At 47.9% G+C, this 217,989-nt stretch overlaps 1 protein-coding gene across 3 annotated transcripts; it reads right to left on the bottom strand.

Annotated features, from left to right (window-relative positions):
• Positions 1-16,777: 16,777 nt before the first annotated feature.
• LOC140394211 (3-phosphoinositide-dependent protein kinase 1-like) lies at positions 16,778-144,094 on the bottom strand. 3 transcript variants are annotated; one of them, XM_072481206.1, is made up of 14 exons: positions 143,940-144,094; positions 59,929-60,225; positions 58,648-58,690; positions 57,597-57,734; positions 57,245-57,389; positions 47,993-48,090; positions 47,513-47,588; positions 45,600-45,668; positions 44,107-44,203; positions 40,249-40,422; positions 39,118-39,335; positions 26,449-26,506; positions 24,035-24,187; positions 16,778-22,624 (listed from the first exon to the last, which is right to left on the bottom strand). In XM_072481206.1, the coding sequence occupies exons 1-14, from the start codon at positions 143,961-143,963 to the stop codon at positions 22,511-22,513; spliced, it is 1,704 nt and encodes a 567-aa protein (XP_072337307.1). In that variant the 5' UTR covers positions 143,964-144,094; the 3' UTR covers positions 16,778-22,510. The 3 variants fall into 3 exon arrangements, with proteins under 3 accessions (XP_072337307.1, XP_072337308.1, XP_072337306.1); XM_072481207.1 differs by having other exon boundaries at positions 143,813-143,959; XM_072481205.1 differs by lacking the exon at positions 143,940-144,094 and adding an exon at positions 114,442-114,492.
• Positions 144,095-217,989: the final 73,895 nt, after the last annotated feature.

Raw genomic sequence — 217,989 nt, 5'->3', positions numbered from 1 at the left:
AGAAAGCATTATAGTTGCCCGGCCCCAACCCTATCTAAATATTAGAAATGGGACGACTAATCGGTTTACATTGTTCCCAAGTTCTGCAACTTGTTACAACGTGTTTCTGTAAAGTTCTTGGTAGAAAGCGCCATCTAATGGCAGCAGGGTGCAATTCTGATGGCCGGACAAGTAGCAAACTTCCCGCACCTGGAAACATCACCCCTTCTTCGGTAAACACTCGCTGACGAGTATTGTTGCCCACTGTCTCGCTATATATTGACAGAATGTTGTGGTTTTATATTTCGCGAAAATCCCTATCTGGTTGGATCAGATTTCATGGCCTTTGTGTTTGTGGATTGAAAGTCATGCAAGTGAGAAAACTTCTTTGGATTTTAGATTTTGCACGTAAACAATCAAAGACAGCTCAACAAGCAGCTACCCAGTGCGGTGGATGCTGAGACAGTGAGGACATTTAAGGAGGAGTTAGACTGATTTTTAATGAATAATGGGTTGAAGGGTTATGTAGAACAGACAGGACAGTTGATGGTTGAGATCAGCAATGTTTGCATTGTAAGAAGTCTTACAACACCAGTGTAGGACAATCAATCACTCATGAGATGAGAAGGAGTCAATCAATGGCTTCATTAGGCAGACTTGTTCTCCAGCAGCACAGTTACAGAATGCGGCTGCCGGGAGAACCCAGGCTCTTATACTCCGCCTTACTGGGTGGAGCCAGTAGGCGGCTGATCCAATCGGGACTCGGCATCTATCCACCAATAGCCTCTCGGCATCACAGGGTACCGTAATACCCCTAATGCAGGGCAGCACGGTAGCATAGCGATTAGCACAATTGCTTCACAGCTCCAGGGTCCCAGGTTCGATTCCCGGCTTGGGTCACTGTCTGTGCGGAGTCTGCACGTTCTCCCCGTGTGTGCGTGGGTTTCTTCTGGGTGCTCCGGTTTCCTCCCACAGTCCAAAGATGTTCAGGTTAGGTGGATTGGCCATGCTAAATTGCCCTTAGTGTCCAAAATTGCCCTTAGTTGGGTGGGGTTACTGGGTTATGGGGATAGGGTGGAGGTTGGGTAGGGTGCTCTTTCCAAGAGCCGGTGCAGACTTGATGGGCCGAATGGCCTCCTTCTGCACTGTAAATTCTATGAAATGCATACCACCACATTCACCCCTTGTTAAAAAAGAACCCGGCGGGGGTAGTGGGCTGTATGGTGGTAGGGGTTTACAGAGTCGGTACCTGGGATGCCACTAACACAGCGGCTATGCTCTGATATCAAACTATTAGCACTATTTACAATGCCATTTTACTGGGCAACTGAATTATTTACAGAGCCATTCCTTGCATTGTTATAAAGATTCAATAAGTCGAATAGGTGCCCTGGTTGTCCTCCCCGATCGTCTCAGCCCCGGTGGAGATGCAAGTGCTGGCTCGGGCACCGTTGTCTCTGGGAGCGTAGCGATGTCTCTCCCTGCTTCACTACCCCTAGGGGGGCCGGGGGAAGGACCGATTCACCCGGGAAGGGGGCGGCTGTGGGGTGCACCGGTGGGAGGGAGGGGGTGATTGATGTTGGGGGGATGTGTGGAGTTCCGGCGGGCGCCAGGTCCCGCAGAGAGCCCGTGTTCTGTCCGCCGTCGGGGTATGCCACGAAGGCGTATTGAGGGTTCGCGTGGAGGAGGTGAACCCTCTTGACCAATGGATCCGATTTGTGCACCCGCACATGTTTTCGGAGCAGGATGGGTCCCGTGGCTGCCAGTCAAGTCGGGAGTGACGTTCCGGAGGAGGACTTCCTAGGGAAGACAAGGAGGCGCTCGTGAGGTGTTTGATTTGTTGTGGTACAAAGCAGCGACCGGATGGAGTGGAGGGCGTCCGGGTGGACTTCCTGCCAGCGGGAGACTGGGAGATTTCTGGACCATAGGGCCAGCAGGACGGTCTTCCAGACCATTCCGTTCTCCCTCTCTACCTGTCCATTACCCCGGGGGTTGTAACTGGTCGTCCTGCTTGAGGCAATGCCTTTGCTGAGCAGGAATTGATGCAGTTTGTCATCATGAAGGAGGACCCCCTACGCTATGTATGTAGGCGGGGAAACCGAACAGTGTAAAGATGGTGCAGAGGGCTTTAATGACCATGGCCGCGGTCATGTCGGGGCAGGGGATGACGAATGGGAAACGGGAGAACTCGTAAACCACGTTCAGGAAGTACGTGTTGCGGTCGGTGGAGGGGAGGGGGCCTTTGAAGTCCAAACTGAGGCGCTCAAAGGGACGGGAAGCCTTTATGAGGTGAGCTTTATCTGGCCTGTAGAAGTGCGGTTTGCACTCTGCGCAGATTTGGCAGTCCCTGGTGGCTGTCCTGACCTCCTCGATGGAGTAGGGCAGGTTGCGGGTCTTCACGAAGTGATAGAACCGAGTGACCCCTGGGTGGCAGAGGTCCTCGTCGAGGGCTCGGAGGCGGTCCACTTGTGCGTTGGCACATGTGCCGCGGGACAGGGCATCGGAAGGCTCGTTCAGCTTTCCTGGACGATACAAGATCTCATAGTTATAGGTGGAGAGTTCTATCCTCCACCACAAGATCTTGTTGTTCTTGATCTTGCCCCGCTGTGCATTATCGAACATGAAGGAACCGACCGTTGGTCAGTGAGGAGAGTGAATCTCCTGCCGGCCAGGTAATATCTCCAATGTCGCACAGCTTCCACTATGGCCTGGGCCTCCTTTTCCACTGAGGAGTGGCGGATTTCTGAGGCGTGGAGGGTGCGTGAGTAAAAGGCCACGGGTCTGCCCGCTTGGTTGAGGGTGGCCGCCAGAGCTACGTCGGACGCGTCGCTCTTGACTTGGAAGGGGAGGGACTCGTCGATTCCGTGCATCGTGGCCTTTGCGATATCCGCTTTGATGCGGCTGAAGGCCTGGCGGGCCTCTGTTGACAGGGGAAAGACAGTGGACTGAATTAGCGGACAGACCTTATCCGCGTAGTTGGGGACCCGCTTGGCGTAATAAGAGAAAAGGCCCAGGCAGCGTTTCAGGGCCTTGGAGCAGTGAGGGAGGGGGAACTCCATGAGGGGGCGCATGCGTTCAGGGTCTGGGCCTATAACTCCATTTCGCACTACGTAGCCGAGGATGGCTAGATGGTCAGTGCAAAACACGCATTTCTCCCTGTTGTATGTGAGATTCAGGGCGTTTGCAGTCTGGAGGAATTTGCGGAGGCTGGCATCGTGGTCCTGCTGATCGTGGCCGCAGATGGTGACGTTATCAAGGTACGGAAACGTGGCCCGCAAACCGTACCAGTCAACCATTGGGTCCATCTCCCATTGGAAGACCGAGACTCCATTAGTGACGCCGAATGGAATCCTTAAAAAGTGGTAGAGTCGCCCTTCTGCTTCAAAAGCAGTGCATTTGCGGTCACTCGGGCGGATGGGGAGCTGGTGATAGGCGGACTTAAGGTCCACCGTGGAAAAGACCTTGTACTGTGCAATCCGATTGACCATGTCGGATATACGGCTGAGAGGGTACGCATCCAGCTGCGTGTACCTATTGATGGTTTGACTATAGTCTATGACCATCCTCTGCTTCTCCCCGGTCTTTACAACTACCACCTGAGCTCTCCAGGGACTATTTCTGGCCTGGATTATGCCTTCCCTCAGCAGCCGCTGGACTTCTGACCGGATAAAGGTTCGGTCCTGGGCACTGTACCGTCTGCTCCTAGTGGCGACAGGTTTGCAATCTGGGGTGAGGTTCGCAAACAGGGAAGGCGGGTCGATCTTGAGGGTTGCGAGGCCGCAGATAGTGAGTGGGGGTATAGGGCCGCTGAATTGAAACATTAAACTCTGGAGGTTGCATTGAAAATCCAACCCCAGGAGTGTGGCAGCGCAGAGGTGGGGGAGGACGTAAAGCCGGTAGTTCTTGAACTCCCTCCCCTGCACCGTGAGGTTCGCGATGCAGAATGCTTTGATCTCTACAGAATGGGATCCTGCTGCCAGGAAAATCTTTTGATTACTCGGGTGGATCAGAAGGGAACAGCGTCTGACCGTATCAGGATGTATAAAACTCTGTGCTCCCAGAGTCGATCAGGCAGGGCGTCTCGTTGCTGTTTATGAGTACCGTCGTTGTTGCCGTTTGGAGCGTTCAGGACCGCGACTGATCCAGGGTCACCGAAGCCAGTCGCTGTTGCTGCATCGAGGTGTTTTCCTCAGGCCCCGTGGGGCTGTCCATCCCGGGGTCCTTAGCCGTCAGCCAAGGTGGCGGCATCCACGGGTCGCACACGGTCGGGGGTGGACAAGATGGCGCTGCCCATTGATCGCACGTGGCCGGAGGAGCACAAAATGGCGGCGCCCATCCCTCCCGCATGGTGTCCAGGACCCAAGATGGCGGCGCCCTTTGGCCGCACATGGATCGTTGGGAGGGTTGAGGTTGGGGTCCTGGTTCTCCACCGGAGATTGCTGCGACCCCCCGGGCCTGGCACACTGCTACAAAGTGCCCCTTTTTGCCGCACCCTTTACGAGGGCTGAGCGGGCCGGGCAGCGCAGTCGGGAGTGTTTCGCTTGCCCACAAAAGTAGCAGTGGGGCCCCCCCGGGTGATCTGGCGCTCTGGCAGCACAGGCTTGCGGGGAGGCGGGGGGTGCCGGGGGGTTGGTCGTGCCGGGGTCCACGGCGCCCAAGGGTCTGCCGCATGGTCGGGGGCGTAGGCACGGGCGTTCTGCGATACCACATCGAGCGAGGCAGCGAGGGCCCATGCCTCCTTGAGGCCAACTGAGCCTCATTCCAGCAATCGCTGGCGAATTTGGGACGAAAGCATACCTGCCACGAAAGCATCCCGAATCAGTAGCTCCGTATGTTCATGAGCCGGAACTGGTGGGCTGTTGCAATTTCTCCCCAGTATTAAATGCGCACTGTAGAATTCGTCCAGCGATTCCCTGGGGATTTCCCGTCTCGTCATGAGTTGGTGGCGTGCGTAGACCTGGTTGACGGCCGAACGTAGATTCCTCTCAGCATGGCGAGCGCCGCCTGGAAATCGTCCGCGTCCTCTATGAGTGTAGATTTCCGGGCTCACCCTGGAATGCAGGACCTGCATTTTCTGGTCTTCTGTAGGTACGCAGGTGGCCGTTCGGAGGCATCCTTCAAAACACGCTAACCAGTGTTTAAAAGTGGCTGCTGAATTTGCCGCATGGGGGCTGATTCGCAGACACTCCGGAGTGATTCGGAGCTCCATGTTCTTTAAAGTCTGCGTAATAAATTGTAGCACAATCAATCACTCACGAGACGAGATGAGAAGGAGTCAATCGATGGCTTTATTACGCAGACTTGTTCCCTAGCAGCACAGTTACAGAATGCGGCTGCTGGGAGAACCCGGGCTCTTATACTCCGCCTTACTGGGTGGAGCCAGTAGGCGGCTGATCCAATCGGGACCCGGCCTCTATCCACCAATAGTCTCTCGGCATCACAGGGTACCGTAATACCCCTAATGCATACCACCACAACCAGGTTAAAGTCCAACAGGTTTATTTGGAATCACTAGCATTTGGAGCATAGACGCTCCAAATAAACCTGTTGGACTTAAACCTGGTGTTGTAAAACGTCTTACTGTGCCCACCCCAGTCCAACACCAGCATCTCCACATCATGATTGCATTGAACAGTGGAGCAGGCACAGGAGGGTAAATTGCCTATTCCTGCTCCTAGCTCTTATGTCCTAAGAAAAAAATATGCTATCTAATTCCACCTTCCAGCTCTTGGCCTGAGGCCCTGTAGGTAACAGCACCTCATGCACAAATCTGGGGCGCGATTCTCCGACCCCCCATTGGGTCGGAGAATAGCCGGGGGCCGGCGTGAATCCCGCTCCCGCCGTGTCCCGAATTCTCCGCCACCGGAGATTCGGCGGGGGCGGGAATCGTGCCTCGCCGGTCGGTGGAAATCGTACCGGTCGGCGGGCTCACCCCCGGCGATTCTCCGGTCCGCGATGGGCCGAAGTCCCGCCGCTATCAACCCACGCCAGCCGGCGTGGATTGAACCACCTTTCGAACGGCGGGACAAGACGGCGCAGGTGGGCTCCGGGGTCCTGGGGGGGGGGGGGGGGGGCAGGGTGATCTGACCCTGGGGGGTGCCCCCACGGTGGCCTGGCTCGCGATCGGGGCCCACCGATCCGCGGGCGGGCCTGTGCCGTGGGGGCCCTCTTTTCCTTCCGCCTTCACCATGGTCTTCAATATGGCGGAGGCGGAAGAGACCCCCCTCCACTGCACATGCGCGGGGATGCCGTGAGCGGCCGCTGACGCTCCCGCGCATGCATCGCATGGCAAAGTCATTTCCGCGCCAGCCGGCGGGGCGGAAATCACTCCGGCGCGGGCCTAGCCCCTCAAGGTGAGGGCTCGGCCCCTCAAGATGCGGAGAATTCCACACCTTTGGGGCGGCGCGATGCCGGACTGATTTGCGCCGTTTTTGGCGCCGGTTGGTGGACATCGCGCCGTTTGCGGAGAATCCCGCCCCTGGTGTTCTTGATTAATAAGAGGATTAGGGGTTATGGTGCGAAGGCAAGGGAATGGGGATGAGGAAGATATCAGCCATGATTGAATGGTGGAACAGATTCAATAGGCTGAATGGTCCAATTCTGCTCTTATATCTTATGATCTAAGAATGCCCCCCCACCACTTGTTTTAAACATAATCGCAAAATAACCTGTAATCCCACTCTGAACCCCCTGCCTCCCTCCCCATCCAATACTAGACCCAAGGCTAGTCCCACTCTTTTCACCACCACCCCGCTCCAACTAATCCCATCATCCCATTCAAATCCTTCAATATTCCACCCAATCTCATTCATCCTTTCTCTCCCTGCACCCTTTAATGTCCCACTTTGTCTAATTCCACTCTCCTGCTCATCTTATACTTAAGGTGAGGTGAATGTGACTGCCCTTGGTTGTGGTGGTTGGAGTCAGTCATCTCAACTCCAGGACATAACTGCAAGGTTTTTTCAAGGTAGTATCCTAGGCCCAACCACCTTCAACTGCTTCATCAACAAGCCTTCTTCCACCCTAAGGTCAGAAGTGGGTGTGTTTCAGTGCTTAGCACTGCTGCCTCATGGTGCCAAGGACCTGGGTCCGATCCCGGCCCTGGGTCACTTTATGGAGTTTGCACATTCTCTCCCTGTCTATGTGGGTCTCACCCCCACAACCCCAAGATGTGCAGGATAGGTAGATTGGCCACTCTTTTGAGGTCAACCAAATAGAAGAAAGGAAACAAACTTAGCAACAAAGCAAAAAGGACTGCTCCTGATAGGGGCACTGCCCGAACGTAACAAAGATCATCAGAAACTTAAAAACATCAAATGGGAGTGCAATTAAAAGAGGTCAATAAAGCACTCCAACCACTGCTGTACCCACCGGGCACGGAAAGCCTCGATGATGCCCGTGGACATCGCATGCTCCCTCTCTAGTGATACCTGGCCACAAATGTAGCCGTGGAAGAGGGGTAGACAGTCTAGTCGGACCCTCGGTCGCCCGCTGCCGGGACCTACAATTGGTGCGCTTTGCCAGGCCCAGGAGCAGGCTCACAAGGAGGTCCTCGGCCTTCCCTGTCCCTCTCCACACCGGGTGCCCGTAGATCAGGAGCATGGGGCTGAAGTGCAAACAAAACTCCAGCAAAAGATTTGTCAGAAAACTAAAAAGGGAATGCAGCCTATAACACGTAACATAGACATGGTCCACGGACTCCACAACGGCGCAAAAATGGGAGTGTTCCTGGCAGTCCGTGAACTGGTGCAATCGGTGATTGTACGGCCCTGCTTCATGCAACACACTCCACCCCAAGTCCCCAAGGTTGAGGAGGAGGACTCCTCCATTGAGGGACCTCTGCCACTGGATGGCAACAAGGCCGCCATGGCATGTCCAGACGACGGGCGAGGGTAAAGAGATGAACAGTAGCCCTTACAGGAAGCCCTTCTGCACATTGCAAAAGGGCATGGAGGGCATTTCCGTGAGACGGCTAGGATTATGGGGAACCAGTTCTTGGGGGAGACTTCCCGGCTTGGGGCTAATGTTGAATTCCGGCCGGGCAGGGGTTCTCTCAGACGGGATACCACGGCACACCTGCGCATCCTCCAGACCCCAAGTGCCATTGGGCCCGAGCATGACTGTTTTGAGGTCCCAGATGGCATTGGCAGCGAGCAGGACGTGCACCGCTGCGCATTGTGCTAACTCGTGGGGTGTCATCCAGCCCACTCCTCTGCCACCCAGCACATCCCCGATCCTGGTCACCACGGCAGCCACAGCTCAGTCCTCTGCTAGCCACTCAAAATGGTATTGGTGGTATAGCGGATCCCTGACAACAGCCACCAGTCCTGATGGGCAGCACGTGCAGAGGGTAACAAAGTCCCTGCAGATGTATGAGCAGGAGCTACACGTCATAATTCAGGCCACACACCTGACGGAAGAAATGCGTCTTCAGGGCACACCATCATGGAGAGGTCACAACATAACGGTATCGCTGCAGGATCTGAAGGCGGAAGGCCGCCACATGGGTAAAAAGGCACACCAGCGCCTGGCCACCCTCCCTAAGCAGGAGACCCGGAACCTCAGCAGCGACCTAGTCTCTTGTCCCAGAAGAACTCTACAAGCATTCTCTGGTCAGGGGGAGGGGTCAAAGTGACCAGCCGGTACCACAACATGGTGGCTATCAGCTGGTTTATGACGATAATAATAATAATCGCTTATTGTCACAAGTAGGTTTCAATGAAGTTGCTGTGAAAAGCCCCTAGTCGCCACATTCAGGCGCCTGTTCGGGGAGGCCGGTACGGGAATTGAACCCGCGCTGCTGGCCTTGTTCTGCATTACAAGCCAGCTGTTTAGCCCACTGTGCTAAACCAGCATGGTAGCATTGTGGATAGCACAATTGCTTCACAGCTCCAAGGTCCCAGGTTCGATCCCCGGCTTGGGTCACTGTCTGTGCTGAGTCTGCACATTCTCCCCGTGTGTGTGTGGGTTTCTTCCGGGTGCTCCGGTTTCCTCCCACAGTCCAAAGATGTGCGGGTTAGGTAGATTGGCTATGCTAAATTGCCCATAGTGTCCAAAATTGCCCTTCGTGTTGGGTGGGGTTACTGGGTTATGGGGATAGGGTGGAGGTGTGGACCTTGGGTAGGATGCTCTTTCCAAGAGCTGGTGCAGACTTGATGGGCTGAATGGCCTCCTTCTGCACTGTAAATTCTATGAAATGCTATGTATGCTCGACCCCTGTAAGACAGCACTCGTCGCAGCCTGTCCAGCGTCTCAAGCGAGCGGTGACCTTGGTCTCCAGCTCCTGCCAGTAAAGCCGGCCAGGACTCCTCAGCCGGGCAAAGATGGACTCCCAAGTAGAGGAGGTAGCTCTTGTTTCAGCTGAAAGGCTTGAGCTCCTCAGGGAGGAGGTCGATCTGCTACGGACTGACCAGGAGTCTTGAATACTTGGCCCAGTTGATCCTGGCAGAGGACACGGCAGAGTATACAGCCTGCCTGGTACTCCCGCATCCTCAGCAGGTCAGCAGGGTCGGTGAACATGAGGCGGGAGACCGATTGCTAGTTTTTAAGGTCGCGGAGATCCCCCCTCTTGGGCAGCAGGGTAATGGTGGCCATTCGCCACAAGAGGGACATCTACCTGGTCGCGATACTTTTCCCCCAGGACCACTGCATACTCGCATCCCAGCATGCCTTGAGGAACTTCACGGTCAGTCCATCCAGCCCTGGGGTTATAATAATCTTTTTTAGTGTCACAAGTTGGCTTACATTAACACTGCAATGAAGTGACTGTGAAAATCCTCTAGTTGCCACATTCAGACGCCTGTTCGGGTATAGAGGGAGAATTCAGAATGTCAAATTCACCTAACAAGCACGGCTGTGATATTCCGAGTCTGCATTGAGTCTGAGAATCGGCGGTGACGTGGGAAATTCCCGCCATGCCACTCCGACGCCGGGACGCGATTCTCTGGCGACCAGAGAATTCGTGCCAATCACGCCCGCGTGGTTGACACGGCGCTGGTCGGGGGCCGCTGGAAGAGGCCGCCACGGCGATTTTCTGTGGCCGCCCGGCCAAATTCCTGCCGGCGTGGTTCAAACCTGGTACCACCCAGCGGGAGCTTGGACCCGCGGCCACGGTGCCGTCATGATGGTGGGGGGGGGCAGGGGGATCAGACTCCAGTGGGGGGCTTCCACAGTGTCCAGGCCCGCGATCAGGGGCGACCGATCGGCGGGCACCGCGAGCTGGAAGGGGCCTACCTCCTACCGCGTGGGCTCCGCCATGTTTCACAGCGCCGGCATGGAGATGGCCACCACGCGCATGTGCCGGGGCGGAGACGGCCATCGCGCGCACCTGCGCCAGCATTGTAAGGCTGCGTATCGGCGCCGGAGCTGCGTGGAGCACTCCAGCGCCGTGCTGGCCCCAAGGGCCGATGAACCACTGTACCAGGAGGCCTGTTGACGCCGGCGTGCACCACTATGGTGTTTACGCCGGCGTCAACACTTGGCCGAGATTTCGGGAGTTTGCACATTCTCCCCGTGTTTGCTTGGGTTTCGCCCCCACATCCCAAAGATGTGCAGGGTAGGCAGATTGACCACGCTAAACTGGCCCTTAATTGGAAAAAAAGAATAGGGTACTCTAAATTTATTTTTAAAAATAAAATAAAAAGGGGTATGGCTGATCGGCAGGGGAGAGGAGTCCCCCAACTAAGCTGGTCACGTGGAATGCGAGATGCCTGAATGGGCCAGTTAAATGGTCTTGTGTTTTCGTGCATCTGAAGAGTCTGAAGGCGGATGTTATGTTTTAGGAGATGCACCTGAAACTGGGGTATCAGAGAAGGGATGGGTCGGGTGTGGACAAAAAGACGAGGGGGATGGCTTTTGAGGTGGGGAGCATTGTGGTCGATCCGGGGGTTGGCATGTGATGGTCAGAAGGGGTAGAGTGGGTTTGGATAGAGGAGGAATCTTGTAAGGGGTCTGGTTTGAGGCTATGGTGACAGCAGCGTTGTCAATGGCTCCGAGTAGGTATTCAGGGAGCCCGATGTTGCAGTCCTCGGTGAAGATATGGAATCAGTTGAGGAGACATTTTAGGGTGGAAGGGATGTTTGGTGTTAACGCTGCTGTGCGAGAATCATGGGTCTGAGTTGGGGGGGGGGGGGGGGGGGGCGGTGGGAGTGGATTGTGAATACAGGAGGTGGAGAGCTGACCAAGGTGAGGGATCTGTATTTGGAGGAAGGGTTTGGCAGTCTGGAGGAGCTAAGGGAGAGGGTAGAGCTGCCGAGGGGGCGTGAGTTCAAGTATCTGGAGGTTAGGGACTTTGCGCAAAAGGTCTGGGGGTATATACTGGTGGCCGGGGTGCAGGGCGATCAGCAGGTGGTGAAGATCAAGGACAAATGGGAAGGGGAGTTGGGAGGAGCGATCAATTGGGGAGTATGGAGTGAGGCACTGCATAGGGTAATCGGGTACACGGGACCTCCTCCTATGCAAGGATGAGCCTGATACAGTTTAAGAAGCTTCATGGGGTGCATATGACTCAGGTGAGAATGAGTGGGTTCTTTCAGGGAATAGCAGATGAGTGTGAGAGGTGTGGGCCGGGGCCAGCGAATCACTCGCACATGTTTTGGGGTTGCGAAAAATTGGGAAAATTCTGGGCGCGAATGTTAACCAGGATAGTGGAGGAGATGGAACTTTGGTGGTGATATTTGGGGTTTCAGAGAAGCCGGAGCTCGTGGAGAAGAGGAAGGCCGATGTCGTGGCCTTCACCTCTCTGATTGCACGGTGGCGAATTTTACTGGAGTGGCAGTCGGCATCACCACCAGGGGTAGCAGATTAGTTGGGTGACCTGTACGTCTTCCTCCGATTGGAGAAGATAAAATGAGTTAAGGGGCTCTGCAGAGGGGTTTGAGAAAAGGTGGGGGATGTTTGTGACTGTGTTAGAGGAGCTTTTCGTCGCATTTTTAAATAAAAGCATGTGACGGTCAGTGGGAAGTTGGAGGGGATGCCGGTGGTCCTGGTGAATGTATATGCTTCGAATTGGGATGATGTGGACTTTATGAGGTGGAGTCAGGGAAGATCCCGGACCTAGACACACATCAGCTGATTATGGGGGGAGATTTCAATACAGGCCTGGACCCGAGTCTGGATCAGTCGAGTCCTACGTCGTTGAGGGTCGCGGTGGTGACAGTTCAGAAAGCGTTCTTGGGATGCATGGGGGGGGGGGGGAAGAGGACCTGTGGAGGTTTGGGAGGCCTCTCCATGAGCTCCGGCTTCTCTGAAACCCCAAATATCGCCACCAAAGATCCACCTTTCTTCTCCAATGTGCACCAGGCTGGTGATGGACAAGGCACTGCTGGCAGGGGTGGCCCACCCGGGAGTACTCAGTGATTGTGATTTCTGACCACGCGCCGCATTGGGTGGATTTGTGGGTGATTCAGGGGAGGCCCCCAATGGCCGCAGTGGAGGTCAGATGTGAGGCTGTTGGCGGATGAGGGTGTGTGCGAGCGGGAGGGCTGCCATTCGGGGCTATGTGGAGTTGAATGACACAGGGGAAGCATTGAAGGTGGTGGGGGGGTAGAATTTATTTCAATTCGGGTGCGTAGGGAGAGGGTGAAGCGGTAGGTGACAGGAAGGCTGATAAATGAGATTCTCGTAGATCGTAGGTACTTGGTGGCGATGGAGCAGCTGTCAAGGGAGAGGCAGAGGCTCCAGATGGGGTTTGGATTAGTGTCCATGGGGAAGGCGGTGGGGCAGTTGCGGAGGGCCAATGTATGAGTACAGGGAGAAGGTGAGCAGGTGCTGCCCCACCAGTTGAGGAAGCAAGCAGCATTGAGTGAGTTTGGTAGGGTGAGGGCCGAGGAGGGTAAAGTGGTGTCGGATCCGGAGGCGGCGTATGGGGCATTTGAGGCCTTCTATAGGAGGCTGAATGAGTCGGAGCCCCTGGCGGGGGACATGGGGATGAAGCAGTTCCTGGGTGGGTTGGAGTTCCATAAAGTGGAGGGGGAAGAGAGTGCAGAAGCCGGGGGCTGTGATTGATCTGAGAGGATATAGATGGCATGGGTGTGATGCAGGCAAGGAAGGCCCGGGCAGGTTCCCAGTAGAGTTTTATAACAAGTTTGGTGTGGAGCTGGGGCCGCTGCTGATGAGGACATGAGGCGAGGAGAGGGGGGAACACCCCCCTACATTGTCGCAGGCATCCATCTCCCTGATTTTAAAGAAAGGACCTTGAGCAGCGTGGGTTGTACTGTCCAATACTGCTGCTGAACATTAATGCAAAGCTGCTGGCGAACGTGCTAGCATCGTGAATTGGGGACTGTGTCGGGGGTGATATGGGAGGACCAGATGGGATTTGTGAAGGGAAGGCAGTAAATGCGCGGGGGCTAATTAATGTAATTATGATACCCCTGAAGATACAGGAGGTAGAACTAGCAGTGGGCGCAAAAGCTTTTGATCGGGTGGAGTGGGCATACATGTTGGAGGTGCTGAGGCAGTTTGGGTTTGGGCAGAGGTTTGTGGATTGGGTCCGGTTGTTGTACAGGGCGCCGGTAGTGAGCATTCGGATGAACCGGACGAGTTTGGGGTACAGCGTGGGATGAGACAGGGATGTCTGCTCTCACTGTTGCTTTTTGCCTTGGCGATAGAGCAATGGATCTTAGGGCGTCGAGGGATTGAACGGTGGAGCTCCAAGCATAGGGTTTCGCTGTATGGGGATGATTTGTTATTGTACGTCTCGGACTCGGTGGGCAGCATTGGGTTATTGGGGGTTTGGGGGAATTTGGCCATTTGAGGTATAAGTTGAACATGGGAAAGAGCAAGGTGTTCCCGATCAATGTGAGAGGGCAAGAGAGGAGATATGGGGAGTTGCTGTTCAGGATGTTGGAGACGAGCTTTAGGTATTTAGGAATCCAGGTAGCACGGAGCTGGGCCCAGCTACACAAATTGAACTTGACACGATTGGTGCAGGAAATGAAGGCAGATTTCGAGAGGTGTGATGTGTTGCGGCTGACTGGGCATGTGCTGACGATCAAAATGATGGTGCTGCCCAGTTTCTGTTCGTGTTCCAGAACTTCCCTATCTTTGTTCCCAAGTCCTTTTTCTGGAAGGTTAACAGAAAAATTTTGGGTTTGTGTGGGCGGGTATTCTTGGAGGGGGGGGGGGAAATGTGCTGGCATTGCCAAATCTGATGAATTACTGTTGGGCGGTGAATATTGTGATGGTAAGGAAATGGGCTGTGGAGGAGAGGTCGGCTTAGGGGGAAATGGAGGCGGTGTCATGTAGGGGAATGAATCGGAGGGCTCTGTTGTTGGCACCTCTTCCGTTCTCACCAGTCAGGTACTCTGTGAGCCTAGTTGTGGTGTCGGTGTTAAGGGTGTGGAGCCAGTGCAGGCAATGTTTTGGGCTGACGGGCATGTCGTTGTGGGTGCCGATATACGACAACCACTGATTTGTGCCGGTGGGGCTGGATGCGAGGTTCCGGGAGTGGCAGCAGGTGGGGATCGAGTATTTTGGGGACTTTATAGGGAGAAAATTCACAGGCTAGAGGAATTGTACGAGTTGCCCAAAGGAAATGGCTTTGTTACCTGCAGGTGAGGAATATTGTGAGGAGAGGTGCCATCTTTCCTGAGTCTGCAGCCTTTGGTGTTATGGATAAGTTGTTGTCGGAGGACGAAGAGAGGGGAATTGATGGAGAGGGAGGGTGCTCTGGTGGAGGAGATCAAGCTCAAGTGGGAGGAAGAGCTGAGAGTGGAGCTGCAGGCTGGGATGTGGTCAGAAGCCTTGTGGAGGGTGAACACATCCTTGGCGTGTGCAAGGTTAAGCCTCATCCAGTTTAAAGTGGTGCATAGGGCCCACCTGACAGTGGCAAGGATGAGCAGGTTCTTTGCAGGGGGGGGGGGGGGGGAGACAGGTGTGGGCGGTGTGCCGGGGAGGGGTGGGGAGCACGGAAATCACGTCCACATGTTCTGGGCGTGTCTAAGACTGAGGGGACACGGGCAGTGATTCTTGGATGTTATGTCCAAGGTTCTAGGTGTAAGGGTGGCTCCAGGTCCGGAGGTGGCAATATTTGGGGTTTTGGAAGATCCGGGGGAGAGGGGCAAGAGAGGCCGATGTATTGCCGTTTGCCTCCCTGATAGCCCGAAGACGGATTCTGTTGCATTGGTGGGACTCCGAGCCGATGAAGGCAGGAGTGTGGGTGAGCGACCTGACCGAATTCCTGAGGTTGGAGAAAGTCGAGTTCGCTTTGCAGGGGTCGGCAGAGGGGTTCACCCGGAGGCGGAAAACGTTCATGGATTTCTTCAAGGAGGATTGAGGGGTCAGTAAGGGGGCGGGGGGTTGATAAGGGGGTAAAAATTGGGAAGGGGTGATGTGGTGGGGTGCTAGTATCGGGGGAAGGTTTGTTTAGGTTGATGTGTTGTTCTGATATTTTGTGTATACATGTAAAAAGCCTTGAATAAAAATATATTTTCAAAAAATAATCTGGAAGAAGGAACTAAGGACATTGTATCATCTGCAAATTTAGCAACAAAGATAGGTAGAAGGAGAGGTTGTGTTGACGAAGCAGAGAGGCTGCAGAAGGACCTGGACAGGCTCGGAGAGTAGGCAAATAAGTGCCAGATGGTATAGGTGGAAAAGTGTGAGGTTATGCACTTTGGTAGGAAGAATAGAGGCATAGACTATTTTCTAAAGAGGAAAAGACATCTGAATTCAGAAGCACAAAGGGACTTCCTAGTTCAGGAGTCTCTTAAGGTTAACGTGCAGGTTCAGTTGGCAGTTAGGAAGGCAAATACAATGTTAGCATTTATGTCGAGAGGGCTAGAATACAAGGTCAGGGACGTACCGTTGAGCTGTATAAGGCTCTGGTCAGACCCCATTTGGAATATTGAGAGCAGATTTGGGCCCCGTATCTAATAATATGTGCTAGCCTTGGAAAGGGTCCAGAGGAGGTTCACAAGAATGATTTTGGGAATGAAGGACTTGTCATATGAGGATGGGTTGAGAACTCTGGGTCTGTACTGGATGGAGATTAGAAGGATGTGGGGCAATCTTAATGAAACTTACAGAATACGGAGAAGCCTAGTTAGAGTGGACGTGGAGAGGATGTTTCCACCAATAGGAGAAACTAGAACCCGAGGGCACAGCCTCAGACTGAAGGGACGATCCTTTAAAACTGAGATGAGCAGGAATTTCTTCAGCCAGAGGGTGGTGAATCTGTGGAAGGCTGTGTGTGGAGTCCAAATCACTTGAGTTTTTTAAAAACAGAGATAGATTATTGATAGATAGGTTCTCGATTAATAAGAGATCAGGGGTTGTGGGGAGAAGGCAGAAGAATGGGGATGAGAAACATTTCAGCCATGATTGAATGGCAGAGCAGACTCGATGGGCCGAATGGCCTAATTCTACTCTTACGTCTTATGGTTAAGACTCTACTCAGCTGTGAGCAGGTTTTTTTATTAAGTAACAGAAACCCTTGGCCATCTGTCTACATGTTGTAATATCAGCACCTGGTGAAACATCAAGGTGGTGCATACTCATCCAGTTGCTTTGTGAGACGCGTGTAGGCACACGGGATCCCAGAGTCAACAAGATATACAAGTGAAACATTTCTGGTGATGCTGTTTCAGGGATATCGCAGCAACAAATCTAACTCCCTGCTCTTCAAAGTGTTATGTTGTCTTTTAGATGCCCATTAGACAACATTTCCTCAGTACAAGGTAGCAGTAGCAACCTGAAGCAGAAGTTCAAACTACTCAAACCATAACTTTCTGCCCCAGAGGAAATACTGTGACCAACTGTGATACACAAATTACTGTTCAAATAATGAGGCAAGAGAAAGATTTGATGTTTTATACCTACAACCCCTACATGCTTTAATTACAGAACTATTGAGCATTACGTGAAAAGTTCAAATCATTCCGCTCCATCCAAAGCACAAATATTCAGAAAGTATTATACGTTCATTAAATTATGAGGAATATGATTCAAATCATTGACCAAATAGAAAATTTATATAATAAAAGCCTGGAAACAAAAGTCAAAATATTATAGTTTACAATAGTTATTCATATTCAAAGGCTGAACATCACATACATACACAACATGGCCCCTGAACATGAATTAACTCCAGATGCAACTCATATATTAGAATTTAAATAACAGACTGAACTACAGGCTAGCTTTAACCAGTAAGTAATCTGACAAGAATAAGACAAAAACAAAATAAAGTGTGTGTGGTTTAATATATTGCATTACTTGCTTCAGGCTGGTTTTACTTTGCTCATTGCCCGTGTGCATCAGTGCCGCTGGTCTCTAACCCAGTCAGGATCTTGACACCATGTGACCACTCAATATGATCACCAACCTGGACAAAATGTGCAAGCGGCAAGGAGGTTTTGGGAGTGAGGCAGAATTCCTTCTCAATTGCTCACAAAACAGGGGCTCTGAGTTCAATAGTGTGGGATTTCAGAGTAAATGAGCTTGATGCTCTTTACCTGAAAGTCCTCTCTCTACAATTTAGATGCTAACCTGTTTGAGATAAATAGGGTTACTGCCTTTAACATAAGTGAGGTTTCAACAGCGTCAAACACATGTATGCTGTCCTCTTTAATTTCTGCACCGTGCAGAATTCCAGCTGCAGAAATTAGCAATGCCACAACTATACGTGTCAAGGTTGAGAATTGGTTGGGTTGGGAAGGAATGGGAGTGGTGAATTTTATTAAACAATCTGCACTTGCTCTCTGTTAGAGCACTAGCTGTAAAGTGCCAAGATTGAAGTTTACTCAGTTCACACTGGACTGCAGGCATATCTAAGTGCATCAGATTTATACAAACACGGTGAAGCATTACACGTGAAATCACATTAAAAAAAGCACATTGTACACAAAAAAAACCACGCATGCTCAAAGTAGACTCCCAGATTAAGGCAGTAAGCCATGGATGCTGTCATCAGTTGTAGTCACAAGGAAACACAAACTGGTGTTTTGAACAGTAAATCCATAAAGTACAACTCACTATGATGTCGAACAGTAGCATCAATTTGTCAACTTACACTCCCATAAAAAGTATCTATAAGGGGAGGAAAGTATCTATAAGGGGAGACATTCTGATTGACATTGGTTGATCACAAACTATACACCAGGTAACAACACAAAGGTGCTAAACCCATGGGGCTGGATTCTCCATCGGCAGGTTCCCGTGTTTCGCCAGCATGACACTCATGCCTGCAGATTTCCAGATGGCATGGGGGTGCCCACAATGGAAAACCTTATTGGGCAACTACCGGGACGAAGAATCCCGTTGCTGGTGGGGGTGCGCCGCACGGGTGCGGCGGGAAGAGAATCCTGCCCATGGTGTTTCAATGCTGCATGTTTTTGGGAGATTGATGCGATACTGGATTCCTGTCGCTCCTCTCCTTGTTTACTTTCTTACCCAGTGTCATTATGAGACTAATAAATGCACAGACAATTCAAGACTGCCAAAAAAGATAGTTGGGTCCCCGCCATTGCTACAAGGAGTCCTTTTTATGAGTGCAGTCAGTGAGGCAGCCAATGGATGTGTTATCAACTGGTCTCTTGACAAAGATGAAGCACCTATCTATCTTCAAACTGTAAAATCTACATCACTGTCCAACTCGCTTTTCCGAGTTCTGAATTCTTGTCACCCTCCACATGTACAATAACATTCAAGGGATGAGACCCCCCTAAGTATTACATTAACCATAAACAGTTGTCACCCGTTAAAAGCAAATTATCATTAATCTTTCAAAACAAATGCTGTGAAAGCATTTATTGAGAGCAAATACAGTATCCCCAGTGGATCAGTGGCTGCTCCTGCTGTTATAAGGGTGTTTGGAGACATGTTACTCCTCCAAAGCTTTTGTGGTTGAACAGGAATCTACCCAAGAATATCATCTATAAAAATAAAACTTGGTTAGCTCCTGATTAGGTTAACAAGTGTAAGATCTAATAAAGCAGGGCTCTTCGACCTGGACAAAATTGGTGGCTTGGAGCAAATGAAACTAGTACAATAGTGGCCATGCTGTGATAGCACAAGCTGAGGCTCCACATGGTCAAGCTTCGGAGTTCAAAGGCAGTGGTTTCACCTGAACCCTCCATTGCATCGAGGGGCATACTGATGTTAGATAATCACTGCAAGACTGACTAGAGGCCACTCTTTCAAGTTAATCACCAAGCCAACTCCTGGATGAGTCGAAAACCACAAGTCAGAAAGTCACATGCTGCAGTGCTCAAGCTGCTGAATGAAACTGGCTGTTAGGCAGAGCCCTGGGTACAAGAGGTCTGCATTCAGGGCTTACCCTGCAAGCCAGTAATTCTCCACAAGACATTCACACAGATCAAGGGCTGCACGGGCTCTAACAAATCAAGGAGGGGGAAAAACCCCCCCAGAAATAATAAGTGAAGAGATTTGTTGTCTGTATTCCAAAAATCATATTTTATGTAAGTCACTTTACAATTGAGTTAGTGGCTGGTTCGGTGGTGTAGTGGACAGTTTTTATTGTAGACAGCACATTACTGTTATATTAAATATACATCACCATCCAATTTGGCGAAACCTCTCCCAGTCTTTAAGCATTGCACTGTCCCGTACATGAACCCGCTGTTACAGATTAGCAGTGTTAGTTTCTTCCCTTCCCGAGGATACGGATTGCAATTGAGTTTGGTTTGATGACCAGCGATTACACACTCAGTCCTTGCCACGGTGGCTATTCTTACGGGTGACCTGACGATGTGCCAGTGGGAAATTCATGCCAGGTGACACAGAGTGGGGCTACACCCAAGTTCAAACCAAACCTCCCTAAATGTCCAAACACTTTGCCCAAAGAATAATAAACAGGAGTAGGAAGCCGGGCTGAGTTGAGGATGCAAAGATGCAACGGCCAGCTGTTGCCTTTACTGCCAACAATTGAACCAGGAAACAGGTGAAGCATTGGGGAAGTCCTGGCCAGCTATGATTTTTGTTGCTTTGAATGGATTTTTCCTCCCCTCCCCTGAATTTTGTTTGTGCACAAAGGGAGAATCCCGGAAGTGTCTCACTGCGGTTACACAAGTACCAGGTGTAATTCTAACCCACCCCCTGCAAACACACACACACACACACACACACATATATATATTTATATATATTTCTATTATATATATATATATATATATATATATATTACATACACACACACGGAAAATTTACAGAAGTTACACAACAGCAGACTGAACACTTTCAAACCCAGCCACGTGTACGAGTTTGCAGCATTGAGCATAGCCAAGTACCTCAATACCGGTGCCTTCAACACCCTGTCCCATTGGTCAGAGACCAATGGCTAAAGGCAGATCCTGGGCACGTGTTGTACTATACTGTCATTGGAGTCACAGCAGAAAACAAAATGCTGCAATTTGCGAAGTGAACATCTGGTTGCATAAACCTTTCCCAAATGCCCACATCCTGACTCCATGACTGAAATCTAGCACAGAGGAAGTTTTAATTTAAGCAAGCGAGTATTGCACCATCACTGAAACAGTTTTGGATACTTCAATTATTTAAGGGAAGGGAGAAGCAGCAAAATAACTTGTTGATTTAAGCGTGTATTAATTCAGTGCTTTGCACAGTGATGAACCCAACTCGTTCAGATTAATATTTTCAGCCAAACAAAATGCACTGACTGCCCAAGACCAGTAATTCATTGAAATCCTTTTGGTTACGGGCAACAACGTAACAGCAGCCTGCTTTGAAACTGAATCAGAACGGGTAAACAATTATATAAAACAAGACATGTACAGAATTCTATCGCAGCACATGGGACTGGTTCGATAAGAACAGGTCAATTAATTACAAAACTTCATCTTCTGTTTTGAGTGTGCAGCTGGATCAACCATAACCAACTTGGAGATACAGGGCCGGCGGTAAGGTTAGATCAATAGCAGCTTCACTCTGGGAAAGTCACTGCATAAATAAGGGATTTCCTTCTGCATTTAAGTGTGTTTATATGCACATCGACTCCTCAGTACCCTTGGCATTCGTACAAATGAGAAAGCAATGCTGCAGGAGTCAGAGGCCAGAAGAAAGCAAGGACAGAAGTGAAAATTTACACAGCTCTTGAATAATTTAAAAAAGTTAAACAAAAAATAAAAAGGTAATATCACAAAGATCAGGCCCTGTGTAAATGAAGGGCTGCCTGAACTGGAATGGGGGTTGCGAGTACACGCAGATTGGGTTTTGCAATCTGCCTGTGAAGCAGTTTATAAACGCGTGATTTTTTTCTAAAAGCATCAATTATCCAGCAACCTGGACCGACAGCAGACATTACGCATAAAGAGGCAAGGGCTTCCTATCTGCGATATGATAGGCCTGCAGCACAAAGAGCAGGCAAAGCAACCCGCAATCCCATTTACATGGAAAGGAAGGAAGGAAAAAAAGGTTGGAGCAAGCCTGCCCCCACCACAACCCACACACACACACACACAAATAGTACAATTTATCTGGATGCCATAGGCTGTTTCTTTTTAACCTGGGAAGGAAAGGGAGGGACAAAGAGAAGGGGGATAAAGAGAGAGAGAAGGGGAAAGGGGAGAGAGAGAGAGATGGGGAAGGGGAGAGAGAGATAGAGAGAGAGAGAAAGAGATGGGGAAAGGGAGGGAGAGAGATGGGGAAGGGAAGAGAGAGAGAGAGATGGGGAAGGGAAGAGAGAGAGAGATGGGGAAGGGAAGAGAGAGAGAGATGGGGAAGGGAAGAGAGAGATGGGGAAGGGAAGAGAGAGAGAGATGGGGAAGGGAAGAGAGAGAGAGATGGGGAAGAGAAGAGAGAGAGATGAGGAAGGGAAGAGAGAGAGAGATGGGGAAGGGAAGAGAGAGAGAGATGGGGAAGGGAAGAGAGAGATGGGGAAGGGAAGAGAGAGAGAGATGGGGAAGGGAAGAGAGAGAGAGATGGGGAAGGGAAGAGAGAGAGAGATGGGGAAGGGAAGAGAGAGAGATGGGGAAGGGGAGAGAGAGAGAGATTAGGGGAAGGGGAGAGAGAGATTAGGGGAAGGGGGGAGAGAGAGATTAGGGGAAGGGGAGAGAGAGAGATGGGGAAGGGGAGAGAGAGATGGGGAAGGGGAGAGAGAGATGGGGAAGGGGAGAGAGAGATGGGGAAGGGGAGAGAGAGATGGGGAAGGGGAGAGAGAGATGGGGAAGGGGAGAGAGAGATGGGGAAGGGGAGAGAGGGATAGGGAAGGGGAGAGAGAGATGGGGAACGGGAGAGAGAAGGTGAAGGGGCGAGAGAAGAGAAGGAGAGAGGAGAAAGGGGAAGAAGAGAAAGAGAGAGAGTAGTGGAAGAAGAGAAAGAGAGAGTAGTGGAAGAAGAGAAAGGAAGAGAAAGAGGGAAGGGGAAGAAGAGAGAGTAAGAAGGGGAAGGAAAGAAAGAAAGAAAAGGGGAAGGAGAGAAAAAAGGAAGGAGAGAGACAGAGAGAAATGGATGAGGAGGGGTGGGGAGGCTTTCTTTGCAGTGCTACAGCTCTTTACTGTGGAGCACCAGCAACTTGAGAGGAAGCTTCTCCATATATGTAAGCTGCAATTTGCTAGATGCCAGCATTCTGTTGGCTCTGGTACCGCCGTCGCCACACTTCCTGGATCTTTTTGCACCATTTGTGTGCATTTCCACTGGGATCCATTAAGTAATATGTCCGGTTAGGCTGCAGAATAAAACAACAAAGTAAGTAACACTGTAATGGCCTTAAATCAGCTGATTGACACTCATTATAAAGGCACACTTTGCTTGTACACATCACCAAGGGAGAGCGAGAATTCAAAATACCCTCATCAATGTTTCTTGTTCAAAAGTGGCTGTATTTGCCCTTTGTGAAGTACCGAGAGCTGGAATCAAAATGCTTCAAATAGAAGCACTTCCACAGCACCAACACCACAATGGAGTGCAGAATGGAGGCTGAACTGTATTGATTTCTGCAAAATTCAACATAGGGATCCTATTCTGTTCCAAAGTCAACTGGAGGGTCCAAGCTGCAGACCATAAACAGTTTAAAAATGATTTTATATCACCACTGCTGTCGCTTTCTGGTTCCTGTGCACAGTTAACACGATTATTGAAACATCCCAGGGGCCTTAGCCAAGCTAACAAATTGAGTTTGGTCTTGCTACTGGGATGGCATTGCACCAGCAGAGAGCAATGTAACAGCAACTTAAGACTTCAAGACTCATGTGAACACACATCTTGTGTAAAAGCACCTTAAATCAAAACCACGCACTACGCAGCCCAGGGGTTGCATGTGGCCTTCATATTACGCCCCCCGAAATAGTTTTCTCATATCATATTATGAAGATGAAATTGATTGCCTAACCCAGGGGCTCCCAAAGCTGTGGGTTCGACTCCACAAGCAACTGGGGTCATAACGTCCGCCTCCTCAGAGGCTCAGCAGTGCTGTTGACTGTCAAGTGGCAATGCTAGCAGGACAGCCTATGATTAGTTCCATGCCCTCAAAGCACACAAGCACATGATTTTTCTTGCCATAATTCGGAGAGCATGGCCGAAGGAAATGAGTGAGGCCCGAGCTCTGCTTCTCCAGCCACAAAACAATTGTTAAAAAAAAACAATACTTCCTGCTCTCACAACTCTACCCATGGTCCATACTCACAACCATTCCCTTTTCCCCAACCCTGCTCGCATGCGGCCCGATCAAAATCATTCAATAGCAGGGCAGCACAGTGGCACAGTGGTCTCCACTGCTTCCTCACGGCACCGAGGTCCCAGGTTCGATCCCGATGTGTGGGGTTTGCACATTTGCCCCGTGTTTGCGTGGATTTCACCCCCACAACACAAAAGATGTGCAGGGTAGGTGGATTGGCGACGCTAAATTGCCCCTTAATTGGGAAAAATGAATTGGGTACTCTAAACATTTTTTAAAAAATTATTCAATATCATAATTGGCCCTCGCTATTTTTCTAGCCAAAACCACTGCATTAGATTGATATCTAGAAAAGGTGCCACAATCTAATATTGAAGAGTTTGGCAGTTGATCGACAATGACAATATTTTACTATTGGATCCAGGCTCATGCACAAAACAAACTGCCCATTAACAGACTTACAGTATGAACAAAAAAGGTTTTGAAGTTCTTGGCTTCTGGGCGCAGTTCCTGTGACCAGGGAATCTCCCCTTTCAGAATCTTGTTGACGGGATCCACATAATAGAGGTGGGGGCCCTCGGTGAGGAGCAACTGTCGGCGTCGTGCAAAGAGACCCTGTACAACCAAAAATCACCAATTAAAGCAACAGGCTCAATTTATATCAACTCAAAGCTGGCCTGGAAATGGGCAATGACACAGCTACAACAGGACCATTGTAGGAAATAACAAACACAAAGCCCTGATACATCCTCAGTTCAAGTCCCACCCCACCAGAATCGACTGCTGATGTTCCACCAGTTATCAGCTTTCCTGGATGGCAGTGAGCCAATATTTCGAATATCCCCCAGTATTTCTCCAGGTTCCCCAGTACTGTCAATATGTCAATTCCTCTCCCCTTTCAGATTATGACAGACTTTGCGTACCCAAGCACTGTGGTGTTTATTTCATTCCATTCCTCGTACAGCTCTTCTATTGCAAATCCAGTATTTATACCCATCACAGATCACCCTAATCTCATTCCGTTTTGACATTATCATAACGTGGAGATGCCGGCGTTGGACTGGGGTGAGCACAGTAAGAAGTCTTACAACACCAGGTTAAAGTCCAACAGGTTTGTTTTGAATCACTAGCTTTCGGAGCACTGCTCCTTCCTCAGGTGAATGAAGAGGTTATCATGTGACATGATCATAGTACAGGCCAACATCAGCAGAGGCCTTCACCTCACCCAAATGTTTCATCATTCAATGAGATCATGGGCCTCACTCCATATACCCACCTTTGCCCCCAATCTCTAAACACCTTCAATTATCAGAAATCCAGCAACTCAAATTTAAAATTAACAAGTGACATAGAATCAACTATTGCTTGTTGAGAAGTTACAAACATCCAAAGTCATATTGGACTCAAAACATCTATTCTTTTCTCTCTCCACAAATGTTGCCAGACCTGCAGAGTATTTCCAGCACTTTTTGTTACAAACCTACCACTCTTTGCATGTAGAAGTGCTTACTTCATTCCTGAAAGATATGGTTCTTTCCCCAGTCCTAAAGTCTCCAGTCCTGCTCTCTGCACCTACCCATCAGGTGGGTGGGAGGCAGGTGCTCTCTGCATCTATCCTATCAGGGGGAGGGGAGTTCTTGGCAACTACCCCATCATAGAGAAACTCTCCTACCCTATCAGATCTTAAAAACACCTAAATTGGAGAGAATAAAACTCTATTTTTTATCTTTCCTTGTAACTTCTTTTAAAACAAAATAAATTTAGAGTACCCAACTCATTTTTCCCAATTAAGGGGCAATTTTGTGTGGCTAATCCACCTAGCCTGCACATCTTTGGGTTGTGGGGGCGAACCCATGCAAACACGGGGAGAATGTGTAAACTCCACACGGACAGTGACCCAGAGTGGGGATTGAACCTGGGATCTTGGCGCCTTGATGCAGCAATGCTAACCACTGCGCAACTGTGCTGCCCACATCTTTCCTTATAAACTAACCCATGGGAGTTCAGGTATTATTATAGAAATCTGCGCTGCACTCCCTCCAAAGCCAATATATCCCTCCCAAGTCATGGAGTACAGAACTGAACACAGTGTTCCAGGTGTAATCTAATCTGAACTCTCGATAGCTTTAGTGTAGCTTCCATTCTCTTGAAATGTGATCATGGGATGTGGGCGTCACTGGCTAGGCCAGCATTTATTGCCCATCCATAATTTTCTGGCTGCCTTCTTGAACTGCAGCAGTCTATGTGTTGTAGGAACATTCACTGCTATTAAGAAGGGAGTTCCAGGATTTTGACCCAGTGGCAGTTCACAATACTTTCAAGTTCTGTCATCTGAAAACTTTAAAATTATGCCCTAAAGATGAAAGTCTAGGTCATCGGGAAGAGCAGGGGCCCTAACAGCCAATTCCTCTGAACCCCACTATAAAACCTTCCACCAGGGCGGCACGGCGGCAGAGTGGCTAGCACTGCTGCCTCATGGCGCCAAGGAGTCAGGTTCGATCCCGGCCCTGGGTCACCGCCCGTCTGGAGCTCGCACATTTACCCAGTGTCTGCGTAGGCCTCACCCCCACAACCCAAAGATGTGCAGGGTAGGTGGATTGGCCACCTACCCTGCACGCTAAATTGCCCCCAGCTCATCAACCTATTTGTCAGACTCTGCAAATTCACATACATTCACAGCAACCCTATTTTAGAATGTATTACATTCCCTCTTACTCTGACCCCACCTGGATGGGGGAGAGCCACCCTGGGGACCAGGACACTGGGGACAAGAGACTCTCAGTAACCGACCTGATCACAGCTTTGTCTCCCAAACACTATAGCATGAGACAACAGGTGTCAGAGTCTCTTGCACGTCGATGGAAAATAAAACATACCTTTCTCTTATCGACTGGACCCATCTTCAGGATTAAATTGTTTTCTACAAACTGGTGCCTGAAAGACAAAATGCCAGTATTACTGACAATATGCAAAATTATGGAAGAAATGCAGAACGGGTAAGCAGCCAGCAATGTCCACCCAGCGATATTATAAACTTGTGTTGTGGAGAGGGAAAAGGGAGCAGAGGCATCAGAACACACCAGCCAATGCCCAACACCCCCCCCTGTAAATATTAAAAAATCCCAGGGAGCCCCTTTAAATACCAATACCTCCTTGGGCCTGAAATCCAACGACAAGTGTCAAATACCCAGTAATATCATTGCAGAATGTCTTTTTTTCTATTACAGTGACAGTAATAACATTGAAGTAAGCCAAGAAACAGCTGAATTCATCAATCGGAGTGTTTGTATATCAGAAACATCCCATATAGGACTTCTGGGTGCGGCTATGCAGAGCTAGGTCGCATATTCGGTAGCTCCCACTTGGAACGGACTTTTGGGCTCTTTTACAGGGCCCCCACGGCATTTGTTTGACATCTCCCGGTGTGGCAAGAGGACTGCAGCATTCCCCTGACAGTGTCCCCCTGGAATGTTATGTCTTTTGGTTACCAGACCCGGCAGAAACAGTAAAAGATTTGGCTTGAGCTGCAGGAATAGACAAAAGCCTCTTCCAGCATGCAGGCGGGGGAAGGGCAAGCTTAAAGCTGCAATCTGACTTGAGGGCCTCTATCAAAGGTGAATTCTAGCAGCAGAGGGAACAACTGTGAAAAGATCTACCAAGGCCATTGAAGAAGCGGGGACGAGGCTGCCGGTGGCAGCCATGGAGGAGTAGGTCGTGCATTCAACAGCTCCTGTCTGGAACCGACTCTCAGACCTTTTTCAGGAGTTTCCATAAACATTTTGGGGCAGGCTGGTGAAGCGAACATTGCCAAAAGGATTCCCTCTCGAGACTTCCGGTTGCGTCTATGCGGGGCTAAGTCGCACATTCGGCGGCTCCCGCAAAAACGGACTTTTGGGCTCTTTTCAGGGCCCCCAACGGCACTTTTTCGACATTTCCCGGCGTGGGAAGGAGTTAATAATAGCTCCCCGTCAGTATATGGCTTTAACTAGGAGCGGGGCGACAAAAAAGGTGGTGGTGGACCAGAAGGAGGGAGGGAAGAAGGACAAAATGGCAGCGGGAGGCAGTGGGCGGAGGAGCAACAGGAGGGTATCCAGCGCTGCCTCAGAGAGATTAAAACGGACCTGCTGGAGCCGATGAAGGCTTCTATTGATAAGCTGCTGGAGACACAGACGGCCCAGGGGGTGGCGATCCGAGAGGCTCGACAAAAGATCTCTGACAATGAGGACGAGATCTTAGGCCTGGCGGTAAAGGTGGAGCCACACGAGGCGCTCCACAAGAAATGGCAGGAGCGGTTCGAGGAGATGGAGAATCGGTCGAGGTGGAAGAATCTGCGGATTCTGGGCCTCCCGGAGGGGCTGGACGTGGAGGCCTATGTGGTCACCATGTTGAACTCGCTGATGGGAGCGGGGTCCTTCCAGGGGCCCCTGGAGCTGGAAGGGGCCCATAGAGTGTTGGGGAGGAGGCCCAAGGCTAACGAGCCTCCGCGGACGGTGCTGGTGCGGATCCATCGGTTCGTCGATCGGGAGTGTGTGCTCAGGTGGGCCAAGAAGGAGAGGAGCAGCAGGTGGGAGAACGTGGAGGTTCGGATATATCAGGACTGGAGTGCGGAGGTGGCGAAGAGGAGGGCCGGGTACAGTCGAGAGAAGGCGGTGCTGCACAGGAAGGGGGTGAAGTTTGGCATGTTGCAGCCGGCGCGACTGTGGGTTACCTACAAGGACCGGCACCATTATTTTGAGTCTCCGTAGGAGGCGTGGGCCTTTGCTCAGGCCGAGAAGCTGGACACAGACTGAGGGTCGGGATGGCCGATTGGGGACTGCGGTGGATATGTTATGCCTATTTTTGGTTCGGGGGGGGCCTTTGCTTTGTTTTGGGTTTCTTTTTCTCTGTGTTTTTCTCTTTCGGGTTGGGGAGGGTGGATGGGGCGGGTTGGGCACTGTTTTGGTTGGTGGCGGGGCCTGGTATGTGGAGAGCGCGGGCTTGTTTCCAGCGCCGAAGGCGGGGGGGGGGGGGGGGGGGGGGGGGAGCGAGGATTGTTTCCCGCGCTTAGAACGTAGGGGGAGAGCCTGTGGATGGGGAGCGGTAGAGGAGGGTGTGCCACACAATGGGAGGAGGCGAAGGGGAGGCGGGGTCAGCAGGAGTCAGGATGGTATGTTGCCTCCCTGGTGCCAGGGTCCAGGATGTCTCCGAACGGGTAGAGGGAATCCTGAAGGGGGAGGGCAAACAGGCAGAGGTCGTTGTACATATTGGTACTAACGACATAGGCAGGAAGGGGCATGAGGTCCTGCAGCAGGAGTTCAGGGAGCTAGGCATAAAGTTAAAAGACAGGACCTCGAGGGTTGTAATCTCGGGATTACTCCCTGTGCCACGTGCCAGTGAGGCTAGAAATAGGAAGATAGAGCAGACAAACACGTGGCTAAACAGCTGGTGTAGGAGGGAGGGTTTCTGTTATCTGGACCACTGGGAGCTCTTCCGGGGCAGGTGTGACCTGTATAAGATGGACGGGTTGCATCTAAACCGGAGAGGCATAAATATCCTGGCCGCGAGGTTTGCTAGTGTCACACGGGAGGGTTTAAACTAGTATGGCAGGGGGGTGGGCACGGGAGCAATAGGTCAGAAGGTGAGAGCATTGAGGGAGAACTAGGGAATAGGGACAGTGTGGCTCTGAGGCAGCGCAGACGGGGAGAAGTTGCTGAACACAGCGGGTCTGGTGGCCTGAAGTGCATATGTTTTAATGCAAGGAGCATTACGGGTAAGGCAGATGAACTTAGAGCTTGGATTACTACTTGGAACTATGATGTTGTTGCCATTACAGAGACCTGGTTGAGGGAAGGGCAGGATTGGCAGCTAAACGTTCCAGGATTTAGATGTTTCAGGCGGGATAGAGGGGGATGTAAAAGGGGAGGCGGAGTTGCGCTACTTGTTCAGGAGAGTATCACAGCTATACAGCGAGAGGACACCTCAGAGGGCAGTGAGGCTATATGGGTAGAGATCAGGAATAAGAAGGGTGCAGTCACAATGTTGGGGGTATACTACAGGCCTCCCAACAGCCAGCGGGAGATAGAGGAGCAGATAGGTAGACAGATTTTGGAAAAGAGTAAAAACAACAGGGTTGTGGTGATGGGAGACTTCAACTTCCCCAATATTGACTGGGACTCACTTAGTGCCAGGGGCTTAGACGGGGCAGAGTTTGTAAGGAGCATCCAGGAGGGCTTCTTAAAACAATATGTAAACAGTCCAACTAGGGAAGGGGCGGTACTGGACCTGGTATTGGGGAATGAGCCCGGCCAGGTGGTAGATGTTTCAGTAGGGGAGCATTTCGGTAACAGTGACCACAATTCAGTAAGTTTTAAAGTACTGGTGGACAAGGATAAGAGTGGTCCGAGGATGAATGTGCTAAATTGGGGGAAGGCTAATTATAACAATATTAGGCGGGAACTGAAGAACATAGATTGGGGGCGGATGTTTGAGGGCAAATCAACATCTGACATGTGGGAGGCTTTCAAGTGTCAGTTGAAAGGAATACAGGACAGGCATGTTCCTGTGAGGAAGAAAGATAAATACGGCAATTTTCGGGAACCTTGGATGACGAGTGATATTGTAGGCCTCGTCAAAAAGAAAAAGGAGGCATTTGTCAGGGCTAAAAGGCTGGGAACAGACGAAGCCTGTGTGGCATATAAGGAAAGTAGGAAGGAACTTAAGCAAGGAGTCAGGAGGGCTAGAAGGGGTCATGAAAAGGCATTGGCAAATAGGGTTAAGGAAAATCCCAAGGCTTTTTACACATACATAAAAAGTAAGAGGGTAGCCAGGGAAAGGGTTGGCCCACTGAAGGATAGGCAAGGGAATCTATGTGTGGAGCCAGAGGAAATGGGCGAGGTACTAAATGAATACTTTGCATCAGTATTCACCAAAGAGAAGGAATTGGTAGATGTTGAGTCTGGAGAAGGGGGTGTAGATAGCCTGGGTCACATTGTGATCCAAAAAGACGAGGTGTTGGGTGTCTTAAAAAATATTAAGGTAGATAAGTCCCCAGGGCCGGATGGGATCTACCCCAGAATACTGAAGGAGGCTGGAGAGGAAATTGCTGAGGCCTTGACAGAAATCTTTGGATCCTCGCTGTCTTCAGGGGATGTCCCGGAGGACTGGAGAATAGCCAATGTTGTTCCTCTGTTTAAGAAGGGTGGCAGGGATAATCCCGGGAACTACAGGCCGGTGAGCCTTACTTCAGTGGTAGGGAAATTACTGGAGAGAATTCTTCGAGACAGGATCTACTCCCATTTGGAAGCAAATGGACGTATTAGTGAGAGGCAGCACGGTTTTGTGAAGGGGAGGTCGTGTCTCACTAACTTGATAGAGTTTTTCGAGGAGGTCACTAAGATGATTGATGCAGGTAGGGCAGTAGATGTTGTCTATATGGACTTCAGTAAGGCCTTTGACAAGGTCCCTCATGGTAGACTAGTACAAAAGGTGAAGTCACACGGGATCAGGGGTGAACTGGCAAGGTGGATACAGAACTGGCTAGGCCATAGAAGGCAGAGGGTAGCAATGGAGGGATGCTTTTCTAATTGGAGGGCTGTGACCAGTGGTGTTCCACAGGGATCAGTGCTGGGACCTTTGCTCTTTGTAGTATATATAAATGATTTGGAGGAAAATGTAACGGGTCTGATTAGTAAGTTTGCAGACGACACAAAGGTTGGTGGAATTGCGGATAGCGATGAGGACTGTCTGAGGATACAGCAGGATTTAGATTGTCTGGAGACTTGGGCGGAGAGATGGCAGATGGAGTTTAACCTGGACAAATGTGAGGTAATGCATTTTGGAAGGGCTAATGCAGGTAGGGAATATACAGTGAATGGTAGAACCCTCAAGAGTATTGAAAGTCAAAGAGATCTAGGAGTACAGGTCCACAGATCACTGAAAGGGGCTACACAGGTGGAGAAGGTAGTCAAGAAGGCATACGGCATGCTTGCCTTCATTGGCCGGGGCATTGAGTATAAGAATTGGCAAGTCATGTTGCAGCTGTATAGAACCTTAGTTAGGCCACACTTGGAGTATAGTGTTCAATTCTGGTCGCCACACTACCAGAAGGATGTGGAGGCTTTAGAGAGGGTGCAGAAGAGATTTACCAGAATGTTGCCTGGTATGGAGGGCATAAGCTATGAGGAGCGATTGAATAAACTCGGTTTGTTCTCACTGGAACGAAGGAGGTTGAGGGGCGACCTGATAGAGGTATACAAAATTATGAGGGGCATAGACAGAGTGGATAGTCAGAGGCTTTTCCCCAGGGTAGAGGGGTCAATTACTAGGGGGCATAGGTTTAAGGTGAGAGGGGCAAAGTTTAGAGTAGATGTACGAGGCAAGTTTTTTACGCAGAGGGTAGTGGGTGCCTGGAACTCACTACCGGAGGAGGTAGTGGAGGCAGGGACGATAGGGACATTTAAGGGGCATCTTGACAAATATATGAATAGGATGGGAATAGAAGGATACGGACCCAGGAAGTGTAGAAGATTGTAGTTTAGTCGGGCAGTATGGTCGGCACGGGCTTGGAGGGCCGAAGGGCCTGTTCCTGTGCTGTACATTTCTTTGTTCTTTTGTTCTTTGACTTGCGGAAGTGCAATGGGGGGAGTAAACCAATAGGATGGGTCCTAGCCGGGGGTAGGGGGGAATCGAGTTGCTGCTGCTAAGGTCAAGGAGGAGCTGGACTTGGGGGGGGGGGGGGGTCGAGACGGGGGTATGCCGCTGTGGGGAACGGGCCGGGTGTGGGGTGCGGGTGCGTGGCTGGCCAAGGAGGGGTCATGGCTAGTCGGCGGGGGAGGGGGAGGGGGGGCGGGTAGCCCCCTGATCCGGCTGATAACCTGGAATGTAAGGGGACTGAATGGGCCGGTTAAGTGGGCCCGCGTGTTCGCGCACCTGAAGGGGCTCAAGGCGGATGTGGTTATGCTCCAGGAGACACACCTGAAGGTGGCAGACCAGGTAAGACTGAGGAAAGGGTGGGTCGGTCAGGTGTTTCACTCGGGGCTAGATGCCAAAAATCGAGGGGTGGCGATCTTGGTGGGAAAGAAGGTGTCATTCGAGGCGTCGAGCATTGTGGCAGATAATGGTGGTAGGTACATAATGGTAAGTGGTAAGTTGCAGGGAGAGAGGTTGGTACTGGTCAATGTGTATGCTCCGAACTGGGACGATGCGGGTTTTATGCGGCGTATGTTGGGTCGGATCCCAGACTTGGAAGTGGGGGGCCTGATAATGGGGGGAGACTTTAACACGGTGCTCGATCCGGCACTGGATCGCTCTAGGTCTAGGACGGGTAGGTAGCTGGCGGCGGCTAGAGTGTTGAGGGGATTTATGGACCAAATGGGAGGGGTGGACCCTTGGAGATTTGCACGGCCGGGGGCGAGGGAGTTTTCATTCTTATCACATGTCCATAAGGCTTATTCTCGAATCGACTTTTTCATTTTGAGTAGGGCGCTGATAGCGAGAGTAGAGGATACCGAGTATTCGGCAATAGCCATTTCGGACCACGCCCCGCATTGGGTGGACTTGGAGATGGGGGAGGAGAGGGACCAGCGCCCACTGTGGCGCTTGGAGGTGGGGCTGTTGGCGGACGGGGAGGTGAGCGAGCGGGTCCGAGGAAGTATAGAGAGGTACATGGAGACCAACGACAACGGGGAGGTCCGAGTGGGGATGGTATGGGGAGGCACTGAAGGCGGTGGTGAGGGGAGGGCTGATCTCCATTAGGGCCCACAAGGAGCGGAGGGAGAGGCTGGTGGGGGAGATGGTGAGGGTAGACAGGAGGTATGCGGAAGAGCCTGAGGAAGGATTGTTGAGGAAGAGGCGCAGCCTCCAGGTAGAATTCGACCTGGTGACCACCAGGAAGGCGGAGGTGCAGTGGAGGAAGGCCCAGGGGCCGGTCTACGAGTATGGGGAAAAGGCAAGCCGGATGCTGGCGCATCAGCTTCGGAAGCGGGACGCAGCTAGGGAGATCGGCGGAGTTAAGGACAGGGGAGGGAGCATGGTGCGGAATGGGGTTGGCATCAATGGGGTCTTCAGGGACTTCTACGAGGAATTGTACCGATCCGAGCCCCCACGGGAGGGAGGGAGGGATGGGCCGTTTCCTGGACCAATTGAGGTTTTCAAAGGTGGAAGAGGGACTGGTGGCGGGACTGGGGGCCCCGATTGGGCTGGAGGAGCTGATCAAAGGGATAGGAAGCATGCAGGCGGGGAAGGCACCGGGGCCGGACGGTTTCCCGGTCGAGTTCTATAAAAAATATATGGACCTGTAAGGCCCGCTGTTAGTTAGGACCTTTAATGAGGCAAGGGAGGGGGGGGCTTTACCCCCGACTATGTCCCGAGCACTGATCTCCTTGACCCTGAAGCGGGACAAGGTTCCCCTGCAATGTGGGTCTTACAGACCGATTTACTTGCTAAATGTAGATGTCAAGGTGCTGGCAAAGGTCTTAGCCACGAGGATTGAGGATTGTGTACTACAGATCATCCATGAAGACCAGACGGGGTTTGTGAAGGGGAGACAGTTGACGTGAATGTGAGGGTGTCCCCTGTCCCCCGTGCTCTTCGCACTGGCGATTGAACCCCTGGCTATGGCAGAATCGAGGAACTGGAGGGGGTTGGTGCGGGGTGGGGAGGAGCATAGGGTGTCGCTTTATGCGGACGACCTGCTGCTGTATGTGGCGGACCCGGTGGGAGGAATGCCAGAGGTAATGAGGATCCTTAGGGAATTTGGGGACTTTTCAGGGTACAAGCTCAACATGGGGAAGAGCGAGCTGTTCGTAGTTCAGCTAGGGGACCAGGAGAGGGGGATTGGCAAGCTCCCAATAAAAAGGGCGGAGAGGAGCTTCAGATATTTGGGGGTCCAGGTGGCCAGGAGCTGGGGGGCCCTGCATAGGCTTAACTTTACAAGGCTGGTGGAGTAAATGGAGGAGGAGTTCAAGAGGTGGGACGCGTTGCCGCTGTCCTTGGCGGGTAGGGTGCAGTCAATCAAAATGACGGTGCTCCCAAGGTTTTTGTTCCTGTTCCAGTGCCTCCCCATGTTTATCCTGAAGGCTTTTTTCAGGCGGGTTAACAGGAGTATAATGGGGTTTGTGTGGGCGCGAGGGACTCCGAGGGTGAGAAGGGTGTTCCTGGAGCGGAGTAGAGATAGGGGGGGCTGGTGCTGCCCAACCTCTGTGGGTACTACTGGGCCGCCAATGCGACGATGGTGCGCAGGTGGTTGATGGAGGGGGAGGGGCTGCATGGAAGAGGCTGGAGACGGCGTCCTGTGTGGGTACGAATCTGGGGGCGCTGGCAACGGCGCCGCTGCCGCTCCCTCCAAGGAGGTATACACCGAGCCCGGTGGCGGCCCTCAAAATTTGGGGGCAGTGGAGGCGGCATAGGGGGGGGAAGTTGGGCCCTCGGCGTGGACCCCATTACGGGGGAACCACCGGTTCACCCCAGGAAGAACAGGTGGAGGGTATTCGGGGTGGCACAGGGCAGGGATACGAAAGTTGGGGGACCTGTTTGTGGACGGGAAGTTCGCGAGCTTGGGTGAGCTGGAGAAGTACGGGTTCCCCCTGGGGAACACCTTCAGGTACTTACAGGTAAGGGCGTTTGCCAGACTACAGGTGGTGGAATTCCCGTGGTTACTGCCACACACAGTACAGGACAGGGTGCTCTCGGGGGGGGAGGGGGAAGAGGAGATCTTGGAAACTTACCAGGTGATGCAGGAGGAGGAGGAGGCCTCGGTGGTGTTGAAAGGTAAGTGGGAGGAGGACTTGGGAGAGATCGAAGAGGGGACGTGGGCAGATGCCCTAGGGAGGGTGAATTCTTCCTCTTCGTGCGCGAGGCTCTGCCTCATACAGTTTAAGGTGCTGCACAGGGCACACATGACCGGGACAAGGATGAGCCGGTCCTTGGGGGGTGAGGACAGGTGTGTTAGGTGTTCAGGGAGCCCAGCAAATCACACCCATATGTTCTGGGCATGCCCAGCGCTGAAGGAATTTTGGAAGGGCGTAGCGAGGACGGTGTCGAGGGTGGTAGGATCCAGGGTCAGACCGGGCTGGGGGCTCGCAATATTTGGTGTGGCAGAGGGGCCGGGAGTGCAGGAGGCGAAAGAGGCCGGAATTCTGGCCTTTGCGTCCCTGGTAGCCCGGCGAAGGATTCTTCTTCAGTGGAAAGATGCGAGGCCCCCAAGCGTGGAATCCTGGATCAGCGATATGGCAGGGTTTCATTAAATTGGAGAGGGTGAAATTCGCCTTGAGAGGGTCGGTACAAGGGTTCTTTAGGCGGTGGCAACCATTCTTAGACTTTCTGGCAGAACGATAGACATTGGTCAATGGCAGCAGCAGCTCGGGGGGGGTGGGGGGTTTACTTTATTTTTGTTTATGTAATTTACACTGGAGGGTCTGAGGCGGTGTATACACCTGTTGTAAGTCGGGGTGTTAATGTTAACTTATTATTTATGTACAGGGGGAGGGGTTTGGGTGGTTGCTTTTTTAGATTGAGTTTTGTACTTAACCCTGTTGGGTTCTTTTTTCTTTCTCATTTTGTTATTGATATTTTATGAAAACCTTTAATAAAAATTTTTTTTTTTTTTTAAAAGAAACATCCCATATATAACTATAATTTCTATGAGCAGTGGATCTGACATTTTGTGGCGCTGGTGGAAGGAGGTTTTTTATTAATATTCTTCCATGGGTGGGTTATCACTGGCAAGGCCAGTATTTGTTGCCCATTTCTAAATGCCCCTAGAAGGTAGTGGCGAGCCATTTTCTTGAACCACTGCAGTCCATTGTTGTAGGTACACCCACAGTGCCGTTCGGGAGGGACTTCCAGGCACAACGACAATATAGGAATGGCAATATAATTCCAAGTCAGGATGGTGTGCAGCTTGGAGGAGAACTTAGTTAGTGGTGTTCCCATGTGCCTGCTGTCTGTCAGTCCAGGTCAGGGTTTTTCAAAATCGGGGGTCGCGACCTGCGGGTGAGTCACGGGCAGATCCCGTAACAGCCTCCCCGAAGAGGTGCCGTAATGTGGCGACTGGGGGCTTTTCACAGTAACTTCATTCGAAGCCTACTTGTGACAATCAGCGATTTTCATTTTCATTTCATGTCGGGAGGGTCGCATGGCGATTGGTCCGTTGTGGTCCCAATCACGGGAGAAGCGCCTAACAGGCGCTACAGGCTCTTACATAAAGAATTGCGGCTGCTGCTGTCTTTTAAACGGAGGTTCAGATTAGACTGCGTGGCGTCTTCCAGCCAGACGCGGCAGCAGAGAATAGGTTACGTGTTCTGCGTGTAGAATTGATGTGAAGTGCCATCCAGGGATGTGCTATTGGCGCCAAAGCAGAGAGCAGAGTTGCTTCGATGTTGCAGCTGCTGGCAAGCAAGGCAAGTGCACTGTGAAGATCAATGGTTTTTTCTTTTAAAAAGAGATGGCCAGAGACTCAAAAGGCTGTTTACCTATTGGAGAGAATCTCACAACTGTATCTGTTGGAGAGAGCTGCGCAGGAGAGTCCAGGGCAGGACAGAGCAGTGGTAGTGTTAAAGCTGCAGGGCCACTGGTTAACGGCCCTGAAAAAATAAACTTAATTCGGAGCAAAGAAGTTCAAAAATGATTTCTTGAGGTATGGCTTTGTCAATTGTGACAATGCAAATAAGGAGGCAAAGCCCATGTGTATTACATGCAGGGAAATACTGGCAAATGGAAAAGTTTCTGAATTTGTAAGAGAAGTGATGTGTGAAAAATTCCTTTTCAGATCGAGACACCAGAGTCAGTCATTAACTTAGAGCTGACTCCAAATTAAAAGACTGTGCTGCTGCAGCTTACCTGTAATACCAGATTAAAAACACAGCAAAAGCCCATGAGGCTGTCAGCATTCTGGTGTAGCATCTCCCAGGAGTATCCAATGCTGAGTAAAACACGCATTTCGTTGCTATTGCCCTTCATGACAACCTACACTGGAGGTTGGATTTTCCGTTTTCATAAAGATGAAGACAGCACAAATAAACTGGCTGAAGTCTGCACCTGATATGCGTATTGCCCTCTCCTCCTTTGGATTGGATTCAAGTGAGGTCATGTGGACAAAGCAGGCTCACCTGCATTAAAAGGTAAGTGAGCATGGTGTATGTCTTGAAGGTCGGACGGCGTCTATCACCAAGGTTGGCCAGCGTGGGTCAGGAAGGTTGGTTACTGTGCGCTCTGAAGGTTGGCCGGTTGCCAAAAGTGGGTTTCAGGAAAAAAAGTTTGAAAAACATTGTTCTAAGTGATACAGGCTGTGGGTTTGGAGGGTGCTGTCGAAGGAGACTTGGAAGTTGCTGCAGTGCATCTTGTATATGGTAGACACTTCAGTCAGGGTGTGCCGATGGTGGAGGGAGTGAACATTGAAGGTGGTGGATGGGGTGTAAATCAAACAGGCTGCTTTGTGCTGGATGGTGTTGAGCTTGGTAAGCGCTGTTGAAGTTACACTCATCCAAACAAGTAGAGAATATTCCATTGCACACCTGACTTGTGCCTTGTAGACGGTGGACAGGCTTTTGGGAGCCAGTTTAGAGCACAAGTATTGAGTACTATTTCCAGGATGTTGTCAGGGATCCACAGCTGTTGCTCTATCAATGGCATTCAACCATTTGCAGGTATCATGTGAGTGACTTGAATTGGCTGAAGACGGGCATCTGCACAGTGGCAGCAGCGTTACCATCTACCAGATGCACTGCAGGAACAAAACGTCCTTGGACAGCACTTTCCAAACCCACAACCGCTACTATCTAGAAGGACAAGGGTGGCAGACACAGGGGAACACCACCACCTGCAGGTTCCCCTCCAACCAATCACTATCCTGACTTGGAAATACATCACTGTCCCTGGGTCAAAACCTTGGAACTCCCTCCCTAACATCACTCTGGATGTATCCACACCACAGGTGTGAAGCAGTTCAAAAAAGCAGCTAAGAACTACCTTCAAGGACAATTAGGGCAATGAATGAATATAGAAAGGAGGTCACCGTTCATTAGGTATTTCTTGCTGAAGATGGTTGCAAATGTTTCAGCCTCGTCTTTTCACAGAATCCCTATAGTGCAGAAGGAGCTCATCGGTCCATCGAGTTTGCACCGGCCCTCTGAAAGAGCACCCGACTTAGGCCCACTCCCCTACCCTATCCCTATAACCCCACCTAACTGTTGAACACTAAGGGGCAATTTAGCATGGCTAATCCACATAACCTGCACATCTTTGGATTGTGGGAGGAAACCGGAGCATCCGGAGAAAACCCACGCAGACACGGATAGAATGTACAAACTCCACACAGTCACCCAAGGTCGGAATCAAATCTGGGTCCCTGGCGCTCTGAGACAGCAGTGCTAATCATTGGGCCACTGTGCTGCCTGACATGCTGGGTTCTTCCCCCACTGAAGGTGGGATATTTGTGGAGTCTCTGGTGCTGACAAAGACATCCTGTTCCTCCAAAATTGTACAGCTCCAAGCAAATAGTTGTTCTGTTCTTGGGAGATGGCCAAACACAAAGGGAAATGGTGAACAATACACACATTAATGCAGCTTACCAGAGATTTTTGTTGGCTTGTTTCTCAAGCAGCAGCCGTTTATCCTCGTCTGTAAACTGAAGATCCAGCTCAAACGAATTGTCATTGAGGTCATGAACATACTGCTCGATGTTACTGCCTGACCTCTGGGGTGGGATGGGCTCAGGCGTAGACAGTGATTGTGATGAGCTGGAGGGAGCCACCTGCATGCAACCAAACTGGCTGAGAAGGTCATCATACTGCAGCCAGTCATCGAGAGGCAGAGAGAAAAAAGAACAATGTCAGCTTCATAACTTGTATCTCTGGAATGCTCTCATACCGAACCAGTATTTAACAGCAGGACAGGAGAAAATATTTGTGAAGGTGAGGGAAGAAGAACATGAAAAATAGCATGATCGAAGAGAAGGGAAACGAAACAGACAAGGATTTGACGAGAGAAAGAGAAATGGCAGAAGAATTGAGTTACAACAGAGAGCTCTATTAGGGGAGCCAGTTCTGGCACAGACACGAGAGGCTGAATGAGGGCCTGTGTTGTAAATTTTGCCAAAGTGCAATTTCCTCCTTCCTATAACACCACAAAAGATTTGGACGCGGCTTTGGAAGGTAGGTAAGTAGGAAGGCAAACAGTTTTGCGAGAAAATTTGAAAGGGCATGGATACAAATCCTGAAAGACGTGCTATTAGGTAGTTTGGACATTCTGAATTCTCCCTCAAGTGTACCTGAACAGGCGCCAGAATGTGGCGACTATGGGGGATTTCACAATAGCTTCATTGCAGTGTTAATGTAAGCCTACTTGTGACAATGACAAAGATTATATTATTATATAATAATTGAAATATTGGCCTAATTTATTAAGAGAGGATCTCACAGTGCCAAAGAAGCAGAAAGGCTATGCTTGGAGTTATGGCTGGAAGAGATTTCTCAGTCCAATTCTGATATCCATGCCCATACGCACACAGATGAGGTGAGCATAGCGTCACAGTCTAGTCTGATGTCACATATTCTGGTGTGGATTCCAGAGGTCCATGTGACCAACAGGATTAATTTAAAATCAAGCATCAGAAGAGTATCCAAAAGCAGGAGGTGATTATTAAAGTATAAAATGATATGATAAAGGTAAAAGCAGCTCAGAGCACGGGTGCGAGTACTCACATTGCCATAGCAATCCTCGTCATCCTCAGACATTGCCGGAAGATATGCGGTGAGTTTTGGTGGGATCTGAAGGTGCAGATTCTCCCACGCAACAGGCTCAAAGAATGGATGGGCTTTGAGGAGTCCATAACCTCCCAGCTCTTCACAGCCGAGGCGCTTAGTGTGTTCAAACACCTAGATTATAGGAGGGAAATCATTCTTGGTATTAGAAGCAACAATACGCAAACAGTTCCAAACTCTGGTGCCCATTCCATTACTCTCTTCATCCATTAATTTAGTTGGTGCTGTAATAAAGTCCTTTTAATTCTCTCGATAGTGCGAATTTACTAACCACATCCTATAAACAGCAATCTGATGATTCACCACAGTTAATATGTTTTGGTGGTGGGGGTGTGTTCCCCAGTTCTTTGAATAGGGTAACGGAATCTTTTAAATCCACCTGAAAGTGGGGACTTAACACATCACATGAAAGACAACATGCACAACAGCCCCCTAATATTGCATCAAAGTGTTGGCCTGCATTAAAATGTTCAGATGCTGAACTGGGACTTACACCCATGACAGGCTGCCTCAGGCAACCAAGAAAAGCCGTGAAACAATAGCCTAACCCAATAACCTCCAGCTCATCCAAGTAACAAGTCTACACTCACTGCAAGTGAGCTTTAAGCCAGCAGAGCCTGCACTTGTTCAGTGAGTACACGGCCGAACATTCATTTTGCACACTATTCTAGAGTTGAAACAAAATAAATAGATCAGACACAAATAACAAGGTTTATGGTCTACTATTATGTTTGACTAATTTATTGAAGTTCTTTGAGGATTTAACAAGCAACATGGATAAAGGGGAACCTGTTGATGTGATATTCTTTGATTTCCAAAGGCAGTTATTAAGGTGCCACATCAAAGGTTACTACACAATTAAGAGGAGCTCATAACATGTCAATATGGACAGAGAATTCATTAGCTAACAGGAAGCAGAGAGTAGGGATAAATAGATGATTTGGGTTTATTGTCATGTGCACCAAGATACAGTGAAAAGTATTGTTCTGCGAACAGTCAGATCGCTCCATCTATGAAAAACAGAGGACCTACAATAGATACACAATGTAAATACATAGACATCGGGTGACGCATACGGAGTGTAGTACTACTCAGTAGTGAAGAGGTCAGTTCAGTCCACGAGTCACTCGGGAGTCTGGTAACAGCGGGCAAGAAACTGTTTTTGAATCTGTTAGTGCGTGTTCTCAGACCTTTGTATCTCCTGCCCGATGGAAGAGGTTGGAAGAGAGAACAACCCGGGTGGGAGGGGTCTTTCATTATGCTGCCCGCTTTCCCAAGGCAGCGGGAGATGTAGACAGTCAAGGTATGGGAGGGGGTTTTGCGTGATGGACTGGGCTGAGTTCACGACTCTCTGCAGTTTCTTACTGTCTTGGGCCGAGCAGTTGCCATACCAGGCTGCGATGCAGCCAGATAGGATGCTCTCTATGGCGCATCTGTAAAAATTGGTAAGAGTGAATGTTGAATTTTCTTAGTTTCCTGAGGATGTATAGGCGCTGTTGTGCTTTCTTGGTCGTAGTGTCGACGTAGGTGAACCAGGACAGATTGTTGGTGATGTGCACACCTAGGAATTTGAAGCTGTCAACCATTTCCACCTTGTCACCATTGATGCAGACAGGGGTGTGTACAATTCTTCGCTTCCTGAAGTCAATGACCAGTTCCTTAGTTTTGCTGACGTTGAGGGAGAGATTGTTGTTGTTACACCATGCCTCTAGGTTCTCTATCTCCCTCCTGTACTCTGACTCATCGGTGTTCAAGATCTGATCCACTACGGTCGTGTCATCAGCAAACTTGTAGATGGAGTTGAAGCAAATTTTGCCCCACAGTCGTGTGTGTATAGGGAGTATTGTAGAGGGCTCAGTACACAGCCTTGAGGGGGCCTGGTATTGAGGACTATCGTGGAGGAGGTGTTGATAGTTATCCTTACTAATTGTGGTCTATGGGTCAGGAAGTCGCGGATCCAGTTGCAGAGCGAGGATGAAGGATGACTTAGATGAAAGGACAGAAAATATGGCTGTTACATTTGCTGATGATTCAGAGATAGACATGAGAGTAAGTTGTGAAAAGGACATAAAGAATCTGCAAAGGGATATTGATAGGTTAAGTGAGTGGGCAAAACTCTGGCAGATGGAGTACAATGTGGGACAATGTGAACTTGGCCACTTGGCAGGGAGAATAGAAAACCATATTATTTAAATGCAGAGAGATGCAGAACTCAGTGGTACAGAGGGGTATGGCGTCTTTGTCCCTGAATCTATGCAAGTACAGCAAGTGATTAGGAAGGCAAACAGAATGTTGTGTAAATTGCAAGGAAAATGAAATAAAAGTCGTATAGGACCTTGGTGAGATCACATCTGGAGTACGGTGTACAGTTTTGGTCTCCTTACTTCAGAAAGGATATAATTGTATTAGAAGCAATTTGGAGAAAGTTCCCTCGACTGATTCCTGGAATGAAGGAGTTGTCTTATGAGGAAAGGTTGGGACAGGTTGGGCCTGTATCCATTGGAGTTAAGAATGAGAGGTGATTTTACACAAGATCTGGAGGGGACTTGACAGGGTGGATACAGAGAGATGTTTCCTCAAATTGGAGGGGCCGAAGTAGGGGATACAGTGTAAAAATTAGGGGTCTCCCATTTAAGATCAGAGGATCATTAGTTTGTGGAAGTCTCTTCCCCAAATAGCAGTGGAGGCTGGATAACTGAATATTTTTAAGGCTGTGTTGGACATATTCTTGATTGACAAGGAATTCAAATGGTATAGGGGGCAGACAGGAAAGTAGGGTCGATGTCACAATCCGATCCGCCATGCTCGTTTCAAATGGCAGAGCAAGCTTGTTAGGCCAAATGGCCCACTACTGTTCCTAATGTGTATGTTCGCACATGCAGGATAAAGTTAGTTGATACTGACAAGCTTTTACAATAGTCAGCAACATAAGAGAATCAGAAGGGAACTGCATGCACAGAGAAGCGTACAGCACAGGAAGAGGCCAGTTAGCCCATCATGTTGGCGCCTGATCTTTGAAAGAGCACGAGTGCTCAGTCAAGAGTTATCAGGGCACAAAAGGATGCCACTAGGGCTGCCATATATGTGCAGGCTCTCTGGAAGAGCGTTTAGTTTGTCCTATTTTCCCCATCCTTTCCCTGTTGGCCTACAAATTCATAGAATCCAATAGCATGACCAATCCACCTAAGCTGCACATCTTTGGACTGTGGGGGAACCCGGAAGAACCCATGCAGACACGGGGAGAAAGTGCAACCTCCACACAGACAGTCACCCAAGGCTGGAATTGAACCCGGGTCCCTGGAGCTGTGAGGCAGCAGTGCTAACCACTGTGCCACTTCAGATATTTCTTCAGATTTAAAATGTCAGAGCTGGACCTCAAAAGTCAAAAAGTACCTCAGCTTGGTAAAAGATTATTTTATATTTAAAAAATCTAATTTCAAAGGGTTATTTATGAATTCCAATCTCCCTACGAATTGAACCACTGCAACTGTACATTCAGTGCATGAATTTTCTTACAATAAAGATTTCCAAAACATCAGCCAGTAACTAAGCATTGTACCAAAAATAATAGTTATTAAAAAGTCACTCTGGCAGGGAGAAAAATCCAGCGTGTCTTCAGGTTACGGGTATAATTTGAAAAAGGAAATATAGATGTAACACCATACCATGCAACTTTATTTTTGTTATAGTGATTTGAGATTGGTTATTCAATGAGAAGATCGGAATACAGTTGATTGGGGTAGGTCAGGATTTTGTTTTGCAGCACAGTCTTGGGAACAGAGACATTAAATCACTTACCAAAAGTTGCTGCACCAAATCTTTCGCTTTTGGGAAAAACTTTTCTGGGAATTCATATTCTAATTTTATTATTTTTTGGAATATGAGATATTCATTGCTGTGGAATGGAAAAATCATGCAAAAATTAACAAATCAGTATTCAGTAATCTTCAAACAATTAAAAAATTTACCACGCTTACCAAATCTGGAATAAGACCCTAATGGGTGACATATTAACTACACTATTGTCAGTGGTGTCCAGGTAATGACAGCACACTCCTTGACCTGGTGAGTGAGCAAGCGAGGGTACTGACTGGTGAACAAAACCTTGCAGATTAGGCAGTTAAATATGCAGTCCAGTCAAGTTAGATGAATTCTGCTAATGCTGGGATAGGAAAATACAAGTGGGTTCAGTGCTTAAAGTGGACACAAACAGCTAAGGGTCTCAGAGTGGTTGCTAAATTGTGACTCTTGTTAAAACTGCACAGAGGATCAGATTCATCTGCAACATTCCACATGGCTAAGCACCTGCTAACACCTCCACACGAAGGCTGACTTATATGATGAGGTGCTGAAGCCTATCGCCTGTGGAATCGTCCCTCTAAACTGCAAGGAGGGGGACCAATGCCAGGCTGATACCCTCGATGACTCAGCTGGTTAAGTGCATCAAATCTCTCAGAGCACAGTGGTCCTGGATTCAACCATACTCTGTGCAGAATAAACTGATCAGCGAGGTTGACAGAAAAGTCACAACTTGATTTTCAGTATTTGTGAACCAGGACTGCTGTTCCTGAGCACCATCCAACAGTCCCCTGCCGGCAAAGGTACATCCTGGGCATGGCTGCCATGCTTTAATGCCCAAACAGCCTGCTCAAACTTTTTAAAAGAAATTTAAAGTGCCCAATTTTTTTTCTCCCAATTAAGGGGCAACTTAGCGTGACCAATCCACCTACCCTGCACATCTTTGGGTTGTGGGGCGAGACCCACACAGACATGTGGAGAACGTGCAAAATCCACACTGACAGTGACCCAGGGCCGGGAGCGAACCCAGGTCCTAGGCGCCCTGCAGCAGCAGTGCTAACCACCGCACCATCGTGCACAGCCTGCTTAAACATAATGAATAGTTGCTTTCTACTGCAACATTGTACTTTACAAAGATGTGGGGAGGGGGTGGAGGAGCATTTAAAAAAAATATATAGAGGGGTGATGAAATTGTCCCATTAAACATTTAAAACCTCCTTTGTTTCACAGATGGTAATGGGCTTTCCACTGGGTTTGTGTAGCATTAAATTTCCACTCTGAACTATTACAGCATCTGGAAGTCTCACTCTTTACAGTTTTATACAGAATTCCTTCAGCCTGTTTAATGTAAGGAATTTAAAAATAAATCAAACTTGATTAGTAGTACTGACAAGTTTAAACACAGTGGACAAAATTACCAGAAAAGAAGAAGTCTTATTAGGCTTAGTCCTCTATCATAACATACCATCCATCTCACAGGCTTGATTACTTACCCAGCCCTAAATGGCGGCAATCCAGCTACCAGCTGGTATATAATACAGCCAAGAGCCCAGAGATCAGAACTGTAGGGGATTACAAAAGCAAGTGTTAGGTAATCGATCTGTGCACACGTACTTCAACAAAGGTGAAACAGTTAGGAGAATGCTGCTCTGTGAATTACCTGAAAGGGATGAGGGACTGAGCTAGAGTAGCAGGATCGTGCCTGCAATTCCACTCAGCTCTGACCTCAGAACTATAATTGTAAATCCGCTGCTATCTCGCAGAAAATGAGGAACGTGGAGAGTCCAGTCTCACATGGGGAACTGTACCCCAGTGTTATGAGGAACGTGGAGTGTCCAGTCTCACATGGGGGACTGTACCCCAGTGTTATGAGGAACGTGGAGAGAGTCCAGTCTCACATGGGGAACTGTACCCCAGTGTTATGAGGAACGTGGAGAGTCCAGTCTCACATGGGGAACTGTACCCCAGTGTTAGGAGGAATGTGGAGAGAGTCCAGTCTCACATGGGGAACTGTACCCGTGTTATGGGGAACGTGGAGAGTCCAGTCTCACATGGGGAATTGTACCCCAGTGTTATGAGGAACGTGGAGAGAGTCCAGTCTCACATGGGGAATTGTACCCCAGTGTTATGAGGAACGTGGAGAGAGTCCAGTCTCACATGGGGAATTGTACCCCAGTGTTATGAGGAACGTGGAGAGAGAGTCCAGTCTCACATGGGGAACTGTACCCCAGTGTTATGAGGAACGTGGAGAGTCCAGTCCCACATGGGGAATTGTACCCCAGTGTTATGAGGAACATGGAGAGAGTCCAGTCTCACATGGGTAAATGTACTCTAGCGTTAACTGTTACATATTCATAGGAAACCATTGGGTGGGAGGGGAGAAAAACAAATGATATTTTGAAAACCCGCATTCCATCAACAACATAGAACATAGAGCAGTGCAGAACTAACCTCGCCTGTTGCTGATTTGGGCTCAGTTGTGATATTCCCTAAAGCTGACACACACGGTCGAGGGTCAAACAGCAAGTCCTTGCTTAGCATCAACTCACTTAACAGTTTCACTTTCACATTGTTCATAAATTAGTGTCAGTACATCCATTTAATGTTGCCAATTTCACTTTAACATTATTTGCCTCCTCTTTTGTGGTCTGTCTACTCACATGATTTCCCTCACAGCGCTCCCAGTCTGGCCCTCAGTCCCTCTTCCTGCCTTGCCTCCTCCCCCTCCCACCCCAGGCTGAGTTCCTACCCAACCCCTAGAGGTCTGTTGTTTAGCAGCTCCTGACTCCTGCTTCTGGGCTCTTCTTCTGGCTTTGCCTCTGAACTCGCATGAAGTGCTCTGCTCCATCTAGTGGCAGATGTTGGTCAGTGCAGGCAGCTGCTAACTGCAACAACAAACTGTTGCCACTACATGAAGCCTGGTCAATCTCTAAAATTACTGTGTACTCTACGGAGGTGAGTACAACACAGATTTTTCTTAAAGTAATTTAATTTGTATATTGTAGTTCTTTTATATTTAGTGATGTATTTTATTTTGCAAGTTATTTCAGCTGGAAATGCACAGTGCTGCACATGTATGGTACAGTATTTCAACTTGCATATTGGGTTTTTCCTGGGCGAGAAAGGAACCCAACTCTGGCTTTAATGTCGATTCCTAAGGGAACCAATGGCTCACTTCCAAGTTGTTTCATTTCAAGTCATGATTTTCAGGAATACAGCCACAACTGTAAGTGAGGGCTTACTGTTATGTGCCATTTGGGTGCAATACCAGAGGGTGATCAGCAGCTGTAGAGAAACTGCACCCCATGAAGTTGTCAGCACCACTCCAGGTGGGGATGGGGAAACCATTGCAAAATGCCAAGCTTAAAGAGAAGAACACAGATCTGCATTGTGGGTTTCCACTTGCCTTTTACAAGCTGATTTCTCCGTCAGAAGCTCTGGCGAAACATACTGTGCTGTTCCAACAAAAGAATTTGCTCGTGCTGCAATGCCAAAGCAAGACAAAGCTGTGAAACACGCTTACAGAATATTCGGTACACCCATTCACCACACTCGTACTCACACCCCAAATTTTTAAGTTTATGTTGGTGGCAAGTGAAATTACACAGGTTTGAACAAAAGAGCGAGCACAAATTTTACAAAGGCCCTTTCCGTAGTTAAAATACCACCCAAGGTCTGTATTTATGCAACATCTTGTCAATTAGGAGCAGGTTCACTTTGTAAGCGCTGTGATTTACAAGAGGCAAACACAGCACCCAAACTTAACCGTGGCTCAGTTTGGAGTGCCTGGCGCAAACACTGCATGTTTACTCCCAGGACTGGTTTAGTTATTCGTTTTTTGCATACAAACTTTCCATTGATGGACAGGAATGGGTTAATTCTGCACCTTGCGTACTATCTGAAGATAATACTTTTGCTGTTCCGAAGTCGGTAATCCGTATGTGCATGTCCTCGCTCAGCAAAATATTCTCTGGTTTAAGGTCCCTGGAATCATTTAAAAAACAAGTTAAATTACAAAGAACCAACTAATGCGGCATCTGAAGTTTACGACTGGGCAAAGGCACAAAAAGCTAACCTCATCTCCACCAAGCCTGCTCACTTTCTCCAAACATGCTTCCCATCCTGCTCTCCCCGGTCACACCAGAGTTGCCCTTTGAAGAGATTTGTACTGCTCCCTTCAGAAGATCTTCTATTAGAACATAGAACATACAGTGCAGAAGGAGGCCATTCGGCCCATCGAGTCTGCATCGACCCACTTAAGTCCTCACTTCCACCCTATCCCCATAACCCAATAACCCCTCCTAACCTTTTTGGTCACTAAGGGCAATTTATCATGGCCAATCCACCTAACCTGCACATCTTTGGACTGTGGGAGGAAACCGGAGCACCCGGAGGAAACCCACGCACACACGGGGAGAACGTGCAGACTCCGCACAGTGACCCAGCGTGGAATCGAACCTGGGACCCTGGCGCTGTGAAGCCACAGTGCTATCCACTTGTGCTACCGTGCTGCCCTTGGGCCACAATTAGTCTTGCCCAACTTCCCTTGTTAACCCCTAAATTTTTATTACATTCAGGTCTTCACCAGTAAACAAATTGGCAAGAGCAAGGAGCCAAGTCAAATGGGCTGACTCAAAGCACCAGCAACACCTCCTCCACCTCACCCCACAGATAATAATGAGGGCTCCCTTTCCTCCAGAGAGGGAGTAAGACCCACTACCCGCAGAGGCAGTCCTTGCTCCCTTTAAACTACTTTGGCTGTTGCTACATCTCTCTTCCTTCACTTAAAAACAAATTTCTACACAACTGTGTTGAGCACTCACCAACCATTCCAGTTCCCTTCCTGGAACTGCCTCTCTTTAGCTTTTTAAGAAGAGCCCGATACAATTGAGTCACATTACATCAGGATATAGCAGTGAATGTTTCATATATTGCCGCCCCCACAAAGTTATGTCCCTGACTGCAGTCTGTTTCCACTCAGATGCAGAAATGCCACGGTTTACTTGTGGAGATACCCCACTGATAGAAAAACTGCAGCAGAATATCTTCTTTTGTAGGGCTCAATATGTTTTGAGGATCAGTCGCAATAAGTGTAGATGGGATGGGAGAATTTTACAATCATAGAGACCCAGTTTTCATTCTACAGATGTGGAGATGAGGCAAGGGCTTCAGCAACATGAGCACTGCCTTTGAACAATTATCTGGTGTGGGCCACTCTTGGTCTTTAAATGGTGAGCTACAATGTGGCGGGCAACTACTGACTCTAAGTGGAAGCCTGTTTCTTTAATACTCAGTAAGGGATCAGCAGTGCTTACAATGTCTTTTCACCAAGTTCAGCAATCAACTGTCGAGTGGTTGAAGTGACATTGCATGGAAGAGCAATAAATACAAACAGCAAATGGTAGAAATACTTAGCAGATCAGGCAACATTCATAGAGGGAGAAGCAAAGTTAATATTCCAGGTCAATGACCATTAATAGTGCTGGAAAAAGCTACAGGTGTAACAGGTTTTAAGCAAATGCAGATGTAGGGAAAGCAGGTGAAGGGTTGGGCGGGGGGGGGGGGGGGGAAAGAAGAGAGGGAGCGAGCGAGCTAGAGAGGGAGGGAGCGAACGGCCGAGAGGGGGAGAGAGCGGGCAAGAGAGAGAGTGCGCGAGAGACGCGAGAGCGATAGCGAGCACGAGAGAGCGAGCGCAAGAGAGAGAGCATAAAAGGAATCATCTGCGATAAAGTAGAAGGGCAGACAAAGGAATGACAAACGTTGTGATGATGATGACGCAAGGCAAACACAGGTTGCACTGGGACAAGAAATGAAAGATAGCTCCACAGACGTCACAAATGGGAACAGTAGAATCATTATCGGCACCTTCTGTCGATTCTGTGGACTGAGTGAAGGAATTGAACTGTCTGCCAGCATGACCAAGTTTCCAGTAATTTGTCATTTTAATTCTTCATCTATTACCACAATGAGATTTCCATCCTAGCCTTCAGGGAACAGCACTTCACCTTTTGGTTAGGTACTTTTACTGCCTTCCAGAGTTGAATTATTTTCGATCATAATCACTGGCCCAATCTTTTCAGACAGCAGGTGATAGTAATGTTTCTGTTGCTGCAATTTACAGTTCTTCGAGACATCCTTTCCCCCAATACCATCACATTTTATCTTGCAACGTCGTAATCTTTTTTCATTAACCTCTCCTGCCTTTCACCGTACAACAGACCTTCCCTTTTGTTCTCCCCGCCCCTTGTACTTGCTTAAAATCCTTTATATCGCTAACTTTGTCCAGTCTGGCAGAGGTCACAAGAGTTTAAATGTTAGCTTTTTCCCTCTCTCCACAGATGCTGCCTGACCTGATTACTTTCAGGATTTAGTGTTTTTGTTTCAGATTTTCAGCATCCACAATATATTGACAGTGACTTCGAAGCTCACATAGCTCATATCGTTTCAATCACATTCTGGTGAAATCCAAGGCAAAGTCCTCACTATGATCTCCACCATCCATCAGATTTATTTTCTTATACATAGATACATAGAAGATAGGAGCAGGAGGAGGCCTTTAGGCCCTTCGAGCCTGCTCTGCCATTTTTTACGATCATGGCTGATCATCCAACTCAATAGCCTAACCCTGCTTTCTCCCCATAGCCTTTAATCCCATTCGCCCCAAGTGATATGTCTAGCCGCCTCTTGAATATATTTAATGTTTTAGCATATCTAACCCACTTTATTAACCGTTTTTTCTTTACTCTGTGCTGATAAAACCCTTTACTACTTTCCTTGTTATTTGCCACTCTTTCAAGTCTCCTCTTGGTTTTTCTAATCTTCCTCCCTTCCTCCTCCAGATTTCTCACAGTCAACTCAATTTTCTATTGCATTATACTTGTTTTTTTAAAAAATAATTTTTATTAAAGGTTTTCATAAAATATCAATAACGAAATGAAAAAGGAACCCAACAGGGTTAAGTACAAAACACAGTCCAGAAAAACAACCCTCCATACCCCCCTCCCCCCTGTACATAAATAATAAATTAACATTAACACCCCGACTTAATACAAGTATATACACCCCCTCAGACCCTCCAGTGTAAATAACAGAAACAAAAAATAAAGTGACCCCCCCCCCCCCTGCCAAGTTGCTGCTGCCATTGACCAATGTCTATCGCTCTGCCAGGAAGTCTAAGAACGGTTGCCACCGCCTAAAGAACCCTTGTACCGACCCTCTCAAGGCAAATTTCACACTTTCCAGCTTAATAAACCCCGACATATCGTTGATCCAGGATTCCACGCTTGGGGGCCTCGCGTCCTTCCACTGAAGAAGAATCCTTCGCCGGGCTACCAGGGACGCAAAGGCCAGAATTCCGGCCTCTTTCACCTCCTGCACTCCCGGCTCTTTTGCCACCCCAAATATTGCGAGCCCCCAGCCCGGCTTGACCCTGGATCCTACCACCCTCGACACCGTCCTCGCTACGCCCTTCCAAAATTCCTCCAGCGCTGGGCATGCCCAGAACATATGGGTGTGATTTGCTGGGCTCCCTGAACACCTAACACACCTGTCCTTGCCCACAAAAAACCGACTCATCCTTGTCCCGGTCATGTGTGCCTTGTGCAGCACCTTAAACTGTATGAGGCTGAGCCTCGCGCACGATGAGGGAGAGTTCACCCTCCCCAGGGCATCTGGCCAAGTCCCTTCCTCAATTTCCTCTCCCAACTCCTCTTCCCACTTACCTTTTACCTCCACCACCGAGGTCTCCTCCTCCTCCTGCATCACCTGGTAAGTTTCCTAGAGCTCCCCCCCCCCCCCACCTGCCGTCTGGCAAACGCCCTTACCTGTAAGTACCTGAAGGTGTTCCCCGGGGGGAGCCCGTACTTCTCCTCCAGCTCACCCAGGCTCGCGAATTTCCCGTCCACAAACAGGTCCCCCAGCTTTCGTATCCCTGCCCTGTGCCACCCCGAAAACCCTCCACCTGTTCTTCCTGGGGCGAAGCGGTGGTTCCCCCGTAATGGAGTCCCCACTTCCCCCGTGCCGCCTCCACTGCCCCCAAATTTTGAGGGCAGCCACCACCACCGGGCTCGTGGTATACCTCCTTGGAGGGAGTGGCAGCGGTGCCGTTGCCAGTGCCCCCAGACCCGTACACACACAAGACGCCGTCTCCAGCCTCTTCCATGCAGCCCCCTCCCCCCCCCTCCCCCATCACCCACTTGCGCACCATCGTCGCATTGGCGGCCCAGTAGTATCCACAGAGGTTGGGCAACACCAGTCCCCCCCCTATCTCTACTCCGCTCCAGGAACACCCTTCTCACCCTCGGAGTCCCTCGTGCCAACACAAACCCCATTATACTCCTGTTAACCCGCCTAAAAAAAGCCTTCGGGATAAACACGGGGAGGCACTGGAACAGGAACAAAAACCTTGGGAGCACCGTCATTTTGATTGACTGCATCCTACCCGCCAAGGACAGCGGCAACGCGTTCCACCTCTCGAACTCCTCCTCCATTTGCTCCACCAGCCTTGTAAAGTTAAGCCTATGCAGGGCCCCGCAGCTCCTGGCCACCTGGACTCCCAGATACCTGAAGCTCCTCTCCGCCTTTTTTAGTGGGAGCTCGCCAATCCCCCTCTCCTGGTCCCCTGGATGAACTACGAACAGCTCGCTCTTCCCCATGTTGAGCTTGTACCCCGAAAAGTCCCCGAATTCCCTAAGAATCCTCATTACCTCCAGCATTCCTCCCGCCGGGTCCGCCACATACAGCAGCAGGTCGTCCGCATAAAATGACACCCTATGCTCCTCCCCACCACGCACCAACCCTCTTCAGTTCCATGACTCCCTCAGTGCCATAGCCAGGGGTTCAATCGCCAGTGCGAAGAGCACGGGGGATAAGGGACACCCCTGTCTCGTCCCTCGGTGCATCCGAAGGTACTCGGACCTCCTCCTGTTTGTGGCCATACTCGCCATCGGGACCTCATTCAACAGCCTAACCCACCTGACAAACCCCTCCCCAAACCCAAACCTCTTCAGCACCTCCCACAGGTACCCCCACTCTACCCTATTGAAGGCTTTCTCAGTGTCCATCGCCACCACTATCACCGCCTCCCCCTCCCTCGCCGGCATCATGATAACGTTCAAAAGCCTCGGCACATTCGCGTTCAACTGCCTCCCCTTCACAAACCCCGTCTGGTCTTCATGGATGATCTGCGGCACACAATCCTCAATCCTCGTGGCTAAGACCTTCGCCAGCACCTTGGCATCTACATTTAGCAAGGAAATCGGTCTGTAAGACCCACACTGCAGGGGATCCTTGTCCCGCTTCAGGATAAAGGAGATCAGTGCCCGGGACATCGTCGGGGGCAAAGCTCCCCCTTCCTTGCCTCATTGAAGGTCCTAACTAACAGCGGGCCCAACAGGTCCAAATATCTTCTTATAGAATTCGACCGGGAAACCGTCCGGCCCCGGTGCCTTCCCCGCCTGCATGCTTCCTATCCCTTTAATCAGCTCCTCCAGCTCAATTGGGGCCCCCAATCCCGCCACCAGTCCCTCTTCCATCTTTGGAAACCTCAATTGGTCCAAGATGCGGCCCATCCCTCCCTTCTCCCGTGGGGGCTCGGATCGGTAGAGTTCCTCGTAGAAGTCCCTGAAGACCCCATTGATGCCAACTCCACTCCGCACCACACTCCCTCCCCTGTCCTTAACTGCCCCGATCTCCCTAGCTGCGTCCCGTTTCCGAAGCTGATGCACCAGCATCCGGCTTGCCTTTTCCCCATACTCGTAAATCGCCCCCTGGGCCTTCCTCCACTGCACCTCTGCCTTCCTGGTGGACACCAGGTCGAATTCGGATCGGAGGCTACGCCTCTTCCTCAACAATCCTTCCTCGGGCTCCTCCGCATACCTCCTGTCTACCCTCACCATCTCCCCCACCAGCCTCTCCCCCCGCTCCTTGTGGGCCCTAATGGAGATCAGCTCCCCCTCACCACCACCTTCAGTGCCTCCCATACCATCCCCACTCGGACCTCCCCGTCGTCGTTGGTCTCCAGGTACCTCTCTATACTTCCTCGGACCCGCTCGCTCACCTCCTCGTCCGCCAACAGCCCCACCTTCAAGCGCCACAGCGGGCGCTGGTCCCTCTCCTCCCCCATCTCCAAGTCCACCCAATGCGGGGCGCAGTTCGAAATGGCTATTGCCGAATACTCAGTATCCTCTACTCTCGCTATCAGCGCCCTACTCAAGATGAAAAAGTCGATTCGGGAATAAGCCTTATGGACATGTGAGAAGAATGAAAATTCCCTAGCCTCCGGCCTTGCAAATCTCCACGGGTCCACCCCTCCCATCTGGCCCATAAACCCCCTCAGCACTCAAGCCGCCGCCGGCTTCCTACCCGTCCTAGACCTGGAGCAATCCAGTGCCGGATCCAGCACCGTGTTAAAGTCTCCCCCCCATTATCAGGACCCCCACTTCCAAGTCTGGGATCCGACCCAACATACGCCGCATAAAACCCGCATCGTCCCAGTTCAGGGCATACACATTGACCAGTACCACCCTCCCTCCCTGCAACTTACCACTTACCATTATGTACCTACCGCCATTATCTGCCACAATGCTCGACGCCTCAAACAACACCTTCTTTCCCACCAAGATCGCCACCCCTCGATTTTTGGCATCCAGCCCCGAGTGAAACACCTGACCTACCCACCCTTTCCTCAATCTTACCTGGTCTACCGCCTTCAGGTGTGTCTCCTGAAGCATAACCACATCCACCTTGAGAAACCTTCAGGCGCGCGAACATGTGGGCCCGCTTAACTGGCCCATTCAGTCCCCTTACATTCCAGGTTATCAGCCGGTTCAGGGGGCTACCCGCCCTCCTCCCCCGCCGACTAGCCATGACCCCTCCTCGGCCAGCCACGCGCCTGCACCCCACAGCAGCATACCCCCGTCTCGACCCCCCCCACTCGCTCCAGCTCCTCGACCATAGCAGCAGCAACTCGATTCTCTCCCCCCCCCACCCCGGCTAGGACCCATCCTAGCTGATTTACTCCCCATATTGCACTTCCGCAAGTCAGCTGACTCCTGCTGACCCCGGCCACTCCCGCCTCTCCTTCGACTCCTCCCATTGTGTGGCACACCCTCCTCTCCCGTCCCCATCCATAGGCTCTCCCCTTCCCCCTACCGTTCTAAGCGCGGGAAACAACCCTCACTTCCTCGCCCCCTCCAGTCTTCAGCGCGGTAAAAGGCCCGTGCTTTCCACCTACCAGGCCCCGCCACATCTGACGCAGCTCCTTTTACAGGCCCGGTCCCCTCACCCCTCACTCGGGCCTCCCCCTCCCCCGCGGGGCCCCATCTCACCTCCAAGAGCCCCCCCCACCGACCAACCCAACCAAAACAGTACCCAACCCGCCCCAGCCACCCTCACCGACCCAAAAGAGAAAAAACACAAAGAAAAAGAAACCCAGCGCAATACAAAGGCCCCCCCCCTCGAAACAAAAATAAACATAGCATAACAGCCGCAGTCACCAATCGCCCGTCCCGACCCTCAATCTGTGTCCAACTTCTCGGCCTGAAGAAAGGCCCACGCCTCCTACGGAGACTCATAATAATGGTGCCGGTCCTTGTAGGTAACCCACAGTCGCACCGGCTGCAACATGCCAAACTTCACCCCCTTACTGTGCAGCACCGCCTTCGCTCGATTGTATCCGGCCCTCCTCTTCGCCACCTCCGCACTCCAGTCCTGATATATCCCAACCTCCGCGTTCTCCCACCTGCTGCTCATCTCCTTCTTGGCCCACCTGAGCACACACACCCGATCAACGAACCGATGGAACCTCATCAGCACCGCCCACGGAGGCTCGTAAGCCTTGGGCCTCCTCGCCAGCACTCTATGGGCCCTTCCAGCTCCAGGGGCCCCTGGAAGGACCCCGCTCCCATCAGCGAGTTCAACATGGTGACCACATAGGCCCCCACGTCCGGCCCCTCCAGCCCCACCGGGAGGCCCAGAATCCGCAGATTCTTCCACCTCGATCGATTCTCCATCTCCTCGAACCGCTCCTGCCATTTCTTGTGGAGCGCCTCCACCTTTACCGCCAGGCCTAAGATCTCGTCCTCATTGTCAGAGATCTTTTGTCGAGCCTCGCGGATCGCCACTCCCTGGGCCGTCTGTGTCTCCAGCACCTTATCAATAGATGCCTTCATCGGCTCTAGCAGGTCCGTTTTAATCTCTGAAGCAGCGCTGGATACCCTCCTGCTGCTCCTCCGCCCACTGCATCCACGCTGCCTGGTCTCCGCCCGCCGCCATTTTGTCCTTCCCTCGCACCTTCTTCGGGTCCACCACCACCTTTCTTGTTGCCCCGCTCCTAGTTGAAGCCATATACTATCGGGGAGCTGTTGTACATTCCTTCCCACACCGGTAAACGTCGAAAAAGTGCCGTTGGGGGCCCTGAAAAGAGCCCAAAAGCCCGTTTTTGCGGGAGCCGCCGAATGTGCGACTTAGCTCTGCATAGCCGCAACCGGAAGTCTGCATTATATTTGTTAGGTGACTCAGGACCTCAGTTAAGTTCTGCTATTTACCCAAGGAGCTCCAGATTTTGCTGAACACCTTTACTTCCTGTGAGAACGTCTGACCTGTACCCTAATTGGTCTATAGACTTTTGACCAATTTGCACCATAATTTATCCTTACTTAATTCAAATTCTTTTCCAGTCAAGTACCTTAATCTTTGACTGTTGTGTGTGCACCCAGTTCAAGCTTTTGATCCTAAGTTCAGATCATGAAAGCCAGGTCTGCATCTGAACTGTAACATGAATTTCCGAGTTAGTATGGTGGAACCCAGTTACAGCCTTCATCACCTGAAATCTGGTGTGGAGGCACAACTTGGGTGTTCGATGCTTTCCCATATTTTAGCATTTGGCAGCAGATATCACTACCCTCAACACGGGTGCATCCTCCAGCAGGAGTTGCCAGAAAGTAATTAGGTTCAAGGACACTCGCTCACATTTCTCCTGGTCCAAGGTTACCTGTACCAGTTCTATTGAAGCCAACACAGTGCAGACTGGAGAGTTGATAGGTTCTTTGTGGTCTGCATGGCTCAACTGAAAGGCAGTGACCCACTGAGAAAGCAAATTATTTTTGTATCAATAAACAAAAGTATCAAAATTCCTTACCTGTGTATGATCCCAATCTCATGTAAGTATTCTAGTGCTGAAACAATTTCAGCAGAATAAAATCGTGTGCAGTTCTCATCAAACGAGCCCTGCTTACGAATGTATTTAAGCAGCTCTCCATTTTTAGCATAACTAAGGCCAAAATCTGCATTGAAGTTAAGGACCAAATCATGCTCCACTATAAATGCACAGACTGTAAAGATGAAAAAACTCTCAATTTGTATTTTTTAAATAATAATTTCAACTCATGCAAGGCAGTGTTTCTGACAACTATTGCTCGCCTTGAAAATGATTGACAAGTGCATGGCTTCCTGGCATTTTCTTTAAAGCAGTGGCTGGGGTAAAAGGATACAGAGCTTCTCATCATCCTGAAAAGTGAAGTAGAGTTTTACAAAAAAGGGGTGATCCAGGCGAGACATGATATCCCTCTCTCGGGTAACGTATGGTACCTTATTCTCCTTAATGATATGACGCTTCTCCAAAATTTTAACTGCAAGACAAAAAAGGAAGTTTTTCACTGAAATCGCGTGTATTAATTAGAAACAGAATACTCTAGTCTTCTACTGATTCTTACCAGCACACAGCTCCAAAGGCAACAACAACCCTGTGCCATCAATACTACCTTTATATTTTCCTAGAAAACAAGTGCTAGTTGGCTAGAGACCATGGGGAGCTCAAAGCCGAACCCAATCAGATCTTCACCCAACATTCCAAAACACATTTCCCTACAGGACAGGGAGACGGAAACTTAGGTGAATTTCTACTCCATAGGCTGCAAAGGCCCCAGGCCAACAATAACTAGTTGGTTCCTGGCTTAGCTAACATCTGCGAACCCCAATTGGTCTAGTTGACTTAGTACCATAAGAGGGGGTAACTTTTTGTTCAATTTAGCAGAACTGCAGGAACTACAAACATTCACACATTTTCCTTACAGGACAATCCTTAGCTCTTGCACCATCCAACTAAACAAAATTAATGAATAAATTTGAAGTTAAGCTCCCACTATCTGTCTCACTACTATGCTGCCCAGGGCCATTCACCAACTTGCTCATAGACTCCTGGAAACACTACTCTTAACCAATTGTCAGGGGTTGCGAACTTGGCAGCCTTTGCCATTTCCCCTTCAGTTTGCTTCTGAGTTCTGGGCAATGCAACACAGGGGAAGGAAAGAGTCAGGCCTTTACGGTGGTGATGATCCAGAACTCAGCAGTGTGGTCAAACCCAATTACATCACCCTGTGCTACAATGTGTATATGATCCCATGATGTCTGAAAACATGAACAGGACTTTGGGATCTTAAAACCAATGTGAGCTGCAAAGCAATTTTCCCAAGATGACCACAGCTATGTATGAGCCATGCTGGGTTTGACAGCCCAAAACCGCCATACAAACGCCTTACTTACTAGCATATTCTTTACCAGTTGATGGTTCACGGGCCAATACAACCTGCATAGAAACAAATAAAGCAGTCAACCACTTACGACAGTAATCCTTTCCAAAAATGCAACCTCAAGTGCTCATTTACATGCTTCATTGCCCAAGGCAAGGCTCCGTCTCTCAACATTAAAGGCATAATAGTGCAAACTAATTTTAATGTGCATAAACAACTGGGTGGGGGGAAACCTGCTTGAGATTTACTACGGTACTCATTCAGTCCTGCCATCACAGCAAAGACTTTGAGAGGCCATACTCAGTAAACAAAGCACACATTGCTGCCAGAGATTCCGATGCAGTCAAACCTGATCGTGGCCACTCCCTGTGCACAACACTCCAACTTATCCATTTGTGGGTTACATGGTTCTGTGGACTCCTGTAAATCAGGGCTTCCTTAGAATAAATGTCAAATAATTAACACAATGTGAAGGAAGTACCAGGAACCTATCTGCGTAATGCTCATGTCTACAAGATTCTCCAATGTACTTCAGAATGAATGGATTATTTTTGAAATGTTATCATGTATGTACGCAAATACATTAAGGTCCCACTCCCTCAGTACTGCATCAGATGTCAATCTAGACTTGGTTCTCAAGTACTGGGCCAGTCTTCAATAGAAGATCTCTTGATTTAGAGCTTGCTATGTGCTTTAAAGTGAACTAAGCTAAACTAAACTAAGACAACATGTTCCTTTACAATCCATCTACCATTCATTAGCCCATACTGAATTTCTGGTAATAATAATCTTTATTATTGTCACAAGTAGCCTTACATCAAAACTGCAATGAAGTTGCTGTGAAAATGCCCTAGTTGCCACACTCCGACGCCTGTTCGGGAGAATTCAGAATGTCCAAATTACCTAACAGCACGTCTTTCGGGACTTGTGGGAGGAAACCCACGCAGACACGGGGAGAACGTGCTGCACAAACAGTGGCCCAGCCCGGGAATCAAACCTGGGACCTTGGCGCTGTGAAGCAACAGTGTTAACCACTGTGCTACCGTGCTGCCCAGTAACAGACCATATAGGTTTATTTCAATCTGTTTGATGGTCCTTCTCCAATGTATGAGAGAGAAGTACAGAAGGAGGAGGACAAGCCAACATTTGGATACTGATGGGGAAAAGAGAAAGAGGACAGGGAAGGTAGCAGAGAGAACAATAATGAATACAGTTAACCTGACATATAACCAAACATGCAGATCTGAGCAAATGAAAAAATGGCAATGTAGGAACAGACATTTAAAATACATACTGTTGAAAATGATCCCTCCCCAAGAATCTTGCCAAATTTGAAGTCTTCAGGCCGTTTTTTCCGTGGTTGCTGAGTGTGCCCCACTGATGGTTGCCGTTGGGTCTGTGCTGTTGGTTGTTGTCGTTGCCCCACGTGCTGTGGTAAAGAGCTCACCACTGGTCCAGTATCGCCTGCACTACTGTCCATGGTGATACCAGAGATAGCAGGCCGTGAGCTGGAGTCTGACTGATTCCTCACCATGGATGGCGATGGACAAGAGCAGAGAACCACACTGGACTGAATGGGAACAGCATCATACTGCAAAATAAAGCCAAAACAAAAACAATCATACAAGTTTAATAAACAGGAATGAAATCATAGGATACAGGGTCACGGCACGGATTATACGACTTCATATGCAAACCACAGAGGCGATTAATAGCTACACTACATAACCATCCACTAAACCCTGTCCTCTGCCACAAGGTTGTGTTAGAACAGAAGAGTTATGACAAATTCTCAAACACTCTAGTATTCACCGGTAACAGCCCCATGACTCCCTGACTGGAAAGAATACTCATGTACTCAGAGGAAAATGGAGTCAAACCCACTGGAAAAAGTAACAACCTTCTACTGCCATCTGCAGGCAATGAGAATGGTTGAAAAAACAAAACAAAAGTAGTCTGTTTTACTGCAAGGTTCTCTTCTTCTGCTGGCAAGTGGGGCACTGTCACAGATCGATATCTTGTCCACTTGTTATTCCAAGCGTGAGGCTCAGTAACTCACATGTCAATTTATTAAACCAAAAACTTACTTTTGTCCATCACACAATCCCAACGAGGATTTGGGGGATGGAGGGAAAAGCACCTAGTACACCAGAGTCGAAGCAGGAAGCCGGCTTCTGCCTGTACGAGCCTGGAACCAGTTTATACTAAACCTTGGCCACCATTTCTAGAATTCCCACTTCAGTGCTTCCTCTACGGACTGCACAAAAATCAGGTTAGATGTATAAACAAGATTCAAGTGACTGAAGAGATTTTCTCTCCCCTCTTGAAGGCACTACTCCTTTTAATGGGGTATGGTTACCCAAGCCGTTGTCTTCCCATGGTACCTTACCATTGTATCCAAAGCTGACAAAAGCCAGACCAGCAGGACTTGAGTTAAACCTGAGGCTCTCCTCACCAGGTATCCACATCAGCACTCTTATGTAAATGATCACTGAACAAAGTAACCAGCAGCAAAAACAAGACTGCTTTTTCCCTTCACTGAGCAAATTTATAGCATCCATACCACTGCTCCAGGCAAACCCAGGATCCTTGGTAGGATTTCTAGTGCAGGTTTAGCAAGGCTGCCAGAATTTGTTCTGACGCTGGAGAGAAGTGGTAAGACATCTGTGCAGGTGCTGGTCTCACTCTATTTTGGTTTGACACTGCATCAAGGGTAACTCCAGTACTAAACTGGGTTTACAGAGTGCTTGGGGTATTCCTCTGAACTCATGTGCATCTTGTGTTTGCCCAAGGTTCTGTTAAATATTTAGAATGAGTCAGTGCTGTCACCCCTAACTGTCTAAATATTTTAATCCTAACCTTGTAATCACACATCCAGAGAGTCATCACCTACCCCCGACAGGTTCCAGAAAGCAGTCTAATACTGCTATCTACAGCATTACTGATTTGAACAAAACACTGACTTCACATCTTTGAGCCACCAGGAGGAGCTCCTGATTTGTTTTAAGGTGTCAACCTAACACAGTCTTAATATGTAGTGAATATCTTAGCTGTAAACGGCCTTGCAATCACCTCATGGCTCAGTTTAGGTTCCATCATGCACCCAACTCTGGAAAGTGGGTTGAAATGATGCCAAGCCTCAGAATCAAAGTCTTGTATGTTTTCTGCCCATCAGTGAAAAGATGAATTTGAGCAAAACAAGGAACACAGCAGCACAAGGAGACTAAGCATTCATATTCCTTATTATATTCTGCAGTATTTAAAATAATAGCAGGTCAAAATACATACTTTTAAAAGTGCCCCAAATTTTAAACTTTGCACTCTCTTTCAAAACATTTCACTAATTTGCCCGGCTGGTTTTTTTTTTTTTTTGAAAAAGTCCTGTGGATTTTCTACTAAACAAAAATAGCATCTGGTACTTTCCCAGCAAGTGCATCAGCTACCATTTTAGTCTTAGAAAATCTACATAAGCCACAGAAACTTTATAGGTTTCTCCCCAAGACATACTGAAGCTGAAAAGTGCAGCAAAATCAAGATGACTATCCAGGGTCGGGACATTGATAATTATCAACACTTTTTGCACTAATCAGTCAGAAGAAGAGTATGCTTAAACAAAAACAACCATAACACTCAGGATTACAGAATGTAAATTCATGGAGCCCTTTAGAGAGATCATTCTTAGGAGCACGGGTAGATCATTCAAACCCTCGAACTTGCCCTGTCACCACATCATGGATCATCTGCACTACAATGTCATTTAGAATCATAGAATTTACAGTGCAGAAGGAGGCCATTCGGCCCATCGAGTCTGCACCAGCTGTTGGAAAGAGCACCCTACTTCAGCCCATGCCTCCACCCTATCCCCGTAACCCAGTAACCCCACCTAACCTTTTTGGACACAAAGGACAATTTTATCATGGCCAATCCACCTAACCTGCACATCTTTGGACTGTGGGAGAAAACCAGAGCACCCAGAGGAAACCCACGAAGACACGAGGAGAACATGCAGGCTCCGCACAGACAGTGACCCAAGCCGGGAATCGAACCTGGGGCCCTGGAGCTGTGAAGCAACTGTGCTAACTACTGTGTTTACGTATCTATGTTCCCTTGTGTGGAAATGCTTCACGATTTTGCTACCAAATGGTACAACTAATTTTAAGGCTATGCCTCCTTATCCTCGACCACCCTATTTATTACAGGAAACATCTAAACCCATATCTTCCTGTCCCCAGATGGTCGTACCACAGACATGTCCAGTAGCTTATACTATGGGGCTCCTCGGGACACCTATACAAGGACTATGCAAAACTTCCCGGGGAGTTTCAACTTCTGATTGGCAATTACCCTGTATACGGAACCCCCTGAGAAAGTTTCCAACTTTGAGTTAAGATTCAGAGACTTTGGAGGAGGGTTCCGACTCATTTACTTGGATAGTTACTTACCCAGGGAATGTTAGACTGAAAAAAAAATAACTATAAAACTGCTCTTCCCCCCCCCCCCCCCCGCCCCAACACCACCTTGAGGCTCTGACACCAGACCACCCCCTACTTACCCTGCCACCCACCCAATCAAGTTACCTCACTATGTAAAAGTCTCGAAGTCTTTCAATGTGTTCGTGAATGAAGATTTACCAAAATACACAACTAATGCCGGAAGGAGATGTGGCCTCACTTCTCCTGAAGATTCTTCCCTACAAGGAAGGACTCTCGGAGATCAGGTATGCTTCACATTTCTGAAGAAGCCCAGTTTGGAAGTGCAGGCCAGAAATGCAGATCTCTATCTTAGTGTATAAAACATAGGAAAAGACTGGCAATCCGACAGTGATTGCCACACCTTGGAAGACTTACCCCAACAAACAGTGAACATTTTTAAAACGTCAATCAGATCACCAAGATCTTCTAGACAAGAGGGATTATCAATCAGGTTTATGCAACCTATAATTTAACATCCAAGCCCTGGCATCATTCTGATTAATCTCCATGGTGCCCCACCCATAGACAATATCCTTTTCCTGAGGTGCAGTGCCCAGATGGGCCCTGATCAAGGCTCTGTTCCTTCAATTCCAGTCCCTTGTGCACTTCCCAGTACCCGCCCAGACTGGCACCAGAAGTGATTTGAGAATCATGCCTGCCATCTCCAGATTTTCCTACTGTTTATATAGTGCTTCATGCCACAGTAAACAGCTTTTTAATACATAGGCAAGTGCAGCTGCCGAGTTGCGGTATTGTTCTACAAATAGCAAGGAAGTGGATGAGCAGTTACTCTTTCTGGTGATGACACCAGGAAAACTTCCCAATCCTAACTTTCTAAACTTTTTGGTTTGCCACTCTTCTTCACAATCCCTATCTTTAAATGGGTTCCTAGCTCTCTTACTGCTACTGCTCTCCTGGTAAAATATTTGTAGTCACAAATCCATAATAACCATAAACTTTCTTGCAGCTGGCATTTGACTGCCCTGCTTGACCAATTCAGACCTATTAGATCATTTCAAATTGTATCAAAGAGTCTCTTGGCTAACACTGCTTACTGTATCATAGGGGAGTGATCTGAAGTTCTGGAATACACAAACCTGACCTCTGGGAGTCTGTATATCTGTCAATGAGCTTTTTAATAACTTTAGTTTCTATCCCTTTTTACATCTAAAGTGATACACCTGTCTGAATTTTAAGTTTCTATTTACTTGCTACTGTTCCACAAATCCTGAACTCAAGCAATAAGAATTGCATTTATATCTTATAGCGCCTCATCGTATCTCTCAGCACTTTACAAATTATCCACGCAAAGCAAGAATTGGTAATTTGTGTCATTGAAGTTTTTAGGGCGCTGCTGTTTCTAAATTGGTTGCATGTTTTCTACAACATCGACAATATATAGGGCGGCACGTTGGCGCAGTGGTTAGCAGTGCTGCCTCATGGCACCAAGGTCCCAGGTTCTATCCCGGCCCTGGGTCACTGTCAGTGTGAGTTCGCACATTCTCCCAGTGTCTGCGTGGGTCTCACCCCCACAATCCAAAAGATGTGCAGGGTAGGTGGATTGGCCATGCACAATTGCCCCTTAATTGGAAAAAAAAATAATTGGATACTCTAGAATTATTTTTTTAAAACATCGACAATATAATGAAGAAAAACACTTGATTAACTGTGAAGTTCTTTGCGACACCTGGGGTTTTGAACAACACTATATAAATGAAAGTTCTTTCTTGTTCAAAACTCTGCTAGTCATACAGGGTTCTTCCACTTTGCTACAGAGTCACTGTTTTTGAGTGGCAGAAGCGAGTGATAGGAGTTCTAGAATCAGTTCAAAAAGTCTGAGACGCTGCCCACTTTGGTGGACATGAACAGAAACCATTTCTTCTCTATATGTTAGTCTCACTTTTATTCCACATATAAATTGATAGCTTACTGCGAGAAACCAAATCTTGTTGAATGACTCAATGAAACCTCCACCCAATGCTATTTTTGTTATTTCTTGATAGTTTAAAAATATGGGGTTTCTCTTTTTCCATGTATTATAAAGTCACATCTCATTAAAAGTACACTTTACTGCTACAAAGCCACAGATTTCCAAGTGAAGTTACACAACAAAATTAAGGAGAGAAACTAGAGGGCTGAAAGGCTATTTCAAGGATCGGTGATCAATCTGCTTTAGCTTGTGTGAACCTGTTACGCTCCCAATAAAATAATTCTCAATACAACTAATTATACCGTCAATGATACATGTCACATAATTGAGGAAACTGGATTAGAGGGGTGTCACTAAGAAGCCAGTCACATTTATTTCGCAAATAATCCCCATAGCCAACTTTTCCACACTCTGTTCCATGGCTACTGGACACCCAGTGCTAAAAGGTGACACCACAGTTAATATTGCTTCATAGCTCGGCTATGAGCTGTTGAGTTTCAGCAGAATCAAAGAAGAATCGAAAAATAGAATCACTATCGTGCAGAAGGAGGTCATTCGGCCCATCGAGTCTGCACCAACCCTCCTACCAAGGTCCACACCCCCAAGCTATCCCCATAACCCAGTAACCCCATCTAATCTTTTGGACACTAATGGCCAAATTACAATAGTCATTCCACCTAACTTGCGCATCTTTGGACCGTGGGAGGAAACCGGAGCACTCAGAGAAACCCCACGCAGATGCAGGGAGAAGGTGCAAACTCCACACAGACAGTCACGCTTGGTCGAAATTGAACCCGGGTCCCTGGCGCTGTGAAGCAGCAATGCCAACAACTATGCCCCAGGCTATTGTGATGTATGTAGAAATTGTTATAGATCATATTTTATATTTGTGGCAGCACGGTATATGTTTGTTGCAATAATATTATTAAAGAACATAGGTTAAGGTATCCAAACTGTATGTCTGATAAAGCTGTAATTACAAAGTGATAAACAGTGAGGTCATGATTGATTCTAACTATTTACTTGTTTACATATAGAGGGCTAATGGAACATTGTTATGATTGCTGGAGATTCCCTGAAGAGTAGATCTTTTATGGAGAGTGGTGTTTAGTCCTAGCTAAGCAGGTCATGGAACTTAGTGGGCTATAGATGATATAATTAATGGGAGGAGCTAGGTCTGTCTGCAGTTTTGCACATGATTGGAGTCTGCCAAGAAAGAAGGAGTTTAAGTTGAACAGCAGTTCTGGCAAATGCTGTTAGGTTGAGCAGAAGTGTACTGGTTCTATTGTCTCTCTCCAAAAGTCTCCACACAACAATCAGTTTGTTAACTTTATTTGTAAGTGGCACTTGAACTGTATTGGGTTGCTTAATTGGAGTTAGTAGCAGGTACAGATAGCAAGTTCAAGTTTTTCCTTTTGTTTAAGAACTGCTTAACAGATAATTGTAATGCTATTTTCTTTGATGTTAATGTGGTTAATTCGGTGTTTAAATCAAAGTTTGTTTCAACATAAAAGATACCTACTGGTCAGAGTCATCATTCGGGGTGAAATATCCTTTCCTCACAAGTTTTACATATTAGAAACAATTGTTTGGCGTTTTTGTCCGGTGTCCTAACAAATGTTGGGTCTGGTCCAGTACACTAACACTATCAAATTATGAAGATGGTTAAAGCTAAAGCCAATCCTGCCCTTATCTAATATCTACATTTTCTTTTTGCAAAAGTATATCTTATTCATAAAATTTCTGAAAGAGACATTACAAAAACATTTCAATTTGCCAAAACAGGAAAGTCCAATAATATTCACATTTTCTCCAGAGGTCAAGATGCACTTGGAGGTGCTTCAATTAAGTAATGAAAACAAAGGACAAAGAACAAAGAAATGTACAGCACAGGAACAGGCCCTTCGGCCCTCCAAGCCCGTGCCGACCATGCTGCCCGACTAAACTACAATTTTCTACACTTCCTGGGTCCGTATCCTTCTATTCCCATCCTATTCATATATTTGTCAAGATGCCCCTTAAATGTCCCTATCGTCCCTGCTTCCACTACCTCCTCCGGTAGCGAGTTCCAGGCACCCACTACCCTCTGCGTAAAAAACTTGCCTCGTACATCTACTCTAAACCTTGCCCCTCTCACCTTAAACCTATGCCCCCTAGTAATTGACCCCTCTACCCTGGGGAAAAGCCTCTGACTATCCACTCTGTCTATGCCCCTCATAATTTTGCATACCTCAATCAGGTCTCCCCTCAACCTCCTTCGTTCCAGTGAGAACAAACCGAGTTTATTCAATCGCTCCTCATAGCTAATGCCCTCCATACCAGGCAACATTCTGGTAAATCTCTTCTGCACCCTCTCTAAAGCCTCCACATCCTTCTGGTAGTGTGGCGACCAGAATTGAACACTATACTCCAAGTGTGGCCTAACTAAGGTTCTATACAGCTGCAACATGACTTGCCAATTCTTATACTCAATGCCCCGGCCAATGATGGCAAGCATGCCGTATGCCTTCTTGACTACCTTCTCCACCTGTGTTGCCCCTTTCAATGACCTGTGGACCTGTACTCCTAGATCTCTTTGACTTTCAATACTCTTGAGGGTTCTACCATTCACTGTATATTCCCTACCTGCATTAGACCTTCCAAAATGCATTACCTCACATTTGTCCGGATTAAACTCCATCTGCCATCTCTCCGCCCAAGTCTCCAGACAATCTAAATCCTGCTGTATCCTCCGACAGTCCTCATCGCTATCCGCAATTCCACCAACCTTTGTGTCGTCTGCAAACTTACTAATCAGACCAGTTACATTTTCCTCCAAATCATTTATATATACTACAAAGAGCAAAGGTCCCAGCACTGATCCCTGTGGAACACCACTGGTCACAGCCCTCCAATTAGAAAAGCATCCCCCCATTGCTACTCTCTGCCTTCTATGGCCTAGCCAGTTCTGTATCCACCTTGCCAGCTCACCCCTGATCCCGTGTGACTTCACCTTTTGTACTAGTCTACCATGAGGGACCTTGTCAAAGGCCTTACTGAAGTCCATATAGACAACATCTACTGCCCTACCTGCATCAATCATCTTAGTGACCTCCTCGAAAAACTCTATCAAGTTAGTGAGACACGACCTCCCCTTCACAAAACCGTGCTGCCTCTCACTAATACGTCCATTTGCTTCCAAATGGGAGTAGATCCTGTCTCGAAGAATTCTCTCCAGTAATTTCCCCACCACTGAAGTAAGGCTCACCGGCCTGTAGTTCCCGGGATTATCCTTGCTACCCTTCTTAAACAGAGGAACAACATTGGCTATTCTCCAGTCCTCCGGGACATCCCCTGAAGACAGCGAGGATCCAAAGATTTCTGTCAAGGCCTCAGCAATTTCCTCTCCAGCCTCCTTCAGTATTCTGGGGTAGATTCCATCAGGCCCTGGGGACTTATCTACCTTAATATTTTTTAAGACACCCAACACCTCGTCTTTTTGGATCACAATGTGACCCAGGCTATCTACACCCCCTTCTCCAGACTCAACATCTACCAATTCCTTCTCTTTGGTGAATACTGATGCAAAGTATTCATTTAGTACCTCACCCATTTCCTCTGGCTCCACACATAGATTCCCTTGCCTATCCTTCAATGGGCCAACCCTTTCCCTGGCTACCCTCTTGCTTTTTATGTACGTGTAAAAAGCCTTGGGATTTTCCTTAACCCTATTTGCCAATGACTTTTCGTGACTCCTTGCTTAAGTTCCTTCCTACTTTCCTTATATTCCACGCAGGCTTCATCTGTTCCCAGCCTTTTAGCCCTGACAAATGCCTCCTTTTTCTTTTTGACGAGGCCTACAATATCACTCGTCATCCAAGGTTCCCGAAAATTGCCGTATTTATCTTTCTTCCTCACAGGAACATGCCGGTCCTGTATTCCTTTCAACTGCCATTTGAAAGCCTCCCACATGTCAGATGTTGATTTGCCCTCAAGCATCCGCCCCCAATCTATGTTCTTCAGTTCCCGCCTAATATTGTTATAATTAGCCTTCCCCCAATTTAGCACATTCATCCTCGGACCACTCTTATCCTTGTCCACCAGTACTTTAAAACTTACTGAATTGTGGTCACTGTTACCGAAATGCTCCCCTACTGAAACATCTACCACCTGGCCGGGCTCATTCCCCAATACCAGGTCCAGTACCGCCCCTTCCCTAGTTGGACTGTCTACATAACATTACAAACTTTTCAATATTTTCATTACAGAGAGTACAATTCTTTTCAAACTATATGCATTGGTCATGTTGCACTCTGCAGTGTTACATACAGTTAGGGTTAAGCCCACAATCCGAATGGTTTTACACGATTATCGGCCTCTAGATCGACATTGACTGAAAGGACTTACATGGTGGCCTTTTCCCCATTGCGCCTTGGTGGCAGGTGCCACAAGCTTGAGAGCATCCATCAGCAAATAGTCCTGAACCTTGGTATGTGACAGTCTGTAACACTAGATCAAGCATAATTCTATGCATTGGAAGATCAGCACGTTTTGGGCATCATTCACCCAGTTGATGATCGTCCAGCAGCAATTGATGTTTGTCTCAGTGTGCGTGCCTGCGAACAGCCCACAGAGCAGAGTGTCGCATCACAGAGCTGCACGAGATGAACTTCGACAAATACCAGTGCAGGCACATTGCACAAGGAGGGGTGTGATGGTTTCCTCAATACCTCGCGCAGCCATTTTGAGGGCAGTATGCGGCGGCGGCATTGAGACTTCGGGCATACATGAAGGATCTGACTGGGAGTGCCCTTCTCACCACCAGCCAAGCTAGGTCTTGGCATTTGTTTGGAAGTTCTGGTGGTGAGGCATTCTGCTAGATGACTCTGACCGTCTGCTCGGGGAACCATCCAACATGATCCACCATCTCCTTTACTCTTAAGGGCCTCTAGTACATTATATGTAGACCACTGCTTGTCCCTTTGGACACAATCCATCTTTGACCTCCAGATGACCTTCCTGGGTGTTTGCTGCAGTGCAGGCTCGGGATACGGACCAGGCCTGTGCCACGTACAGCAACACCAACAGCACCTTGCACCCAACGACCTGGTTCAATCCACAATGCAGATGGAGCATCTCTCCCACATGCTCAGTTTGTGCCTCACCGTGGTGATACGCTCCTCCCAGTTTTTGATGCACGCCCCAATCGCTCCGAACTAAGTCTTCAGCACCTTCACGTAATCTGACCTGACGGTGAAGGGTCGGTCCGGCCAAGAGAATGGCCCCACTCTTGCCACGGTTTACCTTGGCTCGTGAAGCCAGTTCGAACTGGTCACAGACATTCATTAGTCTGCGCATTGACATTTGGTCTGAGCAGAAGACGGCGACATCATCCATGTACAGGGAGACTATTATCTGAGTGCCTTCGCTGCCATCATTCCTCTTGTACCCGAATCCTTTCTGATGGACTTGGCAAAATGTTCTATGTAACATATAAACAGGACAGAGAAAAGAGGGCAGCCCTGCCTGACTCCAGATTTGATCCGAAAGTTTTCTGATTCCCACCCATTGAGTGAAACTATGCTACTGATGTTTGTGTAGAGCAGGTGGATCCATTTGCAGATTCCCTCCCAAACCACATTTTTCAGAGCACATCCATCATGTAGATGTGTGATATTCTGTCAAATGCCTTCTCCTGGTCTAGGCTGATGAGGCAGGTCTCCACATCCTGTCCCTCACAGAGGCGATCATATCCCTGAGTAGCATGAGGCTGTCAGTGTTCTTCTTGCTGGGTACAGCACAGGTCTGGTCAGAGTGGATCATCAGCTCCAGAGCAGACTTGACTCGATTGGCAACAGCCTTGGCTAGAATTTTACTGGGCAAAATCCGACATGGACAGTGGCTTGCTGGCTGTTCATTTCTGGAGGTCCTCCTTGACGTCAACCCCAATCGGCTGCAGTTGGAGCAGATACTGCATGTTTTCTCAAGTCAGGACATTTCCCCCAGTCTGTCTCACTCACCTTCTGAACACCTTTGAGAGTGAAGAACCTTTAATTACTCCCCACCAGAGAGATGGCGACTCAAAGAGGAGTTTCATGGTTCTCCAACCTCTGCAATCACTTTTGAGTTCCTTGAGGTTCTCTGGGCTCAACAGTTTCACATTCAACTTCCATGTCCCCTTGTCCACCCCCTGGTTTCCAATAGGTGACAGTCAGCCAGTCTGAAGCAGTGGTCAGAGAAGAACACCAGCTTGATGTCAGTGGATCTGACTGGGAATGCACAGGACACAAACAGGAGGAGGTTTTCCCTGGAGTGGATGGACCCGTCTGGCCATGAACATATGTCTACATTGTGCTCTGTCTATAGGACTGCTGAAGATGTCATGTAGCTTGCCATAATTTCCATAGGAGACTGGACGTGGCATCCAGTTTGCTGTCAGCCCAGCTGGATTATCCAGCCGCATCGATGATGCAGTTGAAGTCACCATCCAGAATGACTGGCCTGGATGTGGGAAGCAGCAGTGGGAGCCGATCACTCTCTATGGCCAGGATCTACACATTAATCAGTCTGAAGGGAGCGTTGTTGTTTGTGACGTCTGCTAAGAGTCCATCACCTCTTGAACTTCGATGATGGTGAAGTTGCTACTCCACAGAAGAATACCCAGGCTGGAGAATGACAATAGATTCCTCCTGACCAGGTAGATGGCCCGTGGGACCACCAGCTTGACCACTGTCAGTAGCTGCTGAGTTGTAGTATTCCATACTCCTGCAGGAATAGGTCGGCTTTAACGTTTGCCAGGTAAGCAAAGTTGGCCACAAGGCGTTAAGTAGTTTTAATGTTTTGCACATTAATAGATGCAATTTTTAAACCCATTTTAAAAAGTAGGTTACCAGTCACAAATTCCAGAGTCAATTCAGTTGCACGTTGAAGTTGCTGGATGTGTCCCTGCATGCCTGTGGTGTCATGAACTGTTTCAGATTTGCAGGGCTGAGAAATCAGTCTTGGTCTGCTTCGGGTCCGTAACGCCTGGTTACATTGGGGGGGCTTTTGTACCCATGGTGATCTGCAATGCACTCAGGTTTTGGGACTACAAGCCGATCTTCATCTTGGTTGTTGCTGCTTCAGTTTCCTGGAGCTGATGCGTGTCCTTGCGTTTATTTTCCCATATCTGGGATGCGTTGAACGCATTACTACACACATCGACCGGTCGTTGATGCTCCTGGGGAGTTTCATTGCCTTAATCGCCTGTGGTCATGGATGCTCATGGTTCCAGTACCTGCTTGGTGCTTAACTGTTTATTTTGTTGGCGGTGGCCAACTTGTCCTTCTTCATCTGAGCAGGTGGTGAAAGATGCTGCTTTTTACTCTTCACAAGAATATCAGCATTTAATTTCTTTAGTGTTTTCTGCCTCCATGTTTTCCTGTTCACCATGTGCCAGGGCCCTTCCTGTTCTGCTACCTCCTTTCCCACGGAATCTCCTTTTCATGATGAAGATGGAGGTGTTTTGTCAGAGTCTGGTGGGGCTTCCATCTTTTGTTCAGAAGCCTTGCCTCCTTTTGCAGCATCTTGTGTGGTGGCGTCTTTGTTCTTGGCGGGTACATGAGCCTCCTTTATCATTCCGCCACTGAGGATTGGGGTGTACGTTGCACCCTGCTTTGGATGTAAAGATAGCCTGCCTGCCACACATGTTGCAGCACTTGCTTTTTAGAATGTCTAGGTTGTATGTTCCTCTTGCATGCAGTTTCTGCAGAAGGTGGTGCTGCAACTAGCAGCGTTTCATTTTTGCCACAGGTGCAGCACACCCATTGCTGCCCCGCATAGAATAGGTAGTCTCGACATCATCAAATGGCGAAGCTGGTCGGAGGGTGCAACATGGCTCCATTCAGCTTTCAAGATCACCTTAACCTGTCATTTGCTTGTCGAAATACCAAGAGTGTATTTTACTTCAGTGCCGTTTTCATTCAGCTCAATGTACCTGGCAAGAAACTTGAGCACATCCACCTCAGGGATGTGAGAGTTGTATAGGTGGAATGTGACAACTTGGTTCTGCTGTGATGGCAGAATAAACAGAGGTTCCACAGTCAGGATGGATAGGGGTCGCCTTTCTCCTTTAACACCTTCAGAAGCTACATGTATCCGGCAAAGTTTCTGAAAGTGATGAAGTATCCCCCGCAAGTCTTGCAAGATGATGTCTGCTGCTTCAAACCCGCAACACTCGATGAGCACGTTGTAGGTTCGATCCACGGGCGAGTTTTCTCCCGGTGTCTTCACTTTCACCCTGACAGTATTCCGTAGCCCTTGGCCTGGTGCTCGAGAGGCTGCGGCAGCCATAGTTCTAATGTAAAGTTATGAGGTACTGGCATTAGGTACAAGCCAGAGACTTAAAACAGCATGAAGATCCACTAATAGTAGCAGAGCTGAAACATTATCTTCTTTCCTGCTGTCTTCTTCAGTCCAGGATTCACACCAAAATCCATTAGCTCTTTGCTAAAGAGACCTCGCTGTGTCGCATCTATTTTCTTTCATCTTCAGTATTTTCACTTCCACTCGTCTACCTCGGAATTCAGCTGATCATTGAATCACAAATATTCACAGCACAGAATTAAATCAAACGGTCCCTTATGTTCGTGATTTATTGGGGCAAATCAATACTCATCCCACTGCTTTGTTCTCCCCAATAGCCCTATATTATTTCCAAACTAATCCCACTGCGCTGTTCTCCCTCTCTCAAATATTCAACCATTTTTCCTTAAAAGATGTAATTTTCTCAGACTCAACCACCTCTATGTCAAAGTATTTAATTTTTTCCCCCCCATGTGTTTAAAGTACCCAATTATTTTTTTCCAACTACCCTGCACATCTTTGGGTTGTCGGGTGAAACCCACGCATGCACGGGGAGAATGTGCAAACTCCACACAGACAGTGACCCGGGGCTGGGGTCGAACCCGGATCCTCAGCGCTGTAGGCAGCAGTGCTAGCCACTGGGCCACCGTGCCGCCCAGCATTCCATGTTTTAGTAACCCACTGTGTATAATAAATTTCTCCTGATCTCACTCATTTTCATACGTGGGGTAACAATGAGATTGGCCAGTTTCTCCATCAGAGATACTCATGGGAAATTGAATTGTGATGGTTCAAGCAGAGGCGACACTTCAGTTTAGAAGATTAAACTCGGTACGGAAAGAATTTAAGGGCGGCACAGCGGCGCAGTGGTTAGCACTGCTACCTCACGGCGCAGAGGACCCGGTTTCGATCCCTGCCGTCAGTCAATGTCTGTGTGGAGTTTTCACATTCGCCCCGTGTCTGTGAGGGTTACCCCCACAACTCAAAGATGTGCAGGGTAGGTTGATTGGCCATGCTAAATTGCCCCTCAATTGGAAAATAAGAAATTGGGTACTCTAAATTTAAACTTTAAAAAAAAAGTACTGAAAGGATTTTACCATGGATTTGACCTGTGCTGCAGTTTACTCTGAAAGTGAAAAAGTGGGCTGTGGGGATGAGGCTGAGGCAGTGATATTCAAATGTCATAGCTCTCAGCAGGAATACATATAAAAAATACCAAAATTTAAGATAATTACATTCGTTGAAAATTAGTTTAACGGTATATTTGGCAACAAACTATTAATGCAACACTTAGAATTGTATCCAGACAAGGAACTCATTGCAGCAACTTTCTATAAAAACCCTCAAAATGGACGGCAGTCTATTTGTGTGCAGTGTTCAGTCCTGAATCTATATAACCTACCAAGAGTTCAAAAACAATATGGTTTCTAGATCTAGGAAAATCAGCCATCCAATTCTCGTTCCAACTTTCTGGTAATAGTGTCTTCGCAGCATCTGTTTACCAGGAATCCTGAACAGACATTACTACTTGCAAGATGCTTTGTTAAAATTCAGGCAAGCCTCTTTGATGTTGCAGGGGCAGATGTCTTAGCCTTTACCTTGCTGATTGCCCGAAGGCGGGTTCTGTTGGGGTGGAGGAGGTCACTTGTCCGCCCTGCGCCTCGGCGTGGCGGGGGGAGTTCCTGACACTTGAGAAAGTGAAGATCAAGTTGAGGGGAAGGATGGAAGGGTTCTACAACTCATGAGCCTTAGAGGGGGGGGGGTTGAAATGCATAAGTTATTGATGATTCTGTATGGATTGATGGTGGATTCAGGATTCTTTTTCATTGGTGTTTTGTATTCAAAATGTTGGGAGTGGGTGGGATAAGGGGATTGTTGGCATGGGGATTGCCACTGTATTTGTTATTGTTGATTATTTGTTGATGTAAATTTGATGAAAATGTGAAAAAGGAGAATACAAATATTTTTTTAAAAAGCCTCTTTGTTGTTACGATTCGTTCTTTCATTGGTGTCATCATCTTCCCAGATGGTTGACGCCATGGATCTCCACCTGTTTGTGCTGCCCTCAATATTCCACATAGATAAAACTGCATCCTGCCCCTTATATACATCAATGTCTGCTTTTCTCCTCTGTTTCCCTCTCCTGCGCTTTCCGTTAATCTTTCCTTCCAATAATTGGCTCCGTCTGCTTTAAAGGACGTGGCTAAAATATTGTATCTTTCTCTCTTTGATGTTGTGGACTAATTTCCTCTTTTCTCCAACATTTCCAGCCCTTCATGAGTCTGTGCAGTACACACAGATTATCTTTCTATGCAACGACATCTTGAATACATTCAACTTAACTTAATCATCTCTTGGTTTATTGTCCACTCCTCCAAGGCATATTTAACGGATGACAAAATGTACCACCTCAGCATTCCCTCATGTTGCCCCAGTTCTCCAGTTCCTCCTATTCTCCAGTTCCTCTATTTCCTTGCATGGTCTTCGTACCATTTTTCCTTGCCCATTCTACATGCCTTTCTTATCTGATTTTCTATTCTGTTATATTCTTTATTGTCCTTATTCTGTCCCCTTTTCTGTATCATGTTAGATTATTAAGATGGAGAAAAAAAAGAATTCACATTTGAATACAAAAATCTAAATGCCCAATATTGCCAAACCCTTTTAGCTGGGTAATGTACACATCTTTAAGCCCAAGTTCCAATAATACCTCATGCTTGTATAGCAACAACAGAGTGGTGAGAGTTCCCAATGCTTCAAAGATGATCAAACTAGGAATTAGAAGAGTGTACTGGTTTTTGAAGATAGGAGATTTAATGGTATGTGGAGACTTGGGGGAAAAAAAACACCATGTGCGTGGCTGATAGCTGTCACCCCATCATGTCTTAAAATGAATTACCCCCAACCCCATCTCCACTCCCCTTTCCAACTTAAGAGAAATAAGTGGGAGGGGATGTAGAAAAACAAAAACACACTTGCATCCTACAATACACCATTATGTCAATTATCTGAAATATGACAGGAAGAACCAACTCTACACACACCTTGGAAATGCATACGTTGGTTTAGAAACAGAAAGGTGATCCAGGTACTTTACTAGGAGAGCTGGAGGCCACGATGAGTCAGAAAAGAACAATGATCAATAAAATACAAACAAGCTGACTGTCCCAATTGAACTGAATTATTCATGTACCATTCTCATCTGCTCAGTCATATTAATAATTTATTTCCTCAAGGATTAAGGTTTTCTTTAATGAGTGAATGTGTTTGCAATTATTAACCTGTGAGTAACTATCATAGTGCCATTTAAAGGAAACAAAATTCTGAGAATAGTGGAATTTAATGATCCAGATTCTTTTCATTCTAGACCGAGCATGAGTTAGTGGTTTCTACATCCTGGATTTGAACCCAGCTCAAATAGTTGTTAAATATTTTTATACCTTCGACCGTCAAATTGTTCTACTCAATAAAATGGCCCAGTTGATTAATTTAAATTGCAACAGATTCCTCCCAGATGTGGCTGCAAGTCTTCCTCCAGCAGACTATTCTTACAGGCTAGCAATGTGGAAAAACTCTACTCCTAGCCTGGATCAGTGGGCCTCAGAGTTCACCTCACCCACAGCCAGAATAAAACAGAGCACCTGCAAGCCTGAAGCAGTGCAGCAACCTTTGCTGAATATTAAGGCCAGTTTGGGAAAATCTTGCACACCTCGATTTGATTTCTTCTAAACTCTAGAGAGTACAGACCTAAACTGTTCAATCTCTCCTCACATGGCAAACCTCTCATCTCTGGAATCAATCTAGTGAACCTCCTCTGAACTGCCTCCAATACCACTACATCTTTCCTCAAATAAGGAGGCCAAAACTGTACACAATACTCCCGGTGCGATCTTACCAATGCCTTAGAAAGAAGAGTGACTAGATTAGGTGACAATCTTGGAGATATGAATCTGAATGGGTCAAGTAAAGTAACACCAACGGGTAAAAGAACATTCACAGGGGTGGTATACAGACCACCAAACTTTAGTAGTAATGTTGGAAATAACATTCGAGAGAAAACCAGAGATGCATGTGATAAAGGAACATGTGTGATTATGGGTGACTTGAATTGGCATATAGATTGGGTGAGTCAAATTAGTCACAGTACAACTGAGGAGGAATTTCTCAAGTGCATACGGGGTGGTTTTCTGGACCAACACGTGAGGAACCAACAAGTGAACAGGCCATCTTGGACTGGGTATTGTGCAATAAGAAAGGATTAGTTGGCAATCTAGTTGAGAGAGAACCCTTGGGGATGAGTGATCATAATATGATAGAATTCTTATTAAGGTGGATAGTGAGGTAGTTGATACTAAGACCAGGGTTCTGAATCTCTATAAAGGCAACTATGATGGCATGAGACATGCGATGGCTATGATCGACTGGAACATTACTGAAAGGAAGGACAATGGGCAGGCATTCAAGGAATGAATAGGTGAACCCCAAAAGTTGCTTATTCCTATTTGGCGCAAGAGCATAGAATCATAGAATTTACAGTGCAGGAGGCCATTCGGCCCATCGTGTCCACCAGCCCTTGGAAAGATCACCCTACCTAACCCCATACTTCCACCCTAAACCCACAACCTCCACCCTATCCACGTAACCCCACCTAACCTTTTTTGGACCCCAAGAGCAATTTAGCACTGCCAATCCACCTAACCTGCGCATCTTTGGACTGTGGGAGGAAACCGGAGGAACCCCACACATGGGTTGAATGTGCAGACTCCGCACAGACAGTGACCCAAGCCGGGAATCGAACCCTGGGACCCTGGAGCTGTGAAGCAACTGTGCTACCGTGCTGCCCCGAAGCAGAAAAGGAACTGGGGCCTTACCATGGTTTACAAGGGAAATTAGAGATAGTATTAGAAGCATACAAATTAGCAAGAAAAAACAATAGACCCGAGGATTAGGAACGGTCTAAAATTCAGCATAGGTAGACCAAGGGATTGATTAAGGGGAGAATACAATATGAAAGTAAGCTAGCTGGGAACATAAAATCTAACTGTAAAAGTTTCTGTAGATATGTAAAGAGAAAAAGATCGATAAAACTAAATGTAGGCCCTTTAGTCAGAAAACGGGGGATTTCATCATGGGAAACAAAGAAATGGCAGACAAAGTAAATTCATACTTTGCTTCTGTCTTCACAAAGGAAGACATGAATAATGTACTGGAAGTTCTGAGAAACACAAGTTTTAGTGAGGAGGTGGAGGAAATCAGTAGAAGTAGAAAAATGGTTTTGGGGAAATTATTGGGAAAGTAGATAAATCTCCAGAGCCTGATAATCTTCATCCCAGAGTACTTAAGTGGCAGTAAAAATAGTAGACCTATTGGTGGTCATTATCCAAAATTCTTTGGACTCTGGAACGGTTCCTACAGATTGGAAGGTAGCTAATATAACCCCGCTATTCAAAAGGGAGGTAGAGAGAAAACAGGAAACTACAGATCTGTGAGCCTAATGTCGGTAGTTCAGGAAGTTGCTAGAGTCCATTATCAAGGATTTCGTAGCACAGCATTTGGAAAGCAATGGTAAAATCAGAGAAAGTCGGACTTCCGGTGGCGGCAATGAAGAAGTAGGTCTCACATTTTGTGGCTCCCGCTCGGGTCGGACCTTTGGACCTTTTCCCCGATTTTTTATCGGACTTGATTTGGTAAATTGATGATAGAGGCAATTGTGGAGTGGATTCCTACATCAGTGCATGTAGAGGCGGACTAGAAGTGCTCGCAAAGAAAGAAATAGACGAACAGAGAAGGCTTGGGCTGAAGCTGCAGCGGGAGAAAGCATGGCGGATGACCGGAGTCCTGCCTTGTCGACCGAGCGGTCAACGGAGCAGCTGATGTAGTTTATTCAAGAGGGCTTCGCCAAGCAGAAGCAGGAATACTTGGACCCGATGCCCAAGATCGGGCGATCCAGAAAGTAGAGAAGGCGCTGGCTGAGCAGGAGGAACATCAAACCGCTGTGGAGTTAGAGGTGGACATGCTGAGAGACCAGCAGAAAAGGCTCCTCGAGAAGATGGAGGGCCTAGAGAATAGGTCCCGCCAGCAGAACTTGAGAATCGTCGGTCTTCCGGATGGGTCCGAAGGAGCGGACGCTGGGGCATACATAGCGGGCATGTTCGAGAAGTTGCTGGGGGATGGGATGCTCTCCCGACCCTTGGAGGACAGGGCTCACAGAGCGCTCGCAAGGAAGCCACAAGTGGGGGAACCCCCTGAGGGCAATGGTGGTGAGATTCCACAGGTACTTGGGCAAGGAGCGTATTTTACAGTGGGCCAGACAGACACGGAGTTGTAAATGGGAGAACAGTATCCTGTTGATCTATCAGGATCTGAGTACGGAGGCGGCTAGGAGAAGCGAGGGGTTCAATCAGATAAAGTCAACCATTTTTAAGAAAAAGGTGAAGTTTGGACTGCTATATCCGACCCGTCTCTGGGTCACGTATGAGGAGCAACATTTTTATTTTGAGTCATCCGAGAAAGCGATGGACTTCGCTAGAAGGAAAGGATTGGTGGCAGACTGAGGACTTTGAACTTTGCTGCAGCGCACACGTTAAAAAAGTTTCTTGTTTTTCTTTTTTTGGGATGTTATTTGTAATGCCTTCTGTATTGATTTGGGGCCTGTTGCAGAGCTGAGTGAGTTAAAGTTTATATTTGCACTGATGGGGAATGGAGGTGTGAATGTTAGATGTTGGATCTTCTGTTTGATCTTTTCTTTGTTTATCGTGTTTTTTTTAGGGCAATTGTGTTGGGACTGCTTTTCTTTTGAATATGTATGTCCGAGCCGGGGGGGGTGGGGGTGGGCGCAATAGGTGCGAGAATGTCTGGCGGGGGTCACCAAGCTAGCTGGGCGGGCTAGCTCATGGAAGCGCAGTGGGGGTGAGCAGATGTTATGCTTGTCGGAGGGGTCGGTTTACATAGTGCTGTTACTCGGGGGGGGGGGGGGAAATGTTCTGCTGATGGGGAGGGGCTTTTGCTGTGTGACAGAAAGGAGGTCGGGGGCAGAGGCTGCATGGGGGCAGGCCAGCGGATGCATGGGGCGTGGGCTGGAGACTGGCCCAAGAAAGGTGATGGGTGATCGGCCGGGGAGGGAGGGGTGGCAATGAGCCCCCCAACTAGGCTGATCACATGGAATGTGAGGGTGCTAAATGGGCCGGTTAAGAGGGCATGCGTGTTCGCGCATTTGAGAGGACTGAAGGCGGACGAGGTAATGCTGCAGGATACGCACCTTAGAGTAACTGATCAGATTAAGGAAGGGATGGGTCGGACAGGTTTTTCACTCGGGGCTGGACTCGAAGACTAGAGGGGTCGCAATCCTGATTAATAAGCGAGTGGTATTTGAGGCGGGAAGAATAGTTGCGGATGTGGGAGGCCGGTACATTATGGTCAGTGGGAAACTGGAGGGGTTGCAGGTGGTACGAGTAAATGTGTACGCGCCAAATTGGGATGATGTGGAGTTATGAAGAGGATGCTGGGGAAGATCCTGGACCTGGATTCGCACAAGTTGGTCATGGGAGGGTACTTTAACATAGTTATTGATCCTGGGTTAGACCGGTCGAGCTCAAGGACGGGCAGGGCGCCAGCAATGGCAAAGGAGTAAAGGGGTTTATGGAGCAGAGTGAAGGAGTTCTCCTTCTACTCCCGAGTGCATAAAGTGTACCGGATTGATTTTTTATTTTGAACAGGCTCTACTGACGGGAGTAGTGGACACGGGGTATTCGGCGATCACAATCTCAGATCATGCCCCGCACTGGGTTGACCTACAGGTTACCAAGGAGAGTAGCCAGCTTCCGCACTGGAGGCTGTACGTGGGACTTTTAGCTGACGAAGAGGTGTGCAGGCGGCTGAGGAAATGTATTCAGAACTACCTGGAAGTCAATGACACGGGTGAAGTTTTGGAGGTGGTGGTCTGGGAGGCATTGAAGGCGGTTGTTCGTGGGGGGCTGATCTCGATACGGGCCCATAGGGAGAAGGCAGACAGAGCAGAGATAGACCGACTAATAAAGGAGATATTGCAAGTCAACAGGAAGTACGTGGAGACCCCAGAGGCAGGGCTTTTAAGGGAACGACAGAGGCTACAGGCGGAGCTTGGCTTGTTAACTACAGGGAGGGCCTTAAGAACAGCTGAGTAAGGCGAGGAGGGCAACCTATGAGCATGGGGAGAAGGCCAACAGAATGCTTGCGCAGCAGCTTAGAAAGAGTGAGGCAGCCAGGGAGTTTGGAAAAGTAAAGGACGGGGGATGGGAACCTGGTTGGAGACTCAGGGGTGAATAAGGCAATCAAGGAGTTTTACAGTAGGCTGTATGGGTCGTAACCCCCCGCTGGGCTGGAGGGAATGAGGCACTTTTTAGGGGGACTGAATTTCCCGAAGATGGAAGTAGAAGTGCTGGGGGCCCCGATCAGGTTGGAAGAGATAGCAGAGGGCCTGAAGGCCATGCAGTCGGGTAAAGACCCGGGTACCCAGTGGAGATTTATAAAAAGTTCTCTGGAATATTGGGGCCACTGTTGATGAGGACATTCAGTGAGGCAAGGGAGTGTGGGGTGCTTCCCCCGACGATGTCACAGACCACAGTCTCATTGATCCTGAAGCGGGACAAGGACCCGGAGCTATGTGGGTCCTACAGGCTGATATCCCTATTGAAAGTGGACGCCAAACTGCTGGCCAAAATCTTGTCTTCTAGGATTGAAGACTGTGTTCTGAACGTGATTGGGGAGGACCAAACGGGATTCATTAAGGGTAGGCAGTTGGTGGCCAATGTAAGAAGGTTGTTAAATGTGATCATGATGTCCCCAGAAGGTAGGGATGTGGAGGTAGTGATCGCAATGGACGCAGAGAAGGGTTGTGGAGGTAGTGATCGCAATGGACGCAGAGAAGGGTTTTGATCGGGTGGAATGGGAATATCTGTGGGAGGTACAGGGACGGTTCGGATTTGGGCGGGGCAACATCGGACTATTTCAGGCAGCATCGGGGGATGAGACAGGGATGCCCCCTCTCCCCACTGTTGTTCAATTGCCTCTGGCAATTGCGCTGAGAGCCTTAAGGGCCTGGTCCAGGGGGGGGGGGGGGTAACCAGAGTCTCGCTTTACGCAGACGACCTGCTCCTGTATGTATCGGACCCACTGGAGGGGCTAGAAGAAATTATGAGGATTCTGGGGGAATTTGGCCTGTTTTGGGGATATAAACTAAATATGGGGAAAAATGAGATGTTCGCGGTCCAGGCAAGGGGGCAGGAGAGGCGACTGGGGAACTGCCGTTTTGGGTGGTGGGTGTAGCTTTCGGTACCTAGGCATCCTGGTGGCACGGGAATGGGAACGGCTACACAAGTTAAATTCGGCCCGATTAGTAGACCAAATGAAGGACGATTTTCGGAGGTGGGACGCGCTCCCATTGTCACTAGCTGGGAGGGTGCAGGCAGTGAAAATGACGGTCCTCCCGAGAGTCAGTTTGTGTTTCAGTGTCTCCCCATCTTTATCCCATGGTCCTTTTTTAAACGGGGCAACAAAGTGATCTCGGGCTTTGTATGGGCGGGTAAGACCCCGCGTGTAAAGACCCCGCTTGAGTGGAGCCAGGGGGAGGGTGGGCTGGTGCTGCGAAACTTTAGTCATTATTATTGGGCAGCGAATATAGCCATGATCAGGAAGTGGGTGGTGGGGGGAGGGTCGGTATAGGAGCGTGTGGAGGCGGCTTCATGCAAGGGCACCAGTTTGCGGGTGTTGGTAACGGCACCTCTGCCGTTCCTGCCGGCATGGTACTCCACCAGCCCCGTGGTGGTGGCAACCCTGAGGGTCTGGGGACAATGGAGGAGGCATGTGGTAGCGGAGGGAGCATCGGTGTGGTCTCCAATCTGTAATAATCACCGGTTCGCCTCGGGAAGGATGGACGGAGGGTTTCGGAGATGGCAGAGAGCAGGGATTGAGAGGATGGGGGATATGTTTACAGAGGGGAGCTTTTCTAGCCTGAGGGAGCCGGAGGAGAAATTTGGATTGGCGAGGGGAAATGAATTTAGGTACCTGCAGGGGCTGGACTTCCTACGCAGACAGGTCTCAACCTTCCCGCTCCTACCACCAAGGGGGATACAGGACAGGGTAGTTTCTAGAGTGTGGGTGGGAGAAGGGAGAGTCTCTGACATTTACAAGGAGCTCATGGGGTCAGAGGAGATGCAGACCGAGGAGCTGAAGCGCAAGTGGGAAGAGAAGTTGGGGGGAGAGATAGAGGATGGCCTCTGGGCGGACGCATTGAGTAGAGTCAACGCGTCCACAACATGTGCCAGGCTCAGCCTAATACAATTCAAGGTCGTTCACCGGGCCCACATGAGCAGGTTCTTTGGGGTAGAAGATAGGTGCGCAAGCTGTGCGGGAGGGCCAGCGAACCATGTCCATATGTTCTGGGCATGTCCGAAGCTTAGTGGATTCTGGCAGGGGTTTGCGGAGGTCATGTCCATGGTGTTAAAAACAAGGGTGGCACCGAGTCCAGGGGTGGCGATTTTCGGAGTGTCGGAAGATCCGGGAATCCAGGAGGAGAAAGAGGCAGATGTTCTGGCCTTTGTTTCCCTGGTAGCACGGAGACAGATTCTATTAGCTTGGCGGGACCCAAAGCCCCCGACGACAGAGACCTGGCTAACTGACATGGCTCGCTTTCTCTGTTTGGAGAAAATCAAGTTCGCCTTGAGAGGGTCAATGTTAGGGCTCGCCCAGAGGTGGCAGCCGTTCGTCGAATTCTTTGCGGAAAATTAACCGTCAGCAGAAGGGGGCTGGGGGTTAGATTAGGGAGTTAGTAAAGGTGGGACCTTTTGCACTATGTTTATAAATTCATGTACATTGTTTATTTTGTTGTTGTTGTAAAACCATAAATACCTCAATAAAATGTTTATTAAAAAAAAAAAATCAGACAAAGTCAGCATGGCTTTACTAAAGGGAAATCATGCTTGACAAATCTACTGGAATTCTTTGAAGATGTAACTAATAGAGTTGACCAGGGAGAACCGGTGAATGTGGGTTATTTAGACTTTCAGAAGGCTTTTGACAGGGTCTCGTATAGGAGATTACCATGTAGAGTTAAAGCGCATGGGATTGCAAGTAGGGTCTCGAGATGGATAGAAAGTTGGTTAGCAGGCAGGAAGTAAAAAAATAAATGGGTCTTTTTCTGATTGGCAGGCAGTGACTAGGGGGGTACCGCAGGGATCTGTGCTAGGGCCCCAACTGTTCACATTATATATTAATGATTTGGACGAGGAAACGAAATGTATTATCTCAAAATTTGCAGATGATACAAAGTTGGGTGGGATTGTGAGCTGTGAGGAGGATGCAGGAATGCTTCAGTGTGATTTGGACAGGCTGAGTCAGTGGGCATATGCATGGCAGGTGCAGTATAATGTGGATAAATGTGAGGTTATCCACTTCGTTTGCAAAAATAGGAAGGTGGATTATTTGAATGGGTGTAAATGGAGAGAGGTGGATACTCAGCGAGATCTTGGTGTCCTCGTGCACGACTCGCTGAAAGCAAGCATGCAGGTACAGCAGGTAGTAAAGAAGGCAAATGGTATGTTGGCCTTCATAGTTAAGTGGATTTGAATATAGGAATAGTGTGTGCAGTTTTGATGTCCTTATTTGAGCTACAAGATTCGGGCTACAAGATGAAGGCATGTAAAATCGTCGGCTCCAACGCACCCCTCCCTGATGAGCTCAATGCATTCTATGCCCGCTTTGAGCAAGAGGTCAGCGAGAGCGAGCCCTCCACCCCAGAAGCCGCGGATGAACTTGTATCTGAGATCACCACTGCAGATGTCAGAGCAGCCTTCTCGAAGGTCAACCCGCGGAAAGCCACTGGCCTGGATGGGGTACCTGGACGAGCACTCGGGTCTTGCACGGATCAGCTGGCGGGGGTATTCACAGACATCTTCAACCTCTCTTTACAACAATCTGAGGTCCCTATCTGCTTCAAGAAGACGACCATCATCCCTGTACCAAACACAAGTCAAGCAGCGTGCCTTAATGACTATCGTCCAGTGGCTCTGACATCCATCATCATGAAGTGCTTCGAAAGGTTAGTCATGGCACAAATCAACTTCAGCAGCCCGGATTGCCTTGAGCCACTACAGTTCGCCTACAACTGCAACAGGTCCACAGCAGACACCGTCTCCATGGCACTGCACTCTACCCTGGAACACCTAGATAACAAAGACACCCATGTCAGACTCTTATTTATCGACTACAGCTCAGCCTTCAACACCATCATTCCTACGAAACTCATCTCCAAACTCCGTGGCCTTGGCCTCGGCTCCTCCCTCTGTGACTGGATCCTGAACTTTCTAACCCACAGGCCACAATCAGAAAAGATAGGCAACAACACCTCCGCCACGATCAACCTCAACACCGGTTCCCCACAAGGCTGTGTCCTCAGCCCCCTACTATACTCCTTATACACCTATGACTGTGTGGCCAAATTCCCCTCCAACTCGATTTTCAAATTTGCTGATGACACCATCATAGTGGGTCAGATTTCAAACAATGACGAGACAGGGTACAGGAATGAGATAGAGAATCTGGTGAACTGTTGCGACGACAATAATCTCTCCCTCAATGTCAATAAAATGAAGGAGATTGTCATCGACTTCAGGAAGAGTAGTGGAGTACATGCCCCTGTCTACATCAATGGGAACGAAGTAGAAAGGGTCGAGAGCTTCAAGTTTTTAGGTGTACAGATCACCAACAGCCTATCCTGGTCCCCCCATGCCGACACTATAGTTAAGAAAGCCCACCAACGACTCTACTTTCTCAGAAGACTAAGGAAATTTGGCATGTCAACTATGACCCTCACCAACGTCTACAGATGCACCATAGAAAGCATTCTTTCTGGTTGTATCACAGCTTGGTATGGAGCCTGCTCTGCCCAAGATCGCAGGAAACTACAAAAGGTCGTGAATATAGCCCAGTCCATCATGCAAACCAGCCTCCCATCCATTGACTCTATCTATAAATCCCACTGCCTCGGAAAGACAGCCAGCATAATTAAGGACCCCACGCACCCCGTACATACTCTCTTCCACCTTCTTCAGTCAGGAAAAAGATACCAAAGTTTGAGGTCACGTACCAATCGACTCAAGAACATTTTCTTCCCTACTGCCATCAGACTTTTGAATGGACCTACCTCGTATTAAGTTGATCTTTTCTCTACACCTTGCTATAACTGTAACATTATATTCTGCAGTCTCTCCTTCCTTCCCTATGTACGGTATGCATCGTTTGTACAGCATGCAAGAAACAATACTTTTCACTGTATACTAATACATGTGACAATAATAAATCAAATCAAATCAAAAAAAATCAAATGTTGAGGAATGATGTTCTTGCTATGGAAGGAGTGCAGCAAAGGTTTACCAGGCTGATTTGTGGGATGGTGGGACTGTCATAGGAGGAGAGACTAAGTCGGTTAGGATTATATTCATTGGAGTTTTAGGAGAATGAGAGGGGATCTCATTGAAACTTATAAAATTCTAACAAGATTAGATAGAGAGAATCCAGAACTAAGGGTCATAGTTTGAAGATATGGGTTGAACCTTTTAGGACGGAGGTGAGGAGAAATGTTTTCATCTAGAGTAGTGAATCTGTGGAATTCGCTACCACAGAAAGTAATTGAAGTCAAAATGGTTACAGTACAGGAGACCACCATTCAGCTCATCTTATCCATCCTGGCTCGCTCCCATGCCCTCTCCCCATAGCCCTGCACATTTTTCTTCTTCAGATGCGTACCATATACCTTTTTGTAAGCCACGATTGAATCTGCCTCTACCACTCTTAGACAATGTATTCCAGGTCCTAGCCAGGTACGGAGTAAAAAAGGCTTTCCTCATCTTACTGTTAGCTCTTTTGCTGATCACCACAAATTGGTGTTCTCTGGTTCTTGGTCCTTTTGCCAATGGGAACAGTTTCTCTCCATCTACCCTGTCCAGAGCCCTTGTGATTTTGAACACCTCGATCAAATCTCCTTTCAACGTTCTCCAAGGAGAAGCACTCCAGTTCCTCAAATCCACTTAAGTCTCTCATCTCCAGAACCATTCTTTTCTGAATCTTCTCATCCTTCCTAAATGGTGCCCAGAATTGTACACAAATATGCCATTTGAGGCCAAACCAGTTCTTTGCAATAAAGGTTCATTATAATTTCCTTAGTTTTACTCAATGCCTCTATTTATAAAACCCAGAATCCGGTATGTCTTTTTAACTACTTTCTCGATCTGCCCTGCCACCTTCAACAATTTTGCCCTATACCTCCAAGGCCCTTTATTCCTATGTCTCTTTTAACAATTGTATTTTTTTAAGATTGCTTTTCCTCAATTTTCCTACCAAAATGCATCACTTCACACTCTGCATTACATTTCATTTGCTATGTCTCCATCCATTCCACCAGCCTATGTCCCCATGAAGTCCATCACTTTCCTCCTCCCCACTCACAACAGTTGCCCATTTTGTGCAATCTGCATTTTCTTTAATCTGCAATTTTTGAAATTGTCGTACAACTGAAGTCTTGTTCAGTAATATCAAGAAAAGCAGTGGTCCCAGTACCAACCCTTGGGGAACTCCGCCAACAACACATCCATGCTCTTCAACTTTTTCATCCTTCTCAACTTTGTTAATTGATACAAAAATCTACTTTGGGGAGTGGAGAGAAGAGAAACCACTGGCCTCAGCATGAATATTGGACTGGAAAACAGATTTCTCTTTCAGGTCAGGAAAAAAAACAGGTTTTATATTTGTTACGGTGCATGTCAAAACTATAACTATAGAATCAAGGGTAGTAAAAAATGACTTGTGTTTATTGGAGGTCTCCACAATGACCTACATATTGCTTGTGATATACAAAAATGCATATATACAATTGATCTTTCGAAAGCAATACTGCACTGCCAAACTACTCATCAGTTTGTTCTTAGCAATTAGTCTTTGTTTTGCAATATAAAGTCGAAATCTATATTGTCACAAGGCTCAAGAGAAATTGTTGGTCCCATAGAGTAACTACATTCCAGTACTCAGAGATTAGAAGGCTCAAGTTGAGTCACTCTAAACTTCATGTATCATGACTTGGTTGGACCAGAGGATGGAATTGAAGGACATTGGTTGACGTTTTTGTTTCCAATCTCACTTAAAGAACACATCTTCACTTTTGGTTCCTTTCCCTTACACGTAACACACTTGACACATTCAGTTACTCTGCCAGAGGAAAACAAAATAAACACGATTCTGAAGAATTCGCTCAACAAATTTCTAGGGCCCTTGCACAATTAGCAATTCTGGGCTTAGGAGAATGGTGTCCATGGCACTAGTTCTAGTTACATTGCGAATGCCAGCTTGTTTTCACAGCATTGTGAATGCACCATAAGGTAGCTAGACTTAGCAATGTAAAACACAGGGAGCCAATGCACAGATGCTTTCCGTTTACAATCTGATGCCCAGTGTGTTAACTGAAGAATCACAAACTATCGAAGTGCAGCTGTAGACAGGCATGCAGTTCTGCTTCAGTTAGCTCCATAACCAGGTATGAATTAGCCATGGCATTGCAGACCCATAATCACTATGTAGTTTGGAAACGAGGATACCGTTCGTTTCAGTAGTGTAGACGCTGGAACTGATCTTACATTACAGTGCTACGCGGGGTCTCTATATCATATTGTGCGAACAGGTCATCACAGGTATACAGAATACAGTTCATGCTCCTAAAACAAGATCCCAGAATGATCCTAAAAGTGCAGAAGTTAAAGGTGTCTGCATATAATTCTCAGTGATCGAGATCGGGAAATATGTTGGTGGATGTTTCTGCTAAAATTACTTTAATGACTGTACAAAAGCAACTTATGAAAACTGCAAAATGAAAGAAAACAGCCAGTTTTTAAAATATACTGGGCCAATGCAGCTAAGAAGCTCTTCATCTAGTTTCCAGGGGACGCAGGTGAGTTTAAAATACTAACCAATGTGTAAGAAATACGAACGGTGTTCCACAAACAATCTCCAATTAAGCAAACTGCAGGTTTCCACTCTGCTCACTTCACTGGGGAGCCCTTCAGCCTGATCATACCTCTTCTGGTCTGTTCCACATTCATTTAAACTGCTCAAGCAAGTCCGTCAAGTAGTTTCATTGTTTATAAAATATTCAAGCCTTTTTTATCGGATGGAATCGATTTCCTAATGTTGAAAATCAGTGTTATACAACAAGTGTAACAAAGCAGAGGAAATAAAAAGTCACAGAATGTTTTAATTGCACACTTCGGAAAAAAAATGGAGTGCTGCCTTGTGTAACGCTGGATGTAATGGAATCACAGGATAGACCACTAGAGATTTAAGAGTAGCGGTAACTGGTAAGTTGGTGGGTTTGATGGGAGAGAATTTCAGGATGTTTCGAAATGCAATGCTAAGGGCAGCACGGTCGCGCAGTGGTTAGCACTGCGGCCTCACAGCACTGAGGTCCCAAGTTCGATCCCAACCTCGGGTCACTGTCCGTGTGGAGTTTGCACAATCTCCCGCATCTGCGTGGGTCTCATCCCCACAACCCAAAGGTGTGCAGATAGGTGGATTGCCATGCTAAATTGTCCCTTAATCGGAAAAAAAAGGAATTGGGTATTCTAAATTTATTTTAAAAAAGAAATGCAATGCAATGCTACAACTGATCTCAAAGTCACTGGGCAAGGGGATAGGGTATCAAACGGTCAACGCTCCTCTCAAATCCTTCATTTCAAATTTACTATTTGCTGCTTGCCTCGTTTCTCTCTTATTCTAGGTTTCCCCTACCTTGGTTGTATGGGCCTCCCCCATGATTATTTGTCTCTCAATCTTCCAGTCTTTTTAATCTAATGAAAGACTATACACTAACCAACAAAATTGCCTTTTCTCTTCAATGACATGTGTATTCCAAATGTTTTCTGTTTCAGGCCTTCTGCTTGCTAGTGTGTGCAATCAACACCGGAGAAAAAGATTGGGGCTCAGCTTTGAGGCTTTCCCCAGTTAAACTGCTTGCTAAAACCGTGCCAACTCACATGTGCAGCATGGCTGCTTGGTTTTGCAGGATCTATAGTTCAATATGAGTGAGCAGTTTCAGGATAGGAGGGAAGAAAACAGAAAAGAAAACAAACAGACTTTGTGGTTTGTTTTAATTCTAGAAATGTATGCAATTACAACTAAGTTCAACCAGTTGTATTGCAATAAGGATCATTTGATATAGAAGAGTCAGAGCATAAAGATATTCTTTATGCAAAGGATTGTAAGAGCATTAGCCATAGGGAGTGGTTACAGCAGGGATCATTACATATTTTAGGAAATAGGCCCTAAATTTGAAGCAGAGGAAGATAATGGGTCAATGGAATGGACAGTGAGATTAGTTTTCAATGCTCTGCTGAAGTGGTCAGATATGCTAAGCTGAATGACCTTCTGTACTGCAAACCTCAATGTCATTTTTTATATTTTCTAAGCCCAAGACTGAAGAGGGACTAAATGGTGCATCAGGTTTCAATATAGCTACATTTATATTGGTCTTTTCCGAAAATCAGATCACTGACAAATCTTCTTGGATGTTGGCATAGTAGGACTGGGAGGTTTAAACCGAGGTTACCAAACTCACAAACCTCATATACCTCCAAAACTTTGTGTAAACACTCCACTAACACTAAAAAGCAGCTGTCACCCTGGGTTTAAAACCAACAGAGGCTGAAAGGGGAAAGGCCACCTCACAGTTGACTGCAGGTTTGTAAATTAGCACTGAACAGTAGGTCTTAAACATGCCTAGAGTGACAGGAAGGATATTTTGATCATGGAGGTGTTATAGTGCAGAGTTACCAAAATAATACCACTGCCCAAAATGACAGGTTCATTAAAGTTAGCTTGTTTTCCCTTCAGTTTAGGGGGCTGAAGGTGATCTTATTCAGGGAAATTAAGGACAAATCAAGAACAAAGGAGCACAACGTGGAAATGTGGGACCCCCACCCCACCAAAAGGCGATGGATGAACGAGGTGCAGGCAGAGATCAATAGCTAAAGTTATCAAAAGGTATGGGGCAGTGGGGTCATTTGAGACTTCAGGGCTTAGTTTACCCTGCCCTTTTGCAAGTCACCCCAGGCCCAGTAATGACTCAACACGCAGGATTATGAGCGATGTCCAATAGCAAAACCAGCAAATTTTCAGTGGTGATGGCGGAAGGATAGAACCTCGAGAGATAACAGCTGCTTACAGGGGAGGACCCTTCAGCAAGAGGACTTGTGCTTCCTTTAACCACATGAGGAAGGCAACAGGAATCCATCTTTTTTTTGCTAGTCATATTTCTCATTGAAATCGAAAAAGGGGGGGGGCGGCACAGTGGTTAGCACTACTGCCTCACGGCGCCGAAGTCCCAGTTCAATCTCGGCCCTTGTTCACTGTCCGTGTGCAGTTTGCACATTGTCCCCGTGTCTGTGTGGGTCTCACCCGCATAATCCAAACAGATGTGCAGGGTAGTGGATTGGCCACGCTAAATTTCCCCTTAATTCGAAAAGAAAATTGGGCACTTTAAATTTTTAAGAAAAAAAAATTTGAAAATGGGAGGGGGGTCTCTTACAAGAAACTAAATTGGGAAGTGCAAGACATGGAAAAGTGAACAGAAGATCTGCCCTTAGGTAGATCATTATTACCATCAAAAGATATGAAGTAAAGGCACGTAGATGGAGTTAAAATACAGGTCAGCTGTAATCGAATTGAATGGCAGAAGTAGCTTGAGGGCTTAATAGGCCATGAATGGTCTATTCTGGTTCTGACTGTGGGGAAAGGAAAATATTCCATGGTGTAATAATAGCTGTTTTTTTATGAAACTGAACCACATTTCAGTTAGTGCAGAAAAGGCCCTGTTTAGATTGAGACTGCTCATTGAAATGAGAAGTGTTGTATTCCCAGCACAAATATACCTCAACTCAAGAAAAAATGGACTAAAAACATATTTGATCAGGCCCAGCATGATTCTAATTCCATATGTTCAACCATTTTATGTATTCTCCAAATTACAGCTCACAATGTCCAGGAACACAAAGTTATTCTTTCAACACACATTTAAACAGATTTGTAAACAAGTATGAGAGCTGGCCTGATGCTTCAGTGAAGTTACTGTGAGTGGCTAAGTCATGCACGTAAAGAATGCTGCAGGCTTCATCACTGCTTACTGGTGAATGAGGGGAGTGGGCTAGTCCTAGAGTTAGGAGAAATATAATGCTTACAGTTAACCAGTGATGTCTTGCTAAAGTGAGCTTGTGTCAGCTAAGGATGGTAAAAGATCTTGGCTGTTAATTAGTCATTCAACTATGGGTGGAAATTAACAGTTATGTATAATGGAAGGAATATGACGCCTGTGGAAACGTAGTCCAGTAAAAGGTTAAGACCTTTGAGAAAGGAGAGAAGATTGACTAGTGAAAGAAAAACTGGCATTTGATTACAATAAATTTCATTTACAGAGTATCGCTAATGTAATAATAATAATCTTTATTAGTGTTACAAGTAGGCTTACATTATCACTGCAATGAAGTTACTGAGCACAGTGGCTAGCACTGCTCCATCACAGCTCCAGGGTTCAATTCCGGCCTCGGGTGACGGTCTGTATGGAGTTTGCACTTTCTCCTTATGTCTATGGCCGTTTCCTCCAGGTGCTGTAGTTTCCTCCCAGTCCAAAGATGTGCAGGTTTGGTGGATTGGCTCTGCTAAATTGTCTCAGTGTCCAAAAGGTTAGGGGGGGGGGGTTACTGGGATGGGGTGCAGGCATGGGCTTAAGTAGGGTGCTCTTTCCAAGGGCCGGTGCAGACTCGATGGGCAGAATGGCCTTTTTCTGCACAGTAAATTCTAATTCTATGATTCTACTGTGCAAATCCTCTAGTCGCCACACTATGGCGCCTGTTCTGGATCGGGTACACGGAGGAAGAATTCAGAATATCCAATTCACCTAACAAGCACGTCTTCAGAGACTTGTGGGAGGAAACTGGAGGAAACCCATGCAGACACGGGGAGACCATGCAGACTCCGCACAGACGGTGGCCCAAGTCTGGAATCAAACCCGGGTCCCTGGCCAAAACCCCCCCACGGTGTTTCACAGTAGCATAACAAACCAAAATATGAGAGGTCAGATGATGATCCATATTGGGGGAGATGACCAAAAGCTTGGTCAAAGAGGTAGGCTTTATGGACCGCCTTAAAAGAGGAAGGCACAGTGGAGAAGTTGAGGATGGGAATTCCAGAAGTTTAGGACTGAGGCAATTGAAGGCGCGGCCCTCAGTGATGGATCTATTAAAAATCAGGGCCCCTCCACGAGGGCAGAATTAGAGAAACCCAGAATCTCAGAAGGTCGTGGAACTGGAGGAGATTTCAGGGATAGGGAAGGACAAATCCATGGGAGGATTGCAAACAAGATTAGGGCATTTTAAAAAAGGTGTTGTTTAAATGGGAACCAATGTACGTCAGTGAGCACAGGGTGATAAGATGTACAGAACGTGGTGTGACATTAGGACATAGGTAGCAGAGTTTTGTATCTCCTCACATTTATGAAGGGTAAACCAAGGGGACCAGCCACTAAATTTGAAGACCTAATGCACACATCTATTTGACTGAAAACTCAGTGCTCTTTCTGTAACAGTGCCACTCTACTGCAAATTGGAACAAACAAGCTTTTACAGCTGTGAGCTGGATAGATGATGCTCAGTGAGAAACTATAGAATACAGTATTTATTGCACCAGTAAGGAAGTCACGAGTTCTCAACCTTCCGGATGAGTCACAGTCTGGGTTCCAGTTCCTTCTCGAGTATTTTGTTTATGCAACACAAGAGAAACAAAAACATATTTGGAAGGAGAGTATTCACAAGTGTACAGGGTCATTTAAAACTTTCTGGTAGGTCACAATAGAAGGTTCCCTCACCAGAAGTAAATCTTTGCATTTTTGAAAATCACTAGCGCCAAATATTAATTTTGACAAAAATGCACACCAACATATTGAAGGTTCATTCACACTGCCTTTGATCACTTTCCCAACGATACAATGACTACACAAAACGTATTTGAAAAAGATTCAATCCTAGGTCTGAACTGATCTGACTGAGCTATAACTGCTTTGACACCTCCGAGCTCCTGCTCACTAACCACCGACTCCTACTTGAAAAATATCTGTGCGCGATAGGTTCAGATCCAACGGTAATATGCCTGACAGCGCCTAGCACTACCTGCCGACTCACAGCTGAAGAACAGCCACTGAAGAACAGGGGGAGGAATCCTCCGCACCTTCGGGGGCTAGGCCGGCGTTGGAGTGGTTGGCGCCGCCAACCGGCACCGAAGGGCCTCCGCCGGCCGGCGCGAGTTGGCGCATGCGCAGGAGTGCCAGCATGTTCCCGGACCTTTACACAGGCCGGCGTGGAGGAAAAGAGTGCCCCCACGGCACAGGACCGCTCGCAGATCGGTGGGCCCAGATAAAAATAAGATGGATTATTTGTTAGATGTGCTTAAAATCATGAAGGGTTCGGACCCATCATTGTGATTGAGGGATCAAGAATGACAGGATGTAGATTAAATATAAGATTTAGGACAGAGGGCAGAATTACTTTAAAACAGGATTGAAGGGGCTGGTTTAGCACAGGGCTAAATCGCTGGCTTTGAAAGTAGACCAAGGCAGGCCAGCAGCACGGTTCAATTCCCGTAACAGCCTCCCCGAACAGGCGCCGGAATGTGGCGACTAGGGGCTTTTCACAGTAACTTCATTTGAACCTACTTGTGACAATAAGCTATTTTCATTTCATTTCAAGGGTTGTGGAATGCACTATTAGAGTTAGTGATTGAAGCAGAGACCATGTCAACGTTCAATAAGTTAGACAGGATACAGGCATTCTAATTGGCAGGATGTAACTAGTGGTGCTCTGCAAGGATGTGTGTTGGGGAACTTAATTATTTACTGTATTTATTAATGACTAATGACAGAATAGGAAGCCACATAACCAGCATAAGAAAGCCAAATTTACAACAAAAATATATTTCTTTAATGCATAAAAACCCACCAAGGAAAGTGTTCCAACCATGTCAAACAAAAAAGAACAAGCATTGCCTGAGATCAAAGGACGAGGCGTGTAAAGTTGCAAAATAATGGTATGTAAGAGAATTGGGAGCACCACATAATTCTACAAAGGAGGACCATGAAAAAGATTAAGAAAGAAAGTACACAATGGAGTACCAGAGGATGGATAAATTAATTTCAAAATTTCTTTGGGCAGGCATGACACCTCGAACTCAGAGGACATTTCTGGTGATGGGGCGGTGGGTGGCTCTCACAAACCTTATTGGGTGGCAAACGTGGAGAAGATGAGACACTGGTGGGGGGAGGAGGGGTCAGAAAGGGTGCAGGTGGAGAAGGCCTCGTGTGTGGGGATGAGCTTGAGGGCCCTGGCGACGGCCCCACTCCCATTTTCCCCTGGTAGGCACACTAGCAAATTTGGAATCCGTTGAGGAGGCACTTCGATATAATGAAATGAAAATTGCTTATTGTCACAAGTAGGCTTCAAATGAAGTTACTGTGAAAAGCCCCTAGTCGCCACAATCCGGCGCCTGTTCGGGGAGGCTGATACGGGAATTGAACTGTGCTGCTTGCCTGCCTTGGTCTGCTTTCAAAGCCAGCGAATTAGCCCTGTGCTAAACAATATAGGACACATGTCGGTATTGGCTCCAATATGTGGGAACCACAGGTTTATATCAGATGGATGAGATGTACAAGAGTTGGTATAGGGAAGGGTTTGAACAGGTTAGAGGGGAGGTTCAGGGGGCTAGAGCAATTGCAGGAGAAGTTTGAGTTGCCAAAGGGGGAGCAAATTCAGATATTTTCAGGTTTGGGATTTTGCACGCAAGGAACTCACATCGTTTCCTGGGCTGCCAAAGCACATGTTGTTAGATAAGTTGTTAACTCGGGGCCCATATGAATCGTTTTTCCCAGAAGTGGAGATGTGAGAGATTTTGAAGGGGGGCGGTGAACCACGCTCATATGTTTTGGGGGTGTAGAAAGTTGGAGAGTTTCTGGGCAGCTGTTTTCGACACTCAGAAACAGTGGGGGTGAGGATCACCACCCTTTTGGTGGTGACTTTTGGTGTTTCAGATATGCCGGACTGCTGGAGGGGCTTTCACTTCTCTGACTGCCCGTCGGCGAATTTTACTGAGTTGGAGATCGGCAGTGCTGCCGGGGTTTCAGCGTGGCTGGGGGCTCTGTATGAATTTTTAAAACTCGAGAATATCAAGCTCGCCCTCGGGGTCGGGAGAGGGGTTTTATGTAAGGTGAAGGCTCCTTCTGTCCTTATTTGAGGATCTATTTGTCGCTAGTGGGCGTGGGTGCCGGGGGCGGGGGGGGGGCTAATGGGTTAGTTTAGGGGGGGAAAATGACAAACTATTTGAATCATGTTAATTCAAATACAACCCCCAAAGAGTACAACACTAAGAAATGCTTATGCTGTCCTTTTAACATCCAGAAGAATTACAAAAGAAACATCTTTTAACAGAAGCACATCAGGTTAAAGTCACTAATGAAAACATTTATAATTCTGAATTCACCAAATAATCAAGAGAGATCAACAGTACACCTGCTTGGTCTGGCTTCAGCTCCAACACTGAAAACAAAACTAAAACACACCCTGCAGCAAACAGCCTAAAACCAAAGTAAAAAACTGACAGACAGCCCAGCTCCACCCACACTCTGACATCACTGCAGTAATATGAACAGCCAAACATTTCTTAAAGCGACAGTCTCAGGACAATATACACACATCAACCACAACCAAAAAGAGAACAGAAATTCACATAACAAATAAATAACTAACACAATCGCCCACCCTCCCTGCCGCCACCCTCCACCAACCCTGCCTCCTTTTTGAACCCCAGAATCCCCCTCCCCGCTGATCTCTAAACTATCCTTGAACAAGTCGATAAACGGTTTCCATCTCCGGGCAAACTCCTCCATACCCTCTCAAGGCAAAATTTATATTTTTCAGCCTAAGTAATTCCGTGAGGTTGCTCAACCACACCCCTGGTTTCGGTGGCCCCGAGTTCTCCATTCCAACAGGATCCATCTCCGGGCTACCAGGGAAGCAAAGGCCAAAACGTCAGCCTCTCTCACCCCCTGGACTCACGGGTCGTCCGACACTCCAAAAACCGCTACTTCTGGACTCGGGACCACCTTCACACTCAACACCTCAAACATAATGTCAGCAAACCCCGCCAGAATCACTCCAGTTTCGGACAGGCCCAAAACATGTGGATGTGGCTCGCGTCCCTCGCACACACCTATCCTCCACCCCCTCAAAAAACCTGCTCATTCTGGCCACCGACATATGCGCCCTGTGATTCTGCCTCTGGGACCGGTTCTCCAAATCCTCCACCTTCTCTTGTAGCCGCACCACATATCCCGCGTCATCCCCATTTCAGCCACCATTGAAGTGAGCTGCGCCTCGTGCTCTCCCACCGTCTCCTCCACCTTCTGGATCGCCTGGCTCTGAGCCTCCAGCATCATCTCCACGCCGTCAATCCCCATTTTAATTGGATCCACCATCCTCGCCAGGTCCGCCAGAATCTCCTTTCTCTGCTCGGTGAATTTCTCGTTCAAGAAATCCACCAGCTGCTCATAGACCACTGAGACATTTGGGTCGTCCCTTCCCCTCCGCCATCTTCCTCTGTGCCGCAGGTACAACGTCTTGCTCCAACTGCTCCAACAAATCCGCCCACTATCCGGGGAAGACCAACAGTCTGTCCTGGTCCACTCACGTTGTTGATGCAGCAGTCAAGAAAGCCCAACGTCTCTACTTCCTACGGAAGGTAAAGAAATTGGCATGTCTGCATTGACTCTCACAAACATCTACAGATGTGCGCCAGAAAGCATCCTACCCGGCTGCATCACAGCTTGAAATGGCAACTGCTCGGTCCAAGATCGCAAGAAACTGCAGAGTGTGGTGAACTCAGCCCAACGCATCACATAAGCGTGCCACCCCCACATTGATTCTGTATACACCTCCCGCTGCCTCAGGAAGGCAGACAGCATTATCAGAGACCTCTCCCACCCAAGCATTGCCTTCTTCCAGACCTTCCATCAGGTAGAAAGTACAGAAGTCTGAAGACCCACACACCCAGACATAGGAACAGCTTCTTCCCCACAGCTACAAGACTCCTCAACGACTCCCCCTCGGACGGATCCGTTCCCGGTAAGAACACTATTCACGCCACCCAATGCTGCTCTTGCTCATGTATTTGCTTTGTTTGGCCCCTTTTTCCGCACTGTAACCAATCACTGTTTGTCAATGTATCATTTGTCAATGTTCTCTGTTGATTATTCTTTTGTCTACTATGTACGTACTGTGTACGTTCCCTCGGCCGCAGAAAAATACTTTTCACTGTACTTCGGTACATGTGACAATAAATCAAATCGAAAACACCGGCACAAGCGGGAGCTACCAAATGCGCAACCACTCACACCATGACCACTACCGGAAGTCCATATGTGCCCTATGGACTACCTTGAATTGAACACGGTTAAGCCGAACACACAAAGAGGATGCATTCACCCTCCTCAAAGCCTCCTCCCACAGCCCAACCTCCAACTCCCTCCCAAACTCTTCCTCCCACTTCCGTTTAACTTCACTTATCGTGGCACCCTCCAGGTCCATCAACTCCTAATGGATCTCCGACACATTACGCTCACCAACCCCCATTTGACGCCCCAGGGGTAGTAGGTCGGGAAAGGATGGCACCTGCTTCCTCACATAGTCCCGCACCTGTATGTACTGGAACCCATTCCCGCTGGGCAGCTCATACTCTTCCACCAATCCCTCCAAGTTCGTAAAACTGCCCCCGACGAATCGCTCAATCCCCTCCCACCGCTACACCCGGAACCCCGCTCGCCGCAAACCTGTGGGGCTGGATTCTCCTGCAATTGGCAGGATGGCCCGACGCCGGCGGCAAGAACAGCGCCAACCACTCCGGCGTTGGGTCTACCGGAGGTTGCGAAATCCTCCGCACTTCTGGGGGCTAGGTCGGCGCCGGAGGGGTTGGTGCGAAGGGCCTGCGCGAGTTGGCGCATGCGCAGACCGGCCACCGTGTTTCCTGCGCATGCGCAGGGGAGTTCTTCTCCGCGCCGGCCATGGCGGAGCCCTACAGAGGCCGGCGCTGAAGGACAGATTGCCCCTATGGCACAGGCCCGCCCGTAGATCGGTGGGCCCCGATCGCGGGCAAGGCCACCGTGGGGCCACCAGCCGGGGCCAGATCTCCCCCCCCCCCCCCCACTCCCAAGACTCAACACCCGGGGCCAGATCCCCCCCCCCCCCCCCCCCCCCCCCCCGCAAGACCCACCTAGCCGGCCTACAAGCCAGGTCCCGGCGTGATGGACCATGTCCATTTTACGCCAGCAGGACTGGCCAGGAAACAACGGCCGTTCGGCCCATAGGGGCCCGGAGAATTGCCCGGGGGGGGGGGGGGCGCTGCCAACAGCCCCTGACCAACACGGCATGAACTCTGCCCCCGCCCAAAAGCCGGCGCCGGAGAGTACGGCAACCGACATCGGAGCGGGATTTGCGCTGCTCCCGGGGATTCTCCGACCCGGCGGGGGGGGGTCGAAGAATCCCTCCCCTGATTCCCGCAAATCGGTGCCCAAACCGAGGCACCCTCCAGCCTCAGGTGCTGCCGCCACTGTCCCCAGACCCTCAGGGCCGCCACCAGCACCGGACTTGTGGAGAATCTGTACCTAGCTGGCAAGAACGGCACAGGTGCCGTCAACAGTGCCCCTAAGCTAGTATCCTTGCAAGAGGCTGCCTCCATACCCAGTAGCCACTTCCTGGCCATGGCTACATTTGTTGCCCAGCAGTAGTTCATCAAATCTGGAAAGCACCCCCCCCCCCCCCAACATTCCTGTTCCAGCAGCACCTTCTTCACCCGTGGAGTTTTACTTGCCCACACAAACCCAGAGTACAATACATTAATCTTCCTTAAAGAAATAAGCCTTTGACATAAAGATCGGAAAGTACTGGAACACGAATAAAAATCTCGGAAGAACAGTCAGCTTTACAGACTGCATCCGCCCCGTCAACGATAGCGGGAGCACGTCCCAGCTCTTATCCAGAGAACCGGCTGAATTCCTCCAAAATGTCCATGAACCCCCCAAACCTTCTAAGGGGTTTGATATATAAAGCAATAAATCATCTGCATAAAGCGAGACCCTGTGCTCCAACCCCCGCACTTTCCCCGCTCTAAGCGCCATTGCCAATGGCTCTATCGCCAAGGCAAAAAGCAACAGTGGGCATCCCTGCCCCATCCCACGATGCAGCCTCAAATACCCCAAACTCACCCGGTTCCGCCCTACACTCGTTGCCAGCGCCCAATACAACAACTGAACCCAATCCACAAACTCCTGCTCCAACCAGTACCGCCCCAGTACTTACCACAAATATTCCCATTCTACCCGATCAAAGGCCTTCTCTGCGTCCATGGCGACCGTCACTTCCCCATTCCGTTCCTCCGGGGGCATCATTTTAACATTTAACAAATGCCTAATGTTAGCGGGTGGGGGGGGGGCTTCTCCCTCGCCTCATTATAAGTCTTACCAGCAGGGGCCCCAGGTCTCCCAAAAACGTGCAATAAAATTCCACCGGGAAGCCATCCGGGCCTGGAGCCTTCCCTACCTCCATCGCCTCCACCAGTCCAATGGGTGCTCCCAACCCCTCTACCAGGTCCTCCTCCACCTTGGGGAACTCCACCCCATCTAAAAAATGCCTCATTCCCTTCCCCCTGACTGGGGACTTTGAATCATATAACCTCTTGTATAAGTCCTTGAAAACCCCATTCACCTCCACCGGGTCGAGGACCATATTTCCCCTCCTATCCTTCACCTTTCCGATCTCCCTCGCCGCCTCCTACTTCCTCAGTTGATGCACGAACATCGTACTCGCCTTTTCCCCATACTCATAGACTGCCACCCTGGCCCTCCCCAACTGCCCCACTGCCTTACTCATGGACACCAGCCCCGAATTCCATTGCGTTATGCAACCGCCCAGGCCCGCCCTTGGATGCCCACTGTCACCGACCCCCTCCTTATCGCACTTCAACAGCCCCACCCCTGTCAGCATTCCCACCCTCCCCCCTAAGCAAAACAACAATCCCAACCCCCTCCAACACTCTAACCACCAGCTCGCCCCCCACTGCGCTGCTGTGAACTAGCCTGCCCAGCCAACCTGGCAACTCCTGCCCATAGCGCCAAACATCCTACCCTCCACAAATTCCCCTCCCCCACCCCGCTTGCATACTTCCATGGTGCAAACAACAATAACAATAAGAAAAACGATGCATTCACGCAGCATGATCCCCCAGCATCCCACCAAAGAATCCCACAAGAAAGAAAAATGATCCCAAATGAACAAAGGTTCTCCTCTGATAGCCCCCCCCAAAGAAACAACAACAACCAAAAAAACCCAATGAGGGGTGCAGAGAGAACCAACATCCACTCACACCTCCTGTATGTGGATGTTGTTCATGGTGTTTGGAATAAAATATATTTTTTAAAAAGAATACAATGAGAGTAAACTAGCAAGAAACAAGAATGGACTGTAAAAGCTTCTCTCAAGAAAAAAAAATTGGAAGTATTAAATACAGAAGTAGAAATTGATGCAGTAAACAAACACAAGTGCAATTATTCCCGACATGGAATGATTGTTCGATGAGGAACGATTAAAACAACTGGGCCTTTATTCTCTGCAGTTTAGAAGAGCAAGAGTGATCTCATTCAAACATACAAAATTCTTACAGGACTCAACAGGGTAGATGCAGAAAGATTTACCCTGACTGGAGTGCCTGAAACCAGGGAACACAGTTTCAGAATAAGGGACTGAATTTAGGACTGAGAGGAGATGGAACTCTTTCACATAGGAGGTGGTGAATCTCTGGAATTCTCTGCGACTCTATGGAGGTTCAGTCATTGAGTATGTTCTAGACGGAGATCGATAGGTTTCCAAATATTAAAACCATCAAGGAATAAAGGGATAGTGCAAGAAAATGATTGTTGGAGTAGATCAGCTATTATTTCATTGAACAGCGGAGTGGGCCCAAAAGGCCTATTTCTTATATTCTTATCCAAATTTGCTGATGATACAAAGATAGGTGGCACTATAAGTAATCAAGATAGAATCATTATTAAGTGAAATAAATGGAGAAAGCAGTGAGAAATGGATTTCAACACAGGCAATTGTACAGTATCGTAAAAGGGATAGAACGAGAAACTTCCAAATGAAGCGAGTAACTTCCAAATGAAGATCTCAGATTATCATAGAATTTACAGTGCAGAAGGAGGCCATTCGGCCCATCGAGTCTGCACCGGCTCTTGGAAAGAGCACACTACCCAAGGTCAACACCTCCACCCTATCCCCATAACCCAGTAACTCCACCCAACACTAAGGGCAATTTTGGACACTAAGGGCAATTTTTTATCATGGCCAGTCCACCTAACCTGCACATCTTTGGACTGTGGGAGGAAACCGGAGCACCCGGAGGAAACCCACGCACACACGGGGAGGATGTGCAGACTCCGCACAGACAGTGACCCAAGCCAGAATCGAACCTGGGACCCTGGAGCTGTGAAGCAATTGTGCTATCCACAATGCTACCATGCTGCCCAAATTAATGCAAGTTCAGGTACAAAGATCATTAAAATGTCATGAATAAGTCTAGAAAATAATCAAAAAGGTCAAGGCTTTATATCTAAAAGAATAGAACATAAAGGGATAGAAGTCATGCTTCAGTTATAGCAGACCCGGGTTAGATGACACCTGGAGTATTCTTAGGAAGAATATACTGCCTTGGAGGGAATAAAGCAAAGTTTTACCAGAATGATAACCAGGGGATTAATTAGGAGGAATTACAAAAGCCTATGGTTCTATTCTCTGAAATCTAGACGGTTAAGGCTCGACCTGATCAAGGCTTTCAAGATATTAAGGGGAACAGATAGGGTAGGTAGAGAAAAACTACTCCTACTGGTTTGGTTGGGAAGTCTAGAACTAGGGAGCATGGACTCAATATTGGAGTCAGGCCTTTCATGAATAAAGTCAGGAAAGACTTCGACACAAAGATTTCTAAAAGTTTGGAGCTCTCTTCCACTGCTAGATTAATTGGTCATCTGACAGTCAAAAATTGATAGACTTTTGTTAATCAAAGGTACGAGGGATATGAGGCAAAGGAAGTGTTAGATCACAGATCAGCCATGATCTTGAACAATGAAACAACTTCAAGCGGTTGAAGGCCTAGTCCTGTTCCTATGTTCCCAATTTGGTAAAGGAAAGCAGATGGAGAGACATGGATGAGAACAGAGCAGGCATATAGGATTAGGGCTACTGCTTGCATGTAGGACGGACGCCAGTACAAACTGGTTGGACCAAACATCCCATTTTAGTGTTGTAACTTCCTTGCAATTCTGGTAATCGGTCCATTTTTGCAACCAGCTCCACTTCAGCTTTGTTGCTGGCTATCATAGTGCACATTTTGCAAGGCCAAGTGCTGTTGCGACTACACATTCTGGTGTGTAAAACTACTTACAGAAGAGGGAAAACCACCGAATAAAGCACCTTGACTTACAATGGCACCCGTCAAGGATCTAGAAAGAAAGAAAATACTTAAGGAATGAAGTTTGAAGGCGTAAGAATTCTTCCCCCTAGTTGTCTAGAGCAAACTTTAAATGGCAAATGACATTTTGAACAAAAAGGCCTAATTTATACATGGGTAGCCAATTTGATGGAAACAGGAAAGTGGCGACAGATACATTAGATGAAGTGTTAAATCAAAAAGGTGTTAGCACACAGATGCATCTGATGGCAATGTCAAAGAGACAATGAAGTAATGTGAGATTATCACGACGAGGTGCATTTCCTTTGTCATTTCTCAATCTTTAAGATTTACAAGCATCTTCCAATAAAGGAGAACCAATCGTTAACACAAGGAAGATTTATGTCCTTAAATATAAAGTCTAAAAGTCTAACCAACTGAAAGTATCAAAGCCAAACTTTGTCATTACACAGTACATGCATGGAACTCTAAAAATTGGAAGTATTAAATACAGAAATAGAAATTGATGCTATACTCAAAAACAAGTGTAATTACACCAATAGTGCAATGTTGGTGCAGTTGAAAAACATTTACTGAAGTAGTAATTTTCACAGCAAAGATACAAAATAAAGTTGAGTACTGTACAGCAACAAATCTTTTTCAGCAATTAGCCAATCGCCATTTAGTGCAGATAGCCATTTATCCATCTTAAAAGGCCAACCTTGAAAGGTAATTGTGGGTTAGTTCAAAGTTTACTTTTTGTACACCTGACATTCGCTTGTTTTGTTCAAGTGTGATTTTTTTTGTTGTTGAAGCCAAATGCATAAAAACCCATCTTGTGCTCTGAAGTTAAGCATCTATGACTCAGGAAACAGCTATGGAGATTAATCAGCATCAAGAGAGCATTTTCAGATGGAATGACAAGACCAGAGCTGCTTAAAGGACCTTTAAAATGGATGCTTATGGACTCTCATATACAGAGAAAATAGGAGCGTGGCCATATAGTGCTCATCGAGCCTTCTCCACAATTAAGATAGATCATAGTCTAACTTTCAAATTCCATTTCACCACCCTTTCCCCATGTCACTTAGTGCCCAATTAGCTATCCATCTTTGTCTTGAATATATTTAATGCCTGAGCATTCACAGCCTTCTAGGGCAGTGAATTTTAAAGATTCACAACTCTCTGTGCAGTGTTCTCTCTATTTCTTTGTTATATCAACTGTGGCTCAGTAGGTAAAACCTGAATCTGAATCACAAGGTTCCAGGTTCAAGTCCCACGTTGGGTTTGAGCGCAAAATTCAAAGCTGATTCTTGTGCAGTATTGAGGGATTACTACATTGGAGAAGCCATCCCAAGACCCCATCTGCTGACTCAGGTGGATCATCATAGAATTTAGTGCAGAAGGAGGCCATTTGGCCCATCGAGTCTGCACCAGCCCTTGGAAAGAGCATCCTACTTAAGCCACGCCTCCACCCTATCCCCGTAACCCCAAGGAATCTTTTGGACACGAAGGGGCAATTTAGCGTGGCCAATCCACCTAACCCGCACATCTTTGGTTTGTGGGAAGAAACCGGTGCACCCGGAGGAAACCCACGCAGACTAGTGGAGAAAGTGAAAACTCCGCACAGACTGTCACTCGAGGCTGGAATTGAACACGGGTCCCTGGAGCTGAGGCAATATTGCTAATCCACTGTGCCACCATGCTGCACCTTTCATCCTCACTTTGTGGCCACTGGTCTTAATTTTTCTAATGTTCTATTCTGTAGGCTCCCATATTCCACTTCACCGAACCTCTAATTTATCCGGAACTCTGCCACCCACATTCTATCATGTAAAACAGTGTTTTTCAAACTTTTTTGCTCGGAACCCATATTTACCAGCCGGCCATCCATTGTGACCCACGCTGGCCGACCTTTGCAACCCATGCCTGCCGAACTTTGCGACCCACCATTTTTTACTTACCTTTCATGTGACAGGTGAGCCTCACGATCTCTTTCTTTGTTATTCAATGTTACATTTCTGATAATGTCTTCAGCTAATGATTTAAGATCTCACTGCATCCATTGAACAAAATAAAGAGGTATGCCCTTGAACTCGCCATGCTTAGTCTTTTTTTATTATTCATTTATGGTATGTGGGCATCGCTGGTTAGGCCAGCATTTATTGCCCGTCCATAGTTGCCTTCAGAAGGTGGTGGTGAGTTGCCTTCTTGAACCGCTGCAGTCCTCGATGTGTAGGTACACCCATTGTGTTGTTTGGGAGGGAGTTCCAGGATGTTGTCCCAGCGATTCTGAAGGAACGCCGATATATTCCAAGTCAGGGTGTGGAGTGACTTGAAGAACCTCCAGGTGGTAGGGTTCCAGGTATCTGCTGCTCTTGTCCTTCTAACTGGTAGTGGCTGTGGGTTTGGAAGGTGCTATCTGAGAAACCTTGGTGAATTACTGCAGTGTATCTTGCAGATGGTATACATGACTGCCAGTGTTCATTGGTGGTGGAGGGTTTTAATGTTTGTGGAAGGGCTAGCAATCAACTAAACTGCTTTGTCCTGGATGGTATCGAGCTTCTCGAGTGTTGTTGGAGCTGCACTCAGCCAAGCAAGTGGCGAGTATTAAATTACACTCCTGACTTGCGCCTTGTAGATAGTTGAAAGGTTTTGGGGGGTCAGGAAGTGAGTTAGTCGCCGTAGAATTCCTAGCCTTTGACCTGCCCTGGTAGCCACAGTATTAACATGGCTAGTCCAGTTCAGTTTCTGATCAGTGGTAACCCCCCAGGATGTTGATTGTGGGGGATTCAGTGATGGTCATGCCATTGAACATCAATGGGCGTTGGTTCAATCCTCTCTTGTAGGAGATGGTTATTGCCTGGCACTTTGTGTGACGCAAATGTAAACTGCCAATTGTCAGCCCAAGCCTGGATATTATCCAGGTCTTGCTGCATTTGGATATGGACTGCTTCATTATCTGAGGAGTCCTGAATGGTGCTGAACATTGTGCAACCTCTCTTGTAGGAGATGGTTTTTGCCTGGCACTTTGTGTGACGCAAATGTAAACTGCCACTTGTCAGCCCAAGCCTGGATATTGTCCAGGTCTTGCTGCATTTTGATATGGACTGCTTCATTATCCGAGGAGTCTTGAATAATGCTGAACATTGTGCAGTCATCCGCAAACATCTCCACTTCTGACTTTATGATGGAAGGGAGGTCATTGATGAAGCAAATGAAGATGTTGGGCCGAGGACACTACCCTGAGGAACTCCTGAAATGATGTCCTTGAGCTGAGATGATTTAGCTCCAACCACCACACCCATCTTCCTTTAAGGTATGACTCCAACCAGCACAGAGTTTCCCCTGATTCCCATTGACTCCAGTTTAGCTAGGGCTCCTTGATACCATACTCGGTCAAATGCTGCCTTGATGTCAAGGGCAGTCACTCTCACCTCACCTCTGGCATTCAGGTCTTTTGTCCATATTTGAACCAAGGCTGTAATGAGGTAAGCAGCTGAGTGACCCTGGCGGAACCCAAACGGAGTGTCCGTGAGCAGGTTATTGCTGAGTAAGTGCCGCTTGATAGCACTGTTGATGACTTCTTCCATCACTTTGCTGGTGATGGAGAGTAGATAGGGCGGTAATTGGCTGGGTTAGATTTGTCCTGTTTCTTGTGTACACGACACACCTGGCCAATTTTCCACATTGCCGGGTAGATGCCAGTGTTGTAGCTGTACCGGAACAGCTACAGCTGGGCTAGGGGTGTGGAAAGTTCTGGAGCACAAGTCTGCAGTACTATTGCTGGAATATTGCAGTATCCAATGCCTTCAGATTTTTCTTGATGTCACGCGGAGTGAATCGTATTGGCTGATGTCTGACATCTGTGATAAGAACATAAGAACTAGGAGCAGGACATCTGGCCCCTCGAGCCTGCTCCGCCATTCAATGAGATCATGGCTGATCTTTTGTGGACTCAGCTCCGCTTTCCAGCCCGAACACCATAACCCTTAATCCCTTTCTTTATCTTAAAAACATTTAATGAAGGAGCCTCAACTGCTTCACTGGGCAAGGAATTCCATAGATTCACAACCCTTTGGGTGAAGAAGTTCTTCCTAAACTCAGTCCTAAATCTACTTCCCCTTATTTTGAAGCTATGCCCCCTAGTTCTGCTTTCACCCGCCAGTGGAAACAACCTGTCCGCACCTATCCTATCTATTCCCTTCATAATTTTATATGTTTCTATAAGATCATCCCTCATCCTTCTAAATTCCAACGATTACAGTCCCAGTCTACTCAGCCTCTCCTCGTAATCCAACCCCTTCAGCTCTGGGATTAACCTAGTGAATCTCCTCTGCACACCCTCCAGCACCAGTACGTCCTTTCTCAGGTAAGGAGACCAAAGCTGAACACAATACTCCAGGTGTGGCCTCACTAACACCTTATACAATTGCAGCATAACCTCCCTAGTCTTAAACTCCATCCCTCTAGCAATGAAGGACAACATTCCATTTGCCTTCTTAATCACCTGTTGCACCTGTAAACCAACTTTTTGCGAATCATGCACTAGCACACCCAGGTCTCTCTGCACAGCAGCATGTTTTAATATTTTTTCATTTAAATAATAATCCCTTTTGCTGTTATTCCTACCAAAATGGTTAACCTCACATTTGTCAACATTGTATTCCATCTGCCAGACCCTAGCCCATTCACTTAGCCTATCCAAATCCCTGTGCAGACTATCGGTATGCTCTGCACTTTTTGCTTTACCACTTATCTTAGTGTCGTCTGCAAACTTGGACACATTGCCCTTGGTCCCCAACTCCAAATCATCTATGTAAATTGTGAACAATTGTGGGCCCAACACTGATCCCTGAGGGACACCACTAGCTACTGATTGCCAACCAGAGAAACACCCATTAATCCACTCTCTTTGCTTTCTATTAATTAACCAATCCTCTGTCCATTCTACTACTTTACCCTTAATGCCATGCATCTTTATCTTATGCAGCAACCTTTTGTGTGGCACCTTGTCAAAGTCTTTATGGAAATCCAGATATACCACATCCATTGGCTCCCAGTTATCTTCCGCTCTGGTAATGGCCTCAAAAAATTCCACTAAATTAGTTAGGCATGACCTGCCCTTTATGAACCCATGCTGCGTCTGTCCAATGGGACAATTTCCAGATGCCTCGCTATTTCTTCCTTGATGATAGATTCCAGCATCTTCCCTACTACCGAAGTTAAGCCCACTGGCCTATAATTACCCGCTTTCTGCCTACCTCTTTTTTTAAACAGTGGTGTCACGTTTGCTAATTTCCAATCTGCCGGGACCACCCTAGAGTCGAGTGAATTTTGGTAAATTGATGCTGGGGACCTCTGTAGGAGACTGAGATGGATCATCCACTCGGTACTTCTGGCTAAAGAACGTTGTTAATTCCTCAGCTTTGTCTTTTGCACATAAGTGCTGGGCTCCTCCACCATTTGAGGATGTGGAGCTTAGATCTGACGCGTTCTTTGTGGATTCGCTTAGCTCGGTCTATTACTTGCTGTTTATGCTGTTTGGCACACAAGTAGTTGTAGCTTCACCAGGTTGACACCTCATTTTTCGGTATGCCTGATGTTGCTCCTGGCATGCTCTCCCGCACTCTTCATTGAACCAGGGTTGATCCCCTGGCTTTGTGGTAATGGTAGAGTGGGGGATATGCCAGGCCATGAGGTTGCAGATTGTGGTTGAATACAATTCTTCCGCTGCTACTGATGGCACACAGCGCCTCATGAATGCCCAGTCTGAGTTGTAAGATCAATTCGAAGTCTATCTCATTTGGCTCAGTGGTAGTGCCACACACCATGATGGAGGGTATCCTCAATGTGAAGGCGGAGCTTTGTCTTCACAAGGACTGTATGGTGGTCACTTCTACCGATACGGTCATGGACAGATGCATCTACAACAAGCAGATTAGTGAGGATGAAGTCAAGTATGTTTTTCCCTCTTGTTGGTTCCCTCACCACCTGCTGCAGTCCCAGTCGAGCAGCTATGTCCTTTAGGACCCGGCCAGTTGAGTCTGTGGTGGTACTACCGAGCGCCCTTGCTACCCTCAGTGCTTCCTCCAAGTGGCATTCAACATGGAGGAATACTGATTCATCAGCTGATGGTGGCCGGTACGTGGTAATCAGCAGGTTTCTTTGCCCACGTTTAACCTGAAGCCATGAGACTTCATGGGGTACAGAATCAATGTTCGGGACTCCCAGGGCATCTCCCTCCCAACTGTATGCCACTGTGCCTCATGGCTTCAGGTTAAACGTGGGCAAGGAAACCTCCTGCTGATTACCACCTGCCGGTGAGACAGGACATACCCAGGAATGGTGATAGTGTGAGTATGACTTTATCAGGCTGTTGCTTCACTAGTGTGTGGGACAGCTCTCCCAACTTTGACACAAGCCCCCAGATGTTAGGAAGGAGAGCTTTGCAGGGTCGGCAGGGCTGGGTTTGCATTGTCATTTCCGGTGCCTGGTTTGACGTCCGGTTTCATTCCTTTTCAGTGTTTTCCTAGCAGTTGAATATAGAGTGGCTTGCTAGACCATTTCAGAGGGCATTTAAGAGTCAACCACATTTCTGTGGGTCTGGATTCGCATGTAGACCAGACCAGGTAAGGATGGCAGATTTCCTTCCCTAAAGGACATTAGTGAACCAGATGTTTTTTTTTCGACAATCGACAATGGTTTGATGGTCACCGTTAGATTTTTAATTCCAGATATTTTATTGTTTTAAATTCCATCACCTGCCGAGATGGGTTTTGAACCCGGGTCCCCAGATCGTTATCCTGGGTCTCTGGATGACTAGTCCAGCAACAATACTACTATGCCATCGCCAAATGTCTTTGAAGTTTTGATGAGGGTTTTAAACTTTCATTTGCCAGTACTTCCCTGCATATAACACACATGAACTTTGAATCCCGCTTTGCATTGGCACAATTAATAACTCATACCTCAAGTAATCATCTTTATGCTGTTTTGTTTCTGTTTTCAGCTTCTTCTTCATGTGTTGTTCACCAGAGGCCCTGGAGTTCACACGAGCACCGCTAGCAGCTGCAAAGTGGAGGAATTTCTCTCGCACCCAGAAAACGTGATGTCAGCGTACAAGGCACGCAACCTGCTCTCTGCCACCGCTACAGGCAGGAAGACTCCAGCGAATTTTTAAAAATCTGCTCCTGTGTCAGCGTGCCGATATCAGGAGGATGCATTCTGCCTCGCTGGGCTCCAGGCCTGCGCACTGCTGAGGGGGCATGTATGCGCAGAACAGCCAGCAGTTTGAAAGCAGGCTGGTATTTTTAAAAGCAGGTCACGCCATTGGGTGTTTCTTCCTGCGATTTGGAACGATGCAACGCATGGCCCCGCGACCCTCCCGACACCCGCTCGTGAACCATCTGCGGGTCGTGACCCTGGGTTTGAAAGTGACCGATGTAAAAGATCCAATAACACTGTTTGAAAGAAGTGCAGGGGAGTAATCCCTGGTGTCCTGGCCAATATTTTAATCAACGTCAAAATGACCAGATAATTTGCTTTTTGTGTCATATTGCTGTTTGGGAGTGTTTGTGGAGTGCAAATTAGCTGTCTGGTTTCCTGTATTACAATAGTTGCTACACTTCATAAAGTACTTAATTGTAGAGCACTTTGAGACGTCTGGTGGTAGTGAAAAGCGCTATTAAATGCAAGTCTTCAGGCCGGAAGGCACCAAAAGCACCCCAGCGATAGTAGACATCAGGAAGATCTTTTAACAATCACTAGAGAAAATGTGCTGGCAAATGAGTGAGATTAAAGGTTAAAAGGTCCCGTGAATCTGATGGCTTGCATTAAAAGTAGTGGCTAGCGATAGTGGATGCACTGGTTGAAATATTCCCAAAATTCCATGGATTCTAGAAAGGTCCCAGTAGGTTGGAATACTACAAATCTAATGCCCCTATTCATTGAAGGCGGGACACAGAAAGCAGAAAACCAAGCATTTGCCATTGGGAAAATGCCAGAATCCATTAATAAGGTAGTGGCAGATGCAGGATATTTAGAAAATTATAATAGAATCAAGCAGATTTACTTCCCTTTCATTGGATGTGGACCTCACTGACAATGTCAGCCAGCATTTGTTGCCCATCCCCAATTTCCTTTGAAATGAGTGGTTTACTAGGTCATTTCAGAGGGCAGTTAAAAGTCAACCACATTGCTTTTGGTCTGGAGTCACATGTAGAGCAGACCAGACGAGGATAACAGATTTCCTCCCTTAAAAGAACATTAGTGAACCAGATGGATTTTTACAATAATGATAGTTGTCATGGTCACCATTACTGATCGCTAGTTTAGTTCATAATCCAGATTTGTTATTTGAATTTAAATTCCTCCAGCTGCCTCGTGGAATTTGAACCCATGGTCCCCATGGCATTAGTCTGGGTTTCTGGATTACTAGCCCAGTAAACAGTACCACTATCCCACTATCACTCCACATTCAACTTGATTGTTATGAAAAGTAGTTTCAGAAATGTATTTGTCTTCTTTGATGATGCAGCAAGAAGGGCAGTGAAAAGGAACCAGGAGATGAAGCGTATTTGGATTTTCAAAAGGCATTCAGGAAGGTGCTCAGCAAAATATGAAAGCGCAAAAGCTCAGTGTTGAGGTAATTTATTACCATGGATAGGAAATTGGTTGGCTAACAGAAAACAGTTGGGATAAATGGCTCATTTTCAGGTTGTTAAACTGAATTGGCCACAGGGATCAGTGCTGCGGCTTAAACTACTTGCAATCTATAATAATAACTTGGATGAAGAGGCCAAGTATATCGTAGTCAAATTTACTAATGATGCAAAGAGAGGTGGGGAAAGCAAGTTGTGAGGAGGACAGAGTATGCAAAGCCATATGATAGGTTAAAACAAGCTGGCAAAAATTTGACAGATGGGTGAATATTGTGGAAAAATGTGAGCTCATCCACTTGGTGGAAGGAATAGAAAAGCAGAGTACTGTGAGCACTTCTGGCCTGTCTTTTTAGGAACATAGGAATTAGGAGCAGAAGTCGGCAATTCAGCCCCTCCAGCATGCTCTGTCATTCAATCAGATCATGGCTGATCTCTTCCTGGTCTCTAATCCACCTCCCCACCTGTTGTCTGTAGCCCTTTAACCCGTTTTAAGGAGGGATATATTTACATTAGAAGCAGTTTGTACAAGATGCACCAGGTTAGAATGGATTTTTTGCTTTTTTTTTTAAAAGTTAAAGTGTCCAATTTTTTTTTTCCCAATTAAGGGGTAATTAAGCATGGCCAATCCACTTAACCTGCACATCTTTGGGTTGTGAGGGTGAGACTCTCGCAGACACAGGGAGAATGTGCAACCTCCAGTGACCCAGGGCCAGGATGGAACCAGAGTCAGGATGGAACCAGAGTCCTCGGCGTCATGGGGCAGCAGTGCTAACTACTGCGCAAATGTGCTGCCCTACGGATTTCTGATATGAAGTGGCCATACGAGGAAAGTTAGGCGTAATACTCATTGACGCTTAGAAGAATGAAAAAAACACAGGGGCTCGACAAGGTCATGAATCTTGGAATGCTCTGCCACAGAGAGCTGCAAAGGCAGAGTCATTGGATATATTCAAGTTTGCTAGATCTTTGACCTATAGGAGAGTTGAGGGTTATGAAGAATAGGCAGGGACATGGAATTAAGGGCACGATCAGATCAGCGATAAACTTGCTGAATGACGGAGTGGGCTTGAGAACTATGACTTACTCAGCGCAACATATCCCAGCCAAATAGAGGATAATTCCTCTAACTAACTGTGTTAACACAGGATCTCAGGACTACCACTGACACTCTCCCTGCTACCTACTGAAATACCAATCTTTGTACCATCTGAATGACATTATTAATTAGTCCCTAATTCATACTGCATGCCATTACTGACCACAAAAAGCTTTGTATAGAACCTTCATAGCCAGTAGATAAGGGAGACAGTCAAAACCATCAGCATGGCCTAGAATTTAACCCTTTTTAATTCAGAATCCTCCTTCATAATATCAAAGATTGGTAATGCAAGTCTCATGTTATATGAAGTTTACACACTCAATGCTACTAGACACAACCCCACTGAAACCCTGTTCAAAATTTAGCAACTGGCAGTTTCAGAGGCTATAGCAAATGGGATGTGGAAACATTAGGGCTTGAGGCAACATTCATGCAAGTAGAGGTTAAGGCAACAGTAAACTCGCCCTGAACCCAAGCAATGTTAACCTTCAAACCTCAATCTTAGACCTTAAACTTTATTTATGTCTGCCAGCCAGTTGTCATGTCGGGCAGCAGGATGTCCAAGGCTGAGAGGTACCATGAAGGTCTTGCAAGCAGGGAATAAGGAGCAGAAAGGGAGAGAGAATCCTGGCGTGGGGAAGCCTAAACATTGCACAAGGGGAGCAAAGCAGTACTTCTGTTTGCAAAAAAAAGTAAACAAAAAAACAGATTTTACCTCTTCAAGTCCTTCAGTCTGCACTGACCTTTCCATTTAAAGAAGCACCCACCCATATCCAACGGTCGCCCCTTGCTGGCTAAGGAAATCAGAAACCATGCATGTCTGTCAGGAGGATTGCAGCTGGTTATGGATGGAGCTAGGAGAGACACTTTGAAATCACATCAGCACCATATATTAGGAGGTCTGCAAGGGAAGTAAATGATAAACACAATAACATTAAACCATTTGTAGGCATTATAAAAGTTTTTTGAGGCTTTCAACAGATGACAAAATTGACACCACAGTCAGAAAACATGGCAAGAGGTGTGGCGCCTGGTAGGCAAGACTGTAAAGGTGGTATACTTTAGAGATTGAAATAGACACAACCTCTAATGCAGACTGACATGTAAATTTAGTGGCTACTTAGAAACTGATCTTAGGGGCTCAATATGTGGTTTTCCTAAGATCTGAAGGTGCCAAAGAAAATAAACACTGGCCTGCCCTTTCCTCATTGAAACACCAAAACAGTCATTTCCACTATTAGGAAATGCTATCGAATGAAAATAATGAATAAATTAAGCAATTGAAGTGCAATGCTAATAGCTTAACTTTAAACTCTGTAGGTAGTACAAGAACTTATAATTAGGTTGCCATTTTGTTAAATGCAAAGTGAGGGTAAAGAAACTTATGTTTTTTTTACTGATGCAAGTTCATAAAGCAACACTTCCATGTTACAGTATGGGTGGAAAAAAGTATTTTAATTCAGTTTAAAAATGCAACTCAAAGACTTCCGGTGGCGGCCATGGAGTGAGTGGTCGCACACATGGCAGCTCTGGCTCAAAGTGGGGTAGCTCCGGCAGCAAAGAGGTGCAGAAGGTGTAGAGGGAGAGATTCTCCCCAAGATTGGCATGTTTACTGGTTACCAGATTCGGCAAAAAACAGTTAAAGACCTAGTTACGGAATTGGAGGGGGACCTTCAGTACAGCAACAATTACGAGAATGGTGGAGGGGGAAGGGTCGTCGCCAGTGGGAAAGCCCCAGATGGAGCAGTCGATGGCCTTCATCAAAGGCGCATATCGAAGGGCAGCACGGTGGTGCAAGTGGTTAGCACAGTTGCCTCACGGCGCCGAGGTCCCAGGTTCGATCCCGGCACTGGCTCATTGTCCGTGGAGTTTGCACATTCTTCCCGTGTTTGCGTGGGTTTCGCCCCCACAACCCAAAGGATGTGCAGTGTAGGTGGATTGGCCAAGGTAAATTGCCCCTTAATTGGGAAATACAAATTGGATACTCTAAAAAATGTTTTTAAAGGCGCATATCGCCAGCAAAGGAAGGAGATGCATGGCGACTGGTCAAATGTCATTGAGAAAGCAGTGGCATCTTTCCGAGGATCGCTGCACCGTGTGGAAGTGCCTTGAGATGCATGGGGTGATGATACACGAGATGGAGAAGGTGGTGTTTGACGAGAGCAATCGGATCGTGTCTCTGGAGGCGGAGGTGGGGATCCTGGGGGACCTCGCAAGTCGCTGCAAATGAAGGTCGAGGAGCAAGAGAAAAGGTCCAGGCTTCTGGGGTTGCGAGAAGCTGGAGAGATACGAGGAAGTTGTGTTTGGGACGCTATCTAAGAAGTGAGGGTGGAGGTCAGCTGCACCCAATGGTGACAATCCTTGGGATATCGGAAGTGCTGGAGCTGCTGGGGGGGGGGGGGGGGGGGGGGGGGGGGTAAAAGGGGGGGAAATTGTACAAACTGTGGACTGTGTTTGTGGAGTGTGTTTTTGTATATATTGTGGTTTTTCACACATGTTTGGAATAAAAATGTTTACTTTTTTAAAAATTCAACTAACTCAGAAAACAAGTGACAGTTCCATTTAAAAGAAGTTCCTTTAATCCATTAAACAATATAATGAATACAAATGGAATACGAATGTAATCACAAATTCTGAATTATTCATGTGCACATCACATGTTACAGTATTGTTGTTTTAAAAAACATGCTGGCTTCATGATCGGTGAGTTGGTACGGCAGTATGCAACAACCATTGTGTAAAAGGGTCATTTCAAGGCAGCTGGATTGCTATATAATGTGCTTTAATGTTATCAAAGGAGGGACGGAAAAATTTGCAGAGGTCTCTCCCCTGGCTACTCTGCTGTGTCCGGTTGAAAGTTCTATGTGGATGCCCAGTTCAACTCAGGAAAAAGCTGTAATATATCCAGTCAAATAGGTTGGCAGTCTCTGACAGATGACCACTTGGGCAAGGCACTCATGAAATTGTACCCAACATATACGCAAAGTGGACAGGCGGTTGGGGGAGGGGGCAAGGTAAATAAGATCACCTTCTTTTGGCTGGTATGTAAAACAGAAGTAGATAGATTGCAAACACAAGGTAGACAAACACTTCAGATTAAACTCCAGCTAACGAACACTGCTCAAAACAAAAAGGATCAGTTACACAGTAACTACGGTAAACAGGAGCAGTGGAGGCTATAGCACACTTGTGTTACCAAGCAGATTAGGCAGAGTGTGGTTTCCTGTAGTAGTAACTGATGCATTTCAGAGCTTTAAGAATGGAGAAGTGGGTTCATTCACATATTTCATCTTTGCTGCAGCTATAGTAACCGCAGGATCTCCAGTATGGTTCACATGTAAAAACAGTGGCTAAACGTTACTTCCTATTAGAACTTTAAAAACTTATTTTAAAAAAACAGTTCTGCAAGAACATTTAGAATCTTGCATTATTGGATATACTACAATCCTATTTGATACTCAGATGGGAGGGCTAAAGACAAATTAATTTTGCTCAAGATTCTCTCAACAAATAGCTTCCTGTCTCCTTAGTTTCCTCCTCTGCCTTTATTCACGCTCCTCTGCTTCTACCGTTGTTTACAAAATAAACTTTCTGCATCCTATTTTTAAAATTCTATAATTGTAACCTTTGCCCATCTCTAAATCAACTCTATTACGGTCAGAAGCTCTAAACTGTCCTCTTTGATCTTTCTAAATTACACATTGTCCAACCGACTCTTTCTTGTCCTGATGATCCTGTGTTCCTTTTATAAGGTCTAAACCGGTGCTGTCCAACACGCTTGCCATTAGCCACACAAACTGAGTTGGCCGTAAGGCTATGAAGATTCATCCCATCCGTTGCATGTTTTGTATCATGTGGGAAATATGGTGACCTGATCGGGCCAGGTTTGGCAAACAATAAAATCCCACTGAGAAGTTACATTTACTGTTTCCAATCTAATGGAACCTTCCATGAAACAAAGGAATTTTGGAAAATTAAAACCAATGCGTCAACTATCTCCCTTGCCACTTCTTTTAAGACCCAATGATGAAGTTCATCAGAACTTGGGAATTTGCTCAGTACCACTTCCCTGGTGACTAATTTTCTTGAGTTCCTCCTTTCCTTCCATTTCCTGATTTACTGCTATTTCTAGGATGTTACTGTATCCTCTACAGAAAAGACCGATGCAAAATACCTATTAAAATCATCTGCCATCTTATTTTCCATTCATTCCCTAGACTTATTTTCTATAGGACCAATGCTCACTTTGTTAATTCTTTTATTTTTATAAATGTTTATAGAAGCTCTTACTGTCTTTATATTTTTGGCTTGCTTTCTCTCGTACTCTGATTTTTCCCTTTATAAATCTCTTAGTCATTCTTTGCTGTTTTTTATATTCTGTATATTCTCCTTGAAGAGAAGAGAAGGTTGAGAGCAGATGATAAGTTCTGATCACTGCCAAACAACTTCTCTGGCCTAGAAATCTAATTTTACAAACGTAGTATCAAATTTCTTCAGAGTTTAGTTATTGCAGTTTTTGCAAACTCTTTGTTTCTTACCTCTCAATTGAATCTTTCTCTCACTATTTCACTTACTGTAAAGGATTTTACAATGAATTAAATATGCTATTTTCTCCCTGGTTCAGACTGTCCCTCTGTGAGGATCCTTCAATCTGATTTGCTGAAGAGCCTGACTGCAGTTGTTCTGCTCAAACATCACTGATCTCTTGTAGAGGGCGCTGCACCATATTGGATCAGGTGTTCCATGACAGCACGTTTCTGATGGAAAAATTTGGAGGGATAAAAAAGTTCCTGGGTAGCTGTAAGTGTACTGAACTGCAAGTAATACGCTCTCAAAAGCTGACCTCAAATTCCAGGCCAGTTTGATTTTAGGAACAGTCAACCTTTCCAACTTTGATGTTGCTGCACACTATGTATCTGGAAACATTGCCCTGCGTTTCACAATAGAAAATGTCAAAATGAAAAACCACAACGGTCAATGCCCAGCATATGCAACACCCAGCCAAGGGCTCCATATACTTTACTCATTTTGGTGCAAGATGCAAATACAGAAATTAAGAGTTAAAAAAATCCCCTCCGGATGGGACTAGAGGAACTAATACAGGTAACTCGGATTGATGTTACGTGACGTTAACTCCTATTTACTTAGCTCATGCAATGAGTGATTACTAAAGAGGGAATAGGGGAGGGGTGGGACAACAGCACAAGTAGATCAGTCTTCAGGAGAATTCCAAAGATTTTGGATAGGACGGGGGTGGAGGGGACTGCAAAATTGAAATACCGATGGATGAGCTCAAGAGTCAGCACATAGAGGCTGTAGGAGGGACCATCAATGGAGGACTTCAGGGATTGAAAAGTAATAATAATCTTAATTAGTGTCACAAGTAGGCTTTCATTAACACTGCAACAAAGTTACTGTGAAAATCCCCAAGTCGCCACATTATGGCACCTGTTCAAGTACTCCGAGGGAGAATTCAGAATGTCCAATTCACCTAACAGGCTGGTATTGGACTCACAATATATGGCTGGATGGGCTGCAGGAGCAAGAACAGAGTGGCAAAAGGATTTGGAGTGCAAGATGGTGAGTCAATTCTTTGGAGAACAGGGACCTTGGCAGAGAAAGTAGTGATGGTGAAATAAGTGGGAATAACAATGCGGGCTGTCATTTATGGAGGTTGGAAATGTGAAGGCTGGAATGTAAGGCACAGGAGAAATATGCCTCGAGGTGAACAGGCGTGAAATCAGAGACAGCAGCAGCAGGAATAATAGGGTTAGAGACAGGTAATAACTTGGAAGGTAAAAAGGTATTGTCTTGATCAAGAATCAGGTATCAGTTCAAGTTAGGTGGAGAGAACAGCAAGATACCGCAGTTTTGGAATTAGTGGAGGAGGTAAAGCAGTTGGAATGGCGACCTGGAATGTGCTTATAAGCACCTCATAACTAACAACTGGCTCATAGCAGTTGTGTCAATTAGGCACTCTGAGGAAGTGACAACAGTCCTGGTGTTGATGGAAGAGATGGGATAGAGCAGAGTATTATCTATACTTGTAGCATTCCTGCCACTGAGCTGGAAGGTTGAGTATTCAAGTTCCCTTCTCGAACGTGAGCCAATAAACCAGGCCTAAAACTGCAGTGAAGTACTGAGGGAGGCCACACTGTCAGAGGTGCCATCTTTCAGATGAGATATTAAACCTAGACCTCATCTGTCATCTCAAGTGAATGGAAAAGATTCCATTGCACTATTTTAAAGGTAGAGTTATCCCGGCACCAGAGTTAACATTTATCTCCTGTGGTACTGAAGGCAAGCTGAGGGGTTGCACATGGACCAGGAACAGAGGCTGCCTCATGAAACCCTGGCTGGAATCAATACTGGCTGCAAAAGCACTCAAGTCAAAGCATAAACCTGTTATTGCGATATGGACTTTGATTACCCACTCCAAGTCTATGAATACAGACACAGGTGATCAACGTTGCAGCAGGACGAAGGACAGACAAAAGAAGCCATCAGACTCCTTAATGAGTTGATGGCTGGTCAGACAAAGAGTGTTTCAGAGGACAATGGGTCTTAATTGAACCACCATTGATAAACAGGAGTATCTGTATTTCCCGTTAACCAATGGAGTCTGGCCAGGACAATGGGCGGTGGTGGGCGTATACATGTGACTCAATCCATACAACACCCCCAATCACTATCACAAGAAAGCACAAGATTATTTGATCATAGCAATTTGCTGTTTGTGTGAGCTTGATGTGCACAAATTGATCACTGCACTTTCTGCATTAGAACAGAGACTACACTTCAAAGTACTTTATTGGCTTAAAGCACTTTAAGATATTTGAGATTGTAAAAAGAACGATATAAATGCAAGTTTTTTGTTTCCTTTTAGTGGCAGAAACATGGGAGAAAATGTCAGCAATGGACTGTGAAGAACACGCTCTGAGGACAGGACAGGACAGGTTTAGCACAATGGGCTAAACAGCTGGCTTGTAATGCAGAACAAGGCCAGCAGCGCGGGTTCAATTCTCGTACCGGCCTCCCCGAACAGGCGCCGGAATGTGGCGACTTGGGGCTTTTCACAGTAACTTCATTGAAGCCTACTTGTGACAATAAGCGATTATTATTATTACAATAATGATGTTGGAGGCAGAGAGGATAAAGTTGGAAAGCAAACTGTTGCCATATTCACACAGCACGTTACAGTCCTTGACCAGTGCAATTTCTGCACTTCATGCAACATGATTGGAGGGTTTCAGGAAGGGAGTGGATGCAATATACAGTACTTCCAAAGTGACCTTTTATGTATGCTTGGATGTCAATTGAACACCAAGCTCTGATTTGTCCATCTCTTCCCACTCACTCGGCTCTCCTCCACCCCACCCACTCTGTAAACTATTCATTGTTTTGAACCCACACATGAAGAGCAGTTACATGGTTACCAACAGATTGCTGCAGCTGATGAAATCAAGCCCAGAGATAGGCACTTTCAACAGAGGAAGTGGCAGAAAAGAAAACATTTGATCTGAAAAACAAATGGTGCAAGTTTATACCAAATTACAATCCAATTGCACAGAATTGACAGTGTGTGAATTAATTTGTAGAGCTCAAATTTAGGAGGTGTTAAAAAGTTGAACGCTTAACCCAATTCTCTGCATCCTAGATACAAATTTCCAATGGCGTAATTGAGGATTTTTCCGTCAAATTCAGTGCGGGACCCCCTAGTCCATGCGAAGGCAGCGCTACAGAAACCCAAGAGCTTGGAGCAGCGGAATAAGACGAGGCTCCCACTCTTGAAGGCTACGTGCATGCTCGAGTAGGTGGGAAAAGGGTCAGGCTCACCCTTCATTGTGCAACATCTTTGTGTGGCCATAGATCCATACACCAGGTCACCACCACCTTCAAGAAGGAAGAGAAATTGGGAAAGGACAACAAAACGTCACTGCCGTGTCCAGGGAATTCTGTAGACAGAGCCTGAAATAGCTACTTCAGAAATCGGAATGATGAGAAAGTGAAAATATCTCAAGCAGAGCAAACAGTAAAGCATTTTATAAAATAACATGTGGATACTGCTCTTTACAATTTCACAACAGGACATCCTGCTTTCACAACTCACATATGAGCTAATCTTTTATGGCACGATAGCAACATCTTCTGTAGTGAATTGCTCAGTTAAATGTGACCAGGCATAAATACCTGCCATTTCTTACTTGTCCCAGCATATTGATGCCTTGGGCAAATGGTAAAGGTTATTTTATTAAAACAGGTTTAATTTTCTTTTCAAAAATTGAGCTTTCTAGAATGAAGTTTCATCAATTAAAGAAATCCCAACTCTGGACCTTCCTGCTTACAATATTTAAAAGGAACCGAGTACACATTATAAATCATAGAATTCCATAGAAGCCCTACATTGCAGAAGACAGCCATTCGGCCCATCAATTCTGCACCGAACATCCAAAACAACACTCTACCCATCCACCGTCCACCCTGCTCTATGCCCCTAATGTCGTAACCTAACCTGCACATCCCTGGACCGAGACAATTTGGCATGGCCAATCCACCTAACCTGCACATCTTTAGACTGTGGGAGGAAACTCACACAGACATGGGGGAAATGTGCAAACTCCAAACAGTCACCCAAGGCCGGAATCGAACCGGGTCCCTGGTGCAGTGAGGCAGCAGTGCTAACCACTGTGCCACCCCAAAGGCGTGCCTACTTTCATGATCCTATTTAGGTGATTGGCAATGCCAGCATATTAGACACTAAAATAACAAGCTGTTGGGATCTCTCATTAGAAGGTCTTCAGCCTTAGGTGATCCACTCAGCAATGCCACCCCTACGGACATGCAGACTTTTCATGGCAACCGTTGGTGTAACTGCCTTCAAAACAATTGCTGCAATATTTCGTAGCCCAAAATTCTCTGCATCTGAAGGCAATGCAAGCCTATACCTTAGGTGCACACCAAGCTAAACACAGGAGTGCAATTCTGACGGGTCTCTTCTCAAGTACCACGCTCTGACACAATGATAGCATGAGATGAAAAGTGCCTGACCGTTGCTTGCCACCTACAGATACTCAGCTAACATAGGACAAGCTTTGTTTAAGAGTCACAGGAATTGCAGACTGAAATCTGTGATCAACCATCATGTGGCATAACACATGCTTTGTTACACCACAGGACCAAATATTAATTTCAAAATGGCAAACGGTTCCAACAGATGAGAGCTGGAAGATTTTTTCTGCAACTTCTTTTGGAAGCAGAAGTTTAAAAATAGAAGGCAATCAACAGACAACAAGTACCACTGAAAGGAGCTCTTGCCCCAAATTAAACAATTGATAGGAAAGCATCAGGACCAAATAAGTTTACAGATCACAGAATACCGACTCAGCCTGGCTCTTTGCGAAAGCTCTCTCTATTGCCATTGAGTTAATTCAGTTTCAAATGTTTATAAAATTTACCAGTAAACATACGATGGTCCATGCGCCAACTACTCCCATGTAGCAATGTTATACTGCAATAACTCTTCTGGCAAATAAAATCTCTTCCAATATTTTCCTCATGGAGTTTTTACGTTGGCCTATCAACACCAACATCCTAAAGAGGAAACAGTCTTCTCTTATTCACGCTCAAATAAAGTTATGTATAGATCCACAAATTTAAAACTTGTGTATCACATACAGATAGGTTTTCCATGACAATTCACATGATGAGTTGGAAGGTTTATAGGAACTGGGGTACGATGTCCATGTGAAACCGTGGAGAAATCCCTGTTTTTTGAAATAGTGATATTGGATGAAGTCGGCCTGGGATATATTAATGAACAAAACTTAACTAGTAAATGCAATCATGCAAAACAAGTTTTCTTAATTTTAGAAATTCCAGTTAGAGATTAGCATTAGATCATTCCCCCCCCAAAAAAATAATTGGATTATTTGACTGGTTCATCATAAACTGCAACATTTACTTCATTGATGTTTACATGCGGCTTTACCCTCCAAAGGTAAAGTTTGTAAATAAGAATTTGCACAGTAAAGCTGTAATCACCAATTCACGAAAAAATGCCCATGATAGTTTTGCAAGTTTATAATCTGATAATTCATCAGTTATTGCTTTGATTAAAACCGGGGGACGGAGTGGTCACTTGATGTATGCGCAGGAGCAGCTGCGTTTTAGCGAGCTTTGGCTCTGCTCGTCTTTTAATCCTTTATTTTATCCTGATACACATCCCATAATTATATTTTTGGGGGGATATATGTCTTGCACTAGGTACCTGGATGATCCTGGCTGGAGTTTGGTGATGAGGAGCAGGGCCCAAACAGAGACATTTTTGCAGAGCTGTACCATTCGGGTGGTTTTTGCTGCGTTATTTGATAAAACGAAAAACTTCAAAATACTTTTTTTAAAAATGAAAATCAGGATGCTGCGTTGCATTAAACATCATAATTTAAATCAGCGCAACTGCCAATTAGTACCAAATCAAGATCAATTTTATAGTCCGTGTCTTACATTGGAAAATTACAGGAGACTGCTAAACTCATTATACATGGATTGTCTCATCCAACAGATAGTGTCTCTGACTGCAAGGACCCTCCTTGAAACAAGTTGATTTGGAATCAATGCAGTTTCTAGTTACCATGTACTTGCATCGCAAGTTGTAACTGTCAATCATATTTAAACGGTGATAGGATGGCTAGTTAAGGATATAGAGAAGTGTTTTGTTGGTGCAGGAGAGAGCTTTGAGCTGTGGAACATTGTTGGAGCAGAAAAGCAACTTTAATCTGCATTTAATCGTGTTGTAGTTGATCTAGATTACCTTAAATCCACCTAGCAATAAGCTCCCTCAGTGCGAACAAAAGTTCAAATTAAGACAAAATGTTTCTTAAAATAATGAACTATTTATTCTTTAATTCAACTCAAAATACCAAAAATATATCATGAACTTGTACAACTAGAGGTCATTTTTCAAATTTCCAAGCAACTAATAAACAGATTACTGTCAAAACCCTTGCTCAGAACAATGTTCGGCAGTCGTGTTGGGAAGACTGTTTGCACCTAATTACAACACCTGACTATCGTACTACACAGTACACAATTGTGCCCTAGCTTTCTACCAAGACTCTCAAATACTACACTTCAGTTTTGAGGAACAACTGACAAATCAAGTCTCCTTTGTTCTCACCCATCTTGTAATACAAAGTGGAGATTTCGTAGTGGTGTTATACCCAAGGTGCTGACTGTGATCAATCCTGCCTGTACCAAATCAGAGTGAAAGCAGCAGGGCATCCGGAATTGAGGAAAAGAAAAGATAAAGTAAAATCTCATTCTAGTGTAGCTTGGCTTAAAGGTCTTACTGGAGTCAGAACGTTGTGGGTTCAGAACTTGGGCACAAAATTACGCTGACTCTCCTGTGCAGCATTGAGGGAGTACTGAGGTTTCTGACAAGATGGTAAACTGAGGCACGGTCAGATCTGAAGACAGTACTGGAGCTGGATCAGGGAGTTCTTCCAGCATCCTGGCCAACACTCATCCATCAACCAATATCATTATTTGCACTAAATCATGCGTACATTTTTGTGGAACTTTTCTGACTGCAAACTGCTTGTGGAGCTTTCTGGAATGTTGCAAGAATGTGAAAACACCACACAAATTCAAATTCTTCTCTCCTGATCACGATCTAGTGTACTCACTTTGAAAGTTCTTGTATGTAGTCACAGTTTTAAAAAGACAAAATAGAAATGCACTCACAAAAGCTAACCAATTAAACCAGAGACCAGAACTTTTCAGAGTCAAACATGAACAAGACTGGCTGATTTTTCTCACCCAGCGTACAGAAACTTTCCCATTTACTGCTTCAGCTAGATTGAACTTTGTACAGACTGGGAATCAACCTCACACTTGTTCACATTAAACTGCAACCGTCATCTGTCAATTTTGCTAACCTATATATCTTCCCAAAGCCTTTTTCTTTCAATATATAAAAGATAAGAGAGGCAAAAATAGACATTGGACCACTGGAAAACGTGGCTGGAGAAGTTATAATAGGAAACAAAGAAATGGCAGACGAACTGAATATTTACTTTGCATCAGCCTTCATGGTGGAAGACACCAGTGGGATGCCAGAGCTCCAGGAAAATCAGGGGGCAAAGGTGAGTGCAGTGGCCATCACTAAGGAGAAGGTTCTGGGGAAACTGAAAGGTCTGAAGGTGGATAAGTCACCTCGACCGGATGGGTCCTAAAAGAGATAGCTGAGGAGATAGTGGAGGACTTGGTGGTGATCTTTCAGGAATCACTGGAGACAGGAAGGGTCCCAGAGGACTGGAAAGTAGCTAATGTAACACCACTGTTTAAGAAGGGAGGGAGGCAGGAGACAGGAAAGTATAGGCCGGTTAGCCTGACTTTGGTCATTGGTAAGATTTTAGAGTCCGTTATTAAGGATGAGATCGCAGAGTACTTGGAAGTACATGGTAAAATAGGACCGAGTCAGCACGGCTTTGTCAAAGGGACAAATCTGTTAGAGTTCTTTGAGGAGGTAACAAGGAAGTTAGACAAAGGAGAACCAGTGGATGTGATTTATTTAGATTTCCAGAAGGCCTTTGACAAGGTGCCGCATTGGAGATTGTTAAATAAGTTAGGAGACCATGGTGTTACGGGTAAGATCCTGGCAAGGATAGAGGATTGGCTGACTGGCAGAAGGCAGAGAGTGGGGATAAAGGGTCATTTTCAGGATGGCAGCTGTGACTAGTGGTATGCCTCAGGGGTCTGTGCTGGGACCACAACTTTTCACAATATACATTAATGATCTGGAAGAAGGAATCAAAGGCACTGTTGCTAAGTTTGCAGATGATACAAAGATCTGTAGAGGGACAGATAGTATTGAGGAAGCAAGGGGGCTGCAGAAGGATTTGGACAGGCTAGGAGAGTGGGCAATGAAGTGGCAAATGAAATACAATGTGGAAATGTGTGAGGTTCTGCACTTTGGAAGGAGGAATTTAGGCATAGACTATTTTCTAAATGGGGAAATGCTTAGGAAATTAGAAGCACAAAGGGACTTGGGAGTCCTTGTTCCTGATTCTCTTAAGATTAACATCCAGGTTCAGTCGGCAGTTAAGAAGGCAAATGCAATGTTAGCATTCATGTCAAGAGGGCTAGAATACAAGACTAGGGGTGTACTTCTGAGGCTGTGTAAGGCTCTGGCCAGACCCCATTTGGAGTACGGTGAGCAGTTTTGGGCCCCATATCTAAGGAAGAATGTGCTGGCCTTGGAAAGGGTCCAGAGGAGGTTCACAAGAATGATCCCTGGAATGAAGAACTTGTCGGATGAGGAACGGTTGAGGACTTTGGGTCTGTACTCGTTGGGAGTTTAGAAGGATGAGGCGGGATCTTATTGAAACTTACAGGATACTGTGAGGCCTGGTTAGAGTGGATGTGGAGAGGATGTTTCCACTTGATGGAAAAAATAGAACCAGCGGACACCATCTCAGACTAAAGGGACAATCCTTTAAAACAGAGATTAGGAGGGATTTCTTCAGCCAGATGGTGGGGAATCTGTGGAACACTTTGCCGCAGAAGGCTATGGAGGCCAAATCACTGAGTGTCTTTAAGGAAGAGTTAGATAGGTTTTTGATTAATAAGGGGATCAGGGGTTATGGGGAGAAGGCAGGAGACTGGGGATGAGAAAAATATCAGCCATGATTGAATGGCGGAGCAGACTCGATGGGTCGAGTGGCCTAATTCTGTTCCTATGTCTTATGGTCTTTTGCAGTTCTTATCTCTTTAGAGATACCAAGATATCAGCTTCTCTGAAACTGCAAAAAGTTCCTTTTGTTTCAAAGCCATAGCCAGACATGGCTTCAGTAATTTTAAAGTATTTGTCCAGTTTTAAACTTTCAGGAAGTAACCATGATAATACATATTTCACAAAAATCTAATGAGAAGTCCTAGGCTCTGTATGACATTCTTCATTCCTTATTTTGAATTGCTCGACCAATACTCTGTACTAAAATTTCCATGTCATTTTCATCCTTGCGGACTCAGTAGAATTACAACGCATCAGCTGTAATCTTGCTGTGAAATGGGCTGTACTGGTACAGTGAATAACATTATTGCTTCACAGCACCAGGGACCCAGGTTCGATTCCTGGCTTGGGTCACTGTCTGTGCAGAATCTGAACGTTCTCCGTGTGTCTGCATGGGTTTCCTCCAGGTGCTCCGGTTTCCTCCCACAAGTCCCGAAAGATGTGGTTAGGTGAATTGGACATTCTGAATTCTCCCTCAGTGTACCCGAACAGGCGCCAAGGTGGGGATTTTCACAGTAACTTAATTGCAGTGTTAATGTAAGCCTACTTGTGACACTAATAAAAATTATGTGAACCTTAACTTGGTGGAGCAGGGCAAAGGGAAAGGGCAGGACAAACAGATGATACCGAACACACAGAAGGGAGACAGTACATAAACAAGGAGGTAGGAAGGTACACAGGGTGAGGCTGGGTGAAAGGGGTTTCTTTTTTATGCTCCTGCTCAAACTCCCGAGCAAGTTAATTGTCTACCAACACCAGTAAGGATCAGATATAGTGGTTGCCAAAAGTATTCATATCAGTGAAAATTATTTCATGGCTAGCTGTTCTCGACTATTTTGTTTGGGTGCATGTGGATTGAAGTGTTTCAATAAATTCAGTTGTGTGGGGAGAAAGCTAATGGTCATTAGTCATTGTTGATTTTGGGGGTGATGGAGGGGCAGGGCAGGGGGGGGGGGGGGGATTTAATAACAGGAGCGAATTGTTCCATGTATCTCGGCAGCTGCTTAGGGAGTGTTATTGACAAGCAAATAGATTGAAAACAAAAAGCATCGCTGACTGAACCAACTATATATGGGCATTAGCTTGGAACAGATTCCACACTGTACTTAGTCCAATGAGCACATTATGATTTAGACTATTTAATTCTAGAGTGAACAGAAATTGGAACTATGATAAACTTGAGCTAGCAGACAGCAGATTGGTGCTAGCTAAAAATAAACTGAATATCAATTTGAGACTAAATGGGTCATCAAAAAGGTACCACTCAACAGGTATGCATGCTGTCAGTGTTCTGCTTTGACTAGGTGAAATACAAATGCCCTTCAGCTGACCAGGGTCCTGAAGTACACCAGAGTTATGCCAAGTGTCATTATAAACTGGGGATGGTGGTTATAAACATGTGTCCCAAGAAAACTATGTTTGGTGCGTCAAGTGTAGACAGCTGTGATAATATACACTTAGTAACACTGAAATGCAGAACACTGCTTTTTTCAACTGCCTCGTCTTTAAATAGCTTATGTTTCCAATGGAGTTTATTGTGGCCCAGGAGTGACCAGAATTATGTTTAGCATTGTTGATTTTAAAGATGGTTATGTGACGATCTCCGTTCTCCTTTTATAATAGCCCACGGGTAAACATTTCCTGGATGCTGATCACGGTTTTGCAGTAATCTCTAACCTATATTGTTTATAGCTGGGAGAGCCTTGCCAGTCGGTTCAAAAGGCAAAGTGTTCCCACAGCTGACTGCAACCTGAAAGCAAACCTTTTAGGTTCACTTGGATAGCCAACAGATAGAACAGATAGAAAAGTTACATTAAAAAAACACCCTCTCTCTTCTAGACAGTCACTATCTGTAGTTTCTATCCAGCTCCCCCTATGCCTCACCAATTCTCAAAACTAGAAGCAGAAGAGAAAACTGCTATGTCTAGACAATGAGATCCAGAATCACACCAAGGAGAAAGAACTTGCCTAATGTCATCACGATCAGCTTGCATCACACAACATCAAATTCTGCTGTTTCCCCAATCATGCATACTTGTGGGTGTTTGCGAGGCATCCATCTAGTTTCCACTAACAACTTGCATTTATTAAGCACCTTTAAATGTGGTAAAGGCGCTTTATTGGAGGGTTAAACAAATACTTTTGCGTGAGAAATCTGGACAAATGTCGAAAAGCTCAATCAAAGATTTAGTACAGGGACTGAGTTTAAGGCCCATTCAGGTGAAGGCACAACTATGAATGTTGGAGCAATTTGTGTCGGAGACATGCAACAGGTCAATATTGGAAGAGCACAGAGAACTAGAAGGGGATGTAGGAGATTATAGAGATAAGGAGATAACAAAGATGAGGAGGAGCAAGGCCATGGAAAAATTTAAAAACAATGGTTGAGAATTTTAAAATTCAAAACACTGCCAGACTGGGAATCAAAGTAGGTCAACGAGCAAAGGGGTGAACGGATTGATTTTGGTGCAAGTCAGGTTATGGGCAGTGGAGTTTGGATGAGCGGCCACAATTCCTACATAGCTGTTCTTGTGTCAATCCTTCCATTTTCCCTTTAATAAACCATTCCACTGCATACTCAGCTCTCTCCATCACATTATCAGCCTTTGTTTTTCTTATGATGGCATCCCTCAGTATCTCCTCATCCATGCTCCGTACATCACATGCAACTTGCACTTCCATCCCTAATTCAACAATGTTGCTCTATTTCAGCAGCTTTCTTGATCCTATTCACTAACTCCACTACAAATTCCTTGTGCATATAAAGGTTGATGAAAGACAAGAGGGTACCATTAATAAGAAATCACAGTACAGCAGGACGACACAGTGGTTAGCAATGCTGCCTCACGCCGCCAAGGACCCCGGTTCAATCCCAGCCCCAGGGCACTATCCATGACTGCATGGGTCTCAGCCCCACAACCCAAAGAGTCTAGTTTGGCTTTGGAGCTCCTGCCTTTTGAAAAGTTTAGTTGTGGAGGCTAAGGCTTGGAAAACAGTTTCCAGTGGTGTTCCACAGGGTTCAGAGTTGGGGCCCTTGCTTTTTGTTGCATATATTAATGATTTAAAATTAAACATGGGTGGCATGATTAGAAAATGCGCAGATGACAAAAATTGGCCATGTAGTTGATAACAAAGAGGATAGCTGTCGACTCCAGCATGATATCAATAGTTTGATTGAGTAGACAGAGAAGCAGCAAATCGAATTCAATTCAGAAAAGTGTGAGGTAATGCTTTGGGGAGGGCAAACAAAGCAAGAGTGTACTCAATAAATGGGCAGATATTGAGAGAGGTTGAGGAGGTGAGAGACCTTGGAGTGCATGCCCACAGTTCCCTGAAGTTGGCAGGACAGGTGACAATGTGGCTAAGAAAGCGTATGGCCTGGGTGAGCTAATGAATACAAAAGCAGGGATGTAATGAAGGAATTGTATAAAACACTGGTTAGGCCACAGCTAGAGTTTTGTGTACATTTCTGGTCACGTTACAGGAAGGGCATAATTGCTCTGGAGAGAGCGCAGAGGAGATTTACAAGAATGTTGCCAGGGCTTGAAAATTTCAACTATGAGGAAAGACTGGATAGACTAGGGTTGGTTTCTTTAGAACAGAGGAAGTTGAGGGGTGTCCTAATTGAGGTGCACAAAATTAGAAAGCCTAGACAGGAAACACTTCTTTCCCTTAGCTGAGGGGGTCAAGCACCAGGATACACAGATCTAAGGTGAGTGGTGAAGGATTAGAGGGGAGATGAGGAAAAACTATTTCGGCCAGAATGGGGTGAGCGTCTGTAATTCACTGCCCAAGTCCGTGGTTGAGGCCAAAATGCTCAACTCATTTAAAAGGTACCTGGATCTGGAGTGCTGTAAACAGCAAGGCTACTGGTGCTGGAAAACTGGATTAAAATGAGCAACTAATTTATTTTTCCTCTTTTTGGCAGCGGAGACATGAGGGGCTGAATGACCTCTTTCTGCACAATAACCTATGGTTCTGTCCGCATACGGGCACAGTTCTCCTTGCTCGTGAAATTTTCACAAAAAGTTGTAATCACTCTCACACATACATATCCTCTGATCACTCACCCAAGTTTCATCAATTTTCAGCCATAATGGAGTGCAAAATGACTATTTAAGTGGGAGGACAGGGGTGGAAGTGGGATATTGAGGAAACCAGTGACAACATTCAAATTAACAATGCACCCCCCCTCCCCGCCGCTGAAAATCGCTCATTGTCTCCACTTCCACCACCCTCGTAGACACAAGAATTAGGAGCCCCCCCCCCCCCCCCCCCCCCGCTGAGATCACGTTCCACACAGACCAGAGATTGAATTGACTATGGAACCTCCATGCCTTTAAGATTAAACTCGTTGAAACACTTGAAAGACCATAATTCCCCTTGGAAGGGACAGACAGGAAAGTAGAATTGAGTCAGTGATCAGACAACTTATCGAATGAGCAGGCTTGAGGAACCAACTCCTGCTCCTAATTCTTGTGTCTACGAGGATGGTGGAAGTGGAGACAATGAGCGATTTTCAAAGATCACTGTGCCATGTTACAAAATATTAGTTTCCAGACAGTAAAAGTTAGGCTATTCGTCCAAGTAGGCCATCACAACCAACCATTATTATAATCTCTCTCGGCATGCACTTCCCAGCAGTAGTTACTCAATACTGATCAGAAGTGGGTGCAGTTGGCTATTTCTAGCAACCACACCCCCTCCCGCCTTAATTTAGCTTAATGGGACACATTGTGGTGCTACAGGAGTGTTTTGTGTCTATCTGCATATTTGTACTATTTTAATGATACTTTAATGATACAGACTTGCTAAGTACTCCATTTGGCTCTTAGTTAATTTGTTTGTAGTGCAATGGTGTTGGAAAAACTGATAATTTGCTTACCTGTAAGTTGATCCTAACAAATGCAGCAGCTTCTGAAGCCCAACGTGTGACAAACATGCCCTTTTGGGAGGAAAGTTCCTGCCGGTGACACAGCTTGCTCTCCTTCCTGTTTATCTTTTTCTTCAGCCTGTAACTTGCAACACTGAAGTCAGGCTTGACTTAATTTAGGGATAGAAGCATAGGGACTGCTGTTTATTTATCAATGTCCCCAAATAGCATGTCAGTAACTTGCTGAAATGTTCTAGATATTAATTTGTGGGTCTCTGCTCACTGGAGTATATGAGCAGACTTCTACGGAAAGTTTGTTTCTCATTTACAGTTTGGTAGCTATGTGGCTATGTTCTGTGTTGCTGCAGCTGTCAGATAGTGACACTGCAACACTGTATGATTTTCTTCTTTATTTAAAAACAAATTTTAGATCTGACAAACTTAATCAGCGTGATCAGTGTTTGGTTGATCTGAATAAACAGTTATTTACATAACTGGAACTAAACATAATTTGTCATTCAGGAGCACAGAACTTGAACACTGCTGTATAAATTGAGTATAAATTGTTGTTCCCTGTTACAGCTTGGCAATTTCTTATGAGCTATCCTATTGAGTACAAGATAAAAAGCTTAGATAGAATGTCTCTTTCTTTCAGCAATAAACAAAATTTATTTGGGAGTCTGAAACAAATAAACAGAAGCAGGGAAACATGAGGTCATTCAGCTCCTAGAAAAACAAGGGTCAGTGCTTCAGATTGGTACAATTGATCAGAATTTCAGTCCATCCTTTTCCTTCACAGAACGATACTTCCAGGATTGTGTTTTTCTTTTAGATTTTCAAATTTTGATTGTTTTTTTATCCCATTGGGGAACCATCCAGTTTTTACTCAGTTGGTGCCATTAGATGGCAGCTGTAGCACTACAGGACAGGAGAAAATCCAGCAAGATTCCCCCTCCCGATCACACACCAGTCAGTAACTATCTTGGATATTCATGCATTACAACTCGGACACCCACCCCTGTGGATCAACTACTTCCCACCACCAAAGCTCACTCATGAATAATGACACCTGCTCTGAGTGAGGTCCTATATACAGGCATGCATCTACAGAATCTTACCCCAGCAAGAAATGAGTACCTTCTGGAGAGGGAAGAAAACTGGCAACTGGAGTAAGAATCTCTAAAAAGGATCCAAAACTAGATTACTGGAGCTAGACTGGCAACGTTTTCTTCAAATGGTAAATGGTTCCACGATTGTTGTCACGTCTGTGGTAGCTAGTGTACTTTGCTGGAATTACATTCTGACAGTCAAAAACCTGTCACCTTTGGTGAATCTTGTAGAGTTACAACTGGGAGTAGCGATACCTCCCCAGGCACCTTCATTCCAGTGCCCATAGCTTGTACTCAAATCAAGTATTCCTTGACCTAAAAGGGAGGTAGCAGAGTGGTTATGGCACTGGACAACAACCCAGAGGTTGTGGGCTCAAATCCTACCATGGCAGCTGTGAAATTGAATATAATAAATCTTCAATTTGCGTGTGGGCAGGCAGCTGAAAAATGGCCTTGAAAGTTGCCGAACTGTGGTGAATCATAGATGAATATAGGTTAGGAGGTGGCCATTCTTGTGCCTGCTCTCTGAAAAAGCTAACAATTATTCTCACTTCCCTATAGAAATCCAACCAGTTCACTAATATCCATCACAAAAGGAATCTAACACCTATACCTGGTCTGGCCTACATAAGGCAACCACAGTGTATGTTTGACTTTCAATGCCAATTGTTTGTGGCAACTGGGAGGGATATTACATATGGCCCCACCATGATTACCAATATCCCTGGGGGGGAGGGGGAATGATTACCAATATCCCCCCCATATAAAACTGGTCATGAACCACATTATTAAGTTTGTTTCAGAAGCAGCAATGGTTAGAGTTAGAAATTATGAATTTAAACATTGCAGTAGGGCATTCAATATTCTAGTATTTAAAGTGAGCCACATTTCAGTTCTTGTGCACTCAATCTTGCTGGCACACCAGCGGGGAGGATTATCAAAGTAAAACAATGTTATTCTGGAACAAAGTTTAGAAACTAGAGCTTTTAAAAAACAAAATTTGCATGTTTTTGCACCCCTAGGTGAAGTTAGTTTTTCTCTTTCCCCAGTTGGTTCCCAGTGTTCAAACAAGTTCCAGTGTGCTCAGGCCCATATCCAAGCAATTATACTAGTGGCAATTCCCATGCTATGGAATGTGAATTGTTTTGACAATTTTAAACTGCTTTGGGTAGTTCTCTTTCCTGTCAGTACCAAGAGATAATTACAGTAGTAATACAACACAGCCACGTAACACCTGGGAGGAAAAAGCAGCAGGCGTGTGATCAGCTCCAGCCCACTTTCTTCTACCTCCTGTCAAATATCTCGTCACACTATTTAGAAACTTTGTTTTAAAAAAAAGGGACTTTGCTATGGAGATTTGCCAAAACATTCAGCTCTACTGTCTGCACATTAATTTCACGCCAGTCTCCACTGCGATTTTCAAAAGTAAAATAAGAATGAATTTTCCAACAAAATTTGAGATTAATCTTTGGACTTTCACTGAAGAAAGGGATTGGTTTTAATCAATGATCTGCACGTAGTTCCATTTCTACCAACAGCCAGGGCATTGATACAATTTATATACAGTGGCACCTGTCAAAACACCCAATTTACTAATTCATTGCATACAACTGAATGGAACTACATTGGTGTTACTGAAGTCATTGTTGAAAACTAAACTCTAAGCATGAGCATGCCACCACTTGATGCATTAGAAGACCAAAAGATGACAGATTTCGATTTCGAGTCGAGTCCCTCATGGTAGACTAGTACAAAAGGTGAAGTCACACGGGATCAGGGGTGAACTGGCAAGGTGGATACAGAACTGGCTAGGCCATAGAAGGCAGAGGGTAGCAATGGAGGGATGCTTTTCTAATTGGAGGGCTGTGACCAGTGGTGTTCCACAGGGATCAGTGCTGGGACCTTTGCTCTTTGTAGTATATATAAATGATTTGGAGGAAAATGTAACTGGTCTGATTAGTAAGTTTGCAGACGACACAAAGGTTGGTGGAATTGCGGATAGCGATGAGGACTGTCTGAGGATACAGCAGGATTTAGATTGTCTGGAGACTTGGGCGGAGAGATGGCAGATGGAGTTTAACCAGGACAAATGTGAGGTAATGCATTTTGGAAGGGCTAATGCAGGTAGGGAATATACAGTGAATGGTAGAACCCTCAAGAGTATTGAAAGTCAAAGAGATCTAGGAGTACAGGTCCACAGGTCATTGAAAGGGGCTACACAGGTGGAGAAGGTAGTCAAGAAGGCATACGGCATGCTTGCCTTCATTGGCCGGGGCATTGAGTATAAGAATTGGGAAGTCATGTTGCAGCTGTATAGAACCTTAGTTAGGCCACACTTGGAGTATAGTGTTCAATTCTGGTCGCCACACTACCAGAAGGATGTGGAGGCTTTAGAGAGGGTGCAGAAGAGATTTACCAGAATGTTGCCTGGTATGGAGGGCATAAGCTATGAGGAGCGATTGAATAAACTCGGTTTGTTCTCACTGGAACGAAGGAGGTTGAGGGGCGACCTGATAGAGGTATACAAAATTATGAGGGGCATAGACAGAGTGGATAGTCAGAGGCTTTTCCCCAGGGTAGAGGGGTCAATTACTAGGGGGCATAGGTTTAAGGTGAGAGGGGCAAAGTTTAGAGTAGATGTACGAGGCAAGTTTTTTACGCAGAGGGTAGTGGGTGCCTGGAACTCACTACCGGAGGAGGTAGTGGAGGCAGGGACGATAGGGACATTTAAGGGGCATCTTGACAAATATATGAATAGGATGGGAATAGAAGGATACGGACCCAGGAAGTGTAGAAGATTGTAGTTTAGTCGGGCAGTATGGTCGGCACGGGCTTGGAGGGCCGAAGGGCCTGTTCCTGTGCTGTACATTTCTTTGTTCTTTGACTGAGATTCTTTTAAGTGCTGTGGTGTAAAACTATCACTGGCATTGTCTTATTGTACCTCAGCAAATGACCATTCTTTATTCTCAATGATTTCCAGGTTATATGAGCACAAGGACAACACAGTCCAATGAAATTCAGCCCTCACTTGATCAGGCATTATCCCACAGAAATCACCGATTGGTGACCTGGAGTAGGAGTCCAGATTGATTTTGTTCAGTTAGTCCAGAAGTATTCAGAACAATCACAGTATCCAACCAGGACTCCTGAAGTTCAGACCACAGATTGAATTGGGGACCTTTGCTGGTCTGTATAATTCTTTGCCACATCGTGTGCTGGACTATCTTATGAGCTTGACTATTGTTTAAGAAAACAAAAATCACCAGTTTGTCTTCAGGAAACAGTCTCAAAGCGACAATCCTTTCTGCAAACGTACAGTAAGATCAGTCCCACATCAAGCAATACTACCTATATATATTAAATTTCTGTTGTCTACTCATTACAACCAAACTGTACTTGATATCCAGTTTCAGAAGAGAAACTAATAAGTAGAATTTAATAGATTAGTTCAGAGTGAAAACGAAAATATGGCAAACAAAACTTTGAACGAAAAAAGGACTGTGCCGTACCAAATTGTAAAGAACATTTCAGCTTCACTACTGGAAAATGAAGTTACTGCCTAAGATCCAAATCAGCATGTGATTCTACCATGTTTGGACATCTATTTTCTAAGATAATAGCAACAAATCGCAGGACACGTCGTTATCAAATGCAAAACCTCAGTTTTGTTCAAACTAAGAAAACCACTGAAGGTCCATAGAAATAACAACAAAGCCCATGATACATCACCTCCGTCAAACGTATTCAGTGGTAAATCATTGGTCATACGCAAGACATTACCACCTCCATCACTCACACCTGTACTTTAAAGCTGAACGTCTGACACACATCATGGACACGGATAAAAGACTGGTAATATACTTTGAACAGCGCAACTTTGAACAGCGCATTTGGAAATTGGTAAAGGACAGAAGAAAATATGCTTAAAGCTAAATTTCACTGCTGCCCGCTATGACAGAGCACTGTAATCAAATCAGCCCCGGAAAGCAAATCTCAGGGGTTTAGCTGAATCAAGTAAATATAATTTTTTATACAGAGCAACAAATTCAATTAAATAGTAACATTTCACTCAAGTTCTTCACTAAGAACATAATCCTGTACCAACCAGCAACATTCATGAAATAATTTATTCCAAAAGTTCACACTGACCCTGCCTCCAAGTTGTAGAGATATTCTGCAAAAAAGCATTTAATCCTCAGCATGAATAGTTATTGTTGCCTGCGAGAATGGCACTAGACAAAGATCGCCTACACAGAGAAACAAAAACACTTCCACGAACATAACATTGCACGCCTGCTCGCAAACAAGCAAATAATCCGATGTGCATGCATGCAAATAACTAGGGCAATCCACATCCACTCCCCCAGGAAAGGGGGGGTGGGTGGCTGGGCAAGCGCAAACAACCACATGCGACCACCGCCACACATGATAACCCATCATACACATCCCCTGCACCAACCCCACACACACCCCCCCCTTTCCTGGTGTGCCAACCCCACCTCAAACCCATTGCGCCAACCCCACACGCACACGCTGCGACAACCCCACACGCGCATCCTTCCCCAACCCCACACCCCCTGCCGCAACCCCACACCCCCTGCCGCAACCCCACACTCCCTGCCCCAACCACACACACACCTTCTGCGCCAACCCACCCACACCCCCCGCTGGCCAACCCCACACCGTACACATGCCTCTGCCAACACACCTCCCCCCCCCCAACTCCCCCCCCCCCCAACACACACCGCCACTCCCCATCACACGCAGGCCCCCCACCAGTCACACACATGCCCCCCCACCAAACACCCACCCCACATCACACTCCGCCCCCGTCCCACACCTGCCCATCACTCTCACACACCCCCATCACACACACACGCGCCCCCTTCACTCACACACGCGCCCCCTTCACTCACACACGCGCCCCCTTCACTCACACACGCGCCCCCTTCACTCACACACGCGCCCCCTTCACTCACACACGCGCCACCCATCACTCACACACGCGCCCCCCATCACTCACACACACGCCCCCATCACTCACACACACGCCCCCATCACTCACACACACGCCCCCATCACTCACACACACGCCCCCATCACTCACACACACGCCCCCCATCACTCACACACACGCCCCCCCATCACTCACACACGCCCCCCCATCACTCTCACACACGCCCCCATCACTCTCACACACGCCCCCATCACTCTCACACACGCCCCCATCACTCTCACACACGCCCCCATCACTCACACACGCCCCCATCACTCACACACACGCCCCCATCACTCACACACACGCCCCCCATCACTCACACACACGCCCCCCATCACTCACACATACGCCCCCCATCACTCACGCACACGCCCCCCCCCATCACTCACACACGCGCCCCCATCACTCTCACACACGCCCCCATCACTCTCACACACGCCCCCATCACACACACACGCCCCCCCATCACACACACAAGCCCCCCCATCACACACACACGACCCCCATCACTCACACACACGCCCATCACTCACACACACGCCCATCACTCACAAGGCCCCATCACTCACACGGCCCCATCACTCACACACACGCCCCCCCATCACTCACACACGCGCCCCCATCACTCTCACACACGCCCCCATCACTCTCACACACGCCCCCATCACACACACACACGCCCCATCACTCACACACACGCCCCCATCACTCACACACACGCCCCCCATCACTCACACACACGCCCCCCATCACTCACACACACGCCCCCCCATCACTCACACACGCCCCCCCATCACTCTCACACACGCCCCCATCACTCTCACACACGCCCCCATCACACACACACACGCCCCCATCACACACACACGCCCCCATCACACACACACGCCCCCATCACACACACACGCCCCCCCATCACACACACACGACCCCCATCACTCACACACACGCCCATCACTCACACACACGCCCATCACTCACAAGGCCCCATCACTCACACGGCCCCATCACTCACACACACGCCCCCCATCACACACACACAAGCCCCCCATCACTCACACGCCCCCATCACTCTCACACACGCCCCCCCATCACACACACACAAGCCCCCCATCACTCACACACACACCCCCATCACTCTCACACACGCCCCCATCACTCTCACACACGCCCCCATCACTCTCACACACGCCCCCATCACTCTCACACACGCCCCCATCACTCTCACACACGCCCCCATCACTCTCACACACGCACCCCATCACTCACACACACGCACCCCATCACTCACACACACGCCCCCCATCACTCTCACACAGGCCGCCCCATCACTCTCACACAGGCCGCCCCATCACTCACACACACGCCGTCCCATCACTCACACACGCCGTCCCATCACTCACACACGCCGTCCCATCACTCACACACGCCGTCCCATCACTCACACACGCCGTCCCATCACTCACACACACACCCCCCCATCACTCACACACACACACCCCCATCACTCACACAAACAAGCCCCCCCCCATCACTCACACGTCCTCCCATCACTCACACAGGCCCCCCATCACTCACACACACGCCCCCCATCACTCACACACACGCCCCCATCACTCACACACACGCCCCCATCACTCACACACGCGCCCCCATCACTCTCACACACGCCCCCATCACACACACACGCCCCCCCATCACACACGCCCATCACTCACACACACGCCCATCACTCACAAGGCCCCATCACTCACACACACGCCCCCCCCATCACACACACACAAGCCCCCCATCACTCACACGCCCCCATCACTCTCACACACGCCCCCCCATCACACACACACGCCCCCCATCACTCACACACGCCCCCCATCACTCACACACGCCCCCCATCACTCACACAGGCCCACCATCACTCACACAGGCCCACCATCACTCACACAGGCCCACCATCACACACACAGGCCCACCATCACACACACAGGCCCACCATCACACACACAGGCCCACCATCACACACACAGGCCCACCATCACACACACAGGCCCCCCATCACACACACAGGCCCCCCCATCAAACACACAGGCCCCCCCATCAAACACACAGGCCCCCCATCACACACACCCTCCATCCCCATCACACACCGCCCTCTCATCACACCCCCCCACCACCCTCTCATCACAACCCCCCACCACCCTCTCATCACAACCCCCCACCCTCTTATCACACCCCCCCCAGCGCGCACCCCCACAGCGCGCACCCCCCCCGGCGCGCGCGCACCCCCCCCGGCGCGCGCGCACCGCCCGGCGCGCGCGCACAGCCCGGCGCGCACACACACCACCCCAGCGCACACACACACCACCCCAGCGCACACACACACACCCCAGCGCACACACACACACCCCAGCGCACACACACACACCCCAGCGCACACACACACACCCCAGCGCACACACACACACCCCAGCGCACACACACACACCCCAGCGCACACACACACCCCAGCGCACACACACACACCCCAGCGCACACACACACACCCCAGCGCACACACACACACCCCAGCGCACACACACACACCCCAGCGCACACACACACACCCCAGCGCACACACACACACCCCAGCGCACACACACACACCCCAGCGCACACACACACACCCCAGCGCACACACACACACCCCAGCGCACACACACACACCCCAGCGCACACACACACACCCCAGCGCACACACACACACCCCAGCGCACACACACACACCCCAGCGCACACACACACACCCCAGCGCACACACACACACCCCAGCGCACACACACACACCCCAGCGCACACACACACACCCCAGCGCACACACACACACCCCAGCGCACACACACACCCCAGCGCACACACACACACCCCAGCGCACACACACACACCCCAGCGCACACACACACCCCAGCGCACACACACACCCCAGCGCACACACACACACCCCAGCGCACACACACACACCCCAGCGCACACACACACACCCCAGCGCACACACACACACCCCAGCGCACACACACACACCCCAGCGCACACACACACACCCCAGCGCACACACACACACCCCAGCGCACACACACACACCCCAGCGCACACACACACACCCCAGCGCACACACACACACCCCAGCGCACACACACACCCCAGCGCACACACACACACCCCAGCGCACACACACACACCCCAGCGCACACACACACACCCCAGCGCACACACACACACCCCAGCGCACACACACACACCCCAGCGCACACACACACACCCCAGCGCACACACACACACCCCAGCGCACACACACACACCCCAGCGCACACACACACACCCCAGCGCACACACACACACCCCAGCGCACACACACACCCCAGCGCACACACACACCCCAGCGCACACACACACCCCAGCGCGCGCACACACACACCCCAGCGCACACACACACACCCCAGCGCACACACACACACACCCCAGCGCACACACACACACCCCAGCGCACCCCCCCATCACACACACCCCCCATCACACACACCCCCCATCACACACACCCCCCATCACACACACCCCCCATCACACACACCCCCCATCACACACACTGCATTATAGGAAGGATGTGGAAGCACTGGAGAGGGTGCAGAGGAGATTTACCAGAATGTTGCCTGGTATGGAGGGAAGATCTTATGAGGAAAGGCTAAGGGGCTGTTTTCGTTAGAGAGAAAAAGGTTAAGAAGTGACATGCAAGATGATCAGAGGATTGGTTAGGGTGGATAGTGAGAGCCTTTTTCCTCGGATGGTGATGTCTAGCACGAGGGGACATAGCTTTAAATTGAGGGGAGATAGATATAGGACAGATGTCAGAGGTAGGTTCTTTACTCAGAGAGTAGTAAGAGTGTGGAATGCCCTGCCTGCAACAGTAGTGGACTCGCCAACACTAAGGGCATTCAAATGGTCATTGGATCGACATATGGACGATAAGGGAATAGTGTAGATGGGCTTTAAGAGTGGTTTCACAGGTCGGCGCAACATCGAGGGCCGAAGGGCCTGTACTGCGCTGTAATGTTCTATGTTCACGCCACCCTCCCATCACACACACCACCCTCCCATCACACACACCACCCTCCCATCACACCCACCACCCACCCCATCACACACACCACCCACCCCATCACACACACCACCCACCCCATCACACACACCCCCACCCCATCACACACACCCAACCCCATACACAACCCCTCCATCCCTCATCTCACACACACATCACCCCCACCACACACACTCCCCCGCCCCCACCCGACACATCCACCCCATCACACACAACCAGCCTACTTGTCATTGAAGCCTACTTGTGACAATAAGCGATTATCACCCCCCCATTACACACACACCCCCACCCCATCACACTCACCCAACCCCCCCATCACACTCACCCAACCCACCCATCACACTCATCCACCCCCCCATCACACTCATCCACCCCCCCATCACACTCATCCACCCCCCACCCCATCACACACACCACCACCCCATCACACACACCCAACCCCATACACAACCCCTCCATCCATCATCTCACACACACATCACCCCCACCACACACACTCCCCCGCCCCCACCCGACACAACCACCCCATCACACAACCAGCCTACTTGTCATTGAAGCCAACCTGTGACAATAAGCGATCACCCCCCCCCATTACGCACACACCCATCACACTCACACCCCCACCCAACCCCCCCATCACACTCATCCACCCCCCCATCACACTCACCCACCCCCCCATCACTCATCCACCCCCCACCCCATCACTCACCCACCCCATCACTCACTCACCCACCCCATCACACACACCCACAACCACCCCCATCACACACAGCCCCCCCCCCATCACACACACCCACAACCACCCCCATCTCACACAGCCCCCCCCCCATCACACACACCCACAACCACCCCCATCACACACAGCCCCCCCCCCCCATCGCATACCCCCGCCACCACACACACAACCGCATCACCCCCCCCCCCCCCTCCCCCCCCATCTGACACACCACCCTCCCATCACACACATATTCCCCCATAAACATCCCACTCTCATTTACAAACGCGCACACTCGGGAGGAAGCAGAGGGACAATTTGATTATGGACCAACTTAGTGAGGTCAGACTGAGAAAGTACATGCATTCCCAGCCCGGCGCAAAGGCGCTGCCCAATCCGCAGCAATACTAATCCAGCCCCTATTTTAAACGTGTCACGGCCAGGGCTGAGCGTTGGGTAGGGGGAGTCGCACCTGGCCGCACATCTTCTTGATCCTTGAAGATGGGCCTGTCGCCTCGCACAGATTTTCTGTGTAGAGTGCGTGTAAAGCCCTCGCTGTGCGCACACCAGGGCGTGTGATTCAGGCCGCCGTTACGTACCATCTGGCTGGTGGTTCTCGCCATGGATTCAGACCCCGGCCTGCCTCCTGGTGCCGGGCCCCGGCGCTGATCACTGCCGCCGGTCAGCGGTTGCTCCCTCCGCCATTTTCCCTCTCCCGACTCCTTACGTCATAGCACAACAATGCGCCTCGGCCCAACCGGAAGTCCCGCCCTCCATTCGCCTTCTGATTGGCAACTGAGCCGGCGCCCGGCTTCCCGCCATGTTGTCCTATGGTCCCATTGGCTGCGCCAGTGACACTCAAAGAACAAACTGGCCTATCGTATCGCACGGTGAACCGCCCCCTTCTTGGGTATCAGTGCTGCGCATGTGCACGCGAGGACAGGGCAAGTTTTAAGGGTTGGTTCAATGTGCCAACTTTGCATTCATAATAATAATGATAATAAGAATCGCTTATCATCACAAATAGGCTTCAATGAAGTTACTGTGAAAAGCCCCTAGTCGCCCACTCATTGAGTTAAAGAAAGACTTGCGTTGTTTATATAACACCGTTCACGCCTACCAGGCACCACAAAGCCCTTTGCAGCTCATGAAGTACTTTTCAGAAATAAAATCAGAAAATACAGGAAAAGCTCAGCAGGTTTGGCAGCATCTGTGGAGAGAAAGAGTTAACGTTTCAAGTCTATTTGACTCCTTTTTAATAAATGTGGTTGCTGTCGTGATGTAGGAAACAGAGCAGCCAATTTGTATACAGCAAATCCCCACAAACAGCAATATTAGAATGTCCAGATAACATTTTGGTGTTATTGTTTTGAGGGATATATATTGACAAAATGAAATGAAAATCGCTTATTGTCACAAGTAGGCTTCAAATGAAGTTACTGTGAAAAGCCCCTAGTCGCCACATTCCGGCGCCTGTTACAGGAATTGAACTGTGCTGTTGGCCTGCCTTGGTCTGCTTTCAAAGCCAGCAATTTAGCCCTGTGCTAAACAGAAAAGCCTGGGATACCTCACCTGCTCTTCTTCTAAATAGCATCAATGGTTATTTTCCATCCACCTGAAAGAAGTAACAGAGCCTCAGCTTAACATCACATCCAAAAGACAGCACCTCTGACAGTGCAGCACCTGCACAACACTTCATTGCTGTGTCAGCCTCAATATTTGTGCCACCTACCGGAATGGGACTTCAGCACACAACCTTGTGACTCAAGTGAAAGTGAACCTCAAGTCTTTTATTGTTACATTATATCCAGTTCTTATTTGTGTGATATAAAATGTTTATGATATGAAAAACACCTAAAAGTTGTTTACTCAAAAGCATAATTGTCTTTTGGAAAACAACATATCATCGGGATAGTTGAGTTGAAAGTTCCAATGTAAAAATCTATTGCATTGCTTGGCTGGTGCCCCAGAATTTCTGATCTTGGACAGATTCCCTGGCCGGGTTCTCCGTCGGTGGGGTTCTCCGTTTCACCAGCAGTGGACTCACGCCCATGGATTGTGGGCCTGGGGTGCCCACAATAGCAAACACCATTGGCCGGTTGCCGGGACGGAGAATCCCGCTGCCGGCAGGGACGCACTGCACCAGAAAATGGATGAGGCGGAACGGAGAATCCCACAATCTATTTCCAACCCAAAGGGCAGCACGGTGGCGCAGTGGGTTAGCCCTGCTGCCTCATGGTGCCGAGGTCCCAGGTTCGATTCCAGCTCTGGGTCACTGTCCGTGTGGAGTTTGCACATTCTCCCTGTGTTTGCGTGGGTTTCGCCCTCACAACCCAAAGATGTGCAGTCTAGGTGGATTGGCCACGCTAAATTGCCCCTTAATTGGAAAAAATGAATTGTGTACTCTAAATTAGGAAAAAAACTATTTCCAACCCAGGTCATATATTAAAGTTACCTACTTCCCAAGATTTTATGCGTGAGTCTCCTGATGGAGCGTCCTTCTAAACACATGCAATATCTTCACAGGGAGATTTTTGTACATCTTTGCAGAAGCCATGCCCCTTTCTACAGAACTACCTGCCATATTCCAGTAAGTAGAGAGTTTAAAAGTCCAAAAACCACTTTGAGAAGTTATGGAGAGAAGGTAAGTGCGTTGGCCGGTGGAGGGGCCGTTGGTGAAGATAAGTCGGAGGTGGTTCAGGGGCATATTCAGGAGAGGATGCGTGCTACTCAGGTGGTCAGGAGAGCCCATTTTGGGTGGGTTAGGTGATGGTAAGTCAGAGGGCGTTAAAGGGTGTATTTAGGAAGGGGGTAGGGTGCTACTTTAACTCAAAGCTTTGGAGGGTTACAGATGCAGGGAAATTGTCCCCAAGAAGCCCAAACGCGCTGGGCAATTGTCATGTAATCTGTGTGTCAGGACCCAGCGCATTATGGGGAGATACCTTTAGGGCACACGCTTCTGGAGATAAGGGTTTCTGGGCCAATATCAATGCAAGAGCAGCTAAAGGTCACTGTTGACATTCCCACCAGTTTAATGATTGAGTAGACTTCCCTGGAAATTTCTAAAATGTAAATGAAATGTGTGTACTGTTACATGGATATGTTAACTGTGAAAGGAAAAAAAACTTGATATTACACTTTCCACAATCTAGTAACTTTGGCACATTCCATAGTAATAGGGGGACGGGTGCAGTACGGACATGCAGCGGTTAGCACTACTGCCTCACAACGCCGAGGTGGACATTCTCCGCGTGCCTGTGTGGGTCTCATCCCCACAACCCAAAGATGTGCAGGTTAGGTGGATTGGCCACACTAAATTACCCCTTAATTGGAAAAAAAATTGGGCACTCTAAATTTGTTTTAAAAAAGTAATAGGACCTGGGCAGGAGGATGCTGAAGCAAAAATTCCGATACAATAACTTTAGATCCAGCCCTTCTGTTTTCTACATCAAAAACAGTAGCTCCTTAAAATTAGTTTAGCATCAGTACTTGCATTCATTGGTGTTGCTGATTTCCAAATAGCAATGGAGTTTGGGATGTGGATGGGGTTATGGCAGAATTTTTTTTTTAAATTTAGGGTACCCAATTATATATTTTTTCTTCAATTAAGGGGCAATTTAGCATGGCCAATCCACCCACCCTGCGCATTTTTGGGTTGTGGGGGTGAAACCCACGCAGACACAGGGAGAATGTGCAAACTCGACAGTGTCATGTGAGAATACCTTTAAGAAATGGGTGTTTATAAATGGGTGTGTATATAAATATCCGTAGTGAGAGTACCTTTAAGAAATGGGTGTTTATTATTGCAGTGATGTCAGAGAGTGGGTGGAGCTGGGCTGTCTGTCAGCTTTTTACTTTCGCTTTAGGCTGTTTGCTGCAGGGTGTGTTTTAGTTTCGTTTTCAGAGCTGGATAGCTGCAGTCACAGCCAGAAGGTGCATGAGTCTCTCTGTAATCTAAAGAATGTAAATCGATCCTTTGGTGATTTAAAACTAATAACTGCTCCCAGTAGTGACTGTAACCTGATGTGCTTCTGTTACAGGTTTTGTTTTTAAGTCTTATGGATGTTAAAACGAAAGCTTAAAGGATTACTTAGTGTTGTAGTCTTTGGGGGTTGTATTTGAATTAATGGTTGCTGCATGTTTTAAAAAGGTTAACTTGAGTTCGTAGAATAAACATTGTTTTGCTTTAAAAAATACTTTTCCATTTCTGCTGCACCACACCTGGTGAGTGGGCTGTGTGCTCCCACACCACAATCTATTAAAAGTTGTGGGGCAGGTGAACTCCATGATACACTTTGGGGTTCTCTAAACACTGGCCCATAACAAATTGGGGGCTTGTCCGGGATAAAAGTCTATCTATTGGATTGGCTTTGTGAACTTAAAGACAGCGAGGGGTGAGCATATTGTGGTTGCTTTTCAGGTGTGGTATTCTAGTTTCAGTGGGGAGTGTGTTGTGGACAATGGCTCTCTCAGAGGCTCTGAAGTTTTTGGTGGTGGAGACGGTCACACGCAGTACCTTACGGACAGAGACTAAAAGCATACTGTTAGATTTGGCAAAAACATTGCAGTTAACATTACCTGACAAAATGTGAAAAGATGAGGTAATTATGGCGGTGGCTAAGCATTTAAAGTTGACTGAGATACAGTTTGACTCATTGGAAATGGCAAAAATTCAGTTACAAATTAAACAAATGGAACATGAGAAAGAATTAAAGCAGCTTGAATACAAAAGAGATAGAGAGGAAAAAGAAAGAGAAAGGAAGGTACAGATAAGGGAAAAAGATAAAGAGGGAGAGTTTGAACATCAGAAAATGGCCATGAAGCATGACAGTCAGTTAAAATTGGCAGGCGTAAAGGGAAACGTAAAGTTGGATGATTGTGATGATGATAGTGAGAAAGAGTGTCATAGTCAAAGGCTTGGTGGTGATCTATTTAAATATGTCCAAGCATTGCCAAGGTTTGATGAGAAGGAGGTAGAAGCCTTTTTCATTTCATTTGAGAAGGTGGCGAAACAAATGAAATGGCCATAGGGCATGTGAGCATTACTGATTCAAACAAAGCTGGTAGGTAGGGCTAATGAAGTGTTTGCATCACTATCAGAGGAGGTATCTGAGTAGTATGAGAAGGTGAAAAAATCCATCTTCGGTGCATATGAACTAGTGCCTGAAGCATACAGACAAAGGTTTAGAAATTTAAGGAAAGAATTTGGTCAAACATACATGGTGTTTGAAAGGATCAAACAGAGTAATTTTGAAAGCTGGATAAGAGCTTTGAAAATAGACCAAACATATGAAGCTCTCAGAGAAATTATACTTTTGGAGGAATTTAAAACTTCAATTCCTGATGTAGTGAGAACTCATGTGGAAGAACAGAGGGCTAAAACTGCGAGATTAGCAGCAGGAATGGGAGATGATTATGAATTAGTTCATAAATCAAAGCTTGGTTCCCGACATCAGTTTCAGCCTGTGAGGGATAGAAAATGGGGACATGAAAAATACTCAAGTGGTAAAGGTGATCTGATGGGAGATAATAAGGAGAGTGTACCTCAGATTAAAAAAGAAATCCAGGAGGGTGGAAAAGAAATTAAAAGTTTCAAATGTTTTCACTGTAATAAACTAGGCCATGTAAAGTCACAGTGTTGGTGGTTGAAGAAAAGCACTGGGAAGGCTGATGTGGTAAAACAGGATAAGACAGTGGGGTTTGTTAAAGTGGTAAAGGAAAGGCCAAGTGAAACAAAGGAGGTGCAAAGGATTGTACAGCCTGATCAAGAGATGATTGATAAGAAGGTGCCAGATCTCTTTAAAGAATTTACTTGTGTGGGTAAAGTTTACTCATGTATATCAGGAGGAGCAGGTAAAAAAGTCACAATTTTAAGAGATACGGGAGCTAGTCAATCTTTAATGGTAAGAGATGAGGAGTTATGTAGCTTGTGAAGAATGTTGCCGGAAAAGGTGGTAATATGTAGAATTCAGGGTGAGAGGAGTAGTGTTCCATTATTTAAGGTAAGGTTGGAAAGTCCAGTGAAGAGTGGTGAAGTGGTAGTAGGAGTATTAGGGAAACTATCTTGTCCAGGAATACAGTTTATCTTGGGTAATGATATAGCTGGATCGCAGGTGGGAGTGATGCCTACTGTGGTTGATAAGCCAGTGGAAAATCAGACAACTGAAGGGTTGAAGGACGAATATCTTGGGATTTTTACGGATTGTGTAGTAACAAGGTTGCAAAGTCACAGGTTAAGACAAGAGGAGAAATCAAAGAGTGAAGATGAAGTTGAAGTGCAATTATCAGAAACAATTTTTGATCAGGTGGTTGAAAAAGAACAAGACAGGTGGAGGATGAGGCGGATATTTTTAGTTCAGGAAAATTGCCGGAGTTACAACAGAAAGATATAGAAATAAAACAGATGTATCACAAAGCATATGCGCAAGAGGAATCTGAGTGTGTACCAGAGTGTTATTACCGTAAAAGTGATGTCTTGATGAGAAAATGGAGACCTTTACAAATGCAGGCAGATGAAAAGTGGGCAGAAATTCATCAAGTAGTATTGCCGGTAGGGTATAGAAAGGAGGTGTTGCGAGTTGCACATGAGGTACCAGTGGGAGGTCATTTGGGAATAAGAAAAACTCAAGCTAAAATCCAAAAACATTTTTATTGGCCTGGACTACATAAAGATGTAGTTAAATTTTGTCAATCATGTCACACATGTCAAGTGATAGGGAAACCTCAAGCAGTGATCAAATCAGCACCCTTAATACCCATGCCAGCATTTGAGGAACCTTTTACAAGGGTCCTAATTGATTGCGTAGGACCGCTTCCTAAAACAAAAAGTGGGAATCAATATTTTTTGACTATGACGGATGTGTCTGCTAGATTTCCACAGGCCATTCCAGTACGTAATATTACAGCTAAAAAGATTGTGGAGGAATTACTTAAATTCTTTACTGGATATGGACTTCCCACAGAAATACAATCGGATCAAGGATCAAATTTTACCTCAAGGTTATTCAAAGAAGTTATGGATAGCTTAGGAATAAAACAATTTAAATCAACTACGTACCATCCAGAATCGCAGGGTGCGTTAGAAAGGTGGCCTCAGGCATTAAAGACAATGTTGAGGGCTTGTCATGATTATCCAGAGGATTGGGATAAAGGAATTCCATTCGTACTGTTTGCAATTAGGGATGCACCTAATGAGTCAACCAAATTCAGTCCTTTTGAACTAATTTTTGGTCATGTGGTAAGAGGACCACTTAAATTGATTAAGGAAAAATTGGTGGGTGAGAAATCGGAAATTACACTATTGGATTACGTGTCAAATTTTAGGGAACGATTAAACAGAGCAGGTGAATTGGCTAGACAACATTTGAAAGTTGCACAAAATGTGATGAAACGGGTCGTGGCCAAGAAATCCAGAGTTCGTAGTTTTGCCAGTGGAGATAAAGTTTTAGTGTTGTTACCAGTGGTAAGTGAGCCTTTAAAAGCAAGGTTTTGTGGACCTTATCAGATTGAAAGGAAATTAAGTGAGGTGAATTATGTGGTAAAAACGCCAGATAGAAGGAAGACTCACCGAGTGTGTCATGTGAATCTGCTTAAAAGGTACTTTGAAAGGGAAGGAGAGAAAAAGGAGGAGGTTTTAGTGATTCTAACTCAAAGTGACAAACCAAATCCAGATGACTGTGAATTTGACATACCTGAAATTAAATTGGAAAAAGAGGATGTTCTTAAAAATTGGGATAGATTGTTGAGTTACCTTCCAGAGGAAAAACAAACTGACCTGAAAGAGTTATTGATATCACATGGGCAAGTTTGTGGAGATAAATTGGAAGTACTAAAATGGCTATACATGATGTAGATGTGGGAAGTGCTGTTCCAATCAAACAACATCCATACAGACTTAACCCTTTAAAATTGGCACAGGTTAACAAAGAGATTGAGAGTCTGCTTAAAAATGGCACAATTGAAGTGGGTTACAGCCAATGGAGCTCACCCATAGTGATGGTACCTAAACCGGACGGTACCCAATGTTAGTGTGTGGACTATAGAAAGATTAATGCAGTTACAAGAACGGACTCTTATCCTATCCCACGTTTGGAGGATTGCATTGAGAAAGTGGGACAATCAGCTTTTATTTCCAAACTGGATTTACTTAAAGGTTACTGGCAGGTACCTTTATCCGAAAGGGTGAAGAAGATTTCGGCTTTTGTGACTCCAGATGGTATATACCAATTCAAAGTTATGCAATTTGGCATGAAAAATGCCCCAGCTACATTTCAACGGTAACTAACAAAGTTATTTCAGGATTACCCAATTGTGCGGTATACATTGCCGATCTGGTAATTTTCAGCCAGACATGGAAAGAACATTTAAAACATCTGATGGAGTTATTCAATCGACTTCAGGAGGCGGTTTTCATGATAAACCTATTCAAAAGTGAATTTGGAAAAGCCCAAGTCACTTTCCTTGGCCATACAATTGGACAGGGTCGAATGGTCCCACGGGATGTGAAAACAAAAGTTATTGGGGAGTTTCTGATACCCTCGACACGACGGGAAATAATGCGATTTCTTGGTATGAGTGGTTTTTACCGGAAATTTGTACTGAATTTCAACAGTGAGCTCGCTCCACTGACAGACTTAGAACATAATAAGAACATAAGAACGAGGAGCAGGAGTAGGCCATCTGGCCCCTCGAGCCTGCTCCACCATTCAAAGATCATGGCTGATCTTTTGTGGACTCAGCTCCACTTTCCGGCCCGAACACCATAACCCTTAATCCCTTTATTTTCAAAAAACTATCTATCTTTATCTTAAAAACATTTAATGAAGGAGCCTCTCCTGCTTCACTGGGCAAAGAATTCCATAGATTCACAACCCTTTGGGTGAAGAAGTTCCTCCTAAACTCAGTCCTAAATCTACTTCCCCTTATTTTGAGGCTATGCCCCCTAGTTCTGCTTTCACCCGCCAGTGGAAACAACCTGCCCGCATCTATCCTATCTATTCCCTTCATAATCTTATATGTTTCTATACGATCCCCCCTCATCCTTCTAAATTCCAAGGAGTACAGTCCCAGTCTACTCAACCTCTCCTCGTAATCCAACCCCTTCAGCTCTGGGATTAACCTAGTGAATCTCCTCTGCACACCCTCCAGTGCCAGTACGTCCTTTCTCAAGTGAGGAGACCAAAACTGAACACAATACTCCAGGTGTGGCCTCACTAACACCTTATACAATTGCAGCAGAACCTCCCTAGTCTTAAACTCCATCCCCCTAGCAATGAAGGCCAAAATTCCATTTGCCTTCTTAATCACCTGTTGCACCTGAAAACCAACTTTTTGCGACTCATGCACTAGCACACCCAGGTCTCTCTGCACAGCAGCATGTTTTAATATTTTATCATTTAAATAATAATCCCTTTTGCTGTTATTCCTACCAAAATGGATAACCTCACATTTGTCAACATTGTATTCCATCTGCCAGACCCTATCCCATTCACTTAGCCTATCCAAATCCCTCTGCAGACTTCCAGTATCCTCTGCACTTTTTGCTTTACCACTTATCTTAGTGTCGTCTGCAAACTTGGACACATTGCCCTTGGTCCCCAACTCCAAATCATCTATGTGAATTGTGAACAGTTGTGGGCCCAACACTGATCCCTGAGGGACACCACTAGCTACTGATCGCCAACCAGAGAAACACCCATTAATCCCCACTCTTTGCTTTCTATTAATTAACCAATCGTCTATCCATGCTACTACTTTCCCCTTAATGCCATGCATCTTTATCTTATGCAACAACCTTTTGTGTGGCACCTTGTCAAAGGCTTTCTGGAAATCCAGATATACCACATCCATTGACTCCCCGTTATCTACTGCACTGTTAATGTCCTCAAAAAATTCCACTAAATTAGTTAGGCACGACCTGCCCTTTATGAACCCATGCTGCGTCTGCCAAATGGGACAATTTCCATCCAGATGCCTCGCTATTTCTTCCTTGATGATAGATTCCAGCATTTTCCCTACTACCGAAGTTAAGCTCACTGGCCTATAATTACCCGCTTTCTGCCTACCTCCTTTTTTAAACAGTGTTGTCACGTTTGCTAATTTCCAATCCGCCGGGACCACCCCAGAGTCTAGTGAATTTTGGTAAATTATCACTAGTGCATTTGCAATTTCTCTAGCCATCTCTTTTAGCACTCTGGGATGCATTCCAACAGGTCCAGGAGACTTGTCTACCTTTAGCCCCATTAGCTTGCCCATCACTACCTCCTTGGTGATAACAATCCTCTCAAGGTCCTCACCTGTCATAGCCTCATTTCCATCAGTCACTGGCATGTTATTTGTGTCTTCCACTGTGAAGACCGACCCAAAAAACCTGTTCAGTTCCTCAGCCATTTCCTCATCTCCCATTATTAAATCTCCCTTCTCATCCTCTAAAGGACCAATATTTACCTTAGCCACTCTTTTTTGTTTTATGTATTTGTAGAAACTTTTACTATCTGTTTTTATATTCTGAGCAAGTTTACTCTCATAATCTATCTTACTCTTCTTTATAGCTTTTTTAGTGGCTTTCTGTTGCCCCCTAAAGATTTCCCAGTCCTCTAGTCTCCCACTGATCTTTGCTACTTTGTATGTTTTTTCCTTCAATTTGATACTCTCCCTTATATCCTTAGTTATCCACGGTCGATTTTCCCTCTTTTTACCGTCCTTCCTTTTTGTTGGTATAAACCTTTGCTGAGCACTGTGAAAAATCACTTGGAAGGTTCTCCACTGTTCCTCAACTGTTTCACTATAAAGTCTTTGCTCCCAGTCTACCTTAGCTAGTTCTTCTCTCATCCCATTGTAATCTCCTTTGTTTAAGCACAAAACACTAGTGCTTGATTTTACCTTCTCACCCTCCATCTGTAGTTTAAATTCCACCATATTGTGATCGCTCCTTCCGAGAGGATCCCTAACTATGAGATCCTGAATCAATCCTGTCTCATTACACAGGACCAGATCTAGGACCGCTTGTTCCCTCGTAGGTTCCATTACATACTGTTCTAGGAAACTATCGCGGATACATTCTATAAACTCCTCCTCAAGGCTGCCTTGACCGACCTGGTTAAACCAATCAACATGTAGATTAAAATCCCCCATGATAACTGCTGTACCATTTCTACATGCATCTGTTATTTCTTTGTTTATTGCCTGCCCCACCATAATGTTACTATTTGGTGGCCTATAGATTACTCCTATCAGTGACTTTTTCGCCTTACTATTCCTGATTTCCACCCAAATGGATTCAACCTTATCCTCCATAGCACCAATGTCATCCCTTACTGTTGCCCGGATGTCATCCTTAAATAACAGAGCTACACCACCTCCCTTACCATCCACTCTGTCCTTCCGAAAAGTTTGATACTCTCGGATATTTAACTCCCAGTCGTGACCATCCTTTAACCATGTTTCAGTAATGGCCACTAAATCATAGTCATTCACGATGATTTGTGCCATCAACTCATTTACCTTATTCCGAATACTTCGAGCATTCAGGTAAAGTACACTTATGTTGGCTTTTTTACCTCTGTTCTGAATCTTAACACCTCGATCAGTAACCTCTCCTAAGTTATATTTCCTCTTAACCTTTCTCCTAATTTTCCTTGTCGTCGAACCCATATCTTCATGTAACAACCTGCTGCGTCGCTTACCATTAATGTTTTCACTTCCCGTTTTATTTCTTTTAGTCTTCCTGGTCCTATTCTCTGAGCTCCCCTCAGCCGCTGTACCTTGTACTGTCGCCCTTTTTGATTTTTGACTTTGGCTTCTCTGCCTTACACTTTCCCCCTTCCTGTCTTTTATTTCTGTCCCTGTTTTACTACCTTCCAAATTCCTGCATCGGTTCCCATCCCCCTGCCACATTAGTTTAAACTCTCCCCAACAGCTCTAGCAAACACCCCCCCTTGGACATCGGTTCCAGTCCTGCCCAGGTGCAGACCGTCCGGTTTGTACTGGTCCCACCTTCCCCAGAACCGGTTCCAATGTCCCAGGAATTTGAATCCCTCCCTCTTGCACCATCTCTCGAGCCATGTATTCATCCTCTCTATCCTGACATTCCTACTCTGGCTAGCTCGTGGCACTGGTAGCAATCCTGAGATTACTACCTTTGAGGTCCTACTTTTTAGTTTAATTCCTAGCCCCCTAAATTCAGCTTGTAGGACCTTGTCCCGTTTTTTACCTATATCGTTGGTGCCTATGTGCACCACGACAGCTGGCTGTTCACCCCCCAGAATGTCCTGCAGCCGCTCCGAGACATCCTTGACCCTTGCACCAGGGAGGCAACATACTATCCTGGAGTCTCGATTGCGTCCGCAGAACCGCCTGTCTATTCTCCTTACAATTGAGTCCCCTATCACTATAGCCCTGCCATTCTTCTTCCTGCCCAGCTGCGCAGCAGAGCCAGCCACGGTGCCATGAACCTGGCTGCTGCTGCCTTCCCCTGGTGAGCCATCTCCCTCAACAGTATCCAAAGCGGTATATTTGTTTTGCAGGGAGATGACCGCAGGGGACACCTGCACTGCCTTCCTACTCTTGCTCTATCTTTTGGTCACCCATTTACTATCTCCCTCAGTACCTTTCACCTGCGGTGTGACAAACTCGCTAAATGTGCTATCCATGACGTCCTCAGCATCACGGATGCTCCAAAGTGAGTCCATCCGCAGCTCCAGAGCCGTCAAGCGGTCTAACAGGAGCTGCAACTGGACACACTTCTTGCACGTGAAGGAGCCAGGGACAGTGGACGTGTCCCTGAGCTCCCACATCACACACGAGGAGCATGACACGGGTCTGAGATCTCCTGCCATGTCTTAAACCTTCGGTTAACTTCAACAACTACAATTTCAACAAAAAAAAAAAGAAAAAATAAATAAATATACCAATGTAAAGAAACAGAAAAACAGAAACACTACTTACCAGGGATAAAAAGCACTTCCTCCCCACCCAGCTTTCAATTCCCACCTAGATTCAAATTCCCAAGAACTTGCTCAAGAAGCGTAACAAATTCCAGTGGACAGCGGAGTGTCAACAGGCATTTGACGGCCTGAAGGCTGTGTTAACTACTGCTCCTGTGTTAGCCATCCCAAATTATACGAAACCATTCAAAGTGGCGGTTGATGCGAGTGATGTGGGTTAGGTGCGGTGCTTCTACAAGACGATGACGAAGGGCTAGAGCGGCCTATTGGTTATTTTTCAAAGAAATTGAATTCTCACCAGAAAAAGTATTCCACGATTGAGAAGGAGACGTTGAGTTTGGTGATAAGCAATCCGTCTGACACCATTATATGTACTGATCATAATCCGTTGACTTTTTTGGAGCGATTCCGGAATAACAATGCAAGGTTGTTTCGCTGGAGTTTATTGTTACAGCCATTTCATTTAAAAATAGTACATGTGGCAGGACGAGAAAACGTGATAGCCGATGCTTTGTCACGAATGTGATGAAGGGAAGCAGTTTCAGTTGGAGGAAGAAGAACGGGGGGAAAAAATGGACTGTATTATTATACCTGTTTGCGTGTGTTGTTTTTTTGAAATGAAAAAGTATATTTACTGTGCGCATTTCTTAAAGGATAGTGAAAAGGTGAAAAATGAAACCATCTTGAAGTTGATATTTTTTGTTCTTGGGGGGAGGTGTCATGTGAGAGCACCTTTAAGAAATGGGTGTTTATAAATGGGTGTGTATATAAATATCTGTAGTGAGAGTACCTTTAAGAAATGGGTGTTTATTACTGCAGTGATGTCAGAGAGTGGGTGGAGCTGGGCTGTCTGTCAGCTTTTTACTTTTGTTTTAGGCTGTTTGCTGCAGGGTGTGTTTTAGTTTCGTTTTCCGAGCTGGATAGCTGCAGTTACAGCCAGAAGGTGTATGAGTCTCTCTCTGTAATCTAAAGAATGTAAATCGATCCTTTGGTGATTTAAAACTAATAACTGCTCTCAGTAGTGACTTTAACCTGACGTGCTACTGTTAAAGGTTTTGTTTTTAAGTCTTATGGATGTTAAAAGGAAAGCTTAAAGGATTACTTAGTGTTGTAGTCTTTGGGGGTTGTATTTGAATTAATGGTTGCTAAGATGTTCACTGTATGTTTTAAAATGTTAACTTGAGTTCATAGAATAAACATTGTTTTGCTTTAAAAAATACTTTTCAATTTCTGCTGTACCACAACTGTAGAGTGGGCCGTGTGCTCCCCAGACCACAATCTATTAAAAGTTGTGAGTCAGGTGAACTCCATGATACACTTTGGCGTTCTCTAAACTCTGGCTGATAGCAACACGGACAGTAACCCAGGGCCGGGATTCGAACCCGGGTCCTCAATGCCGTAGGCAGCAATGCTAACCACTGTGCCACGTGCTGCCCCGGGGGTTATGGCAGAATGATATGGTAGGGGGACATGGCATGGGGGAGGCAACAGCATGGGACTGGGGGTGGGGATGGCTTGAAAGGGAGAGAGTGTCATGGGAGTGTCCCTTTAAGAAATGTTTTTGTCTTATCACATGGCTTCAGTGGTGTCATTATGTGGGTTGAGCTGGGCTGTGGCTCTGTGAGTTTTTACATTTGCTTTGGGTTTGGACTGGTTTGAACTGCACAGGCTAAAATAAGTGTTTCTCTATCTTCATCTTAAAAACAGTTTCCAGACAGTTTAATAACTTAAAAGAGATAATTGCTTTCTGGAAGGAATTCAAACCTGCTGTTTGAAAAGGGGAACAGAGTATCAATAACAGGTCTTATACCAGTAAGAATGCTGTGTGCTGGGCCACACCTTTGAAAAGGTGTTTCTGGTTTTATTTGGATTTTGTTATTGAATTGGAACCGTTAAGGGGGAATTCATTAAGAGTTATACATAGATTACTGTAGCTGTGTGGGGTCTTTATGTTTGTAGCTGATAAAAATTTGTACTGTGTGTGCTTATACAAATGTTACATGTTATTCGTAGAATAAAGCTTGTTTTTCTGATTAAAAGCGCCTAAGAACTCTGTTGAATAACACCTGAAAGGCAGGCTCTTGTGCTCACTGTAACCAAAATCAATAAACAATTATAGGTCAGGTGAACTCTATAATATACTTTGGTGTTTTCTAAACCCTGGCCCATAACAGGGAGGCACAACATAGGAGGGGGGGGGGGGAAACGACATGAGGGCAAAATTACATGGGAGGAAATGACATGCGGAAGGGGATAGGAAAGGGATTTAAAGAAGTGCTATTGCAATAAAGATACTAATTTCACCACTAATGTTTTGCGTGTTGGTAGATAATGGGAGCCCAACAACAACTGGCTGGAGGAATTTGGGTGTGGGGCTGTGAGAAAGGGAGTGGTGCATGGGAGGGAAGGAGAGAGGAGGTGAAGGGGTGGCATGGAGGGGACGGACATCATGGGAGGGATGGCTGGGGGAGTGGGAATTGCATAGGAAGGAGAGATGCAATTGGGATAAATGAGAGGGATGAAAGGAATGGGTATGGGTGTGGCAAGACGGATGGCATTGGAAGGATGGGATGGAGATTTAAAGAGATCCTGTTGCAAGATATTCACGGCAAATGAGTTGTGAATCTCTGTTAGTTTAATTGAAATAAAAGGGTGTATTCATAATAGGTAAATTCATCCATTCCAATGAGTAAGAAAAAATCTCAGGGATGGACCCACCACCAACGGTTAACTAGGAAGGTTAAATGTAATATCAAACTTAAAGAAAAAACATATAATTGTGCAAAGACAGTTGTCAAGTCGGAAGATTGGACAGAAGGACCAGCAAAGGATGACTAAAAGATTAATAGGAGGGGAAAATTAGAGAATGAAGGAAAGCTAGCCAAAATAGCAAAAGAGATTTTATAAATATTTAAAAAATAAAAGAGCTAACAAAGTGAGTGTTGGTCCTATACAGAGTGAGAATTGTTAATGGAAAACAAGGAGATGGCAGGTGAATTGAACCGGTATTTTGCATCACTCTTCACTATGAAGGATACAAGTAACATCCCAGAAGCAGCTATAAATCAGGAAATGGAAGGGAGGGGGGAACTCAGGGAAATTACAGACACCAGAGAAATGGTACTGAGTAAATTGTTGGAGCTGCAGGCTGACAAGAACCCGGGTCGTAATGGACTTCATCCTCGGGACTTAAAAGAAGTGGCTAGCGAGAAAGCTGATTTTCCAAAACTTGAGACAGAAAACTACAGACCAGTTAGCTTAACATGTGTTGTGGAGAAAATGTGAGAAACTATTATTACTGAGGTTGTGGCAGGGAACTTGAATAAACTCAAGGGAATCAAGCAGAGTCGACATGATTTTGTGAAAGGGAAATCATATTTAATCAACTTATTGGAATTCTTTGAGAAAGTGATATGTGCTGTGGATAAAGGGGAACAAGTGGATGTAATGTATCTAGATTTGATAAAGTGCCACATCAAAGGTTATTGTGTAAAATGAAAGCTCATGTTATAGGGGGTAACATATTGGCATGGATAGAAGATTGTCAGCATACAGGAAGCAGAGAGTAGGCACGAATGGGTCTTTTTCATATTGGTAAGATGTTGATAAAGATAGGTAGGAAAATAAGTTGTGGAGAGGACATAAGAAGGCTCCAAAAAATATATAGATAGGTTAAATGAATGGGAAAAGCTCAGTCAAATGGAGTATGATGCAGGAAAATGTGAAATTGTTAATTTTGGCACGAAGAATAAAAAATAAACAAATAATCTAAATGGTGAGAGATTGCAGAGCTCTGAAGTACAGAGGGATCTAGGAATCTTAGTGTATGAATCACAAAAGGCCGGTATGCAGGTACAGAAAGTAATTAGGTAGCTGATAGAATGTTATTATTTATTGCAAGTGAAATTGAATACAAACTAGGGAGGATATGTTTCAATTATACAGCTCATTGGTGAGACTGCAGTTGGAGTACTATGTACAGTATTGGCCACCTTATTTAAGGAAGGATGTAAATTTGGTGGAAATAGTTGGCGTCATAACGTTTTACAGCACAAAAAAGGCCCTTTGGCCTATTGTGTCTGCACCGGCCATAAAGCACCTATCCTAATCCCATTTTCCAGCACTTGTTCCGTAGCCTTGTATGCTATGGCATTTAAATGCTCATTTAAATGCTTCTTAAATGTTGTGAGGGTTCCCGCCTCTATCAGGCAGTGAATTCCAGATTCGAACCACCCACTGGGTGAAAAGGCTTTTCCTCACATCCCCTCTAAATCTCCTGGCCCTTACCTCAAATCTATGCCCCCTGGTTATTGACCCCTCTACTAAGGGGAAATGTTCCTTCCTATCTACCCTATCTACGTCCCTCATAATTTCAGAAAAGGTTTACCAGACTACTACCTGGAATGGGTGTGTTGTCTCATGAGGGAAGATTGGCTAGGCTAGGCTTGTATTCACTACAGTTTAGCAAAGCAAGGCGACTTGATTGAAACTTATAAGATCCTGAGGGGTCTTGACAGGGTGGATGAGGAGAGGATGTTTACTCTTGTGGGAGAATCTAGAACTAGGGGTTACTGTTTAAAAATAAGGGGTCACTCATTTAAAACAGAGATTAGGTGAAATTATTTCACTCAGAGGGTTGTGAATCTCTTCCTGAAAAGATACCGGAAACATAGGGCGGGATTCTCCACTACCGCGCCGAAGTGGCCGCGCCGGCGTGAACGCCGTCGAGGTTCACGACGGCGCAAAACGGCCCCGATCCCGACCGATTCAGGCCCTCACAATGGGCTAGGATCGGGTCGCGTCATCTACACGTGCCAGGCCTTGTCGCCCGCGTAAAGGCGGCGCCGCATAGATGACGCGGCCGGCGCCGCATAACTGGCGTCATCCGTGCATGCGTGGTTGCCGTCCTCTCTAAGTCCGCCCTGCAAGAAGATGGTGGACGGATCTTGCGGGGCCGCGGAAGGAAGGAGGTCCTCCTTCAGAGAGGACGGCCTGACGATTGGTGGGCACCGATCGCGGGCCATCCCACATTTGAGGTACCCCCCGGTGCAGGATCCCCCCTCGCCCCCCCCGCAGGCCGCCCCCCCAGCGTTCGCGCGCTGTTCCCGATGGCAGCGACCAGGTGTGGATGGCGCCTGGGGGAACCCGCCGTTTTGGCCTGGCCGCTCGGCCCATCCGGGCCTGAGAATAGCGGGGGTGCCGGAGAATCGCCATTTTGGGTGTCTCCGGCGATTCTCCGGCCTGCGGCCAGCGGAACTCATCCGGGCTGTTCCCGCCGCTTGGGAGAATCGCGGGAGGGCATCGGACCGGCGTCCCGGGAAATTTTGGGGGCCCAGGCGATTCTCCCAACCGGCGCGGGAGTAGAGAATCTCGCCCATAGTCTTTGAACGTTTTTAAGGCAAAGGTGGATAGGTTCTTGTTAAGTAATGGGTGGTAGGTTATCAGTCACAGATGGGACGCAGATTTGAGATTACTATCAGATCAGCTATGATCTTATTAAATGGTGGATCAGGCTTGAGGGGCTGAATGGGCTGCTCCTTGTTCATATGGGCTATCTTTTTTTTAGGGTGGAGGAGGTTTGCAAGTCTATTAAATTGCTAATGAGGGTTGGCACGGTTTTTGACTTACATCAACAACCTGTAAGCATGCTAACACTGGTATCATTGAACAATTCCAAATGGATGGATTGTATTAAGAGTGTAAGAGGTTGCTAAATTTCTTTTAAACCATATTTTGTCAGGTTCATGTTGCATTCACACTGACCTACCAACAGACAATTCTGTTTCTCTTCATGGTTTTTGTAAGGGCAACAAAGACTCCACACCGAGTTGGTAAGAAAAAAAAACTTTACTTACAGCTTCAGTAGTTCCTGACTGGGCCGTCTCCTGTCGGTGCCTTACTGGCCGACTCTATTTAGACAAGGTCAAGTGAGCATTGTTCAGGGTTCTCTGCCCCCTTGTTGGGGGAGCTCATATTCTGCAAGCTCCACGGGGTAATGGATTATCCCTACCCCATAAGACGTGTGCAGGTTTTAACATCCCTTCCCCACCAAAGTCCAAAACATCCTCTGAAGCCCGTGACACCGGAGGGCGGCGAAAACTCTTGACAGTTGGCTGGGCATTGGACAGCGTATATCTCGAGGGTGACTGCCGTCTCCGGCACGGAAGTTGTGGTGGCTGCTGTTCTTGAGGCTGTGGATCCAAGGATCTCCCATCGGACATTGCCTGTGTTTCCATCTGCGAGTCCGAGTCGACGACCTCAGCCATCTCGACGTCCTGATCCCTTTCCCGCAAAGCCCCGAGCAGGACGCAGATGCGGTTCTAGAAGAGGTTTCTGAAGACGAGGAACTCTCCGAAGATGCGGTCTCCTGGATCTAATATGATCAAGATGCTTTCTCACAGTACAGCCCTGGGCTTGCACCTCATAAGAGACTGGCCCTGTTTGGCGGAGGATAACGCTGGAGATCCACTGAGTACCATCGGTGAAGCTTCGAACAAATCCAGTGCAAAGTGCCTGGAAGGATCTTGCCGCTCCTGGTTGTGGCACACTTTTGCACCTATGTCTGAAAAAGTCATGCTAAAGCTGATACGAAGTCTCCTGCCCATCAGTAATTCCACGGGGGCAACCCCAGTTACTGCGTGCAGAGTGGTCCTGTAGCTAAACAAGAAAAGAGCCGTCCTGGTGTCCATGTATCTTGAAGATTGTTTCTTAGGGCCATGTTTAAAAGTTTGCACCGCTCGCTCCACTAAAACATTTGAAGCTGGGTGGGATGGGGCGGTACGAATATGCTGCATCCCATTTGCCTTCAAAAATCCGGAGAACTCCTCACTCGTGAAAGGAGTGCCGTTATCAGTGACAAATACTTCAGGGAGGCCGTGCGTGCAAAATGATAAACATAACTTCTCAATGGTTGCCCAGAATGTGGTTCCCACCATCTTGTGTACCTCAAGGCACTTCAAATGTGCTTCAATCACTAATAGGAACATGGACCCCTGTAACGAACCGGCAAAGTCAGCATGCAGCCGCACCCATGGCCGGCCTGGCCTTTCCCAATGATGCGGAGGCTTCTGATGCTCTTGGCAAATGGAGCATTGCTGGGCCATCTTCTCGATGTCCGTGTCGAGTCCCGGCCACCATACATAACTGTGTGCCAACATTTTCATCTTGGACACGCCTGGATGACCGTTGTGCAGATCTTTCAAGTTTAACTCCTGACCCTTATCTGGGGTGATTAAGTGTGCACCCACAGCAAGTATCATCCTCTACACTGAACTCAGATAGCTTGGCGGAAAATGTCTTCAATTCGCCTGGGAACTGTCAATGCTGTCCACTGTAAAATAACTTTGGAAAGGATCGCATCCGCAACGCCTTGTGCAGGAAATTCTGGGGCACCCACACCTTGATCGCCACAAGGGTCGACAACAGGTCAGACGATAAAGTGCAACTGCATTCGCAATTTGAGTCACCTGACTATGCTCAAAAGAATACTCGTAAGCGGCTAATAATAGAGCCCAGCGCTGGATGCACATGGAAACAATGGGCGCAATCCCTTTATCCACTCTGAAGAATCCGAGAAAATATTGATGATCCGTAATGAGAGTAAAATGGCAGCCGTAGATGTATTCATGAAAGCATTTCATGGGACTTCCGGTTGCGGTGATGCCTTGCTAGCCGCACGTTTCGGCGGCTCCAGCTCCGACGGACCTTCGTGCTCTTTTAAGAGCCCCAACCTGGAATTTTTTGACGACGCAACCCGGTGTGGGGTGAGTGAGAAGGGAGTCCCCCCCAACGAAGGAGGAAAAAACCGGCGGCGGCAGCTGCAGCGCGAGGAATCGTCGACCAAAGGGTCAGAAAGAGAGAAGCACAAGATGGCGGCGGAGAAAGCGCAGGCGACATGGGGGCCTGAGCAGGATGAAATTTTGAGACGGTGCGTGGAGCTGCTGAAGAGGGAGGTGCTGACCCCGATGCTACAGGCAATTGAGGGGCTGAAGGAGACACTAAAGACCCAGGAGACAGAGCTCCGCGTGGTGGAGCAGAAGGTGGCAGATAATGAGGACGAGATCCTGGGCCTGGCGGTTAAGACACAGACGCACGAGGCACTTCATAAAAAGTGTACTGAAAGGATCGAGGCCCTAGAAAACGGAGCGCGAAGGAAGAACCTTCGGATACTGGGTCTCCCTGAGGGTGTGGAAGGAGTGGACTGTGGAGCTTATGCAAGTACGATGCTGAGCTCACTGATGGGTGCTGAGGCCTCTACGGGCCCCTTGGAGGTGGAGTGGGCACATTGGACCCCGGCGAGAAGACCAAAAGTGGGAGAACCACCCAGGGCGATAATCGTGCGATTTCACCGCCTTAAGGATAGAGAAGAGGTCCCGAGATGGGCTAAAAAGGTGCGGAGTAGCAGATGGGACAATGCAGTGGTACGGGTGTACCAGGATTGGAGTGCGGAGGTGGCGAGAAGGAGGGCGAGCTTTAACCGAGCCAAAGAGGTGTTGCATAAAAGGAAGGTGAAGTTCGGGATGCTGCAGCCGGCAAGACTATGGGTCACGTATCAGGAGAGACACCATTATTTCGAGACGGCGGAGGAAGCATGGACCTTTATCAAAGAGGAGAAATTGGATCGGAACTGAGGGACTGATGCTGCAGGAAATGTTATTGTTAATGTTATGGTTGAAGTTAATTGAGAAGTAAATTGGGAAGGGGGGAGACATTGGGAAATGTGGGCGCCGGTGAGGGGGGAAAGACGGGACATAGTTGGAGAATGGGGAAGGGGAGGGGGAGGGGAAAAGGAGCTGCGCCATAAGAGGCGGGTCAGGTAAAGGGATGTTCCCGCGCCAGAAAGAATAAGGCGGGAAGATAGGCGCAAGGCGGATGGGAGTTCCCCACACGGGGGGATCGAGGAGTGAGCAGGAGTAGCCAGGGTCAGCTGAAGTCAGCTGACTTACGGAAGTAATATGGGGGGAGCAATCACGCTAGAAAGAGATCTAGCGGGGGGGGGGGGGGGGTACGACAACTGGGTTGCTGCTGCGGAAATCCAAAAGGAAATGGCTAAAGAGTGGGTGGACGGGGATGGTGTGCGACGCTGGGGGAGCGAGTGGGAGCGCGGAGGCGGGATATGGGACTGGCCTAGAGAAGGTAATGGCTAGTCGACACGGGAGGGGGGCAGGTAGCCCCCTAGTGAGGCTGATCACGTGGAACGTGAGAGGCCTGAACGGACCGATAAAAAGGGCCCGAATGCTCGCGCATTTGAAAGGACTAAGGGCTGACGTGGTTATGCTCCAAGAGACGCACCTAAAGGTGGCGGACCAAGTTAGGTTAAGGAAAGGATGGGTGGGACAGGTGTTCCACTCAGGACTAGACGCAAAGAACAGAGGGGTGGCCATTTTGGTGGGGAAACGGGTAGCATTTGAAGCAAAGAACATCGTAGCAGATAGCGGAGGTAGATATGTAGTGGTGAATGGCAGGCTGGAGGGAATGGAGGTCGTGTTGGTTGATGTGTTTGCCCCAAACTGGGACGATGCGGGATTTATGAGACGGATGCTGGGGCGTATACCGGACCTGGAGGTAGGAAGCTTGATTTTAGGAGGGGACTTTAATACGGTGCTGGACCCGGGGCTAGATAGATCCAGCTCAAGGACCGGAAGAAGGCCGGCAGCGGCCAAGGTACTTAAGGGGTTTATGGACCAAATGGGGGGAGTGGATCCATGGCGATTTCTTAGACCTAGGGCTAGGGAGTTCTCCTTCTTCTCCCATGTCCATAATGTGTACTCCCGGATATATTTTTTTGTTTTGGGAAGGTCGTTGATCTCTAGGGTGGAAGAAGCTGAGTACTCAGCCATAGCGGTTTCGGACCATGCCCCACATTGGGTGGACCTGGAATTAGGAGAGGAAAGGGAGCAGAGAACACTCTGGCGATTAGATGTGGGATTGATGGCGGATGAGGGAGTGTGTGCAAGAGTGCGGGGGTGTATTGAGAGATACCTGGAGGTCAATGATGACGGCGAGGTCCCTGTGGGAGTGGTATGGGGAGCACTAAAAGCGGTGGTCAGAGGAGAGCTGATCTCCATTGGGGCCCACAAAAGGAAAACAGAGGCCAAGGAAAGGGAAAGATTACTGGGGGAGATTTTAAGGGTGGATAGGGAATTTGCAGAGACCCCGGAGGAGGAACTGTACAGGGAGAGGAGACGACTCTAGACAGAGTTTGACCTTCTGACCACCAGAAAGGCGGAGGTACTGTGGAGGAAGGCACAGGGGAGGAGGTATGAATATGGGGAAAAGGCTAGTCGCCTGTTGGCTCATCAATTGCGAAAGAGGACAGCAGCGAGGGAGATAGGAGGAATTAGAGACGAAAGGGGAGACACGGTGCGAAGGGCAGGAAAGATAAATAATGTGTTCAAGACCTTCTATGAGGGACTGTATAGGTCTCAACCCCCAGAGGGAGAGGAGGGGATGCGGCAGTTCCTGGACCAATTGAGGTTCCCGAAAGTGGAGGAGCAGGAGGTGGTAGGCCTGGGGGCACCGATTGGGGTGGACGAGGTTATTAAGGGACTGGGAAGCATGCAAGCAGGGAAGGCCCCGGGACCAGACGGGTTCCCGGTGGAATATTACAGAAAATATGTGGACTTGTTGGCCCCGTTGATGGTGAGGACGTTCAATGAGGCCAGGGAAGGAGGGACTCTACCCCCGACGATGTCGGAGGCGACGATATCGCTAATTTTGAAGAGGGATAAAGATCCGTTGCAGTGTGGGTCCTATAGACCTATTTCATTATTGAACGTGGACGCCAAATTGTTGGCAAAGGTACTGGCATCGAGGATAGAGGACTGTGTCCCGGGGGTGGTGCACGAAGACCAGACAGGGTTCGTAAAAGGGAGACAACTGAATGTTAACGTGCGACGACTATTTGGGGTGATAATGATGCCCCCAGTGGAGGGGGAGGCAGAGATAGTGGCGGCAATGGATGCAGAGAAGGCATTTGATAGGGTGGAGTGGGAGTATTTATGGGAAGTGTTAAGGAGGTTTGGGTTCGGGAACGGGTTTATTAGCTGGGTTAGACTTCTTTATGGGGCTCCAACGGCAAGTGTAGTTACAGGTCGACAAAGATTGGAGTATTTCCGACTATATAGGGGAACAAGACAGGGATGCCCGCTGTCTCCATTGTTGTTCGCGTTGGCAATTGAACCTCTGGCCATGGCGTTGAGAGACTCCAGGAAATGGAGAGGGGTGATTAGAGGGGGAGAAGAACACCGAGTCTCGTTATACGCAGATGACCTATTGTTATACGTGTCAGACCCAGCGGGGGGGATGATAGAGGTTATGCGAATGTTGAGGGGGTTCGGGGATTTCTCGGGGTATAGGCTAAACATGGGGAAGAGTGAATTATTTGTGATACATCCAGGGGACCAGAGTAGAGAGATAGAAGGCTTGCCTCTAAGGAAAGTGGAAAGAAACTTCCGATACCTGGGGATTCAGATCGCTAGGAGCTGGGGAACCTTGCACAGACTTAATCTGACACGGCTGGTAGAACAAATGGAGGAGGACTTCAAGAGGTGGGACATGCAGCCTCTGTCGCTGGCGGGCAGGGTGCAAGCAATCAAGATGATGGCCCTCCCGAGGTTCTTATTTGTATTTCAATGTCTCCCTATACTAATCACCAAGACCTTTTATAATAAAATAGACAGGAGCATAACGAGCTTCGTGTGGGCAGGGAAAGTTCCGAGAGTAAGGAGGGGGTTCCTTCAGCGTAGTAGGGACAGAGGAGGATTGGCACTACTGAACTTGGGCGATTACTATTGGGCTGCCAATGTGGGAATGATACGTAAATGGATGATGGAGGGTGAGGGAGCGGCGTGGAAAAGACTGGAGAGAAAGTCCTGTAAAGGGACGAGTTTAGAGGCGCTGGTGACGGCGCCGCTACCGTTCTCACCTAAAAAGTTTACCACGAATCCGGTGGTGGCGGCAACATTGAATATCTGGGGACAGTGGAGGCGACAGAGAGGGGTGCGGGGAGCCCTGGTGGGGTCCCCAATCAGGAACAACCATAGGTTCGTCCCAGGAAGAATGGATGGAGGATTTCAGAGCTGGCACCAGTTGGGAATTAGGAGGGTGGGAGATTTGTTTATAGATGGGACTTTTGCGAGCTTGGGAGCATTGGAGGAAAAGTATGGGTTGCCCCGGGGAAACTTCTTGAGATATATGCAGGTGAGGGCGTTTACTAGACAACAGGTGAGGAAATTTCCGTTGCTCCCGACACAGGGGATTCAGGACAGAGTGCTTTCAGGGGTGTGGGTCGGAGAGGGCAAGGTGTCAGAGATATACCGAGAGATGAGGGAAGAGGGGGAGGAGTCGGTGGGCGAACTAAAAGGAAAGTGGGAAGAAGAACTAGGGGAGGAGATAGAGGAGGGTATGTGGGCTGATGCCCTAAGCAGGGTAAATTCCTCTTCCTCATGCGCCAGGCTTAGCCTGATTCAATTTAAGGTGCTACATAGAGCACACATAACGGGAGCAAGATTGAGCAGGTTCTTTGGAGTGGAGGACAGATGTGGGAGGTGTGGCGGGAGCCCGGCAAACCACGCACATATGTTTTGGGCGTGCCCGGCACTGGAAGGGTATTGGAAGGGAGTGACGGGAGTGACTTCGAAGGTGGTGAAGGCCCGGGTCAAACCAGGCTGGGGGTTAGCTCTATTTGGAGTTGCGGATGAGCCGGGAGTGCAGGAGGCGAAAGAGGCCGACGTTGTGGCCTTTGCGTCCCTAGTAGCCCGGCGCAGGATCCTACTCATGTGGAAGGAGGCGAAACCCCCCGGATTGGAGGCCTGGGTAAATGATATGGCGGGGTTCATTAAATTGGAGCAGATAAAGTTTGCCCTGAGAGGGTCGGCTCAAGGGTTCACCGGGCAGTGGCAGCCATTTCTCGACTACCTAGGGGAACATTAGAGGGAAGACAGATGACCAGCAGCAGCAACCCAGGGGGGAGGGGGGGGGGGGGAGGGGGGGGGGAGGGGGGGGCGGTTTGTTTAGTTTATGTCAAAAGATAATGGGGTTTTGTTATTTGTATATTGTTAAAAATTTCTTTATTGTTACGTTTGCTTTGTAAGAGGGGAAAAATTTGTCTCTGGAAAAAATTTTCAATAAAATATATATTTTTTAAAACTGAAAGCATTTCATGGCGAATACCACCACCAGGCCTTCCTTCTGTATCAGTGCATACTTTCTTTCCACTGCAGCCAACATACGGGAGGTAAAAGCGATCGGTTGTTCTCTTCCGTCCTCCATTTGGTGGGACAGAACAGCCCCGATACCATATGGGAAAATGTCGCATGTGATGAGCAAGGGTTTGGCGGGATCATAATGGGTCAGTAACCCAGAAGATGACAACTGTATATGTACCTTCCGAAAAGCTGCTCCCTGCGGCCGGCCCCAAGCCCTTACATGGGCCGGGATTCTCCAATAATGGGGCTATGTTCCCACACCTGCCAGAAAATGGGAGTGAATCACTCCGGATTTTTCCAAAACGTCCGGGGTGATTCTCCGTTTTTAAGGGAGCTTGCAGGGCCCGGTGTGTGCTGAATGCAAGCCGCACTTCTACCGGCTGGACCGCGTGCATCTGGTGAAGGCCTCCCGCCCCTTTGAACGCCTCAGCGTGGATTTCAAAGGCCCCCTCCCCTCCTCCGATCGACACACGTATTTCTCAGTGTGATCGGTGAATACTCCCGATTTCCCTTTGGTATCCCATGCCCCGACATGATGTCTGCCACCGTCATTAAAGCCCTAAATTCTATCTTCACTCTGTTCGGCTTCCCCGCCTACATCCACAGTGACAGGGGATCCTAATTCATGAGTGATGAGCTGCGTCAGTTCCTGCTCAGCAGGGGTATCGTCTCCAGCAGAACGACGAGCTACAACCCCCGGGGAAACGGGCAGGTAGAAAGGGAGAATGGGACGGTATGGAGGGCCGTTCAGCTGGCCCTACGGTCCAGGAATCCCCCGGCCACCCCTGATGCACTACATTCCATTCGCTCCTTACTCTGCACTGATACTAACAGTACACCGCATGAACGTCTTTTTGCCTTCCCCAGGAAGTCCACATCCGGGGTATCGCTCCCAACTTGGCTCTCAGCTCCGGGAACCGTGCTTCTCTGTAAACATGTGCGGCTCCACAAGGCGGATCTGTTGGTGGAAAGGGTGCACCTGCTCCACGCAAACCCACAGTACGCCTACGTGGCGTTCCCCGACGGTCGCCAGGGTACCGTCTCCCTCAGGGACCTGGCACCAGCAGGTTCCACCCCCATACCACCCCCGGCGCCCCCATTACCCCCCCTAGGGCCGTCCAGCCTCTCCCTGCCCACCCCCGTTGAGGAAGAGGATTTCGGCACGCTCCCGGAGTCAACTTCGACCACGACAGCACCAACATCGCCGGCTCCACTTCGTCGATCTCAAAGGATTATCAAGGTGCTGGACCAGGTGAACCTCTGACGCGTACTCAACTACCTGATGAGTCAATCGAGGACTTCTGGAGTGCCCTGATCCCACTAGTGTGGGACTGTGACTGCCAGCACATTACAGGTAAGGAGTACTCAGATCTCCTTATGCAGGACGCTTTTGTCACTGGGATTGGGTCTGATGTTATCAGGAGCGGCTCCTAGAAGGGGCCACGTGCGACCTTGCAGAGACTAAAACACTAGCGCTTCCCATGACGGTCGCGCTGTGCAATGTCCAGTCCTATGCCCCCAACGGCACGGCCCATTCCTCCTACGCTTCATGGGTCCCACAGGCTGTTGCCCCAGCGGGGGCGCTACCCACCCAATACGCGCCAGCCAGTGATCTCCGGGGGGCCCCCGGTGCTACTTTTGCGGCCAGCAAAGACAGCCCCGCCAACGCTGTCCGGCCCGCGCTGCCCTTTGTAAAGCCTGCGGGAAGAAGAGCCACTACGTAGCAGTGTGCCAGGCCCGCTCAGTGGCAGCGGTCACCCCCACCCCCCTCCCCCCGCCCCGGTCACGGACAATGGGCGCCGCTATCCTCCTCTCCTCCCCAGGCCATGTGCGAGCAATGGGTGTCGCCATCTTCACCCCCGCACAACACGTGCGTTTCATGGGTGCCGCCATCTTACTCCACCCCCACAACGTGCGTTCCATGGGCGCCGCCATTTGGCGATCCCCAGGACCTCCGGGCGCCGCCATCTTGTCCACCCCACAGCACATGGATACCAACAGCGTTTCAGGACCCCGACGCAGTGGCCGCCTCACTACCCGACGATCAACCACGACTTGCATCCATGGCAATCGACCAGTCCCGACCACATACTCTGACCAGCGCATTCACCAGCGTGAAAGTCAACGGCCATGTGACCTCCTGCCTACTGGACTCCGGGAGCACCGAGAGCTTTGTACATCCAAATACGGTAAGGCGCTGCTCCCTTAAGGTACACCCAACCAATCAAAGTATCTCCCTGGCCTCCGGATCCCATCGCATAGCGATCCGGGGGCACTGCACGGTCACGCTCACAGTCCAAGGCGTAGAGTTCCATGGTTTTCGCCTCTATGTCCTCCCTAACCTCTGCGCTGCACTTATCCTCGGCCTGGATTTTCAGTGCAACCTCCAGAGCCTGACCCTTAAATTCGGCGGACCCTTACCACCCCTGACTGTGTGCGGCCTCGCGACAGGTCGATCCTCCTTCCTTCTTTGCCAATCTAACTCCAGATTGCAAACCCGTCGCCACCAGGAGCAGACGGTACAGCACCCAGGATAAGGCCTTCATCAGGTCCGAGGTCCAGCAGTTGCTTCGGGTGGGAGTCATCGAGGCCAGCAACAGCCCCTGGAGAGCTCAAGTGGCTAAGTCTGGGAAGAAAAACCGAATGGTCGTGGACCACAGCCAGACCATCAACAGGTACACGCAGCTCGACGCGTACCCACTCCCACGCATATCTGACATGGTTAACCAGATTGCACAGTACCAGGTCTTCTCAACGGTGGACCTGAAATCCGCTTACCACCAGCTCCCCATCCATAAATCGGACCGGCTATATATCGGCCTCGAGGCAGACGGCCGGCTATATCACTTCCTTAGGGTCCCCTTCGGCGTCACCAATGGGGTTTCGGTCTTCCAAAGGGAGATGGACCGAATGGTCGACTGGTACGGCTTGCAGGCCACGATTCCGTACCTAGACAATGTGACCTTCTGCGGCCATGATCAGCAGGACCACGACGCCAACCTTGCTAACTTTCTCCGCACCGCCACTCTCCTCAACCTCACGTATAACAAGGAGAAGTATATGTTCCGTACAAACCGCTTAGCCATCCTCGGCTACGTAGTCCAGAACGGAGTTCTGGGGCCCGATCCCGACCGCATGCGCCCCCTCATGGAGCTCCCCCTCCCCCACTGCCCCAAGGCCCCCAAATGCTGCCTGGGGTTCTTCTCCTATTACGCATAGTGGGTCCCAAACTATGCGGACAAGGCCCGCCCACTCACACAGTCCACTCATTTCCCCCTGACGGCCGAGGCCCAACAGGCATTCGCCCGGATCAGAGCTGATATTGCCAAAGCTGGAATGCACGCTGTAGACGAAACACTTCCTTTCCAAGTAGAAAGCGACACATCGGACGTCGCCCTTGCCACCACCCTCAACCAGGCAGGCAGGCCGTGGCATTCTTTTCCCGCACCCTCCATGCCTCCGAAATTCAGCACTCATCCGTCGAAAAGGAGGCCCAGGCTATCATAGAATCATAGAATTTACAGTGCAGAAGGAGGCCATTCGGCCCATCGAGTCTGCACCGGCTCTTGGAAAGAGCACCCTACCCAAGGTCAACACCTCCACCCTAACCCCATAACCCAGTAACCCCACCCAACACTAAGGGCAATTTTTGGACACTATGGGCAATTTAGCATGGCCAATCCACCTAACCTGCACATCTTTGGACTGTGGGAGGAAACCGGAGCACCCGGAGGAAACCCACGCACACACGGGGAGGATGTGCAGACTCCGCACAGACAGTGACCCAAGCCGGAATCGAACCTGGGACCCTGGAGCTGTGAAGCATTTGTGCTATCCACAATGCTACCGTGCTGCCCGTATCGTTGAGGCTGTGCGACATTGGAAGCATTACCTGGCCAGCAGGAGATTCACTCTCCTCACTGACCAACGGTCGGTAGCCTTCATGTTCAACAACACACAGCGGGGCAAGATCAAAATGATAAAATCTTGCGGTGGCGAATCGAGCTTTCCACCTATAATTATGAGATTAAGTGTCACCCTGGCAAACTTAACGAGCCCCCAGACGCCCTATCCCGAGGTACATGTGCCAGCGCACAGGAGACCGACTCCGGGCCCTGCACGACAGCCTTTGTCACCCAGGGGTCACTCGGTTGTACCACTTCATTAAGGCACAAAATTAGCCCTATTCCATCGAGGAAGTAAGGTCAATCACCAGGGACTGCCAGGTCTGTGCGGAGTGCAAACCGCACTTCTACCGGCCGGACCGCGCGCACCTGGTGAAGGCCTTCCGCCCCTTTGAACGCCTCAGCGTGGATTTCAAAGGCCCCCCCCCCCCCCTCCGATCGACACACATATTTCCTCAGTGTGATCGATGAATACTCCTGGTTTCCCTTCGGCATCCCATGCCCCGACATGACGTCTGCCACCATCATTAAAGCCCTAAATTCTATCTTCACTCTGTTCGGCTTCCCCGCCTATATCCTCAGTGACAGGGGATCCTCATTCATGAGTGATGAGCTGCGTCAGTTCCTGCTCAGCAGGGGTATCGCCTCCAGCAGAATGACGAGCTACAACCCCCGGGGAAACGGGCAGGTAGAAAGGGAGAATGGGACGGTATGGAGGGCTGTTCAGCTGGCCCTACGGCCCAGATATCTCCCGGCCTCCCGCTGGCAAGAGGTCCTCCCTGATGCACTACATTCCATTCGCTCCTTACTCTGCACTGCTATTAACAGTACACCGCATGAACGTCTTTTTGCCTTCCCCAGGAAGTCCACATCCGGGGTATCGCTCCCAACTTGGCTCACAGCTCCGGGAACCGTGCTTCTCTGTAAACATGTGCGGCTCCACAAGGCGGATCCGTTGGTGGAAAGGGTGCACCTGCTCCACGCAAACCCACAGTACGCCTACGTGTCGTTCCCCGACAGCCGCCAGGATACCGTCTCCCTCAGGGACCTGGCACCAGCAGGTTCCACCCCCGCACCACCCCCATCGCCCCCGGCGCCACCCTCCCCTCCCCCACCGCCCCCATCACCCCCCCTAGGACTGTCCGTCCTCCCCCTGACCACCCCCGTTGATGAAGAGGATTTCGGCACGCTCCAGGAGTCAACTTCGACCACGACAGCACCAACATCGCCGGCTCCACTTCATCGATCTCAAAGGACTATCAAGATGCCGTACCGGCTGAACCTCTGACTGGCCCGCCGGATGACCAGAGACATTTGTTTATTGCTCTGTAAATATTAAAGATTGCTAATTGTATATAGTTATCCACCCCCCCCGCCGGACTCAATTTTAACAGGGGGTGAATGTGGTAAACCACTGTGTTCTTATATTAAGGGTTGTACGGTAGAACCTGCACTACAGGTTCACCTGGGCCCCTGCATACTAGCTCCGCCCAGGAGCCGGGTTATAAATATGCGTGGCTTCCAGCTCGCAGCCATTTCGTCAGCTGCTGTGGGAGGCCACACATCTGATACTAATAAAGCCTCAGTTTGGATTCAACTTCGTCTCCAGTCAAATTGATCGTGCCTCACACACCCAGTCAGTCGTTCACTCCCACAGAACATTTAACCGTTCTCCCTGTGTCTGCGTGGGTTTCCTCCAGGTGATCCGGTTTCCTCCCACAGTCTAAAGGTGTGCAGGTTAGGATAGGGCAAGGGAGGGACCTAGGAGGGGTTCCTTTCAGAGGGTTAGTGCAGACTTAAGGGCTGAATAGCCTCCTTCAACACTAGGGATTCTATGACAGCAGTCACTGACTCTCTCACACACACGGTACTGATTCACTCTCCCACATACACACAGTCATTCACTCTCTCTCACACACACACACACATCAATCTCTCTCACATACAGTCACTCTGACACACATACGCACACATATTCTCTCTCTCACACACACAGTCATGCACTGTCGCACACACAGCAACACACTTTCTCCCACAGTCACACATTCTCTCATTCACATACACACACAGGGCTTGATTCAACGAAATGGGAACAAAGTCCCATAGCGAGCGAGTTTAACTCTGTGTTTCCCAGTGCTCGCAGCGGGGAACATGCGGCCGAGGTCGCACATAGTCTCATTTTGTACATAGGCCACACATAGCCCCATTGTGCGGAGCTCCCCACTGTTCCGAGAGATCGGGACGCCATTTTAAAAACCCGATCTCCAAGGCCCCGAAGCAATCCCTGCCCCCCCCCCCCCCCCCACCACCCACAGCCCAAATGCACTATGGGAGGGTGCAAACCCACTATGGGAGGGTTCCCTCTACCCCACTCCCATACAGGGCACCCCCCCACTATGGGAGGGTTCCCCCCCACCCAGACAGGGCACCCAATTACACATGTGCAAAAGATGCGAACTTGGGAACTCAGTAGTGCTAACCTGGCACCATGGCAGTGCCCATGCTATCTGGTAGTGCCACCTGGGTATCTTAGTAGTGCCAGGCTGGCCCCAAATGGCACCAGTGGTGCCAGGGCACCACCCTGACCAAAGGGCATGCAGCTGGGGCCTCCGATCCCATGGGAACCCCCACGAGTGCCGGTCCATCTGGTCCCCGTTTGTGGGGACCAGTGCTGGTCAGAGGCAAAGGGGATGAATCCCAAAGCATCAGTTATGTGCACATTAAAGTGAGACTAGCTGTCTTGCTCTAATATGCAGATTTGCTAAAAAGTGATCCCACCATTGTGGGTGGGATTTGCAACACGACATCTCATGGGATCGCATTCGATCTCGCGAGGCTTTGCGAGCTGGGTAGATCTCGGTAGCGGTGTCTCCTGACTTTTATTGGCCATGTTGCACGGCGTGTCGACCTGTTTTTCAGGCATAGCGTGGCCATTGGATTGCGCCCATTGTCACTCTCTCTCACACACAGAGGCACTCACTTTCTCTCACTCACGCATACACACACTCTCGGTCACTCACTCTCCCTTGTATTCACAAATCCACTCAGTCACCGTCTCCTCCACAGAACCACCTAAATGAAAAAAAAAAGTCAACCTCGCTGGACCCAACGCAACGTTGTCCTCCCTGGCCCACCAGGATCATGCCCTCCCCAGCCCCTACATACATGTCCACCTGGCTCCATTTTTCTCTGGGCTCTGGCCCCCACTATTGCTTGGCTCTGGAGGCCCCGACTCCCGCCATTGCTCATCTTCCCATGCCCCGGCCATTGTTCATCTTCCTGTGCTCCAAGTGGAATCTTACATTGAAACTCAAGTGGTGACAGGAATTTTGAAAACTGCCACCAGAGGGGCCAGGTAGAAGGGCTTTGCAGGCTGATGTTTAAAAATGTTGTCATTGAAGTTGATGATCTCTCCCATTGAAGCTATCCTGTTGTGGAATGGTTGACAGCGAAATGCAGGTCCTACAGGAGCTGCAACAACAATCATGAAAATAAGAAAGAACACACGAAAACAAAAAAAACAAATATCGAGATTCTCTACAAAAAGGCAGATAGATGATTTAAAAGGGTCTAATACAGGAGTGTTCGGACTTCCGGTGACGGCGGGCGGGAGGCGGCCGCACAATGGAGGGCTCCCATTCGGGAACGGCATTTTCGGGGCTTTAAGCCCGGTCCCAGGGTCCGCGGAGGCGGCAGAAGCAGGGAGAAGGCATGGAGGAGGCACAGTGAAGACACAGGAGGAAAAAAAGAACAAAGAAAAATGTCGAGGGTGAGCAAGAAAACGGCCGGAAAAAAAACAGCTGGATGTCCGTCAGGGAGTGGAAAGGTCACCGCGGGGTCATCAGGAAAAATGGAGGCTGGAGCACCAGGGAAGGCCGCGCTGCTTACTGCTGAAGAAATAACTAAGGTGATGGCTGCGGAATTTGAAAAGCGAAATGCATGGAGACGGTGAGGAAGGAGATGAGGGAGGTTTTGAGTGTGCTGGTGGAGGAGGCGGTTTCCCCGGTGAGGACGGAGGTGGCGAGCGCAGTGGCGGAGGTGCGAGAGCAAGGGGAGGCGCTGAAGGAAGTGGAGGAGACGTTATTGCAGCACGGTGATCAACTTGCCTCGATGGGGAAAGAGATGGGGAAGGTGATGGATACTAACAAGGATCTGCGAGGAAAAATGGAAGACCTGGAAAACAGATCCAGGCGACAGAATTTGAGGATTGTGGGGCTGCCCGAAGGAGTTGAAGGACCGAAGCCGACTGAGTATTTTGCCGCGATGCTGGCAAAACTATTGGGGGAGGGGGAGGATCCCTCCCGATATGAACTGGATCGGGCTCATCGGTCGTGGAGGCCTGTACCAAAGGCGAGTAAGCCGCCAAGGGCAGTGACTCTGTGCTTCCGTAGGTACAGGGTGAAGGAGAAGGTCCTGAGCTGGGCCAAGCAGAAGCGGGTGGTGCAGTGGGCTGGAGCTGGTATACGTGTATACCAGGATTTTACGGTGGAGCTGGCAAGGAGGCGGGCTGCCTTCAACCGGCTGTACATTAGCAAGGTGTGGTGCGGCATTGTATATCCAGCGAAGCTGAGGGTGACTTACAAGCTCAGGGACATTTATTTTGGAACGGCGGAAGCAGCGGAGGAGTTTGCGAAAGCAGAAGGACTGTGGCAGAACTGACAAATTGAGGAATGGCCATGTGCCGATGTAACCTCATGACTGTATTTTCTTCTTTTTTATATCACTGCGCGTGGGTGTAGAGATTAAAGGAGCCAATGTGGTATATATTTGGACAAGGGAAGGGACGGGACTTTCACTCAAAATGAGAGTTCTTTGGGGTGTAGGTGGATATGCGGGGTTTGTGTGCTAAAAGGGGATCTTTGGGCTTTTCTAGGGCCGGGCAAGTGGGAAAGGGACCCGGGCGGGGGCCTCCACGCTGGCCGGTTTAAGCCGGTCAGTGAACGGGAGTGAGGTGGGGGGAGGGGCTGCGGCCATCGGAACCTGGCAGAACAGGGTCCGAGTGGTCTAGCCGGGGTGGAAAGTTGGGGGGAAGGAAACGAGGTTGGGAGGAGGAGTTTTACAAGAGGCAGTGGACGGGAGGAGCTGGAGACCTGGGGTGGGGGGGGGGGCTGTGTAAGATTAAGGGTGACTACGGGTAATCCCTGATTCCTTTTTGTCATTTGTTTATGTAAACATGCGGGTTGAGGTTCGGGGGTCGGTGGGTAGATGGGATCGTTGTTATTATGGGGACTGACATATCTTGCTGATTATTGTTTATTGTTGATGGATGTAAATGTGGGAGAAAATGTGAAAAAAGAGAATTTTTTAAAAAAAACAGGAGTGTTCATGTGCTGGTCCCTGAGATTGCAATTTACACTGTTCTGCTTGTGGTCTCTGTCAGCTAAATCCGTATTGACAAGTGTCTAATGGAGAGCTCACATTCCAACTGCCCATTACACAATAGACCCAGATATCTAATCTCAATGGCCTGCCTTTAAAACGATAAGGTAGTAAATATGTTTCAGTGTGATACTGAGTCACACATACCAGGAAACGTGCAGGTTTGATCTGTGTTCTCAACCAGGTGATCTCAGTTAAAGCAGCAACCAGGGCACTCACTATAAGGAGCTTTTGTGTTCCTCAGTTGTTGACAGTTCAAATCTGCTGGCATTGCTGCCCCTGACTGTTCACTGACCCCCCCCCCCCACCCCCCCCACCCCACTTTCTGGAAAGTAAGAGTCTGTGGACTGGGGGAGGAGACAGCCAGGGCTTGAAGTCATCTGGCATCTACTGTCCAGACTGATCAATGGAGACTAGAGACTTTATTTAGGCACTCTGTACCTTGGCAAGACTTAAGCCCCTGAGAAAGGAGGACGAAGGGGCAGCACGGTAGCACAATAGTTAGCATTGTTGCTTCACAGCGCCAGGGTCCCAGATTCGATTCCCGGCTTGGGTCACTGTCTGTGTGAAGTTTGCAAGTTCTCCCCATGTCTGCGTGGTTTTCCTCCGGGTGCTCCGGTTTCCACCCAGAAGTAATAATAATAATAATCCCAAAAGACGTTAGGTACTTTGGACATTCTGAATTCTCCCTCCACGTACCCAAACAGATGCCGGAATGTGGTAACGAGGGTTTTTTCACCGTGACTTCATTGCAGTGTTAATGTAAGCCTACTTTTGTAATGTAAGACAATAAAGATTATTAAATGAAGTAAGATTGCTGCAATATTTGCCTTCTACCATGAGGTGGCACTGCTGTACTGAGTAAATAACTGCACTGCTGTCACTGATGTGATAATTATCTAGCCGATGAAAATACACATTTTGGATACATCATCATTACTGTCCATAACTCCCTGAATGCAACATTGGATTTGAACATACCCAGATCTTCAAAAACCTGTATTCATATCTTCATTTCTGGCCCCAGATCTTCTTGTCAGGCAAGAGTCTGTATAGTCAATAGTGAGAAAGCCAATTGATGGTCTGCATGAACAAACTGATCAAATTTGTATGCCATTTCTGGCACCGGAGGAAGTAGATGTTGCACCAGTTCTCTGTCACTTGTTTGCTGTTATTAACAATCATTTAACAGTCTTGTCACCAACAGCAACTGATAGTGTACAGTGAATCACCTTCATGTCTCTAAAAGGGTCCTGGTTCCAATATCAATGCTTTATCAGTTGCCTCAGACCTCCACGGCCCCTACACATCCATTTTCCACTCCCTACCCTAGCTCTGACCTCCAGCTTCTCCTCTAGCTCCACTCCTCCAATCATAACAACAACAAGACAAACCTCATTCTTCCTTGATGCCCTCCCCTTCAGCTCCTGGCCACTCAATAACCCCACCTTGACTCAATAACAAACAGCATCAGCTGCTTTCCTGCTCGTGCAGGAAAAATGAATGTAAAAACCTCACTGTTCAGAAAAACGTGGGCCGGCTTTAATCCATAGGATCCCTCCAGTGCAGACAGAGGCCATTCGGCCCATCAAGTCCAAACTATTGCCCATTCCCTTCATTTTATGTCACTTCCAGATTCAACAGTTTTGCAATGCCTTAGCTACCAAGCTCTCAAACTCCAATTCATTCAGGACTCTACCAGCCCCATTCTATCCTAACAAAGGTTCCTCTCCCCCACTACTCCATCTTACTCAATGTCCGTTGGCTCCCTGTTGCCCACTTGTCCTCACTACAAATTTATCCATTCTTTATCTTTGCACCCTTTTCCAGCATACATCCATGTTCATTCTTCCATTCCATAGCCTCCATTCTTCCAATTCTTGTCCATTGTTTAATCCCACCCTCGTGTATTTTTGCAGATCGGTGGATGTTATCTTTCTCTTACTCCATAGTACTCTCTCTCCAATGGCTCTCCTTGCTACGTCTCACCCCATCTTCAAAAGCTTTACTAAGACACACCTCTTTGACTCGGTGTGTCTGTGCAGATGATAATAATGCCTAAGCACTGAGCCGGACGTCAATAGTATACGTTCCAGTAGTCCAGACAATAACCATATATCCATAGATATCTCACCAAGAATGTCCTATATCTGCCATGTATTTCCACAGAACTGAATAAAGTACATTATGTGGTGTAAATAATTCGGAGGAGATCTGATGAAAAGTTAATCTTGATTCCCTATTGAATGTCATATTGTCCCCAGCAGAGGGGAGGGAGCAGGATGTCATTGTGGCATTGGATGGAGAGAAAGCCTTTGATAGGGTGGAATGGGGATATTTGTTTGCAGTGTTGGAGCGGTTTGGGACAGGACCTAAGTTTGTGGCATGGGGTCGGTTACTATATGAGGCACCTAGTGTTCGCACAAACAATACGAGCTTGAGATACATTCAGTTGCACGCTGTTGCACAGGGGAATGTGGCAGGGGTGCTTTATGTCCCCCCTCTTGTTTGCAGTGGCAATTGAGTTGTTGGCCATTGCCCTGAGGTTGTCGGGTAAGTGGAAGGGGAAGGTGGAGGGGTGGGGGGGGGGGGGGGGGGGGTGGAGAGAGAGAGAGAGGAGAGGTGGGGGAGGGGGCATAGGGTGTCCCTGAACACTGATGATCTTTGATATGAAATGGACCTGATCCCCACAATGGATGATATTATGGCACTGTTGAAGCGATTTGGGGCTATTTCGGCGTTTAAATTAAATTGGGAGAAAATGGCGTGTTTCCCGGTTACCCAACCGGGAAGAGCAGTCAACAATCAGGTGGCCCGGGATGGGGTGGGCTTCAAACATTGAATTTCACGAGTCTTGTAAGCAGGGTTAAAGCGTATTTGTCGAGGAATTTTTGTATCTCGAAAATGTTAAGTACATCGTGAGGGGTGAGAGGTTCTACCAAAGATGGTGGCCGTTTATTTTATACTTCAAAGAGTTGGTCATTGTTAGCTGTTAGAGGGAGGGGGGAGTTTTTGTGTTGCTTGTTATTGTTTTTGTTATGTATAAAACTCTGATTCCCACTCATTAGACGTTGCCTGACCTGCTGAATGTTACCAGCATTTTCTGTACTTATTCCTGAGTACTTACTTCTGGTCCCATGGGAAGAATTTTAAAAAAGTATTTCTTTGAGTTTTCCAGCTGCAGCCTTTTTAACCAGGCTGTTCTTTGTTAGTTTCAGAGGGCAGTATATGGGGCACAATCACTTTACAATACACCATAAAGCTTTGGACTTAGAAAACAAAAACACATATGTAGCCATAAAAACATTCAGATCAGATATGGTGTAAACAGCGGAAAACTTGACACAGCAATTAACTAGGTGAAGGGCCAATGACTAACTGCCGCCTCAGCAGAGTTGGTAAGATAGGCAGCAATGTGAATCAAGAAGGAATTATGAAGCAACGCCAAGCTTGGGTTCTGAAAGTAGAAGGTTGTAGGAGGAAGACAAAACTAAGGCATCCTACCGTTGTGAGGCTCTATAGAATAAGTTTGAAATTAATTTTGGGATGAATGTTGACACGAGAGAAAATAGAAGGGGAGCTTCTTCAGTAGCCTGAACTCCAAGGATGGATGTGCTCAGGATTATCGAATTTCTCCAAGAAGGGAGTCATAATCCTGCTTGATAATACAAATGCTGCAGTCTACCCTCTGAAAGCCTCTAAAACCATGCTGCTGTAGCCAACGCGCCCCAGAAGCAGCAGAAAAACCAACAGACAGGCACCCTAAACAAGAATAGGGCAAAGCCGATCCATGGTGTTAGCGCCCGTTCAGAGAGTACCGACATGAACGGCACCAACTGACGGTGTTCGGGCTCCACAACTTGGGTCTGCGACACCCTTTGGGACAAGTCCGGTAGTAGCAGACAAAGTTCGGGGACAACCCGTGGAATTTCTTTGGGACACAGGAGTGTCCCGCACCACACGCAATTCCTCCACGATGTTCCAGCGAGACACGTGGCCCACAACAGACACCATTACACTCAGCGGTTTTACAGGCTATTTACAACAGGGACACATCACAGCCCCTATGGCAATACAGATAGGGAACATCGCAACCAAGTACACCGTAATTTTAGTTGATCTGCCCCAGACAGCAGAACATATCCTTGGGATCGATTTCATGAGCTCCCATAATCTCCCTTTTGATCCAGTTAACAAGTGTGTATGGAAAATGGCAAAGGCAGCACGAGCCCCCGCCACGCTCACAGTAGTTCACTGTAAACGAGACACATTTCTTTATTTACAAAAAGAACGCAAACAAATGTCCTTTATTGTAGATCAAGAGGTTCGGGGTCCTGGTGATAACCGAAAATAGGGGATCTTATCCTGTAGGGTGCGAGCGTGGTAGGCTCTCCTTCGCCATTTCCTCATGCGGATAGTCTGCACGATGCTGCAGAATATCGCCAATGCTAATAGGGAATCGACTGCGTAGGAAAGGGAGTACCATGTTATCAGCTTATCACACCATGATGGTGTGGAGTTGCCTGTTACTGGGCTCTGGGTGCTATGGGGAAGTGAATCATTAACGGCCGGGGGGGCTGGGGTCAGGGGGTTCGCGTTCGCGCGCAACCGAATACACATTATAATGGTGGTGATCAACACGGAGGATGTCCTCATTGTTCTTCTTCTTTCTCTTCTCTTCTTTTCTTTCCTTGAGGCTTCTGGAATTCTGTGGGATCAAGCATAGTTTCTGTTACTATCTTGGTTAATATTTTGTCTGTTAATATGTCTGTCCTTTAGTGCCAATTCCCCTTTACAATTTGTCACCATGTGTAACTCTCTCATTTAAAAAAAAACCGAATATTCAGGACAAGACACACTTAAAAATACTGAAACAGTGCGAGCCGTCTCGCAGACTGTGCGATTTACTATCCAAATGTTTGAGGATGTAAATAGCATAGGGATGGCAACCTAAGGGTTGCCGGAAAACAAAACAAAACTTTTTGAACCAAGAGTGGCGAAATGAAGTGCATATGGGCTGCGACGGGTAAGAATTGGATGGAATCACCGGGTAGGACGGTGACCGATGCCGTGTGTGCTCTACCCGAACGTAGCCGACCAGAGGGGGGGTCCTCAGGCAGGGCGGAGACCAATGCCGTTTCTCCACTGCCTGAGCAACCAACAAGAACGGGCAGAAATGTAGTCATCGTGGGGGGTTGCCGTAAAGGTTCTACCTTCGAACCGGAAGAACAGTTATGAACGGGGGCTGGCAAGCTCTCAGCGGTTTCTGCCGATGAGCGTGCTGGCAAGTGTTCATAGGTTTCTGCCGACAAATATGGTGTGGGGCCGTGAAAAATCTTTTTCCGATCTTACATACAACACATAACAATAACAGTAACAGTAACAAACAAACATTGAATAACATGCTGCAGGTTCCATCAGAAAGGGTATCATAAATCACATTTGGACTGGGGTGTAACTAGCATATGGAGGAAGTGTAGTGTGGCCGAAGAAGAGAGGAAGGAGGAGTGAAACAAAAATGACGTGGCCTTGCTGAGGTGTCCCTGCCAGGAGAAGTGGTGGGTAAGCACTCACAGTTTGCATGGGGCAGCTGGGACCTTGTAGCTGCTGTGGGTGGTGTTCTCTTTCATATCTGGGGGCTAGTCTAGTTGGTGGGGGTCTCCTGCAATCTCAGTCGAAGTGTCCTGACTGCCCACAGTTGTAACATGACTCCTGGGGCACATAAGGTGGAGCAGGCTCTCTGGTGCATTGTTCCCTTGGGTATGGTTCCCTGGGTGGGGGCTCGGGGCTGTTGGTGTCTTTGCTGGTTCGGGGGGCATTTGTGGGCTGATTCCGTTGCTGTTTCAGGGGGGCTTGACATTCTCGGGCGTAATGTCCTAATTGTCCGCAATTGTAACATTCTTGAGCTTTTGGCTGGGGTTGGCTGTTCCTGCCCTCATTTACCCATGTGGGGTTCTGGTGTGCTTTAACAGGTTTCATTTCTACCTGCTCTTCATCGGGTGCTATAAATGTGGTTTTGTTTTGGACAGATTGCTCCCAGGTGCGGGACAATCTTTTTAAAACCCACTTTTCATTGTGGGCCTCATCTGAGGGGTCATAATTTGCGCAAGCTTTTCGTCCTGCCTCTGTGGCATGGGAGATAAGGGTGTGGGTCCATTTGGCCATGTTGTCTGGGGACAAATGGGCCAAAAGCGTTTCCAAAAACGGCTATAAAATGGATCCACAGGCGTCCAGCAAACGCTGTGGGGTGTTCTGTCTTTTTCTGCCTGCACTTATTCAGGCCTTCCACTGGGTCACCTCTGTTGTAACCGATCGCGTCTAGGATCGCCGTGTGCATCTCTGCAAGGGTGCCTCCTCCTACATTCTGTGGGTCGGGAAGGGCTGCTACAACTGAAGGGTCTAAACTCAAAATTGTGAGCTTCACTTACTCACGCTCATCCAGGCCGTACATGGTTGCCTGCTGCTTTACTCTAGCATAGAAGTGGTGAGGGTCTGAGGTGGGGAGGAACGGTGTGATCTTTTCGCACGCATCCCGTAATTGGGCCACAGTTAAGGGGGTGGTGTAAAGGAATTCTGCGTCTCCTTCCGATGTGACTGTGCCGTGGGTGGTTACTGCATTCATGGGTGCCTGATCTATCTGCCCTGTGGGGGGTTGGGGTGCTTTTCTCTTTTGGGGCTTTCCTTGCGCACATGTTCCCTGAACATACCTATGCGCGGTTTTGTTTAATTCTTGCCAATCAGGGCCATCTTCTGCACCTAACTGGGATCCAAAGGTGCTGTGGAATCCATTCTGAACTGAAAGCAAAGACTGCAGTTCTGCAATCTGCTTCCGGCACTTTGCGTGATCTAATGAGCTTTGTCTCTGCTCCGTGGTGGCAGCATGGAGTGCTCGTAATGCTGCTTTCAGGTCGCTACACTGCCTTTGCAATGCCTCTACCTGTTTCTCTGTTTTCTCTCTTACCAGGACTGCACGTTGCGTGTCTTGATAAGCCTTTTCGTACTGTGTCTGGAAGCTGCTTAGGTGCGCCAGACAAGACTGGTGTGCCCACTTGGCATCATCCACCTCTCCGTCCTTTGCTGCTAACTTCCTTCTCAACTCTATGTTCTCTTTCTCAACCTCACTTACATCGACCTTGCTCATTCGATGTATTCTTTCTATCTCTTTACGGAGCGTCCGAACGACCTCCTCTGTGCCTCGCAATTGTGCCAAACAGGACACGATTGCCATCGGCTTGCGAGCTTTTCCCAAGCTTTTCTTATGAATCTCTGACAGGTTCTCCCACCAAGTATGTCCTATACTCCTGGGTCCTGTTTCCTCATTGTCACAGAACTCACTCCAAAGGGGCCATCCCTTCCCTTTGAGATATTTCCTTATCTCCTCTACCCAAACGGGACACTGTCCTACTCTACTGCTGGTCGCTGTGACCATGCATTCTTCAGGGTTCATGAGGGGTTGCATTGCCATCTTTCCTCTCTAAATACTCTCTTAAAATTTGGAATGAGGGGTACTAAGGCAGTGCTGTAATTACGGGTACGGCTTTCGCTATTTTCCGGAATACAAACTCCCGACAGTTTTTCACAACAAAAAATCTATCAGTTTTACCTTATAGCCCTGTTAGTTATGCATGCATTAACATGCTTCCGAATTATGAGGATTGATCAGAACTGCTTGAACACTTGTGGTTTTTGTGTTCCCAATTGGATTCTAATTCAAATTTAGGGTTCTCCCGGAGTGGTTAAGCCACTTCTAAGTCGGGTCCTGTCAGGATGTCGCCAGTAATGTGTTGCTATGACCACCAGAAAGGCGGAGGTACTGTGGAGGAAGGCACAGGGGAGGAGGTATGAATATGGGGAAAAGGCTAGTCGCCTGTTGGCTCATCAATTGCGAAAGAGGGCAGCAGCGAGGGAGATAGGAGGAATTAGAGACGAAAGGGGAGACATGGTGCGAAGGGCAGGAAAGATAAATGAGGTGTTCAAGACCTTCTATGAGGAACTGTATAGGTCTCAACCCCCAGAGGGAGAGGAGGGGATGCGGCAGTTCCTGGACCAATTGAGGTTCCCGAAAGTGGAGGAGCGGGGGGTGGTAGGCCTGGGGACACCGATTGGGGTGGAAGAGGTTATTAAGGCCCCAGGACCAGACGGGTTCCCGGTGGAGTATTACAGAAAATATGTGGACTTGTTGGCCCCGTTGATGGTGAGGACGTTCAATGAGGCCAGGAAAGGGGGGACTCTACCCCCGACGATGTCGGAGGCGACGATATCGTTAATTTTGAAGAGGGATAAAGATCCGTTGCAGTGCGGGTCCTATAGACCCATTTCATTATTGAACGTGGACGCCAAATTGTTGGCAAAGGTACTGGCATCGAGGATAGAGGACTGTGTCCCGGGGGTGGTGCACGAAGACCAGACAGGGTTCGTAAAAGGGAGACAACTGAATGTTAACGTGCGACGACTATTAGGGGTGATAATGATGCCCCCAGTGGAGGGGGAGGCAGAGATAGTGGCGGCAATGGACGCAGAGAAAGCATTTGATAGGGTGGAGTGGGAGTATTTATGGGAAGTGTTAAGGAGGTTTGGGTTTGGGAACGGGTTTATTAGCTGGGTTAGACTTCTTTATGGGGCTCCAACGGCAAGCGTAGTTACAGGTCGACATAGATCGGAGTATTTCCGACTATATAGGGGAACAAGACAGGGATGCCCGCTGTCTCCATTGTTGTTCGCGTTGGCAATTGAACCTCTGGCCATGGCGTTGAGAGACTCCAGGAAATGGAGAGGGGTGATTAGAGGGGGAGAAGAACACCGAGTCTCGTTATACGCGGATGACCTATTGTTATACGTGTCGGACCCAGCGGGGGGGATGATAGAGGTTATGCGAATTTTGAGGGGGTTCTGGGATTTCTCGGGGTATAGGCTAAACATGGGGAAGAGTGAATTATTTGTGATGCATCCAGGGCACCAGAGTAGAGAGATAGAAGGCTTGCCTCTAAGGAAAGTGGAAAGAAACTTCCGATACCTGGGGATTCAGATCGCTAGGAGCTGGGGAACCTTGCACAGACTTAATCTGACACGGTTGGTAGAACAAATGGAGGAGGACTTCAAGAGGTGGGACATGCAGCCTCTATCGCTGGTGGGCAGGGTGCAAGCAATTAAGATGATGGTCCTCCCGAGGTTCTTATTTGTATTTCAATGTCTCCCTATACTAATCACCAAGACCTTTTTTAATAAAATAGACAGGAGCATCATGAGCTTCGTGTGGGCAGGGAAAGTTCCGAGAGTAAGGAGGGGGTTCCTTCAGCGTAGTAGGGACAGAGGAGGATTGGCACTACCGAACTTGGGCGATTACTATTGGGCCGCCAATGTGGCAATGATACGTAAATGGATGATGGAGGGTGAGGGAGCGGCGTGGAAAAGACTGGAGAGAAAGTCCCGTAAAGGGACGAGTTTAGAGGCGCTGGTGACGGCGCCGCTACCTAAAAAGTTTACCACGAACCCGGTGGTGGCGGCAACATTGAATATCTGGGGACAGTGGAGGCGACAGAGAGGGGTGCGGGGAGCCCTGGTGGGGTCCCCAATCAGGAACAACCATAGGTTCGCCCCAGGAAGAATGGATGGAGAATTTCAGAGCTGGTACCAGTTGGGAATTAGGAGGGTGGGAGATTTATTTATAGATGGGACTTTTGCGAGCTTGGGAGCATTGGAGGAAAAGTATAAGTTGCCCCGGGGAAATTTCTTGAGATATATGCAGGTGAGGCCGTTTACTAGACAACAGGTGAGGGAATTTCCGTTGCTCCCGACACAGGGGATACAGGACAGGGTGCTTTCAGGGGTGTGGGTCGGAGAGGGCAAGGTGTCAGAGATTTACCGAGAGATGAGGGAAGAGGGGGCGGAGTCGGTGGGCGAACTAAAAGGAAAGTGGGAAGAAGAACTAGGGGAGGAGATAGAGGAGGGTATGTGGGCTGATGCCCTAAGCAGGGTAAATTCCTCTTCCTCATGCGCCAGGCTTAGCCTGATTCAATTTAAGGTGCTACATAGAGCACACATAACGGGAGCAAGATTGAGCAGGTTCTTTGGAGTGGAGGACAAATGTGGGAGGTGTGGCGGGAGCCCGGCAAACCACGCACATATGTTTTGGGCGTGCCCGGCACTGGAAGGGTATTGGAAGGGAGTGACGGCAGTGATTTCGCAGGTGGTGAAGGCCCGGGTCAAACCAGGCTGGGGGTTAGCACTATTTGGAATTGCGGAAGAGCCGGGAGTGCAGGAGGCGAAAGAGGCCGACGTTGTGGCCTTTGCGTCCCTAGTAGCCCGGCGCAGGATCCTACTCATGTGGAAGGAGGCGAAACCCCCCGGACTGGAGGCCTGGGTAAATGATATGGCGGGGTTCATTAAACTGGAGCAGATAAAGTTTGCCCTGAGAGGATCGGCTCAAGGGTTCACCAGGCGGTGGCAGCCATTTCTCAACTACCTAGGGGAACGTTAGAGGGAAGACAGATGACCAGCAGCAGCAACCCAGGGGGAAGGGGGGGGGGGGGGGGAGGGGGAGGGGGGGGGGTTTAGTTTAGTTTAGGTCAAAGATAAAGGGGTTTTGTTACTTGTGTATTGTTAAAAATTTCTGTATTGTTATTGTTGCGTTTGCTTTGTAAGAGGGGAAAAATTGTTGTTTGGGAAAAAAATTTCAATAAAACATATTTTAAAAAAAAAGGAATTGATAGGATAGAAGTGGGCAGGTTGTTTCCACTGGCGGGTGAAAGCAGAACTAGGGGGCATAGCCTCAAAATAACGGGAAGTAGATTTAGGACTGAACTCAGGAAGAACTTCTTCACCCAAAGGTTGTAAATCTATGGAACTCCCTTCCCAGCGAAGCAGTTGAGGCTCCTTCATTAAATGTTTTCAAGATAAAGAAATATAGTTTTTTGAAGAATAAAGGATTTAAGCGTGATGTGTTTCTGCAGGAAAGTGGAGCTGAGTGCACAAAAGATCAGCCAGGATCTCATTCATTCATTTCATTTTCAAGGGCCAGTTGGCCTACTCCTGCTCCTAGTTCTTATGTTCTTATCCCTACTTTACGTAGTTGTATCTGGAGCTCCCTCTAGTGGCTGCTCTTGACATTACATTAACCCTTGTATTGCTGATAGTAATAATAATATCACACATTCCTTCTTCCAGATTGTTAATATATGTAGTGAATAGTTGTGGTCCCAACACTGACCTCTGCGGAACACCACTAGTCACCAGCTGCCATCCTGAAAAATACCCCTTTATCCCCACTCTGCCTTCTGCCAATCAGCCAATCCTCTATCCATGCCAGTATCGTGCCCCTAACACCATGGACTCTTATGTTATTTAGCATCTTCCTGTACGGCACCTTGTCAAGGCCTTCTGAAAATCCAAATAGATCACGTCCAGTGGCTCTCCTTTGTCTAACTTTCTCGTGACCTCCTCAAAGAATTCTAACAGATTTGTCAGACATGAACTCCCCTTGATGAAGCCATGCTGACTCAATCCTATTTTACCATGCAATTTTAAGTACTCCGCAATCTCATCCTTAGTAATGGACTCTAAAGTCTTACCAATGACTGAAGTCAGGCTAACTGGCCTATAATTTCCCGTCTTCTCATTCCCTCCCTCCTCAAACAGGGGTGTTACGTTAGCCATTTTCCAGTCCTCTGGGACCCTCCCTGACTCTAGTGATTCCTGAAAGATCACCACCAATGCCTCCACAATCTCCTCAGCTATCTCCTTCAGAACCCTGGGGTGTAGTCCATCTGGTCCGGGTGATTTATCCACCTTCAGACTTTTCAGCTTCCCCAGCACCTTCTTCTTAGTGAAGGCCACTATACTCACCTCTACCCCCTGACTCTCTTTAAGTTCTGGTACGTCACTGATGTCTCTCATCATGAAGACTGATGCAAAGTACCTATTCAGTTCCTCTGCCATTTCTTTGTTCCCCATTACCACTTCTCCAGCCTCATTTTCCAGTGGTCCAATGTCCATTCTGGTCTCTCTCTTACCTTTTATATATAGAAAAAAACTCTTACAACCTTCTTTTATATTACTAGCTAGCTTGCACTCATATTTTATTTACTCCGCCCTTATTGGTTTTTTTAGTTGTCCTTTACTCGCTTTTAAAGGCTTCTCAGCCCTCTGGCTTCCTATTAATCCTTGCCACTTTGTATGCTTTTTCTTTTGTTGTCCCTGACTTTCCTTGTCAGCCATGGTTGCCCCGCGCTCCCATTAGCATGTTTTCTTCTCCTTGAGATGAATTTCTGTTGTGCCTCCCGAATAACCCCCCAAAACCCCTGCCATTCCTTTTCCACCGTTTTCCCTGCTAGGCTCCCATTCCAATCAACTCTGGCCAGCTCCTCCCTCATGTCTTTGTAGTTACCCTTATTTAATTGTAATACCGTTACATCTGATTCCAGCTTCTCCCTCTCAAACTCCAGGGTGAATTCTAGCATATTGTGGTCACTGCCCCCTAAGGGTTCCTTCACCTTAGGTTCCCTAATCAAGTCTGCCTCATTACACATCACCAGATCCAGAATTACCTGTTACCTAGCAGGCTCTACTACAAGCTGCTCCAAAAAACACATCTCTCAGATATTACATGAATTCCTTTTCCTGGGATCTGCTACCAACCTGATTTTCCCATCCCACTTGCATATTGAATTGCCCCATGACTATTGTAATATTGCCGTTCTTATATGCCTTTTCTATCTCCTTTAAACATTTTTTTTAGAGTACATAACTTTTTTTCCAGTTAAGGGGCCAATCCACCTACCCTGCACATCTTTTTCGGGTTGTGGGGGTGAGACCCACGCAGACACGGGGAGAATGTGCAAACTCCACACGGACAGTGATCAAGGCCGGGATCGAACCCGGGCCTAAGCAGCGTAGGCAGCAGTGCTAACCACTGCGCCGCCATGCCGCCTCCTTTTCTATCTCCTGATTTATTTTCTGCCTCACATCCTGACTACTGCTAGGAGGCCTGTACATAATTCCCATCGGGGTCTTTTTTACTTTGCGGTTCCTCAATCTACCCACACAGATTCTTTTTTTACAATAATTTTATTCAAACAAAATTTTCATTATAACGAGCCCAACAATAATACAACCAAACCCAAACTCATCCCACTCCAAAAAGCACCTACCCAGTAACCCCCCCCGCCACCTACACAGATTCTATGCCTTCCGACCCTATATTACTTCTTGCTATCGATTTAATTTAATTTCTTACCAACAATGCAACCCTGCCCCATCTGCTTGCCCTTTTGAAAGGACATATTTCCTTGGATATTTAGACCCCAGCCCTGATCCCCTTGCAGCCATGTCTCTGTGATGCCCACAACATCGTACCCACCAATTTCAATGTGTGCTACAAGCTCATTTACATTGTTTCGTATACTGCATGCATTTAGGTACAAAGCCCTCAGTCCTGCATTTACCATCCCCCTTCTCATAGTTGTCCCCTTATCTGCTATGCCTGATGTTAGATTCCTACCACTTTCCATACTCTCTGTTCTTTAACTTGTTTTTGAAACTTTACTAACCTCTCCTGAACCCTCCTCCCCTTTAACTGGTTTAAAGTCTTCATCATTAACCTACACTCCCACCTTCTCCTTTAATTTTGATTTTCTAATTTTCCATACAAGTTTCTTGTATATTTATGGAATATACTTTTGTCTCCTAACCTAAGGAAGGATATACTTGCCAGATAAGGAATGCAGTGAACAAAGAACAAAGAACAAAGAAAAGTACAGCGCAGGAACAAGCCCTTCGGCCTTCCAAGCCCGTGCCGACCATGCTGCCCGACTAAACTACAATCTTCTACACTTCCTGGGTCCGTATCCCTCGATTCCCATCCTATTCATGTATTTGTCAAGATGCCCCTTAAATGTCACTATCGTCCCTGCTTCCACCACCTCCTCCGGTAGCGAGTTCCAGGCACCCACTACCCTCTGCGTAAAAAACTTGCCTCGTACATCTACTCTAAACCTTGCCCATCGCACCTTAAACCTATGCCCCTAGTAATTGACCCCTCTACCCTGGGGCAAAGCCTCTGACTATCCACTCTGTCAATGCCCCTCATAATTTTGTAGGCCTCTATCAGGCCGCCCCTCAACTTCCGTAGTTCCAGTGAGAACAAACCGAGTTTATTCAACCGCTCCTCATAGCTAATGCCCTCCATACCAGGCAACATTCTGGTAAATCTCTTTTGCACCTTCTCTAAAGCCTTCACATACTTCTGGTAGTGTGGCGACCAGAATTGAACACTAGACTCCAAGTGTGGCCTAACTAAGGTTCTATACAGCTGCAACATGACTTGCCAATCCTGATACTCAATGCCCTGGCCAATGAAGGCAAGCATGCCGTATGCCTTCTTGACTACCTTCTCTACCTGTGTTGTCCCTTTCAGTGACCTGTGGACCTGTACACCTAGATCTCTCTGACTTTCAATACTCTTGAGGGTTCTACCATTCACTGTATATTCCCTACCTGCATTAGACCTCCCAAAATGCATTACCTCACATTTGTCCGGATTAAACTCCATCTGCCATCTCTCCGCCCAAGTCTCCAAACAATCTAAATCCTGCTGTATCCTCTGACAGTCCTCATCGCTATCCGCAATTCCACCAACCTTTGTGTCGTTCAATGGACTGCTACCTCGGAAGAGAGTATTGTCCGAGAAGAGGATGAGTAGATCAGATATTCCCTATAGTTTAGAAGAATGAGAGATGCCCTAATTGAAAGCAATTAAATTCTTTTTTTTAATTAATAAATTTAGAGTACCCAATTATTTTTTTTCCAATTAAGGGGCAATTTAGCGTGGCCAATCTAGCTAACCTGCACATCTTTGGGAAGCTATTAAATTCTTAATGGGCTTCACAGTGTAGATGCTGGGAGGATGTTCCCCTGGCTGGAGAGTCTAGAATTGGGTGGGCCTTAGGCCTGGGTATTTGGTGTAGGTGTGGGATAATCCTACATGCTGGAAACTACTGACTCCGGGTTGGGAAGGGGGGGGGGATGGGGATGGTGAGAAACCCCCAATCAGGTTGGTCACATGGAACGCGCGGGTGTTGGGGGGCCTGGTGCAGAGGTTGAGCGTCTTTGCTCACCTGAAGGATTTGAGGGCCGATGTGGTGCTTTTGCAAGAGACTGCACCCCCCCTACCCCCCCCCCCCCCCCACCCTACTCCTGTTTGCTATCTAAAACCTTGCTGTTAGTGAGGTATACCCTACTCAGGGTGAATATAAAGGAAAAAAGAGAAACCAAGCTTCCAAGATGTGGCAATTCTAGTTAACAAGCAGGTTTGCATTTTAGTGGACAAGGTCTTGGCAGACCTGGAGGGCAGGTATGTTATTGGGTCATTGATGGGTAAGTTGGTAGTATTGGTAAATGTATAAGCCCCGAATTGGGACGATGTGACATTTATAAGGAAGCTGTTGTCCTCCATTCCAGCTTTGGACACACACCACATGATCCTGGGGAGGAGATTTAAACTCTGTGCCGGAACCGAAGTTAGATCACCTGAAGCCGAGGGAGGGGGGGGGGGGGGGCGTGTGCGCAGATCCCTGGCGGGTCAGGCATCCAGTTTAAAAATAATTCCCATTCTTTTCCACAGTTCATTTTTTAAAAATTTAGAGTACTCAATTCATTTTTTCCAATTAAGGGGCAATTTAGCATGGCCAATCCACCTCCTGTACATTTTTGGGTTGTGGGGGCGAAACCCACGCAAACACGGGGAGAATGTGCAAACTCCACACAGACAGTGACCCAGAGCTGGGATCGAACCTGGGACCTCGACGCCATGAGGCCGCAGTGCTGCCCTTTTTCCACAGTTCATAAAGTATACTCCAGGATAGACTTCTTTTTGATGGGTAGTTCTCTTCTTCCTGGGGGAGGAAAGCAGAATATTCGGCTATAGTAACTTCAGACTATGCTCTGCACTTGGTGGACCTGGTTGTAAAGGTGGGCCCTGCTCAAAATCCGGTGTGGAGGGTTAGTGTGAGGCTGTTAACAGCAATTCTAGTGGTATTGTCGCAGGACTAGCAATCCAGAGATTGGGGACCTCGGTTCGAATCCCACCAGGGCAGTTGGGAGAATTTTAATTCAACGAAAATCTGGAATTAAAAGTCTAAAGGTGACCATGAAATCATTGTCGATTGTCGTAAAAACTGGTTCACTAATGTCCTGTAGGGAAGGAAATCTGCCATCCTTACCTACATGTGACTCCAGGCCCACAGCAATGGGGTTGACTCTTAAATGCCCTCAGGGATCGGTAATAAATGCTGACCCAAACAGTGACGCCCACTTCCCACGAATGAATAAAGAAAAAAAGAAGAGATTTGATATTGGACCTAAGTTTGTTTCGTGGATATGTTTACTGTATTAGGCCCCTTGGCTACCAACACTTTGAGTTCAAGGTACTTTCAACTGGGTAGGGGAACGAAACAGGGGTGTTGATGTCTCCCCTCCTATTTGCATTGGCGATTGAGCCTCTGGCGATGGCTTTGAAGGCTTCAAGAAAATAGAAGGTGATAATTGATGGGGCGTGTGTGGAACATAGGTCCCCATATGCTGACGACTTATTGCTTTATGTGACGGATCCAGTCCCCACAATGGGTGATATAATGGAGCTACTGAAAACTTTGGCTCTTTTTTGGGATACAAGTTGAATCTGAAAAATAGTGAGTATTTTCCAGTGGACCCCACAGGGAGGGAAACCAACCTGGGGGTGATTCCTTTTTGCCTGGCCAGCTCAAGTTTCAGGTATCTGGGTGACTGAGTGGCTTGGGATTGGGCCCGGCTCCATAAATTAAACTACGCCAATCTGGTGAGTAAGGTTCAGTTTGATCTGCAAAGGTGGTATAACCTTCCCCTCTCCTTGACGGGCAGGGTCCAATCTATCAAAATGAATATTCTCCCACGTCTTTTGTTTCTTTATCAATGTCTTCCTCCCGAGATCCTTTTTTGGGAGGGTGACTAGGTTGACAGCAGCTTTTATATGGGCAGATAAGGTTCCAAGAATTTGTGGGACAGTTTTACAGAGGGACAGACAATCGGGGGGCCTGGCGATACCTAATTTGCTTTTTTATTATTGGGCGGCCATTATGGAAATGGTGCTGGGGTGGCGTAGTGACCCAGGGCTGCTTGGGTGCAGGTTGAGACGAGGTCATGTAGGGGCTCTGGGTTAGGTGCGCTGGTGACGGCTTCGCTCTCGTTTATGTCGACAAAATATTCTACGAGTCCCGTGGTCGTATCCACTTTGAGGCTGTGGAGACACTTCAGGCAATGTTTTAAGCTTGGGTCTCTATTTGTACCAACCACCTGTTTGAGCCGGTGAGGCTGGATGCCTTGTTTGGGGAGTGGGAAAGAAGGGTCTGGATAGATTAGGAGACTTGTTTTTGGAAGGGTGATTTGCCAGCTTGGAGGAATGAACGGTGAAGTGAAGGCTCATGGGGCCTAGTTCGTTCAGATAGCTCCAGGTTCGGAATTTTGTATGAAGGCCTTCCTGACCTTCTGAGAGGTACCGCTGACATCTCTTGTGGAAAGGATCCTTTCGTTGGGGGGTCGGAGGAGGGTAACACATCTGGCATCTGGGCAGATCGTGTCAGCAGAAGTGGGCCCAGTGGATGGGGTGAAAGCGAAGTGGGAGAGGGAGCCGTGGCCCATAGTAGATGATGAGGTGTGGAGCAAGGCCCGTCGTAGGGTGAACTGTACATCCTCGTGTAAGAGGTTGGGCTTGATCCAGCTGAAAGTTGTGTTTAGGGCATACCTGACCAAGGAGAAGATGAAAGTATTTTTCCTGGAGGTGGTTGATAAGTGTGAGCGGTGTTCCCGTGGCCTGGCCAATCACACACACGTGTTCTGGTCCTGTCCCAAAGCTGCGGGTTTTTGGGTTTCCTTCTTTAGCAACATGGCAGTGATTTTAAGTGTTGAATTGGAGCCCTGTCCTCTGGTTGTCATATTTGGGGTGTCGGACTCGTCCGTGCTGCAGACGGGGGCGGAGACGAATGCCCGTGACTTTGCCTCGGTGATCGCCCTGAGGTGAGTTCTGCTGGGGTAGAGGTTCCCAACCTCATCCAGTGCCTCGGCATGGTTAGGGGACCTAATGGAGTTTCTGTACCTAGAGAAGGTCAAATACACCATGAGGGGATCGTTTGAGAGATTCTACAGGAGGCAGAGGCCATTCATTGCCTATTTAAAGGAATTAATCACATCAGTTGCTGGGGGAAAGGGTGGGGTGGAATGGGTGGGGGGAGTTGTACGGGCCTGTGTTCTGTTTAGTATTTTTTCTTACATGTTGTATGGGTGGTTTTGTACAAATTGAAAAACTTCAATAAAAACATGAAAGAAAAGAATTGGTAATTGCAGTACCAGTAAATGTGCAAGGACATTGCACACCAAAATCGAAAGACTAGTTTTATGTGGCTGTGTACAATTGGATGATTACTGAGAAAGATAAACACCAGAGTGAGCAGTATGTTCAATATAGTTTCACTATGCAGATAGCAGCCTATCTCCAGTATCTGGATTACATGCAGTTCTTGATAAATCTAGTGGTTTTTGTTTTGTTGAAGTGAATTTCATTTTTCAAAGATTTTTCTGCCAACTCTCCCCAGGGAAGGCACTATACTCAATGGGGCCAAAGTTCCATTAGCAAGTGTAACCCTCCGATATGGAGCTTCTTATTTGGTTCCCTAACTCTCCACCACTGACTTCACTCCTGTACTGGGGTTAAGTTACTCTCTTCAGTGACCTCTTCACTGGGATACAATCATTCCCTGCACAGATTTACAGTCACTCTCCTGTACTGACCACTCAACTGGGATACAGTCACTCCCCTCTACTAAGCTCCTCACAGGGATACAGTCAGACTGCGGCACTGATTTCTTCACTAGAATACAGTCAGTCGTCTGTACTGACCTCCTTACTGGGGTACAGTCACTCTCCTGTATTGACTTCCTCTGGGGTACAGTCACTCTCCTGTACTGACCTCCTCACTTGGGTACAGTACCTCCTGTACTGACCTCCTCACTGGGCTACAGTCACTCTCCTGTATTTTGTTTTACTTTAGAGTACCCAATTCATTTTTTTTCCAATTAAGGGGCAATTTAGCATGGCTAATCCACCTAACCTACACATCTTTGGGTTGTGAGGGTGAAACCCACACAGTCATGGGGAGAATGTGCAAACTCCACACAGACAATTACCCAGGGCCTGGATTTGAACCCAGGGCCTCAGCGCTGCAGTCCCGGTGCTAACTACACCGCTACCGTGCTGGCCTAAATTCTCTTGTACTGACTGTAGCGCACAAAGACTCCCGAGAGACGAATAGAGGTGAAGTCAATGAGGCTTTATTAAGCGTGACCCGTTCCCTGCAGTTCAGCAACAGACTGGAGCTGCGGGGAGAATTCCTGGTTCTTATACTCCGCCTACAGGGCGGAGCTAGAGATCAACAGCCAACCAGGACCCGGGATCTGTCAGCCAATGACATCACGGCTTCACAGTCCCACATGACCCCTAATGCATACTACCACATTCACCCCTTGTTAAAAATGAACCCGGCGGGGTGGTGCTTCGCATGGTGGTCGGGGTTTACAAGGCTGGTCCTGGGAGGAAAAAACTTTTGCATGTCATTACAGTGCCCTACTCTGGGCTATGTACAGGGTTTTTTGTTTTGAACTATTTACAGTATTCGTAAGAGGGAAAAGGAAAAAAAACATTCTCGTTAAAGTCCACAACATTCTAGTGTTACACCGATGCCACGAGTCGGGCGGGCGGTCTGGTCGTCCTTGTCGATCACCTCAGCCCCGGTGGTGGTGGTGCTTGTTCCAGTGTTGTCACCTCCGGGAGCTTTACGGTTTCTGCTTCAGCTTCACTTCTGGTCGGACCTGGAAGGAGGACCGATCCTCCCGGGAAGGGGGCTGTCGCGGGGTGCGCCGGTGGCAGGGAGGGGGTGATTGGTGTTGAGGGGGTGTGTGTGTTGCCGGCGGGCGCCAGATCTCGCAGGGAGACCGTGTCCTGTCGGCCGTCGGCGTACTCCACGTAGACGTACTGCGGGTTCGCGTGGAGGAGGTGAAACCTCTCGACCAACGGGTCCGACTTGTGCGCCTGCACATGTTTCCGGAGCAAGATGGGTCCTGGGGCCGCCAGCCAGGTCGGCAGCGACGTTCCAGAGGCGGACTTCCTGGGGAAGACAAGGAGGCGCTCATGAGGCGTTTGAGTGGTGGTACACAGTAGCGACCGGATGGAGTGGAGGGCGTCCGGGAGGACCTCCTGCCACCGTGAAACTGGGAGATCATGGACCGTAGGGCCAGTAGGACGGTCTTCCAGACCGTGCCGTTCTCCCTCTCTACTTGCCCGTTCCCCCGGGGGTTGTAGCTGGTCGTCCTGCTCGAGGCTATACCCTTGCTGAGCAGCAACTGGCGCAGCTCGTCACTCATGAAGGAGGACCCCCTGTCGCTATGGACGTATGCGGGGCAACCGAACAGTGTGAATATGGTGCTAAGGGCTTTAATGACTGTGGCCGCTGTCATGTCAGGGCAGGGGATGGCAAAGGGGAAACGGGAGTACGGAAGGCATAATCCAGGCCAGCAATAGTCCCTGGAGAGCACAGGTGGTAGTAGTAAAGACAGGGGAGAAGCAAAGAATGGTCATAGACTATAGCCAGACCATCAACAGGTACACACAGCTAGATGCGTACCCTCTCCCCCGCATATCCGACATGGTCAATCGGATTGCCCAATATAAGGTCTTCTCCACCGTGGACCTCAAGTCCGCCCACCATCAGCTCCCCATCCGCCCAAGTGACCGTAGGTACACAGCCTTTGAGGCAGACGGGCGATTATACCACTTCCTAAGGGTCCCATTTGGCGTCACAAACGGGGTCTCGGTCTTCCAACGGGAGATGGACCGAATGGTTGATCAACACGGGTTGCAGGCCACGTTCCCGTATCTTGACAACGTAACCATCTGCGGCCACGATCAGCAGGACCACGACGCCAATCTCCAAAAATTCCTCCAGACCGCTAAAGCCTTGAACCTCACATACAACGAGGACAAGTGCGTTTTTAGCACAAACCGGCTAGCCATCTTGGGATATGTAGTGCGCAATGGGATAATAGACTGGGATACAGTCACTCTCCTGAACTGACTTTCTCACTGGGATACAGTCACTCTCCTGAACTGACTTTTTCACTGGGATACAGTCACTCTCCTGTACTTACCTCCTCACTGGGATCCAGTCACTCTCCTGTACTAACCTCCTCACTGGAATACAGTCACTCTCCCGTACTAACCTCCTCACTGGGATACAGTCACTCTCCTGTACTGACTTTCTCACTGGGATACAGTCACTCTCCTGTACTTACCTCCTCACTGGGGTACAGTCACTCTCCCGTACGAACCTCCTAACTGGGATACAGTCACTCTCCTGAACTGACTTTCTCACTGGGATACAGTCACTCTCCTGAACTGACCTCCTCACTGGGATACAGTCACTCTCCTGAACTGACTTCTTCACTGGGATACAGTCACCCTCCTGAACTGACTTTCTCACTGGGCTACAGTCACTCTCCTGTACTGACCTCCTCACTGGGATACAGTCACTCTCCTGAACTGACTTCCTCACTGGGCTACAGTCACTCTCCTGTACTGACCTCCTCACTGGGATACAGTCACTCTCCAGAACTGACTTTCTCACTGGGAGACAGTCACTCTCCTGAACTGACTTTCTCACTGGGATACAATCATTCTCCTGAACTGACATTCTCACTGGGATACAGTCACTCTCCCGTACGAACCTCCTCACAGGGATACAGTCACTCTCCTGAACTGACTTTCTCACTGGGATACAGTCACTCTCCTGTACTGACCTCCTCACCGGAATTCCCGTACTAACCTCCTCACAGGGATACAGTCACTCTCCTGAACTGACTTCTTCACTGGGATACAGTCACTCTCCTGAACTGACTTTCTCACTGGGTACAGTCACTCTCCTGTACTTACCTCCTCACTGGGATACAGTCACTCTCCTGAACTGACTTTCTCACTGGGATACAGTCACTCTCCTGAACTGACTTTCTCACTGGGATACAATCATTCTGCTGAACTGACTTTCTCACTGGGATACAGTCACTCTCCCGTACGAACCTCCTCACAGGGATACAGTCACTCTCCGGAACTGACTTTCTCACTGGGATACAGTCACTCTCCTGTACTGACCTCCTCACCGGAATACAGTCACTCTCCCGTACTAACCTCCTCACAGGGATACAGTCACTCTCCTGAACTGACTTTCTCACTGGGATACAGTCACTCTCCCATACTAACCTCCTCACTGGGATACAGTCACTCTCCTGAACTGACTTCTTCACTGGGATACAGTCACTCTCCTGAACTGACTTTCTCACTGGGTACAGTCACTCTCCTGTACTTACCTCCTCACTGGGATACAGTCACTCTCCTGAACTTACCTCCTCACTGGGATACAGTCACTCTCCCGTACTAACCTCCTCACTGGGATACAGTCACTCTCCTGTACTGACTTCTTCACTGGGATACAGTCACTCTCCTGTACTTATCTCCTCACTGGGGTTCAGTCACTCTCCTGTACTAACCTCCTCACTGGGATACAGTCACTCTCCTGAACTGACTTTCTCACTGGGATACAGTCACTCTCCTGTACTTACCTCCTCACTGGGATACAGTCACTCTCCTGAACTGACTTTCTCACTGGGATACAGTCACTCTCCTGTACTGACCTCCTCACTGGAATACAGTCACTCTCCTGTACTGACCTCCTCACTGGGATACAGTCACTCTCCTGTACTGACTTCTTCACTGGGATACAGTCACTCTACTGAACTGACTTTCTCACTGGGATACAGTCACTCTCCTGAACTGTCTTTCTCACTGGGATACAGTCACTGTCCTGTACTGACCTCCTCACTGGGATACAGTCACTCTCCTGTACTTATCTCCTCACTGGGATACAGTCACTCTCCTGAACTGACTTTCTCACTGGGATACAGTCACTCTCCTGTACTTACCTCCTCACTGGGATGCAGTCACTCTCCCGTACTAACCTCCTCACTGGGATACAGTCACTCTCCTGTACTGACCTCCTCACTGGGATACAGTTACTCTCCTGTACTGCCTTCCTCACTGGGCTACAGTCACTCTCCTGTACTGACCTCCTCACTGGGATACAGTCACTCTCCTGAACTGTCTTTCTCACTGGGCTACAGTCACTCTTCTGTACTGACCTCCTCACTGGGATACAGTCATTCCCCTGTACTTACCTCCTCACTGGGATACAGTCACTCTCCTGATCTGACCTCCTCACTGGGATACAGTCACTCTCCTGAACTGACTTCTTCACTGGGATACAGTCACTCTCCTGAACTGACTTTCTCACTGGGATACAGTCACTCTCCTGTGCTGACTTCCTCACTGGGCTACAGTCACTCTCCTGTACTGACCTCCTCACTGGGATACAGTCACTCTCCTGAACTGACTTTCTCACTGGGATACAGTCACTCTCCTGAACTGACTTTCTCACAGGGATACAGTCACTCTCCCGTACTAACTCCTCACTGGGATACAGTCACTCTCCTGTACTGACTTTCTCACTGGGATACAGTCACTCTCCTGTACTTACCTCGTCACTGGGATACAGTCACTCTCCCGTACTAACCTCCTCACGGGGATACAGTCACTCTCCTGAACTGACTTTCTCACTGGGATACAGTCACTCTCCTGAACTGACTTCTTCACTGGGATACAGTCACTCTCCTGAACTGACTTTCTCACTGGGATACAGTCACTCTCCTGTACTGACCTCCTCACCGGAATACAGTCACTCTCCTGAAGTGACTTTCTCACTGGGATACAGTCACTCTCCTGTACTTACCTCCTCACTGGGATACAGTCACTCTCCTGTACTTACCTCCTCACTGGGATACAGTCACTCTCCCGTACTAACCTCCTCACTGGGATACAGTCACTCTCCTGAACTGACTTTCTCACTGGGATACAGTCCCTCTCCTGAACTGACTTTCTCACTGGGATACAGTCACTCTCCCGTACTAACTCCTCACTGGGATCAGTCACTCTTCTGAACTGACTTTCTCACTGGGATACAGTCACTCTCCTGAATTGACTTTCTCACTGGGTACAGTCACTCTCCTGTACTAACCTCCTCACTGGGATACAGTCACTCTCCTGAACTGACTTTCTCACTGGGATACAGTCACTCTCCTGAACTGACTTTCTCACTGGGATGCAGTCACTCTCCCGTACTAACTCCTCACTGGGATACAGTCACTCTCCTGAACTGACTTTCTCACTGGGATACAGTCACTCTCCTGAACTGACTTTCTCACTGGGATATAGCCACTCTCCCGTACTAACCTCCTCACTGGGATACAGTCACTCTCCTGTACTGACTTTCTCACTGGGATACAGTCACTCTCCTGTACTTACCTCCTCACTGGGGTACAGTCACTCTCCCGTACGAACCTCCTCACTGGGATACAGTCACTCTCCTGAACTGACTTTCTCACTGGGATACAGTCACTCTCCTGAACTGACCTCCTCACTGGGATACAGTCACTATCCTGAACTGACTTCTTCACTGGGATACAGTCACCCTCCTGAACTGACTTTCTCACTGGGCTACAGTCACTCTCCTGTACTGACCTCCTCACTGGGATACAGTCACTCTCCTGAACTGACTTCCTCACTGGGCTACAGTCACTCTCCTGTACTGACCTCCTCACTGGGATACAGTCACTCTCCAGAACTGACTTTCTCACTGGGATACAGTCACTCTCCTGAACTGACTTTCTCACTGGGATACAATCATTCTCCTGAACTGACTTTCTCACTGGGATACAGTCACTCTCCCGTACGAACCTCCTCACAGGGATACAGTCACTCTCCTGAACTGACTTTCTCACTGGGATACAGTCACTCTCCTGTACTGACCTCCTCACCGGAATTCCCGTACTAACCTCCTCACAGGGATACAGTCACTCTCCTGAACTGACTTCTTCACTGGGATACAGTCACTCTCCTGAACTGACTTTCTCACTGGGTACAGTCACTCTCCTGTACTTACCTCCTCACTGGGATACAGTCACTCTCCTGAACTGACTTTCTCACTGGGATACAGTCACTCTCCTGAACTGCCTTTCTCACTGGGATACAATCATTCTCCTGAACTGACTTTCTCACTGGGATACAGTCACTCTCCCGTACGAACCTCCTCAAAGGGATACAGTCACTCTCCGGAACTGACTTTCTCACTGGGATACAGTCACTCTCCTGTACTGACCTCCTCACCGGAATACAGTCACTCTCCCGTACTAACCTCCTCACAGGGATACAGTCACTCTCCTGAACTGACTTTCTCACTGGGATACAGTCACTCTCCCATACTAACCTCCTCACTGGGATACAGTCACTCTCCTGAACTGACTTCTTCACTGGGATACAGTCACTCTCCTGAACTGACTTTCTCACTGGGTACAGTCACTCTCCTGTACTTACCTCCTCACTGGGATACAGTCACTCTCCTGAACTTACCTCCTCACTGGGATACAGTCACTCTCCCGTACTAACCTCCTCACTGGGATACAGTCACTCTCCTGTACTGACTTCTTCACTGGGATACAGTCACTCTCCTGTACTTATCTCCTCACTGGGGTTCAGTCACTCTCCTGTACTAACCTCCTCACTGGGATACAGTCACTCTACTGAACTGACTTTCTCACTGGGATACAGTCACTCTCCTGTACTTACCTCCTCACTGGGATACAGTCACTCTCCTGAAGTGACTTTCTCACTGGGATACAGTCACTCTCCTGTACTGACCTCCTCACTGGGATACAGTCACTCTCCTGTACTGACCTCCTCACTGGGATACAGTCACTCTCCTGTACTGACTTCTTCACTGGGATACAGTCACTCTACTGAACTGACTTTCTCACTGGGATACAGTCACTCTCCTGAACTGTCTTTCTCACTGGGATACAGTCACTGTCCTGTACTGACCTCCTCACTGGGATACAGTCACTCTCCTGTACTTACCTCCTCACTGGGATACAGTCACTCTCCTGAACTGACTTTCTCACTGGGATACAGTCACTCTCCTGTACTTACCTCCTCACTGGCATGCAGTCACTCTCCCGTACTAACCTCCTCACTGGGATACAGTCACTCTCCTGTACTGACCTCCTCACTGGGATACAGTTACTCTCCTGTACTGCCTTCCTCACTGGGCTACAGTCACTCTCCTGTACTGACCTCCTCACTGGGATACAGTCACTCTCCTGAACTGTCTTTCTCACTGGGCTACAGTCACTCTTCTGTACTGACCTCCTCACTGGGATACAGTCATTCCCCTGTACTGACCTCCTCACTGGGATACAGTCACTCTCCTGATCTGACCTCCTCACTGGGATACAGTCACTCTCCTGAACTGACTTCTTCACTGGGATACAGTCACTCTCCTGAACTGACTTTCTCACTGGGATACAGTCACTCTCCTGTGCTGACTTCCTCACTGGGCTACAGTCACTCTCCTGTACTGACCTCCTCACTGGGATACAGTCACTCTCCTGAACTGACTTTCTCACTGGGATACAGTCACTCTCCTGAACTGACTTTCTCACAGGGATACAGTCACTCTCCCGTACTAACTCCTCACTGGGATACAGTCACTCTCCTGTACTGACTTTCTCACTGGGATACAGTCACTCTCCTGTACTTACCTCGTCACTGGGATACAGTCACTCTCCCGTACTAACCTCCTCACTGGGATACAGTCACTCTCCTGAACTGACTTTCTCACTGGGATACAGTCACTCTCCTGAACTGACTTCTTCACTGGGATACAGTCACTCTCCTGAACTGACTTTCTCACTGGGATACAGTCACTCTCCTGTACTGACCTCCTCACCGGAATACAGTCACTCTCCTGAAGTGACTTTCTCACTGGGATACAGTCACTCTCCTGTACTTACCTCCTCACTGGGATACAGTCACTCTCCTGTACTTACCTCCTCACTGGGATACAGTCACTCTCCCGTACTAACCTCCTCACTGGGATACAGTCACTCTCCTGAACTGACTTTCTCACTGGGATACAGTCACTCTCCTGAACTGACTTTCTCACTGGGATACAGTCACTCTCCCGTACTAACTCCTCACTGGGATACAGTCACTCTTCTGAACTGACTTTCTCACTGGGATACAGTCACTCTCCTGAATTGACTTTCTCACTGGGTACAGTCACTCTCCTGTACTAACCTCCTCACTGGGATACAGTCACTCTCCTGAACTGACTTTCTCACTGGGATACAGTCACTCTCCTGAACTGACTTTCTCACTGGGATGCAGTCACTCTCCCGTACTAACTCCTCACTGGGATACAGTCACTCTCCTGAACTGACTTTCTCACTGGGATACAGTCACTCTCCTGAACTGACTTTCTCACTGGGATACAGCCACTCTCCCGTACTAAACTCCTCACTGGGATACAGTCACTCTCCTGTACTTACCTCCTCACTGGGATACAGTCACTCTCCCATACTAACCTCCTCACTGGAATACAGTCACTCTCCTGAACTGACTTTCTCACTGGGATACAGTCACTCTCCTGAACTGCCTTCCTCACTGGGCTACAGTCACTCTCCTGTACTGACCTCCTCACTGGGATACAGTCACTCTCCTGAACTGACTTCTTCACTGGGACACAGTCACTCTCCTGAACTGACTTTCTCACTGGGATACAGTCACTCTCCTGTACTTACCTCCTCACTGGGATACAGTCACTCTCCCGTACTAACCTCCTCACTGGGATACAGTCACTCTCCTGAACTGACATTCTCACTGGGATGCAGTCACTCTCCTGTACTTATCTCCTCACTGGGGTTCAGTCACTCTCCCATACTAACCTCCTCACTGGGATACAGTCACTCTCCTGAACTGACTTTCTCACTGGGATACAGTCACTCTCCTGAACTGACATTCTCACTGGGATACAGTCACTCTCCTGTGCTTACCTCCTCACTGGGATACAGTCACTCTCCTGTATTGACTTCTTCACTGGGATACAGTCACTCTCCTGAATAGACTTTCTCACTGGGGATACAGTCACTCTCCTGTACTGACCTCCTCACTGGGATACAGTCACTCTCCTGAACTGACTTTCTCACTGAGATACAGTCACTCTCCTGAACTGACTTTCTCACTGGGATACAGTCACTCTCCCGTACTAACTCCTCACTGGGATACAGTCACTGTCCTGTACTGACCTCCTCACTGGGATACAGTCACTCTCCTGTACTTACCTCCTCACTGGGATACAGTCACTGTCCTGAACTGACTTTCTCACTGGGATACAGTCACTCTCCTGTACTTACCTCCTCACTGGGATGCAGTCACTCTCCCGTACTAACCTCCTCACTGGGATACAGTCACTCTCCTGTACTGACCTCCTCACTGGGATACAGTTACTCTCCTGTACTGCCTTCCTCACTGGGCTACAGTCACTCTCCTGTACTGACCTCCTCACTGGGATACAGTCACTCTCCTGTACTGACTTCCTCACTGGGCTACAGTCACTCTCCTGTACTGACCTCCTCACTGGGATATAGTCACTCTCCTGAACTGACTTTCTCACTGGGATACAGTCACTCTCCTGAACTGACTTTCTCACTGGGATACAGTCACTCTCCCGTACTAACTCCTCACTGGGATACAGTCACTCTCCTGAACTGACGTTCTCATTGGGATACAGTCACTCTCCAGTACTTACCTCCTCACTGGGATACAGTCACTCTCCCGTACTAACCTCCTCACTGGGATACAGTCACTCTCCTGAACTGACTTTCTCACTGGGATACAGTCACTCTCCTGAACTGACTTCTTCACTGGGATACAGACACTCTCCTGAACTGACTTTCTCACTGGGATACAGTCACTCTCCTGTACTGACCTCCTCACCGGAATACAGTCACTCTCCTGAAGTGACTTTCTCACTGGGATACAGTCACTCTCCTGTACTTACCTCCTCACTGGGATACAGTCACTCTCCTGTACTTACCTCCTCACTGGGATACAGTCACTCTCCCGTACTAACTTCCTCACTGGGATACAGTCACTCTCCTGAACTGACTTTCTCACTGGGATACAGTCACTCTCCTGAACTGACTTTCTCACTGGGATACAGTCACTCTCCCGTACTAACTCCTCACTGGGATACAGTCACTCTCCTGAACTGACTTTCTCACTGGGATACAGTCACTCTCCTGTACTGACTTTCTCACTGGGATACAGTCACTCTCCTGAACTGACTTTCTCACTGGGATACAGCCACTCTCCCGTACTAACCTCCTCACTGGGATACAGTCACTCTCCTGAACTGACTTTCTCACTGGGGTACAGTCACTCTCCTGAACTGACTTCCTCACTGGGCTACAGTCACTCTCCTGTACTGACCTCCTCACTGGGATACAGTCACTCTCCTGAACTGACTTCTTCACTGGGACACAGTCACTCTCCTGAACTGACTTTCTCACTGGGATACAGTCACTCTCCTGTACTTACCTCCTCACTGGGATACAGTCACTCTCCCGTACTAACCTCCTCACTGGGATACAGTCACTCTCCTGAACTGACTTTCTCACTGGGATGCAGTCACTCTCCTGTACTTATCTCCTCACTGGGGTTCAGTCACTCTCCCATACTAACCTCCTCACTGGGATACAGTCACTCTCCTGAACTGACTTTCTCACTGGGATAGTCACTCTCCTGAACTGACTTTCTCACTGGGATACAGTCACTCTCCCGTACTAACTCCTCACTGGGATACAGTCACTGTCCTGGACTGACCTCCTCACTGGGATACAGTCACTCTCCTGTACATACCTCCTCACTGGGATACAGTCACTCTCCTGAACTGACTTTCTCACTGGGATACAGTCACTCTCCTGTACTTACCTCCTCACTGGGATGCAGTCACTCTCCCGTACTAACCTCCTCACTGGGATACAGTCACTCTCCTGTACTGACCTCCTCACTGGGATACAGTTACTCTCCTGTACTGCCTTCCTCACTGGGCTACAGTCACTCTCCTGTACTGACCTCCTCACTGGGATACTGTCACTCTACTGTACTGTCTTTCTCACTGGGCTACAGTCACTCTTCTGTACTGACCTCCTCACTGGGATACAGTCATTCCCCTGTACTGACCTCCTCACTGGGATACAGTCACTCTCCTGATCTGACCTCCTCACTGGGATACAGTCACTCTCCTGAACTGACTTCTTCACTGGGATACAGTCACTCTCCTGAACTGACTTTCTCACTGGGATACAGTCACTCTCCTGAACTGACTTTCTCACTGGGATACAGTCACTCTCCTGTACTGACTTTCTCACTGGGATACAGTCACTCTCCTGTACTGACTTTCTCACTGGGATACAGCCACTCTCCCGTACTAACCTCCTCACTGGGATACAGTCACTCTCCTGTACTTACCTCCTCACTGGGATACAGTCACTCTCCCATACTAACCTCCTCACTGGAATACAGTCACTCTCCTGAACTGACTTTCTCACTGGGATACAGTCACTCTCCCATACTAACCTCCTCACTGGAATACAGTCACTCTCCTGAACTGACTTCCTCACTGGGATACAGTCACTCTCCTGAACTGACTTTCTCACTGGGATGCAGTCACTCTCCTGTACTTATCTCCTCACTGGGGTTCAGTCACTCTCCCATACTAACCTCCTCACTGGGATACAGTCACTCTCCTGAACTGACTTTCTCACTGGGATACAGTCACTCTCCTGTCCTTTCCTCCTCACTGTGATACAGTCACTCTCCTGTATTGACTTCTTCACTGGGATACAGTCACTCTCCTGAATAGACTTTCTCACTGGGGATACAGTCACTCTCCTGTACTGACCTCCTCACTGGGATACAGTCACTCTCCTGAACTGACTTTCTCACTGAGATGCAGTCATTCTCCTGAACTGACTTTCTCACTGGGATACAGTCACTCTCCCGTACTAACTCCTCACTGGGATACAGTCACTGTCCTGTACTGACCTCCTCACTGGGAAACAGTCACTCTCCTGTACTTACCTCCTCACTGGGATACAGTCACTCTCCTGAACTGATTTTCTCACTGGGATACAGTCACTCTCCTGTACTTACCTCCTCACTGGGATGCAGTCACTCTCCCGTACTAACCTCCTCACTGGGATACAGTCACTCTCCTGTACTGACCTCCTCACTGGGATACAGTTACTCTCCTGTACTGCCTTCCTCACTGGGCTACAGTCACTCTCCTGTACTGACCTCCTCACTGGGATACTGTCACTCTCCTGTACTGACTTCCTCACTGGGCTACAGTCACTCTCCTGTACTGACCTCCTCACTGGGATACAGTCACTCTCCTGAACTGACTTTCTCACTGGGATACAGTCACTCTCCTGAACTGACTTTCACACTGGGATACAGTCACTCTCCCGTACTAACTCCTCACTGGGATACAGTCACTCTCCTGTACTGACTTTCTCACTGGGATACAGTCCCTCTCCTGTACTTACCTCCTCACTGGGATACAGTCACTCTCCCGTACTAACCTCCTCACTGGGATACAGTAACTCTCCTGAACTGACTTTCTCACTGGGATACAGTCACTCTCATGAACTGACTTTCTCACTGGGATACAGTCACTCTCCTGTCCTTACCTCCTCACTGGGATACAGTCACTCTCCTGTATTGACTTCTTCACTGGGATACAGTCACTCTCCTGAATAGACTTTCTCACTGGGGATACAGTCACTCTCCTGTACTGACCTCCTCACTGGGATACAGTCACTCTCCTGAACTGACTTTCTCACTGGGATAGTCACTCTCCTGAACTGACTTTCTCACTGGGATACAGTCACTCTCCCGTACTAACTCCTCACTGGGATACAGTCACTGTCCTGTACTGACCTCCTCACTGGGATACAGTCACTCTCCTGTACATACCTCCTCACTGGGATACAGTCACTCTCCTGAACTGACTTTCTCACTGGGATACAGTCACTCTCCTGTACTTACCTCCTCACTGGGATGCAGTCACTCTCCCGTACTAACCTCCTCACTGGGATACAGTCACTCTCCTGCACTGACCTCCTCACTGGGATACAGTTACTCTCCTGTACTGCCTTCCTCACTGGGCTACAGTCACTCTCCTGTACTGACCTCCTCACTGGGATACAGTCAATCTACTGAACTGTCTTTCTCACTGGGCTACAGTCACTCTTCTGTACTGACCTCCTCACTGGGATACAGTCATTCCCCTGTACTGACCTCCTCACTGGGATACAGTCACTCTCCTGATCTGACCTCCTCACTGGGATACAGTCACTCTCCTGAACTGACTTCTTCACTGGGATACAGTCACTCTCCTGAACTGACTTTCTCACTGGGATACAGTCACTCTCCTGAACTGACTTTCTCACTGGGATACAGTCACTCTCCTGTACTGACTTTCTCACTGGGATACAGTCACTCTCCTGAACTGACTTTCTCACTGGGATACAGCCACTCTCCCGTACTAACCTCCTCACTGGGATACAGTCACTCTCCTGTACTTACCTCCTCACTGGGATACAGTCACTCTCCCATACTAACCTCCTCACTGGAATACAGTCACTCTCCTGAACTGACTTTCTCACTGGGATACAGTCACTCTCCCATACTAACCTCCTCACTGGGATACAGTCACTCTCCTGTACTGACTTCCTCACTGGGCTACAGTCTCTCTCCTGAACTGACTTCCTCACTGGGATACAGTCACTCTCCTGAACTGACTTTCTCACTGGGATGCAGTCACTCTCCTGTACTTATCTCCTCACTGGGGTTCAGTCACTCTCCCATACTAACCTCCTCACTGGGATACAGTCACTCTCCTGAACTGACTTTCTCACTGGGATACAGTCACTCTCCTGTCCTTTCCTCCTCACTGGGATACAGTCACTCTCCTGTATTGACTTTTTCACTGGGATACAGTCACTCTCCTGAATAGACTTTCTCACTGGGGATACAGTCACTCTCCTGTACTGACCTCCTCACTGGGATACAGTCACTCTCCTGAACTGACTTTCTCACTGAGATACAGTCATTCTCCAGAACTGACTTTCTCACTGGGATACAGTCACTCTCCCGTACTAACTCCTCACTGGGATACAGTCACTGTCCTGTACTGACCTCCTCACTGGGATGCAGTCACTCTCCCGTACTAACCTCCTCACTGGGATACAGTCACTCTCCTGTACTGACCTCCTCACTGGGATACAGTTACTCTCCTGTACTGCCTTCCTCACTGGGCTACAGTCACTCTCCTGTACTGACTTCCTCACTGGGCTACAGTCACTCTCCTGTACTGACCTCCTCACTGGGATACAGTCACTCTCCTGAACTGACTTTCTCACTGGGATACAGTCACTCTCCTGAACTGACTTTCACACTGGGATACAGTCACTCTCCCGTACTAACTCCTCACTGGGCTACAGTCACTCTCCTGTACTGACCTCCTCACTGGGATACAGTCACTCTCCTGAACTGACTTTCTCACTGAGATGCAGTCATTCTCCTGAACTGACTTTCTCACTGGGATACAGTCACTCTCCCGTACTAACTCCTCACTGGGATACAGTCACTGTCCTGTACTGACCTCCTCACTGGGAAACAGTCACTCTCCTGTACTTACCTCCTCACTGGGATACAGTCACTCTCCTGAACTGATTTTCTCACTGGGATACAGTCACTCTCCTGTACTTACCTCCTCACTGGGATGCAGTCACTCTCCCGTACTAACCTCCTCACTGGGATACAGTCACTCTCCTGTACTGACCTCCTCACTGGGATACAGTTACTCTCCTGTACTGCCTTCCTCACTGGGCTACAGTCACTCTCCTGTACTGACCTCCTCACTGGGATACTGTCACTCTCCTGTACTGACTTCCTCACTGGGCTACAGTCACTCTCCTGTACTGACCTCCTCACTGGGATACAGTCACTCTCCTGAACTGACTTTCTCACTGGGATACAGTCACTCTCCTGAACTGACTTTCACACTGGGATACAGTCACTCTCCCGTACTAACTCCTCACTGGGATACAGTCACTCTCCTGTACTGACTTTCTCACTGGGATACAGTCCCTCTCCTGTACTTACCTCCTCACTGGGATACAGTCACTCTCCCGTACTAACCTCCTCACTGGGATACAGTAACTCTCCTGAACTGACTTTCTCACTGGGATACAGTCACTCTCATGAACTGACTTTCTCACTGGGATACAGTCACTCTCCTGTCCTTACCTCCTCACTGGGATACAGTCACTCTCCTGTATTGACTTCTTCACTGGGATACAGTCACTCTCCTGAATAGACTTTCTCACTGGGGATACAGTCACTCTCCTGTACTGACCTCCTCACTGGGATACAGTCACTCTCCTGAACTGACTTTCTCACTGGGATAGTCACTCTCCTGAACTGACTTTCTCACTGGGATACAGTCACTCTCCCGTACTAACTCCTCACTGGGATACAGTCACTGTCCTGTACTGACCTCCTCACTGGGATACAGTCACTCTCCTGTACATACCTCCTCACTGGGATACAGTCACTCTCCTGAACTGACTTTCTCACTGGGATACAGTCACTCTCCTGTACTTACCTCCTCACTGGGATGCAGTCACTCTCCCGTACTAACCTCCTCACTGGGATACAGTCAATCTCCTGCACTGACCTCCTCACTGGGATACAGTTACTCTCCTGTACTGCCTTCCTCACTGGGCTACAGTCACTCTCCTGTACTGACCTCCTCACTGGGATACAGTCAATCTACTGAACTGTCTTTCTCACTGGGCTACAGTCACTCTTCTGTACTGACCTCCTCACTGGGATACAGTCATTCCCCTGTACTGACCTCCTCACTGGGATACAGTCACTCTCCTGATCTGACCTCCTCACTGGGATACAGTCACTCTCCTGAACTGACTTCTTCACTGGGATACAGTCACTCTCCTGAACTGACTTTCTCACTGGGATACAGTCACTCTCCTGAACTGACTTTCTCACTGGGATACAGTCACTCTCCTGTACTGACTTTCTCACTGGGATACAGTCACTCTCCTGAACTGACTTTCTCACTGGGATACAGCCACTCTCCCGTACTAACCTCCTCACTGGGATACAGTCACTCTCCTGTACTTACCTCCTCACTGGGATACAGTCACTCTCCCATACTAACCTCCTCACTGGAATACAGTCACTCTCCTGAACTGACTTTCTCACTGGGATACAGTCACTCTCCCATACTAACCTCCTCACTAGAATACAGTCTCTCTCCTGAACTGACTTCCTCACTGGGATACAGTCACTCTCCTGAACTGACTTTCTCACTGGGATGCAGTCACTCTCCTGTACTTATCTCCTCACTGGGGTTCAGTCACTCTCCCATACTAACCTCCTCACTGGGATACAGTCACTCTCCTGAACTGACTTTCTCACTGGGATACAGTCACTCTCCTGTCCTTTCCTCCTCACTGGGATACAGTCACTCTCCTGTATTGACTTTTTCACTGGGATACAGTCACTCTCCTGAATAGACTTTCTCACTGGGGATACAGTCACTCTCCTGTACTGACCTCCTCACTGGGATACAGTCACTCTCCTGAACTGACTTTCTCACTGAGATACAGTCATTCTCCAGAACTGACTTTCTCACTGGGATACAGTCACTCTCCCGTACTAACTCCTCACTGGGATACAGTCACTGTCCTGTACTGACCTCCTCACTGGGATGCAGTCACTCTCCCGTACTAACCTCCTCACTGGGATACAGTCACTCTCCTGTACTGACCTCCTCACTGGGATACAGTTACTCTCCTGTACTGCCTTCCTCACTGGGCTACAGTCACTCTCCTGTACTGACCTCCTCACTGGGATACTGTCACTCTCCTGTACTGACTTCCTCACTGGGCTACAGTCACTCTCCTGTACTGACCTCCTCACTGGGATACAGTCACTCTCCTGAACTGACTCTCTCACTGGGATACAGTCACTCTCCTGAACTGACTTTCACACTGGGATACAGTCACTCTCCCGTACTAACTCCTCACTGGGATACAGTCACTCTCCTGTACTGACTTTCTCACTGGGATACAGTCCCTCTCCTGTACTTACCTCCTCACTGGGATACAGTCACTCTCCCGTACTAACCTCCTCACTGGGATACAGTAACTCTCCTGAACTGACTTTCTCACTGGGATACAGTCACTCTCCTGAACTGACTTCTTCACTGGGATACAGTCACTCTCCTGAACTGACTTTCTCACTGGGATACAGTCACTCTCCTGTACTGACCTCCTCACCGGAATACAGTCACTCTCCTGAAGTGACTTTCTCACTGGGATACAGTCACTCTCCTGTACTTACCTCCTCACTGGGATACAGTCACTCTCCTGTACTTACCTCCTCACTGGGATACAGTCACTCTCCCGTACTAACGCCCTCACTGGGATACAGTCACTCTCCTGAACTGACTTTCTCACTGGGATACAGTCACTCTCCTGAACTGACTTTCTCACTGGGATACAGTCACTCTCCCGTACTAACTCCTCACTGGGATACAGTCACTCTCCTGAACTGACTTTCTCACTGGGATACAGTCACTCTCCTGTGCTGACATTCTCACTGGGATACAGTCACTCTCCTGAACTGACTTTCTCACTGGGATACAGCCACTCTCCCGTACTAACCTCCTCACTGGGATACAGTCACTCTCCTGTACTTACCTCCTCACTGGGATACAGTCACTCTCCCATTCTAACCTCCTCACTGGAATACAGTCACTCTCCTGAACTGACTTCCTCACTGGGATACAGTCACTCTCCTGAACTGACTTCCTCACTGGGCTACAGTCACTCTCCTGTAGTGACCTCCTCACTGGTATACAGTCACTCTCCTGAACTGACTTCTTCACTGGGACACAGTCACTCTCCTGAACTGACTTTCTCACTGGGATGCAGTCACTCTCCTGTACTTACCTCCTCACTGGGATACAGTCACTCTCCCGTACTAACCTCCTCACTGGGATACAGTCACTCTCCTGAACTGACTTTCTCACTGGGATGCAGTCACTCTCCTGAACTGACTTCCTCACTGGGATACTGTCACTCTCCTGTCCTTACCTCCTCACTGGGATGCAGTCACTCTCCTGTACTTATCTCCTCACTGGGATTCAGTCACTCTCCCATACTAACCTCCTCACTGGGATACAGTCACTCTCCTGAACTGACTTTCTCACTGGGATACAGTCACTCTCCTGTACTTACCTCCTCACTGGGATGCAGTCACTCTCCCGTACTAACCTCCTCACTGGGATACAGTCACTCTCCTGTACTGACCTCCTCACTGGGATACAGTTACTCTCCTGTACTGCCTTCCTCACTGGGCTACAGTCACTCTCCTGTACTGACCTCCTCACTGGGATACAGTCACTCTACTGTACTGTCTTTCTCACTGGGCTACAGTCACTCTTCTGTACTGACCTCCTCACTGGGATACAGTCATTCCCCTGTACTGACCTCCTCACTGGGATACAGTCACTCTCCTGATCTGACCTCCTCACTGGGATACAGTCACTCTCCTGAACTAACTTCTTCACTGGGATACAGTCACTCTCCTGAACTGACTTTCTCACTGGGATACAGTCACTCTCCTGAACTGACTTTCTCACTGGGATACAGTCACTCTCCTGTACTGACTTTCTCACTGGGATACAGTCACTCTCCTGAACTGACTTTCTCACTGGGATACAGCCACTCTCCCGTACTAACCTCCTCACTGGGATACAGTCACTCTCCTGTACTTACCTCCTCACTGGGATACAGTCACTCTCCCATACTAACCTCCTCACTGGAATACAGTCACTCTCCTGAACTGACTTTCTCACTGGGATACAGTCACTCTCCCATACTAACCTCCTCACTGGAATACAGTAACTCTCCTGAACTGACTTCCTCACTGGGATACAGTCACTCTCCTGAACTGACTTTCTCACTGGGATGTAGTCACTCTCCTGTACTTATCTCCTCACTGGGGTTCAGTCACTCTCCCATACTAACCTCCTCACTGGGATACAGTCACTCTCCTGAACTGACTTTCTCACTGGGATACAGTCACTCTCCTGTCCTTTCCTCCTCACTGGGATACAGTCACTCTCCTGTATTGACTTCTTCACTGGGATACAGTCACTCTCCTGAATAGACTTTCTCACTGGGGATACAGTCACTCTCCTGTACTGACCTCCTCACTGGGATACAGTCACTCTCCTGAACTGACTTTCTCACTGAGATGCAGTCATTCTCCTGAACTGACTTTCTCACTGGGATACAGTCACTCTCCCGTACTAACTCCTCACTGGGATACAGTCACTGTCCTGTACTGACCTCCTCACTGGGAAACAGTCACTCTCCTGTACTTACCTCCTCACTGGGATACAGTCACTCTCCTGAACTGATTTTCTCACTGGGATACAGTCACTCTCCTGTACTTACCTCCTCACTGGGATGCAGTCACTCTCCCGTACTAACCTCCTCACTGGGATACAGTCACTCTCCTGTACTGACCTCCTCACTGGGATACAGTTACTCTCCTGTACTGCCTTCCTCACTGGGCTACAGTCACTCTCCTGTACTGACCTCCTCACTGGGATACTGTCACTCTCCTGTACTGACTTCCTCACTGGGCTACAGTCACTCTCCTGTACTGACCTCCTCACTGGGATACAGTCACTCTCCTGAACTGACTTTCTCACTGGGATACAGTCACTCTCCTGAACTGACTTTCACACTGGGATACAGTCACTCTCCCGTACTAAGTCCTCACTGGGATACAGTCACTCTCCTGTACTGACTTTCTCACTGGGATACAGTCCCTCTCCTGTACTTACCTCCTCACTGGGATACAGTCACTCTCCCGTACTAACCTCCTCACTGGGATACAGTAACTCTCCTGAACTGACTTTCTCACTGGGATACAGTCACTCTCATGAACTGACTTTCTCACTGGGATACAGTCACTCTCCTGTCCTTACCTCCTCACTGGGATACAGTCACTCTCCTGTATTGACTT

Source organism: Scyliorhinus torazame, chromosome 17, assembly GCF_047496885.1.
Source record: "Scyliorhinus torazame isolate Kashiwa2021f chromosome 17, sScyTor2.1, whole genome shotgun sequence".
NCBI lineage: Eukaryota > Metazoa > Chordata > Chondrichthyes > Carcharhiniformes > Scyliorhinidae > Scyliorhinus > Scyliorhinus torazame.
This window is presented reverse-complemented; position numbering and strand designations above follow the sequence as displayed.

Excerpts from the sequence above, each read along its gene's own strand:
- LOC140394211 (XM_072481205.1), bottom strand. The coding sequence starts at position 114,477 with ATGGAAAGGTCAGTGCAGACTGAAGGACTTGAAGAG. Across the intron at positions 57,390-57,596 it reads TCAGGATGATGAGAAGCTCT|ATTTTGGCCTTAGTTATGCT; the intron begins GTATCCTTTTAC and ends ACTTCAATGCAG. Across the intron at positions 45,669-47,512 it reads GAGAAATCAGCTTGTAAAAG|TTCTGATCTCTGGGCTCTTG; the intron begins GCAAGTGGAAAC and ends AATCCCCTACAG.